The sequence below is a fragment of the Panicum hallii genome, chromosome 9 (assembly GCF_002211085.1).
Source record: "Panicum hallii strain FIL2 chromosome 9, PHallii_v3.1, whole genome shotgun sequence".
Classification (NCBI taxonomy): Eukaryota; Viridiplantae; Streptophyta; class Magnoliopsida; order Poales; family Poaceae; genus Panicum; species Panicum hallii.
The window spans coordinates 3,802,935-4,070,984 of NC_038050.1; the positions used below are offsets into that span (position 1 = coordinate 3,802,935).

Genomic DNA, 268,050 nt, shown 5'->3' on the forward strand with positions numbered 1-268,050 from the left:
TCACATTCTCCTCTTGCTTGGTTGACACCATGTAGAGATATTTTTGTAGAAGAACACAGGACAAACGCAAAAATAAAAATAAAGAAAAAGGAAGAATAATTGCAGACGTTTTTAAATATTTTCATCTGTGGGGCTGTTGGTAAGTATATTTAGAGTTCACAGTAGCTCCAGGTCTAGAAAAAAGGCAGTTGCCAGCATCTATATAGTTCACGGCGGGAGCTGGACCTGGCCATTTGCCCATTTCTTCCCCTCTCAGTTAGTTTGTGCGCCATTGAAGTTTACATGCCTCGTAGAGTTCAACAATTGGTCCACATCTATTAGATATTTAGATTGGATGTATGAGAGGGATGTGTTCGATCTGGGTTTGCCGGTTTGGAATGAGCGGCATCCGGAAAACAAACAAGACGTCATCAGCTGGTCGGACCTGAGAATGTCACCGATTCAGTGCATGGCGGAGGGAACCTCGCGGCAAATCCAAGCAAAGGCGGCAACATGTCGTCTCGGTTTAGCGGCGCCACCAGCAAGGGTAACGTACGGCGTTCCATCGCCGTGGACGTGAAGCCAAGGTGCCGCGCTGCGACTTCGCGTCACCTCTCCAGCGTTGTAATTGTGACGCGAACATCCATCTGTACGGCATGTGTGGCTGTCGTGTCTCTCCCCGTCCATGGCGCAAGCGTGGTCGAGAGAGCTCCAACGACTCCCCGTGCACCGGCTTGCCTAACCGCTTCTCGGGTAACATGCCTTCCCGCCGCTCCCGTTGCATTTATAACTGAGAGAAGATCTCAACTAAGCCCAGCCGAGAAAATTCTCAAACCCCATTCTCATCGTGTAGAGTTGCCCCGTAATCCGGACCGATCACGGTCCAACAGGTTGTAGCGTCCTTCTATTACTTTTAAGTTATCAGCAAGGAGAATTTTTTATGCTACCAGAATAATTAACAATGACAGAGGAGCATAATTAGGAGCATTTATTTAATATAATGATATTATAGGTAAGTTATATGCATATCTAGGTTTTATTTTAGGTTATTTTTAATAAAGAAAATGTGGTATATTATATGAAAATATGAGGGCTTACTTTATAATGTTTTTCATGATGACTTAGGTAGAGGGTTAATTAATGAAGACTATTTGGGATTATCCTAGGTTATTTTTTGATAATGATGGATGTGGTTACTTTATATGCAAATTTTAGGGTTACTTTGAACTAGTATTTCACATAATGGCTTAGGTAGAGGTATACATAAGGCTGTTTTAATAATGGAAGAGCAAATATAGTTGGTTGTGTTAGATTATTTTTCATAATGGTATGAGTGGGTATTTTTTTAGGAAAAAAGAATAGATCTGATGGCTATTATGGTCTGTGATGATTATTAGGGTGAGTCTACCGACTGGATGGTCATTTGTTTCTAACTTATTTTATGAGGATTTCTGTAGCTTATTTACGTTCTAACGTGTCGTATAAGAATTAATGTGGATGTTTTAAAAATGAGTCTTCAATTATTAGTAAATAGTAAGTTCCATACACCTCTCCACAGCCCCACCTCTTGAAAAGTGCTAGCTCTTCCCTCCGTACACCTTATGAAGGCACTATATATGTATTATAACCCTCCACACCTTCTCAACCTGCAGCAGCACATCTGCATCGAGTAGAATTAATGGAAAAGAGGTGGTGGGTGGGATTACAACTTACAAGAGATGCATGACAATGATTTTGCGGCATCTCACTTCGATACCTTTTTTCCCTTAAGATAAGATATGCGAAGTCCACACGCACCTAAAAGGATTAGCCACTCCCCTCTTTGATTTCTAGCTCTACATCGACGAAACTTATGACTGGTCAACTTTCGACGCGATGGGTCCGCAGCATTAGGAGTACGTGTGCTACTTTAGAAATCGGAATGAGCTGCATCCAGAAGATGAAAATGACTAGCGTCCTTGTGCTTGTTACAATGATAGCGTCTACACGAGAGGTACTTGTGTTTGTGTAGTGTAGGGGTGTTTGATTCTCTGGGGCTTATTTTAAACCCTATCACATCGAATATTTCAATACCAATTAGAAAGATTAAACATAAGAGAATTATAAAACTAACCGCATAAGTCTAGGGTTTATTCACGAGATGAATCTATTAAGCCTAATTAATCCATGATTAGCACATGTTTACTGTAGCATCACATGGGCTAATCATGGACTAATTAGATTTAATAGATTCATCTCGTAAATAAGCCTAGAATTTATAGAATTTATTTTGCATTAGTTTATATTTAATACTTCTAATTAGCATTCAAACATCCAATGTGACGGGATAAGTATGCAGGAAACCAAACATCTCATATAGGTTTCCTCACTTGCTGTACCAATTCAACATGGTGTACAGAGGGCCCCCAAAGCCAGTGAACATGCCACTCATCTATCCTGTGTCACTTCGTCGTGTGGAATTCCATTTAGTCAACTAGCTTGTAAATCCGTGCTTCCGCACGGACTAATTAGAATTAATATAGAAATAAAGCTTATAGCTTAATTATTAATTATATATCTCACGCTCTCTTTCATCTATCTTCTAACAAATACTCACATATTTGTCATTATCTAGTTGCAATAGATTTTATTTTGCATTACACCTCCATGTGTGTTTGAGTTTTAGGGGTTACTTTAACTTTTAATAATGATATAGTTGGATAATTTATATACAAATTTAGGGAATTATTTGCATTATATTTTATAATGGCATAGGTGGGTAATTTATATGAAGATTAGGGGGTTACTTTAGATTTTTTTTATAATAGCAGGGGTGGGTAATTTAGATACATGTTTAGGAATTACTTTAGTTTATTTTCATAATAGCAAAGGTGGGTAATTTATTAGAAAAGATTAATATGATTAGAGTTGTCGGATTGATGGCCGGATGTTTCTAATTTTTGTGAGAATTTCTAAAATTTCTCTATTTTAGAATGTCCACCTAGGATCCTAAATGGTTTCACCTGGAGGCTTCAAAATTGAAGCCTCCAGTTGGTAATAGTAAGATTGATCGGATTGCTCAATTCGTTGATGCCCGTATATCTTGTAAATTTCGGTGGACATGCAACTCGTCCACCCCATTATGGGATGATATACAGCAATTTGCAAAGCCAATTAGTCTTGAGCCTAAGTGGGGATGGTCAGCTTCTGGATGTTAGTGATATTTTTGTTAATTAATATATTTACTTGAATTTTCTTTATATAAAAGTTTCTGGATGATTATAGTATGGCCATATTTGGTTTTACATCTCATTTACACCCTGAAATGTATGTATTGAAAATACAATAGAAGAATATAAGTTTTAGTTGGCCAAAAACTTGATATATTATTGATTCTGGATTGTGGATTCCTTCTTTGTGGAGTAACAATTGTTGCCAAAAACCGAAATGCTTCCTTGGATGCGATCGGGCCCCGTAATTCCACCATAACAATTAATTAATAATGTTGCTAGAGAGACAAGTAGGAGAAGCGCTCTTTTAACTCAACTCACAGTTTCATGCTCTTATCATCTTCTAAAAGTGTTAGATGATTCTAGAGGAAACTCTTCAAACCCGTATGTAGGACAAGCACACAGGTCATCGTAACAAAAGCTGCATTCTATTGTCAAGCAAAGTAGTAATGGATGACGTGTGATATGCGTTACACTCTAGGACACCCGCAATCATAAATAACTAGATCATATCAACCCACTCATTCACTTCTTCACATCCTCCATGTGCCCTCTATACATGTAGCTATATATTACACTAACTTCTCGCACTCCGGCCAGCAACTTTGCTTTATACTTTCACGTCGTCTGTAACATCTCTTGCATCGTGTGCCTACTTATAGGATGTCTCCAGCCTATATATATATATACACACTTGTCTTATTGGGTGAGGATCGGAGGCAACGAAGCGCTGTCCAACACCCAATTATTCGGAATGAGCGGAGTTGGGAAAATAAGTGAAACCAATTGGTGGGATTCTTCAGGGCTGATCTACGTCCACATGGTGCCGGTGGTGCCTATGAGATAGAGAGCGTTACAGTAGGTGCCGCTTTCATTGTGGTGTTGTACCCACTTATAGGATGTCTCCAGTCTCTCTCTCTATATATATATGATACTTGTCTTATTGGGTGAGGATCGGAGGCAACGGAGCACTGTCCAACACCCAATTATTCGGAATGAGCGGAGTTGGGAAAATAAGTGAAACCAATTGGTGGGATTTTTCAGGGCTGATCTACGTCCACGTGGTGCTGGTGCCGTGGTGCCTATGAGATGGAGAGCGTTTCAGTCAATCGGTGTACAGGAGGTGCCGCCTTCATTGTCTATCAACGAAAAAGGTGACCTTAAGTGAATAATTGCATCCGTAAAGTAAGCCATAAACATTGTGGAAATTAGCTTTAGCTTGCGGTGCATCTAAGCCTAAGATCTGATCACTCTCTAATCACCTCGTCCTTTTACAGTTGAAATCCTAGTCATACCATTGTGTGAATGACTTTAACTATGGCCCACTATTTATGGGCCCCACTCCTAAGGTCACAACACACCTTAACCATTGCTCTCGCGGTCTTGCCCTTATGCGATTTCAGTTCACATGGTGTATGTATCATTGATGGCTAGGGTAACCCATTTGGTGGTGTGCCCATCTCCTTCGATAATTTGTGTCGTGACAAATGTTTACACTTATGCTCTCAATTGGTCATCAGAGAGTGATGTGTCTATGTTGTGTCCGGTCAAACTGTCTAAACTTTGACGACCGATTACTATTTTTTTTTATATATATACTTTTGCACATTTCATTATTTCATATGGTGCGTCAAATTTGTCTTGAAAAATAGGCTCGAGTTTCGTCTGATAAGCATCTATATATGTGTGCATGTCTCTTTTCTTATTACACGCAGAACAAGTCCTGCTTGTGGCCTATTTATTTAGCTGCGTCTATTATGAGTCCTTGCTTGTCCTTTCCATCTGATTTGTTATATCGTTTCTCATTCCAATATATTTATGTGAAGAGAAACACAAATGCCTACAAGGATTTGTAGTGGCAATGCATGGATGTCCTCAGCAGTTAGACATTCTTCTTCTGCCGCTGATATGCGAGTATGCCCAGCAGGTTGATTGCGTCTTGAACAGTATAACATTATTTGTCCTCGGGAATGAGCCGCATCAGGAGGAGAGATGTGATGTCTGATCCTCACAACGCTTATGATAAGGAAAGGATTGGCTACTGGCAGCTAGCCTCCTCTTTACGAAGACAAGTAGCAGATGCCTCACGCGGTGAAGACAAGCAGCAGATGCCGAGCGCGGTGTGTCTCTCTCACCCCGCTACATGGTCGGACGTGGGTTTGTGAGAACTAGTTGTGGCATCTATCACATCATTTGTATCAGAACAGAGAATGGAGTCAACAAACCATATAGAATTAATTTTATAAACATAATAAGTACCTTGAGCCATGCTTGCAAATGATGAGGAGGAATCCCTTAAAAAACAAGAAGGTGCTGATGATATATAGTTTACGGCAGAATGAAGCATGGCAGGAATTTTGGCACGGCAGTTTTTTGTTTTCGCAGGTACTCTAATTTGGCATAGAAATACACGCAAGGACGTGTTTCCTTCCTTGCGTACTGGCTGGTCGCTCAAAATAGAACTGCCAGAGATCAAGTGTCTCCAAAATAGTGTGCATGTGGCCAACCTGAGCTACGTAAGTTCATTGATGGAGCAACAAAACTAGCTGTGTGACATCTCATCTAATGTGGTGAGTACAACAACCACTTTACACTCGACTACTGAAAGTTATTGTCCGGTGGCCAGTCAGACTAGACCAGCTGATCTGAGAGGACTTCTGGCATGTGCTGCACCATGACACCACAACCCAGCAAAATGTCAGCGTTCTCACAAACATGCATCTCACGCACCATTTATTCATACTTTTGTCTCCTGCGACCTTGTCCATCCTGTCTTATATATATCATTCATCACTCGATCTCTTGCCATTGCTGAAGGCTTCAGTGTGGTGCATGCCAAGCGTACACTCATTTTTTTTATTTAGATAACTATTTAGTTTAAATCAGATCTAGCTAGTACGTTTGGTTCCCCCTCATCTTTTGTCTCAGCCGGCTTGTCTCCATTTATTGGATCTTTCCACACGGCAGATCCACATGATGGGGTATCTTGGCGCTCCATGTGATGAACGTATGAACTGGTTTGGAATGCGTGGCATTGGGAAACCAGGCATGGCGGACTCGGTATAATGCACGTACGACACTTCTTTCACGACACACAAGCTGATAATTCTCTTGAAAAGTTCAAAATATGCCGTCAATTGTGGTTGAGTCTTTTGTACTAGAACTCGCTCTATCTGCACGTAATTCAGCACTGGCAAGATGGCAAGCTAGGTAAGACGCAATGAAGCGTAGTTTTTGATGAACAGCAGTCAAATAAAATGGTGGTCTGCAGAGGTACCGGCCGGACTCTACCCAGCTGTTCAACAGACAACGGCGCATCATCAACATTTGGCAATCACATGCATGCATGGCCCAACCGACTCATAAAGTCGTAATCAGCAGCGTGATCGCAGCCACATCATGGTCTTGAAAAAGATATACCCGAAGAACTATAGTTTTTTTTTCTTTTTCGAATAGGCTAGTGCTTAGCTTTATTGGTTAGCAGTGGCCCACATAAATGCACTCCCTTCATGATGATCAAACTCTGCCTACACAAGCTGCTACAATAACTCTGCTATGTGCCTCCTGAAAATAACCATGTTATCTTTTCTTTAGCAAAAAAAAAAACTCACTTTGATCTTAAAGTAAATAGTTGAAAAAAATGATATGTTAACCTGTGTGCTATAAGTGCCAGTATACATTAGAAACTTCTACTCCACGTTCCAAATTATAAGTTGTTTTAGCTTTTAATTCAGTTCGTATGAACCAGTGATTGAGTTGTTGTTGAAGGCTTCACCAGTGGGGCTGTTTCATGGGAAAGTCCATGTATATTGATAGATAGACTGATGCTAGTCTGGTCAATCACATCTAGCGTATTTTTTTCCTCTACGGTCTTTCTTCTTCCCTGCCGATTTCTTTAGTTCTATGCTGCTGCTGGAGCTTTCTATACACGGGTCACCGCTCCACATGATCATCTTGGCGCTCCATGTAATGAAGGTATGAACTGGATTGGAATGCGAGGCATTAGGAAACCAGGCATCGCAAGGTGACAAAAAGGACAGGTTAGCCAGTCCGCAGAAGCCAGAAGGACATCAAGAGTTAGTTCGACCTTATTCGCCATATGTGATTGAGCCTTTTCTACTGGAACTTTGGAGCTCGTATCTCCCTCCGTTGTTCACAGGGAAATTAAGAAGATGAAACAAAGCTGTGATCAAAGAAAACATTACTCAAAACGTAAGTCTCAGTATGGCTGCAGCAGAAGATCGAGGCTGTAGCAGCTGCACGGCCCAATCAATCCCTATCTCTGACGAATGAATTTTTGCCATGTGCTGTGCCATGACTCCATAAACCTTTCGCGGGCCCCTGATCCCTTATTAGATAGTCCTCTGCAACCCTACACTTCCGCCCTATTTATACACCATTGCCTTTCGCGAGCCCCTCCGACGATCTTGCTTACTACCTGTTCATCTCACTCTCATGTCGTTGTTGCAAGACCTCAACGGTGCGCAGCCGTTTCATGGAGAGCGCATGCATGTAGAAAGGTTGATGGTTAGGTTGGCCAATGACACATCCTGTCTGAATGTGCTCCTCCACTATGCAACCTTCCGTCCCAGCCGGCTTCTGATCTTTTCATTCTTTGCAGTTGTCGGAGTTTTCTACGTGTGCATCCACACACGCTTCATGCGATGAATCAGACATGGCGACGATGGAGAATCGACCGACAGGGCTGCCACATTCCACGATTTGGATACTCCAGCTCAGAGATCATTCAGCATTACGAGCACTCGTCAATTGTGCGACTGCGCCTTTAAATTTCATTCGAACCTTATCACTCAGCTTCACCTGGCGCGCCATTCAAGCTTTCCTCAACAAGCAGGATCGATTTAACCCGGCCGGACCAGAGATCTAGCCAAGCATTGTCAGTTCGGAGAATGGTTTTGGCCGCCCAATTTTCAGGGGATGCTCATGAGTTGAGGGAAGGAGATCAAGTCGCATGGTAATAGACTAAGAGTATACTTCAGTGACGGTCTCTGGTAAGAGCATGTCCTTTCTCTGGGTGGGGTAATGATCTAATTGACCTCCTCAGCTTGAATAATAATTAATTAAAAATGTAGAGAGACAGCATTGAACACTTGTAATAATTTATGATTATTTTCCTGTGATAATTATGTCGATGGTACAGAAAAAGGTTAAAAATTAAGAAATTACAAGGAAAAAACTTAGGTAGTAGCTGCAGAAGTTGGAAATCGCAGATGACAACATTCTTGTATAGCATTTGGTTACGTTGTATAGCATTCTTGTATAACATTCTCTATCACTTGGAAGTCTTTACTGGCTCCCTCCACCTCATGTTTTTTATCATTTTCCTCCGTCAATATAATTTGCTTTCTTTTCGAGAATGTCATCAATATAACCTGTAGGCATATACTCATGCGAAGATGAACAAATCCATGTACGGTTAGAAGGATGAGTTGCAGTCCATGCATGTTACGTATATGCTTAGCCAGACATATATAGTTGCTTCTACCAATGGTATCTCCAGCATATTACATTCTTGAACAGTTATCACATTTTGTGCTTTAGATTGAGCGGCTTCAGGAAGAGACACATGTCCACCTTCATGAGTGCTGGACATACTTCTCTTCAGCCAATCGCATCTCCAGCAGGTGCCAGCCTGATCACATTTCTGGAAACCAGCGGTGATAGGATCGACGAGAAACCTAGTATGTGTTGGAGCCTTTTAAGGTTCAAGTGGGTTGGGACGGATCGAACCCAGATGAACCCGTATTTGGTTGGAGATGCATATGGGTTAGGTTTATCCTGCGGGAGAATATTTCTTCAAGATACGGGTTTATCTGAATCCTCCAAAACGAACGGACCATTCCGACCCACTTGGTTCTCCTGCTGACCCGCTTACACCAACGGACCAACGCCTACGTGACGCTGGTCAAGGTCAGCGGGAGACCTCACGCTAGTGCTAGCAGTCCTCATCACCATCAAGAACCGAATTCGGCACATGTAGTCTAGAAAGCACGGAGCTGTCTCTGCTACTCCGTATCGGGGGATCATCCAGGATAGATCGTAGTTCTATGAACACAGTAGTTAATTAAGGTTTGTATCACTTTCTTTTTGTTATATCCATGCAAACGATGACAAGAAGTTACTTCAGAAATAACAAGAATGGCTCCAATATGTCATAAGAAAAATAATAGTTCCAGAAAGGTTTTCAGAAAAAAAAGATTAGTTCATACAGAGTCAGAATGAAACATCCCAAAAATTTCAGTCCTGCTGATGAATGAGCTTCAGCTACTGCCATGTGCTGCTACAGTGACTCCATGCAAAAACATGACAGAAGAGTAGTCCTCTGTGCATCACTACATTTAATGCCCTATTTATGCACCACCTGCCTCGTGCGAAATTATTCGCCATATGTGATTGAGCCTTTTCTACTGGAACTTTGCAACTCAGATCTCCCTCTCGATCTGTTGTTATTCACGGGGAAATTTTTAGGAAGATGAAACAAAGTTGTGATCAAAGAAGACATTACTCAAAGAAACATTACCCAATTAATCCCTATCTCTGACGAATGAATTTTTGCCATGTGCTGCACCATGACTCCATAAACCTTTCGCATGCCCCTATTAGATAGTTCTCTACACCGCTACACTTGTGCCCTATTTATACACCACTGCCTTTCGCGAGCCCCTCCGAGTCCATCTTGCTTACTTGTTCATCTCATTCTCATGTCGATGTTGCAAGACCTCAGTGGTGCGCCGCCGTTCCATGGAAAAGCGCACGCATGTGGATAGATTGATGGTTAGGTTGGCCAATCACACATCATCCTGTCTGAATGTGTTCCTCCACTCTGCCACCTTCCGTCCCAGCCGGCTTCTTTTCATTCTTTGCAGTGTTTTTCGGAGTTTTCTACGTGTGCATCCACACACGCTTCATGCGATGGACGCATGAACTGGTTTTGAATGTGAGGCATTGGGAAGCTAAGACATGGCAACGCTGTAGAAATGAGTGACAGGACTGCCAGCTTAGAGATCGTTCAGCATTGCGTACTCGTCAATTGAGTGCCTGACACTTTAATTTTGTACCGGTACTTTATCACTCCGCTTCACGTGGCTTACATGGCTCAACAAAGGATCCATTTAACCTGGCCCAACCAGAGATTTTGGTTCCCTGGGTTTATTTTAAGTCCCGTCACATGGGATATTTGGATGCTAATTAGAAATATTAAATATAGATTAATAATAAAATAAATTTTATAATCTCTAGCCTTGTTCGCGAGATGAATCTATTATACCTAATTAGTTCATGATTAGCTCATGTGATGCTACAGTAAACACGTGTTAATTATAGATTAATTAGGTTTAATAGATTCATCTTGTAAATAAGCCCTACGCTTATGCAGTTAGTTTTATAATAAGCTTATATTTAATCTTTTTAATTAGTATTGAAACATTCAATACGACAGAGTTTAAAATAAGCTTCAGAGAACAAACACCCCTAACCCTGCCATTGCAGGGAATGGTTTTGGCCGCCAAATTCTTAGGGCACGCTCGTGGAGTGGGCAGGAGATAAGTGCATATATCCCTTCGTCTCTGGGTGGGGTAACGATCCAAATGACTTCCTCGTGCTACTCCGCTAATTCGGGGGATCATCTAGGATAGATTGTACTATTGTAGTTCTATGAACACAGTAGTTGATAAAGGTTTGCATCAATTTCTTTTTGTTATATACTCTTCTTTGTGAAAGACCTTTTGTTTCTTTTTCTTATATCCATGCAAACGATGGCAAGAAGTCAAGAAGTTAGTTAAGATAACAAGAATAGTTCCACTATTGTTATTAAAAAAATAATGCATGGCTCCAGAAAAGTTTTCAGAAAAAAAAAGATTAGTTCACACAGAGACGGAATGAAACATCCCAAAAATTTCAAAACGGCGCTATTTGTTATCTATGTATTATGTATTCTTAACAGTAATGCTACGAATCAGATGTCCGATGTTTGTCCATCCGTCGGACGCTCGATATATGTTGCAAGAGACAAGCACCAATATTACAATTATTGTTTCTTAATGTTTCGTAGTGGATGTTGCACGAAATGTGGTGTTAATGTTGCGGTGGGAATTTTCATCATCGAATCGGATGTCAGAATTGTTTGTATACATGTTTTTTAATGTTGCAAGCGTTAATTTCTAATGTTGCAACTGTTATTTATCAATGTTACAGCACACCGTTCGATGAAAAAAATCAGATCGGACGTCCTGACGCTAGTAGTGCCGTACTGTTAATTAAATTCTCCGGTTCAGCGTTAGGAATACGACAACGTGTTTCGTACTCAAACCAAAATCGGCAGACGGCGTTGGCCAATTTAAGCTGTTTGGCCAGCAGACCGGCCTGCTGATGAATGAGCTTCAGCTTCTGTCATGCACCGTGACTAGCTCCATGATGCATAAACCTGAGAGAGTAGTCCTCTGTGCATCACTACACTTGTCCCCTATTATGCGCATCACCCGCCTCGTGCGAGCTCCTCCAATCTGTCTTAACAACTTGCAATCTCATGCCGCTATATATTCTTTTTTCCCTCTGAGATCATTCATCCCAGCCGGCTTCTTCTTCTTTGCCACCGCGGTCTTGGATATTTCTACCTGTGGCTCCACGTGAAGAAGCCTCTTTGGCACTCGTGATGAACATATGAGATGCAGCTTGCTATTCGGAATGCGAGACATATGGAAGCCAGACATGACAACTCTAGAAGAGCGCAGGACAAGCTGGTCGGTACCAACACCATAGAGAGCTTCTGGACGTTCAATGTTACTCGTCAATTGTGACCAGCCCTTTCTGCAAGAACGGTCGCAGTTCAGCCTCGCTGCCGCTTTTGAGCAAGACGCTTAAAGTCTCATTTGGATGGGCTAAAAATAAGTGACTAAAAATTAGCCCTATGTATAATAATAGGCTAAACATTAGCTAATTATGGATTAATTAAGATTAATAGGATCTAAACATTAGTCAGCCACTATTCGTGCAAATTAGCCCGTACTTAATCCTCCTATTTAGTAGTCAAATTTGAGGACTAAAAATTAGCTCAGGATCTAAAACGATGATTAACATAGCTAGTATTAGTCTCTTTTCAAAGAAGATCTGAAAAGAAGAGGAGTCGTCAAAACAGACATCCCCAATTGAACTGTAAGAAAAGCTCGAGCCATGCCTTCCTTTTCATCCACACTTGTCGTGTGCAGTGCGGCCCAAACTGCCTGTGGCAAGCACACGGCCCAACCCCGAGATCAAATCAATCCTTCCCGAGCGCAAGCAGCAGCAAGCCTGACCGCACAAGCCCCCCACCCTACCCCCCGTAGCCCCCACAAAATCTGCCGGGCCGCGCCCACGCGCCACGCCGGATTTTCCCGCGCCAATCCGCGGCGCCCACCTCACTCCCTCTTATCCCCGCCTCACCCACTCGCGCCGCGCCCCTTATCCCAAGCGCGTTTCTTCCTGATCCCAAATCTCCAGCCCGCGCCGCCTGATCCCAGAGCTCGTCGCCTCTTTCTCCTCAGCTCCACGCCTCGCTCGCTCGTGCGCGCGCCGGACGCACCACCACCAGCAGTGATGGCCGCCCTCGCCGCCTCCTCCACGGCCGCCTTCGCCGCCAAGCCGCGCCTCCCGCGCGCGCGCCTCTCCGTGGCCTGCTCCGCCACCGGCGGCGGCGACAGCAGCAGCAGCAGCGTCTCGCTTGCCTCCTCCGTCAAGACCTTCTCGGCCGCGCTGGCGCTGTCGTCGGTGCTCCTCTCCTCGGCGGCCACCTCCCCTCCGCCCGCGGCCGCCGACATCGCCGGCCTCACCCCGTGCAAGGAGTCCAAGGCGTTCGCCAAGCGCGAGAAGAACTCGATCAAGAAGCTCACCGCCTCGCTCAAGAAGTACGCCCCCGACAGCGCCCCCGCGCTCGCCATCAACGCCACCATCGAGAAGACCAAGCGCCGCTTCGAGAACTACGGCAAGTTCGGCCTGCTCTGCGGCGCCGACGGCCTGCCGCACCTCATCGTCAGCGGCGACCAGCGGCACTGGGGCGAGTTCATCACCCCGGGCCTGCTCTTCCTCTACATCGCCGGATGGATCGGGTGGGTCGGCAGGAGCTACCTCATCGCCATCAGCGGCGAGAAGAAGCCCGCCATGAGGGAGATCATCATCGACGTCGAGCTCGCCACGAGGCTCCTCCCCAGGGGGTTCATCTGGCCCGTCGCAGCCTACCGCGAGCTCATCAACGGAGAACTCGTCGTCGACGACAAGGACATCGGCTACTACTAAGCGCACTTGCATGGCTGGTAAGCATCCCATCCATATGGCTCTTGAACAGGTTGCTTCTTTTGTTTGTTTAGTTGATGATAACTTATGGAAGATTAACTAACGTGCCATATTGTGTTCTTCTTTGCTTTTTTGCAGTTGCGCAGCGACTGTGTCGGGGGAAGATGGCTTTGTGGTGTAGGAGCTGATAGGATGATGGAGGAATGGAAGCTCTGCTGTACTTAAAAAACTGGATGAAGCCTTGTATAACTGTACCTCTCTCTTGTGTGTATTCACCTTCTTGAAAATTCTTGAGAACGATTTCATTTTGCATTGCGTTCCACTTTAATTTGCATGTTATAGCCGCCATTGCAGAGCGAGGTACAAGTCCTCCGTGACTAGAGCATATAAAAGCAGAGAAGCTTGAGTGCTCAACTAGAGGGAAACATCGAGATGTCGGATAAGTTTTGCCTTTGGTGATGAATAAAATCAGAACATATTCATAAAGAAATTAACAATGATTTCGCAGACGAAACTTGATAGGTCTAAACTCAATGTATTTTTCGCGGGTAAATATAAATATACGTTTTATCAATCAAAAACTCAAAACATAAATTTTATTTACTTTATGAAGATAAAATACGCCTCAAACAATTAAACAATATAAATCTTCACGGTGGTACGCTACTACGCTACATCAGCAATTATAAGAAAATTGTAGACAGTATGAACCCAGGTAACACAACTAACAAATTTAAGGATCTCAATATGCAACTTCAAAGTTCATAAATGGCCAGTATGCAATTTTATTCCACCTGCATCTGGCTTCAGTTCTTCACCCTGTCTGAGTGTTTGTCCAGCTAATTGTCGCCCAGTGTCATAACAGGAACCATAAAGCCCTCCACAATGTGCCAGTGATGCTTAAAAAAATTGGATCCCATAGAGAGACAAAAAAAAAGCATCGAAGCTAGAATTGCTGCAGCGTGTGAAAAAACCAGCACTAGTGCTATCTATGAACATGGCCCCACATTACCATCCTCTTCCTCTATTCCTTGTGCGAGAACAGATTCTCTCTGCCCTCCCCTTGTCAGTCCTCATGAGCAAAACAGTAGAAGAATCATTGTTTACTGATCAAGCACCGATGCAAAGAACAGCATCGCTCCATGTTTTTCGAGCGTCACTTGGAATTAGCATCTCCTTTCACAGTGCGAAGAGTGATGCTTAAACCTTCTCTCACCTCTTTAGGCACCACTCAAGACCACTCAAGACACACGTTGTGGAGGGCCTAAAAACGCAAAGCCTTTTGCCAGCAATCCGACTTCCCTAGATCGCATGCGAATTATCAGTTCATCACTGATCGGCTGGCTCCTACGTGGACCGAGCGAACAGCATGTTGACACCGCTGACTGCCACGCTGTACAATCGCATCCATCGCCGGCTTGACATGTCACCAACCGCGCGAACCGTGTCACTGACACACCGGCCCCGCTTGCGCTCCCCCGACCCGCGCGTTATGGCAGCATGGCACACGCGCCGCACGCTCACTGGCGCCGCACTGTCGCCCTCATCCGGTGCCCGCCACGACCCCCATGAGAGCCCGTCGAAACGTCACAATCACTTGCGAGAACATTGACGATGACATGTGGGCCATACCTCTCCTCGGCCCACCTCCCAGTGAAAGACCTCCGGTGCGCGCAGCCCTGGAGCTGCTCCTTCCTGGGCTCCCACCGGATCCCCACAGGGCACAGGCCACGCCGCTTCCGGCCCTCCCCCGCATCCCACTCTGTCTCGCTCGCCGGCCGCCGCAGCCAAGGCAAGACGCCTCCTCCCCACACCCGATCTCCCCTCCCACCTCCGATCGCTACGTAAACCCCACCTCCTCCCGCCCCTCCCCACGCCTCGCTTGCCGCGCAAACCCGCGCCATTTCAAATCCCGCCCAAACCCTAGGCCCCCCGCCCCGCATGGTCGATCGGGCCGCCGCGCCGGCGGAGGCGGCGAGCTGCGACCCGCCGCCGGAGACCGACGCGCCTCCCCGCCAGGCCGGTGCCGCCGATGAGCAGGAGGACGCTCCGGCGGGGGCGGCCGCGGGCCCCCCGCCTCCCCCGCAGCAGGCCGGCGACGCTGATGAGGGGGAGGACATTTCGGGTTCGCCGGCGGGCCCCCCGGGCGAGCGGTGCGGGGCGATGATGGAGGTGGTGGGAAAGGACGGCGGCGGGGGCAAGTGGAAGGTGTCCAAGCTGGTGGTGGAGCACAACCACGAGCTGCAGGTCGCCCCCGGCGAGGTCGCGGCGACCGTGCCGGCGCTCGGGATGGAGTTCGAATCCGCCGACGCCGCCAAGGAGTTCTACTACGGATACGGCGAGCGGGTGGGGTTCAAGGCGCGTACGGGCTCTAACCGCCGCTCGGTGGGCGACGGCGAGAAGATCATGCAGCGGTTCCAGTGCTGGAGGGGCATTTACTCTAGCAGGAGGGGTAAAGGGAAGGATTCGGATGAGGGGAAGGAAGCAGAGGAGATGGTGGAGGATGCTGCTGCTGCCGCAGCCGCTGGGAAGAGGAAGAGGGAGCCTTATAAGACGAGGAGCCGCAATGCTGCGAAGAAGGATGCTGAAGTCGTTGAGGTGGAGAAGGGTGTTGGGGTGGGAGGTGCTGAGAATGGGCTTGAGGTGCAGAATGGGAGAGGTTCCAGGAGGGGTAGGAGTAAGAAGGGTATGGTGGAGCAGGATGGGAAGTCTGTTGCTGGGTTGGAGGCGGAGAAGGATGGGGTACAAGTTGCTGCTGCTGCTTCTAACGATAAGGAGGAAGAGGAGGATGAAGGGAAGGATCAGGAGGGAGTGGAAGAGGAGGTCCAGGTGGAAGTGAAGAGAGGGAGGGGGAGGCCCAGGAAGGCTGTTACGGAGGATGACACCCTGCAGGCACATGTGTTGAGGGAGCTCGGTGTGAGGGCATCGCAGTACAATCTCGAGGAGAGGAAGAAGATACTCAGTAAGTACCTCTCGAAGCGACAGAGCAGACCTGCCTCAAGCAGGCCTACCAAGGTAAACACCTCAGATTTTGCTACTAGTTGTGATGAATGACATACTATAAATTATGATACTGATACTGTCTACTGTAGAGTAGAACGAATGTAGGCATTGTGAACATGATGAAATTGTGATACTTGGTACATTGACATTTGTAATGCCCATCTTCCATCTTTTTACTAGAAGCGAAATAACTTAAACAAGTTATCCTATTCTAGTGTTGGGAGCAGAACTATCTGTTCTTTCTCATATGCAAAGCAATATGCAACATACAATTTTTTTTCACCATATATAACTGTCTGATCACTGTTAGCTGCAACAATTGTTCGAACAAATCATTTTGATGACATGAGAGGACAGAGATCATTGTATAGATATGTGAGTCACCAAGATGATCTCATGTGTAGACTTTTCTTCTCATTTGGGCTGGGGATTAAGGTCACAATTAGCTATTTCTAAGCTTAGTAACAGTATGGAAATGTGTTTGTTTGGTTCCTCTTATTTTCTCAAGGTTAGTATGTTTTCTCTATGTGATATTGGATTAGAATGGAGCGATTCTTACTTTTTTCTAGTACCTCTCGAAAATTGTCATTAACTCGTCATTGGTTGCTGATGAAAGTCATCATGTTTGGAAGTGAATCCACTCCACAATTTTTTCCAATGTGTGCTATGGTGGCTGTGCCTAGGGCATGGTAAATTTGTCCATAGTATGTATGAATGTTAGTTCTGAGAGATAAGAGATTAGGGGGATAGATCGCTGGATCTGGTTAGCGGAACAATAAAAGAGACCGGCAGACTGCTTAAGCCTGTTTCACGGATCCCCAGTGGAACATCCTTGCAACAGCTCCAAAATCCTGCACTGCAAGGGCCTAAACTCCAAGGAGTTGGCTGCTCTACAAAATTTTGAGATGGGGTAGGGGTATTTGGCAGCGGATCAGTGAGATCCTTGGTGGAGTTGCAAGATGGAGCCCTGCCAAACAGGATGTTAGAAAGTAGAAGAATGATCTGAGCTCATTTAAATACAAAGAGATCATACAAAATATTGCAATGCAGCTGATTGAAGGACAAAATGGCAAATTTCTTTTTGAAAGGTTGTGGAGCTTCTAAATATTTTTTAAGCAATAACCAGCATTAACACACAAAGATGTATTAGAAGCTTCAAAGTGTTGAGGCACATACTAAGATAGTTGGTACACTTTTTTTCCCACAAGTACTTACTCCCACGTGCTGCAATATGCTCTTGTCCTTTTAGATTGCCTCACGACAAGCTTTGGCTGAAAGGCGCAAGCGCGGCAATGGAGGTAGATTCCTGTCAAGTGAAGGACAGTTGGTAAATTTCTGGCCATATTGCCTATAACTAGTACTTTTGAATGGTTTGCATTGTTAGCATAACATTAATACATGGTTTACTGATCCATTAAACAGATTAAATAGCACAAAGTTTATGTCTAATGATACTCACACAAGGGAAAAAATGATGAACTAACTCATGGTATGTTTTTTTACTGGAAAATATGTTTTTTTACCTCGTTTGCATATCCATTTTTTTAACGGAACATGGAGTTGTTTTCCTGGCCCTTTGCATGCTTTTAACTCTGTTTTTTTTTCTAGAAAAATGTATTTGGTCACTCTTCTTCATTTGATATTTGCTTAACTTACTAAATGTGAATTTTGGAATCTGGATAGTTAATCTTACCAGTTACTGCACTATGGCAACTCACATATCTGTAACTTTCTAACCTGACAAGTATTTATTATCTGATCTCTGGTGAACTGGATGATATTATCTTATTCAATTGCCACTAACGTGCTTCCGTTTACTTATTAGATTTCCACTACAAATGAAGAAATTTACTAATTTATTTTTCATTCTTATGTTTACTTAATCTTGTGCTCTGCAGCCTTCAGAAAGACGCTCCAAACGTCTTGAGAAGCAAAATCTCAAAATGGAAGAGAAGGTAAGATCCACCAGAAATGTATAGACCTTTTGGCTTGAGTAATGGAATGGTGATGGATCATCCAATCCTAACTCCAGACCTACCCACTTATTTGGTTTGAGGAATCAATGGGTTGATCTATCACCACCTCATTCCTCACAAGCACATGGTTTGTGTAATTTACTACTTATACGTATTGAGTAATTCTACCAAATTCATGTTTGAGACCTAGTTGGTCTTGGTTTGGTTGTGGGTCAGTTTTTTCTTTGTGGCACAAATGTTTTAAGCGCTGATCTCGTGGGATGTGTTTTATTTGTACTCTATGTACATTCTTCTTCTTAATGCAATGATGCCACTCTCCTGTATACTTGATAAAAAAAAAGGATGGACTATCCCATCTAGGATGGGTTGATCCCTTGAATTCCATACCTAAATAACAAAAAGGAAAAAACAAACTCTGCAAGTGTTGCATAGCACATCACTTAAGTTTTCTGTGTCTAGTTTTTGTTTAGTAACAAAAAAAGGTGAATAGTAATTGTTGAGTTTTACAACATATGAACAGCTGCAATTGCATATTTATATTCAATTCTCCAGTCTCCACTCATAATTTTCCCCTGTCCAGGCAGAGGGCAAGGAAGATGACATAATTGAAGCAGAACCAGATCCAGAAGATGAAGTAGGTGCTGGACCTGGAGGAGAACCGAAGATAGGTATGGTTTTCCTGAATGAGGATAAGGCCTATGAATTCTATGTGAAGTATGCTGGAGCTGAAGGATTCAGTGTCCGAAAAGGCTTTTTGGACAAAACTGCGAAGAATGTTACAAAATCACGAGCATATGTTTGTTCCAAGGAGGGATTTCGTCCGAAAAATATTTATTCTGAATCCAAGAAGCCACGACCAGAAACAAGAACCGGTTGCCAGGCACACATGACTATTAAAATTACATCAAGTGGAAAATATGTAGTGACTGAGTTTGTGTCTGATCATAATCATGATCGTGAAGCTCCTTTGGTGGACATTCAGATTTTGAAGTCACAAAAATTGTTATCAAAGGTACAACAGCCTCCTGATCCACCAAAAGTTGTTTTGATTCCAAATGAGTATAAAAATTACACAAGGACAAAACGCATAAAAAATATGCAATTAGGTGATGCCCAGGCCATCAGTGAATATTTACGAAGGATGAAAGGCGAGAATCCTTCCTTCTTTTATGCCATTCAAGTGGATGAAGATGACCAATTCACAAATGTATTCTGGGCTGACATTAAATCAATAATGGATTATAATTACTTTGGCGATGTAGTGTGTATTGACACAAGATATTGCACAAGTGAATATGGGAGACCTCTTCTGTTGTTTATTGGTGTTAACCATCATAAGCAGCCAATAATATTCGGTACAGCATTGATTTATGATGACTCAGTTCAATCCTTTAGATGGTTGTTTGAGACCTTCAAATCAGCTATGAGTGGAAAACAGCCAAAAACAGTTTTGACTGATCAGTCTACAGCACTTATTGATGCAATTTCTTCTGTTTGGCCTGGGACCACCCATCGCTTCTCACTGTTGCATCTATATCTGACTGCTAGCAATGTATTAAGGGATAACTTCCAAGATTCAGAAACTTTTACACTTGATTTTAGTAGGTGGCTGTATGACTATGAGGAGGAGGACTTCATTTCAAGCTGGGAAATCCTTTCAGAGAAGTACAATTTAAAAGATAATGAGTGGTTAAGTAAATTGTATGATGGTAGAGAAAGATGGGCTTTGCCATATGGGCGTGATACGTTCTGTGCAGATATTGCAGCCACACTAAGAAGTGATAACACAGATACTATCCTGAAAGATCTCCTTAAACCAGAAGTTGATCTTCGAACCTTCTTCAACAGTTATGATAAATTTTTGGAGGAAAAACGTCTAGCTGAACAACAAGCTGACTACCTTGGGGCTCAAATGACACAAAGGGTAGCACCACTGCGGTTGCTTTGGCAAGCTGCTAATTCATATACTCCAACACTGTTTGAGATGTTCAGGATGGAATTTGAACAGATCTCAAACTGCATAGTCTATGGCTGTGGTGAGATTGGACCGATATCTGAGTACCAGGTAACTGTCAAAGACAGGCCTCGGGGTCGGTTTGTTAGGTTTGATTCGACACAATGTATGGCTGTTTGTAGTTGTAAGAAGTTTGAATTCACAGGTCTTCCATGTTGTCATGTATTGAAAATTCTTGAACTGAGAAATATCAAAGAACTTCCACCACACTATATTCTGAAAAGATGGAGAAAAGATGCTCAAAGCGAAGCTCCAGGAGAGAGCTATAGCTATGCAGCCATAGATGAAGATCCCAGGTTTTCATTGTCAAGGCGGTACAATACATTGTGCCGGACTCTATACAAAATTGCAGCAAAAGCTTCTGAAAGCATTGAAGCTTATGCATTCCTGGAGAACCAATATGAACAGCTTGTGGAACAAGTGGAGGTACTTTTGCAAGCAAAGTTGCATGATAAATCTTCCTTAAGTGCTATCCTGAAAGGCCATCAGCCACATTTGCATCAGAGCGAAGTCAGCAACAGTGAACCTCGCAGAGTAACTGCTAAGAAAAATAAAAATGTAGAGCCACGTCGCCGGCAACAAAGTCCTCTAGATTCAAATAAGAAGAAAAAGGCTAGACAAGGTTTGTTCATTGCTATGTTGCTTTAGTGTTTGATTTTATATGATCAATGTGTGATCTGATTAATCTGTTGCAGGTCTATTGGAGCCTGAGGAAATCGATATCCCACTCAGGGTCGTTCCTCCCACAGTATCAAATGATATTCCAAATCATTTAAGAACTCCAACCAGTCAATTTCTTGCACCAAGCCATATAATGCAGGTAAAATTTATACCCTTTATGCATTTTCAATATGAATTGATGAACAGACGGGAAGGTAGATGATTACATCGGTTGCTGTTACTAGCACATACTGAAGAGTTGATATGTTGATGCGTTTGGTGTATAGGCACCGTATGTTGCCCAGCAGTTTGGTCTTGGTTCTCTCCAGGGATTCCCAGCCATGCCACCATTTGGGCAGGTAACTTGGATTTCCAGACTTTTTGAAGTAAAATACAAGTATACACTTTTGTTCTCATGTGCTGCAAATTAACATGTTGCTAGCTTCAAGAACCAACACCACTTCAACAACCTTCTCATCTGCAACCACCACCCTATCATAATGTTCCTCAAATCCCCCAGGTAATTACTGATAGATTTAGCTGGTTTTATCAGCAATTGATAGTGTATATGACCATAAGTGGTCATCGAGCCGATGTACACACATTCTCCCCTACAGAACCAGTTGTATCCATGGAGCGATTTTTATTTGTATGTCGCTCAAATAACTGAGATTCATAAAGCGTGACATGAACTTATTAATATCTATTGTAACTAGTAGGTGATGCACCATGTATTCTGTCATGTAGATCATGTAAAAATTGCTTAAGAAGGCGAAATTAACAGTCACATGGTTATCTTGTTTTGCTGCAGGCTCCACCTCCAGACATACAATCACTCCAGTTCCTTAGCAGCAACCCTCAACTGGGGCACCAAACTACGGATCAAGGCCAGTACACCATTCCAGTCTGGGATTTCCTGTGATGTATAATATGTGATGTATGCCAACGTAGCAGTGTATTTGTAAATTGTGTAGTAGCCAATAATGTAGAAACAGCTCTGGGTTGCTCAACATGTTTATGTCAATGAAATCGTTGGGCATGGTAAAAATTTGAACGGGATGTTCTGAGTTTGGCGCAAGTCAGCACAAAATGAATCCAATCAAAAATCTAGGCAATGACATTTGTCTTCTCTGCCTTTAGCCATTTGCTACTGTTTGGGCCCACATTTCAGTGAGACTACAATGGCGAGAAACGAAACTTAAACTGACACCAGAAAGATGGAAAGAATTTTATGGGTCTGTTGCAAAAACATGATTCTTCCAGATATCTAAATTTTTCACCACAATGGAAGCATTCTTAACTTCTGCTATGCTGAAAAAAAATAGTTCAGTACAACATCAAGTGGCTAAATGGCAGACGGAGAACAATATGGAATGCATTCTATTCTGGGCTTTACAAGTTAGTAAAATGCCCGCATTATATGTCTCAAGATGGTCAGTTGCCACTCACGACAATGTAAAAACTGTGTAGGATGAAGTATCTTTATTTAGGAGTTCAGTATGGCTTCAGATTTCTGATGAAGGTATTCCTTCCAGTTGTCACCATAGCTTGATTGCTCGTGCTGACGACCATCATCGGAGCAAACTTTTTTCGGTCCATCGTAGTTGAGAATGTCTGCCTTAGCATTTGCTCGCTTCCAAGTCGAAGGTAGCTTCAGATACTTGTCATAGAGGGCAAGAGCAATTGCCAACCTAATGTGGTCCCTGCAAATATATTTTTAACATAAGCAAGAAAGTTCTGAATACACAGTAGGCAAACTTAAAAGTGGTTTCATAAGGTATGGTGGCAGTGGATATTAGTACATATTACACACATAAAATAGAATGTCACGAGCTTCTCTTACCTTGGATTGGCTACATTAACAACTCCGGTCCACCACATGATGGAATCAACCAGGTTCTTCTCCAGCTTGCGAGGCTCTACCAAGAGCACATCAAAGTCAACTAGGCACGCATCCTTGTCGTAAGGCTCTTTAGAAACCCAACTTTTTGCAGCTGCTCTTTGTATGGCACTTAGAACGTCCATACTGACAAAATCACCAAAGCGCTTGCTGCAATCTTCAGTGGCAGCAATGGCATAAGTGCCTAAATCCATGCGACCAAGATCTTCAATTTTGCCCTGTGGATGGGGACAAAAATCAACGCTTCAAATAAGTTAATCCCAAGGTGTTGATAAAATGCTTTGTTTTGCTACACTTCCAACACATGAACGCAACATCGGAATTATGCTGTCAAGTGCATGAAATTGAATACGGATACATCAATACTTTCTAAAACTTCTGTTTAGATATACCTGAAGGATTTCTATTGTAATCCAGATTTTCATTTTGTTTTGCTCATTGTTTTAAAGCTATGAATTGGAAACGAGTGACCATCTGTCAGTATCACTCATGCTAACGAGATTTTTTATTTTTTTTGCAAAATCTCTTGATTGTGCATGTCTGGAATTTCCTCTAAATTATTAGGAAATTGGTCATGGTCACAACCATAACAACTGAGCACATAAAGCAGCATAGGACAGAAAAAAGAATCAAGGAGAAGTCTGTTGGACCATGAGTGCTTTGTCTGAATGAGCAAGATGGAGGCCAAAAGATTAGTGATGGAATGGGACTATCTTATTGTACTATGCTGTGCCCACCCAACAAAGTATTAACACTTTGTGAGAAATTTCTGTAATGTTCCTTTACCAGTTCAACTATAGTTTTTCGACGAGTCCCTTGGCAGGTTTGAGTAAATGTATAAAGTGGATGTCCAATACCTTCACAATGGAGTCTGCAGAGATATGAAGATATCTCTTTTTGGACAACTGAGATTTTGCAATAAGGAGGGGTGACAGTTCCTTGTGGAATGACCAAAGGAAGTTTCCTTCTGGGGTAGCAACATTTAGCTTGTCCTTGATTTGCCTCTGACTGCGGGGGACACAAGTGTGTGAATGGCCACAATGACAGGACACAAGGAAGCTAGGTTTGTGTGCTCACCTAGTAACAGTGAGATCTGAATCAGGTAGCACTACTTTTAACTTGTGGTAGGGCAATTTATCATTGCCTCCTTCAGGTATTAAGAAATGGAAAGATATATTCTGTCGATCACTGCCAAACAGATGGAAAAAAAAAGTTATGTTGGCGAAACAACTCGCTCAGCATTTTATTTCTATATCATTACTGGTGTAACCAACATAAAAGTAAAATTATCCAGTGTTGCATTTAATTTAAAATAACTGTGCAGAAAAAAGCAGTCGTTATGCTATCTAAATTTCCTCTATATCAACCAAGAAGATTTCATACAGTTAGAGGCAACTTTAATCAGACCAAATTTCTCATTATTACTGAAATATACACGATGCAGAACCTTGAGCTGGACAGCGTGGAATTTGTCAGCACAGCAAGAGTACGAAGATCCAGACAGCTTGTCCAAGAGAAGACATCTACACTTCCAACCACATTTGACAAATCCTGCAATAAAAATCAGTAGCTCAAGAAATTCACTTAGTTGTAACGCTTCAATGATCCAATGACTATTAATGAAGTTGTTAGTTTGTTTCCTCATTTAATCTCCCAATGTCCAAAACTCCAAATATTGGAATATACGAGTAGATTAAAAAAAATTACCACTGTTTTGACTTAATTACCACAAACTACAACTTTCATGTATATATCACAGAACTACAACATTCTCACAGAGATACAGCTTTTGCTAGAAGTTTTAGTTCTTCTAGAACAGTGAGTAATAGTTCTGCAGTGCTACCATCAAAAAATGCATTTTAGAAGGGGGAACATTACACCAATACACGTAGATCTCGTGAGAAATGGAAAGTCTACATAGTATTAGTTATGTATTTCGCATATTACTAGCAATACCAGGGTCTGCTGATCGGAAATCGAGAAATTGATCAGCATAGCAAGCAGCTTCCGCAATTCCACACGCACAGAGAGCAAGTCAAGCCTGGTGCGCGGTGCCGTACCGTCGGGTTGCGCGAGCCGTCGAAGGGGATCCAGTTGCGGTGCGGGTCGTTGGGGTCCCGGAAGTGCGTGGCCGGCAGGAACTGGAGGCACCCGAGCAGCACGATGGCGAGGATGGCCACCTTCTGCATCCAGGGCCACGGCCGCGGCTGCGGGTCGACGTCGGCGTGGATGGCGCGCTGCCCGCCCGGAGGCGGCTCCTGTGGCCCCCCTCCGGCCCTCGCGGCCGCCGCGGGGCGGCGCTGGAGGCCGCCGGCGAGCGGCTCCCGTGCTGGGTCCATGCGTAAGTGGCGGATTCGGCGTTGACGGGAGGCGGTGGTGGACTGGTGGTGAGAACTGGGAATGGATCGAAGTCGTCGCCGTCGCCCGTCGACGTGGGTTTCTAGGCGGAGGAGATGCTGGGGGTTTTGGGCGTTCCGCTCCGTGGCACGGCCGGCACGGCATTCTTTTTCGTATCTTTTCTTTTCTGGATTTTTCTGGGGAACGGCTGTGGTGGGCCTACCTGACATAGGGATTGGCGAGTACTGACCCGGCAAGGGAACCGGAGAGACAAAAAATAATCCATTTGGCCTCCCGAGTTCAGAAATAAGAAATCATCTGGCTTAAGGTTCATAGATAAATAAAAATAGTGCTACTAATAGTACTTTGGCAGGGAGCAGTGCGTTCATATATGGTTTCCGTGCTAAATTTTGATCAAAGTTTTTTAAATTTATTATAGATTTTGTAATTGTAACCGGAAACTAGGGACTGGTCACGTCGTGGCTGTGGATTTTGTAAGAAGCTCCAAGAAATGTCATATTTTTTTTAGCTCTACGCGCCTATAGATGATAAAACTGTTTATATAAAAAATTTTCTTACAAAATATTTTATAGACGCATGCACACGAACACCTGTATGTATAAGTGTCTAATAGGGTTGATCCATAAATACTGATCACGCATACCCCACTGTTCACGAGTATGCTCATTATTGAAAAAAATATTTGAAAATTATGAGTACCCACTCTAAGTCGGAATCTCAAAATTGGGGTGAACATAAACTGAGCCACATTTAGATTGTGTAAAAAACAAATTTAACTGCGAAGGAAAATTACAACCACACAAAATTGCATAGCAAGTCTTTTAAAACTTATAGCATGAGTGCATGACAAATATAAGACATTTTGTCACAACTCACAAGCAGTAGATACAGATACACCGCAGCTCTTCCCAGCACACTTTACTTTGGGTGGCTGTTCATCCTACTTCACCAATCGTGTCGGTCAGCCCCCACACCCCCACCCCCACCCCCCCCCCCCCCCCCCCCCGCGCCAAACCCACCGCCGCACACCATTTGCCCGGTTCGGGCCCGTCTCCATTTGCGCGTCCGTTCCGCCTCCACTGACTGACCTCACTCGCCCGCCCCACTCCTTCCTGCTCCTTTAACCCCCGCGCCGGCGACTCGCCTCTCCACCACCGGTCCACCCCCCATCCACTGCTCTCCGCGCGCGGCTGCTCAAGCAATGGCGGGAGCCGGGGCGCCGTCGGCGTGGGGCCCGAGCCCGGCGCTGGTGACCGCGCTGGTAGCGCTGCTGGGGCTCGGCCTCGCCGCTTACATCGTGGGGCCGCAGCTCTACTGGCACGCCGCGGAGGCGCTCACGGCGGCCGGGGCGTGCCCCGCCTGCGATTGCAACTGCGACGCGCGCCCGCTCCTCGACCTCCCGGAAGGTCCGTGCCCGTGCCGCCCCTCGCTGCTTCCTCAGATCTTGGCCCCGCCGCTCTTTTAGATCCGATGCGATGCGATTTTCCTTCCGTGTGCTTCGTTTTGTTGTTGTCTGCACGGCGAGCAGTGCTTGCGGTAGTAGTGAGTTACTGTCAGATTTTCTAGGCCGAAGACATTTTATGATTAGTGGATTATAGGTTGGCAACTCACGTTTAGATCCGGAGTTCTGTATATTGCCAATTAGCTTGGGGGCACCTGTCAGTCTTGATCCTTTTTTTATTGTCTCACCAGAGAAAATTGTTTTGCTTGCTCAAATTTCCAACTCATATGCATGAGATTGTCTATACATGCTGGGCATGTGATGATTGAATGATTTTAGCTGATTAGATTATGTTTCTTTCACCTAGTATTCAAGACAGAGCTAGGAGTTGGACCTCAGTTTGTTGGCAGTTAGATGATTCAGCCAACTAGATGTTGTATTGTTACTAACTTTCTATTACCTACCTATGAATGTTACGATTTGATCAGTACTAAAATTAGAATCAACCTTCTCTGGCTTTCACTGTGCAGTATCTCAATTGTCAAATTGGCTATTACCTATCCTAGAACTTGAATAAGAGGTCGCAAGTGTCCACTGAAATATTGGCTTTCACGAACTTGGGAACCATGCCAAACCGGTAACTCTGATGCTCTACATTAAGGATTTCTAGATGCTAACCGTGGAACTTAAGAAGCTTCCTCAAACTTGCTTACTGTCTCCTCTGTTTAATATCTGGGCTGTTTTTTTTTCTCGAACACACAAGAGAGCTGCGTATCTTTGTATTAAGAAGAAAGATGTGATCCAATAACAAAACCAATCCTCCACCGTGGACCAGAATGGGGGATGGTGAAAAAACAACACTGTGAAGGACTCTTACAAAAAGGGTGGGAACAGGGACCTGACCACCAACTGGCGCCCTACTGGTGCCTAAACCACCTGAACTAAGCCGAGGGCGCTAACCCCCTTAGCACCTGCAGCTTGCCAGAGGTGCAGTTCATCCGTAAAGGACTGCAATATCTGGGCTGTTATATGTCGCTGTGTTGCCAAATAGTTTCACCTAGAAAGTGCTGGGTCCTTTGTTTCTGTTCGTTCTATATGGATTTTAATTTTCTTTGTTTCTTTTTATTCTATATGGATTTTAATTTTGCGCTCAACTAGAATATCCAAGTAATGCCGAGAGCAAGATATACCCATATGTCAATGTAGATCCTTTTATCCTTGAGCCATGGTATATTTGAACTATCTTGTCAAGAAACTTTGGGGCCTAGTTATGTCTGTGATTTTATACACATGACAAAGTTGGAGCACATGAATGCCTTATATTTTTAACCGTATTCCTCCATTTTCCAGTTACTGTGGTTTAACTGATAATGGCTCATTTTCATGTTTCCAGATTGTGCCAAACAATTCAAAGGGGTTAAGGGTCGTGCCTCTGGTGAGGAAACAGAAAAGAGTTTCACAGAGCTGCTTATAGAAGAACTGAGGCAGAGAGAAGAGGAGGCGACACAAGCTCAGCAAGAGGCTGATGTAAAGTTGCTCGAGGCCAAAAAGTTAGCTTCACAGTATCAAAAGGAGGCTGACAAATGCAGCTCAGGTATGGACACCTGTGAAGAAGCTAGGGAGAAATCAGCGGAAGCATTGGTTGAACAAAGGAAACTGACTTCTTTGTGGGAGCAAAGGGCTCGGGAACTAGGATGGAAACCTGATAATACAAGGCACACATAGAGTAGTAAATCAAATACACTGGGGGATGGCTCTGGATACATTTGTGTAGCAACAGGCATCTCGTTGCAGATACAGCCCACAAAGAGCTTGAGTTGCTAGAGGTAAAAAATGGGTTTCTTGTTGGCGGACTCATGCCAAGGGCTTACTTGTCCATAGTAAATTTGTATTCAGTTTGTACCATATTTCCGTTGCTGTTTGTGAGACCTGTGTTAAGATGGTCATTGGATGACACTAATCATTCATGTCATGAAGGTTTCATTAGCTATTGCCCAGATGTTCTAAAGAGAAACAGTTACTGTTTGTGGATGGTGAAATTGTCTGGATGTTGAAAAGAAGAAGAGTTATTGTCTTTGTATGATGGTAGTAATGAAGTAGTTGTCCGCAGTTGTTTCATCTTACTAGCAGGATAGTTGTATACATGCAGGCATGATGGCATTAGCTCTTCTGTATACATGTTTACGTCATTTCCATGGACAATTTTTACATGGGTTTAGTTGTGGTTTGAAACTCTACCATTCGTGAGGACTGGAAGTAGTGTGTCATGATCTGATTCGGACCGTTATGCTAAGCTTGACTGTACTAGGATTCAAATGCTGATGCTCACATGGTAAAAACAGAGTAGGAAGAAAAACTCCCAGGAGACAGTCATGGAAATCGAAAGTAGTTTTGAACTTAAGCATTAGCCACAAATCCTTGGTGCCAAGCTGCCAGCTTGACTTGCTACAATGAGGCTGAGGTTTAGGCCCGTTCAGTTAAAATTTATCAATTCATGTGATATCATTTTCTGAAATTCCCGTGAAATTCTACCCGAGGTGGAAGATATTATTTTTGAAAATACGGGCGGAACTGCGGAAGGCATCTTGCCAAATGTAACTAAGAACATTAGACCAGCATATCCACCAACATTTATGAGGATTAACACACTGCTACCATATATACTCATCTCTCAGCATCACCATTTTATTGCCTCCTAAAATTGCTCCCTCCCTTCCAATGAGGAAATGAAAGCCATAGAGCCCACAGGCCACACAGACTCCTCCCTCAGTGCTAGCCCCCAGCCTTTTCCCTAGCCTTTTCTGAAAAAATTATTTTTACCTCCCTAAACTTTGGGACGAATCCATATTTCCTCACTGGACAACGAAACCGTCCATCTGGACTCCTCGAACTCGCGATACCGGATATATGACCTCCCTGGCTGATTTCTCTGAGTGAGTGGTTTCTCTCTTTTTCTTTTATGTTTATTTTGGCTAAATCTTTGAAAAATTATAGTAAATCAAAAAAATTATAAAATAGAAAATTCAATTTTGTTGAACTCCAAATGAACAGATCTATGCAGTGAACATATGATATAATATAATTTAGAAAAAAAATTGTTGTACTTTTAGATATATATTTTTCTATAATTAATTCATAGCTACAGTTTTTATGGTCCAATTATGGTGAAATTTTTATGGTGGGCAAACCATTGTATGAATTTTTTACCATAGTGTACATGATCCAATGAGCATAAAATTTTGCCAACAGCTCAAGCATACAATGGTTAACCCACCATAAAAATTTCACCATAATTGGACCACAAAAACTGTAGCTATTAATTAATTATAGAAAAGTATATATCAAAATATTTTTACTAAGTTATATTATATCGTATATTTACGTAGAGTCCAACAAAATTAAATTTTCTATTTTCTATTTTTTTATTTACTATAATTTTTCAAATATTCAGCCAAAATAAATATAAAAGAGAAATAGAGAAACCACTAAGAGAAACCAGGTAGGGAGGTCGTGTGTCCATTATCGCGAGTTCAAGGAGTTTAGAAGTTTAGACGGACGATTTTATTATTAGGGAGGAAACACAAACTCGTCCCAATTTGAAGGATTTTTTCCTAAATTAAAATCATTTCCATGTCAAAAGGCCACGCATGCGGCGCAGCCGCGCAGGCAGAGAGCGAGACAGGGGCCCAGTCGGGCCGGGCCGTCCGCCCACTCTGCTGCGCTGACTCCGCCGTGCTTCTCTCTCTTTTTCCTCACCTCCGCCTCCTCTCTCTCTCTTCTCTCTCTCACCGTTTTAAATTTCAAACCCCTCCCACCCACCTGCTCCTCCCCTAAAACCTCGCGTCTCCCCCCTCTCCTCTCTCCAGCTGCCACGAGGCGCGGCGCGGCGCGGCTCCTCCTCGAAGCGGGCGGAACCCCGGCCGTGCGGCGGCGGCGGCGGAGGAGGAGCGGGGGGATGATGGGGTGCCTGTTCGGCTGCTTCCGCGCGTCCGGCGACGGCGGCGAGGTGAAGGGCGGAGGCGACGGCGGCCTGCTCGTGCCTCCGTCCCTGGCCCCAGCGACGAGCTACAAGGTCGGTTTTCTTGCGCCCTCGCGCGGAATCCACTTGGGGGATGGTCCTATTCCTCGCCGCGGTGAATGAGACCTAGATTTGTGCGGGGTGGGAACGCAGCCGCGCGTGCTTAACTCTGCCGGTTTGTGCTGTTGTTCGTCAGGATGCTGCGGCGAGGAGGACGAGGCAGCCGTCGAGGAACGCGCTCTCCGCCGTGTTCCAGCGAGAAGGTGCCCTTTTATTTATTGTTTTAGTTTTGTCCTTCCGTACTTCGTTCCCCTTTGGTCACTGTCGAGTTGGATGGTGGTGATTGCTGATTGCTTCTGCTTTTGTTTGTTTTCGATGTTGCTGACTTGTGTTGTCGGTTGAAGATGAGGGAGCAGCTGCGGAGCAGACAGCGAGCTCGTGGGCCGACCAGAGCGATTGGAGGAAGGGGATGGATCAGGAGCTTGAACCTCAGGTGCGGCCATTCTCAAAATCAGGCCCTGCGCTGATTTATCCCCTTTATCGTTTGTGAATTGTAATTATTGTTTTTTTCTCCATGCACTTGGTTATCGGTACTGTATCTCATGGTTTCAGTTCAGCTGAATTTACATGACTAGGACCAGCATATACAGTAGGGGATCCTTGGTTGATTATAGGTCCTGCTACCTCCCTTTTTTTCATAAATTTCTCGTTATATGTGACATGCTCCTTCAAAAGTTTTACATACATAATGCTTGTGGTGTTAGTGAAATAATTTGCACACGCTGACATGCTAATTTCTCGTGGATGCTTGCATGTCAACTTTACCTGGACATAAGTTGGCACGGACTTTTAAGTTGATTCATTGCTCATTTGATTGAACTTGTGCTGGTAAATGGTAAAGAGTTCAAGACAATGCAGCAGCCAATTTGGTTGTATAAACACAATACACTTCTTTCCTTTAATCTAGTTATTTCTTGTAGATAACCTATGTATGTTACTTTATCTCATATATTGTCATGCGTGATGTTGTTATAAAATATCAGCTTCATAACGGTGAATTCTATCAGTTATCTTTTATTAGCGCATACACCACATAGTCTTGGGTTCTTAGCTGCAGACTAATTTCTCACCATGATAGTAGGCTATTATCCAAGAGAATTATGGTGCATTGCAGGAAACTACAAATGAAACCCAAAGAGCGCCCAAGAATGCGGATTCAGTCCATCAGAAGGAAACACATTCAGGATGTCTTCCTGCCATGTCTGATGATGTGCATTTCATGGAAGCCCTGAAGGTTGAGAACTGTGAAACTCCTAGGTCTCATCAGAGCTCTACTGTACCAGATGCAATGAGGTATGCAAACTTTGTTCCTTCTGCTAGTGATACTGATAACATTACTGAATAAGACATGTAACTGTTCTTACGTCTGAAGATGCTGCTGCTCTCTCTCCTCTCTCTCTCTATTGTAGAAAGTAGTAGCCGAACCAGTTTAATATTTTGGATGTTTGGGCTTCATTATTGCAGTTCTTCAAAAACAAATGATGAGTTGCAGTCTTCAGCTACTTCCCTTGCAACTAATGTGGAAGAGTTGATGAATGGGAGCATTACTGAAGCTTGTGCGCAGGATGAAGAACACCAAACTTTAGATCCTGCCAAGGATCTTGAAGAATGTGGGGTATCAAAAGAAGATTTCTTACATCCTGGACAATCGGAGGAGGATCCAAAGTGTGCAAAGAATGACAATGTGGTTGCCATGGAAATTTCAATATCTGATGAATATTCCCTTTTCCAGAGCTCCGAGGATTCTATATCATCCTCTAACAAGATAAGAGACAGCGTGACCACACCATCTATGGAGAAGTCCCTGGAAACTGAGGCAACTATTCATGGCACCAGAAAGAAGGTACTGAAGAACAATGATTCAGAGCTGGAGCTCCCAAGCTTGTCCCATTGGTTGAAGCCTCCAAATCCTAAGAAGCCATTCAGAGATGAGGCCTTGACAGGCAACAGGTCTCATTCAGCTAAGAGTTCAGATGAGGACAGGCCTATTATTGGAATGGTTGCAGCACACTGGAAAGATAAAGAGCCAGTAAATTGCACTCCTAAATGGTTTGATGGAAATGGCATCCCCAATTCAACAAATAAGTACAAAGAAGTAAAGTCTGCCTCTATTTCTCTTGATTTCTGCTAACACTCAAGTAAAATGGACTTACCTAGAGTAAACAATGTTTACATGGGCAGGATCAAAAGGTGAGTTGGCATGCAACACCATTTGAGGAGAGGCTTGAGAAGGCTTTGTCTGAAGAGAAGATACTCTCTGAAAGGTTTTTAGATTTTCATTGAATTTTGCAGTACATTTCATTATCATCAAATTGCATGTAGCTCTGCCATGAGTTTGTTGAAACCCTTAATAGTGTAGTCTTACTCTTTTTTCCCCCCCTTTCAATGCTCCAACAGGAACTGCTCGAGTGGAAAGACGTCTCAGTTTTTGGGAGTGGAAGACGAGGAGAGTGATACCGCTGAATCTAACCGTCTATATGCTACTGCTTATGCATGAAAAGTTCTGTGCTCCACGAGTTACAGAAGCTTTCAGTACAAGTATAACGTTTCCTGCTGTCATGCTCCTTATTGATGGCATTTGCACAGCCCTCTGTCCTCCAGTAGGTAGCATCCGGATGTGATGTTTCAGTTGATTGCTTTGTGCTTATCTCAGTGGTTTAAGATAAAATCAACAATGATATAGTTGCTGCTGAGGTTCACAAGTATTGCTGGCAGCTTCTGCTGTTCTGTTTTGCTTGCAGTGGTATCTATTTTTTCCTGGCTTCCTTCTTGAATGTCATGCTTCACTCTGCAATCCTAGTTGTCCCATAGCATGTTAACCCATATACAAGAAATGAGCTGTTTCTGGTTTGCCTTAAAAAATTGAATATAATCTCTGTCGAACTCCTTAACCTGCCTGAAATTATTATCTCTTGATTATCGTCTTATTTGCACACTTGAAATTTACCTCTTTGTCCTTGTCTGATCAGTGATTCTGTAGTTCTGGTTTGGACTGTTTCTGGTCTAACACCTCTAGCTCGGTCATTTTATTTATTATCTTAGTATTTTGATCATTGAACAAAAACTATGTGTCTTCCTTGGTCAGAGAAGCCGCAAAATCAGGTTGTCTGTTTTCTTGACCATCCAGACACAGTGATAAGAACTCATCGATACTATAATCCCAATGGTTAATTACCATGGGAAAAGTGCTTCATTTGGTGAGTGTTTCCTGCATGCCATATTCTTGCTACTGTCTGTTGAATATAAAGACGGCTGTTTTGTCATCTAGGAAGTCACTTCAGCCTCCAGGATGGTGTTTAAGCTCTTTTCTTACAACTTCTCACATCACTGACCTAAGGAAGACGTCTTCTTCTTCAGATTAGATGGATTAAAAATGTAACATTGTGCCCCCTGTTATGCTGTAACTGGTTAAGAAACATTGAATTGCAGCATCAACTTGGGAGCAATTGATTTGTTCCCCCCACTAAGGTGCTGCAAGGGTCAAAGTAGGGGATCAGCACAAGAAATGTATCTCATGGTTTGTTTATGCGATTAAAATCGCAGATGATATACTTTTCCACTAGTGACAAATTTGTGTCTCATCAAAATGTCTAACTGCGGGCGCAAGCACGCATGGTTGAGTGCTGATGCATCACCAGCGCAGCTTTGAGTGACTTGTGGGCACAAAATCAATCTACGGAGTGGCAAAATTGATATCTAGGGTGTCTGCATCTTAACATCACTTATCTCTGAAAGTGACAAGGAGTATGAAAAAACGATGCATGTAGGTTACTTTACTGGCAAAATGCTTGAGTTGTAGCCCTTCAATTGGCATCCCAAGATCGTAGCCAAGTTACAAACTGTCATTTAGGTTGCTTTGCTGAGTCAGTAACAGGTGTTTATCATGCATCAATCTGAGCTGAACAGGTCTCACAAGTTGTTGATGGTACAAAATAGGCTTTGCCAAATCCATGATTTCTGGCTCAAACATTTGTTTATTTTGCCACTCACATCCACATCCACTATATCTAGCCAGTGCACACCTAAGATTGGTCACAGCAGATATGATGTGTATATTCAATCAGGAAAATAAAACACAAGTCTTGTTTGGAGCAGATTGCAGGCAAAATCTAACTGACTAGCGGCCTCTGCGGCACGGGCCCTGCATGTCAGTCTTGCACACTGGAGCTCCTGATCGGTGAATACTACTGTGTATCTAGTCCCTAACTTGGAGTCTGAACTCTGAAGATGAAGCTAGGCATCTCCCTATCGATCAAGCATATCTACAGTCGTAAAATACTGCTGGATCATTGACCTCCATGAACCTGGCAATCTCGTCCCAGTACCCGTCTTTGTAGCAATCGTTCGCGGCCAGGCTCTGATCGTTCTGATGGAACGCAATGGTCGTCGCCGGCGAGTTCAGCTGCGGCTTCTGCTCTATTGCCGGCGCAGGTAGGGAGTTGAACCACTGCCCCTGAAACTGCTGGTGGCTGTGCACGCTGTCCCTGAAGAAGCCGCCGCCGCCGCCTCCGTTCAGCATGTTGATCTGATTGCTGAAGTGATGCTGCCGGGGCACGCTCGGAGCGGCGGCCGGCAGGCAGTTCATGTACTCGTCCCCGCCGTCGGACTCGAAGCTCCCCGTGTTCGAGCTCGAGTCCGCCGGCGGCAGACAGGTGCCGGTGGCCACCGGCTGCCTCCACACCTGCTGCGGCTGCTGCCTCTTGTAGGTGATGTTCCTCTTGAAGATCCTGCAGATGGTCCACACCTCCTGCATTTTCAGACACACGAGAACCATATCTTGTCAGTGTTGACATTTCTGGACTGCACGTGCTTCGGACAATTTCATCACGCTCTCCACACGTGTGGGAGTGCACGATGACTTGTGATTTCACACGAGTGAAAATCGCTGCTGGTAGCATTGCATGCCTGGAAAATGCATTGTGAATTGGTGGAAATAGAGTGTGCATGAGCACGGAGCTTACCGCTTCTTGCATGCTCGGGGAGGAATTGGCGGCGGTGGCAGCCGGCGGGAGGCGGAACTCGTGCATCATCCAGTCGGTCTTGGTGCCCTTGCCGGCGCTGCCGCGGTAGTACACGAGGGACTTCTTGAGCCCGATGGACTCGCCGGAGCTGGTGGCGGAGTAGATGGGGCGGTCGATGCCGGTCGCCTTCCAGAACCCGGAGCCGGTGACCCTGTTGGGCCTGATGCTGTTCCGGTACTTCCTCCCTCGCAGGCAGAAGAAGTACCATTCCTTCTCTCCACCAGCCGTGCTCGCCTCTGAAGTTTACAATTTCGATTCAATTTCTTCTTTTTTGGGAGTAAATTTCAATTCAATTTCATACATAAGCATGAGCAAAAATTACTTTTGAACTCTAAACCTCTAGGATGCTTCATCGATTGCTAAGAATCTAAATTCGACATCACATAAAGAAGATGAGGTTATGCATGTATGAGAAGTAAACTAAGAAACCGGGACCGATTAGCATATGTGCGCTCACTTACTAGGGAGGTCCCATGGATCATGCTTGTAGATGTCCATCTCCTTGATGATCTCTATGCTGAGCGGCTTCCTCGCCACCTTCCGGCGGAGGTAGAACGTGACGAGCTCCTCGTCGGTCGGGTGGAACCGGAACCCTGGGAGCACCACGTCGTCTTCTTCCTCGTCTCCGGCGGCGATCAGCGCTTCTCCGTCTGTCTTCACCTTGTCCATGCTTATTACTTCTCTCCCAAACTCCTTGGCCACCATGATCTCCTTCCTACTTGATGTGTGTGTGCTTTCAGCTTTTACTAGGAATTCGATCTATGTAGGATGCTTCTTGATGCAATCTTCTAGATGATGACCACTCAACAAGGAGATAAGGAGTTAGTACTGGTTCATGCTCCCAAATGGATTAGCTGGGCTTCCATGGCTTATAAAGGGTGTCGACATGGTCTTAAAAGTGGTGTCATCAATTTTGGTCCAAGTCACTATGTTTGAATTCTATTAGTTACCATCTTGACAAATCTTCAGGGGTAGTAGCAACTACTGACACTTTGTTACTATAGTCTCTGTTACTTTTCACCAGTTGGTTGTGATGTGTTTTTTTTTCTTCTGAAAGATGGCTGATTGTGGTTTGTACATGTGCGAAAGCTATAGGCGACTTGGCGCCTCAGAACAGAAGAGTAGCCATGCAGCACTTGTTCGTGCCACGTCCAAGTCACTCGGTGTAAGGTTGCTGAGAAATCAAAAGGGGCTGAGCTCATAGTTTGACTAGGTCCCTGTGGAAGGCAAAGGAGTATCTACAGATTAGCACAACACAAAAGGCCTTTGTTTTTAGTATAAATTAAGCTAGGTTGAACGAGAGGGAGAGAGAGAGAGAGAGAGAGAGAGAGAGAGAGAGAGAGTTTAAGGAGGGATCGTACTGTTTCTGAATCTGTTTAAAGCGAGTTAAAACTCGATTGAATCTGAACACAAGCTGCGAGACTGACAAGTGGACAAAGGAACACCATACCAGCATTGTAGTAAGTGATTTTGATACCGATTAGAGAATCATTTTGGTGTAGAAAGTCATGGCTAAGATCGGAGCACAATAACAGGTAGTGCGGCACGCATGCATCTTCCAGAAGGTGCATAACGGAAGGGGATTTACTGCAGGTGAATATCAAAGGGATTTTTACTGCGCTACGCCGCTACGGCTCCAGATCGAGTTTGTGCAGCAGGCATTGCAGGCATTTCTCCCTATTTTTTTTCAGATAATGAGCATGCACTTCTCCCAAATTATTCTGTGTGAACTGATAATTTCGCATAAAATAGAATTATGTGCTCCCTATTTCTTTAATCAAAACAATACCACAAGCTTGATGTTTCAATATAGAAACCCAAAGGATAGAGATTGATCACATTGCTATTTTTCAAAAAAAAAACACAAGAGAGAGAAATAGATTGTGTCACTAGGAATTCTCAGAGATTTCTACGTAACATCCACATACGCAGCTGTTACACAAGCTTTAATTGGGTTTTCCTTTTCTTTTCTTTTTAAATAAAAGCTTTGATTGGGGTGTTAGAGGTAGGAATCTAGTATAGATACCCTACGTAGCCGACACGAGATATTCTTTGGGGGCTATGCAGGTGTGGTCCTGCCATGGCGGCTCAATTTTTTTCTTTTCCTTTTTTGATTGAAAGAATGGCTTGATTTCTTCTTCCAACGCCGCCGAGGATCAGTTAAAAAAATGATGGCCCCACTTGTCAGTAGCGAAATGGGATGAGCTCAAGATTCCAGATGAGACAGAAGAGCCGCTGTGCCGAAGAATTTTACAGGTATGAGAGCGACTGAATTCCAAACAACTATACCACTGGACATGGTCAGCTGCCGCTCTGTTTGGTCTCCTCCCAACAGTGGGACCCGCTGCCGCGTACGCGGTTCTCCATGGCTTGTACTGTCAATGCACGTGCAGAGGGCTGCCAGCGAGCAGCCGCAGAAACCCTGGTTAGCTATGCTTCTTGGAAGCTAACGGCTGGATTATTAAAGAGGGCGCTAGTATGCAACTGCTGATCTTTTATCAGCTTTTCTCACAATCGATGATTCAGGATACTGATCCACACATGCTTTCTTGTTTTGTAGTATGTCATAGCCGTTGAGAATGAAGTACGCAACGCAAGTAACGTAAGAAAAATCTTAGTAGTAGATTCTTTTGAGTTTTGAGACACAAAATGTGATATGATAAAAAAAAATTCGCAAATTTTAATCACTTCAGCACGTCACTGACTCCTGAACTGAATATTCAGAACTTTTTGCATTACTAGCTTAACCATAAGTATGAACAGAATTTGCATCCTTCCCATGTTCACATTCCCCTTCACAAATTCCACAGGATGTCTATTGTCTAACTGACACTGATATTTATATTTCCTTGCTACAGTCTCCACTCTTCATGGTACAAGAGCAAATACATTCTTAACACTTAGCAATAGCTTTACACGTCTCTTGCAAACATATGACCTCCAGACTCCAGAGTACAGAATTTTACAAAGACATGATGGCTCCAATGACCTAACTCTTCCTTTTCCTTTCAGAGATTGTGAAGTTCTGTTTTTCAGTCCTAACCCAGTGTAATTCTAGATGTGGCGTCAAACTTCCAAACCCTTTACTATTATGCATCAAAATCTTTTGTTTTTTTACATGAGGTGCCATTATTAGACTCACCGTCAAAAGTACTGTAAAAGGTAAAGTTTCTTTCGTAAACAACAATTAAAACAGCGAAAAATATAGTAAGAGAGTGACACATGAAATTGAGCTGTTAAAAACAAAAAGGTAAATCTAATTGTGACTTATACGCAAGCAAGCGTGCTGTAAGCTTCTTACTAGCCGACAGCTGCATGATACTATCCATTTGCTTCTTGGAATGGGCAACCCTTTCTTTAAAGACAAATGGGCAGCCAATTGGGAACTTGGAATCTCTACCGTTCCCATGAACACCAGCAGACCAGCTCTGCTATATGGCTCCATGGCTTGATGTCCCTATCGGCATATGCTACTACATTGCTAATAGTAGCAGCAATGGCTAAAGCCTTTCTTCATCGATCAGAACTTTCAGCTTTCTGTTTTCAGAAACCTCATCCCCTTTGAAACTTTCGAGAAAATATGGTACCTGGCTGAGACTTTGAACGGCTCGCTAGTCAACAGGAGGACATTATGCTTTACATCCCAAGAGAAAGTTGGTACAGGAGAAAAGGAAGATACATTGTGTCATTAATTTTTGAATGACAGAAGTCTATTGTTTCAATTCTATAATTTATGAAGTGTTGTACTTCATTCTAATACTTGTCAAACGGTCACCATACTATTGATCTTGCTTTATTCTGTATACATGTTATAACTGCGAATCATCATAAAATGAAGGTTCGCGCCAATTCATGCCTTCACCACGAAGAAGAGATGAATAATAAACCGAAAATGAATAAACATCTATATTAGAAAAGGAATTTGTGTTGCTCAATTCGTACTTTACTAAGGACAAATCAAGTTTAAATTCAATTTCCCGCTTATCATTTTCTGAAGGTAAGCAAAAATGTGATATTTCTTAACCATGTTGACAGAAAATGAATAAACATCTGCTCACCTGGCTGCTAAATGCATCCTTAGGACTTAAGTTAGCTTAAATGCACCATATTCTTCAGTTGTCTATCCAACAAGGTCTACAGTTATACCTTTTCAGAAAGAGATACATGATACCCGACAAATGTATTAGAGATGGACTCCATGTGGGAAAAAAGGAAGTCAGGTTTGAAGCAATCTTTATTCCTTTTTACCAAGTAGGCATATTTTGGACTATGTGGAAATTTTGGAGTTTTCATGGGCGGATCGTAAACTTAACTCGAATGATAACTCAAGTGATCCAGATGGTTCAAAGAATTCTTTTTGGCGTGTTGATTATTGCCCACCATTGTGCCTTCAAGTCTTTGGCACATTTTGAAACTTATATTCCAATGATTTATGGAGAAGATTTGTCATCACAATATGACAAATAGTTATAGAAGTTCAAGATTTGGTTGCAGGAAAGGAATGCTACCATATTACAATTCAAACTCCATCTGATAGTAGAATCACCAATCAAATATATCGGTTGATCTTTTTTAGGGTGTATAACACATGGCAAATATTCTACTATACTGAAATTCCATGCAGCCCTTTTTTTCAGGAAGACAAGCATATTTTCAGCTCTGAACCCAAAGGTACGCAGCAATACGAGTTGAATTGTTCTTCACTTTAGTCAGTCATATCACTACACTAATGTATTAGTAACCTTTAAAACCTTTCTGTCCAACCAACATATAACAAACAAGCTCAAAAGCATTCCCAAAATTCTAAACTCAGAAAGCAACAAGTGTCGACTTTTTGTACCTATACATAATTCCTGGGAGGGTAGCCTGTGCAACAGCATTCTTGACTTTGCAAATTGGACGCTTCGCAACAGAAGACACAGCTAACTGTCCAGATGAACATTGACAAGTGCTGTATAGTGTTGACTGGCCTTGGAATGGTTCAAAACGTTTATTGTCATGCTTGCCTCTAGTCACATTGCAGAATCTCAAATTAGGTCAGCAGAAACAAATACTACAAAGACAACACCAACAGCACAAGTAACATCCGAATTAATTATGTACAGGAAGATATATCTTGGGCCACTGTTTGATATGAAAGTCAAGCAGCCCAAGTTTATCGAACCATCACATTCACAGTAGAGAGGCAGAAGCATCCATTCATAGTTCAGAGAAGGATTATTCTTTCGCGTCGCCTGTACCTTTCAATGTGCAGTTCTTGCAACAACGTAGCCAAGTGAATATCACATTACTCTACTGACTGTTTTCAGGTCTGCTTTAGCTCAGTTCTGAATATGATTGGTGTTGCATTGTGCATGAATCTTGTGTCCTTATTTCTTGCAGGGCTGCGCAGCCATCCCAAGTACAGTGGCTGGAAGAAATACAGTTCTAGAGGAAAGGCCACTTTGTTGGCATTTTTCTGCTGGTCCAGGGCCACATGGCTGCTAGTATTTAGGAGTTGCGATTGCAGCTGACCTTGAAACAGTTCTACCGATGACTGGAATTGGCAAGAGTTGAATGCTTGAACCATAGGACTGTGTGTTGTCAATGATGATTTATCCTGATAGTCTAGCACCTTCTGGTTTTCCGAGCCTGGTAGGTAGCTTGATGTGGTTGAACAACAAATTGAATTGGGTCTAATTCACCATATTGATGGACAGTTTGACCTGTGAGGCTGTATGGAAGATCTATTTCATCAGACATAAGACCTATGTATGGTCAAGAATTCAACATGATAAGTGTCAAACATATCATGAATTGGTACAGGAATGGGCAATTTGTCTAGATATATGCAGCTGATGACAACCATTGCAATTGCTTCAGGATCTGTGAAATTCCTATCAGGTTTTATGTTAAATTTATTGCGCTACAAAACCAATTTGGCACCAGAAGCTTTGTATACATTTCAACATTATCATAAGGAAGGGGTTGAATGAGTCACTTGCTGTCTTTCCAGGTTCATTCACAGTGATATGATGTTAGTGAACAGAGTTAATGCAAACTTTGTGAAGTATGGTTACTACTCTATAGTTATAGTGATAATAACTATAGATAATAGCAAACTCGTGTGGAACCAGGATGCAAGAAAGTCTTCACAGTGATTCCACAAGAAAAGGGTGCATCTTCTTTACCATATACATGGAATTCAAAAATTTTAAATGTGTATAATTGGAAGATTGACCAATTAATTTGTAATCTCGATTCATGAAAAGAAAAGAACTGCACCTGTTAAGTTAAGCTTCAAAAATCTCAATAGTTACAAATGAGTTGGAAGGTTGGATGCTGATGACCTGCAGTCTTTCAAGATTCTTTAAAATTTCAGAGTAAACCTACTGAAGAGAATTAATACGAGCTCTTCGACAACGAATGGCTACCGGAAGCTTCGACACCACAACAATGTTAATGATTCAAAGTTGAATTGGAAGCTCTGCAGTCACCTGGGGGCCATTCTGCTCCTCCTGGGACAGACCTGTGTTGGAAGTTTTTTTTTTAATGCATTACTATTCTATTCCGGAAGAATGATCTTTCAACAAACATAAAGACAATCCAGATTCTAAAGTCATATTCCATGAAATTCTATTCACACAGTTTCAAATGCTTGCTAGCTGCCTAGACAAGTGCCCACATGCCATGAATTGAATAGTCTAACGCCCATCAATTAATCAAGATGTGTCCTCACAGTCACCGAACACCATTGATGCAGAACAGTAAGTCAAAAACCTAATGATGGTATCAGCTCAAAGGGAGCAAATTCAATTGCCGCAACTATTTATAAGAGGTTCAAGAAACAAAGATACAAGACTAGGCAATTGAGGTCCTGGGAAACATGGTTCCTCTTTTCAATCAGCACAAACAATAATGTGTAATCCAGACAATAAGTTAGTTTAATTCTGTAACATGTATCGTTGTTCAGATCTATGGTACAATCAGCACAGCATTGTTAAAAAGGGTGAAAACGTGCTGCTGTCATTCCTTCCAAAAAGTTACAGCCTCATCTCAGTCACCACAAAATGAGCATGATTTCATTTGTAACAGCTAAAAGACAGAAGCCCCAGACTTCCCTTTTCCCATTAGTATGTCCTTTGCCTCATTTATCTTCGAAGCAACATAATGGCTGCCACCAGCATCAGGGTGGTTAGCTACCATGACCCTCCTGTGAGCCTCCTTGATCTTGTCCACTGTAGCACGTTCCCTGAAACAACCAGTAAAGGATATAGATAATTAGTGCGAACCATAGAAAACTGCATTCATCCTCTCCCTTTTCTCTTCAGAAATTACTAAAGTTAATTCAGTTGACAAGTGCAGGTATTTACGAAAAAGGTCACCTTACGCCAAGGATCAAGGCGGCTTCTCTTCTGTTCATTTCCCCCTGAAATCCCCCAGGATAGAACCGGCGCACTCGCGGCATTGCTGCCCGGGTTCGGAAGGTTTGCCATGCTCTAATCATGTATCTTCCACTCATCGCAGCAGCAGCCACTGACAACCCAGCAATCAGGGGAGTAGCCTGTTGGTATCAGATTATTTCCCAGGAAAAGGTCAGATGACAGCACAAAGTTCAGAGTTCAATAATGAATCAATTTTTAACAAAGGTACACGGAGTTGGGGAGACTCTTGAGAAGGAAGTAATGGAACAATATCTGACTCTGAATACAATTGCACAGCTGTGTGCGGAGTGGGAACAGGCTGTGAAATCTTCAGGTTCCTGGTTAACAGACATTTGAGCAGAGAACAGTGCAAGATCCCATCTTTCTCGCAATCACCGACACAATTAATTGAATCCAACCACAAGGCCCAATCTACCAGGCCTATCCTGAGTTAGTATTACTTAGGAGTTAGGACCAGACACCCAATCTACCAGACTACCACTAGCATCTGAAAGAGACCAAGCACCTCCATTGTACCACTATAGTATTTGTCTATTTGAAAGGGACCAAGCACAGACATACAGAGCGCAACACATCTATCGGAATAGCAGGGGCGAGAAGACACGCCGGCCTACTACTTCGAATCGAGTTGCGGTATCCCGACCGTACATACACATGCGGCGCTAGCTAGTAGAAGAATCGCACAACGCAAAATCGAAACCGTAACAACGCTAATAGAACGGCGCAGCGCGAGAGCGTCGTACCATGTCGAGCTCGAGTGATCGAGCCGCGGGTCGGCCGGTGTCCGGTTCTAGCTCGCTGAGGCGCGGAGCGAGCGACTGACGGGTGGTTGTGATGCCGCCGGGACGCGGGGAAGGGAGGCCGCAGGGAGCCAACGCTCAACAGGGAAGTGGCGGCGCGCGGCGCGGTGGACGGACTGGTCTGCGGGCGGGCGGGCGGAGGCGGCGGTAGATAAAAGCGCCGCGCGCCTTCTTGCGCGGCAAGAAAGGCGAGGCGTGGAGGGCGATGCGGGTCCCAGCTGCAAGTTGGGGTCGGTTCCGTGGTCGTCGTCTTCTTGGGGAGGAAGAAGAAGAAGAAGAAGAAAGGCGAGAGAGGAAGAAGCGGAGCGGGCCCAACTACGATTCGAAGTGGAATTTCGCTTCCTGTGTGGTGTGGACTCTCTGGATCATTCTAGAGAAGACGGGCTGGGTGTGGACTCCGCACGTCGGCACGGTCCAACTTTTTTTTTTTGTCTTTGGGAAGATGGCGAGGCCCAGTTTTACTGTGTGGGCTATAAAGGTTCGGCCCATGTAGCTCATGTGTCTTTGATGTTCAAGATGCCAAGCTGCATGATAAACGAGCTTTAATGGCATGAAGCCATGAATACAAAAACGAATGTATATATACATAACTTTTTGAGCTTTAGGGACCCATGTAAAGCAAGCAAAAGACCGTCGGTTTACATCACTTTTAATAGATTTTCTTCCTCATAATTTTTATTATATATCTTGACATAGCGTATTTCTAAATGCATAACAAGAACTATATTATTTAGAAAAAATTAAAACATCTCTAATTTGAAATAGACGAAGTAATTGAGAAGAATCTCATAGCTTGAAGCAGTGCTGCCAAATTTTAACTGTAATGACACGTGAGGAGGAAGAAAAAAAAAAGAGAGGAAGACCCGCTCCTGTTCCTCGCTCTTGAGCAGCGTGGTCGCTTCTTTGCATTGGTTCCCAAAGCGAGCCTGATCAGCTCGCCGTCGTGCAGGCGAAAATGCCTTCTAGAAAACCTTCAAACCTTGGAGCAATGACGCCAAATCAATCTCGTGCAAGCACACGTGCTGGACACGTCTCTTAGTCTCCTCGTGCAGCGTGGTCGCCTCTTTGGTTCCCAGGTCGAGCCGGATGAGCTTGCCGTCGCTCGTCTTCCGTACCACGGAGCCGCTCCTCTCCCGAACCCCTGGATCTTGACCGGCGAGTGCAGCCGCCCTGCCTGCCTCTCCATCTCCAGCGCGCGGATCACCAAATCCCGGCTCCAGGCCGCCGCCGGCGTCGTCGCTGTCAGCGTCCACACCGACACCTCTAGGTGCTCGTCCACGGCGAGCAGGCTGAGCCGGCCTCCCACCGCGCCCAGGAGGAGCCCGGAACTGTCGCGTAAGTCCACAGGGAGCTGCACCTCTGTCGCCACCGCCGCGTCCACGTCGACGGCGAGGACGTAACGGATCACTGAGAACAGCATGGAGAGCACCGAGCGCCACACGCAAAGCCAGTGCACGGTGCGCCCGAGGACGACGGGGTGGCCACGCGGCGGAATGAGGCCCGGGGGATCGCGGACGGCGCGGACGGGGCGCTCCACCATTGGCCGTTCGTGGGGCTGAACGAGAAGGTCTAGCATTTCAGCCGCCCGTCCGCGACAAGTAGCTCGAAGGAGCGGTCGCCTCCGACGGCGAGCAAGGCGGGCGGGTAGGATACCCTCACGCCCACGGGAGGGAGGCAGGTGACCTCGCCGGTTAAGGCGTCGAAGACGCACAGCACGGCGCCGAGCATGTCTCGGCTGGAAGGGTGGCGCAGGACAAGGAGGCCGTCGCGCGCGGCCAGGGGCTCGAGCGACGCCAGGAGGCTGGTGGTGCTGGGGTGGACGCCGACGCGGGGCCGCGGCGACGGAGGGATCTCGACGACGTGAGTGCTGGCGACCCCGCCGGACGTGTAGCCGGCATCGAGCCAGTAGGAGATGCCGAGGAGGAGGGGAGGGGTCGAACCCGCCGTGGGCCGCGGCGGGGGGGGGACGGCGAGGCGGCGGCGGGCGAAGGCCGGGTCGAGGATGTCGCGGCGCCGCGATCTCGAGGAGGAGGTCGACCGGGAGGGGTTGCCGCGGCCGCGCCGTGGACGACATGGCCGGTATTCAGGTGCGCGCGCGAGTACGAGGCCCGGAATACGGAAGTTAGTTAAGTTATCAAAATAAAGCAGGATATGAACTTCAAAAGGTTGAGTCCCAAGTTTAACATCCATCCAACTTAGTACATCCTACTAGTATTTGGATTTCATCTTGGACTATGGAAACCTAATGTGTTACGGTTTCCTTATTTTTCCCTTCATTGCCAATCGGCAAACCTCTGACCCAACCTCCGTAGCCGGTAGCCAAGGAGATGCAAAAAGGGAAAGTAACAAGAACAACCAGCCCTGTAGTGTCAGGTCTTATGTTTCATTTTTCTCGGAGGGACTCAAATTTATAAGGCAAAATAGTTGAATTTGCTCTTGAACTATTGTACTTGGCTTAATTTCATCCGTCAACTGTGAAAACATCGAATTCAGTTCTTAAACTATCCAAATCGGCCCAACTTCATCCATTCACCGACATGGCAAGCCATGTTGGCTCACCTCGTCACCGCCTAATTAGCTTAGGAAGTAAAATAATCTTTTTACCCTCCATAGGAATGTAACTGCAGGGAATTAAGGAAATCAACCACTAGATCATCAAGAGTTGGTGCTAAAATCAAATGTGGTCGATGTAGAGGGGATGGTCACAACTCCAGGACATACACTTACACTGTGACTATGGTGTTTATTCTATGGTGTTTATTCTTTTTGAGTTATTATCATCCCCTTTGCTCCCTGCAGTTACGTTCCTATGGAGGGTAAAAAGGTATTTTACGTCCTAAGCTAATTGGGTAGTGATGAAACGAGCCAAACGTGGCGTGTCATATGAAGTTGAACCGATTTTGGATAGTTCAGGAACTGAATTGAACATTTTCATAGTTGAGGGATGAAATTAAGCCAAGCGATAATTTAGGAACAAATTTGGCTATTTTACCAATTTACAACGATGATAACAATAATATGTGCACAGTTTAGGGACGAATTCGGCTATTTTACCGATTTACAACGATGATATGTGCACGTAATCACACGCATAGCCACACGCCCAAAAGCCAAATGAAAAAAAGGAACTTCGGAACGGTTAGCTGACTTGGAGGGAGTACTGGACAATACTATGCCTCTTCAACTTTGAGCATCTGTTCTTGTAATAACACCGACATATGTCAGTAATACAAAAACATTATATTAATATTATCAGCAGATTATTCACAAAGCAGAAGTGAAAGATATACCAATGCATGTGAAACTGTACAAGTCATACCCTGCTACTTGAGAACTGAACTACTCGCCTAGATGTTGGGCCACAATAAGATAATCTAGTTCCACTTCCAGATGCGGACCACGTCCTTTGTACCGTAGAGTGATTGTGGACATCAAGATGATCTCTCTATAACAGAAAGAAGCATTTGGCCCAACCATGAAGCAATACATCAATGTGACTGAGAATATGTATGTGCTTTCATCAGCATAAAAGGTTTATTCACTAGAAATGACCAATTCATTGGCCCCATTGAATAAATCAGAGCTCCACACCATTCTGAACTAGAAATGAGTATACCAGAAGATTTCTGGTGCATGCAGTCCTGGGAAGTTGGGAACAAGAACAATAGTGGACTGCTCAACCATTAAACATTTGTTAATATGAGGCTAGGTTCACATATTTTCCTACAGTACAAATCAGCTGAGGATATCTTTTCAACACTAGAAATGTCGGCAAAAGAAGTTTCTGGTAGATCTAGGATCAGTTGCAAAGAGATTAGCACCTGAGAACTAGAACTTAGGTATTCCCTATTGACTTCCATGTCATTACTAGCAAAGAAAAAGGAGGGCGAAACGACTATCAACAAGTGTCTTGTCATTGGCACTCCCTCAGTTCTTTTAATCTGCTTATATCAGCCATCCATTTTAGTGACGGCATATGCTTCAGTAGTTCCTTGTTATAATCTAAGTTATATCACCCAGACTTTTAATAGCTTGTTCATGAATCCTTCGATTATGGCAAGAGGTGCGTCTGGAATGACATAATCTACCCATTTCGCAGCACGGAGGATTCATTGATTATCCCTCTGTATTACCAAAAAAATAAACATTAGAAAGTTACTATAAACATATAGGAATCAGGGAGCAACATATTTGATACTCCACAAGACAAGTGAAATTGATATAAAACATTGATGAACACTAATGGATTATTTGCATACGCGAAAAGTGTGAAACCAGTAACCTACTTACTCCAGGAGCCATCATAAACTCTAGTGCTGACCCATTAGTAACTCAATATCAGGGCGAACCAATACTGACTACCACAAGTCATAAAACCCTCTCTATTGTTCCCATTTTGTGCAGATTGGAGAGGACAAGAAGTGGATTGGTCCAAGGGAATTTTATAGATCTAGTCCAAATAGAACTTAATTGCTGAATTAGCTGAAATTGAGCAGATGATCCAGAGGGCAAAGCAAAAGGAGTGTCACTAGTTGCCTTTGAGCTTTCAAGCACAATTTATTACAACTATTTACAAGCTATGAGATGCGTGGTCGAGATTCAAGCCTGAAATTGTGTATTTTGTTTTTCATTACTAGGTCATGAACTCGAAATTGAAAATCATACCTTACTGCCCATTTGGTAAATATTTTAGCCCATAACGACAATCTTACCTTTCTTGGAATCCACAAGAAACATTGGGTATTGCTGTCACAGGAACAGATTCCCTCTTCTCCTCTTCCCCAGGGTTGACTGCCTGCTTGGGACTGCCACCACCATCCCCATCCCCTTCCTGCTGCTCCTCGTGCTCGCCTTCCGCACCAGTTGCAGAGGTAGCAGCTGCTGCTGCAGGCGCACTCATTGCAAGGCTACTAATGTTCATCTTGCTATCTGCAACCACAAACAAAGGATTCGGAGTCACAACATGTGAACCACGGATTCAAAGCACCTCAAGAACTAGTTAGGGTCAAGGAATGGACCTTGGACGGTGATGTCCTCCACAATGATGGCATAGCCATTCCCGTTGCCGCTGCCTTTGCCGTCAGCTTGTCCTAGGGTCATGGGTTCAGGGGAGCCGAGACGGTGACCCCTGCTCGTGAGGTCGAGGAGCTGCAGCCCCATGAACCGGCGGCCCTCCAGCTCGATGGCTTGCTGCAGCTCGACTGCCTGCTGCTGCTCTTCGAGCTTCCTCCTCACAAAAGCCTCATGGTTAGCAATGTTCCCGTACATCACCCTTGGTCCTAACAATTGCAGAATCAACCCGTCAAACACATGTGATCTGCAACACGGATGCACCCAGAAAAGAACACGTGCATGCAGAGAACGGTTACCACTCACCAATCTGCGGCTGAGCCAGGTCGAAGGGGTCCCTGGAATCAAGCAATCCGGTGGGCGACGTGCAGCCGGCGAAGTCGCCATGGTGCGGGTTCTGCAGCTTCCTGCAATCAAACAAAAAAGAAAAAAAAAGCATAAAAAAGTTTCTCTTTAGGAACAGAAACTGTCAAAACGAGCAATGTGCAATGTAGTAGAAGGCAACGGACCTGAACCTGTCGGGGACCTTGCCCTTCTCCTTGTAGGGCTTGACGAGCACGCGCGCGTCGCACACGAAATGCGGGTTCCCCTTGCTCAGGATGATCTTCACCGTCTCTGCATAGACGAAGGTGACGAAGCCGAACATGCGCTTCTGTTGGTACGGGATGCGCACGTCCTGCACTGGTCCGTACAAGCTGCCCGGTCGCAACCAAAGCCACATCACGATCAATCGATTCCGTCCACTGGACTAGTCAGAGGGAGTCCAAACAGAGCAGACCCCAATAATTGCGGCGTGCCTGGTACCTGAAGTAGTTGGAGACGTCCTCCTCGCTGAAGGTGGAGTCGGCCGGGAAGGTGAGGTAGATCTGCCGCGCGGCGGGGCTGGAGATGAGGTCGCCCCGGTCCATCCGAGGTGAGCGCACCGGGAACCTGTGCATGTCCTCGCCGCCGCCAAGCAACATGGCGGCCGCCGCCGCCGCCCTGACACAGCAATCAAAATAAGCAAGGCGCGAAAAGGGCACAAGAGCGAAACAAGAATGCAACATTTGGTGGTACAAAAATGGCACCTTTGGGGCTCGTTCTGCTGCTGGAGCAGGGAGTTGAGGCCGAAGCCTTTGGGCGGCGACGGCGAGAAGGGGAACGCGGACGCCATGAGCTGCTGCGGCCGCGCGGCGGCGGCCAAGGCCTTGGCGCGCATGACGACCATCTCCCGCTCCGCGGCCACCGCGTCGTCCTCAGGCAGGCCGTGCAAGAACCGGCAGGAGGAGCCGTTCTTGCAGAACCCGCGTGCGAAGTACATGCAGGGCCTCCACGCGGCGGCCGCGGCCACCTCGTCGTCGCTCAGCGAGAAGCTGCGGCGGTGGCCGCCGCCCGCCGGCGACCAGCACTCGAACTCCTCGGGGTAGAACGCGTCGGCGCCGCCGTCAAACGCCGCCTGGTCGGCGGCGAACGGCGAGAGGTTGTCGCCTCCTCCTCCAGGGCTCGGGAGCCCCCAGGGCGGGCCGAGCCCGGGCGACGGCGGGGACGCGGGCTTGGCGGCGAGGTCGGCGCGCGCGCGGGCGACGACGGCGTGGAGCAGGTGCTCGGGGCCGAAGGCGAGGCGGATCAGGTCCTTGACGCTGTTGTCCTGGATGAGGAGCAGGCCCATGATCTTGGAGGCGTTCTCCGGGTCCAGCGCGCGCACCCGGTCGAACACCACCTTGGTGGCCTCCCAGGCGTCCATGGCGTCCGTCCGTCGCAGGAGGTGGTTCGCTTCTTGAAGGGGAGGAGGGGGAAAGGGGGAGGTGAAAAGCGGCGGATTACAGGGAGGGGAGCGGGGGCACGGTTGTAAAATGCCTCGCGCTGCGCCACGGTGAATTAAATAGCGTGCTTGCTGGGTGCCTGCTGCTGCTGGGTTGGAGACGCTGCAGGCCAAAAAGTGGGCCGCTCGGTTCAGTTTCCCTCCATCAATGCTTCGGGGAAATTTTGGTGGGGGATTTGAATTCGGCGGTTGTTTTGCTTTGCTTGCCGTGACTCACAAGGAGCAGTCAAGGATCCAATCCAAGAGATACCACTTTGGTTTCAAACATGGGTTGAGTGGTCACCGGGCGGTTCAAATTTTGGTACGAGTAGTTTGCTTGCCCAATTTGATTTTTATCACTTTTATGATGTCAAGTTTCGGAAATGTAAATATGTGTAGTAATGTTGCTCAATCCGCAAAACCATTAGGAATTTGAAATTTGAACCGAAGGTGGAAAACCTAAGGTGTGGTGCTTCCAACTTTTTTATTTACGGGAACTTATTATGATTACTCGACATTACGTGAGGTTACCGGTGAAAACAGCTTGCGCCGAGCAATATATACAGCCTTTTTCATGCTCGACAATTTGTTGGCGTATACGGTTTGGCTCGAGTGGCCTGCACCCTTTTTCATGCAAAGTACAAATGCTACCTCAATGAAAGAAATGCAATGCTAGGCATTTGGCGAAAGCAGTTTTCTTTTGTGAAATGGGATCCGAGGTAGGAAATTTTACGCTCATTTGCACTTGTATTGCGCCAGCAAAAAAAGGTTGATGTGTATATTTAAGGTTTTCACGCGTTGGTTCCTGTAACACCGGTTTTGATGTTGAATGGTCGAAATCAAGAATTGGAATGGCCGATCCAAGCATTAGGATTCAAATGGTCGTAATTCGAGTATTGCCCTATTTCGCTGCCTTCGTGCGAAAGCAAGCCTGCACCGCATCTGCATGCCACAGCAGCAATTGCATTGCTCCTAGCTTCCTAGTTCCTACAGTGGCATGTCATTAAAACTGAAGCACCAGAAGAGTATGCTACGGCATCGAGTTCCCTTTCTTCCCGGCAAGGCCATCCCATCTTGAATTCTACTGTGCGTGCTACGCACTCGTACATGATCGGGGGCCCTCAGCGTCAGTTGCGTTGCATGCTTTGATCTCACGAGGCATCGCTCTCGCCGGATCCATCGGTAGTTACACACAGATGGGAGCCTTCACATGCTTAGTCGCAAAAGCACACTGCTACACGGCCACGCCGCGGCAAGATCTTTGTTAAAACTTGGGAGCTTCCATCAGTGGCACTAACCAACACTGAAGCAGGCCGCGGTGACACTTAAAATTGAGCCGCAAGCTAAGCAACCAGTGAGACTGTGAGACAGTGGGAGTGTCCCAGCGGCCGGGCTGCCTTGCAAGAAACAAATTAAAGTTGCCTTGTCCTCATCAGCTTGGACCGTAGTATCTTATCATGCCTCGATCGCCTCCATGCCTTGGTCCGTTTGCTCAAACGTAGATTGCGCACACGAAACGGCACTCGTGCGCCTCGGATGAATGCAAATCACAGTTGCGCCAGCAGCCCAGCAGTAATCGTCTCAAAACTAACACAAGCAGGCAACCGCAAGGAGGCAGAACCTAGGAAAGTCCAAGTGAGAGCGGGAGGACTGGATCAGCGATCGGCGCGGCGTCGGGCAGCGTGGATGGCTCACTGCTTCACCAGCGATGGCATGGTTGCTTTGCCACGGCTGGCACCTGACAAGCGCAACGATGAACGATTGCACGACTGCACGAGCGCACGCCGCGCTCTGTCTGTCCGGCGCTCAGGTAAAGTTTAGCAATTATAGCATACACAGACGCATCAGGGGCGGCATCAAACACAATGCACAGATGGTATGGTTTTGTTTTGTTTTTTGTCCTAGAAAGTTCAGTTTCCATCTGTTTTTGTTTCCTTAATGCAATCACTGGATTTTTAGTCTTTCAAGGAATTTTTGCTCAAACCTAGAACAAACTGTTGGTTACTTTTTATATAAGATATAAATGACGTTCAGGCTAAAATTAAATTTGGAAGCGTTTAATTTGACGGCGTCAGATGAAATGAAATATATGCAGTTTTACATATGTTGTTTAGAGGTGTTTGGATCCGGATTACTGAACTTTAGCCATGTCACCTAAAAATTGTCATTGAGAAGTATTAAATAAAGTCTAATTACAAAACTAATTGTAGAATCCTATACTAATTTGTGAGATGAATTTAATAAGATATATTAATCTATAATTAGCGGATGGTTATTGTAGTATCAACGTAGAAAAATTATAAACAGATTTTATTAAATACTTTTACAAAGCAAAATTTCTTTTAATATGATAGTGTTAAATTTATCCCTCGAATCAAGCGGATCGGTGGAGACATTTTCAAAAGGCAAAAAGGCACAGATTGAAAAGTTAGCGGAAAAGACTGAGGGATGGGACGCATGCATGGCAATGGTCCTCTCCTCTTCTCAGGAAGTCAGGATTGCACATTGAATACACGGCTTCCAGAGCATGCAAGAGCAACAGACCTGTACTTTGGTCTTTAGTAGTCCTGCTTTCCCACCTGTTTAAGGCTCCTTAATCTAAAATCAAAGGGCATGCGTCCTAGGTTTTCAAAAGAGGGTATTTATCACTCATGCGTGCGTATATTTGGCTTATTTAGTGGTACACAACATACATGTTTACTTTTATAGTCTTCTATAGATCAATAACGTCATAACGTACAGTTTAGAAAAATATATAGGCACAACTTTTGGATATTCAATCTTTTTATAATAGAAGATATTAGTAATATAGATGCAAACCATGCTTCTATGAAACATATGTGGGTGTGTAAGCAGGTGCAATATTTCAGTAAACAGAATAGTATTACTTTATCTACCATTATGCTAATTGCTAGGTGAACACAAGTAAAGGTGGAATAGTGTCCGGCTGATTTTTAGCTTAATTCCTTTATATTCTAGGTACTGTTTGGATGAGTTAAAATAGAAGTTGTGCTAACTGAAATACTCCCTTTATTTTTATTTATATATCGTATTAGATTTATTCTAAGTTAAATTGGACTAACTTTGAACAAATTTATAAAATAATAATAATATTTACAATACCAAATTTATTTTATTGAATCCATCATGAAGTATACGTTGATAATGCATATGTTAGACAGTGTTGTTATATTATTCTTAAAATTAAATAATTTTAATTTAGAACAAATCTAATACAACATGTAAATAAAAATAAATTGAGTATAAACTAATTATAATTAATAGACTAACCATTAATTAGCTGAAAGATGACCACATTTTAATCCTAGGATCAGCACAGGACCTTAGCAGCAACCTAGTTTTACTCGGATCGTTCATCTAATAGATACCTTGGCCTTACCAACGCATGATAAACAAGAGTTGATGAACGGAATGGATTCTAGACTCCAAATTGAAAAGGTAATGTCCTCATGGGTTTTTTCCTTCTTTCTACGCAAATAGAAAAGATGATGGCACTATCTTCTGATTTTATTGCTTCTTTTGATACATTAATTGTTTTTTACGATTTGTGGGTTCTTTTGGATTGGTTATAAGCAATAATACCTCCATACCAGAATACAGATATTTTTAGATTTTTTTCAAATCAAACCTTTCAAACTTTAAATATAGATAGTAAAAGACAGTATAAAGATTGACAACCTAAAAATGATGTTAGTTTATTTATACTGAAACCAACTATCATAACATGTAATATTTTCTATTTAAAAGTAATTATTTTTAAGATATTATTGATCAAGGATAAATATATTTAACTTTGACTAACTTTAAAAGTTGCTATATTTTGGGATGGAGCTAGCAAGTAACTAAGTATAAACCGAATTAAAAATCAGTATACCAAATTAAGGTTGCTGCGTGTTGGTCCTTGGTGTACCCGTAAGAAAGTTTTTGGTTCGACGCTGGTCGCTGGAGCCTCTGCTCCGTTCTGTTCAGTTCTCGGGGACGCGGGCACACGGCATGTCACTCGACCTCACATCATACATGGTCGCCAAGCCCACGCAATAATAACATCTTGACCAGATGTTTCTCACTGCCACATGGGTCCCACGTGCCTACTGGACCCATCTGTACGTGAGCGTACTAGCGCAGGGTCCGTCCGTGAGCCCGTCCGCGTCTGCTGGGCCCCTGATCACATGGCACTATGGCATGGCAGCGCCAACTACGTGGGCCCCGGGCCAGGCAGCGGTCCCGCCTGTGCAGCAGCACACACCTCCAGATTGACTGCAACACTAGTACTAGTACTGAGCCGGCTAGCCTCAATGCCAGACATTCAGCTCGGAACTGACTGCAGTCACTGACATGCCGGTCTCCGCGGTGGTGTGGCCCGCATGTCCGCGAGAGTGGGGTGGACCTCCTGTCTGTCTCTCTCCAGTGTGGGTGTTGCTGTCGCTACGATCCAAAACGGATTGACAAGCGGACCCCGCGGTCTCTGTCCGAGTTGTCAACTGCTGACGGCCATGCCATCCATACCACGCCAGTGGGATTTGGCCGGGGCGGACGACAGGGTTTGTTGGTTCCTCCTGTTGGGGAGCAGGGCGTGCTCTGCGCCTCTGCCTGCTCGACGACTCAAGGCTTCATGCCCCCATCCCCCTTTTTCTCTTTTCTTTTTGATAAATCATATATAGATATATGTAATAATATTATCAGGAAGAACAAAGCACATGTTTTAGGGAAAATCTCCCTAAATTACATCTGTATAGCTGCTCAGCTACACAAGGCAAGCAAGACATTTCGGCATGAAAGCAAAATGAACTCTGAAAGTGTTGGTCCTACGGCCAAAGCAGCTGCATGAGGAAAGCCGGCCAAAGCAGCTGCAAGACATGGCATGCAGACTCAAACAGATAGCCAAGGCAACAGTCCCCGGATTGTTCATTTTGTAGAGGGACCGATAAACAATGTTCAGAATGTGATCCGCCTATATGTTCAGCATATTATTATCCGTATTCCTCGCAAAAAAAAAAGAACAAAAAAACACATTCGAATTGTACTATTATAGCTTTACGCTTTTGGGCCCTGCCCGCAGTGTAGTTTATGCAGCCCTGAATGATGACGGGCTGCTCAACTGCTACACAACCCGCTATCGACCTGTTCGTGAACCTTTGAGATGCTTAAAATGGGAGGCCAGCACTCAAGGGTGCGAGTATTGAAAGCCTCCATGCAAATATGCAAGCTTTGTCTGGACAAGATGTCAACAAATAACAATAATAATAATAATCATTCTTCAGTAGTTGGTGTCCGCTTATTCATCTAAGCCAGATTAGGCCAGGACACTTCTTAGCCTAATTTAGGCAATCAAGATGTGACCCCCACAATGCGCTGTCGTCGCCAAAAGTGAGTGCGAACTGGAGGCTGATTAGATCATGAGAAGGTATGATTAAGCTCTCCTTGCATTGTTCCTCCTGTATGCTACCTGGCTAGTGATTGGTATATATTAGATGCCAGGGTGTCTCTGGGCCCTACTGTGTGGCTATCAGGTGGCACCAGGTTTGCTTGCTGCCCGGTGTATATTGCCCATCATACACAAGCCTTCTGCTCTTTGTAGGTTACTTTTACCATTACAGAAGTGCAAACTATTAGGAAACAATCATAGAAACAGGATCCAGTTATGATTGTTGAATATGCTCCAGACATGAAGGCGTGCTCCTGGTGTTTATGATTGTGATATCCCCATCTGAAAAGTTCTGAGCATGATGGCATAGTATAGCACAACTGTCTCGCCATTTCGTCCAGAGGGTAGCCGAGCGTGCATGATAACTGCATGGAGACAGGAAGATTAGGCTGGATGCAATCAGAAAAGAGAGGCCGCACGGACAGCTGCTCTGATCTTTGATTCTTTTCCCTGGTGCAGATGCAAGGGCGCACTTCCTGCTCTGCAGATAGAGTATTGACGAGGGGAGGTGTGGAATTGAGTAATCGGATTATTGGTAGAATGCATTCAGGCCGGCGCCAAATTCTGCGACTTGCGGTGCGGCGGCCGAGTACTGAACTGAAGCTCTGAAAGAGTGGCCGCAGAGCAGGGAGACCGAGCGTAGCAGTAGTAGCAGTAGTGCAGTACTGAACTGAACTGAACTGCATACCCAAGCAAGCACAAGCATGACGCATCCAGGGAAAATGGCGTGATCTGTTGATCTGGTTGATGACGGGAGCACGCGGCCTGCAGAGGGGGAAGGGCAGCAGATGTCCATCCATGCTTGCATGTCGATCATGCCCGTCGAGGCGATTGGGCCGCACATTCCGGCGACATGGGCAGGCCCGGCCCAAGTGAATTGCAGCCCGTACCTATGCAATAGGCCACTTCCCCTTGGCACACGGGATTCGTTTTTCCACTTGTCACCTCTCACCTTCAATAGTTGGAGTCAATACTAGCTCTAGTGCCTATTCTCATGTGGCATCCTCTGATATTTTAGCGTTGTAAAAAATTCTTTTACATAAATTCTATCTTTGGGTTTGGCTCCGAGACTTAAACAAACAATTTGACCCTGCCCAGATTTGAGTTTGGGAAATCAGAGACATGAACCAAAACAAGCCATATAACGCGTCACTAGAACCTACCACAATCATATGCAGGCTGCAGAAGAATCCAATTTAAAGAAGTTAGAAAAGTTTCATGCCTCGGAACAAAGAGGCGAGATCTATCTCCTGCAAGCAAGCCCAGCACGTGTCACGGAGGCTGCACCTGCAGAGCAGGGTAGCCTTCTTCGTCCGCAGGTCGAGGCGGACGAGACCCACCCACGCCATCCAAAAGAGCACGATGCCGCTCCTCCTCCGGAAGCTCTCGAACCGGATCGCGCTGTACGCTTCGAGTTCGAGACCGGCCGTGACCAGCTGCTCGTCGATCGCTGCCTTGCTTATCGAAACCTGCTGGCTCCACTGTCGATGCTGCGACAGCGTCCACATCGATATCCGCAGGTCTTCCGCGAGGACCACGCTCAGCTTCGTCCCTTCCATGGTGGCGCCCAGGATGAGCTGCTCCCCAACCGGTCTCGACATGCTGCAGAAGCAACTCAGCCGCAGCTTGATCGATTCAGCCTTCGCCGCGTCGGCATCCATGTCGAGGATGGCGACCTCGTCGCGGTCCAACTCGGACGTCCGTTTCAAGCGGCAGAGCCGGTAGATTGTTCTCCCAATGACAACGGGGAGCGGTGGCGCTTTCCTTGCTGCTCTGCCAGCCGTGGCACAGGTATCCGGAGACTTGGCGGACGGCGCCCCATTTGCCGTCCTGCGCCGAGAAAGTCTGGGTCCGCAGGTCCCGGCTCAAGACGAGCAGCTCGAAGGAGCGGCCGCCGGCGGCGGCGGTAAGCAAGGCCGGCCGGTATGCTGTTCCGGAAGCAGGACGCGGCATCCTCGGGAGCGTGGTTCCGCCACAGGACGAGGAGCCCGTCGCGCGAGGACGCGGGCTCGAACGACTTCAGCAGGCTGCTGTCGAACCGGAGGTGCGGCGATACCAGCGCGACGGTGCGATCCTTGCCGCTGCCGTGCTTGCGGACCCGGTACGAGACTGCCACGAGGGGGTCGGCGAGAATGGCGCGGCGGAGGGGCTTGGATGTGGCGGCGCAGCGGACCACGGTCGTGACGCCGTCCGAGCGCGCGACGATCTCGAGCTGGAGATCTACCGGAAGGGGCGGCGGCTGTACCGTCGGCCCGTAGCAGCGTGGGCTAGACGCACGTATGCGTTGGATTGGATCGGCAGGGTTGCTCGGGCGCGCCGTGAGATCGTGTTTGTTCTCGTTTCGTCGACATGGCCGGATCGTTTTCTTTTCGGAGATAAGTTGAATCGAATCGGTTTGCTGCGTATCTTGCTGTTTGCTTTTTTAACCTAGATTTCTTATCCACGCAGGGAACGAACTGGGGCAGCCGTAATCGATGGTGAGTTTGCGGGAAGAACACTTTCTGCGCTGCGCATAGGGGCACATGCACACAGGCGCATGAGGCGGCACGTGGAAAGTGGACGCAAATAATAATGGATTGCCATTTTTCTTCAAGTGAACTGACGTGGCACTCTAGGTAGTGCGCATCGTAAAAGGATCAAACAGCGGCGGCAGAAGCAACTATGACCCAGTAGTATGCGCAACGAATCGGCGTCCATTTCATCTTCTTTCCGAATTAATTAGTTTTTCAGCGGACATCTTCATCTCTGGAATGGAGGATTCATGTTTGAATGAGTGAAGGTGGACTAATGCAATCCATTGTTTCAGGTTTGGAAAGGCCAGCGCAGGCATATACTTGTTGCGAATGTGATGTGTCGAACGCGTTCGACATGGTAATCAGCCCACCAAGTTTCCTACGTTTCTCATGTCTGCAAACCAGTTCAAAAGCTGGCACTACGAGCCTCAGTTTGGCATCTGTATATTCATGGATAGAACTGGGAGCCAAGTAGGATTTAGCTGCATGTGTACAGCTAGTTGTCTTACTTCGACCCGTGTTATGAGTTGGGTGAAGCGTACTGCTACCTTATCTTTCCCATATCGGATATTGCTAATCTTTGTTCTTGCTTATTTGCAGCTTGTGAATCGATTGTCACAGGAAAACCTCATGGCTCATTTGTCAACGTTTCTTCCTGCACTTCTGGATGCTTTTGAAAACCACAGCCCATATGTCCGCAAGGTTGTTAATCCACTCCCACTTTGTTCTACAGATTTTTCTTTTTGTTCTACAGATGTCGTCTTTAATAAGGCAATATCTTTTTGAGCACCTGTTCTTATTGTACTTCATCTCCTCGAATTTACCTGTAGCAAAAGGTCGTAGGAACAATTAAGGGGTCATTATTTAGGCCATAAAGGAGCATAATATCTAGAGGTTGGACTAACCATCAGGTTGAGCTTATAATAAATTTGTGGTTAGAACTATGCTGGCGAAACATCACATAAGAATTATGGTTAGAACCTTGTGCAACTCCCAGTAGCCTTGCTAGCACACACTATTCAATGTGTTCATAGAACCAGAAATTTCAGTGCCATTTCTTCAAAGATCAACTATTAAAATATATGTTTGAGCGTCCGATTTTTCTTCCCTGTCCGGACTTCTGTATCTTAGCATTCCCGTATAAAATAAAAAGAAAGAAGAGCTGATGCCTACCATTCCATCCAACCGCTTACCCTGTGCAGCATTTGCATTGGCACGGCTGCCCTGCAGGCTGTGATGGTGTGCATACCTGAAGCTGGCCTGGGGCCGTCGCTGCTGCCGTATCAGGAGGGCCTGGACAGCGCGCAGCTGCAGCTCGTAACCACCTACGCCAGCCGGCTGTCCCAGGCAAGATACATTGCAGAGGGCGGCTGATGCAGGCCCGTCGTGGAGGATGTCTCGCGGCACGGGCAGGCCGGCAAGGGTACCACCACTCCACTCGCCCTCTCATAAACGCCCGTGGCCGCACCGGAAGAAGAAGGGGAAGAACAGCAAGCGAGGGCTTCTCTTTCTCCTGTCTCCTCTGCGCTCCCAATTTATGAGGATAGATTTCGGCAATAATTTCCCTGCATCCGGATGGAAATGTGCAGCGTTGTACGAGTCCTGTGGGGTGTAAGGGTTGCGTCTAGTTTTTTCCTTCCCCGTGGCTGTCTGGGATGTGCTGTGTGTGAGTGAATTTGTGAAACGAAAAATACATAGTGCTTGATGTCTTTTGTCTTATCTTGTTGTGCCATTCTGTCTCTACGCTCTCAGTTCTTCACTCATCTGCTTATTCTCTCTCATCCAATTACTCTTATGTTCCTTTATCATCTCCGACAAACAGCCAACATCCATTGTAAATGGTTTTCCCCTAGGAAATAACTTCTAATCAAATTGATCACTAGCCTTTTTATCTAGAAAATAGCTTCTATCTAGCATTTTCTGTCGTTGAAAGTGCAGATCCCAAGTCGGAATACATGTGATCAATGAGAAAATGTATGATCAATCTGAATACATGTTCCAATTCCAAATTGTGGGGAAAAAAATGAATAAGACATGACATGCATTTTTTGGAAATCGGAATTCGGAAACACAAATGATATTGGAACATGAATAATCTGACAAGAATCGATAACAAATAAGAAACAAAAATCAACCCAAGTTGATAAAAAATGATCTGACAAGAAATCAACGTTCGGCAGCAGCAATGCCCACTCAAACAGTAGCATGAACCTTGACTTCTCCTCGTAGGCGATGCAGGACTGCAGGAGGCTCCGCTGCCCATCCGTGCACGCGCTCTAGTACACGGAACTCCTCCATGGCTGAACCAGCGCGGAGCTCGCCCCACTCCACTACGCCGGGACTAGTACACTGACTCTACTGCTCCCTGGACTAGAGTGGCTGGGGTGGCGATGTTGGATGGAGCCGCTGCCTCACCGTGAGAAACATATGGCTGCCTGGGACTAGGAGCAGCAGCAGGAGGTAGGAGAAGAGGGATAGCATGGGATGGAAGGGGAATATGCCAAACAAATTATGAACCTGTGAGAGAATAGACCCATCAAATGGCAGAATATACTTTTATCTCATCTCACGCCGTTAAGTCTCCGTTAGCATCTCAAATGAATCTCCATCATCCAGCATCCATCCAACGGGCAATAATCTAGATGGGCACGTACCGTTATCCAGATTTTGTGAAACGAAATCTGGACGGATTCCAAGCCAGCCAAACTGGTTGTCCAGAGGGCTCCTGTGCCCGTACTGCCCTGCGGCTGCATGTGCACCAAATCTGGATGGTGGCCTTGCAGCTGCATGGGCACCATGTCTCCTCGCTGCTTGATCGATCGATCGATCAATCGGTCTGGGCTGGCTCTGTTCTGACCACCCTGCACGTCCTTATGTAATCTGAATATCTGATCGCCGGCCGTCAGCTGGCAGTCCACTCTCATCACAGGCAGCACAAATGGACCGTCATCTTTCATCTCATCTAAGTAGCAGCTGCGTTCTGAATGGATCTTCAGGCTTTTTCTGTCTTTGTTTACAGAGGAAGGAAGAGCTTTCAGGTAAGAGCAAGAACAATAGTTTAGCCTGCTGCCGACTACAAGAGTTTGCTATGTCATCTAAAGTTAATATTATAGTCAACAAATATAATAGATTGGCTATTATGTTGGCTAAAAGAGTGTTGCGTAATTAATATTAGACCCACTTGCATACTCTCATTCTCTCACCTCAGTCTGAGAATTTGTGCTATAGCCAGTTATGAGCTGGCTACTATCCTACAGCCAGCTCCTTCTCTCTTCTCTCCTCTACCTCAGCGTAAATATAATAAAATAAGGCTTATAGCCAGCTGACTAGGTCTTATTGTACCTGCTCTAATGTTGCGCTATGCATGTAAGTATGCAGGCTTCTTCTTGGATTTCGAGCGCGCTAGCTGGTGAAGGAGGGAGCCGGCTACTCGGACCTGACAACGCGCGCACCCTGCAAGCGACCAAGGACCGTAGGTACGGTTTTCCAGTGGTTAGTATATGATCGCTTTGGCATTGGATACGGGTAGACAAGACGGCTGTGTACCTCAAGCTGGCAGCTTGGCCACGGCTCACGATCTCACCCGCCATTGCTTCCTGCTAATTGTTTGCACAAGTGTTCAAACGGCGCCGATGCTCTCTGAATGAGCGTTCCTTGCCTTTTTATACACCCAAGCAAGAAGAATTGCTTCACATTTGATATCAGTTCGCACCGAGGTTTTTTTAACTCCTACACAGCTTTTCACTCATTGCGCGGGCACATGCCCTTATTGCGTTTCCCACCAGCAGGGTGGGGGCTCTGCCGAGCGCTGCTGGGTGCCAGAAAGGCGCACAATGTTGCAAACTAAAGTTACCGATGTTTCAAAGTAAAGCAAACTTCAACCGGCTGAAGCCTACGAGGTTACTGTTTCTAGGACGGCTTTAGCAACCGTGTTACTTTCCAGCTGCGCGCCAATCCCAAGGCAATGATCTAATCGTGCGGTGCGATCATGGCATGGGCGTCGGCCCCTATGCGCAAAAAATCCATGCTGGAGTTTGTGACAGTAACATATTCGAGGTGAATGCGAGGTGGAGGGAGCGCAGATGGCGGCGCTGTGGATTCAGAGAAGAACAGTACTACGTAGAAAGAGGATGAAATAATACAACCGTTCGATCATTGATCTAGGATCCACGTCCATGCATCAAAGATTTATAGCTGATTTTTTGAAAGTTTTTTTTTGTGTGTGTGTTCTTACTCATATTTTGAAGTGTGGTTTTAACATCGTTTTGTTAAAATCACAAAATAAAAACAAGAATGAAGTCACAATTACACTTAAAAGTAAGAGTAAGAAGACAAATGCCCCTTTTAAAACCTTCCCTCTAGTGTTCTTTTGGAATTTAAAAAACTTTCATCTAGTGAAATGTGAAGTTTCCGCAAAAAACTTCAAATGTGCCATGAGCAGCTCAAGACCTGTGCAAGTACAGAGAGGAGAGGTGGCCGGGAAGATGTAGGCCCAACACACCAGCCCATCCGCCGCCTACAGGCCCAAAGCTCCCAACAAATGGATGGAACGAACGCGCGCCGCGATAGATCCGATGGATTCTCCCTCCTCGCACCATGGCAGCCGTCGCTCCCTCCGCCCGGCCGGCCGCCGGCGCATGCCGCGGCACCACCGTCAAGACCGAACCACCAGTCCACGACAAAGGCAAGGAAGCTAACCCCTCTCCAGACTGCGGCATTGACCGGACCCCTCCGGCGCGCGTCAACGCGGGCCCCGCGCGCACCCGCCTGCACGCGCGATGGAATACCTTCGCCGCAACGAGACCAGGAAACGCCCGTGAAACTTCCGGGATCCCCACGCCCACGTCCGCGTCCACTACCCGTGGACTGACGAAGCGACGAGCAGCGAGCGATACACCGGGCCACTTCCAAGCCGACGGTTGCAGCGTTAATTCCAGGCGGCCAGCGATCCGTCGCCACCGGTCATGTCCGGCCCCGACGCGGACGCGGCGGCGCCGAGCGACGGCGGCGAGCAGCTGCGGGCGTGCCGGGAGGCGACGCGGCGGCGGCTGCGGGAGCGCGTGGGCGCGATCGTGCGCGCCGTCCGGGCGCCGCTGGCCGACGTGCTCCGGGACCACGCGCTCGTGCACCTCCCGCCGGCCGCCGCCGCGCGCCTCCGCCTCGTGCACCCGTCCTGGGCGCGGGCGCTCGCGTCCCCGCTCTTCGCCGTCGCGCACGCCGCAGCGCCGCGCCGGGCCTCGGGGCTCTTCGTCGCCGCGCCCGACCCGGGGCTCCTGTTCCTCCCCCTGGACGCCGCCGACACGGTGCCGTCCCCGCCACTCGCGTTCCTCCCGGCCTGGTCGGCCCCCGCCGTGCTGTCCTCGTCGCACGGGGTCGCGTGCTGCTTCTCCTCCGCCGACGACGCCTACTTCGTGTGCAACCCGGCGACGGGGTCCTGGGAGGGCGTCCCGTGCCCGCCGTGCCGGATCACCTGGCCGCGCCCCGCGATCGTCGTCCTCTTCGACGCCAGTGTCTACAACTTCGGCGGCGACTTCACGCTCGTCTGCGCCTTCGAGTCCGCGCCAGGGTCCGGCATCTACTGCTTCGCGCTGTTCACGTCCGTGACCGGCGCGTGGTGGGTCGCCGACGCGGTCGCGCCCGCCGAGGGGCTTATCCCCGCGTCGGGGGTGGCGGCCGGCGGGGTGGCGTGGTGGCGGACGAGCATCGGCACCGCGGTCGGGTACAACCCCGTCACCGGGCGCGTCGAGCTGGCGGTGTGCCCCGGAGACAGCGCCCACTGGGAGATCGGCTCCGCCGCGGGCAAGCTCCACTGCGCCGTACTCGCCGACGGCGACGTCGTGGCGTTCCGGCTGGACGGGAACGGTGGCTGGGAGGTGGCCGCGACGGTCCCCGTCGCGGAGATACTGCAGCAGCGACCCTGGCAACCGGAGCCCTCTTACGAGCTGACCGACTCCTCCTCGTCCGATGACGACGACGTGGAGAATCGGGCAGAGCAGGATCGCGCGGGGGCTATCCCCGCCGCGGCGAGCAGGTTTCGGATGCCGCGCGACGACGTGCGGCTGCTGCCGTTCCAGGGCGCGGAGGTGGAGGTGGTGCTGCTGGCCGGCAGGCGCGTGGTGGCGTTCGACATGGTGACGCGGCGGCGGCGCGAGGCCCTCCTGCCGGAACAGCCGGCCGGCACGGACTGGGGCGCGGCGGCGTACGCCGCGCACACCAACACGCTCGCCCTGGTCGCGCGCGTGGTGCTCATGGAGCCGCCGGACGATCAGGAGGTCGCATCGTAGCTTGTTGATCGAATTTCCAGTAGCTCATGTGCGTTTGCTTTGCTGATGCTAAGATCTAGAGAATAATCAAGCTTGTTCTTGGGCATGATTTCGTTGGAGAAATCAACTGTCGTCTGAGACTCTGAGGTGCTAGTTGTACATAGTGAACCGGAACCTGCTTCTTGTGCTACATATATATGTGTGACATTTTTGTGCAAATTCTTCGCAAGAAAGTTAAACTACACACTTGATTTTTGTGATTACTAAAACTTCGTCGTCTCCATAGGCTGTGGACGTTCGTCGTTCCCCATGTTCAAAGAGACAAGATCCATGTGACGACTTTCTTGGTCTAACATCGATATGGTTGATGAGAGCTCACAAAAAGGTCCATTGTGCCGTGAAAGACCGGTTCCAATTTCCGAGTCACGCTGCCGTGTACTTGCGCCGATCTGTAACACACTCTGCTGTGAGATGAAAGTGGGAGTGGAATAAAGCGAGCTGTGATGGTAACCATCCATGCTGCTAATAAAGTAGTAAAACCGGTAGTAGTTTGTTGCTAACACGGAACGACGACTCATTGGCAGCATTCGAATCAGTGTTCGCAATATAGTCGGCAGCTAGATATTAGGCCTGTTTGGATCCAATGGAAAGAGAAAGAGAAAGTGCAAAATTTTTACTTTTTTGCACTTTTTTTTGCACTTTTGGATCCAAACACTTAAAGTGCAAAAGGGCAAATGCTACCGTAATTTTGCTAATTATGGATTAATTAGGTTTAATAGATTCGTCTCGTCATTTAGTCCTCATCTATGTAATTAGTTTTTTAATTAAACTATATTTAATACTTCTAATTAGCGTCCAAACATCTGATGTGACAGGAGCAAAAATTTTACTATTTGCCCTTTTGCCATTTGCCCTTGGATCCAAACAGGCCCTTATTGCTGCTAGCCGATGCGGTCCTATCGCAAATAGACTGGCTGATAAGCTTGATTTTTGTACGAAGTTGCGTAAATTTGAAAATACCCGGTTTATATACTAGTTGATTATTGAAAAGAAGTCCTGTGGGTGTTATTTGGAATTCTGGTTAAAATAGAAAAATCCGAGCGCAAGTGGAAATTCTCCTCTCATTTCTTCGATTCCGATCGATTTGCATTCGGTCTCCCCCACACGTCTCGTGGGCTTACCTTCCCGATCACTGCTCGGATGTGTCAGCCGCGCCGGCGGCGACAGGAACTGCTGGCTGGGTCCGACTCAAATCCACGGCGGGGCGCCCACCAAATATATATGCACGTACGGCGATGCGCACCCTTTTGAATCAAACAAGTTCTACGCAAATTCACGCAACTATTTGCTTCGCCGATCAAGTTGGTGTTTCGATCGTGAGTTGTCCAAGGCCGGCCATGGATTGGGTTCTTCTGCGCGACGGCGACGGGAGCGGAAGCGACAGCGACGATTGCGGCTGCCGTGTGCGGGTCCCCGGCGGCAGCGACAGCGCCTCCGAGGACGGCAGCGACAGCGGGTTCGCGATCGTGCGCGTCCGCAGATCAGACCGGCCCGCTGGCGCCGCCGTCTCCCCGGTCGGCGGCGTAGTCAGCGACGCGCCGGCGATGGTGGCCGTGCCACGACCGACGCCGCCAGGGTTCTGCTTCAAGGTGGTATCCTACGGCGAGCCGTTCTCGGCTTCTTCTTCTTCTTCTTCTTCCACGGACGGCGGCTCTGACTTTCTCGACGAGACCACGATCCGGGAAGCCCTCTTCGGCGCCGCCGCCTGCAGCCGAGGCGCCGGTATCGACGACGGGGGCACGGTGACACACGAAGAGGATCGCGAGTCCGAGGTTGGCGAGCACGATGGCACGGGGAGCTCCGTCGAGGCGCCTCGTACGTCTTCGGCATCGAGGACCAGTGTCTCGCCGTGCAAGGCGCTGCCGGAGGTGGCCAGTGGCGTGGAGGAGGAAGACGCCGAGAGCTCTGGCGAGGAGGAGGACATGGAGAACTCTGGTGAGGAGGAGGAGAACGACGACGCGAGCTCTGGCGAGGAGGACTCTGAAATCTCAGAGGAGGAGGAGGAGGAGGAGCAAGACGTCGATGGCGAGAGCTCCCGTGAAGACTGCTTCGAGATCCCGGCGACCAGATACACAGCAATCGACGCCGACGACAAAGGGGAACAGCCAGGATTCCCTGGCCGCTCGTACGACGACATTGACGATTCCGATGATGACATGGTACCCTCTTCCAGGACGTGCACCGCCCACAATGCTGAGCAAGCCACAGGCATCGAGGTTCCTGCTCCACTGCTTTTCTGGATTGATGAGGATCATCAACATGATGACATCGATACCGACTCTGACATGGAAGAAGAGGGGAGCTCGGAGCCCGTTTGTCGCGAGTACGACGGCATTGATGATAGTTGCGGCACCGAAAGCGAGGGAGTGTGACGACGACGGCGACGTTGAAGGTTCGGAGGTGGAAGAGAGTGGCACCGAGGAAGAAGATTGTGTGCAAGAGAGCGACGATGAGGTTGCTACTGATGCTGATGTGGAGTATGGCCATAACGCTGAAAACCAGCGGCCGGAGTTTGTTGGTCGCAGCTACGATGACATTGATAGTGGTTCCGACATGAAGGTTCACGGCCCAGTTCACGGCGCGGTGGAGGGAGCAGATGCTGGAGCAGCTGATGCGGCAGGCGGCGGCGTCGGACGAGGCGCTCGAGTCGGCGCTGCAGGGCGGGGGCGGGCGCGCCGCCACGCAGCGGGTCACGCGGCGCGTCGAGGCCGAATCTGACGCTCCGCCGCCGGCGGCGCACGTCCAGGAGGAGCATGCCGGCCAACGCAGCGCGGGCTCGCCGACGGCCGACCTCACCTCGTGCGCCATGGTTTACCTGCTGGTCTATCTTGCGACTGGCGGTTTTGATTTTTTCTGAGACTGCGACGATCTGTTTCAGTAGTCTCCGGAGTCGGTAGCCGTCCAAATAACTGATGTTCGTCAGCAGGATTAGTAGTGTTGCCTTATCAATTAAGTTGTAACTCGTTCGATTCAGTTATTGCCTTATGGGCTAGTATGTTATTATAATTGGTTTACTCGTATATTTCTGATTTATTAGTATGTGCGTGTCTCTCTCTCTATATACATGTGTATACGATGTATCTGATCCAACGAAAGTTAGATGATATTAGACCATCTGTGATCATACATGGAGTATATTAGACCATCGTATATTTTTTGTACATATCTTTTAAAGTATGTTACAATTAGTATATGAACCTATTCAAAGTGATAAATAAGTATGTGGACATATACATAGTGGTATACTGATACCGAGAGTAGCTACAAACAGGTGTGTGTGTGTGTATATATATATATATATATGACGAGTTTTATCTACACTTGCGTGTAGCTACTCTCACCATCAGTATACCACTGTACGTATATGTCCGCATACTCATTTATCACTTTAAGTATGTTCATATACTAATTCTAAGATACTTCAAAAAGATATAAAATAATTCAAAAGCACCCCTACTTTTTAAATATATTATAATTATACCTTATTACTAGTATATAAAAATTAGTATGTCCATACATATCCAACGTATATATCATCGTAGATGTTCTAGTATGATCACATACTTCACATACATGCTCTTTGTTGGATCAGATACATCCTACGTTATGAAATACACACGTAGTTATCTACGTTATGAGATACACATGTCGCGATAGCAAGTGCGTGTATCCTACGTTAGGTCATGTGTTTAAACTTCCACAACGTCCAAATTACACTTGACATTAACCAGATAACCATCGTGCCCCATGAAGGCACACTCAGAGAACGAGGACGTAGCTCGTGTGCCGGTGGCATGGATGCTTTCGGGAGCTTAAAACGACCGCCTCAAAAGAGTTAACAGGACTGGAAGAATGCACAAACGTTTGCCGTTCGGTTGTGTCCACATGCTCTTATTGCTTGGTGGTAACCTAAAAAAAATTGGAGTCGGAGCTAATATTTGGTCAAATCAGTGTTATAATATGGTTTACTACTTGCTCATGCTATCTCGCTATTGCATAATTCAATGGCGAAAACAGTCCGACCAGAAACATCAAATTTCAGGAGTAGTTATGCATTTTTTGAATGTAACAGGAATAGTTATGCATTGGAGCTTGGAGTACCAGAAACCTGTTTCCAGAATGGTCAAAACTCAGCATTGCAGTATTCCATGCTGCAAGGGGAACCTGATGATGGTGTCCCGTGACTCTGGAAGCTCCAGCCTCCAGTTTCGCAGTATATGTTAGGATTGCAAAATTCGCCCGGCAACAAATATTACATGAATTTTAAGTTACAACCATTGAATACCACATCTGTTGCCAGATGCTCAACTTCAAATCTCATCGCTTCTGCCGTGAACCATGACAGTGAATGATCTGCTTTACTAATAATCACCTGTAGAAAACTCGTCTCCTATGCAAAAAGATCATACTTAAACGGTGATGCGAAGTGTAAGCTATGGGCATCAGTAAACGAATTGATGGCCGTCGTTACTCGTGACTCTCTAATCTTCCGCGTGCATTATCTCGCCCATCATGATCCGATTGCTGTGAACCTTGAACCCCAAAACTGATGAGCTCAGCCTTTTACCTTTCTTCCCTTTCTTCTGAATGTCCAATGCAGCAGATGTCGCATTGAACATGGAAGCTCCTCCACTCTGACTTGCAGATTGGAATTCCGACCTGATTATGTATAACGGAGAGCATAAATTTGCAGTGTATCAAAAGAATGCATGAGAGTCGTCTACGAAACAAGGCTCAAAGGAACAAACTGAAGACGGCTTTATGCTATTTGATTATAAAAAAAGGGTTATAAACCCCAGCCATATGAGATGGCTTAAATCTGTGCACACCAGGATTCGAACCGTGGCTGCTAACTCCACGCTATAATGAGCTAGCCAACCAGGCTATAGTCCGCTTGCATTATACTATTTGATTATAAGCAAAGGTAAGGCAGTAAACACCCAACTTGTTCTTACGAATAATCAAAACATGTATGAGATTAAGAATACACAACCATATGCACTTATGCAGCAAGATAACCTGAGAGTTCAGATCCTCCATGAAGGCGTTGGAGGGAGCACGATGACTGAATATTGTAATCTCATCGACCCATTGAGTGAGGTGCTGGAAACCAAATTAATGTGTTTCTACTTGTGGATAAAAAGAGTAGCATAGGAGTATCAAAATACACACAGGCGACATTACAAAGACTGATGGGCTAATGGCAGCAACAGTTGTGTACTGAAGAAGCTAATCAACCTAAGCACCACACGACCTATGCGTAACAAGGACCTGAGTAGTTTGATATTTTAAAGTCAAAACACGTTACATCAATGTGCCCCTATTTTGTATATCCTGCTAGAAACAATTGAAGCTACCCCTTTTACCTTTTATACAGTCCACAAGATTGCAATTTACCATTAACAACTATATTTCATTACAATATATTTGGGAAAAGATTAAAATGCAGTGTTGTGGAAGAAAATAATAATATCATTTTTGGACATCTGAGCGACATTTTATTTGTGACCACAAAATAGTCAACAGATTGCACAAGGCCAAAGAAAGTTGTGTTGTTGAAAGATCAAAGATCAAAATCATATCACAGACACGTCAATCTTGAAATCTAGTATTTTTTAAGTCAAAATACAGGTGCAAGGGTACACATAATGCATGCTACTACTACATACATTACAACAAGTTCAACAGATAAAACAGTCTCAAAATCAGAGAGGAGGGATAGATGTGCATAATAAGTTGTAGTACTGAGATGTCCATGCACATATATTAAGTCAAGTAAACAAACATTTGTCACATCAAGCAAAAAAAAAAAACAGAAAGCTCTCACGGTTTAGTTGCAGATCAATTTTAACAGAAAACCCTCAAATGCTATTTAATGTATATTAGTCGTAAATTTGCTAGCAGAGGGTATAAGTTTGGCAAGGTCAAGGTCCAAAATTTCATCAATAAGAATTAAGAAAAGCTAACAAAGTTATCCCGTAGCTAAGAACATACTTATCTTGCTTTGCATGTTCATGAGACCCCCAAAATAGATCCTCATCAGAATGCGTATTGGAGTGACTGGAAACTTGGGAAGTCATTTGGAGGGTTCCATTAACCCCCAATGGAGGTGATTCAGAATCTTGACAGGATGAATCGTTCCCACGACTCTGCTGGTTCATAGGCTCTTCTGCATGGGATGATGCTGGTACTAGTTGCTGCAGACTACCCGATTCCTGTTCTTCCATCTGAATATCTCTCAGAGACAATGGTTTGTGCACCTGTGGAGGGTCAGTAGACCATGCTGGGCCAGGTACAACATTTGCTTCATCGCTCTTCCAAGGAACAAAATCTCCCAGAGATGGAGCATTTGGTAGAGGAGGAAGTTCCTCCTCTTCTTGCTGGGCCTGCTTGCCAGGCTTTCCCTTTCCAATAGGCAAAGGCATCACTGACGGATTAAATGAATCAAGTGATGCTGGGGCTTTAACTGCAGAGCCTTTGGATTTCTCTGCCCTGTTCCTTTTCTTTCTTGTATCCTTGACCTCAATGAAATCACTATCATCAAGATAATGAGCACCACACTGAGTAGCATAAGGTGCCAAAGGAGGAAAAGATGTATTATCAGCACTATCTATGATGACAGCATCTTTGTCATTCGACTTTACCAGTACCTCTTCTGCCAATAAATCATGCAACTGGCTTCTCTTATTCCATGATACATTGACATTTTCTCGACCACCCTTAGATTTGGTCTCATCTCCAAACTGTTGCTCAGAAGTTTGAGCCAAGCTAGCCCAAGGAATAGATGACACCAAAGGGGCTGTTGTAGTTACTTTAGCACTTTCCATGGCTGTTTCCCTCTGTGCTTTCAATTGTTCCTCTGCTTGAATTTCTGACAGTGATTTAGTCCTAACTTCTGGAGTAGGTTTCCATGGATGAGGATGGATAGAGGAAATTTCCAAATCATGAACTTGATTGGAGATATGAGATGATACGTTTTCCAAATTTGCAAGATCTTGATATGATTGAGGAAAACCTTTAGCTTCCAAAACAGTCACCTTGCTGTCCTCATTAGATCCAGAACTCAGAGTTTTCTTAGATGTTGAGTCTACTATATTTTCTTTTCCTGAAGGATCAATAACTGCAAAACCCTGCGTGAGACCAGCAGAACATTCTTTCTGAGGTGCATAGCCCATCATCTCATGGGGCAGCGGTAGAGCAGGAACCCAACTTTCCGAGAAACCACTAACCTCTGTGCCTCTAGGCAGTTGCATCTCATGCATACCATGACAAGGTAACTTCTGAGCAAGTTCAAGAATCTCCTGTGTTCTTTGAAGACAAAGCTTCAAACAATCACCAGATGACAACGAAATGTGCTTTGTCCCATAAGAAGGATGATAAAGCTGCCGTGTAGAACAATCATGAAGTAGGACCTGAGAAATGTATTGATGCTGTTGTTGCAGTTCTTGGTGCTCCTGCTGCCTGAGCTGTAGCATGTTGTTTGATAGAGAGGGCTGAGGTTGAGAAATTCCAGGCATCAGTAACTGCAACTGTAGCCTTGATGGCAGATACTGTTGTTGCAATATGTTTAATAACTGAGGATCCTGAGATATTTCACTGAGAAACTTTTCTGGCTGCAAGGTTTGTGAGTTCAAACAAGCCACAGTTGGTTGATTCTGTGTCACAGAGTAATGCTGTTGACCATCAATACCTATTTGCTGAGAATTGTGCAGATTTTGGCGCACATGTACCTCTTGAGCAAGATCTATACCGCACATACCAGGATGCAGATTTCCAGACTCAGGAGTAGACCAAAGTGGCAATCCAGAATTAGCAGTCGGTGCTTGATGTTTTCCTGCAGGAAGCAGTACTGAGAGCAGGTTAACGTTCTGAGATTGGGGAGCTTCGCTTGATGGGTCAACCACTTGAGGGAATGACGTTGAGTGTGATGTTGACTGGACTGAATCTTTGTTTTGTGTCTGTTCAACTGATACGATGTCACTTTCTATTTGAAAGGGATTTCCTCTCTCTAGCAGCCCCTTCTTCTGTGCTGCAAGATAGTTTATGCTATTGGCATTCTCGCCACCGGAAATAGAAAGATTGCTAAATTTACTGCAGCTCCATTCATTCATACCTGACATCAAAAGAAAATGGCATCACGTCATGACTAGCACAACATATACAGACAGAGATAAAAACAACTATCATGAAATGGGCATAAAGAATGACATTGATGAGAAACAAACCTCCAGCAACAGGGCTAGTTTCTGCTCTGGGGTTCAGGGTGTTACTAGACATCGGAGACTCCAGAAAGTGATTTTCAGCTTCAGTTACACTACCATTCTTGTTTATGGACCCATAATCGGATATATCAAGATACGCAGGTCCTAGATGTGAGGTCTCTGGCATACTTCTTGGTTTGGTGTTGCTGAAGCCTGGAGGCACCCTTACTTTTGCTCGTAAGTGTGGCATCACATCCCCAAGTAATAAGAAAGGAGAATCACAGGGAGCACTTGCAACGCGAACTAGCAAATCAATACCATAAAAACCAGCCTCAAACCAACCAATGATGTCAGATCCAGAAAAAGGACCCTGGGTTTGCCCTTTTGGATCTTTGTAGTATAAAGAAAGGTTTTCTGGGCTGATAATGTCACCTACACCATCCATTTCACCAACTTTAGTTCCTGGGTCCAAGACATTATACTGATGTCCAAATTCAGCAGATGGCCCATGGATACGACCGCAAATAGACTCAGATTCTTGTGGAGCAGTATAAGGAGATTTATCAGACTTCAAGCGCTTGCTCAAATCAGCATCCACAGGAATTCCTAGCAAAGACGAACATCACAGATACTAAATTTAGTAAATAAGCTATAGAAAATTTATCTGGCAAGATAAAGCAGTAATGCATCATATCATTATTACAACTTCAAAGGCTAATGATCCCAGATGCGGGCAAAGTGCAACAAAATGGATATCTATAATATTGCTATACCCAGGATTTTTATTGTGAAGCTGTAACTTCAGATGAAATAAATTGAAGGAAACAGATTGAATAATTTCACCAATTTGGGTACTATCCACAGAACATTTCCTAGTGTGCAACAATCTTAAATATACCAAGCATGCAAACATATTATCCTTTTCTTTATTTCTACACGGAAACACGTGGTTATAAGCTATCTAGTTTATACAGTTGTAACAGAAAGGAACACCATAAAATATTCTGATGGATATATTCAGAAATGTGTTTTTGCTAGTAAATTTGTCACTCTCAGGCATGAACATATGTCTGTTGATATCAATCCATCTCATTTCCAAGCTGTATTTAGAGCACATTAAGTAATACTGTCGCGCAATCCTGGGAAAAGCATCACATGGGAAGCTGATACTAAACCAAATATATTGAATTCACAATATATGCATAGGAGCTCTACTACATACCCCTGATGCTGATGGTTATTTCGCCCTTCAAATCTTCACTGCTTCCTGCCTGATCTTCTCTTCCAGCTGCATAAAGCAATCGAAAAACAATCAACATGTGATTCAAGAGCTTCTGCAGATTAATAACAAAAGTCAGGAGCTGCTTCAAACTTATGTTTGACTGTTCTAGTGGCACCACATCTGGATTACTTTTTTCAGCAGAACCATCTTTGCAAGCTTGTGCCCCACTGTTTGTGACATCCCCTCTTTCAATACCTTTCAAAATCACCTATTGACACAAGGAAAATTAAAAGATAAGAATTTTATTATCACAAGATCTTCCTATGCCAGTAAAGACAAAATAATAGTAAAAATTACAGGCTTACCGCTTCTTCAGAATTAGGTGCAATGAGAGCAAAAGGCTCCATAGGATCTTCTTGCCACAGTGAGATCTCCTCAGCATCATCTAACGGCATTGCAAAGTTTGTAACATCAGTTGATCTGTAAATTTCAAGCAATTTCATCCTGCTATAACGCAGAGAGTCTCTAGCTGCACCACCAGGCCTATCTGAAAGTACGCCAAGGTGGAATGGGCGTGTAGTTCGAGTATTGACTCTGCTTGTAACAGATGTAAGCCTTCTGTGGGAACTTGTTGAGTTTGGGTTATCACTTTCCTGTCTCTCTCTACTGTATCCAAGTGAAGCAGATGACTTCTGTGGTGCCAGGGAATGATGATCAGAAGTACCTCCCGTGCCACGGCTCGCAAAATAGCTGGAGTTCCAAGATCGAGAAATATTGTTGTCCCTTTCATTCCCCTTCTCAGGATCGCTAACATCTTTCCCATTACCTGTATTGTGAGAAAAAACTTTTTCACGGGGAGTATCATCTTTTCTATCTGAATCTGATGACCTGTCACGCCAATTTTCAGAATCTTTACTACTGACACCCCATCGAGCATCCCACTTATTATCACGGCGTTGGTCAAAGTTTCCCTCCTTACTAGATGAGCTTCCCCAACGCTCTCGTGGACTCAGGTGGCTATCAAGATACTGCTTGGAGTCATCACAGTGCCATTCCATCTTGTTCATATCACTATGTTCCTTTTCCATTTCCCTCCAACGATTACGATGGGAATCTGAATTTGGTTTGGTGGCATCATCACACCGTTGGTCATGGTGGCCAGCTATTCTATCAAACACAGAAGGCCTGAAAACATCTCTTTTCTTTGGAGTATTGTTCCTTTCATCACCGTTTCGTGATGTGTTTGCAGAATTAGAGTGGATATCATGTGACCCAAGCTCCTGCAACAAACAAATGAACATCAAATACATTACACATAATTAAATCAGAAACGGCAACGTGGGGTAGCTCTATCTAAAAGAAATTCTGTTACTCAACAGTCAACTTGGTATTGTTACACATAACATGGCCAGACTAGCTAAAAGAACTGTTCTGGTATAGAAATTTACCAAGCTTGAGCCCATAAGATCTTTGTGACAAAGGAGGAATGCAAAAAACTGGTTTGAATTATTGATAAAAGAAAATGTGCTGTATACAGATCTTCTACAAAAGAGCACAGGAGTCTAAGGGATCATGCTATTTACTGTAGCTATCCTTTACTTGTCTAGTGACTGTCATTACCTTATTTTCCCTGGGTTTTGGCTCAAGCAACTGAGTAGAGAGTGTGCTGTTGATATCCAGGTCCAATTTGTCTGCAGAGACAAAATGGTATTGTAAGCAAGCGCAAAAACCATGGTGTTCAGAAACAACAGAGAACAAGTCTCAATATTTAACCAGAAAATAATTTGCTTATGGACAAGACATGGACAGTCCATAGTGAAACATAAATATCAAAGGAGAGGGGAGAAACCACAACTGTAACAGAGGGTATTGGTTATGCTATATGTTTAATGCAATAGTGTGAATTTGCTTACGCAGAAAATACCAAGCTCAAAGCTAGCAAGTAAAACAAGTGTTTATGAATTTTCTCGTTTCAGAAAAGGTGAAGTTCTTAGTTGTCACAGTAGTTCATGGTAAGATCTTGCACTTCAAATCAGTAACTCCAACATAAGATACCATCAATAGCAGTGTTTTGTTACAGTGGATCTACAGAAAATGTTACTTTTAGAGACCGCTGGAACTAGTATCACTGCAGGATTTCAAAACAGTAAATGACCGATCACCATCAAAATGGAATATCTATATGATACATCTCGAAAAGACCAAGGGTATATGGTAATCCCACTGAACACCAATGTACACAGTATATAACCATCAACAGCATGTCTGCGATCAACTTACTGACAAAAAAAATGTGTCAAAAGTGAGAAAATTAGCACACAACAGCAGTGAGTGCTACAATCTTGAAACCTATCCAAAGAACAAGCTGTAGTCCCACATGTTGGACATACCAAAACACAACACCCGCGCGCATACAAAATCACTCTACCAAAGAAACCTTTTCCGTCTGACGGAAACTGTAAGGTTGATCGTCCACGAAACAACCGAAGAAAACCCCAACGGGCTTCGCAAGGCCACCAATTTGATTCACGCCTACGCTACCCAAACCCCGCAAACACCACCACAAAGCCCCAGAAACGGCGCGCGAACCCGGACGCACCGAGAGATCGATCAACCACGCCACCAGCGGGAAATCAAGCCGCCCCACCAAGCTAGGGCTCGCGCCAGCTGCCCAGCGCTCCAGCTCAAGCGTCCGATCGAGGGGACGCGGCGAGTTGGGGAAGCGCGGGGTGGGGAGGGGGGATCAGCTACTCATACCTCCGGTGTCCTCGGGAGGTGGAGGCGCGTCGGCAGTGGAGCAGCGGTTGGGGTCTGCATTCTCGCGGTCGCCCGCGTCGGCGTCGGCGCCGTCGTCGGCCATGGACGCGGCGGCGGAAGCCCTAGCTATGGCTGGGGTTTCCGAGGGGGAGGAGGAAATGGGGTTTTCGTTCGGGAGGGGAAGCGAGAGCGAGCGAGAGGGGAGGAGGAAGTGAGTGGGAGAGGGGGTTTACGAGCTTAACGAGGCGGATGCCAGAACGGAGACGTGGGATCGCGTACAAACCCAGCTAGCTGCTTTTCACGTGACGGAGTTTTGCGTACAGGCCCTCGGCTTAGTCTGCAATTTCCGGACGATTGCTGGAAAAACTTTACAATTTACACCCCAACCCTCCTCTGACCGTTGCATTCGTTGCAACTCGACATCTTTCAAAGCACACGAAGGAAAAATTGTGGGACGCCCACACAACAACGTGTGGTTGGTTTAGCGAAGAATACAACAAGAGCAGGAGAAGAGGCGCACAACAAGCAATTGGTAGCGACTTTTGTAGCTTTGTTCAAGACATACTAGAGGCGATGGAAGATTCACCAGTGTAACCGGAGGGATCAAATCAACCATGCGAATGGCTGTTGTTGATGACGAGTCACTGTAAGTGGAGAAAGGACATGGGGTAGCATAGCATCGTTACATGGAGGAGAACGTGTGTAGTACCACCGCACTAGCACACTGCTCAATCATGGTTTCTGCCGGTAGACAATGCTCTTCCGTGACAATTTGCTTGAGATCAACCTCCTTGTTTGGATGTTTCCAATGGTTACACTACCGCAACCCATTGTCCCAAATGTCACGCGTGAACAAACGGATAACGATGCCTTCGTGACCTCGTCTTTAGACCTTCGGTGCGGTGACACATGGTCCACAGCCGGTTGACGACGGACCAAAGGTCCAGCTAGATTCTAAAACACTCGCCTACGTGTCATGCTGGGATTCCAGGGTGGCCGGTGGGCGCCCACAGCTGCCATGCATCCCGCAGCCTCACAACTGACGACCTGCAGATGAGGCAAACACCAACCACCCGCCAAGATCAAACAGCACAACAGAACGCAGCAGAAACAGGGCAGAGCAAGCAGAGCGGGGGAATTGGGATCCCCACCCAAGCTATTTTTCGCCCCTCGTGAGATGGCGGCGGGGTGAAATGCCCTGACCGTGCGCACGCCTGGGGAACGGGCGCGCCGGGCCTGACCGCTGCTGCTGCGCGGCGTCGTGCGTGCCCGGGAGCGGGAGGGGGGCGGAGCCGCGACGCCGTTGCGGTTGCGGCTTCCTCCTCCTCTCATCCCCCCGGCAGGAGACGCGGCGGTGGTAGGGGTAGGGGAGGCCCGGACGTGAGCGAGCGCACCCGCACGGCACGGCCTCGAGAGTTCGTGCAGATTGATCGTCTCGTGGCGCGCCATGGCGTCTAATTCTTCGACAAGCCCGCCGGCGGCTCCGTCGCCGCCGAAGAGCAGCCCTGGTCCTTCGGCCGCCCAGCCGCCGTCTGCGGACTCGCCGCCCCCACCGTCGCCGCCGCCGGCGGCTTCATCCTCTCCGGCGCCACCCGAGCCCAGCGCCTCCTCGCCGCCGCCGCCGCCGAGGTCCCGTGGCTCTCCGCTCTCGCCGGCCAAGATCCACTCTCCATCTCCACCAGAGCAATCGTCTAGAGGCTCCCGTGGCGGTGGCAGTCCCAGTCCGCCGCCACCGGTTTCTACGCACCGTGGCGGTCCCACTATGGTGGAAATCGTTTTCGCCGCTGCCGGCGCCGCGGCGCTCCTCGTCATCCTCATCGCCGCCTGCGTCTGCTGCTCGAGGAGGACGGCGCCGAGGAGGAGGAAGAGACCTCACAACCCCATGCATTACTACGCCGACTCGTCATCAGCGTACGAAGGTAAAGCACAGAGCATACTGCTCACGGTCACGGCACGCTCTCGCCGTCGTCTACTCGTGGTCCTTGTTGCTGTTGACTCTTGACGCGTTCCGCGAAGCTAAGGAGATTAGACTTGCAACCACAGGGAACTACACGAGTGGGCCGCAGCAGCAATGGCAGAGTGACGCCGGCGCGGCGGCGACGATGAGCAGCTTCGGCCCGCCGGGGGGTGGCTGGCATGCGCCGCCGCCCGACATGACCTCCGGCGTGTACTCCAGCTCGCCGCAGCCGCCGCCTTCACCACATGAGGCGCTGGGGCTCGGCAAGGGCACCTTCACCTACGAGCAGCTCGCGGCGGCCACGGCCAACTTCTCGCCGGCGAACCTGCTCGGCCAGGGCGGGTTCGGGTACGTGCACAAGGGCATGCTCCCCGGCGGCAAGGCGGTGGCCGTGAAGCAGCTCAAGTCCGGGAGCGGGCAGGGGGAGCGCGAGTTCCAGGCCGAGGTGGACATCATCAGCCGGGTGCACCACCGCCACCTCGTGTCCCTTGTCGGCTACTGCATCGCCGGCGCGCGGCGCATGCTCGTCTACGAGTTCGTGCCCAACAAGACCCTCGAGTACCACCTCCACGGTCAGTGACAGTTCCCAGTTAAGCGCGCGCACGAAGTTTTGGCCTCTCGTTGGCCAAATGCCATGGCCTGACGTTTTGGGGAGGTTGCAGGGAAAGGACAGCCGGTGATGGAGTGGTCGACGAGGCTGCGCATCGCGCTGGGGGCGGCGAAAGGGCTCGCCTACCTGCACGAAGACTGTGAGCATCCCTATTCCCTACCCAGTTTCCATCCATTCTCTGCATTGCCATCGGCAGCTTGGTCAGTGGTGTGATCATTTTCTGAATTTCATTTCTGATGTGATGATGAAGGCCATCCTCGGATCATTCACCGCGACATCAAGTCCGCTAACATTCTTCTCGACAACTTCTTCGAAGCAATGGTAGACGGATCAAAGGAGACGCCGCTGCTAGCTCTGAGCCTCTGATCATCTTGACCCCCAAATGTTTCTGCGGTATCTGATTGCAGCAGCTCCTGCTCTGTCTTCCAGGTCGCGGACTTCGGGCTGGCCAAGCTGACCTCCGACAACAGCACGCACGTCTCGACCCGCGTCATGGGCACGTTCGGGTACCTGGCGCCGGAGTACGCGTCGAGCGGGAAGCTGACGGAGAAGTCGGACGTCTTCTCCTACGGCGTGATGCTGCTGGAGCTCCTGACGGGTCGGCGGCCCGTCGACACCGGCACCGCCATCAGCTCGTTCCTCGAGGACAGCCTTGTCGACTGGGCAAGTCCCTGTTCACCCTTGCACACCGTTTACTAGAGCGGCGCTCGCGTTGGCACGATCTGACCGGGCTTGGCTCTGTTGCGTGCGTGTGTCCGCAGGCGAGGCCGGCCCTGTCGCGCGCGCTGGCCGACGGCGACTACGACGGCGTCGCGGACCCGAGGCTGCACGGCAGCTACGACCCCGTGGAGATGGCGCGGCTGGTGGCAAGCGCCGCGGCCGCCGTGCGCCACTCGGCGAAGAAGCGCCCCAAAATGAGCCAGGTACTCGCCGTGGCACGGCCGCCGCCGCCGCCGCCCACCACTTCTTTCACCAGAACGCCCCCGCGGATAGCTCAGGCGGTGGCGGTGGCAATGCTGTGTTTGGCTGCAGATCGTGAGGGCGCTGGAGGGGGACATGTCCCTGGAGGACCTGAACGAGGGTGTGCGGCCCGGGCAGAGCATGACGTTCGGCACGGCGTCGGCGTCCTTGTACAAGGCCAACAGGGCTCCCGGGCGGTATACGTCGGACATGGAGCGGATCAGGCAGGCGACCGTGGCGATCCCGGAGTACAGTGGCGGCGCGGTCACCGGGTTTGGCCGTCCCTCGCCGGTCGGGAGCGAGGGGCCCTTCGACGACGACGATTTGAGTCCGGTGAAGGGTCAGCCGCGCCGGTAGCAGGCTAGCAGCAGCTGTCGACCTGCCGTGTACGCCAGTGATGTCGGACCGTTGCGATTCATGCTCGCCGCGCCCGTTGTTGGTTTCGCGAACGTCCTGCTCTGGCGTCTGTGAACAGCTTGCCTCTTTTCCACCAGTCGCCTGTGACGCAGCCTGCAAGCAGATGTACATACCGACATTAATCACACGGAGAATGTGTAGATGAACTCACCCATACGCTTGTGTTTTGTCGAGCAGAGCAGAGCACGCAAGAATGGTTGGCATCGGGCCACATATGCGTACTCTTCAGAGTTCAGAAGTTTAATCCGGTAGCTGTACTGCATTTGTAAACGCACATAAACCACGGCAGCAAAAGCTTACTGTCCAAGTGCAAGCAGAAGACACATTTATGGTATTATAACTGCAATTGAGTTTACACCCCTTAATTCCACGGCTTTATGGTACAGCGCCCAAAAACTCGAAAAAAATTTCGCATTCTTCGGTTTCCTCATGCTGCACCAGGTCAGTTTATTTAGTCCATAATATCTGCCATTTTCTCTTCTTCTCCAAGTAGGAGTATACAAAACCACAAAATTACAGCACTGCCAAACTGGCTGAGAGACTGGCAACCCCCAAGAGGAACAAAGACTTGTACTGAACCTTGCCAAGTAAGAACTTAGCAATTAGCATGTGGAACATCCCAAGTTACACCTTCGGCAGCACGGTACTGTCATATGGGGTGGATGGCTTGACCTACAGAAAGAATAAACTCAAGTTTAAGTGCTTCAAAATTTTTTCCTTTGGATATGAATTTTATTACTATGGTCAGTATGGGAAATGATGACATAGCAAAGGGGCGTACGGCGAGATATCTTGCTAGCAAACTTGTAGTACTGTGGTTAAAGCCCTCAACAGCCTTCCCCTCCATCCGGGATCCATGCAGCTGTTTCCTCACTTGAGAAGCTAGTGACTGAAACATCGAATTCCAGGAATAATGTAGTCAAAATCAGGTGTGAACAACATGACGTACAAACATGTGAACAGGGAAAGAAAGTCATCTGGCACTTGCAAGATGGTGGCCTGAACACAACTGGAACTTTGAATGAAAAAAAATGGGAGCAAGACACAGAAGATCATGCATATACCTTCCCTAGCTCCACTCCCCACTGATCAAACGAGTTGATTCCCCATATGAAACCCTGAACTGCAATCCGGTGCTCATAAATGGATAAAAGCTGAAGAATATACATCGTTAGTTACCTATATCAGCCCAGAATCCTATCGAGGATTGAACAGTTGCAATTTTAAATGGTGTACGCTAATGTACTTGTGACAAACCTGTCCAATCTCATACGCAGATAGTGTAGGCAGCAGCAAACTTAGTGATGGCCGGTTTCCCTTAAAAGTCTGTAAAGAAAAGGTGGCAAGATGGCTCAATCAGAAAAGCTAAATAAAGGTGGCAAGATGGCTTAAGCATAATGCTAATGCATATAGGTGAACTGTCATCACCTTATGAGGGATAAGATGTTCCGGAACTTTCTCACTGTGCAATTGTTCAGGAGTCTGAAAAGAAGCAGTCAGTTATGGTAAGCAAAGCAAGAAACTTAAATCAAACAAATGTATCTAGCCATTCAGCATGTACCTTTCCATAAGCAAGTGCATCAGGCTGGGCAAAGAAATTGGACATCAGTTCATCATGATTACTCACAGTTTCCCCTGCAAGAGATGTATCACTGTAAGCATTTTAAAAGGCATTTGAAGAATTACAATGTCAACAAGAGCATCGGAAATCAGGTGTACCAGGAAATACCTTTCAAGTAAACAGGCTGCTGACTTTTTACAACCCCAATAAAATCACAAGGGATGACCCTTCCCTGCATGTTTAAATACAATCATAATCAATAAAGATACAGAAAGACTCATCCTCCAAGTTTCTTTCACAAGTTTTATAAGCCTGAACAAAATCGGCTATCTTCAACATCACTCTGAGAAATTATCACTTATCACTTATCACTTATCAACAGAACAGTATACAGATTGAAAAAAAATGTTCTGGCTATATAACTTAGAAGTAATTGGAATCTTAGTGTGGACACATGTACAATGCAAGCATGCAAAAGTTAAGAAAATATCAATACAAACAGGATAATAAAATAGTAAAAATCAATCATTTGAGAAATCAGGAAAGAAAAGGGTACAGTTGAATGTCCTCAAGATCTAACTGCCAGTTGATTTCAACAATTTTGAAATCATGAAGTAAAATTCCCTATGGTATACTCTCATACATGATATAAGTACTGACTGTGTCAGGCACATAATAATATAGATCAAGCGGTACAACTTTACAAACTGCTGCAAGTTGGTAACATTGACACATGTATGGAAGTGATATTATTACCTGATGGATTAATTGATAGAAGCTATGTTGGCCATTAGTTCCAGGTTCACCAAAATCAATTTCACCAGTTTCAATGGGAAGTGGAACACCATCAATGGAGACACCTTTTCCGTTACTCTCCATACTAAGCTTTATAACATAATAATCATATGTCAGCATGTCACGACTAAAATAACCAAAAGATAAAGTCTAGATGGTACTAAAACAAAACATAGTAAAGTACCTGCTGTATATGTGGTGCCAATTTCTCAAGCGCCTGGGAATATGGTAATATTGCCTAGAACAAACATTCAGTATACAAAAAGGTCTACTCAGAACGTGTACTAATAACTAATTTGTAATTGGAAGCAGCCATGGAGAAATTTTCTTACTCTAGCTGGGTAACCAAGAAATGAAACATTCCACACACTCAGCAAACCAAGGAGTACCTGTCCGGAAATGATAGAACCTGTGACATTGATTTTGCTGATTATTTGAAATCATTAAACACCATATGAAAGCCACTTACAGGTAAATTTTTCTCAAATGAAGATGAGTAGAAATGCTTGTCAATGCTGGAAGCACCCTCCAAAAATCTTCAAAAGGTTAAAGAAAAAAAGAAATGTCAAGAGAGTACTGGTGATCTTCAGTCTTACTCAGAAAATGATCTTTTCTGTTTTCCAACATTAAATACAAGGCATGGTTATTAGACTTATGAGCTATTTGATGATTTAATTCAGGCCATATTTGGAGGTTCTTAACTTGTCATGAAAAACACCAATGCCAATCTAAAAAAGATGTGGTCTGCTTGAGGTTCAAATTTTAGAACCAACTGCCCAAAATTTCACACCTTTCAGATTGTTTGGCTCGAAAGCTAATTCTTGTTATAACACAAGAAGAAATCTGGCACTATATTGATTTCAGGTCCTACATTAATTCCGTCATCATGAGACACTACTATGCTTAAGTCAAGACATGTCAGCATTTTGCCACGCAGAATTGAGGTTGGCTCTTCCTCTACCATCATGAATGGTACAGAAAGAGCAAGTTCCTTTTGAAAGCACGCTCAACTAATCTCATATTTCCTTGTCACTCTACCCATCCTATTTAACTAGCAAAGTGCAGTTAGTTGTGATAGACATTGATCATAGATGGTGTAACCTTTACATCAGTGTTTCTTCCAGTTTGTTTTGGGGATGGCATTAATATTTAATAACAATATCACTCTTCTTTATACTTATGACTCATGTTCTTATCTCAAAAGCATAAACGGGTTACCAATTAAATTTGCTGGCATCATGCTAGCATTTTAACAAAGTACATCAAGGCTGTAAGCTTGTGACACGTTTGTCCAAGATGTAGCACTGGCACTGGCAATTCCTAGCATATTTCCCTTTAAAGCCAATAAATTCGTACCAGAAGGTGTTATATTTGTTTATGCCACTGTTTAGTGCCATGATCTGTCATATACTTTTGGCATAGCATAGGTTGGGTGTCTTAATAAACACAAAAAGACCAAAGGCACAAAGCGCTCATTTGGGAGGCCAAAAAAAACAGCCCTGGATCCACATGTCATTGAACTTGAACAGAAGCATAGGAGTAAAGAAACAAAAGCTCATTCGGCATTCATGAACATGAACCTATGGTGTTGAAACTCATACTGTTTTATATTGGCTATTAAGGGTGGAAAATTATGCTATTTATTAAGGATGTAACAGCTAAATATAAGTTCAGAAAGCATACTTCTGGACAATTGGAAAGCCATACTGAAGAGATAACGGCAGAACACCAACGGCACTGCAAACTGCATAATTGAACTATAGTTATGACAAAGAACACTAGCTAAATTTTCATATGCAAAACAATATCTCACCACTATAGCGTCCACCAACCCAGTCCCAGAAGGCAAAAGCATTGTTTGGGTCAATTCCAAACTCCTTCACAAGCTTTATAAACAGAAAAAATGTACAGATGGAAATTGATCACATCAGAATCTTCATTTGAAATATTCTAATAGATTAGACAGATATGGTACATATGAAGTATTCCATATATCTAAACACAAATCTAAATATGATGGACTTCACAAAGAAGATTCAGTAAAATTTGGGTGGAAAAAAAGGTCCAGAAGTACCTTAAGATTAGTACTGACAGCAATCATATGTTTTGAAACAGCCTGTGGCCTGAATCATCGAATGTTATAACTCAATCATAATAAGTTAAGATGATGGGTGAAAAAAGATCTTTCAGGTACTAAGACTAACCCAAGAGAAGAGACAATCCACTCCTTAATGGTTCGAGCATTTAGCATTGTTTCAGCAGTTGTGAAGGTCTTCGATACAACCACAACTGCAAAGTTATTAGACAAGAAATATAAAAAATCTTCAGCAGATATTCATCAGTCAGGTACAAAGAATGAATATTGAATATTGAAGTTAGACATGATGATTACCCAGAGTAGTTTCAGGATCTAAATCTTTAATGCTTCGTGCAACGTCAACTGGATCAACATTTGCAAGGCTGATACAGAATAGGACATAAATTATGAGATGAATAGGATAAAAATTGCATGCATGTTACTATGATAAAAACATACACACTAAATCATAAACACAGTAAAACAAACTTATGTTTAGAGGCTATGATAATTTGTTTTATTCCATTATCTAACAAAGTTCCATGTATATAGAATTATAGAATGGGTGGAAAGAGCTCATATAAGAGGTGTCAATGACATCTGGAAGTAAAACTCAGTTATCAGTTTATTAACATAAACACAAATCCTTACGTGAAAACTATTAAATCTTTGCAAGCATAGATGTCAACACATCAGGTACAAGTGTACAGCAGGCACCGACAAGATAACCACTCAAGTTTCATCAGACTTATGCTCAATGCTAGCGATGTTATAAAACACAATAATGAGTATGCTTCAAATATACACTTACAATCTCAGCTGCCGGCCTTTTGCACATTCTGCTGCTTCTGGATCTGAAAATCGGCAATATTTTCTGGGCATGTCAATTCAAAATGCATGGAAGTTTCTAGGGAACCTATGACTGAAGAGCCCAATAGTTTACCAGTTTGGAGTGCAGTATGCACAAATAGAGGCCCAAGAAAGCTACCACCTATTCCAACTGACACAACATTTGTCAATGCTTTTCCAGTTGCCCCAACCTGGAGTACAAGCAGTTCCAACGATCAACATTGAAGTTTCTGCCACATTTAATTAGTCCAAAAAGTATCTGAAAATTACCCATGAACCACTTCTAAATGTCTCTGAAAACTGCTTGATTTTATCTTTAACGCTCCAAACCTCAGGGACCACATTTACCCCATCACTGTTTATAACTGCATCTCTTGGAGCCCTTAGAGCTACATGAAGCACTGACCGGTTCTCTGTGCTATTTATCTGACAGAACCAATTGACTTATGTTAGACATTTATTAGAGTAATTTAACTGACAATTAAAACATGTTAACAACATTAGTCCAATATTATGCATCAGAGGAAATGGCAAGATATTTAAAGTAATTACATCCAAGCTAAAGAAATAAAAGGTACCTAATGTTCCATGGCTGGCACACTGTACTGTATACTGAATAAACATTTGTAATGGAACAACTGAATAAAAGTTTCAGATCATCACGCATACCTTTTCACCTTTAAACATCTTCTCAATCTTCTCCTTGAGCTTCGCAGCCTAGAACAAACCAAACAGATCCCAAATTACCACACAGAAGTGCTATCCATGCCTCTTTAATGATATAATAAAATGTGAGACAGGCGTCACCTCTGCCAATTTGAGCAGCTTCTCAATGGTTTCACCTGTCGCCTGCTGCCTCGAGTAATCCAGAAAAATCCCTTCAAACTCACTGCAACCAAACACCATTCAGCTCAGCTAAGCAGCCGGAATCCACAGACGCACGCTGGAGAAGAAATATCACGAGCACAGGCGGTGAGGTCATACGCCGTCATTGCCTTGCAGCGGTCGGCGTCGGCCATCAGGTCCCGCAGGTGCGTCTTCTGAATCGCACCGACGTGCGCCTGCTCCCCCCAACAAAATTGAAAGCAGAAGCCGACAGTGAGCCTACTAGCCAAATTGGAGCATAGATAGAGGCCGCGCAATGCGAGCGAGACCACGCGTTCACGAACCTGAAGGGCCTTCCACTGCTCCGTGTCGCAGATTAGCGCCGACGACGCCATGGCTTCCGCTGCAAGTCTATAGCAACGAACCAAATTAACAACCACGGAACCAACGAAACGATCAACGGAATCGCTAATCGTGAAGAATCCCTTCCGAAACCCGAACCTAGGGAACTACCGGATCGAGCTCAGGCACCGACGGGCCGCGGAACGAGGCGACCCGGCGGATACCACCAGAACGAGAAGAAAACTGAGGGGGTCGAGGGGGGATTCGGGGGCGGATTGACACCTACCCGGAAAGGAAGGGGCGATCGCTGGACGAGGAAGCGGATCTGCTCTTGGCCTCCTGCGAGTTCCTCCGGATTTTGTATTGCGCCTAGCCGCCTGGGCTGCTCGTTCGCCTTTACCCGTGGGCGGCAGACGGGAACGAACGACGGGCAGGGGATGGTGGTGCTACACGTACGCTCCCCGCCCTTTGAATTGGATATTCGGTTGATGTGGACGCCCACAGCCTGCCAAACTGCGGACCGCGGCGCGGCAAGGGCGGCCGAGACAGCCGCCGAGGTCGGGCCACCCTCGATGCGAGCTTATTTTTGGCAGCTGGGCTTGGTCCTGCAAAATTGCATGACGTACGTGCTTTCTCTCCTTGTGTAGAGAAGAAAGTCTATGTAGCAGCAGCACATGACATGATTAAGAACTAAAATGGATTGGAGCATGTTAAACGATAATTTATTAACAATGGTGTTTGGTAGCATGCCTGATGTAGTATCCAAAAGAATAAAGAATGTAGGTGCTAGTTGTCAAATAGATGAACAATACAATGCGTTATTTTTTTCATGATTGAAAAAAATACTATGCGTTATTTATCAATTCAACGATGAAATAACAATGCCAACAGTACGACATGGTATAAATAAAGTAGCGGTTAATTTTCTTCGGTGGATATCCATATGTCCAAAAGAATGTCATTGTGTTCCTCTTCCCCTTGCCTTTTAGCACTGATGCAAGTTGATAATATGCTGTAGTTATGGTACTTATTCCCATGAGATAGTATAAAAGGCTTTCTTCTCTAATCATATAGTAATTAATGTTCAAACAAGATTGCCTGCGGATTATAGGAATATGCTATATGCTTTACGATAACGTTGTAGCAATTAAATCCATGCCAAGTAACGAAAGAGAGCATATGTCAACTGCACATAATTTTAGTAGAGACGGATCTCAGCTTGGACTGGAGTTTGAGCGATAATTGATTTTTTAAGTAAAATACAAAAGCAAAAGGAACTCTAGAAATACGATAGTAAAATGACGTGCGAAATGAGATTTATTATTTTTCTGAAAATAGGACGAATGAGGTTACCGGACTTCCTTTTCGAAGGGTTTGGATGTGTACATCAAACGATCAAACATCCCAAACTCACCTTTGGAAAAAATAAATAAATCACGAAGCTTATAGAGAAAAAGAAAACGTAAAACTCGGAGCAACAGCGAGGCCTGCCAAAACAGGTCCGGTCATTCGTTCGGTTGTCACGCGCTCCCACCCAAAAGGCCCACAGAAGGGGGGGGGGGGGGCAAGCGGCCCATCTCACCATCGCACCGGCCCATCGCCTTGCCGCCCCCACCGTACTGGAGCCGCCTCCCTTCTCCAGTTCTCCGTTCCATCCTCAGCCCCCGCCACTCTCTCCTTCCCTACCGGCACTACCATCCCCACACGCACGAGGCAAGACCTCCACGCGTGCGCGAGGGCCGAGGGGTGGTCCGCCCCGATCGACGAGATGTGGCGCAGCTGCGTGTCGCGGGGCCTCCGCAAGGCCAAGGCCGCCGCCTCAGCCTCCAGACTCTTCTCCGCGAGCTCGGTATATCCTGGCCTCCACCACACTACCACCCCGCGTCGATTCGTCGCGTCCAGTGCCCACACCCCTTTTGTCCCGGATATTTCCGAGTTCTTTTTTCTTTTGATCAGTGATCATGACAGCGATGGTTTTGTTGTGGTTTTAATGCGATTTTTTCCAAACAAAATTTGGTACAAATTGTGGAAGTAAATCTGGTGATAGCACCGCATAACTCGGGCACTGGTTCGTTTTGATTCTGCAAATGCCGGGTTTATGGATTGAATCTACAGTCGCATGTTGGATTATGTGTTGTTGTTCGGCCAGTTCCATAGTAGCTTTTGCCACGAGCTTGCGATGATTATTTTTAAGTTGGTTCAATCGTTAGCGATGTGCCTGTGTTTTGGAGTGTGCAGTGCTTGATTTGATTTACTGGGGTGCACGCCTATTTTTGCAGTCCTACACGGTGGTGGATCACACCTACGATGCGGTTGTGGTGGGAGCTGGAGGCGCGGGGCTCAGGGCAGCGATTGGCCTCTCGGAGCACGGGTTCAACACTGCCTGCATCACCAAGCTCTTCCCCACACGGTCACATACTGTGGCGGCTCAGGTATGGGAAATTTGGTGCCTACCTTCCGTGGCCATTTTTTCTTCAGATCCGCTTATGATGCTGTATTTAACAGGCGACTGCTGATAAGTTAAATGTCAAACATCAGTGGAGGAATAAACTGAGTGGACTGTTTTTCTTCCTGTCAAAAGTAAATTGTATGTGCAAAATGCCAGAGGCCACTTAATTCAGTGTGATGGAATATATTGTACAAGAATGAATGGGCGATATAAGATGTCTACTGATAGTGCTATCACTATCAGATTTCATTGCACGTGTAGATGTGAATGTCATGTGTGCTTGGTATTGGAGTCTAAAACTGGAAGTGCATAAGTTTGACCATTGCTATTTAGTTTGAAGATATGTTCAATTTGGGAAGGCCAAGTTTTTATTCACTCAGTATTGTACAAGACATCTGAGTCATGAATACTGCTCACAATTTGCAGCATTATGCTAGGATTTCATGGCCACGATGCTTGTTATTTTGATGATTTTATTTGTAAAATCGTGCTGTTTGCCTTGCTGTCATGTTATATACCTAGTTTGCCCCCATGGTTTGATTTCCAAACGATCAAAATGCAAAACTCACTGTGCATGCAACTAAAATTTAGTAGCCCTGGAAATGCATATATCTAACAGCCTGTCTATCTAGGCCTTCGATCTACACTAATGGTAATATGATTTTTTGGGGGTTGCGTATTGTTGGATAATGCTTTATGAGTTTTAGTTATGTCCCATTAACACGAATGGTTTTACTTGTGTGCCATTAACACATATGATTGCAGGGAGGTATAAATGCTGCTCTTGGCAACATGACTGAAGATGACTGGAGATGGCATATGTATGACACAGTCAAAGGAAGTGATTGGTTGGGTAAGTTACTATAGAAAGACATTTGTCAAGGCATCCATGACATATGATTATGTTTCAAGAACTTGGGATCTTTAGACTACTTTTACAAGATTTTGCACTATCATTTTCTTATGTTGCATCTACAATATTTTATCCACTTTGGTATTTTTCTTTTTCTTTGACCCCTTTGTTATATTTCATATTCATCTAGGAGATCAAGATTCTATTCAGTATATGTGCAGAGAGGCACCAAAAGCTGTTATAGAACTTGAGAACTATGGCTTACCATTTTCCAGAACTGAAGATGGAAAAATTTATCAACGCGCTTTTGGTGGCCAAAGCTTAGATTTTGGAAAAGGTTACTGTGTTCCATTTTTATCTTGAGACTTGAAGTATGCATTTGTTGCATCTTTCTTACTCTTCTCCCATTTTTTTCATGTGCCTATATGTAATCTTCAGGTGGGCAGGCCTATCGGTGTGCATGTGCAGCTGATAGGACAGGGCATGCTATGCTACACACACTTTATGGTCAAGCAATGAAGCACAATACTCAGTTTTTTGTTGAATATTTTGCACTGGACCTTCTCATGGATAATGAAGGTATATAACTCTTTTCTTTTTTTAATTTCTATGCCTTTTTGTTTGTCGTGTTCTGGCACCATGGGACCAAAGATGTGTGGCTAAACAGGAAGAAGGGTTGCATTGTTCATTTTCCTTACTACTGTATTTGCATTTTGTTCATGTGATTGCAACCTGATGTTGGCCTTGCCTAGGAGACCTGGTATTTATGTTTCCTGTCAAATACTGCCATTGGTGCCAAGTAGTTTTGCTTTCTGTTAAACTTGCTGCTGGATTCATCATTAATTATTCCTTCCTTTTGTTCAATTTTTTTTGTGGTTATTCAATTGTTCTACAGCTTGCTGTGTTAATTCATTGTTTTTCCAGTTGTGTTAACTGATAATATGGTTTCTTTAGTTGCTTGCGCTTATTACAACACATAACTTCGGAATGTTGGAAACAATTGGTTAAGGATCCCCTTTTAATAGTTGCAGTTAGGATTATCATCTCATTGATTTTCTTTTTGGTGTTTCCTGCAGCTTGTATTGGTAGTCATAATATCGCTTCCTTCACTGCATGGTTACGACTTTGATTAATGCAGACTCATTTTTCAGGCACCTGCCAGGGGGTAATTGCGCTTAACATGGAGGATGGTACCCTTCATCGTTTCCATGCTTCAAATACAATTCTAGCCACTGGAGTAAGAACCTCTCTGTGTATTTAAGTACTTATTGTTTGTTTTTTATTTACTGAATATTTATAGCCTTGTCTTTGTTTTTCAACAGGGTTATGGTAGAGCCTACTTCTCAGCAACTTCAGCTCACACATGTACTGGTGATGGCAACGCTATGGTTGCGCGTGCCGGATTACCACTTCAGGTTAGTCTTCTGGACTAAATCTGATTGTTTTGATTACTTTACTGTATGTTTTGACTATACTGGTCCAATTTGTATTGCAGGATCTTGAGTTTGTGCAGTTTCATCCTACAGGCATTTATGGCGCTGGATGCCTGATAACAGAAGGTTTTGTTATTGTGCAACTTAGTTTTTTTGTTTGGACACATAGGTCACATGCTTACAAATTTTGTTTGTGCGTGACTTATATCCTCAGTTGGATTCTGAAATTCCTGTGGCATCAATCTTTTTTTGTTCAGGTTCACGGGGTGAAGGTGGCATTCTTAGGAACAGTGAAGGTGAGAGGTTTATGGAACGATATGCTCCAACTGCTAAAGATCTTGCATCTCGTGATGTTGTTTCAAGATCGATGACCATGGAAATTAGGGAGGGACGTGGCGTGGGTATGTCTGTATTCTCATTTTATTCTTGAGGCAGCAACCTGATTTTTTGGTTCTCATAGTAACCTGATGTTCTGACCATTTTGTCTCAGGACCACTGAAGGACCATATCTACCTACACCTCAACCATCTTCCTCCAGAAGTTCTCAAGGAAAGGCTTCCTGGTATATCTGAAACTGCTGCGATTTTTGCTGGCGTTGATGTCACCAAAGAGCCCATTCCTGTTTTGCCTACTGTGCACTATAACATGGGTGGTATTCCGACAAATTATCATGGGGAGGTATGCTTTGTATAGACAGTACTAGCATTATTATGGTTATATGACTTGAACGAACACTTGTTTATGTTCTGATGGTTGTCTCGCTGTTTTGCATGTTAGGTGCTGCATATCAAGGGTGATGACCCAGATGCAGTTGTTCCTGGTCTGATGGCTGCTGGGGAAGCTGCTTGTGCATCCGTCCATGGTGCTAACCGGCTTGGTGCAAACTCACTTCTTGATATAGTTGTATTTGGGAGAGCTTGTGCAAACAGGGTTGCTGAGATATCAAAACCAGGCAAGTTCATGCAAATTGCTGATTAGTGTTTTTGTTATTTGCTTTGCTCTTTGTATCTTATTGAATTTCCTTGTTGCGCCACATTCTAGGAGAGAAGCAGAAGCCTCTTGGAAAAGGTGCCGGAGAGAAGACTATTGCTTGGTTGGATAAGCTGAGGAATGCAGATGGATCGTTGCCTACTTCGAAGATTCGTCTCAACATGCAACGTGTTATGCAAAACAATGCTGCAGTTTTCCGTACACAGGAAACTCTCGAGGAAGGTACAAATGTCCTAGTTTTATCTATGCTAACCATCTGAATAGCTAGCAAGCAAGCACGTCAGATATCATGCAAGAAATATGAGTCTGTAATGACTGATTCACATTACTAGGCTGTGAATTGATTAGCAAAGCATGGGAGAGTTTCCATGATGTCAAGATCAGTGACAGAAGTCTAATATGGTAGGCTCTTCACCAGATTAAACAGTGTCATCTTCAGCCTATACGTTCTTCACTTACCAGTCATTTTTCTTTGATTTCCACAGGAATTCAGACTTGATAGAGACCATAGAATTAGAAAACCTGCTAATAAATGCATGCATAACCATGCATTCAGCAGAGGCTCGCAAAGAGAGCAGAGGAGCTCATGCTCGTGAAGATTTTTCGGTTCGTTGCTTTTTTTATTTCTTTATGCTCTATCCTTGCACATCATATGATCATTTCTGGTGACGTCTCCTTTTCCCTTGTTGGCGCAGACAAGAGATGATGAGAACTGGATGAAGCACACGCTAGGGTTAGTGTCTTCTCTTTGTTGTCCCTTCAATTCTTTTTTGAGATATCATCGGGTGCCTGATCTATTTAAGGAATGTGAATTTTGACAAAATTGTACTCTTTTAGGTATTGGGAGAACGAGAAGGTTAGACTAGCATACAGGCCAGTTCACATGAATACCTTGGATGATGAAGTTCAATCTTTCCCACCGAAAGCACGCGTTTACTAATCTATTCTGGACATGGCTGGAAATGATCTCGTTCGTCTCAGAAACATATACCTCACAACAGATTGGTTTTTCTCCTATGAGTTCTGAATCTCAAATAAATCAGGGACCCTGTGTATTCTCTCCGATCGTAAGAACTGTATTTAATCGCCAACTCTGGAGAGATTCTTCCCAACCTCCCTGATGCCCTTGTTACATTACGGGAGAAATAAGGGAAACAAAGTTGCATTGTAGGTGCTCTTTTACCCTTTTTTTATCTCCTTTTTTTATGATGGCGTACAAATGTACAATGAACAGTTAGAATTGACAAGAGTTGCACAAACAACTATGGAATCGATTCTTCTTTTAAGATGCTGATGAATCAGATCAGTAGCAATAAAAGAGTTCCTGATCAGAAACGTTTCATGTTCTTGGTAATGCTTCCGATCAAAGTGAGAAAGTCTGTCTCATGCAAGCACAGCTGCAACCTCGAATAATAGGGACTGCCAATTTTCTTGAACTCGTCGCTGAGGACGCGTGCCTCTCTTGATCCCAGGTCGATCTCGACAAGCCCCACTGCCTCCATCTGCAGCATCACGGTGCCGCTCCGCTCGCCGAACGGCAAGAACCGAACCACGCATCCGGGGCCCTCCCTGCCGATGGCCTGCCTGTGGATCACCACCTGCAGGTTCCAGCTCGCCGCCGCTGCCAACAGCGTCCACATGGCTACCACACAAGGCTCGGCGACGAGCAGGCTCAGCCTCCCGTCCGCCGAGGAAGCCAGGAGCCCCTTGTCCATGCCTTTGGGGCAGCTCACCTGGCTGAAGCATTTGGGTGGCAGCTCGATCACCGTGGCTCGCGCCGCGCTGACGTCCAGGGCGATGATCCCCTTCTCCTTGCACAGCCAGTGGACGGTGGCGCCGAGGACAAGAGGCGGGGAGAGACGGTTGGGGATGGTGCGGAAGAAGTTCGGCGGGAGTTTGGTCTTGACGGTGGCGCCCCACCTGCCGTGCTCCGACGAGAAGATGCTCATCACCAGGTTCTTGCCGGCGACAAGCAGCTGGAAGGAGCGGCCAGCGTCGCCGACGGCGAGCAAGGTTCGTGGGTAAATAGCGACGGCAGCTGTCCCCGTGGGCTTGACGCGGGTCACGTGGCCGGTAAGGCTGTTGATGACGCGCACCTCGGCGGCCGGCCGCGCCAGTGCACGACGACGAGACAGCCGCGCGAGACCATGGGCTCGTAGAGGCTCAAGAGCTCGGCGTCGAAGCTGAAGGGGCGGCGCTGCTCCTGGAAGAAGATGTCGCGAGGACACCCATCGTAAAACACGCAGGAAGCGCCGAGGAGGAGGGCGCGGTCGAAGCCGCCGGCGCGGGGCGCGAGGAGGCGGTGGAAGGCCGGGCCGAGGCTGGCGCGGCGGAGGGGCTTGCAGGTGGCGGCGCCGCGGACGATGGTCCTGGTGTCCGAGCGCGCCAAGATCTCGATGAGGAGATCGGCGGGGATGGACGGCGGCTGTGAGTCGGCCGTCGTGGTGGTGCCGTGGCGGGGGCCAACACGTCGGCGCTTTGCCGAGGACATGGCTGATCCCTGGTTGGTTCGGGTTCGCAATGTCCGCTTGTGCGAGCTATCATGGATTTGCTGGTCGACGTCGGTCGCAGTATATATGCACGCGCGTGTTGAACTCGAGATCTCCACCCGGAAAATCACAACCCCTTCGGTATGCACCGCACATCCTGCCACTCGAGATCCGTGTAGGGCCCACCTGTGACTGCTCATGTTGACCAGTTGCATCTTGTTTCTCGGGAAAAGGCCTGCCCACATGTATATGCGGCCACCGGATCTATCCTGAGCGTCCATCCTGATTGTGGACCCCGCATTGCTGTCAGTGTACCCAGCTTAATGCGTTGGTCGCTGTGTCCTAGCACCTGTTGCTGTGAGGGGTAGTTTCGGTAGCAATTTTTGCTGTGTCCAATGCGCGGACTCCCGGAGGAGACGAGTGACCATCATTGCTGCGTGTTTCAGAAGCCTCTTCTCTCCCATCTAAAAGAACTCAGCTCATTTCCTCCCCCTTCATCCTCGTCCTGCTCGAGCTGACGAGCTCACAGGCCAAGCTGCGCAGATGGATGGAGGGAGCAAGGTTTCCGGTAGGCACTCGTTCCCGGTGCTCAATATCTGCGTTGAGATGTTTGTCTTCAGATCGAAAGGATCTGAACTCCGATTTATCTGTGGGGAAAGAGGATGCGGATTTAGTTGGGGAGATGAAGGATTTATCACTACCACGAGAGAAGAAGATTACTTTTTCTGTGGGATCTTGTGCTACGTCTGCTAATGTCCATGACGTTTCAAAGATCAGTTTGTGCTTTTAATCTTTTGTAAATATGAACTCGTTCCTTTGCCTAGAGTTTTTCCTAGATTTGAACACTAATATCTTATTTTAGTCCAGGAACATCTCACCGCTGTCTCGCCGCTGTCTCATCCGTGCCTCTCGGTTTCCTAGTGGCCGCGCCCCATCCTTCCGCCGCCGCTCGCCATTTTCTCTTCCTCGCTACTGCTCGCCGCTGTCGTGAGTTTTCTTCTTCTTTCTAGGCCTAGCCGTCAATCAAAATCGGCATGCCGATTGCTGATTTGGACTGCAATTCGTGGGGCTGGAGATGCAATTTCAGAGGACAACTCTATGCTAGTGCACAGATAGCTCTGTAATGCTATCAAGAACCTTGAATGCTGATTATTTTGCCCATTTATTCTGTTGTTAAATAAATGCATATGAATTTTGAAAAGGAGTGCATTCTCTGTGTATTTTGTGTTATTGCTGATATTTTTCACTTGTGTGCTCAAACCAGAACTCGCAGATAGTGATGATGAGGATTTCAGAAGTTGTATTATTGCTACTTTGACGGACAGAAATTCTGAACTAAAGGTGATTACTGAAACGTGAGTAGGGTTAGGCATGAGTTGTGTTATGCATGTCTAGACCGTTGTGGATGCCATAACTCGCAAGTGTGTAGTCCGGCTTGTGCATCTCCCTGATCTTTTATCTCTCTGCACTTCTCTCATATATCAGGCAAAACTGAATGAGGTTGAAAGTGAGGCACAGCTTAACGAAAATAATGTGGAGCATCAGCAAAGTGGACCAAGTCTACCATTTTCTAATACACCCTCCGTTCAAAATGTTTGTTATTCTAACTTTTGTCGTAATTAAATTAATTTAACTTTGGCTAAATTTATATAGAAACATACGTATCTATAATACTAAATAAGTAAATTAATAAGATGGAGTACATGAAGTAGAATTAATAGAACTAGTCATGTATGGTAGATGCTAGTACATTTTCGCCGGCGTCGAACCGCAGGAGCGCCTGCTGCGCGACACGAGCGGGGTGGTCAGCGCAGGACTCGCGGTGCACGTAGGAGAAGCCGAGGAGGAGGGCCGGGTCGAAGCCGCCGCCGCTGTCCGAGGCGCGGAGGGCGATGGCGTGGCGGAAGTCCGGGCCGGCGATGGCGCGGCAGATAGGCTTGGTGGCGGCGCAGAGGACGACCTTGGCCACGTCCGAGCGTGCCAGGATCTCGAGGAGCCGGGGGATGGGCGGCGGCGCCAGTTGTGACGCCGCCGCGGGCGTTGCCCCGTTGCCTGATGGGCACTCACGTCGGCGCTTGGCCGACGACATGGCCGTCTCTCGTTGTCCGTGCAAAGCTTGTTTGGATTTGCCGGAGGCGCTAGCTGTGGTTATACGGAGCATCTGAACTCGCAATCCGTGTGCGCGTCTGACTGTCTCGAACATGGGCAACGAACGGCACTGTGATCATGCCGCGCTGCTCGAGTTCGATCTCCCAATGATTCGAAGGCACAGGGAGATCGACACGCAATCGAACTCCCGGGTTGCCTACCACCGGCAAAGACGCAGCCGGGCCAAAGCAGACCTCGGCCATGTCGACCAAGCGGCGGTCGGACGTCACGGCAGTCGAGCCACACCTGGTCGTAGCCGTCGATCCCGCTCGATCTCCTCGCAGAGATCGTGGCGCGCTCGGACGTCGCGATCCTCGTCCGCCGCGCCGCGGTCTCCGACCCGCCCGCGGCGCCATCCTCGACCCAGCCTTCCGCCGCCGCCGCCTCGCCTCTAATAATTTACAAATAACAGGGGGCCTTTTGCAAATCGCGATCTAATAATTTACAAATAACCTCCTAAATCGGATCCGATTTAGGGGGTATTTGTAAATTAATGGATCGCGAGTAGGGTTGTTTCTGCAAAAATAGACATGCCGGCCGGGAAGGGCGCGCTGCCGCCGGCGACAGCCGCCGTATATCAGCCCAACGAACCCAGCGACCGCGCCGGAAGTGAACCATAATTGCGCCGCCGATTCCGGCACTGAACGATCTGTGGCCGAGCCACCGTCGCCGCGACCCCAGTGCTACTCTGGTCGCCATGGCGGCATGGCCGCCGCCATCCTCTCCGCATTGGCACCAGCAAAAGGTGGCCGATACAGGGTGGGCGGGCACCTGATTCCTGCTCGATGTTGCCCGACGAGTTCGTTGGAGCGGGAGTCGACAGCCGGGCTGGTCCTGTACCTCGGCCCGCCGCCGCCGCCGTAGGTTTCCTCGAGGAACACGAAGGTGAAGCCGAGGAGGAGGGCTGGGTCGAAGCTGCCGCTGCGGTTACTGTCCTCGGCGCCGAGCGCCAGCCGGCGGCGGAGGAAGTCCAGTTGTCGAGGACGGCGCGACGGATGGCCCTGGAGGCGGCGGCGCAGCGGACCACTGTCGCGGTGTCGTCCGTGAGCGCCAAGATCTCGAGGACGGAGGCCGCAGCCGTCGTTGTCCCGTGGTATGTAGCGCGTCGGCGCTTGGCCGGCGACATGCTGCTCGAGCTTTTCCACCCGTGACAGGGCTAGCTTTATTTGCCTTCTAGCTCCGGCTTCCGGGCGGCCTCCGTGTGCTATTCGAGCTCTGGAACCTATCAGCCGGACTGGGACTGGGACTGGGAGTAGCATGCGTGACACGGCCACACGGGCGCACGGCACGAGCCGGAAGTCGGAACGGAGAGGAGCCATACAATTTCAAACACGACGAAGCAAATGTTGCATGATTAGACACGGCCGTGCTTGCAATTTTTCTGCATTTGTGTGTATGAGTATGCGTGTCGTGTGAGCGCATCGTAATCCTATATGGATCGGAGTCATCAACTACTAAAGATGATGCATAAAAAGCTCATGCCAAATTATGAACAAAATTGTATCGATTACAAAAAAATCCGAGGTCGAGCACAGTCGCCCAGATCTGTCTCGTGCATGCACAGGGCCAGGCTCATGTCAAAAAAATCCATGATCAGAAACGTTTTGAGGACGATCCACGATCAGAAAGATCTCATGGCTCGAAGTAAAGAGGGCAAATCAGTCTCGTGCAGGCACAGCTGCAGTTCCCCGGCGTCGACACCCTTGAACCCATCCGATCCGAGGACGAGCGCCTCTTTCGTTCTCAGGTCGATCCGGACGAGCCCGATTTGCTCCATCAGCAGTATCGCCGTGCTGCTCAGCTCCCCGAACCCCAAGAACTGGGCCGAGAAGCCGCCGTTCATGTCCTCCCTGCCGATGGCCTCCCTCCTGATCACCACCTGCCTGGTCCACCTCGCCGCCGGAGCCGACATCGCCGAGCTCGAGCTCGGCCTTCCCTCCGCCGCCGCGGCCGACACCGTCCACATGGATATCACCCTTGCCTCCGCGACAAGCAGGCTTAGCTCTCCGTCCGCCGACGCTGCCAGCCGAAGCGCCCTGTGACCGTAGGGCAAGGATCTCATCATGCTGGCGCAGTTCGGCGGGAGCTCCATCAATGTCGCCTGCGCCTTGTCGGTGTCTAGGCGGACGATGCTCCGGTAGCCGTGCAGCCAATGGACGGCGGTGCCTCCTCCAAGGACAACAGGGTGAGAGCCACGGTGGGGAGCGGAGCGCGGGAGGCGCGGCGGGAGGTTGGCAAGTTCGACGACGGGGCCCCAGCTGCCGGCGTCGGAGGAGAAGACCTGCGTTCGCAGGCTCACGTCCGCGACAAGCAGCTGGAAGGAGCCACCCGCGTCGCCCACGGCGAGCAAGGCGTGCGGGTAGTCACCGGAGACGTGCGAGGGAGGGAGCAAGGACGCGCGTCCGGTGAGGGCGTTGCAGACGCGGACGTGGTAGTTGACCCGGTGGCGGAGGACAATGAGCCCGCCGCGTGAGGCCACGGGCTCGGCGGACATGAGGATGCCGGCGTCGAACCGAAGGTTCTGTCGGGGTGCCTGATCGACGGAGCTGGCCGCGTTTGGGAGGGTTCCTCGCCGAACGCTCCGCGTGCGGAGCCGGAGCGGCGGAGCTACTTTCTGCGGCTCCGCCAAGTAGCCTAAAAACGGCTCCGGCTCCTCCTGCAGATACTCAGAAGCGGCTCCTTCGACGTGTCCGTTTGGTGCGGCTTCGGCTTCTCCGGTGCTAGAGCGACATGCGGAGCCGGAGCCGGAGGGCGCCGTTGGCCTCGACGCGGCGACCGAAAGCGGCCGGGCTGTCGAGGATGGCGCGGCGGACGGTCTTGGGGATGGCGGCGCAGCGGATGATGGTTGCCACGTCCAGGCGCGCGAAGATCTCGAGGAGGAGATCTACGGGGACGGGCGGCGGCGGTGGCAGTGGCTTGGCCGTCGTGCCGTCGGATGCACGAACATGTCGGCGCTTGGCCGGCGACATGGCCGTCGTATACTTTCGGGCTACGTGGTTCCGATCAATCTGGGTCAATGTTTTTCTCGGCCTCCGGGCAAACGCAGCACGATCCCAGGCTGTAATATCGACTAGGCTTCCAACTCGATTGGTATTCGGATAGGTTCCTTCGTCACATCCTCTATGTTCTCTCTTTGTCTTCTCTCCTCATATATTGTTTCCACGAGCACTGGCAGGAATGCAATTAGGTACCCAATGGTATTTTATATATCAACTAAATAATTACAATAACACGTCATTCCAATTCATTTCTCCTCATAAATTAATTACGCACAATGTCATCCTAATTCATTTTATCAAATTTTTGAGTCGATCTAATGACTCAAAATAAATATAACTTGCATCCAATAATGTCACTATCACAGTAGGTATTTTTTATTGTTTAAAAAAATAAATCTTCACTAAAATATTTAATTCATGAATGTTTGTTGCCACCAGATTGCTAACATTGTTGCGCATAACGAGATCCATTGCGAACATATTTTTTTGAAATATTTTAAATCCATGAATTTATACTTTCAAAGAAAGAGAAAATATTTCGCATAAAAAAGAAAGAGAAATTTATAGTCCAAACCACTGATTTTCGGGTTAAAACTAATAGAAACGCGGCCCCGTCATTGTCGTTCACTTAGCACGCGGAAGAGGTGGAAGAGAGAGGGAAAGTGAAGCTATAATTTTGGGAAGTTGGTGTCACTGCGGTCTTTTGATCGAAATTAGATTTGGTGTGATCCTCAGATCTTCATTCAGTGACTGAGATTTCCTCACGCTGTCAACTAGGCATTCGGGAGGTGTGGCTTGGCCTAAAAATATGGCCATAAGACTTTAATCTGGATGAGATATTCTTTGTTCTAAATTGTTTCGGAATGTAGCTGTCAAAAAGTTCACATTGAGTCTTTTAGTCAAAAAGTACGTGTTTTTTTAATCGATACAGAGGAAGCAAAAGTAATCCAAAAATGGAAAGATACTAATATTTCTTCTTCTTTTTGTGAAATAATATTTCAATTTAGACTAGACGACTGTAATCTCAAATTTGGCTATCCTGCTCGCACCATTCACATAATCTTTTTGTTGAATGCTAAGTAAAAACTGAAGTTATCCCCTCTTTCATCCTTCATCTCCAAATACTATGAAAAAATTGGTACCGAATATTTTCTTTGATATGTAACAAAATTACTATAAAAGGGAACTAACAAATAAAAATTACCAAAATAACTATGTCTAGCCCGTGCATTGCACGGGTTGACGACTAGTTTAGATATATTGGAGATGTATCTAGTGCCAAAAACCAAGATGTTCACCAAGTGCATTGAAAGTCAATTCATACTCTTCATTAGAAAATCTGAATTTGTACTTAGTGCCTTTCTTGGTTTATTTTTCAATTTTAAGCGTGGTCATGAACTCAATTGTGAGACATGCTGCACCAGTTTCAGAAATTAAGACAAAATGATTCCAACCAACTGATCTGAAAGTGTGATCAAAGTCATTGCAATGCATCGGGTCGTAGGACTCGGTGTCTTCACAACTGAAAGTTCAGAAGTTCTGAACCCCAAGTCCTGCCCTTTTTTTCTTGACCACATCGAGTTCCTACTTGGGGTCGCCGTGCCGCCGCCGCCGCGGCAGGAGGGGCGAGAGGGAGATGGATCACCACCACCCGCAGCAGCCGCAGCAGTACGGCGACCCTTACCGCGGGCTGGTGCCGTCCCCGCAGCCCGACCACCACCTCCACGCTCTTCAGTACCACCACCAGCCGCAGCCGGCGCTGATGTCTCCACCGCAGCCGCAGCCGCAGCCAGGGCTGATGTCTCCACCGCAGCAGCAGCCACAGCCGGGGCTGATGTCTCCGCCACAGCCGCAGCAGCATCACCATGCCTCGCTCGCCTCCCACTTCCACCTCCTCCATGTAAGGAAACATCAGTGACAGGGAGGTTCTGGAATTGTGTGGGGAATTTCGGTGTTTTCGGCGGTTTTGCTCTTCGTTTAAGATAGGATAGATGATAGAGATACCCATCGTTCGGGCGGCGAGGGACGGGACGACCTCCACCCGCCAAAGTCCACCTGCGCGGTGGCCGTCGCCGGTGCGCGGTGGCGGCGGCGTCAAACGACGCTGCAGGGGCAGCGCAGCGGTCGTGTCGCGCGGCCATGGGTGGATCTGGTCGGGAAGGGTTCGATCCGTGGGCCGCGCCGCTGGATTTGACCGACTACTTCCGCTCTGGTAGTACGTTGTTTTCAGAGTTTGGGCACCTGGGATTCTGCTACTTGTTACACCATGAAAAATAGTCACTAATTTGTTCTGTTTATTGTTGCTCAACTTGCAATTTTCTTTACACCATGATTTTCTACTTTGGCCTGTGGTAGTGACTGGCACAGTGGGAGTACATGAACGATGTACAAGGGTGTAACAATGGCAAGGGCTAGATGAGTGTTGAGGTTAATCAGAGAACTTATTTTGAGAAGATAGATCAATATGAGAAATATGCGATGGTGCTTGAAGCATTGTCGATTTTCTTAAGGTGGTACTGTCATTTTGCAGTATATCACATTCTTGTATTGGCTTCTAGCATTTAGGCTTGTTTTTTTTTTGTTTTTTTTTTGTTTTTGCAAGTAGCAAATCTTTGTATTCGCACATAAGGTAGCTAATTTTCCTTTAAAATTTTATTCTTTGAGAAAGTACTAGAATGTAACTTGAAATACTGGTAGCTTTTTCTTTACATATTTTTGTGCTATGACAGTTGGTCACAAGATTAGCTGATACTATTGGTACTGGAACAAGGGATCAAAATTTTGATGCACTGGTAAGACTTTCTTCTTCTAATTTTCAATTGCTTTATAGATTGATGTGCATACGCATAGTCATAGTCTATCATCTTGTCACAAGCAATACTTGTAGCTTCACTGTAGAAATGAATAAGTCTACATAGCCCCCTCAAGTATTGAAGTTTTTTTACTTAGCCCTCGGATTTATGAAACCAGGTATTGAGCACTTCGAACTATTCAAAACTGTCCAAGGGGGTGTTTGGTTTGGAGGGGCTTATTATAAGCCCATAAGCCCCTCAAATGGAGGGGCTTATTATGAGCTCAAAGTGGTGTTTGGTTATAACGGCTTATAAAAAACCCCTGTAGTTGGTAATGACCTTTTTTACCCTCATTAATGCCCCTTAGGTGAGGGAGACAAGGGTAATGGGAGGAAAGAGGGGATGCTTTGGTGGGGCCCACAGAAAATAATACCCATAAGCATCCTTTGGAGGGGCTTATGGGCTTATGGAGCTTATGGGCATAAGCCTCACCTATAAGCCTTCATGTTTGATAAAAAGAGGCTTATTAGGGGCTTATTGGTGGGGCTTATAATAAGCCCCTCCAAACCAAACACCCCCTAAATAACTCCATAGGTGGTTTCGGAGAGTGGTTTTGCTGACATGGACAAACTTGTCCATGTGGCATTGCCATGGTTTTCAAGTTGTCGCCTAGGCGTCAGAGTGCTCAAAAGTCCTGGTTGTCTCCGTTGCCTAGCTAGAAACACAGCAAAAGAGAGGGGCAAGGGAGAAAAGGGGGGAAACAGGAGGGGATCTGGCTGGCAAGGCCAATTGTTTGCTCTAGCTGCTCTAAGTTTCCACAGCCACATGCATGCATGTCTACACTTTCCTAATTAGCTCCATTCTTTAACTGCATGTATAGCCCATATCCAACAAGCACTTGACGCACACATGCAAACAAAACAGAAACATCATCTGATGTTTATCTCTTCTTTCTCAGATTTTTATGTGCTAGATAGAAAAACAAACTAAACTAAACTACTTCCTTTTTTTTCGCTTTCCTTTGTTTTGACATATCCTACTGCCGTTGTTTATTGTTAATAGTACATTATGGTTACTGCTATGTGCCATCTACTTCCATGCTATTTCTTATAGAAAGATTTTTATAAGGTCCATCCTAATTCCATTATTATAACGGGAAGCTTATTTTTAATATATAGGTGGAAGAGTTGACCAGCCAATTTGCCAGGTGCCAACAATTGTTGAACTCCATATCAGGAACAATAAGTTCGAAGTCTACTGTAAGTTCTGTTCTTCTTTTCCTGACTCTGTTGCTTTCTTTTCAGTGGTCTCTTCGGTAGTAAGTATTGGGTGTAAAGTGCACTGTTCTGGCTAGTGAAGCATAATCTGTTTGCTTTGGCTTACTTTATGTAATAAGAATTTTGCATTTAGTTATTTTTGAAACATATCGCATAGCATACTATGAAATTATTGTGTAGAATAATAATATCAGTTTGTTGTAGTGAATTCTGTTACTCATGGCAACTGTTTCATTTCTGTTACCAATAGACGGTTGAGGGACAAAGGCAGAGTTTGGATGAAACCCGGCAGCTGCTTGACCAAAGAAAGTAAGAACTCGATTATTTTCGATTATTTATTCAAAAGAAAAGTAATGAGTAAATTTAGGAAAACTACCTGTTTATTGTCTTAGCTGCAAAGGAAATTCTGGGTTTGATAGCTTGTAGCACCTGTAACCCAAGATGCATCATCATGGCTTTAGAAAACCTACCTTTACAAATTCCAACCTGAGCTGACACACGGGTCCTACCTGAAGTCACATTTCGTGCTGCTGGGCATCGCCATGGCACACCCAGCAGTTAAGGGGCAGCATGCCTGCTTCATTCTGGAAAATTCATTAGGGTGGGGTTTCTGAAACCATGACTCACAAAACCTGGGGATCTGTATTGCAAGCAATAAAACATGGGTTTCCTCAAGCAAAACATGGGGTTTCTGAAATTTACTCTTCATCTGAAGTTTGAAATTGATTTTGCTCTCAAGTGTGTCTAACTGTATCTTGTCTGTCAGGGAGTTGATTACAAAGTACAGAAGCTCAGTCGAAGACCTCCTCAAGGGCGATACAAGATGAAATGAATACCATCATAATGCTTTAATATTTGGTAGTTACTGTCACCATTAGTTGAAATCCCTTTGTATTTGAATTTTCTGGTATGGGCTAACCGAACTGGAAGATGGTCCGGAGTAGGGGCCTCGCATTGTAATGTTGGAATTGAACCGCTGCACTCATAAAGTCAGAATGTCGAAGTGCAGTGTATACTGGAATACTTACATGACCCGATCGAGTAATTAATTATCATGGGATGAGCTGGTGGACCACCCCGGCGTGCTTCTGACTACTCGGTCTATCCCAAATTATTAGTCATTTTGCCTCTTCTAGGTGCATAGCTAAGCTATGCATCTAGATATATGTTATGTTTAAATATATAGTAAAATTTATGTATCTAGAAAAGCTAAAATGACTAATAATTTGGGACGGAGGGAGGGAGTACTTGTGTTGCTGCTCCTGACTACTCAGCGTCTTCCCCTGGTGTCGCGGGACAGGAACCGGCGCCTGTTCCTTCTCACTAGTCACCACGGCCCTAGTCTGTCAAGCCTGAATGCCAGAGTCTGAATGTGACTATGTGATCGTTGATGAACTCAAGCACTGAAGAGGAAGGAACGGCCAAGGTCACCCATGCGGTCTTGCTTAAAATCGTCCGGTTGTAATGCTGTTAGGTTCTGCTAGTGTAAGTGCGTAACATCTCATCTACAAGCATTGTTGAGCGTCTCAAAAACGAGGTAACTTCTCAGTGAGAGATGATGAACTTATAACTTGCGTGGATATCATAGCCCACAACACTTAACCATATGGATGTTTGTTTTCCTGCAGAAAATCCAACTAGTACGTCCACCAAATCTTTTCAAACAACATTTTTGGGCTTTCTAAAATGGCGAAAAAGAGGCGTGTACGTTAAGATACTTTATTTAGATGGATTGAGCTAGCTTTCCCAATAACGGAAGCGACCCAAACGTACGAGTACCAATGTACCATGCTCACACACGGATGCCCTTTGTCACAAACCTAGCAAATAAAATCGATAAAAGCACACGTGCATAAATTTGCAAACCGCGGTTACCAGAAATTGGATTTTAGTAGGCTCATGACATCACGCTTTCACCGCGCCACTGAGCTGTTTCCTCGTGAATCGGGTTGGCCAGTGTAGAGAAAAAATCAAAATAGCCTAGAATTTTATTAATTTCGTTGGACAACTCTTTTCAGAGAAAGAATACCATACTCATAACGCTATTTTTACATATCCGTGGAACATGACAACCTCTTCCCAACAAAAAAAAATTACCTAGGGTGCTGAATTTTTTTCATATCTAACTCCATGTGATCAATCCGCCTGTGTAGGAAGATTTTCCTCAAACACTCTATCCCTAGCCTTTTCAGCCTGCAAATGACATAGCAAAACAAGTAATAAGAGCATGTATTTAAATTATGGAAATTGAACAATGTTACTTATCTATCAGAAGTTTCATTTCAATTGGAGTTTGATTTTGCCACGTAAAAGGATTCAAACAAATAACCATGAATAACGGCTTGTTCAAAAGTTTTAATCCCTTTCTATTGGATATTAGATGGAGACGATTAATACATGGGAAATATATTCTGTTAGACTTTTCAAATACCAATAGGACCTCAGTAACATTTTATTTTAAGTTTACAATATATTGGAATATTTTAGTAGCCCAAATCAAAGAGGAGAGCTTTTAGGACAATGCTTTTTTTGGAGATTCCTAACTGGTTGACGTTCACTAAATGCTTAGATTAGTGAACACAAACTAGAAAATTATTGGAATGTTTTTCAAAAATATTCAACTAGGTTCCTGATACTGACGACAAGATTAGCAGAATTACTGAACTAGATCTCATTAATTGATACATGTTCCAAAATTTGTCGAACTATGTTCAGAATTTCATGCCATTTTTTTAGAAATTGCGCAGCTAGATTTCAAAAATTGTTGCCCAGTTTTCAAAAATATTGAGGGCAAAAAATTATCTAGCAAATTTTATTTTCAGAACCAGGGTCTATATCCCTAGCCATACTGAGTATTCCTTTTCATCACCCAAGGCTAAGTGATAAGAGAGAAGCAATAATTATTAAAATAAAACATTAGAGAAGGAGAGCAATTGTCTGTATCAGTAAAATGGTATGGAGAAGAAGCAAGATCTACAAAAAGGAAAGAAGAACCTACCATCTTCCCCCAATTCGTCATTGCAGTAATGATTGATAGGAGAGTGACCTGTATAGCTCCACCAGCTATCATGCCAATCCAGAACCCAGCTCCTCCTAGATGGAATGCAAAACCGAGAACAAGCGCCACAGGAATGCCAACAAGATAGAACGCGCCCAGGTTGACATAGGCACCTAAATGCTGCCATCCACAACCTCTAGAAATACCTGATGGGAAAAATGGTTTTTGAACCAGACCCTTAGTTCTGCTGTTTATATGATGCAACTGACAGTATATTATTGTTTGCGAAGGGCAAAAATTGGTACCTGAAAGGACTCCTTGGAGGTTGTCAACAAGAACTGAAATTGAAAGCAATGGTACCATTCTGGTGACATAATTTACAACCTCTTCCTCGTTGCTGAAAGCAATTCCGATGAAATGGCGCAACGATAGAAGAGTTACGCTCACCAGAACAGCAGTGCAAATTATAATTGATAAGGAGACAACTACTACTAAGCGGGCGCCATCTGGGTTCCCTGCACCTAGCTCATTTGACACACGCACGCTGAAACATGGACACAACAGATATTATGTTAAGTAGGCTGTAGAAAGCGATATAATTTGATGAATGATGATAACAACAATGCTTAGTCCTACCTCGCAGCTGTTCCAATGCCATATGGGAGATTGTACACCAACACTACTGTAGATATGCTGTTCAAATAGGACATTAATTAGGTAGACATTGCAGCACATGATTAAATAGCTTCATAGTTACAGTTATGCCTACCATATTGAGAGCACAGAAGTTTCAAGTGCTGGATTTGGTAAGATCCCAGAAAGCAGAACAAGTAGCTCATATGACCACCATTCAAGACTGTTGTCAAGAAAATTGATTAATTCTCAGCAAAAAAGAACAAAGTACCAGACTAGAAACATATGAGGTCAAAATTATTTTTTAGGTTACTCTAAGTGCATTACAAAACTCGAAGCTTATGAAGAAAAGTATGAACTTCTTAGTGAAATATGTGCATGGCACATTCGCGAAAAAAAGAAGAGTATCGAAAAGGATTTGCAGTCCAAACTATGGAACTGTCATACGAAGGCATCATCTATGTGAAAATAGGAGAGTGGCATTTACTTACCAAATCATAAGAGTCGAAGGTACAGCCAACCGCATGAAACTGCCAATTCCTCGAAAAGTTTCCCACGTGGGTGCAGCACGAGTTTTCTCACAAGAAGGTGAGAACTTAATATAAAGACCAAGAACCGTGACTTCAACCCAATCACAGACGCTGACTGCAAAAGCAGCTCCAGCATTACCCATCCCAACTTTGTAAACCATGAACCAGCACAAAGGAATAAAGAGAGTGAGCGTTGTCAAGGAGCTCAAAACCATGGGGAAAATCAGGCTCTGAGACTGGAGGAACTTTGAAAGGCATTGAGCCACACTGTAGGCGAATAAACCAGGGATAAGCCACAAGGCATACCTCCCGGCCTCACTTGCTATTTGTGGATCCTGCCCTATGAGAGGAAGTACGTCTGGGATGAAAAGCCATATAATGGCAATGGGCACACTCGCAACAAGGAGCACAACTATAGACCTGTATGTAAATAAAGCTAGCTTGTGATACTGTTCTGCCCCGTAGGCCTGTCCACAAATAGTTTCCAATCCGCATGCGAGTCCCATCTAATTAAGAGAACAAATGTATCAGAATGAATTAACGAAAATATAAATATTAATTACATGGCATTAAATAGAAATAGAGCCACCAAGCAATCATTATTTGGTTAACTTTTTTGTCAGCCAGGTCTTCGAATTGATCATTCTAGATGTGGTTTTGTAATTGGAGGATGTGGGTGAAGACTGAAGAGTATTGCCTACAGCTTGAGGGTTAAAAAGGACTCGAACGCAAAATTGCCAGCATTTTTTCCCCCTGCATTTGTGAATTGTGATACAGTTACCGTCTTATCAAACTCTGAACTCAGATCAAGTTTGTAAAAGACAATAGGCTACTAGTATTACTTCTGTAAAAGGCACCTAAAAGGCTGACCCGTCTTTTCCAAAGGGCCCGTGTTCCAACTCCAAAGCTGGGGTGAGCTCTTTTGGGCTATGTAATCAAATCTACGTGCGCCTCTCTCTTTGTTTGTTGCTCTCTGATGCTGATCTAGCAGGCTTCTTTTATGATACAGAGTGGGTTCGAAGTACAAGTCCACCTAAAGGAGTGGATGGAACCCATGTATTGATGCATCCTATCCTACTTTAGCTTGCATGACAAGTGACGCAACGAGATTGAGCAAGTTTGGTCCACACCCCAAACCAATCCACAGTACCAGCCGAGCCGAGCTCGCGGCTCCTCTTAACTTTTTTTTTTCTAAAAAAAAGCAAAACAAAAAGGGAGAGGGGGACCCTTGAATCGGCTTACGAGGACGCTGAATCCCGAGACGTTGGTGAGCGAGTTGCTGATGGCGGCGCCGGCGAGCGGCACCTCCCCGAGGTGCCCCACCATGACGGTGGAGATGAGCTGCATCATGAGCTGCAGCAGCGCCACCGCGATCATGGGCGCCGCCAGCGCCGCCAGCCGCCCGGCCTCCGCCGTCGCCTCGGCCCACCACCCTCCCTCCGCCGCGCCGCCGCGCCGCCACCAGCGGCACAGCGCCCCTCCCCCCGCCTCCTCCCCGCCCCGCTGCGGGGGCAGCAGCGGCGCCTCGGAGGACCCCATCGGCTCGGCTGCCGCGACGGGCCTTGTCTGTTGCGTCTGGCTGGTGGCGGAATCGTTCCGGGCGGGACCCGGAGACGACCGGACCGGCGGGGTTTATATGGAATATAAAAACAGGGTAGGCGAGGGGCCGCCGTGTGAACCGGGAAGGAAATGGAACACGGAAGCCGCCGCGCCGACCGCGGACGGGGACGATGCGCTACTCCAAGCTGCTGGTGGCGGAGCCCAAGTAACGACCGAACCCTGGGAGGAGGGACAGTTTGCATGGTGATACTGATGGTCCCACCGGTGGCCTCCACACGACATTTCATTAGTCGATCGTGCATCTCGAGGAGTACATGCGAACACAGCTGCAGGCAGGCATGTGCTCGCCGCTGCAGCTGCCCTGCACCCTGTCAGCTTGTTTGTCTTTCCACCAGACCAAGACCGGAAGGACCCTTCACTGCCTGCCAAAACACCTCTCCGGATCGCCACGTGGTGACGGGCCAAAAGCGCGGCCGGCTAGAACGTCGTGCCTGCGCACGCAGCAGCTATCACTGCGGCGCAAGTGGGGACGCGCGTGACTGTGCCCGACTGAACAGTGCAAAGCCGCTAGCTGCGGTGTGATCCTACTACGCTGCTTGGTTTTTTCTCCTTTTCCGCCCATCAATAGCTGACGTTTTGTTGGATTCGTTGATGGATGCTCGCGAGCCGACGTTGCAAAGGTCACCTCAAATTGTCACGCCCTTCAGTAATAATTCCTTCCCAACATTATTGGGTTGCGAAACTTTGCGCAGGATAATTAGATTGCACATTTGAGTAAATTGTACGAGTACATTTATCTTAGAATCAGTGTCAAAAGTCATGTAGTGTGCTTATGTTAATTAGAAACAAAACTGAAGATTTGTATTCTACAAATCTAAAAATAAATCACCTACCTCTTCAAATAAATAAATAAATAAATCACCTACTTAGCTGAGCTCCAACTACTTTCCGGTGGTCAACGATGAATCTCGACATGGGTGTTCGTAGTTTTTTAAATTTGATTCAAAAGTTAGCAGTACTATTATTTAGGTAGCAGGCGATATGGCTAAAGCCTCTGTAGAGACTTCTCAAGATATGCCGGTCCATTTCTCAAAAGGGTTTACAGATGTAGAGTGTGTCTTTATGTTTTTAAAAGGTGAGTGTATGTGTTGGGGGAAATAGTCACTTGGCATAGATTTGGGACTAATTTATTACCATTACTGGCAAATGGGCATGGATTCGATTAAAAAAGCTACGGTTGCCAAGATAGATCATGCCAAACATTTTTTTAAAAAAAGGTGGTTACATCAAAATTAAACTCCCTAATAACGGTCTAGGCGTCTAGCATGGAAAGATGATATATAGTTTCTTTGGGCGCATTGTATGAAGAAATGAGCAAACTACAATATTATAACCAGTACTGCATCCGAGAGTACTCATCTGACAATGAGACCATCTAATCACTTTCATAAGTACAAGAAGACAGGATTACGTTTTGGTCCGAACCATTAGAAATGGTACCTATGCATGGCAGTGGAATGAGTCCGTGTAACGAATACTCGCTCCGTTTTTATTTACATATCATATTAAGTTTGTCCTAAGTTAAAGAAGTATATAAAAAATATAGCAACAACTATACTATCCAACATATGCACTATCGACGTATACTTCATGGTGAATTCAATAAAATAAATTTGGTATTGTAAATATTAGTATTTTTTCTATAAATTTGGTTAAAGTTGGCTAAATTTAATTTAGAATAAATTTAATACGATATGTAAATAAAAATAGAGGAAGTGCTACAATTATTTTTTTGACATCCATACGCAGCGCTGACTAGGTCGACGAAAGCACATGCCGCATGTCGGTCAAGAATCAAAATGATGTGTGGATTAAGGGTGCGTTTGGTTGGGGAGCCAACTTGAATAGAATGGCTCCATTCCAATTTCTGAGAATGGAGTCGCTCCGTTCTACGTTTGGTAAGGAGAATAGAGCCGCTCCATTTTTTGTTTGGTTCGAGAGTGCGCTAGAGTAGAACCGTTCCATTCTGTGTTTGGTTGGAGAGTCAGGTGAGTGTGGTTACCTCCTCCTTTGTTGGGGTAAACTTACCACCGTATTTCAGTTAAAATGCACCATAATTAACTGAGTTTCAACTTGACATAATATGCAATATAATTAACTGAGTTTCAACGTGACATGATATGTAGAATTAATCCCAAGTGCATTGTCCTACCAAATTTCTCCTGCGAACTGCCAAACTTAAAAATAAAGAATCACTTATCAAGTTCAACAAACAGATCAAGGAGCCGTGGAGCCGTGCCCCAGGCGCCGGGCGGGGCGGCGGATCCGGCGCCGGCGGCGCCTGCGGGGACGGGAGCTGGAGGCGCGGGGTGGGGGTGGTGGGGGGGGGGCTTCGGGTGGGCGGGGGGCTCTGGGCGGCCGCACACTCGCCGGGAGCTGGAGGCGCGGGGGGCTTCGGGCGGGCGGTGGACGGGGGGCGGCCCGCCTGGAGTCCGCCGGGGGGGGGGGGGGGGCGGGGGGCTCTAGGCGCCCTGGAGTCCGCCGGTGAGGGGCCGCGGCAGATCCGCCGGCGGCGGGGGTGGGGGGTCTTGGGCGGTCACCTGGCAGGACGGCGTCGGGGGGGGGGGGGGGGGTTGAGCGCACGCTGCTCTCGCGCGGGTGGGGGACGAGCGAGCGCTCGCGTCCGGCCGTTTTGGCGGAGCCGGCTCGTTCCGCATATTGAAGGCATATTCCCTTTCGGGAGCCGCTCCATCCCACCGTTTCTCAACCAAATACAGTTAAGACTGTCTCCAGTGGGGAACTGTAAAGCGTTCTGTACTCTATATATAGAGGAAGATTCCGATCTCTAAATGGTCCTCTAAAATAGAGAACGCTACAGGTTTCCTCTATATACAGAGATTCTCTCTCCTCTTCTCTATTTTTCTTTACGTTTCAAACACTGAATTAAATAAAAATAAAATATGTCCATAGCGTTTGAAGTATGATAAATACGTATGTACAAAATTGGAACAAAATACGTTTCTAATATAGGGTTTAATGTATAGAGAACGAGATTTAGAGAACGTTGTTGGAGAGAAATGAGATATAGAGGAGAAAATCTTGTAGAGAATTCTGTAAATGAAGGATGTAGAGGATGGAATTTGAAGGATATCGCTGGAGACAGCCTAAAAATGGAGCCGTTCCATTCTATCTCCATCCATCCCACCAACCAAACGCACCTAAAACACACCAACAAGCCAACAACCGGAAGGGACTTTTTCTGGACTTGTCTTGAGAACCCTATTCTTCCTCCATCCGTCCAAGAATGTGAGGAATTCTAGAATTTCTAGCACAGTTTAACAAAAACAGATGCACCCATTAAAGAGATGCACCCATTAATCAAGTAAGTACCTGCTCTGGTGGATTTAGACTTAAATGAAAAAAGCAAAACAAAAAGGGAAGGGGCTCTTAATTAGGCTTACGAGGACGCTGAATCCTGAGACGTTTGTGAGCGAGTTGGCGATGGCGGCGCCGGCGAGCGGGACCTCGCCGAGGTGGCCCACCATGACGGTGGAGATGAGCTGCATCGTGAGCTGCAGCAGCGCCACCGCGATCATGGGCGCCGCCAGCGCCGCCAGCCGCCCGGCCTCCGCCGTCGCCTCGGCCCACCACCCTTCCGAGGCGGCGCCGCGACGCCACCACCAGCGCTTCCCTCCATGATCCTGAGCCCTCGCCTCCTCCTCCTCCTCCGACTTGCCCCGCGTGTGCGGGAGCGGGAGCAGCAGCGGGGCCTCGGAGGATCCCATCGGTTATTTGCGATGGTGTTGCTTGGTATTGGATGGAATCGTGGAGACGACCGCTGGGCTCATGGGGTTTATATATATATATATATATATATATATATATAATTAAAATCAGGGGAGGGGTTTAGCTGGGGGCGCCGTGGAAAATGGAATGCCAAAATGGAACACGGAAGCTGCCGACCGCGGAAGGGAAGCTGCTCCTGGGTCCTGCGCCTGCGGTCCTGCCTCCTGGTCAGCTGTGACTCTGTCTCTCTATTCTTTTCCGCCCTTGATCGATTCATTAACGGATGCTTCTGTTCATTGGTTCAAATTGACACCCCCCCCCCAGTAATTCTTTTTCGACATTTTGAGTACGGTTGCAAAACTTTCTGGTTCGAATTAACTTTTTGCAAAACATTTTCGACATTATACGATCTCATTTATTTTACTATTAGTTGTATATTAGATAATGTACTTTATGGCAATTGCAAATGGAAGTAAAGGATTAAATTTTCTAGAAATCTAGGAATAACTCACCGGATTAGCTGAGCTACACGGCAATGCATCAAACATTTATAACCAGGAGATCAAAGTGGTCACTTGACATCATTTGGACTAATCTACTACTCCATTTCAAAATAGGTCGTTGTAGTTATATACTAAAGTAACCTTGAAAATTGAGCTAAGATGACCTACATTTTGGGATTAACAGCAGCTACAGTTGCCAAAGTATATCATGCCAAACATCGTTGAAAAAGGCACTATCTATTGCTCACTCGTGTGTTTTGGAGCATCTTGCCACTTGATTTTTTTTTCTAAATCAGCATCCAATCTTCTTCCTTTGGTTCAACAGCTTGGCTTCATCTGCACGTCTTGCCTCGTTCAAACGGGCTGCTATCCTAGCCGTGACGTGGACGCGTGGTAGGGTTTCACTAGGCTTTCACACCGTCGCCCGACCGGCCGCAACATTCACCCTACCTTACCTGCCATCACCTACCGTTTGGTTTTTGCTCTCAACGCAACCATTCACCCGCCGCGCCCGTCGTGTTGGCTGCCCCATATGCCTTGGTCCATGCCATCGTCAGACCATTGCCCAGCCCATTGGCATGGCCTAGACGGGACGGCGAGCTCTCGGAAGCTGCATCCCCTTGCACTGGTGCGGCACCGGAAGATGCGGATTCCAAGCGAAGCAGAACAAGATCGATCGATTCAGTTACCATGGGGATCTCTGTTCTGGCAGGCAGAGTCTGCTGGATCCAAGTGAGATGAGGCCGGCGGCAACCCCGGCCGAAGACGACAACCACGCACGGTCGCGCGCTTAGCGACGGCCGCGCCCATGACGACGAGCAATGACCTACACTAGAAGAAGACATGGATACGTTTTGGTCCAAACCGTTAGGATTTTTTAGTCTAAACTTCATTTAAACTAAAGCCCAATGGGAATATTACGACGACCGCAGCAACCTAACCTAGATGAAGGAATGGGTCCTGAGATTCTTCCATCTCAAAACTTCGGTCTCTTTGGGCGGTCTCCGTCTCTAATTACGAACATCGTGCGAGCCATGCACTGACTTGGTCAAAATGCGGTGTGGGCTTGAATGCAACCCGACTCCACGACGGATTAGAAGGAAGGAAGAGTGAGTAGTAGACGGTCGTCGTCAGGTCTAAATTCCAGACTCACTGATTGTTTCTCTTCAAAAAAAAAAGAAAAAAAAGAAAAGAGAGACTCACTGATGGCTTTGGTGTTTGGTCGTTAGTTCCTCAAAACTGAACGCCCCGGATTCATCTCATGATCTGGTGAGGTTTTGCGGCCGCACGCGCGTTTTCCAGCCGGCGCCGCTCATGCTACTTTAAACTAGTCTCGGGTTCCGTGCATTCAGGCTACTTTGGCTCACCTACTGATGAAAAGGCACGCGTGGCAAACGTGGATGAGGGGTTCGGTGTCAGGTCTTGGTGGTGTCAGGGCTGACTGGCTGATTGGCGAGCAAAACCATGCATGCTCAAAAGGGCTCTGAACAAAAGACGCCGGCCGGCTGCTGCACCTGCACGCATGCATGTGCCAACATTGTTTATCCAACTTTCTCATCGTCTTCCGTAACCTATCAAACTGCCAAAAGGCCAAGCCAAGATTTCCTCGGATTATTATTTATTACTCTCATATAGCATGCATACCGTATAACAAACTGGTGAAGAATTTTCAACTGCGCGGTCTGAACTGGTAGCGTTGAAAGGCAATGAGCAAGGTCCTAACGAGTTTTCCAGACGTGATCGTGCCGTAAACAGCCCAGGACCCAGCTTGTGAAATATCACCATGTTGAAGTTGTATCTGCAGTCTCACGGCGCCGCTCCTCTCCCCGAACCCCATGAACCGCACCGAGTAGCTCGGGCCCTCCACGGCCTCCCTGGCGATGGCCTGCCTCCGAATCACCACCTGCCGGGTCCACCTCGCCGGCGACGACGACACGGCCGAGCTCGAGCCTTCCTTCGCCAGGGTCCACATGGATATGGCAAAGCCCTCCGCGACTAGCAGGCCGAGCCTTCCGTCCGAAGACGTGGCCAGGAGGAGCCCCTCGTCGAGGCCAAAGCAGAGTGGCCATGTCGACCAAGCGTCAGCGAGCTCGCGCACGCAACAACGCCACGGCGGTGGAGTCAGCGCCGCCGCTGTCCAGCCCGCTCCGACGTCGCGACCATCGTCCGCTGATCCAAGCCCTCCGAGCCCGCCCGCGGCGCCATCCTCGACCCAGCCTTCCGCCGCCGCCGCCTCGCCTCCGGCGCCGGCGAACGAGAAGCCAAATGAGTCGCCATCAGAAGTAGGAGGGCGTATTTGTAAATTACAGAGGGGTCTTTTGCAATAATCGGATTGCGATTATTAATCGCGATCCGATTTAGGGGGGTATTAGTAAAATGTTGATCCAATATTTACAAATACCCCCCCTAAATCGGATCGCGATCCATAATCGCGATCCAATTTAGGGGGTATTTTGTAAATTATTAGAGGTGTTTCTGCAAAATTAGATAGGCCGACCGGGAAGGCCGCGCTGCCGCCGGCGACCGCCATTTAAGGCCGGCGCCGGAAGTGAGACCTTAACTGCGCCGCCGAATCCGGGACAGCACGATCTATGGCCGAGCCACCGTCGCTGCGACCCCAGTGCTGCTCTGGGCGCCATGGCGGTATGGCCGCCGCCCTCCTCTCCGCCTTGGAAAGGTGGCTGACCGGGGAGGACAGGCACCTGCTTCGTGCTCGATGTTTCCCGACGAATTAAGGGACTGGTATGCTCGGGGAGAGGAGATGCACCGTGATTCTGCAGATGGACGGAATTGGGCTTGTGCAGCTCAACCTGGGATCCAAAGAAGCCTTCGTCCTCAGCCGCGACAAGAAGTTCAAGCGAATTCGAGGCGCTACCCCGAACCCTTCCGGTTGTGCTTGCGCTAGATAGACCTGGCAGCATTGCTTTAAGGCGTGACACCTTTCTGATCATGACTTTTTAATTTACGTTGTTTTCAGTTTTACCTTCATGTGTTAGGAATGAACTAGGCAGTGGGCACTCCATCATCTTCAAGAACTGTCTTTGAGTTCCATCCGAGGAACTCTGTATTCATCCAAGGAAGAACAAGAAGCCGGTATCAGTTGCCCATCCCAGTTCTTGTGGTATCTTCCCTTTTCATTGCACTAGAACCAATTTGTTACCACCAGTCACTGAAGAATTTTGATTGTGATGTCACAATACAGCACAAACTCTGGACAATGAAAACAAGACTTGGGGCTTGTGGTCATTAATAGAAGCCTGTTTAGCAGAACACGAACACGAAACTTTCAATCAAGAATAATGGTGCCCAAATTATACTAGAATATTTATTTGAATATTGCCAAAGATCACACAGGTGCACTCTTTTTATATATATACAGAAACTCATAAAAGTTGTTTTACGGGAAAACCTACGTGCATATTGAAAACTAGCCTATGTTGGCAACATTTCCCAGTTAGTCAAGCCTCACAGGCACAGTACCCATGGCGCAATGATACACCAATAAGCTCCCTTGCTACATCAGTGATGATACCACCCAATATGTTCTTTTCTAAATCCATGACGACTTCATTCTTCTCGATCGGTAACTCCCATATGCGGTTCCATCCAAAGTCCCACACAGAGTTAGCATCCGAATGTGTATTTTCAATGTCACTGAGGAGTACCATTTTCAAGTTTTCAGCTGTGCTATTGTCACTCTGTTGATGAGGTTTCTTGGGGATGTTCAGAGACTGAATATCGCCGTCCAATTCTCTGATAAGATCATCCAAGGTCTGTAGTTTTGGATTGGCAGCACGCATCATGCTAACATCGACCATCGCCTCAGTTCGTTTCCCTTTCCTTCTGATTACTTCCCGTCCTACGTCTGAAAGAACCTTGTTTCCTTTGTCTAACCACTTCCCTGTGTTCACATGGATAACGCTGACTGGATGGAATCCGGTTATCACCTTTGCAGATTCGAGTAAGTAGGGATCCTTCAGCAACATTTCCATAAGCAAGAGTTGGTTCTCCGTGAATGAATCACATGAAACAACATTCATCTTGTGATTTGTCGAATCTTTAAGGTTATCAGGCTTCATGATATGATCCAAACCTGCAATAACAAATAAGGTTGTCCATTCAACAATAACAACAACAATAATCCAACGCCTTGGTTCAGGCATGTAGATTTCTACAAGTAAATATCAGCTTCTGAAATTCTTTCAATTTACTATAAAGTAAACAACCGGTTCTACAAGAGTATGTGTACCATTTCTTGATTGGTCATTCACTTCTTTCATTTGTTGCAGTTGTTGCTCCTGCGGCTCTCCCTTAGAAGTTGTTTCTAGTATCTGTGTAGTCTCACTGGATGTGTGATCGACTTTGTCAGCCTGCATGTTTGGACCAGCAAAAAAAAAAACATCAGCGGATGCAATACTTTCGTAATATTTACCCTAAAAATACTTTGGTAAATATTTTTCGTAATAATTCATGCAGAATGCTCTCATTCACAAAACTTACATTTGTCTCAGCAATTGAATCCGCAGTGTTATGTTCAACAGTAGTGATTGGATCAATGATTTCTTCAGTGAATTGCTTTTCAGATTGTTCTGGCGAAATCCTACTAGTAGTGCTGCTATCTTCCATCTCTGCTGCAGATTGTTTGAATATGCCATCATCACCGGACGTGTTGTCTGGCGGTTTATGAGCCCCAGTATCATCTACTTGTGTGTCCTCTCCATTCTTCAGTTCTATCATTGTAATATATTCAAACTTCTCTTTCATATGCGTTGGTTCCGATTTCAGTGACCTCTTGTGTTCTAGATTCTGACTGCATGTTTCATTCTGTGTTCGGCGATAATTCTGACTGGCTGTTTCACCCTGCGTTCGGCTATAATTCTGCACCTTCTTTTCCATGATGTGTTTATCTGTCGGCTTACTTTGCGGTTGGCTTCTCATTTGATCTGTCCTGGCAGTCTTGCCATTCTTTCCTCGAGCCTTGTTTTCAGGAGTAGCAAGGTTCTCCTTGTTAAACTTCTCTCTCGTCCTCCTTGGCTTCAATTCACTGTCTCTCTGTTTTATGCTTGTGGGTTGTTTCTTTCTGAGCTTTTGTTTATTTTCTTGAACAATGTCTTTCTCTTCTGTGACTGATTTGTTCTTTGCATTCTTCCTAAATCTTTGCAGGAAATTTGTCCTTTTTCCTGCACTGATGGCTGTTTTTTGCTGGTTGCTGTCTTCAGTCAATTTCATGTCCTGATGGACGATTTTCTCATCAACTACTTGACTTAGACTAACTCTCCTCTCTGTGCCTTCCTCTTTACCTAACACCTGTCTCATGGTTTGCCTTGTTTGCTTGTCAGCCATGAGATGTGAAAATTTATTAGACAGTACAGGTTCTTCAGACTTTGTCAAGTTGATGTTCCACTCTCTCGTCTGAAAATTCTTGATTTGTCCTTTGGATGGCACCCGTTCCGAAGCTATAATCCGTATTGGTAATGTGCCCACCATCACATTTGTCGCCGTCGCCCTTCTTGGCACTGCTTCAGGTTTTACAAACCTCTCTGTCCCCTTGCGCTCTGCGACCACCTTCGCTGATGGAAGGTTCTCCAGCCCCATCAGCTTGGCAATCAGACTGGGCGTCCTCACCTTTGAATCATCCTTCTCACCACTTGCAGCATTGCTCTTGGAATTGTCTGTGGCAGTAGTAAGCTGCAAAGGTGAGCTTCGGTTTGATCTGTAATTCTGAGGCAAGCTGTGAGGAACGATCTGCATAAAAGCATCTGATGAGCTCTTTGCATTGTCGCGCTGCTCGGTCTCCGAACCATCGTCGAAGATCTCCACCAACCTTGCAGAAGCAGACCTCGTTGAACGCGGCGTCGCGCTCTTCCAGTTCTCCTTGCCCCCTTCCAGCAGCAAAACCTTGCCGTTCCCTGAGCTTTCCAGGTAATCCGAGGCATCTTGGAGCATCATAAGCATGCCCAGTGACTCCTCCAGGTCCATGGCTCCTCTGAGCAGCTGCTTTCCAATCTCAACCGATCCCCTCCTCATGCCACCGGAGGAGTACGCCATGAGAATGTCGTTCAGCTTCTGGACGCCGATCGCCACCTGGCCAACGTGCGCGCCGGGAGTCGGGAGGTGGCGCGCCTGCGTCGTCCTGTTGGGCTCGCCGAAGAGGATGGAGCCGCCGGCGCCCTGCCGCGCCATGAGCTGGACGTTCTGGAGCTTGCCGCTGTTGCTGAGCGCGAGGGCCAGCGACATCTGCACGTCGACGCCGGCGTTGGCCGCGGGCGTCGTCCGCTTGCTGCCTCCCGCACCTCCTTGGAACGGCACGATGGCGTGCGACTGGGCAACAGCAGGTGCGTCATGGCGGCGCGCCTTCCCGGGTCCAGCAGTGGAGCTGTTGCCCTGCCGGTACTGCAGGTGCAGCAAAGATTGTGAAAATGAGAGGTAAAATTGAGAAGAATAAGCATACGATCGTTTGGGGCTTTGCTGCTTACTAGTGATTTATTTGTTGCTGCTTCTGATCTTCCTACCCGGGGAGCTGGAGCTGCTTGTTGTGGCTTCTGAACTTGAAGAGGTTTCCGAGAATTTGAATAAGCATCTGGAGACATAACAAATGCTAAATAATTACTACGTACTATCATCTGAACTCGCTGTTCTTCTGAATAACAAATGCATCCAAAAATGAAATTCCAGCCTCCAAAATAGGAACTCACAAAAGCAAAAGCACAGTGCCAGACACGTTTTGTTTTCAAAAAAAGGTAAAAAGAGAGTGAAGAACACAATGCCAGTGCAAAGCGAACATACCGACGGCCGAGAAAGCGCCGGCGAGCAAGCAAAACTTACCCCGAGGCGCGGCGGCGTTCGCGGTGCCACGCTGCGCCGGCGGCGGCGCCGACTCGAACCCGAGGCGCTCCCGGCGGCGGCGGAGGTCCTTGAGCAGCTTCTGGGCGAAGTCGGAGCCGAGATCAGGCACCTTGGCCATCTCCCCGCCGCGGAGGAGGAATCGAGGCCCTGCTCCCCTTCCTCTCCCTCCCCCGCTGCACCATGAACCTCTCTCTCGTCAGCTGGTCAGCCAGTTAGGTGGTGAGAAGACGGGGCGTTCCCTCGGATTGGTGCGCGAGGGCGGGCGTTCCGGGGCTTTCGTTGTCTTCAACCTCTTTCTCCCCTGCCTCACCGAGTCCTGCGGCGGGGGAAGGAGAGGGTGAGGTGTCTCGTCCGGGGAGAGCCGCCATGTCAATCTCTCGCACTAGATGCTTTCGGTTGGGGTGTGAGTGGGAGGATTGCCTTGGAAGTCACGGCCACCCTGGGTGACTGGACCTGCTGCTGCTGCTGCTCTTCTGGTTGCATCGCATTCCATCCCCAGTTCACCCCATTCGCAAGCAAAGCCCGGTTGAACAGAGACGTGGCATTTGCGTCTGGATTCTCTTGTAGGCTTGTAGCTTTTGATTAGGTGGTAGTGGGAGTGATCTCATTTGACCATGATGTGGATTTGTCGAAAACGCAAAGGACTTTGCTGTGACTTTATGTTTTTTTATATATATTCTTGATATGGCTTTAAGGTGGATGGATTATGATTTTTTTATAATCTTAAAAGAAAAGAGATGCTAGAAAGCTAATCAATGGGCCATAAATAAAGATGATGTGATTTACAAGCATTCTCAGTACTGCAAGAAGCTTGGAAAGATGCTTACGTCTTGTGGTACAAAGATCTTTTTTTTTTAGTTTGAGCTCGCTAATACAGCATGATAAGGAGCAGTTATATAACAGGGGCCTACAGGGAACACTTACCTCCAAATTTGTGCACGGCTCTGGATGGCCATTGGTGCAAATCATAGTTGCGAAACAACAAAAGAATGTGAGATTCACTCCAGGTATTCAAACAGGACGCACCATTATAACTACCAACTTGCATATTAAAAGTTGAGAAAAGAAAATCAGCACAAGATATGTTCTGATGTAAACCTAAAAGGTGAGCTCAGATCACACACTTCAGGTGCACCCACAAGGCCACAAGAGATGGACGGTGCAGAATCTGGAAAAAGCTGCAAAAAAAACCTGACTCAAATAACTTGTCACCTAATCGAGTTCTATTTACAAGATGACACATGACTCTCAACAAATTTTTTGGTGCAACATCACCTTCACACCACACAGCAATTGTCGGTCGCTTAAGTTCCTTCATCCACACATTTAATTCAAGACCCCAGAATGCAGAGACAACCATTGGATGTTCACAATAACAGTAAGTGACTTCACTCTTATTTTGACTGGACTCATATTTACATCGAAGGGGCAAAAATGATTGGCATTGCAAGCAAGAAAGCATCAGATACCCAGAGAGGCTGCAGAAAGGGAAGAACAAAAGACCACACTCATCTATATCTATAGCATGGACAGGAAAAGTGGACAGTTAGCTTCCTACAAGACCAAGGTAGATACAAATCTACACTCATGGGGATCATTTGACGGATCAGGGCAATCGCCGCCTGAAGGGGATCATTTGACGGATCAGGGCAGTCGCCGCCTGAAGTTCCTACTGGTGCTTTGGTATGTACGGACCAGCAGGCCGACACCCAATCCGATACCCACACAAACGCCAAGGCCAATTCCAACTCCGACACGGACACCGGCATTAAACCATGAAAGCTCACCGTCCTCACCCTCTATAAAGTCCTGCCTTGAGTACAAACTGTTATAGTCAACATCCACATTCGTCTCTGATTTGGAATCCTGGAATTCTGATACCTGAAGCAAGTAACAGGAAAGATAAGTATGCTATCATATGTCAGTGACATAAACCATAAATGCCTCGTGCTTTACATAGGATATATTAGGTTAAAGCGGCTTAAAGAATGCGTCCCATGAACTGGCCCACAACTATGTGTAAATTAATGTGCTGAACATTGAATATCCATGAATACAGTGAATATCTTCTCAATGCTGTGAAGAACAGCTAATAATATGCATTGACATTACTATCCTCATTGTTATATCCATATTCACTGGAGAATTTCCATTAAGCGAATCATCTTATCTAAAAATAGCAGTAAAGCTGGTCATTCTACTAATGAGGCAACTTCTTAGCAAAGCTAATGATCTCTCTTCGCACCTTCTATCCTTTTGCATTTACTGGTAATCTTATTTGGCAGAGTTGCAGTAGATAAAATTATATAGCTGCAAATTTGCAAATGAGATTCCTTCGTTAAAGATCAAAACAGAATTGTCAAAAATTGACCACTGGGTGTTCTCATGGAAGATAGGACACCATCTCTTATGGTACAGTACAAATCGGCTACCTAAGCTCCCAGTTCCAATGAACATACGAGCACGGCAGACATCAGCTTCTACAGTCCATTTATCAGATGGGTACACCAGCAATCAGATGTACAGAATCCGCCCAAACAAAAATTGATCCAAGGACCTACCTATCAAATGTGTGCAGTTTGCACTTCAACAAAAGGTCGCATTGCAAGATAGATATTCAGCTGATGTAATGGCTGTTACAAGGTATGTTATTATCTCCAAGTCATCCTCATAAGAGTTACCATGCAGCAAGGCAGAAACAACACTCAGATTTTCATATCTTTTTTTATTAAAAATAAACAGTTCTAGGAGGTAGGAGCAAATGCACAATACAACCAATCAACCATGATACTGGTATCAGGTAAACTTTCTTTCCTACTCTATAAATGAGAATAAGTTTGCAATAGTTTTATGGAAGCTATGTATAAACTGGGTTGGTGGGCCGTGGACATCAACACGAGTAATGAAATAATATGGCGATGTGCCATTAGACTTAAATAATAGCAACACATATATACATAGGAAAAAAGTTAGCTGAGCATATTTGCAGAAATAATCCTTTTGTCACATGTAGGTTGAGCATGGTCAAATCGATTAAATCAAGAAGTTAACAGTAAAGGAGTTACATTCCATAGTTGTTACTTATAGTGAGTAATTTAGAACTCCCAAGTGAGTGCCAAGCACAAGAGTTTGTATGCTTCAGGCTAAAGGTGCACATATGGGATCGTAGTTGGATAAAAGCATTTGAGAATGGCCACTGATACAGATGGTAAGTACCTTCAAAGAGTCTTCAGCTGACTCTTCTTTCTGTTGTTCAGTTGCCTCATTCTCAGGGATGGAATCAAGCTTTAGTTTCATTTCAGACTTCCTTCGTGATATAAGCTGGATCGTCTTTGTTAGTATGATAGGTGTGCCAGAGAAAGTGCCAGCAACATAAACCTCAATGGCTGGCTGTACATATTCCAAGCCTGTGGACAGTTTTCCCTTCAAGAAGCCATTACATGATGTTGATGATTGACACTTCATATTCCATTTCTTGCCACTGTTCTTTGTCTCCCCAACTACTCCATTGGCATTGCATAAGTCTAGATCTCCTGTGAGCAAGAGATCATTCTTATCAAGCACCTGGAACCTCACACTCCCTGTCATCCGTATATTATCTGTGCTCACAAATGTAGCTTCCTCAGTCTTCTTGTCAACCCTGTCTCTTCTGAGTGACGAGGATATGAACTCCGTGTGCATGCTGCTCCGCTGGCCATTCACCTCAATAACTGTATCTGGTGACAAAGGGATGTGGTTGAGCGTGAGATGCTCTGGTGCAGATTCATCCACCACACAGTTGCTCACCCTAATATAGAACACCTTCAAGTCAAGCCAAGGTGAAGACCTTGGCGCATAAAGCGGGTGCATAATAATCTTCCGTGCCGCCTCAAAAGCCACCCCGTCACCCATCTTTCTGTATCTTACCCAGACAAATCCTTATCGCATTGCCACGGACATCAATATGTAGATTACACTACCAGAAACTCTAACTGCAGCCTCAAGAACAGTTCAATTCCACTACCTGCAAAAGCAACACGACAAACATTTAGAACAAGAGATTTTAACAAAGTAATCTTTTGTTAAATTGAAGCAACCCAAACATAAACCATGCTAACTTGGCCACACATTTACCAACCAGCTATCCAAGATGCTAGACTTGTATGGAAAGCGGGACCAATTGACCACAAATACATCTACTGATTTCATACACTTAACAGACGGAACTCTAATTGCAATCTAGAAGTAAATAGAACAGAAGAATAACCAAATGATCAGAATCCCAATTGAATCCCTCAAAGGGGCTAAGTTGACGTGGGGCTGAGCCTCAAAAGAAATTTAGAGAACAAAACGGATTAAACACTCCACCATGCAGCAAATGAATCGCCAAATCAAAGAACTGAATGGCAGGGGCGGACCCAGCATAGGACATGGGTGTACACATGTGCACCCGATAATTTTTGCAAACGAAATCGAAGTTAGTAGGTAATATATTGTAACCGGATCAGATCCGATTACAAATAGTTTTGTCAGGGTTTGGGGTGCTCCGTATCGCGCATCAGAAGGAAAGAGAAGGGGCGGGCATACCTGGTGGATGCTCGTCGCCGGCAAAGGCCTGGGCGAAGACGTGAGGAATGGCGCCGCCGCTCGCCCAGTCGTTGCCGCCAGGGAAGGAAGACCAAGGGAGGAGAGAGTCAGAGATATTTTGAATCGATCCACTAGGTCTGGATGTATCATTCCAAGTCCGGATCGATCGGCGCACCCAGGGCCAGCGGCAGCGCGCAGGAGGCGGCGGGCCACGACACAAGAGGGAATTCGAGCCCACGAGTTCGGGTCGCGGGAGGCTTGGGCATGCGTGCGACGGCGCGGCCAGGGGGAAAGCTTCGTTGGGAGATGGCGGAAGCCGGGGATGCGGGGCACGCGGAAGAGGGGAGGAACAAGGTCGGGGGACGGCAATGGATGATGGGGATAGTATTTTTTTAGAAAAAAAAGTCTAATTATGTTTGCAAGGGGATAGATTTAATCAAAAATAACTTTTTTCGACCACTTAATTTCCGTCAGAAAGGTAGCTCCCTTCTGGCTCCGTTTATATCGTGGCTTGAGGCCATTTATTATTGGAGTAGTAGCATTTTGTAAGATAATTAAACTCCTGTAACTTTAATTTTGGACTAAGAAACTGTACATGAATAGTTTTCTAATCCGCATAAAAAATTCAGAAGAACTCCAGATTGACGGTTTCGCATCCGCGCCAACATCCATTGCCGGCAACGTGGAGTGGGGATGTGGCTACTATCAGTTCACGCTTCAATTCATCATCCCAATCTCAAAATATCTCTCTCGCTATCGGTCCTACAATTTGATTAATCTGCCACACAAATTTTCTTGTGTTTTTTTTTCTCTTCCAAAGCTCCCATTCACAAGGTTGCCCGTTTGGATTCATCTGCCAGGTCACCAGGGATAGAGTGGTAGGAAATGCTTTGTCTTGATAAATGTTAACAGATTTTTCTACATTTCTTGGTCATTGATGAGCCGCTGTGAAGAAGTTCTCGCTCCTTTTCAAAAAGAACGAAATTTTCGCTTAGTTTTGTTCAAAACTTATCTAATATATCTCTGGTAGGTTATGATTTATGAACAAACATCAGAAAATTATCTCCTTTTGCCACTTCGGCGACATGGTGGATTGATTCCAGTCATTTGTGTGGTTCGTTAAAATGCTTTGTGACATCAAATTTGATTGCACGCCCAGTTGCACTCTCTTTGATCAGATTTCTCACAGAATAAAGATGCCACTATGTAGCAGCATCTGTTAGGAAAAAAGGCATATAAGATGGCTATTCTGATCCTCAATTATTTGCTGTAATTAACACGAGTATTTGATGCAAAGTTTCCATCTGAAAAGGGAGGGAGGACCAGCAAGTCATCTCATTGTTCCACGGAGCAAGTTCCAGATAGATGACTTCCAGCAGATGACTCAGGACACATATTATATTGGAACAGAGGTGTGCATAGCCAATTGCGGACATCAGAATACTTTTTTTCTTACCGACTATGGACCCTGGAGACTACATAGAGCACCACACGGTTCCTCTTCCTGTCAGTTCTCTCAAAGCAGAAGCAGGTAGCAAATGATAGAGCAGGTGACCAAAAGCAATACTGTATAACAAAAACATAATTAACCTCTGGTATAATGGGCAGTAATACAGGAATCCGAACCGAACATAACAAGAACATAATTGACTTATGGTACAGATAGTCAACAAAGATCAGGATTTTACAACATACAACCCTTGCTTTCGAATGCAAATGTCACATAAGCAGGCACACATGAATTCTAGTCATATTCTGGGATGCCTACATTTTAAACAGCAAAATGGATGGCTCAGCCAGTTAATTATATGTTGCCAGGTACAACATAATGTGAACATACAGGGCAAACTACAGCATGCATGATTATTACTGTACAGCAGGCAGGTTGTGACTTGAGAAGCAGCATGGAACAAGTTAATGTGAGTATGGATCATTGGAGCATAAGCATTCATCGACCAACTGGCGTAGGTTGGGGTTCTCCAAGGCTGCTGCAACTCTCTCCTTGTCGTTCAGTTGCTTGTTTACTGCCATTTCATTGACAATCACATGTTAAATATTAAAATGACACAGTTGCAATTGCATTATATGCTGTTGGTATTCTGCTGATAGAATAGGTGCATGGTAAGGTTGGCCTACTACGGTAGGATGTCATATTCTTGTGCAGATAACAAAGAAAAATATGCAAACATATGTTATAATTTTACACTGATCAGTCTAGTACTTTGATAACCTAGTACTTAAACAAAGATAGATGAAGCAAAACAAAAAGGTCTACTATTAACATTTTAGTCTGGTCAAAATGGCATCTCTGCTGATAGGCTGCAACATATCATCTCTTACCAACCTTTAATGTGCCCTTGTTATTCTTTCAAATATGCTTACCAAATAATGCTTAGTTTGGCATTCGAGAACAGGAACTAAGATCGGCTATCACATTATGATACATAAAAACAAATTTATGGCGAAAAGATATTATATGAAAGTATGTGGACCCACGGACAGTGGCTGAGCCACATAATATTTTATTCTTAGATATTAGCCTGTGTATCAGTTAGAAACTTGCCAGTGCACAAACCTGATTCTTCATTAGCAAGAGACCCTGGGGCAACTTTGATGTCAATCTGTAAATTAGTTCAAATGTAAAGGATCACTAAGTGGGGATTGCCATATTCTGTAATGACCAATGCTCAGAGAATGTAATAAAATAAAGAACAACTGGCAGCTCAGTTGCAGCATAGCTACCTTCATATATTAACAATGTACTCTCTTTTTTTTGAGGAAATGGCTCGTTAAATATATGAAACAAAATAGGTCCACGAAAATATTTCATGAAGTTATACCGATGTAGCCAATCGTAATCCTATGTCAGGCCAAAATAAATATTCATTGCTGCTAACTACGCCATTGCTCTAAAATTTTGAGGCTCAAAAGGACAGATTTAGGGTGCATTGGTAGGTCTATGAAACTATTTCATGAATGTTATATTGCAGCCTGGCTTGGTTCTCTTGCTCTGGTCCACACCATATGTTTAACTTGTTCCATGCTCTGGTCACGGAATTTCAAATATGCATATGTTTCAAGTTATTGATGAACAATATTAACTACCAAATGATAGATCAAATCCTGCCAGTCTGACTGTGTATTTCATAATACAGAATGATAGAGGCAAACTGAATTAATCAGCTCACATAAGCATAGTTCTAAAATGGCATAGGGCATACCCTGAATTACAAAGCAACTCAAATGGTCATCTTAATAAGAATTCCAGAAACAGGGAAACATACAAGCACCTTAAAATGTGGAGGGAAGTTCTGCATCAACTTGAGTCGGAGGCACAGACCAATTACTGTGGCCATACTGCAGTGCTGCACAGTTGGAGTGAAGGTTATCCTGCAGCAAATCACAAGATTTAAGGAATTGCCAAAAATAAGTGAAAGCTAGATATGAGTTCTCAATATTTCTACAGTCGAGCAATGCGCCCAAATAAGACAATGCAACCTCAGTATCTCACACCCTGAGAGCATGTACAATGAATGGACGTGACAAGCGTGTTGGGGATCGCCTAAGAGGAGATCACCTTCGAATGTTGAAATGCGGTTGTGCAGCTAGTACGACAGGGGTAAGGAACCGAAGGTTTCATAATAGTTAGTCAATGCGCGACAAATCGGGTCCTGACCTTAAATCAAGCGAAGAGGTAATCTCCAGATAAGAGTTTCCCTTCTGGTTTGCAGGGCAGACGAGATGACGATGAAGATCGAGGTCCAAGTTAAGGAGGTTTAAGGACCAGGGGGCACGACTTTTACCTTCGATCAAGCCGAGGGATGAGTCAAGATGCGGGGTTCGATCCATGTAACGTTCAGAAGGGTGGTCTTCCAAAGATGACAGGCCGAAGGTCAAAGGAGGAGAAGCATGATCCGTGTGAACCAAGACGAAGAAGCAAATTAGGATACGTCCACCTTTGTGACCATTTTGTAAAGCATATTCCAAGAATGTAACAAGTGATCAGGGGCAGAAGGGTCAAGAGAAATGGTCCTTCCTCTTCCTATAAATAGGGATCCAAGGATCCACCCATACTGTTCAGGGGGGCTGATTCTGAAAACGGAATTGATATTATTCGGATCATTCAATTGTGGGTATTTTGTGTCGCAACTACTACTGTCCAGTTTCGAGTCCTCTCTAAACAAACACAGAGGACAGCAAGATCAGGGAAACTGATAAGTGCATGCACATAACCGTGGGAGTGCAAAAATGCTAAAAGAACAGATAAAATAGCTCAGGACTACACAACTTATCACAGATCCACTACCAAGCATAAGCAATTCCCACATAACCTACACCCGATGGTAAATGTCAAACAAGGAGAACGGAGGAAACATACATCTAGGCGCCTATAGTCTTAATATATCTTGTCAATAAGCAATTCCAGATCCAGCAAGCCAGGTTGTGCAAGTGTTGCGCAATCCAACCACAAACCCACAAGGATTCTGAGAATTCAGAGAAATCTAAGAGGCACGCCGATATAGGACATGGACATCACGAAGATATCTTAGTCGCCGCACAGGATCACAGACATTAAGCACGATCCCGAACCCCTTTCGCGATACCCTAGTCACGATTTCAGAGCTCATTCCGCATCAACATTTTTTTAGGACAGTACAATGGCAACAATGGAGTGTCAGGATATAAAGTCAGCATACGTACTGGATGCGGCCGAGTTTCTCATCGACGGAGATGGACTCCTGCGAGAGCACGCTGAGCTGCTCCAGCGAGTACGGGTGCTCCGGGTCCCTGATGTCCCGCACCGTATCTGGCGCACCGCACCACGAAAGCACACGCATCCATCAGGTCCAGCTATCCCGCGAAGTAAACTAGCAAAGCAAGGCTGAAGAAAAGAAACCGAGCGAGGTGGACTCGCGAGGCGAGGGCTGTGGTACCGTACCGAAGACGTCGAGCGGGTCGAGCGCGTCCGCCGCGTGCGGGTGCGCGGCGCGCTCCGGCCGCTCGTGCACCACCGGGTTCGCGTTGATCATGCCCACCGTCATCTTCCTCCTCCCCTTGGATGCGGCGGTGCGGATTGATTTGGGAGCAGAATGGGAGAGGGAAGTCGAGAAGAGAAGATGAGGACGAATATTTTTTTTTCTTTGTCGGGTCTTAATCATTGCCTCATTGGTGTGCACACTTCCCCCTAGTTGCGGGAAAACACTCACTCAAGTGGGCCATCCCGTCTATATTTTGGCCCATAGAATTCCACGAAATAAGTCAGCCCGTATAGATCATGGACGCCCACGGGCTTTACCCCTAAAAACGGTAAGGCTCATGGTCGTCGGCTCGGATCCACACGGAAGCTCCTTCAGAACATGCAAAATGCCGCCTTGGCAGCCGGGGCCGCGGTGGCGCGGCCGGCGGCCATGGCAGCGGCCAGCGACCACTATGCGCGGCTCCTGCAGCTCTGCCAGACCGCGGTGAACCCTTCCGCAGGCCGGGCCATCCACGCGCACGCCGTCAAGGCGGGCCTCCTCGTCAGCGCCTACCTCTGCAACAACCTCCTCTCGTACTACGCCGGCGCCAGCGTGAGTGGTGGATCCTTCCGCGACGCACGGAACCTGTTCAACGAGATCCCGCCCGTGCGGCGGAACGTGTTCACCTGGAACACGCTTCTGTCGATGTACGCCAAGTCCGGCCGCCTCGCTGACGCCCGCGCCATGTTTGACGGAATGCCTGAGCGGGACGCGGTGTCCTGGACCGTCATGATCGTCGGGCTCAACCGCGCCGGCCGCTTCTGGGAGGCCGTGAAGACGTTTGTGGACATGGTTGGCGAGGGGCTGGCGCCGACACAGTTCACGCTCACCAATGTGCTCTCATCGTGTGCCGCAACGGAGGCCAGCGGGATTGGGAGGAAGGTCCACTCCTTTGTCGTCAAGCTCGGTCTGAGTAGCTGCGTGCCCGTGGCCAACTCGGTGCTCAACATGTACGGCAAGTTTGGGGATGCTGAGACAGCAACGGCTGTGTTTGAGAGGATGCCGGTGCGTAGTGTATCGAGCTGGAATGCCATGGTGTCACTGTACGCCCGCCAGGGTAGGATGGACTTTGCTGTGTCCATGTTCCATAACATGGAAGAACGAAGCATTGTCTCTTGGAACGCTGTCATAGCAGGGTACAACCAGAATGGGCTTGATGACATGGCATTGAAGTTCTTCTCACGAATGCTGAGTGATTCTTTCATGGAGCCAGATGCATTCACAGTAACCAGTGTCTTATCAGCTTGTGCTAACCTGCGCATGTTGAAGATGGGAAAACAAATGCACTCTTATATCTTGAGAAAAAGAATGCCATACAGCGGTCAGATCATAAATGCTCTCATCTCAACTTATGCGAAGTCCGGAAGTGTTGAGACTGCGAGGAGAATCATGGATCAGGCAGTGATTTCCGATCTGAATGTTATTTCCTTCACTGCTCTCCTGGAAGGCTATGTCAAGCTTGGGGACATGAAGCAGGCAAGGGAAATCTTCGACGTTATGAACAATCGAGATGTCGTTGCCTGGACCGCAATGATTGTTGGCTACCAGCAGAATGGTCAAAATGATGAGGCCGTGAAGCTCTTCAGATCAATGATCAAAAGTGGCCCAGAACCTAACAGCTATACGCTTGCTGCTATTCTTAGTGCCTGTGCAAGCCTGGCATGCCTTGATTATGGAAAGCAGATCCATGGCAAGGCTATCAGATCATTACAGGAGCAATCTGTTTCTGTCAGCAATGCCATTATCACAATGTATGCGAGGTCAGGCAGTGTGCCATTGGCGAGAAGGGTGTTTGATCGGATTTGCTGGCGCAAGGAGACAGTCACATGGACATCGATGATCGTGGCATTGGCACAACATGGTTTTGGAGAAGAAGCTGTTGGCCTTTTTGAAGAAATGCTTTGCGTTGGTGTGAAACCAGACCGCATAACTTACATTGGCGTGTTTTCAGCTTGCACACATGCTGGTTTTGTGGACAAAGGGAAGAGGTACTATGATCAGATGCAGAATGAGCATGGCATTGTACCAGAAATGAGCCACTACGCGTGCATGGTAGACCTCCTTGCCCGTGCTGGCCTGCTCACAGAAGCTCAGGAATTCATTCAACGGATGCCTGTCATGCCAGATGCAATAGTCTGGGGTTCACTCCTTTCAGCTTGCAGAGTGCGAAAGAATGCAGATTTAGCAGAACTCGCCGCGGAGAAGCTGTTGTTAATTGATCCTGATAATAGTGGCGCCTACTCTGCTCTTGCCAATGTCTATTCTGCCTGTGGGAGGTGGAATGATGCGGCAAGGATCTGGAAGCTGAGGAAGGACAAGGCAGTGAAGAAGGAGACTGGTTTCAGCTGGACTCATGTGCACAACAAGGTTCACGTCTTTGGAGCAGACGATGTACTGCATCCACAGAGGGATGCAATCTACAAGAAGGCCGCTGAAATGTGGGAGGAGATCAAGAAGGCAGGATTTGTCCCTGACCTGAACTCTGTTCTGCACGATGTCGATGACGAGCTGAAGGAGGAGTTGCTGAGCCGCCACAGCGAGAAGCTTGCGATTGCATTCGGTCTCATCAACACCCCAGAGAAGACGACCCTGCGGATCATGAAGAACCTACGAGTGTGCAATGACTGCCACGCAGCGATCAAGTTCATCTCCAAGGTTGTGGACAGGGAGATTATAGTGAGAGATGCGACGAGGTTTCATCATTTCAGAGATGGGTTCTGCTCGTGTAAAGATTATTGGTAGGAAACCTTTGTCGCAGCTTGCAAGTTGAATGAGAAAGAAATGTTCCTTTTTTTTTGGTTCATATGCTATGGCAGTGTGCAAGAAACTCTGCAGTCAATGATCGATATTTGTAACATGTAAGCTATTTAGTTTAGATGACTAATTTAGTTTGTAATCTGTCATGCTAACCCTGAGTGGCATCCTTTCATTTTCAGAAAGCGTGGAGGCATAGAATATGGATTTTCATGGGTACCTTGGATCATTCATTCATTGTTTTGTAAACGAAGTAACAATGTTATTGTTAATGTAAATACTGATCATCTTTCCCCTCAATTTCAGCTTATTCATAACTCAATGGCTAAAGTTGGAGGAAATGTATATTGCTATCGTTCATGTTAACATCCTTTCCACGAAGGATCAGTCATTTCTGTGGCATTATGCCGATGATGTTTCCTTGGATTTATTGGCTTTCAGAGAATCGCGGTCGTATCAACAGAAAGATACTATGGCAGTTCTGCACAAAATTTCAAAAAAACGAGTCATCAAAAGGGCCTGCAAGAGCAAGCAACATCATAAGGTGATACCACACGACGTAATTGATACAATACAAGATTGAGGCAGGAAGCAAATATCCCTAAAACAGCAATGCACTTGTTGAAACTTAAAAACACCACGCCAATCTTTGACAAAGTGTAACATGTCAACTCACTAAAACTGTGTTAGTAATAGTTCAGAACATAGTGAAATGATATTTTCTAGCTACAGTATCCAAAAAGAAGTCTATTCCAAGGAACAGAATGGTGATCCTTCAAAATGGTCATGAATGTTGATTGCTGAAATTGGCCTCACTCGGAGCCCACATCAACACCCTTCTTTGCTAAGAATTCCTTTGCCTCCACAATATCCTGTATAGTAAGTCGAAGCTCAAACATGTCAGAATAAACCTAGCATATGGTCTTACGGCCACCAAAAAAAAGAAAAGGAATATCATTCGGCATGTACTTCTTTGCCATTGTCAGTATGAAAACTCATGCAACATAATGCAATAACAGCTCAACAAGTTTCCAAGGTTCCTCAGTTTAGTCATGGATAGACTCAGAAATTTAGCCCCAGCTCCAGGTACTAAAGTAGCTAACCTGTTGCAGTAGTATAGCTTCTTGAGGGCAAGTTGGGAAGAACATAAGTCCAAATCCAACCATAAAAAGGCCGTAGCATCCAAGAGCCACTACCAAGTAGATTGGAAGCTGAAACAACAACCGAATTCATAAACAAACTACGAATCACCTTCGCTATATTTTTAAGAAATTTACAGGTGCAAATCAATGACACTGACCAGCCAAGTATAACTTCGAGGAACAGTTGAGGTTTCAAGGAGTGCAACCCAGATGGCTGAGATTGCTACCAGTATAGCAACAATCTTGAATATGTGCTTCATTTGAGAATGAGATGCTTTCCTGTCATAAAAGAAAACAGAATAAGGACACCGTGGATCAGTTTTCCTAACACACGCATTTTGACCCATATTCATGCTGGCACGGCCGTACGGTTGTGTGGTTTAGTCGTACATGGTACTCTATATGGATTTAAGCTGGGCAAAATGTGAAGACATTTGAGAACTATTCACACTAGCCATAAAGAAGCTTAAATGTTGGCACCTAGAGCATTACAGTTGCAATCCAGCAGGCTAGGGAATATGTATGAAGAAGGCTCAAATAGATCTAGAATAGTTCGAGTGGTGATCCTATGCGTCTTTTGGTGGAACAGCACCTAAGCATGTGGACTGTTATGGGAGCCTTCATAATTTCAGCAACAGATCTAGCTCACTCAGCAGCATCAACTGAAGATGTGATTTGGCACATGCTTGCCAGTACTCGATTCAGCTTCATGGGATGACAAATTGGTTCAGGAAGCACTTGCGTAATAGTGCGCCCTGAGAAATTTTCCTTTTTTTCCTAGTGATTGAGAGTAATCAAAGCTAAGCAGAGATAAATCCACCAGATGTGGTTGTATTAACATACTTTGGACTCTGGGTCTTTCTTTTGCAAATTGTAATGACAAGTGGCGAATTTTGGACCTGGACAGCACACAGGGATATTTCCTTTGACATGAATGCACGCGCTTGTGGTCTAACAAACAGTATAATTGTATGACCCAGTATTTTTTTTTTGTTATGTTATAACGTTCTAGTTTATGCTGTAGAATATCCTATAAAATGATCAGAAGGCAGTACAAGCTCACCATTTCAAAACGTTGAGCATGGCAATGGATCAAAGGCAAAAAATTGAAGCATGGTGTGAAAATCGATCTATAGCGCAATCAATCAGGATCGGACCCAGCATAGGAAATCGAAGTTAGTAGGTAATATATTGTAACTGGATCAGATCCGAATACAAATAGTTTTGTTTTAGGGTTAGGGGTGCTCCGTCTCGCACAGCAGAAGGAAAGAGAAGGGGCGGGCATACCTGGTGGATGCTCGTCGCCGGCAAAGGGCTGGGCGAAGACGTGACGAATGGCGCTGCCGCTCGCCCAGTCGGCGCCGCCAGGGAAGGAAGACCAAGCAAGGGAGGAGAGTCAGAGAGAAGGGAAAGGGAGAAGATGAGCCTGAGGCCGAGCCTGAGGGGGAGGGGCTGTCAACGAGCCGAGATCGAGTGAGCCTGCCGCCTCAAGCTGGAGGAGTTCGATAGCATATCCCGAGCCGAGCTCGATCTGAGCCTGAGATCCTGCCGAGCCTACAGCCCGATAAGCTCGTCATTCGTCAAGGTTCAAAATAGACTCGAATAGGCTCCAGTATTGCAGATCTTCTCTAAATACGAATTCTAAGCTCAAACCGAGCGATTCCACTGGGCCACGTGGCTTCGTTTCCTCGTCCGTCAGATCTCGATCCAGCCGTCGACCAGGCACGATCGCTAGCGTTTCTCGAACCTTCATCCCAAACTTGACGAAACGCCATCGCTGCCGCCCTCTCCACCTACTCCGGCTAGCGGACATCGCGGACACCGGGCTCGAGGAGAGCTTGCGCTCCACCTGCTGAGCCTCCCCTCACCAAGAAGGCCAAGCACGAACGGGCCGCCGCAGCATGATCCTCGCCGCTACACCTATCCCCCGCTCCAAATCTTCACTATACACGGCGCCGTCGCTCTTTCCGCCGGGGCCGTGCTCCTCACCTATGCCGCCTCCCTTCCGAGAGAGCAAAAGTAGATGGCGAGGCGCAGAGCGAGAAGTATCAGTATATGCAGCAGCGCTGGCGTCCTCCGCACTGGCTATTGAACGCGGATGCAGGGCAACCGAGCTTTACAGGGTAGGCGGGCACCAGGAGGTCGATGCGGGAATTGTTCGCCGTCTGGCTAGCTAGCCTTCCTCTCGCCGTTCTTCCCGTTACTCCACCGCATGTCTTGTCCTCGTCCAGCTCCTGGAACAACCTGCTCTCCTCTATGGCATGTGCATTGCGCATCTTGTCACAGGAAGAGCAGCGCCAACGGTGACTCCGCAGTGTGCAGTCGTATCTGTTGTGCCTACAATGTGCTCGACCAAATGCCACTTCCATGGCAAATTTTCTTGTGGTATGTCGCTCACATCTGGACACCCTCTCTCAGCAAACACAGAGATAATATTCATATATCTGCAATTTTTATTTGACTTTCACAGTGCTCACGGCCAACTGCCTAGCACGATATTTTGGTATTTAGGGTGTATCCATAATTTAGACCTTAGGTCATTGCTCTCACAGTGGAAGCTATTTTGGAGTTTTATATATTTATCTCTAAAACTCAGCATCTTATCATGCTACGTACCTCTTACATAGAGCACCTCTGTTTTGTCAAACAAAATTATGGTATATATCAATCTCAGAGGTTTGATTTACATAACTGCACACATTTAAAAATTAGTTTTAACTACAGTTTCCCACGATGCAAATTATATCACTTTATCAAGGACCAAACCATCTCGAAATATTTGAACAGTGAAATGCTTTTTTGCTAGGATTACTAGCAGGGGTAAAAAAAACTCATAGTGTAGATCTTTGCAAATAGATATAATAACATAGATTATGAACGTTGAATAATATTTTGTACCTATTATACTGTATTTGCTTTTATTTACATTTTTTCATAAGCGAATGAGCAGATACACTGAAGCAGTATGCTAAAGACATACAAGAAATTGAAGTGAAAAAGATTCATGCTGAGGATAAACACAAGCAAACTGATATATGCATTGTGCAAGACTAAATAGAAAACACATCGATCTGTTTGCCCTGATGTTGCCTTACTTCTGTGTGCCTTTCTACTAATCATCTTCTCCACCTTAGTGATATTTGGATGGACAGTGTGAGTGGGATTAGGATGTCATATAGATGAGATAAAATGCAGGCGAACCTATGAAAGGTGTGCTGAAGAGAGCTAATGATATCTTAACATTTTCTGAGTTGCATGGAATTGAGCAATCCAGGCATCTATGGGTATTATAATTTTAGCTAATCCCGTCCCCTCTTGAAGCATGATCGAGCAGAAGTGAAACTAAGCTCCCTCAGTACTATTTCAATAGTGAAACTGTCATTTCCTTGCAGGAGGCAGTCTGTGCAGCACCCTGACAATGTTCCTTTAAGCTTTCCCCTCGTGTATATGCTGCTTCTTTCGTCATGATCATTTTGCTCTAATTTATGACAATTTGCCATTGCAAATTTTATGTCCCATCCTATGATGTCCGTGATGACAGAAACGAGGTACAACAAGCCCACTTACCATCCTGCTTATGTAATGTGCATTTTCAGGTGTTGCCAGCAGGGATAGTGTCAAATGTACTATGAAGAAGCCACTTGCATGAATACAGAAGCTACTAAAGATAATTTGAAATATATTAACCAAGAGCTTCACACTAATATTTTTTAAGATACAGTTCTGCCAGCAAGTCTTCACAGTTAATTACTTTTTTTTGTTTGTATACTGCTATACGATAAATAAAGTGATGCATGGAAATTTGTTACATTTGATCCAAAAGGTATTTTGCGTCACTTGATTATAGCCAATGACAGCTTATGGTTACACCAGAATTTTGCACTAATCTTATATTATTGTAGTGGTTCAACATCTTTCATTCTTTGTGCAAATAGTAAACAAAGTACAAAAACTGATCATATGTCAAACATGAAGTCTATTAAAAGACGCAATTCAGTACAAGAAACAGAACACGAACAATTACATGCTAAAAATATGAGGTACATCATGTGGAAGAGACGTTAGTGGTCCGTTTCACAGCCCATGGCGTGGCTCGGCTTTCTAGTATGTCACGACAGAGCGGCTCGACAACACACGGAGGTTATTTAGAAGGAGGAGACGCATACGTAGGAGGAGGCAGATTTAATTTTGACGAATGAAAAGAGAAAATAAAAATAGAAGCACATCTACATCTGGCTATTTAGTTTTATCGTTCTATGCTTCTCTTAGTTTATACGGCACACCAACTCGCTAGCTGGTGACTAGTGAGTGATGATGGACTCAACCTCCAGCAATATTGTTTCAATATTATTTACAGTGCATGATATTCATTCCAATGCCGTCCTGCTCGTGCGTTTTCTAACCCATAGTTGATTCCAAAGGCCCTGGATATGCCAACTTCGGAAGTAGTTCCTATGCAGCACTGTGCTGCATAGAAGGACTCTCCCTCACTAACATGCATGCAGGCTCCACTGCAATCGGACCCACGCATCAGCACGCAAGTCCCCCTGCAGTACCGTAGAGGAGAGACATCCGTCAACAACTTCGGTGTTCGCTGGTTTTCAAAAATCTTAAATTCGCACCATCATCGCTACATCAGGAAAAAGACGCATGTGCCAATAAAATCAATCAAAAACGTATCTTTGAAAACTAATTCACGCAACAAACAGAAATACACGACTTTGGAAGCTCAACACTCCAAAATTCTTGCTTCCGAAATTCTAGCGTCTACAAAGAAATAACATAAGTCAGTCTTCGGAAGTAGCAGGCCCATGTCTTCTCAAGAAGATCAACCTTTGAGCGCAGCAGTTCCGTGGCGCCTTTCCTTCTTGAAACGAGATTGATCCGGATCGAACCCACCTTCCTCTGCACCATAGACTGCCCATGAGGGCGTCACAGCCATGTAATCTTGGCTCTTAAAAGGTTCTCCAGATATCACCTGTATTGGCGAATGAATGTCAATTCAAGAGCTGGGATTATCTCCTAAGCTGTACGCCTGTACCACAAAGTAGTTGTTCAGGAAACTCACCAGTTCATGGAATCGGTCATAATCTATCCAGGTATGCCATTTGCCGTTGATCTTGAACTTATCTACCTTTGCAAGTAGGACACAGCATGAATGAGCATGCTCACATGCTACTTCGTAGACACCACCGCTTTTTGATGCCAAAACCTCGGAGAATTCCTTTACATCAGAGTGCCAGGGTACATTCTCCATTGTCAACTTTGAAGTTGCAGACCTGTAAGCATTATCATAACAAATGTAACATGACAATCAGCAACCGAAAACGCCAAGTCATAATCAGTGAGCAAAAATAAATAAAAATGACACCTACGAGCCACAGTATGTCACACCCTTGATTTCGATGAAATCAGGTTGGCCAAGGTTTAGCAATTTTGCATATGCATCTATCTCTTCTGCATTCCAGCCCTTAACCAGCGTCAGTCGGTAAACTGTCCGTTGATCTTTCTCATGCAGAGACTTGAGTGAATCCTAGTGAGATGCCAAAGCAGGACACAAAGAAATACAGTTAGTATTTGTAGACCATACATTGATGATGTGTATCTGGAAATTTTCTACTTCTATACCAGGAAACGCTCCCAAAAGTCTGAAAACAGTGGCCTGTCAACAGCTTTCAAGCTTTCTTTTGTAGCTGCATCCACACTGACATACAGCTGCGAACATATTGATACTGTCAGTATTCTTTAGAAGTTACATTGAGTATTCAAATACAAAGATCTGGAACTTAGTGCAATGTATTGAGAATATGACCTGAGTGATTGGTTTCAACATCTTAATCTTTTCAGGAAATTGAGCATTTGTAACCAGAAACGTAGATATGTGCCTGCGGTGCAGCTCATCAACCAGAGCATTTATCTCAGGGTACATTATTGGTTCACCAACCAGAGATAATGCACAATGCCTAGGTGATAGACCCTCTTCTAGTTTTTCCGGCTTTACTCCTGAAAGTGCAAGAACAGTATTCTTATCCAATAAAGACTGCAGAAAAAATTATGATAACCTGAAACATTCTAGAACTGAATAACATTAATGTCAGGCATAGGTTGCTTGACATAAAGCTTACAGTCATGCTAAAATTATTAACAGAGGCTGCACATTTCATGGTCCCTATAATCCATTAGGGAACGGGGGTTTTAGGAAGTAAATCCTTAGGATTTTCTTTTGACACAAAATCCTTAGGATTATTTAGTATAAATGTGAACTACCTGAGAATTCCTAGAACACTTCCCCTCTTCCAAACAAGATAATGGTGAGTGTTTTTACAAGGATACACGCATATGGATGTAAGCTTTCTTCAAGTTATTTCTAGTTCAAACAAGAAACATTTGCAGGCATTGGGAATAACCGTGTGGTCCAATCTGCCTGAAGTTGATGATTTAGCAAAACCATTAACAAACTAATGACCTTAGCTAACCAACTTGATTTGCCTAATCAATCAGCTAACTTAACAATTAAGAAAACAAACAGATAGACTAATGATGATAGATGGTATATCTCTAAACCATGGACGCCAGGCTATGGCACTAATGCACGTCCATACTCTGCCCTGGAGTTTTTTGTTTGAGCGGTATGATATGCCCACTGATGTAGTTCTATGGGTGAGCGTAAGCGTACACACCTGGTACACCTTTCATTTGCTTAACCATCTTAGTGTGTTGATCAATTGCGGCATTTACAATGTCAAGTGGGTCATCCATCTTCCATTTCCAACTTTTTCCAACAGGATTTGTGTGATGTCTCCAACAAAATACACATTTATTTGCACAAGCCAAACTTGGAGTTGCCTCCATGCATCTGCCAAATGATCATATAAACAAGAAGCAAATTATCAAGGCTGTCAATACATTTTCCCAATATAAAATTAATTATGGTTTTTGCGATCCAGTGCATAAGCAGTAAATATTGATGAATTAAGATTTAAAATAAAACTACTTGCAAAGCCAGGCTATCTAATTTACAAGCACTCAAATTACTGTTGCATAAGCAAAAGGTTCACCTGTGACTCTCTATGCCATAAAATGAATGCTTATAACACCCTCCACGGCCTCGGAGCTGTGACTTAGTCCATCTACAAATCTTCACTCCACTATGAGAACCAAGAATTTTGTAACCCTGCAACGCACACAAAATTTGGATTGGTATACTATAAATATAGGCCCCAACTACATGCAGCATGGAAATACATAAACCTGACACGCCAACTAAAGATAATAATTATAAAATACTCTCTCCGTTTGGAATTAGTTGTCATTCTTTGTTCCCAGTCAAACATTTCTATCTTTGACCATCAATTCCTAGAAAACCATAATAGTTTAACAACATATGAAATTATGAATAATATATTTTGAAAGCATTTCTCATGGTGAATCTAAAAGCATGAATCTTATTATGTTAAACTATACGAATTTTAGAAATTGGTAGTTAAAGACAGAAATGTTTGATTTAGGATAAACCTAGAATGATAACTAATATGAAACAGAGGGAGTATCAAACATTCATCAAAGTATGCCACCCAAATCATGCAAGAACACAATACTGCAACAGCAAAAGCAGCAGCAACCTTAGGGTTCACCAACATGAGTCTGGGCATCCCTATGAATTGTCCTGAAGTCTTAATCAGAAGCATCTCAATGATATTTAGTTGCTTTCCTGTTTCTCAAATCCCTTATAATAAGAGGATTAATTATTCCACAGAATACATTCACTATATTAGCATTTGCAAGATAGTTAAATGAAATTATACAAGGAAACTACTTCCAGGACATGGTTGTAATTAATAATATTCATCAATCCTCAAACTTCCAAAAAAATAAAATTGCTCTGGTCTCTTATTTATATGATCAATGCCAGGCACATAACTACGTGCCCATCACACATGATAAAATCGTGTCATTTTCCCTTTCAATGAACGCTGGAGATTATCCAGTGCCCTAAGCCCCTAATAGCTCCAAATACAAATGTGCAATAAGGATAGTAGTCTGTGTATATTAGAATGTATAAGAAATACTCACCTGTTTCTCTAAGCTCGTCCTGATGATTGGTGTGACCATCTCCTTCACACCATTCTGCCCTCCATTAGTCAAACCACCCTCCACCTTCCCGTTCTGCATCCTGGTCGGCGCCTTCCCAGCAATGTCTTCCATGTCAATCTCCCCAGACACTGCCTCCTCTTCGTCGTCGACATCGGACTCCTCCCCTTCCAATTCCAACTCATCAAGCCCGTCGCTCTCTCCCTCAACCCCCTCGTTCAACTCCTCCCCCTTCACGACCCTCAGCACTGTCCCACTCCACTCCTCGAACACCGCCTCGAGGTCCCCACCATCCACATCGCCCTCCCCGAGGGGGACCACCTCAACGGCGCCGAGCGCACGCAGCCACCGCGAGAAGCTCCTCGCGGCAGCGTTGAAGGTCTCTCCATAGGCCCGGGACCCGACCCCAAATACGGCGAAGCGAAGACCGGACAGCAGGAGCGCCCCCGCGCGGAAATCAGCGGCGGACTCCTCGAGCCAGCGAGCGAGGAAGGCCGCGGAGGGTGGCGGCGCGCCACCGTCGTGGGTGGGGACGAGGAGGAGGAGGAGCGGGACAGAGGGGAGGTCGTCGGGGTCGAAGGAGGTGGCATCGGTGGCGTTTACGGGGACTCCGACGTCGGCGGTCAGTCGGGCGGAGAGGCGCGCGGCGAGGGTCTTGGAGGTCCCGGTGGCGGAGGCGTAGAGGAGGGTCGGGATGGTGGTACGGGCGGGGCCGGTGGCGGTGGCGGTGGCGGGGGAAGGTTTGCGGCGGAGGCGGATAGATTTGTAGAAGAAGAAGAGGGAGGAGGAGGAGAGGAGGAAAAGAAGGGCGAGGTGGGAGGTGGCGGAGGCGGTGGTCGCCGTCGGGGAGGGAGGCATCGCGGCGGCGGTGCTTGTGGGGGGTGCCGGTTCGGCCCTTGGGTTTTGGGGGTTTTGGAAACTCGCCTTTGGGCCGTGGTAGGCGGGCCCAATGTATGTGATTAGTGACATCTTCATCCAAGAAAAATGCAGAAACGTGAATTTGTGCAGATTCAGAATTGGATGCTTGATCGTAGGTGGAATTCTTGCGCAAAGGCTGCAGTAGCTACACTGATAACATATTAACCTTTGAACAAGGAGTCAATCTGAGTATCTGACAGCTGAATATGAGAATATCACCATGCATCTAGCTGATCATATTATGAGCAAGGAGTTTATGGAAAATTGCTGGTCTCTGCTGCACAAATGCAAGACCAGAACAGCTCAACATGAGAGAAATACACATTACAAAACTTTGCTGCTTGCCCGCATTTACACTGCAAATGTTCAAGTGTATGAATCTTTACAAATTGTTGGAACTTACAACAACACCAAGCAGTTGATTCAGTGATACAATCTTTACATATTGTTACATTTTGAAACAACACGAAGCTTGTATCTTGTACAATAGTGTCTATATAATCAAGAATACTTTTCTCCGAACATGATGTTGCTTCAGAGGAACTAATCAATGTAGCGCCAACCATAACCAACCATCGTTTTGGGCTTAAACTTGCCGGCAGATAGTTGTCGACGATTAGCATATTGTGGTGTGCAACGAATGAACAAATTTTTTGTACATCTATTCCAGATTCACAGTTGATGATATCGGACATCCAGGGAATCAACAGCAGTATCACTCAAAAATTGGTAGGCTGGAATTCAAAGGTTAGCTTATGGCCGCCATGTTGTTTTCTTTACAGACATGATACCCTCCTTGTCCTTTCTGAATGTCATGACAATTTCCCAGTGTAGTGACTTCAAAATGGTCTCCAATGGGTCAAGGATCTCAAGTTTATCCCTGATAATGGCCCAACCTCCAGGCCTCAAAATTCGATCCATCTCAACAACGATTGCGACAGGTTGCCTACATCTACACAATACAAGAGTTGCACTTAGTTACACTATAATAGGGCTTTTCTGGTAATATAAATAAAGCATATGTGCAGACATGTCTTAGATATAGAGTTGGGACCTTAAGAATTCATTACAACTACATGTGTTCCAAGAACTGGATGAGATAAAAGACAAATAAGAAAAATACCAGAACAAGATAACTAAATCCCTATTTTGAATCCGAAAACCATAATAAATTGTATGAAATCAAAGCAAGGCTACTTTTCATGGCATACCTGATCTTCAAGCGTGAGAATAAATGGTCAGCATGTAAAAGATCATATGACCTTGGATACGTGCTAAATGGCTCACACCAATCGTGATAGACACCAATCAGGCCACGCTCATAGATCATGGGCAGGGTGTCTGCAGCATGCACAGGAACGACATTCATGACCCAAACCTTTTTAGATGCCAATGCAGCTGCAAATCTGCAAGAAAATAATCATCAGATGTTTCAATACTTGTATTAAGTACAGTGCATATTGTTGAGAGCAATTTGAGGATTAGAATAGGAGATTAATACCCTCCATATACAGCCTTCATATCCATTACATTTCTGATATTTGACCAGTCAATGCCCAATCCATCCAGATATGATTTCTCAACAACAGCCTTCCAGTGGTTATGATCAGCAGCCACTCTTGTTTGCAAGTCCCCAAGCCACTCAGGGTAACTCTCAAGCCTCTTGGGCCACTCCTCTGGCCAGTCACTACCTCTTTCTTCAATTCCAACAGGTGCTTTGTGCAGGCAATGTTTGATGTGAGTATACCTAAAAAAGGGAAAAGTGAACTTATTAGTGTATGGAAAAACATCCGAACCCATTGGCTAATAGCATATTGATGTAGCCCAAGTATCCATGATCCAAGTTACCATGCATTAGCTTTGTTCTGCTCTTCCTTACAAAATGGAGGGTCTTTTTTTGCTCTCAGATCATATTCCTCATTTGTGGCTGGTCGCTGAAATATCTTTACTCCAACCTCACTGACATCATCACTACTGTAAGATATTGCATTCCAACAAAGTGCAGTCATTGAAGCTGATATTCCTGAAACAGGAAAAGGTAATGGGGAAATGTCAATTGGCAGAAAGAAATATGTTGACAGGAAGAAATATGAACCAGATTCAAGATAGAAAAAAAACACAGGTAGTCACACTATAGAGTACAATCTACAATGGCATTGATATTTGTGTTATTCTATCTCTTTTCTATATATATTACATAGTTGTACCATTACATACCTTCTTCGCTCTCCAGGTCAGCACTTTTGCTTGATATAATGAAGTATCCTCCTGGGCGGAGAATTCTATTTATCTCTAGGAGGAGTTTTCCACCTAAATCATGGAATACAATGTTCAACATGCAAGTAGATAGTCAAATTATGATCGGAAGAAAGGAATGAAGCAAAAGACATATGTACCATTAGAATGCCATGCTATGTTGCATTCACCACAGTGTATGGCATCAAATGCTCCACTAGGGAAGGGTAATCTTCGTGATCCCAAACTGCCAACTGTTGCAGGGATTCCACGTTCAAGGGCAACTTGAGCAAGGTCTGTTTGATCATTTGTAAGGCCTAAAGATAGTGTTATCACATCTTTCTCAAGTAGAGCAATACCAAAGCCAGCACTTTTGCATCCAATGTCCAATATTATACGAATATTTTTTCCCCAGTCAATGTCAGGAGCCATCTGAATGACAAAAGAAAGTCACGTGCAGATTGAGCAAAGCATTAGAATACAACATGCGTAAATGCCTAGAAGATTCGTTATGAAACGCAGGTGGAATTAAAAATACAAATAATATTCAATATAAAATTTTGACCAATGTCCACTAAGTTCATTATAGGTTCACATAGGAGAACTGAACCATTGTGATTCATAACATTTTCGCTATGCCACTAAATGCAATATCATTCTATTATCGTAAAAGATGGACTCAAGATGATGCAACCACCTAGCAATCACCATATCGGAATCAGGACACATTAATCGAGGAAAACTATAAGCCAAGAAGTAAGCTAAATTCATTACAAAACGCCTAGAAGACTCAGTATAAAACTAAAAGCCAGGTGGAATTCAAAATACAAATAATATTCAATATAAAAATTTTGGCTAATGTCCATTAAGTTCATTATAAGTTCGCATAGGAGAACTGAACCTTAGGGATACATAACATTTTCACTAGACGCTGAACGCAGTATCATGCTTACATCGTAAAAAGCAGTGTTTCAAAGGTGTCGCCTAGGCGTCCAGGCGGACCCAGCTTGCCTTGGGGAACAGTTACACCTTGTCGCCTAGGCGATAAGGCGTACACAGCTCGCCTTGGGTCACCTGTCGCCTTTGAAACACTGGAAAAAAGTGGCCTCAAGATGATGCAGACGCCTAGAAATTACCATATAGGATACATTAATTGAGAAAAGCTATAAGCCATGAAGTAAGCATGATTTTCTGAGCTAGATCCCCCAATGGCGAGGCCATCATCACAAGTCACACCTAGCCTTTAACCGCATTCCAAGTGGCATGGGCAATCCTAGACGAGCGCCAACTTTGTACAGTTGTGTAACTATTTTCCAAACATTGTTTGTGTATTTTCATTTCTAATCCCATCCCTTCACTAAAGATAAGCCAACTTAATAAACTTAATTTACAATGCAAGCTATCAAATAGTGTGCAGAAACTATTCAAGTGCTTTTTCTGCATACAACAAGCTTGTATCTGATCCAAATGTGAAGGTCCAACAATTACCTCATCAATTGATTCCACATAATGTCTTGCTCCACCTTTGAACTCCCATTCGTCTGGTGGGAACATCAAGTAGTCACCACTGTGGTTCAGCCAGTTGTGGCCCTTAACATAATTTGACAATCTAGGATGTGCAACATTCCCATACCAAACCTTCAGGCATCAAAATTCACCACAAGAACAACCTCAGCAATAAATCAATCAAAGTTACTCATGTCTGATTATGATCAACTCCTTTGCTTGAAACGTGAATTATGGTCCTCACCTTGTCCTTCCTCTCCGGCCATGGTGCAGGATGTTTATAATCCTTTGGCAGCGACACCAGGCACATCACAGGCGACCTTGGGCAGCTGCGTTCATGGTGCCTCTGGCTCCCATCCCCGTCGAAATCCACGCAAGGGATATAGTGGTAGCCACTCTTGGCACCGCAATGCTTCCAGTGGTAATGTGCACTAGAGCTGAACAAAGGTGGAAGCTTTCTCTTCTTACTCGGAGCCTTCTTCTTCGCCACCTCAAAATCCTCGTCGCCGTCACCCTCACCGTGCTCCTCTTCCAATTCCAGCTGCGGCGGCTTCTCCTCCTCCCCCTCTGCAGGCGCCTTCCCCGAGTTGCCCCCGCTTTCCTCGGGCATAGGCAGCTCTGCCTCCTGCTCCGGCTCCATCTCCATGTCTGGCTCCTGCCCCTGTTCCTGCTCCGGCTCCGGCTCCTTCTCATTAGGCTCTGGGTCGGTTATTGGAGAAGGCTCGGAGTGATCGGCCTTTGCAGCGGCGGCATCCGGCGAGGCGGTGGCATTGGCGCGATGGGGGTGGGCATGAGATCCGGACGGAGCAGGATGGAGCTTCTTGTGGCTGTGCGGGACGGGGCGAGGCTTCCGGTGAGCATGCCCGCCGTCGGCGGTGGTGCTGGTACGATTGTGGGAGGCGGTTGGTGGAGCGGCAACTTCGGCGGCGAAGGAGGATCGCTCAGTGGAGATCTGCTGGGAGGAGGAGGTCGGGGAGACGGAGGTCCAGATGATGGCGAAGGAGAGGCCGAGCGCGACGGCGATGCCGACCTTGGCGCCGAAGCCCAGCGGGGGGCGGCGGCGCCAGCAGCCCAGGAGCGCGGAGGAGGGGCGGCCGGGCGGGCCGCGGGCCACCGTCATGCGGCGGCGGGCGGTGGGGCGGTGAGTTGGTGGGGGCGAGGCTGTCGGTGCGAGTGGTTGGCGTGGACCCTTGGAGGCGGAGCCGAGGAGGGCTGGAGGCTGGGAGAAGCCAAGAGAAGAAGCAGAGTGGCAGCGGCAGCAGTTGGGACAGGACTAGCCAACTGGGGGAGTAGGGAGCAGTCGAGCAGCAGTTATTCTTTGCTGTTAGTATGTTACTGTAGCCTGTTATTACTGTGATTGTCTTCCACTCAAAAATTGGCACCTGAAGCAGAACCTTATTTTTCAAAAAAAAAGAGCAGAACCTGTGGTTCAGTAAACAGTATAGAATCTTATATTTCGTTATAATTTGTGTGTTCAAAAAAATCCTTTTTGTGCATTTCCAGCACTAAATTGTTGCTCCGAAGTAAAGAACGACCCCTCTGACGGAGAAAGGAATACTAATTGCTCTGAATTTTGTTCGATTTGAATTACGGAGAGAAATGTGGCGAGTCACTGAGCGAGGAGGACAGGCCACCAGCAGGTAGGTTAGGTGGATGTGGATGGTCTCTCTGCCCCTGAATGGCTGAATCACTACGGTTCGATTCACCCAATCGGCCCAAGAACAGGAACACCGGCACCTCGGTGCACCAATCGATTGCACATGAACTCATGAAGAGATAGAAATCACCGTGAATCCTGCGGTACGCGACTGAAAATCTGTTGCCCCAAGCATCGCCTCCGTGATCTGTAGTCTGCACCGAGTTCCTTTTCTTCTGTGTGTACTGAACTGATACTTGTTGATCTTCCTGAAAAGGCTGGGCAAGAATCCCGTTCATCTAAAATCCAACACGCGCACAGCTAGCACAATCAATCGCCCGTAGCGTGAAAATGTGCACCAGCTGAGCTAAGCGGGCCCGGGCTCGTCGTCGTCGATCTCCAGCTCCAACTGCGCGATCGGTTCGACCGGGTCGGCACCTCGCCACGGCCGGCGCCGGCGGCACCCCGCGCGCACGTGCTTGTCCTCTCCTTGCCCCCGGCCGCGACAGCGCCAGTCTACTCCGACTCTGCTGGTCCTCCCCCGCGCCAACTAATTAATACGAGCACACCACATCGCCCGCCCGCGCGCGCGCGCTCGCCGCCGCCGCCCGTCGCCGTCGCGCTACAGTCCGATCGGCCAGCGCGCACGTACGAAGCGAGGCGGCGTAACCCCGCCGGAAAATCACGCGCCACCCATGCCCCCCCCGGGCGCAGGCGCGCAAACCGGCTGCCCAGGGTCGCGTACGTGTGGTCCTCCTTTTTCTTATCTCTTCCCCTCCGGCTCCCGCCTTTCCCACTCTCCATACAAAACCAACCATCGTGTACAGCAACAGCTTAGCCATGTTCGTTGGAGATCACACGCCTACGACGCTGCTTTTCTGGTAGAGTATGGTGAACCAGCTCTTGCTTTAATCTGCTGGTGCTGCGCCAGCCCGAGCATCCATATAAAGCGAGCTAGCCGCTACACATTGTGTGGCCGCGCGCGCGCCCTTGCCCAGGCTCGGAGGAGAGCGCCGGCGGCCGGCCATGTCGTCGTCGTCGTCGAAGCCGGAGAAGGAAGAGGAGGAGGAGAGGGAGGCGCCGTCGCCGTGCATGAATGGCGACGCGGCGTCGGAGGGCGACAAAGGCGGCGTTGGAGGTGAGGAGGGACGAGAAGGAGGAGAAGAAGAAGAAGGCGAGCGGGAGTTCGCGGCGGTGATGGCGCAGCTGGCGCCGGAGGGCGTGCGGGCGCTGCACGCGCGGGTGGAGGCGGAGTGGGGGCCCGTGCTGCAGAGCGCGTGCCAGACGGCGGCAGCGCGGGCGCTGTGGGCCCGCGCGGTGCGCGACCCGGCCGCCGCGGTGCTGGCCGGGGAGCGCTACCTCAGGGGCCTGCACGAGAAGATGCGCCGCGACGAGCGCGCCGGCGCGCGGGAGGTGCACGGCGTCATGATCGCCGTGCGGACGCTCTGGTTCGACGCCCGCATCGAGGCCGCCGTCGACGAGCTCGGCGGCGACCCTCAGGTCGTCATCCTCGGTGCAGGTTCGTGCTACGTAAAACTCAAATTAAATATCTCAGCGCCGGCTTTTTGCATGCACGATCGATCCGTGAGACCCATGCATTCTTCTTGTTCATAGTACTGATCTCGAACCTGTGCCGGCCGGCTTCTAAGGGCTGTTTAGATGCTCTGTAAACGCAAAAAGGTGTAAACGTAAAATGGGGGCTGTAAAATTTTACAAGTTTTTGCGTTTACGGCTCCCACCCCGTAAACGCAAAAAAGCCGTAAACTCAAAGTTTTCGAAGGAATCTTGCCAATTTGAAGTACTAAATAAAGTCTATTTACAAAACTTTTTACATGGATGGGCTGTAAATCGCGAGACGAATCTAATGAGCCTACTTAATCCATGTGTTTGCAATAGTGATGCTACAGTAACCATCCGCTAAATATTGCTTAATCATGGATTAATTAGCATCATTAGATTCGTCTCGCGATTTACAGCCCATCTGTGCAAAAAGTTTTGTAAATAGACTTCATTTAGTACTTCAAATTGGCAAGATTCCGTCGCAAAAAAATTTTGCGTTTACAGGGCCCAAATGCCAAAAAAAAAAAATACGCCAGGCCGTTTAGATGCGTAAAGACAAAAACGCCGTTTTTGCAAAAAAAATTTGCCTTTACGGCATGATCTAAACAGGCCCTAATTCGTTATTCGTAATTAAGTGACCTGCCTGAACGTAGTTCGTGTTGTTACGACTGTTATTGTGAAGAATGACACTGCAGCTGAAGGTGCATACACTTGCCTGTATAGAGTTCAAATTTCTATCAATTTTAATTTGGATCCGTGCCACTAAAAGGACGAAGTTACCCCTGCAACCTGGCTGTAGGATTCACATGGCATTGGCACTTTGGTCTTTGTAACTATTGTTTGGCAGTCTGGCAAAAACCCGAAACAAAAACGCATACTTCAAAACTAGGAGCCTAATTCATGAGCAGCATTTTCTCTAAATGTAAATGACTTGGCTGGTCTTCTTCCACGCTGCCCATTTTATCTGTGGCGCGAAACTTGAGCCCCAGGTCCCCACTGTTGGACACGATCGCACGAAGGAAAAGGGACCTGTGTCCTTATCAAATAATTGTTTGTAGAAAAACATGTAGTTGTATTGTATATATACAGTACACACAGGAGACGATCATCTCGCGTGTACATAAAAAAACAAAAGAAAAACAATAAACAATTGTGGCTCGGAATGAAGACACCCGGCCACACTACAGCAAGAAGAGAGCTATCCTGGGCTGCAGCATTTTGATGCAAGCATGTCCAGTAGCTATTTTGTCCAGACTACAGATAGACCAAATCACACTCAACACACTGATATTTGTGTCCTTGATGATGCCGGTGTCTACTGTGGTACTGCCCTTCAGCTGGTCTCATCAGTTGGCAGTTAGCATGATGTAGACCAGGAAACTTTTAAAAACTCGACCCATGGGGAAAGATTTTCTCCAAGGTTTGACATGAAAGATAGAAGTTTCCTCTTCCGCAGGGTTGAACTCCAGCTATCCAAAACGTGCCACTAATAACGAGGACGCGCCTCTCGCCTGCACTATTTTCTGTTAAATAGCACAGGTAGTGGTATTTTTTTTTACTCCGATGCGACACTGCGGAACTGGGGTTTCGAACGCTGGCGCGGGTGGCCTCCCAACCGGAGGAACGACCATCAAGCTAACAGCTCGTACGCGACCAGGAAACTTTTGGCTTGTATCCTACCAAAAAAACTTTTGGCTTGCAGCTAGCGGTCTCAACACTGCATATAACAAAAGGCTTCAGAAACAGATTAATTTCACCTGATATTCGTGAGTTCATATGGAGTAATTGGAACCCAGAAGCAAACTTTGGGTACATGAACAATTGAGAGCGGGTCAGACCTTAAGATCTGACAATGCTATCCTTGAACAATTTGATGTCTTCTGGAATTGAACGGAACAGGTAGAACAAGGCATACCCTCACTTTCCACGACGAAATAACTGAGCTGTAGAAATACATTCTAGGAGGTTTCATTGGATGTAATGACATCACTGAAACCTCTAGGCTCAAAAATTCTGGTGAACCATACATTTGAACTTCTAGTGTTTTTAAATAAATGTAGTATAAAATTTATGGAGCAAGAATGCTAAATTTTGCGGTAGATGAAGCAGGTTGAGTTGAAATTTGTATCACAACAAGCATCGTCATCTGCAGATAGGTTCACCTCAAGAAAAGGCTCATTCTGATCACCAAATTATACTCTCTTTTTTTCAGGGATGGACGCGAGAGCTTATCGACTGAACTGCCTAAAGGAATGCATGGTATTTGAACTTGATTTCCCGGAGCTCCTAGAAATGAAATCTGATCTTCTGCACGAAGCAATGAGTTCCGCAAATTACCAGAAACTCACCCTGATGGCAAAATCATTGAATAGGGTTCCTGCCAACATACAGGATGGAGACTGGGTAACAAAGCTGCAGAGCTGTGGGTATGTTCCTGAAAGGAACACCATATGGGTGCTCGAAGGCATCATCTATTACCTTCACCATGCAGATGCAATGCAAGTCCTCGAAACCATTGCAGCCAGCCGGTCCTCAGCCTGCACAGTGCTCCTGGCCGACTTCATGAACAAGAATGCAACATCGCTCTCCCCGACAATATACCATTTCTACCATGACAGTCCTGACCTCCTGCTGCCTTCTATTGGGTTCTCTAAGGTAACACTGTCACAAATTGGAGATCCGCAAGCACATTTTGGGCTGCTAAGTCACCCAGAGAACCTATTTGATAAACTGAGGAGACTGCCAAGATCAATGGAAAAAAATCCGGAAGATGGCACACCATGCTGCAGATTGTATTTTGTGGAAGCCTCTGCCTCACCAGATGACCAGATCATGTGTCCACTGGATCACTACTTGGATTAGTTGGAGCACCCTTTTTTTCATCTGATGGCATGCAGAGTTCATTAGCATTCAAAGCCAGATATGATTTTGTATAATATATTTTTTTGTCTGAGATAATCCATAAATCTTGTTAATGGAAAATATAACACCAACATTTTGTCCTACTCTTTACACATTTCTTACTCTTTTTTCAAGCAACTACAGTTTATGGAAAACCGTCACTATATATAAGCAGACACTTAAATTATGGAGCATAAATATCCAAACAGAAGAAACATAATGCGCTTTAGTTCCATGTAGTTTAAGTGAATAGTAGGATATTTTTAGAGAAACTAGAGGCATAAGGTAGAAATCGTGCAGGCAATTACCATAAGTAACATACATATCAAATACACAATGTGTTCTACAACAAAAGGCCCTGATGAGCAAAAAGCAAATGAAACCTTGCCATATATGATATACCACAAGAATATAAGGAAAACGAAAACAATAAGTCATTTTACAGCCTTGAGAAAATTGATGGGACTCAGGAAAAACCAGTTCTAAACACCTAAACAGTCTTTAACACTCTGTTCAAACTTGTCAAGGGCAGAGATAGTGCTCAGCAAGCCATCCTTCATCTTCTCTCTGCGGGATATTGAAAATGATAGATGCCAGCATTTATTAGCTACAAAAAACTTCGAACCAATCCATAACAGAACATTGCAAAAGGATAACGGCATTACATAAAATACACACACATCCTATTGACATATGAAATATCAAGTTACTTCCATGTACTAGCAAGAGTCCATGCACGATAACAAATCTGGGGTTGGAATAAAAAAAGATAAGCAATGTGTCCATGTTACGCACTTGTCACCGATGAGCTCAAAATTACTGCTCTCCACCAGTGTTCCCAGGTCAGAGAATGACCTGCAGAAGACCAATGAACCTTGAGTTTGCTCAAAATAATACACACATTTGGTGAGCTTCACTTAACGCTAGCTAGCGAAAAACATACTGTATGAGCTCCACAAGCCTAGTATCAGCTTCAACCTTGAGAGGATCCTTTTTGGTCAGCAACGATGCGGCATTCTTCAGTATCAAACTGAATGTGCAGACCTACAGGGGGAATTCAATCACACGCCTGGAGTACAAACAGCAGGCCACCCCTGGTCAAGGCAATTAGGCACCCCCCCCCCAACCACCCCCGGCCGTACCTCAACGCCAGTCTTCGACTGGAAAGAGACGATCGAGTTCCTCTCCCGCGGCACGCAATCCCTCCCCGCCGCACTGATCCGCCCCCTCACCTCCTCGGCGTCCCCAGCAGACGCATTTGGGGAAGCTGCATTGCATGGTTGCTAAGAATCTTATGGAAATACCCTACCTGACCAAACTAAGCGAAGTGATGGATACCCGGGAAAACGGGATTACCAAGGAGCGCTTGAGCTTTGAGGAGCGTGTCGCGGGAGGCGGCGATGGGCGCGAGGAGGAAGGACGCCGACTTCTTCTTCTGCTCCCGCAACAGCTCCTTCGGCCCAGCTGCACAGCGCCAACAGGAAAAGGAGAGGGGAAGAGAGTGAGAGGTCCGGCCACTGCATTGCGGAGAAAAGGAGGCAGGCGACGGGAGGGACGCGGTCGTACGGATGCCGAGGGAGAAGGCGGCGGCGGCGTCAGGGCGCGCCGGCGCCGCGGCCAGGACGAGGGCGAGGAGCGCGGCGCGGCGGGAGGCGAGGCTCAGGGACGCAGGTGCCGGCGGCGGCGAGGAACCCCGGAGGGGAGAGGCCGCCGCCGTACCGCGGCGGACAGGTGGCCTCGCCGGCGGCGGCCCCTGTGGCGCGGCGAGCGAGTGGATGGCGCGCATTGGGCTCCTCATTGTGAAGGGGATACTCCTCCGTGCATGTGGGCCTCCAGACTTCCGTCTGTCCAAGCCACACGCTGCGTCCCGTTTTTTTTTTTAGAGAGACCGTCCCCGTTTACTTCCAGAGGAAACAAACGTCGCAGTCTTTTACAGCAGTTTTAGGCTGGTGACAATGGGGCCGATACCGCCCCCTGTCGCCCCAGCCCAGGCGAGAGGGCGAGAGAAGGCGGTAGCACTACCCCCGGGCGAGAGCGGGCGCTATCGCTCCGCTCTCGCCCGCGTTGGCAGGCGATAGGCGGGCAGTAGCGAGGCGGTGCGCTGGCGTCGGGCGAGAGTGGTGGGGCGGGAGTGATGTGGCGCGTTTCTATTGGTCCACGTGGAGTTTGAAATAATTAAATTTGGAAAAGAAAATCTGACGTGGAGAAAAGAGAAGTGAGAGCTGGCATTATAGCATGTGCATTGGAGGGATGGGGTGAGAGTGGGGTGAGAGTGAGGGTGAGAACTGACGTGGCGGGACGATATCTCCCCCCGCCACTGGACTCAGCCTTAGACACTAAGCGTATTATAAGCACGCCCGCTGTTTACAGAGTGCATAGAAAGGTTTGGAACCTCCTGATTAACAGGCAACTCGGACACTACCGCCAAGCCACGCAGCCGGGCAGTGACCATGTTTCACTCCATTAAAGCTCACTAGTACATATAAAGTTTGAACTGAGTATTTGCCATTGGAGCTAAAGCTCCAGATAATTGCATCCTCCTCATCAGTGAAGGAGATCGATTCTGCAATATGACACAGTTCACACCAAAGGTCCATGACTCTGGCAGAGAATGTTCGTTTGAAGGTGAACTTCAAACTGACGCCGTCCCATGCCTCCGCAATGGTGACCCTCCGCGCTGGACTCGGAACAGAGTCCAGTGCCCGTAGATGCGAGATGCAACTCGCCACCACGGCACTCCAGCCCAGTTGGTAAGGCGGCAAAGGGAGGAGGAGAATGATGATAGGTGCAAAACTTGTACGATGCCCTATACGGGCACTGACCGCGTAACAAGCAAAGCATGTAGTTCAGAAGCGGAATCGCATTGCTTCTTCCACCGATGCGGTCAAGTGCACCACTGGGATACCCAGCACGCGTGGATCGCACCGCGGAGATCATATTCCCTTCCCATGTCGCTCTTTGCACTTGCAGCATCATTTTCTTCCGGGCGCGTAGGCACACCACATCAGCTGCTGGGCTCTCCTGTTTGAAGAGGAATCGCATTTCTTTCTCCTTTTGCGCTGACGATCACGCATGGCAATGCAAAAACCACTTACAATAATTGACATCCTCACCTGGTGTTGGTGTTGTCGTGGTGCTTTTAACCACGAACCAGATTCGAGCTCGACAACTTCCAGCCAGATTAGTCTAATACTAACCCTACCGTCACCATCGATCTCAGCATAAACAAAAGCGCCCAACAGCTAGCAGGCTCTGGATCAGATCTGATCAGGAGCACTAGGCTCCGCCTTTTGCTTCCCCGGCCGACCCGTTGTTATTGCCTCTCGTTGCTATTCTCGCATTACAAGTAAGTATAGCAGCTAGCAGCGGCCAAGCTTGCGTCACAAGTGCTGAAAAGAGCGTGAAGCTTCTTGACAAAACCTCTACGGAATGATGACATGCTACATACATACATAGCAAAGCTTGTCAGCTCATCGCGTCTTATAAATGAAAAAGACATCGCTTTACAGATCATTCGGTAGCCTAACTGACCGCCGCGTTATCACTTGCTACTCTTGGCTACTACCGGACCGGGTGTGTGGTACACTGGTAGGCGAAGCCGTGCACACTTGGACACTTGGTGGCGGCCACAGAAAAGGAGGGAGAAGAGAGGAGGACAGAAGAAAGGCTCCCAAACTCCAAAGGCGATCCATGCCAACCAAAGATCGTTGGCTCTGCTGCTCCAGTAGTTCCCGATCCGGAGCGGTCGCCTTTTGCCAGCGTGGAATCCATGGCCCAGGGGATTGCACGGGATGATAGATCCACGGTCAAGACGTGTTTCGTATTTATCGCGCGTTATCCGCAGGGGAGCAGGTAGCTTTGCTACCCACCCACCAAATGGCTACGCGAAATCGTGAAGTGCGCATTTTTTTAAAAAACATAATATAAAGTTTCGGATCCTGAACCTACCTTTTTCTCCCTTTTTGCTCGGCAAGTCCTCTGTGATAGCAAGAAAGTACTAGCTCTGGTCATTAAAAACTACTGTTTCAGGCAAGCATTACAGTTTTTTTGCTACTTTTTCTGAATGTCAATCTTTCATTTCTGGAGGGAGGATTGTTTGTTCTCAGTCTTCCAAGTCTAAAACTGAATATTAATTAATCTTTGTAATGGTATTTTCAGAGTGCCTCTAGCCATCTAGTTTGCAAACATACGTAATTCAAAAGTCTTTGTCAAATTTTTTCATGAATTTTTTTATGCTCATATCATGATTTCCATCACGCATCGCTTCAGCATAATTTCCTTTTTTTACCATCATTACTCCTCAATTTGTTGTCAACTAACCGGTCTTAAATGGTACCACGAAGCACACTAATAACCAGCAATAAACAACACAATACCTTAATGCACATTGATAAAAAAGGATATATGCAGATTGGCTATGTGTTGGAGCAGCAATAATTATTTTTGGCCTTTTCTTACCGTCAACGCACTGGTTTATAACGATCTATAAACCCACCAATACCGCTAACGGTCAACAAAAAATTTAGGAGCTTCCACGTGCTGGAGGTAGGATGGCGGCAAAATTAAAACTGATAAAAAAGTTCAGAGATTTACATCATACACTTACTTCTTCCTCGAATTTGCATGCATGGCCTCTTTCTTCTTCCTCATTATTGGCACCCTCCACCGCACTTCCAAACCTTTTCACCCCTTATGGTCAACTACACCCCTATTGCATGTTTCACAACTTCAACTCTTCATAATTTGTGGTTGCAAATGTCGTAGAGCCGTGTTTTTCACCATCACTAATGAACTCTCTGCCATAACTCTACTATTGTTTGCTATATTTGAAAAGTTTCAGCCTGTGAACAATTCACATGCTACAAAAACTTAGCAAGGCTCCTCCGTTCTGCCCTGTTTCCGCGGGTCCATCCATGACACCATGCCCTCGTGCGCTCATCTCATCTGCGCCGTGCGCGTGTGGCCGGAGCAAAAGCCTCGGAAGGGCGGCCGGCCACGCCATCCGTTACCGTCGGGGCAACGTCAGCAGCACAGCCCCCAACTCAAACCCATCCACACCCAGCAGTTCCTCCACCATCAGCCCACCCCCATCCCCGCGTCCGCCCGCCCGCCCGCGCCCGCTGCCGCTGCTGCTTCCAACGCACGCGAGCTCCGCGGCATCCGCATCCGAATCAGCACACGATCCCCGCGCCACTTGCCCCGCCCGCCCGCCCGCCGGCCAATGCCCGGCGCGATGAGATGAGACGCCGCCGCCCCGCGGCGCTGCTCGCCCTCCTCACGCGCGCCAGCAGCGCCCGCCTACATCGGGGATCCCTCCTCCTCTCACCCTCCCCCCACCAGCGCCGCATTTATTCCCTTCCCCAGCACGACAGCGGTCACGCTTCCGTCGTCCCGTCCGTCTCGTCGCATCCGGCGCTGCCCCCGCCTATTTAAGGGGCGCGGGCTGAGAGCCAGCGATAATGCTCTTCTCCAGGAGGCCCCTCGCCGCCGCGCTCCACCTCGCACCCCTCTCACCTCCCTTGCTCCTCTTCTTCGCGTCCGCCTCGTCGTCGTGCTCGCCCGCCGCCCCCGCATCGGTCTCCGGGTCCAGAGGTGCGTGCGCGATTCCCTGCATTCGTGAGGATTTCTAAGCGGGGTCTGAATTTTGCTGTTTTCTCGTGGTGTTTTGTGCGGACGAGCGGCGCCTCTGCGATCTCAGCGGGTTATCTGTTCCCGTGATGCGAGATGGTCTTATTTCGTGTATTTTCGATATCACTCAGATTTTGATAGTTGTTTCCATGAAATTTCGTGGCTCCACTCCTTTTTTGAAAGTAATTTACCGCTTTGATGGATTTCATTGAGGTTGATCGCAGCCGTCTTCCGTCTGTCGAGTCGGTGATGGGCATGTGGAGATTGTGGATTTTGTTGGAATTTGATGATCCTGCATTTTGCATCTTCGTTTTCTGATCCAGCTTTTTAAGAGTTAGTGTGCATTGTTCCTGTGAGATGCGGCAATTCGGTTTACTCGTGATACCTCTACAACTTTGCCTATATGCCCTTTTAATACGCTGTCACGTTGATCATCAAAATGCATTCATCAACTCTGACATAATTCCCAGTCGTAACAACGAGCTGTTCCACTGATCATAAAGTACGGTAGCATTTTTCAGTTTAGCTTGTACGCTCTTAGAATACTGATCTATAGATCTCCTATATATCAGGTTGTAGTGCTATAAGGATGGACAGCGGTGCAGTGGAGACAGCCTCCACTGGGGCAGTATGGTCAACACCTTCGGCAGAACCGAGAAGCATTTCTACCGGGAAGGAGATATTCTGCAACAGGTCACTCAACATGAGGAACATCACAGCAGTGGGATTTGATATGGACTACACTCTTGCACAGTACAAGCCTGAGACCTTCGAGTCCCTTGCTTACTATGGTACAATTGAGAAGCTTGTGAAGGATCTGCACTACCCTGAAGAGGTTAGTTACAGTAAGAAACACGAATTTGCTTGATACATGAAGACAAAGTAACCAGATTGATTGCTTTCGTACTAGCTTTGTGCCTTTGTTGCTTCTGAATTTATGATAAAATTGCACTGGCCCTTTCAATGCGTGCACTAAAGAGAGGTTGGCACATAGGCCCCTGTTCTGTCTGTTCCAGATTCCAAATAGTTGTTTTAACTGTTTTCTGCTGTGTCTAAGACTGTACCATTCAGATGTCACAGAAGTTAGCGTGGCTCTTATGCATCATTTTATAGTTTGTCTCCAGACTTCACTAATGCTTTTACAGGCCAGACTATTGACTTTAACTAGTTACTGAGAGTTGCATTTAATTAATTACAGAGATATTCTGATAGTTTGTAACAGCATTTCTATACTAGTCTCAAGGAAGCACTTCAGCTTCTTGTTATTTTGAAAGCAAAGATGAATTAGTATATTCTATACCTGTGTTTGCTTTTATGGAATTATGGCTGCATAATGTTGGTGCTGCACTTCAGCTTCTTGCCGTTGCTATTTGTCTTAGCAGGATTCAATGGCTGTTGTGTTGTTAAAGTAGCAAAAACATCCGAGCATAGAACTTGTTATCCACTTATTAAGCAGAAGTATTTTTTGTGAAATACATTTTCCTTGATTTCAGAATTCATCATTACATATTAAAATTTTATGAAAGCATATTGCTTGTTGTGCTTGTTTTGGTTCAGAATTTGGTTTTACTATTCTTTCATCATGCAGCTGTTGACTTGGGAGTTTGATTGGAAATACATGGTCAGAGGATTAGTTCTTGATAAGAAGAGAGGAAATATTTTGAAGGTCAGTTATAAATTAATTGCTTAAATTGCCACCCTTTTTAGAACAAGTTGCTGGAAGCTTTGTGTCTTATTTATCTAAACCATAACTCATTTTATCTTATTATTAACGAAGGGCCCAACCTGCTTGGGACTAAAGGCTTTGTTGTTGTATCAATGAAGGGCCCAGCCACATATTTTTAAAATAAACATACGTCAACATTTTGATATTAATCTTTGGAACCTGCTGTTGGTGGTCGTATGATTTAGAATCAAAAGGTGTCCTGTCAAACTAATAAATGCATTTTTTGTTGAAAATTCTACTTATTCTTATTACCACATATTCACATATATAATATAGTTTGAACCATAATCACCATTTTTGAGCTAGCATCTTCAGTTCATCAATATTAGCATTAATTGTTCAATGAGCATTGTCATCATTATGGAAGTAGCAAGTGTTAGATGTCAGTGTGTAAATTTCAACTGGTTAGAGGGAACAACAAAAACAGGGCTAGGCCTCTATCATAAATTTTTATTTGATCTGTGTTGTAAGATTTAAAAGAGATATTTGCTGCTGTTTCTCAGTTTGTTTTGATCTAATTGTTTCATTGCATTTCTATGCTGGGCTTTCAATACTGTACATGTACCTTTTCATTGAAATTAACTCTTTTTAACTATTTGGGTGGTGATTATCAGATGGACCGACACAAGTATGTAAAAGTTGCATACCATGGTTTTAGGGAATTGTCGAAAGAAGAAAAAGTTGCTGCTTATGGGAGTACATTGATAAGAGACTCATTTGATGAACCTGATTATGCCCTTATAGATACGCTTTTCTCATTGGGTGAAGCTTATCTATTTGCTCAGCTTGTTGATTTCATGGACAGTAATCCTGGAAAAGTACCTGCAGGCACAGAGTATGGTTATTTAGTATTTACATCTTACATGCTTACCATACTGAAGGGACTTACAATTTTAGGACTTCATTTAAATAAGAGTTGATGGAGCCAAATGATTAGAGTAATTTTATTTTGCCTTTTGAAGAGCATATCCAGTGTCCACTCTTGATTGTTTTCTATTCTTCTTTTTGGGAATTAAACAATACTTAGCCAACATTACGCAGCTGTGTATTCACAATAGTCCAAATTTCTTTCATTGCATTTCTTCCATAAAGTTATGTATACTATCTTTAATCCCCTAAGCAATCCGATTACACTTTTCCTTTGTTCATTTTATGTCAGCCTTTTTTTTTGTATCACGTGTTACATTTACTAGTTTACTAATGCACTGGGATCCAAGTTGATTGAGTGCTGGGCCATGCGTGTATTGATTTAATTCAGTGTTATTTAGACTCCCATGTCAATTCTTTGTCAAATCAGACATCCAATCTCAGCCAGATTTGGACATGTCATGCCTTGTCAATGAACTTTCTGTAACCATGACATACCATCCCTCATTTCTTTACTCTAGTCGTGGTACTTTAGGTTAGGTTCTTATGGGAACTAATTTCTTTTTGGCGATCCACAGCATACAGACCCCACCAGACTTTAAAAGCGTCCATGACCTAATTGTTCAATAAAATTCCAGGATTTTTTTGGGAGTTCTGGTGGTAATATTTCGAAGTATTAAGTTACCTCCTACCTTCTGATGTGCCCTAACATTATTATGGCAGTCTTTTCTAGTTTTGTTCTCATGAGGACAACAAAATCAGGCCTGTGGCGCATGATCCGCATGATCAATGTCTTCCACCATTATATAACAACACCATAAGCATGTAACAGAGAGGACATACCTTTTAACTTTAATTAACAGGACAGTAGAGCCTTTTATGACAAGGAAAAAAACATGCTGTTTACTTGTTGCTCTTTTAGAGTTTTCTTTCATTGTTCTGTCTGGAGTTAACTCATATCTTGAAACACAATAACTTCAAAGAAGCTTTGAAAGAGCTCTGTGCATGAACCAATATTATTTTTCTCGCCTTTTCATTCCCCTTGCAGCCTTATGCTTGAGTTTGTATAAATTGAGGCTTTGTTTTTGAGCTTGCAATACTGTGTTGGTACAGCTATCCGCTTATGTATAAAGATGTGAGGTCTGCGGTTGACTTGTGTCATCGTGATGGAACATTAAAGCGGATGGTTGCGAAGGACCCTGGCAGGTAACTCATTTTCCTATTTTGTAGTTAAGTATTTAATACCAGTCACCATACTTTTTTTTTTGCTATAGGGCTGCCTTAATTTTTTATTTTGATCCACATGCCAATTGGCAATTTGGCATCCATTCTTTCCGCAATACTTATAATTATGTTCTAGATAACCCTGCTAATTCGTGTAATTTGAACATTACAGGTACATCAATGAGGACTTGGCAATTGTACCAATGCTTGAAATGATAAAGAAATCTGGACGCTCAACATTCTTGGTGACAAATAGGTATATGGCCCCTTTATGATTTTATTAGGCTTCTTGAGACTTGTGTCTTAGTTTCTCTTAAACTGAACCCATGTGATTCTACAGTATCGAGCTTCTTCTTACAATCTATTTACTATCTAGACATGCACTTGTTCATGCAGTTTGTGGGACTACACCGATGTTGTCATGAATTACCTTTGTGGACCATACACTTCAGATGCAGGATCTGGTCTCAACCACAAGTGGCTTCAATATTTTGATATTGTAATAACTGGCAGGTTTGTCTTTTGTTCCCTGTTTCCCTCACTCTTTTGTTGCTACTATTTATTTAGCGAAAGGATCAGCTTCCTCAACTCAGCCAGTCCTTGTTGAACTTTCAGTTCGAAGCCAAGTTTCTTCCACGATGATAACCGTGCGGGCCTCTTTGAAGTTGAGCCTGATTCCGGAAAACTTCTAAATGCTGATATTCAGGCTAGTAAATTTATCAAGTCTATTCCATCTCTATGGTAATTGTTTTTCAATTCCTTATATATATATATATATATATATATATCTCCTGTTGTGAAGATTGGAAGCCCAAGATCAAGTCATCAGCATGCAACGCCAGTTCACAAAGTTTACCAGGTACTTAATCCTTTTGGCAATTTTTTACCATTGTTGTAGCGACTTCTCAGGTGTGGACAATGGTCAAATGAATTTCTGCCCAACTTGTAACAGTGAAAATGATACCTGGCCACTTACAGAATCAATATTATTATGTTCCCTTTTTATTTTGTATCATTATTTGCGCTGTATATCTTAGATCTAGCAAGTGAATAAGTAATATCTATTTACTGCTGTAACTTTTCCAGGGAGGCAATGTTGGTCATCTTCACAGATTACTTTCTGTTGCTTCTAGTTCACAGGTATGGGTACACTTATTCTGTTATTTAAAATAGTGTTTAGCACATACTTCAGTTGCCCAGAGATTCACTGACACTGAATGTGATATTAATTGTTGAATCAAATAGAATAATGTGCCGTACAATTTTTTAGATCCTCTATGTTGGTGATCACATATATGGAGATATTCTGCGCAGCAAGAAAGTTCTGGGTATGCTTTTTTATCATCTACCTTATAATTGCACTGGAATTTGATATATATTTGATTATTAAATATGGTAGTCTTAATTGTGCAGACGAGTTTTGATGCTGCTCACTAGTTAACTATGTGTAGACGAAGTATACTTGCATGCTCGATCAATTTAAATAACTATATGACAGTCATATATCTTTTCCTTCTAGAATTTGTGTGCGCGCGCGCGTGCGCCACTGCTCATTGGAATTTGTGTGACACTTTCCTGTGGGGCACACACAAATTCAAATGCCACACACCCGTGCGAGCACACACGCACATGCACACACAAATCCAAGTGCCACACACACAAGTTCATTGTGTGCCTGGAATTTGTGTGTGTGCCACTGTCCCCAATGTGGAATTTGTGTGTGACACTTTTCCTATGGGACACTTCCCTTTCATTATTGCAGTTGTCCACTATATTTCATTCATTTCGTAAATGCTTCTGTACGTGTTGTTGATCTTTGAAAGGCTGGCGGACTATGCTGGTGATTCCAGAACTGGAGCATGAGGTGAAGCTTCTTTCAGAATCAAAGTCGATTCGGAAGGTATGAGTAGCTCAGTTGCTTGTAAAAAAATTGATTCCTAACATGAGATATCAACTGGGCACAGGCTATGACATTCAGAAGCAGCTTGTCAGTATATTTGAATTTTGCCAACTCAGCTTGAGACCAACATTTGCATGATCCTACTCAGAATTTCATGTTAAACATGACCAAAAAAGTGTCAGCAACTTGTTCATATTGCTTTCATTATTTACTATTATTCTCACGAATTTAGACATCCTAGGATAGTGTTAAGTTTATGTATACAGTCTATATGTGTCACCAGCTTGCGTGTATGTGGTATCCATTTCAGGAGCTTAGACATCTTAGAATGGAGCGTGATTCAATTGAAGACAGAATCCATCATCTTGAATGGTCTCTTAAGTAAGTTGAGAAAGTCTTTTAGTTTAAACTTGCTTTAGCTGTTTTGCATTTGAATATATTTGCAGTTACTCCCTAGACTATTGCTTTAGCTTTCATGAATGAACTTGAATCTTCCTACTGTATTTGTACTTCTGCAGCAGATTAACCTTGAATCTTTTTATGGATATTTCCAGGAGACTATACTAATAAATTTTCTTAGCTGCATTTGTTTTTTCCCTCTTTCGACGAGTCTGTAAAATACCTGCAATATGTCCACAAGAAAGTTATGATGATCAAATACGTCCCTAAGCTTTGGGTTTATGTTCCCTCTACTATTATTTGCCATGCTGCATATAAGTAAATGTTGTCTTTCTTTTTCTTGATGGTCTGTAGTTTCCTCGTACATTTGCTACATCTAACCTCTCCTTTTTGCCCAGATTTGATGATCTCACAGAAAATCAGAAGGAAAAGTTGTTCTCTGAACATGTCAATCTGCTGGTTGGTCCTTATTTTGATTTACTTCATTGTCGATTGGTAGCTACATGAGAAATTATTTTTTTGAATGAAATATTATCACTCTCGCAAGTGAAAAAAGAGAGTAAAGGATGATTGTTGGACCAAGGATAAAGGCCCCCACCCCTCCCACTATAACACCTGGGTTTTATGGTCGGGTTGGCTAGGTGGGGCGTTCTAACTTGGTACCAGAGCCGAGGTCCTAGGTTCGATCCCTCCCGGCCACGCATTTCCACTGCACGATTTCCCCTGCGTCTCTCGTGTGCTGAGACCTGCTGCGGGCTACGCCGGGCTCGCACGCTATAGGGGGAATGTTGGACCAAGGATAAAGGCCCCGACCCCTCCCATTATAACACCTGGGTTTTATGGTCGGGTTGGCTAGGTGGGGCGTTCTAACTATGATGATCAAATTTAGGCATATCTTGTTTAGACTAGGTATACTAGGATAATAAGTTGTGCCCTAGGATTTTTAAGGACCAACATCCTGGCAGGCTGCTGGTTGAAGATAATATTCAACTTTTGGAGTAGGACTTGTGCAAAACATGGTAGATTTCATATGTCAGTGTCAACTCCTGTAAACATTTATGGGTAACAGTTATTTTTTTCATGATACCATTTCCTTTCATTCTTTAATTGCAGCAACAGCGAGAGCATGCTCGCCGCCTTCATCAAGAGGCTCAAAGGCAACATCATCAGAAGGTAATGTGCTAAGTTACATTATTGTTGAGTATGTGCCAAACACTTTGTGTACTCTATTCGATTTCAGTTTCATAAGGTGTGGGGACAGCTCATGAAGACTGGGTACCAAAATTCTCGATTTGCTCATCAGGTGCATGACGGTGAACGACATTTGACATTTATAACACTGAAAAAATGTTATGTGCAGCAATGTTTAGTTGACACGAGGTTTTATTTTTTCTTGTTTCCACAGGTCGAGAGGTTTGCGTGCCTGTACAGCAGCCAGGTTACAAACTTCGGTTTGTATTCCCCCAACAAGTACTATCGCCCGAGCGAAGATTACATGCCCCATGAGTTCGATGTGCTTGAGCTGTAGGAGCAGTCCCTAGCTCAAAGCTCCCCGTTGTAATTGAACCGCAGCAGGATAGGAGGGTGATTTTAGCTGTGGGCATGGATTAACATGTGTAGTTGCCGTATTTATAGAGCGAAAGATTCACTCATTGGACATGTTATATCTGAGTATTGTGGGTTATGTATAGTAACTATAGTTTCACATAGAGCAATGCATTTATCTGTATATTTTTGTACATAACAAGTTTTAAGCAGAAGCAAAGGAAAGCAATGCCGATCATGTCTCAAGTACACGTTGTGAATTCTGTTTTGTTAAGTGTTTCAACCACAACCATTGTGTAGTGCCGCATCCTTTGTCAGGCAGAATTCTTGCTGGAAAGCTGGTCTAGTCCAATATTTTGTGCTTATAATCTCGCAGCTTAAAGGTTAGTAATGCAAGGTCGCAGGTTTCAACCCGGCGCGGGGACTCCTCTTGATGTGATGTGATAGCGAGTTGCGAGGCTTGGATCCAAATTTTTCTGTCCGCAACTGATATAAACTTGAGTGCTTTCAGTGAATTATTTATAAGCACGTGATAAGTAGTAGACCTGTGGGGTGTAGGATTGTATTGTGCGTTTGTGGTAGCGTGTGGATGTGCGTGTCATCCTTGTAATCGAAAAAAGTTCAACCCACGTAAAAGAAGAAAGGCAACGGCAAGGAGACAAAACCTATTTACATGGATAATATGCGAAACAGCGAAAGAGCTGAGTATAGAGGGTGCGAGAGCCTATAGACTGAACTATTAGTATGCCCATCTCAGTTTTTTCACGTTATCTTTTTTTGTGTGTGACACACCCTACTATAAGTATAGATACAAGATCTAAATGTATAAATATTATTCATCTATATCCGTGTTCTCTTAGTTTAATTATATCCGTCCGTATCCAAATTCAGATATTCAGCGTCAGATACCGTATTCGAATCCGGATATGAAAATTGGATATCTATGATGCCTATATATATCTTATATGATATAGCTGGCACTGAGTCCAAATTTTTTTAAAAAATATATGTATTCGTACCTCTAGGCATTCATCCATCGTCAAATTGTATGCCTATAATTTTCCACTTGATCGATCCACATGGGTGGCTACACCCTCACATTTATAAGTCGTGATACTTCACTCAGCACAAGTAGATGAGACTATTCCCAGCACTCTTTTTTTATTTTCAAAAGAGGCCTCGACATGGTGTGGGGTAATCTGTTTATTTTGCGTTCATTCAATATAAATCACTTTATCCCCTCAAACAAGATGGATAGGAAGGAAAACAAGACACGTACGAATATAGCCTGAAAAAAATGTTGCATCCATCTCTAAGAAAAAAATGATTGCCTTAGTTAAAACGAACCCTATCAAATCACTTTTCGGCAGACGTCACTTACTACGAAATCTAAATAAATCGCAAACATGCTGCCGGGGAAGCAATGACGGGTATCTCAAGCACACTGCACAGATACAATCATACAAAGACTTGTGGCCTCGATATTCTTGCCATTCTTTTTTTGGGAAGAACTAAAGGAGCAACCAGAGAAAACTAGACACCATGAAAAAAAAACTTGCAAATAGATCACAGCCGAGCAGGCTGATGGAAATTGACACACCATGAGGCGTGAGGGTTCATCTCCCTGTTCTTCTCCACCTCTCTTTTTTTTCCTCTCTCCTCCAGTCCTCCTTCCCTCTTCTCCCCGTGGAGCTACAGCTATTTTAACCTTTCTACTTTCTTTTCTTCGTACTATATTAGTACCTCTGGTAATATATTTATGTGAAATTTCAGACAAAAAAACTACAAGCAAAACCAAACTTGCTGCCGAAAACTACAAGCAAAGTTGACCGGAATGGGCCTCCCAAACCGACTTGACCAGGCCGACGGCCTACGAGATCCAAATCGACCCAGTAGAAAGGAACCGCCTCGATTCGCCGTTTCCTCCGACGCAGCCCACGCCAGCCCAGGCCAAGCACCCCGCAGCGCGTCTCTCTCCTCCGCCTCCACCCGGCCATCTCCGCAGCCACTAACCCGCAGCCCGGCAGCTGAACCTCCCTCCCTTTCGATCCGACCCCGTCGCCTCCGCCGCCTCGTCGCCGTCGAGGTCGCTCCACCATGGCTGCACTCCTAGCCCGGCAGGCAGCGCAGGCACTCCGCGCGAAGCAGACGGTACGAATCATAGCCCTATCCGCCCGTGCGCCTGCTTCCAGATCCCCCGCAATCTGCTCGCGGATTCTCAGATCAAGGCTTTTCGTTCCTGGATGCTGGCGTTCTGGTGCGTGTCTGATTCTGTGGTGCTGGTGTTGTTGCAGGCGCAGCTCGGCCCGGCAGCGACGGCGATGCAGGGGCACCTCCGGACCTACATGAACGCTGGGACGCCCAAGAGGTTCAAAGGTCAGCACTCTTCCCCCTTTGTATTGGGCTGCTTGCAGTGTTAGAGATACCCAAATCAGAAGCCTCGATTCGTGTTGGATTGGTTTTAGGATGATTACTTGGCAATTAGGCATCCTGGAGTAAGTAGTTAGTGCACTCAGTCTGTTGAATTGGTTGTGGTGCCCTTTGAAACTGCTTGGGATAGGTCTTGGATTATCAATAAGTTGTCATTTCTAATCAGTAAGAAATGCTCAAAGAGGAAGTGCTTGTCTTGCTGCTTTGGTTAACCAGTCAGAAGTTGATGGGTTATTGTGCAAAGCTATATGTGAGCGTGAGCTTTAACTTTTTAGATGTTCATATCCATGTTGACCAATGTTTTACAGTCGTCTAATCGAACCTAGTCGCCATGGCACCGATAAGGTGATTAGTCGAGATTAGTCGTCGATTAGGCCGATTAGTCGAGCCTAGTCATCTGTATAGTCATCCTGTACATCGAGGACTGATATGATATGTATACTATACATTACATAGTAAATGGCAAGCATCAACACCGCAAATTTTGGCGGGAGCTCCTGGGCAGAGGGTATCTCCTGGCAGAGGGGGGGAATGGAGCTCCTGGGCAGCAGGGAGCCATGGAGCTCCTAGGCGTTTCCTTGGCGGCAGCGTGCTCCTGGGTGGCTGGATGCGCCAGCAGACACGCCTTTGGGCAGGTGGCGGTGTGTATTTTGGCGGGCGGAAGGCGGCGTGTCCACGCGTTTGTTCTGGCGGGCGTTTTGGGGTGAGGTGGCTTGGCAGCACCTGCAGCTGCGAGATATATACTCAAAACCTAATGGGCCTAATTGCCAGCCTAGTAGCCCACCACCAACTAGCCGAGGCCCATGATCAGGTTCTCAAATCTGATCGTTTTCAAGCCTAATCGGACGACCAATCATGATTAGTTGACGACTAACCGGATGACTAGGTTTCTAGTCGCTCAGACCTAGTCGCTAGCCCTTATCGGTAGCAAGGGAGCGATAGGCACGACTAATCGCGATTATTCGGACGACTAGAAAACATTGATGTTGACTTTGTGTGTGCATGCTTAATTCGAATCTGTTTGGTGCCACTGTTCTCTAACAGAGGATGAGGAGAAAGAACAGCTTGCGAAGGAGATCGCAAAAGATTGGAATGCTGGTTAGTAAGATGTTTTCCTGTGCATAAGACAAGAGTATTGCCTTGCTGTCTCGGTACTGACAGTTCTAATTTTGCACTTTCTTGCTTCAGTGTTTGAAAGGAGCATCAATACATTGTTTCTGACTGAAATGGTCCGTGGTTTGAGTCTGACGCTGAAGTACTTCTTCGAGAGGAAAGTTACTGTAAGTGACAAATTTTGTATATGCTGTTATCTGTACTGTAATTGCTTCCTTGCATTGACTGTTCTTCTATCTCACTACGTTGCAGATTAACTATCCCTTTGAGAAGGGTCCTCTGAGTCCCCGCTTCCGAGGAGAGCACGCTCTTAGACGTTATGAATCTGGGGAAGAGCGATGCATTGCTTGTAAACTATGTGAGGCTGTAAGTTATACTTTATAAAGTCTTAAGTTTATGATGATTTGAGTTCACATGATGAACAGGAAATCTAACTGAGAAATAGTGTTTGTCCTGTTTTTCTGGAAGGATACCAGGCAAACTATTGGCATGGAAAACTTCCGGTTAATGACTAGGATGGGATCCGGCTACCAGTCCCTGGGATTTTTGGCTAGATTGGAATTTGAAAGATTGATTGTGGAACTTTTCGGTTTCATAGGAATCAGTTTGGCATTAACTCTTGAGCATTCTTGAATTGAAAAGAATGTCAAACTGTAAATCAGTTGGCAACAAAGTCCAATAGATGAGGCAGAGTAATCTAGTATATTGAAATTCTGGGTTTTATTATACTCAAAACTGCTTAGCTTGTTCTAAAGTTTCCTAGTGTAAAGCAGTAGGTATGGCTTAATATGGTCGTATTATTGGCAGTTCTCGTAGAAATTAAGGTGTAGCTATTGATGCATAAAAGTCTGATTATTGAAAATATCATTTTCTTACTTGGCATAAACAATTTCCAGATATGCCCAGCTCAGGCAATTACAATTGAGGCTGAAGAACGTGAAGATGGCAGTCGCCGAACCACAAGGTAATCAAATGGATGTTTTTCTGCGATTTCTTGTCTGAAACTATGATTTAGATGCTTGAGATGTGCAAATGAAGTTTTATTCTGAACTTCTGATGATTTGTTTTCCATGCAGGTATGATATTGACATGACCAAATGCATTTACTGTGGTTTCTGCCAAGAGGCTTGCCCAGTTGATGCTATTGTTGAGGGGCCTAACTTTGAGTTTGCTACTGAGACCCACGAGGTAAACTACTTGATCATAATGTAGGTTTTATCTCAATTTTAACCTGTTGCTGGAAAGTCATGTCATGCAACATACAGGAACTGCTGTACGACAAGGAGAAACTGCTTGAGAATGGCGACCGCTGGGAGACCGAGATTGCTGAGAACTTGAGATCTGAGAGCCTCTATCGCTGAATTTTTCTTCCCTTGTGATCTATAAAACTGTTGGTTCCCCATTTCCTTATTTTGCTGAGCTAGCTGATAAATAAGCCAACTATAACTTGGGTACCAGGTACCATGTTTTTGTACCTCAACACCGTCAGACTTGTTGTTGTATTCAAAGTGCCAGGGTGAAGGTGCACTGCATGTTCTTGTCACAATTGATTTCAACTGTCCTCACATATTTTTGAACAACTGAACAGAACACTTGTATGGTCTCTATGAATTTCCTGGAGGACCTTTTGTGTTCTCACTTGGCTACTGTGCCTCGGGTGACTACCACGTCAGCTCGAGGATTGGTCCCTTTCTCGTTGTTTGTAGTCTGCCGTGCCGTGTGAAGTTGCGAATGAAGTTTGTCGTTTAGGCGCAGCGTGGCAGTTTTCTCAGAGTAACTTCAGGTAAAAAAAGTTGCCGCTACGCTATGGATGCGACGCGAAGAACAGGGCAGGAGCTCAGCCGGTCTCTTCTTTTGGACATAGCCCTGCATGACTTGGTCAAGCTCTGGCTATGAAATGTTGTTGTTTCGTTCGGAACCGGCGGCCGGCGTCACGGTCTCACAATGATTGGTCAGCAGAAGTCACGAGGTGTTCAAGTGGTAGCCGAATTAGCGTCACGGCCTCACGATGCTTGATCCGTTTGAGCCGGCACAGGGCAGAGAGTGATAGGCAGCTCGCGGAAGGCTTTAGTAACGTCCTCATAAAGTACCTGTTGGCGCAGAACAAAACCTCAGAACAGAGGCTTTCGTAGCTCAGTTGGTTAGAGCACCCGTTTAGTAAGCGGGAGGTCTTGAGTTCGACTCTCAACGAAAGCATTTGTCCTTCGTTTTGTCCTCCCCTTTTTGGGGACAGAGCAGATTAGAGGACTGACGACCGACCAATATTGGAATAGCAAGTAGACTCTGCACACTCCAAGGTTAACAGGGGTTGAAGAAAAAGATGCAACGAAATCAACCAGAAGCCCGGGACATTATGTACACTAGCAGGAAGAGGTAGAGTGAACCAAACAGTTATTAAGCGAGATACTCAGGAGTATTCCATTACGACTTGGTACTGAAAAAGTTCAACAAACTACGGAGGAGCAAACACCAACATAACAACCGAAGACTCAAATTTAAAAGTCTTTTCGACACCGCAACAGATGTCACACATCGATTGACGGCACACAACAGATTCCAGGAAGCAGATCAGTACTCCTCGTCCTCATCCTCGTCACCCCCGCCCTCGGCGCCCACCTCCTCGTAGTCCTTCTCTAGGGCGGCCAGGTCCTCACGGGCCTCAGAGAACTCACCCTCCTCCATGCCCTCGCCGACGTACCAGTGCACGAAGGCGCGCTTGGCGTACATGAGGTCGAACTTGTGGTCGATGCGGGAGAACACCTCGGCGACGCTGGTGGAGTTGGAGATCATGCACACGGCGCGCTGCACCTTGGCGAGGTCGCCGCCCGGCACCACCGTCGGAGCCTGGTAGTTGATGCCGCACTTGAACCCCGTCGGGCACCAGTCCACGAACTGGATCGTGCGCTTCGTCTTGATGGTGGCCACCGCTGCGTTCACGTCTTTGGGCACCACGTCACCACGGTACATAAGGCAGCACGCCATGTACTTGCCGTGCCGGGGGTCGCACTTGACCATCATGTTCGCCGGCTCGAACGCGCTGTTGGTGATCTCCGCCACCGACAGCTGCTCGTGGTAGGCCTTCTCTGCCGAGATTACCGGCGCATACGACGACAGCATGAAGTGGATCCTCGGGTAAGGAACCAGGTTGGTCTGGAACTCGTTCACATCCACATTGAGGGCACCATCAAACCTCAGGGAAGCAGTCAGCGATGATATCACCTGCACACCCAAAAAATTTAATTTAACACAAATTAGCATCATTCAGCATTGCATTTTGTTCAGGAAAACAAATCTTTCAAAGCTGTACAAACAACAGAGGGCATCTGCAGCTGCCAAAAAATTCATTATGGTACCTGAGACACTAGGCGATTCAGGTTGGAGTAGTTGGGCCTCTCAATGTCCAGTGAGCGCCTGCAGATGTCATAGATGGCCTCGTTGTCGAGCAGGATGGAGACATCAGTGTGCTCCAAGAGTGAGTGGGTGGAGAGCACGCTGTTGTAGGGCTCAACAACAGAGGTTGACACCTGGGGAGATGGGTATACAGTGAAGCCCAGTTTGGATTTCTTGCCATAGTCCACAGACAGGCGCTCGAGGAGGAGTGAACCAAGGCCAGAACCAGTGCCACCACCAACAGCATTGAAGACCAGGAAGCCCTGAAGGCCAGTGCAGTTGTCAGCAAGCTTGCGGATGCGGTCAAGGCACAGGTCAACAATCTCCTTGCCAACTGCAGGAACAAGAGCATAAATGGCACACCATCAGCAATCAATCAAACATGGTGAGATCAACCAATTCCACGGAACAGAAAAGTTTATAAATGGTTGATTACTCGTGTAGTGGCCACGGGCAAAGTTGTTGGCAGCATCCTCCTTGCCACTGATGAGCTGCTCAGGGTGGAAGAGCTGACGGTACATGCCAGTGCGCACCTCATCGATCACAGTGGGTTCAAGATCAACGAAGATTGCACGAGGCACGTACTTCCCTGCGCCGGTCTGGCTGAAGAAAGTGGTGAAGGCGTCATCGTAGTGTCCCACAGTCTTATCTCCGGGCATATGGCCATCAGGCTGCATAGAACAGAAAGCTGTTTAATGGAATACAGTCATACAGATTATAAAAGGACAAAAGGGAGCATGGTTGCACGGGTTAAACATTCCATCAATATCGAGAGCAACTGTACATTACGCAATGCACCAATTTAATTAGTCATTTGATTTGTAAGGCGTGCTGACTAGTAGCCTAATACCAATCTGTCCGAGTCATTCACGGTAAAAAGAACCGTGTACAGTCATATATAACAGTTGCACAGAGATTTATGCGCCAACACAAATTAAAGCATCACTCTAGTCCAATTTCGAATCGGATCTAAGAAATGGAACGAACATGACTGAATCTGAACTTCATCCACACAAATTTATAAGGGATATTAGTGTTTCTAATCTAATCAACTTCTAGTCCACGATAGCTGAAATTTCAGAAATAGCGTAGTCTATCCACAGTTCCACACACAAACTGATCACTACGAACCGAACACAGAATGTCTGACAATTGTTAACACTACTCGATCTGACGAGACCATGCGCGGCTAGTGACCGACAACTACAAAATTTAAAAAAAAATCGATAGGAGTAACTTCTTAATTCCCTGCAAAAGGATTGTGGGCAACAAAACCCACTACGAACCCAAATCAAGCCTGATCACAGTTTGAATCGCGCAGAAAATTTCGAATCATACAGTTACTACTTAATAGCACCGATAGATCTGACTACCCCCAACCAATTCAGCCCAATCAGAATTCTAACGCCCAAATTGCAGAATTCCTCGAAATCGGGAACAAATCAGAAATGAAACGACGAGGATGACGAGATAATGGACGGGAGGAGAGGAGGAGGAGGAGGCCGGACCTGGATGCCGTGCTCGAGGCAGTAAAGCTCCCAGCACGCGTTGCCGACCTGGATGCCGGCCTGCCCGATGTGGACCGAGATGCACTCCCTCATCTTCCTCCTCGGCTCGCCTCAGGATCCCGCGCGCGAAGCCTTCGGATCAAGCGAACCTCTCTCTCGAAAATCGGGGGGCGGAGGCGAGGGATGGGAAGGACGATCAATCGATCGATCGAGCGTGCAAGGGCCGGCGTTTGTGAAGACGCCGCCGAGGGGAGGTGATCATCCCGCCCGTCCCAGGCGGCGGCTTTTATAGGCAGCGCGAGAGGGGAGGCGGCCGCGGCCGGCCCGTGAGGCCGTGACGAAAGACCTAACGGCCGTTTGATTTGTGTTTTGACGGCCTCGTTGGTGAAAGGGGCGGAGCCGTGGAGGCATGCAGCGGAGGTTAACGGCCGTTTGGTTCGAACGTCGGGGCGAAGCTTGCCTAATCAGCGGCCGGCAACGGTGGGTATGAGCTGGCCGGCGGGTCCCGCGGTGCCGGCGCCCTCGGTCCCGGCGATCTTTACCTGCGGTCGTGGATGGTGCTATACAGACAAGTGGGACAGAAAGATGAACAGATAGCTATGGGGCCTACAAGTCATTGTTGCGGCGTGGTGTTTATTTGTGTGGGAATGGGGAGCGTCTGTGAGGACGGCAGGGGAATGGAAGTTTGAAAGGAGACGGCTGTGTTGGCCGCCCGTTTGAATTTTGAAATTTCGAACCGTGTATCGCAACGTCGCGGGAAAGTACGAGGCTACCCTTGGTCGCTTGGGCCCGCTGAGCGCTGATTCTTCTACGCTTTTGGGTAGGCCTGCAGCCGTCCGTCCGGGCCGGAAGGGCTAGAGGGGCCAGGCTATCACGTAGTGGCAAATGTTTGGGCTTTCTGAGCTAGACAGCACCCAGCCCGTAGCCACAAGGTTGGAGCATAAATTAGTTGAGAAGCTTTATGTTGTTCCATTTGTTATGATCCGTTTAAGCTTAGGCAAGGCTAATGTATTTTGTCAGACCCGGGGCCACCGGGATGGGCACGTTACGAAGTTTAAGAGATTAAGCCCGTCTTGTCTCTTATTTGTTTTGTTTATCTCTTGTTTATCCCGTTTAAATAGGAGATAGAGCTAACCAACACGGAGAGGATCTACTCGAGATCAGTTTGGGTGTGATCCCTCGGAGGGGGTTGGTTAGCATCTTTGTAACCCTGGCCTCTCGGATATATAAGGGAGGTCAGGGACCCCCCTAAAAACAGAAGATCATTAGGTCATTTTATACAGAAGGCAATACAAGCCATACAAGACGTAGGGTGTTACGCTCCGTGCGGCCCGAACCTGTCTAAGTCTTGTGTTCCTTGCACCTTCGAGTTCCTGATCTCGGCGTCTCCTCACCCAAAACTTACCACCTTGGGTATATCCCACGGTGGGCAGCCGGTTAAACACCGACAGCTGGCGCGCCAGGTAGGGGTGCACGTCGAAGATCCACCGGCGAGCTCGATGGCATCGTTCGGATTCATCAGATCAGTTCCCTCTCAGGGCACGACGTTCGTTTTTGGTTCATGGGTCTGCATCGCAGATGGTGCGGGCAGTTTCCGGCGATTCCTCGTCGACATGAAGCCAAAAACCTCCGCTGCGGATCTCCGCAGCAACCTTGACAAGTTCGTCGACGGGCTCGACAACTTGCCGCTCCACGCTTCCGCAGCACAGATCGAGTTGGAGTCCGATCTAGCTTCGACTTCTTCTGGTATTGTGTCAACTCCCCCTGGTTTGGATTCGTTCCAATCTAGGGACCAGCACAGCCGATATCAACTCGGTTTGTGCGATTTGGCCACTAACCTTCAGGAGGCTCACGACTCTGGGTCCTTCTCCATGTCTGAGAAGGACCTGGACTTGTTACTCCAGACCGAAAAGCTTGAGGCCACCGCGTGTCGGGGGGCTTCGGGTTGTCCCGGTACCGGTGATCTGGTGGTCACCCCCCTGCCGGAGGGCACGTGGTGTACTGGAGGGGCATGACGCCCCCCAAACTACTCGAGGCAGAGGGCCGACTCGTGGCCCACCTCGAGCCCTTGCCTTTTCAAGAAGGCAGGCCGTTGGCCACCGAGGCTGAGGGGTCGACCGAACTAGTCGACGAAAGTTCTCATGAGCTTTCATCCCGCCAGGTGCTGATGGCCGAAGAAGGCGAGGACGATGGGGATTTTCCCATCGACAACTTTGAAGCGGTCTCCGAGGATGAGATCACAGCCAACGTCGGCGACGAAAACGACGCCGATCGTGAAGCGCGGAGGGCCAGAAACAGGGCCCGCACAATCCGGCGGAGGAGGGCCAACGAGCGTAGGAGATCTATGCATCGTGAGCTCGATCCTGAGTTCGCCGCCGTCAGCGAACGGGGGTTTCGGACTCCGGTGGCCAACATCGCCAGGGTTACGGCTATCCTCGAGCGCAGCCATGACCCGGAGGTACGTCAAGCACTCTTGTACGCGCAGAGGCTTGGATCCAGTTGGATCAACACAACCCGGCGCTTACCATCAGGGAGGAGCGTGTGGGTGAAAGTCGAAGTCAGAACCACAGCCGAGCGGCTGGCGGCTGTCCTCGACGTCAACCCAGCAACGACAACGCTTGCGGGAGCCAGACCCCTGGCGGGAGGCAGCAGCCACCGCAAGGGGGTCAGCCACGACAAGCCCATCATCGACTCCCTCCGGAGGATCTGCGTCAACACATCAATGAAGGCCGCGATGCGCGCACCATGATTTCTTCCAGGCGCAAGACCCGTGAAGAAGTCGAGAATGAAGGTACTGATTGTAGCGATCGATTTCCTGCTTTTTCCGCTCGTTTCAGCAGCTACAAGTACCCGGAGGGCTTCAAGCCGATCGGCATCACCAAGTACGACGGCAAGCAGGCTCCCCAGCAGTGGCTTCGTTGCTACTCTACGGCCATTGACGTCGCAGGGGGCTCAAATATCACCAAAGTCGTCTACTTCCCGATGGCTTTGGACCCTGCGCCGCTCACTTGGCTGGAGAGCCTCGGCAGCAACACAATCGACTCCTGGGAACGGCTTAAGAAAGTCTTCATCGACAATTTTCAGGGAGCGATCGCTCGTGCAGGAACTCGACATGATCTTGCCCAGTGCAAGCAAGAACGCAACGAGCTCCTGCGATCCTACACGCGTCGCTTCTTCGACGTCCGCGCCACTATCGCGAACATCTCGGAAGAAGACATCATCGACTGTTTCTACAACGGCATCACCGACCCCAGCATCTACAGGGATTTCGGGCGGAACAGGCCAAAGACTGTTGCGGGCCTTCGTGACATGATGCACGATTGGTCCGAACAAGAGGAGAAGATGCGGGAGCGGTTCCCGCGGCGTCAAGATAATAATTTGCGGCGCTCAAACGACAACCGCAACGACACAAGCCAGCGGGACTTTTCGGGTTCACTCCGAAAACGAAAGCCAGATAATGTTATCGCGGCTATCGATCGTCCTTCGCGGGGCAAGAAGTCGACGACGCAGGAGGAGTTCGAGAAGCTCCTGCAGAAGAAGTGCCCATGGCATCCGGGCGCTAGCCACGCCGCCATTGACTGCTACCACCTTCGGAGGACGTTCAGTAACACCGGTGGTGGAAAGAAGAATAAGAAGCCTGCCGACAAAGAACCCGAGGATGACGATCACGACGATCAGGGGCGTAATCCGAAGTTTCAGGATGCCTCGAAGGTCGTCAACGTTATCTTCGGCGGTGATGAGGATTTCGGTTCCAGGAGGGACCAGAAGCTGCTTCTTCGTGAAATCTTGTCCGTCGAGCCGGCGGTACCACGGCCGCTCCGTTGGTCGGAGGTCCCCATCTCGTTCTCTCGCGACGATCAATGGACGAGCTTCTCGGAGCCCGGTAAGTTCCCATTGGTTCTGGATCCCGTGGTGGCGGAGGTCAAGCTCACCAAGGTCCTCATCGATGGCGGAAGCGGGCTCAATCTCATCTTCGTCAGTACTTTGAAGAAGATGGGCCTGGATTTCAAGGATATGCTGGTGCCCAGCAAGTCTCCCTTCTACGGGATCGTCCCAGGTAATGCAGCGCACCCGCTTGGCACGGTGGTCCTCCCAGTCACCTTTGGCACGCGGGAGAATTATCGTACCGAGTTTATCAAGTTTGAGGTGGCTATTTTTGATTCTTCTTACCATGCAATATTGGGTCGTCCGGCACTAGCTAAGTTCATGGCAGTGCCGCACTATGTTTATCTGCTTCTTAAGATGTCAGGGCTCGGTGGAGTTCTCACCCTCCGTGGCGACTTGAAGAAGTCATATGACTGCAACCAGGAGGCGATCCAATATGCTTCGACTACTCGTGTGCCAGATGCTTCGGGAGAAGTACTCGCGGCCGCGCAGCAGCTTTCCCAGTCTGGGCTGGAAATTCCCTCCAAGAAGGCCAGCAAGTCAAGCATCCAGTCGACTGATGGCGTGGCCCTCAAGTCGATCCAACTCCAGGAGGGAGATCCGTCTAAGACCGCCGTCATTGGCGCGGGCTTAGGCGACAAATAGAAACTCGCGCTCGTCAGCTTTCTTCGGGCTAACCGAGACATATTCGCATGGAAACCTGCGGACATGCCAGGGGTGCCCAGGGAGTTGATCGAGCATGCTTTGAATGTAGACCCGAAGGCCACGCCCAAAAAGCAACGCCTCCGGAGGTTTGCCCATGACAAGCGTGAGGCCATCAAACGAGAGATCGCTAAACTTCTCACGGCTGGATTCATTAAAGAAGTAATCCATCCAGAGTGGGTAGCGAATCCCGTTCTTGTAAAGAAAAAAAATAATGAATGGAGAATGTGTGTCGACTACACTGATCTCAACAAGCATTGCCCAAAAGATCATTTGGGCTGCCGCGTATTGACCAAGTTTTCGACTCAACAGCCGGCTGCGTCCTTCTTTGTTTCCTCGATTGTTACTCAGGCTATCACCAGATCGCGCTTAAGGAGGAGGACCAAATCAAGACTGCCTTCATCACCCCGTACGGGACCTACGCTTACAAAACAATGTCCTTCGGGTTGAAGAATGCGGGAACAACTTACCAACGCGCGATCCAGATGTGTTTCGCGGATCAGTTGCACCGGAACGTCGAGGCCTACGTGGACGACGTGGTCATCAAGACCAGGGAGTCCGATAACTTGATCACAGATCTGGAAGAAACTTTTAGCAGTCTATGCAGATATCGGTGGAAACTCAATCCCACCAAATGCGTTTTTGGAGTACCTTCAGGGAAACTGCTCGGGTTCATTGTCAGCAACCGGGGCATCGAAGCCAACCCTGTAAAGATCACGGCCATCACTGATATGGAGGCTCCGGCCACAGTCAAGGATGTGCAGAAGCTGACAGGTTGTATGGCGGCCTTGAACAGGTTCATCTCCCGACTCGGGGAGAGAGGACTACCTTTCTTCAAGCTCCTAAAACGCCAAGACAGATTCCCAATGGACGGAGGAGGCCGAGCGGGCCCTACAAGACCTGAAAATTCATCTCCAGTCGCCTCCGATCCTCACCGCTCCGCTACCAGAAGAGGACCTACTACTCTACATTGCGGCAACAACCCATGTTGTCAGCAGCGCTATTGTAGTCGAGCGAGGCGAAGAAGGCCATGCGTTTGGAGTGCAGAGGCCCGTCTACTTCGTCAGCGAGGTCCTCTCCGAGTCAAAGGTACGGTACCCAGCAGTTCAAAAGCTCTTATATGCAATTTTAATCACATCAAGGAAGTTGCGCCATTACTTCGACGACTACAAGATCACTGTGGTTACGGATTTCCCGCTGGCGGATATTCTTCATAATCAAGATGCCACGGGACGCATATCTAAGTGGGCAGTGGAACTGGGGGCTCTGTCAATCGACTTCAAGCCACGCACTGCAATCAAGTCACAGGCTCTAGTCGATTTCATGGCTGAATGGAGGGAGAATCAAGTCCCAACCCCAGTGGACAAGCCAGAGCACTGGACCATGTACTTTGATGGATCCCTCAAGCTCGACGGCGGGGGTGCTGGTGTCTTGCTTATCTCCCCACGAGGTGAGCAGTTGAAATACGTCCTTCAGATCCTGTGGGCGGTATCCAACAATGAAGCCGAGTATGAAGCCTTGCTTCACGGGCTTCGTTTGGCGATATCACTAGGGATCAAGCGACTACTTATATATGCGACTCTCTTCTTGTCGTTCAGCAGGTAAATAAGGAATGGGATTGCAACAAGGAGACGATGGAGGCATACGTTCAGAAGTGCGCAAGCTGGAAAGCAAGTTCTCCGGCTTGGAGGTCCACCATGTGCTACGAGAACACAACGTTGGTGCAGATATCCTGTCCAAACTGGGGTCAACACGCACTCAAGTCCCACCGGGAGTCTTCGTCCAGGAGCTCGCTCAGCCATCCATCAAGCCTTCTCCGCCGGTAACCATCGACTCGGGTCCCAACAACCCGACGAGAGGTTCTGATGCTGGGGAGGATTGGCGAGCGGCCTTTATCGACTTCATTCAAGACCAACGGCTACCGGCAGGAATCGACGCCAAGAGTGCAGAAGCGGCACGCATATCGCGAAGGAGCAAGGGCTTCGCCTGGTCAAAGGCAAGCTCTACAGGCGTGGCGCTTGGTCAGGAGTTCTCATGAAGTGCGTCACGAAGGAGAACGGTCACGACATACTGCGGGAGATTCACGAAGGCGTCTGCGGCAACCATGCGGCATCAAGAACGCTGGTTGGGAAAGCGTACAGGGCTGGTTTCTGGTGGCCCACCGCAGTCACCGACGCGGAGATCTCGTGCGCAGGTGCCAAAATTATCATTCTTCGGCAAACAGACACATGTTCCGGCCCATAGCCTCATCACTATACCGCCATCTTGGCCGTTCGCTTGTTGGAGTCTCGACATGATCGGGCCCTTCACGACGGCGCCAGGCGGTTTTACCCACGTGCTGGTGGCTATCGACAAGTTTACGAAGTGGATCGAGTACAAGCCAATCGCCAAGCTCACGCCAGACCGGGTTGTTGATTTCATCTCAGATATCTTGTACCGTTTTGGTTTTCCCAACACCATCATCACGGACTTGGGGTCAAATTTCACGGCCAACCAGTTCTGGGAATTCTGCGAGAATGCCTGCATCGCAGTCAAGTATGTCTCAGTTGCTCACCCGCGGGCCAATGGACAAGTCGAGCGGGCGAACGGCTTGATAATCGACGGCCTCAAGAAGCGGCTATATGACGAGAACAGCAAGAAGGGAGGAAAATGGGTACACGAGCTGCCACATGTAGTCTGGGGGCTTCGGACTCAGCCGTCCAAAGCCACAGGCCAAACACCTTTCTTCCTCGTATATGGATCCGAAGCCATTTTACCAGCCGATATCATGTGGAAGTCCCCGAGGGTCGAAATGTACAATGAAGGCGAGGCGGACGAGGCGCGGCAGTTAGAGCTCGACTCTGTAGAGGAAGCTCGTTGCACCGCTCTTGTCCAGTCAGCCTGGTACCTACAGGGGATCCGCCGATACCATGATCGCAACGTCAAGGAGCGGTCATTCAGTGTTGGCGACTTGGTCTTGCGTCGTATCCAGGACGAATCTGGCCTACACAAGCTCAACTCAAGGTGGGAGGGCCCGTTCGTCGTCAAACAGGTCACACGGCCAGGGTCGTATCGACTACAGTGCCCCGAAGGCCAGGACATCCCAAATTCCTGGAACGTCCAACATCTGCGTAAGTTCTACCCGTAAGCAAATGCCCGGTGATATCCGAATTCCCCGGGGGCTTGAAGATCTCCTTTCCTCGATCCATATTGGAGGCTTCGAGCCACACTATTCGGGTTGAACACTCCTTCTCCGGCGACAACAGCCACGGCCACGGGCGAAACTCTCGTGTAAGCTGGCTACTCGTCGTGAATAAAGTTATGACTACATTCACAACTTATCGACTTCATTTTTTGTCGAACCATCCGCTCCGGCTAAAACTCCTCGATATATCGAGTTCCGCCACGACCTTAGGTGGTCGCACGCGACTGAAGTCGCACCTTGTCCAACTCAGTTGATCCGCTCGACTGGCTAAAAAACAGCGCGTTGGAAAGGCTCGCATAAAGAGCCACCTCGACTACATCATGAGTGGCTGCACTCAGAACAGTCATGTTTTTGCCAAAAGAATGGCCAAAACGCGGCAACGACCGCACCTGCTCCTAACAAGCTCGATCCGTCCGCCTGGGTCTCACCCAGCTTACGGAGCACGCTCATAAGCACGAGCGTTTTCGACTACAATCAGAGTCACCGCACTCGAGCTAGTCCTAACTTTTCGCCCTACGCACGGCACCCCCGCGACGATGCTCGCGTTCTTCCCTAACAGGTCTAGACCCGCTCGATCGAGTTGTGGCTACTCTGTTAGACGAATTCTAGCTGCCCTTCGGGTCGTTGCACCCAAGGACGCGTCTCTACTTGAGTCTCGTAAGCCTGGATCCCAATTCAGCTAAGACACGCAAATACGTAGAGATGTCAAGGGAAGCATTTACATAAGAGAATGATTAAGTGTCTCATACACCCTAATCCTGCAGTACATTGTGTACAATCTGTTCTGCTACAGGTTGGGCCTCTTGCAGGTACTCCTCGAACCGCTCGTCCGAGCAGTCCGCCGCCATCCCTTGCGCGAAGATGCTCAGCTGCGCGGTCGGCACGAAGGACTTGACGTACGCAAGGGCGTTGCTTACGCAAGCGACTGGAGCTTCGGATAAGAACTTGAGCATCTTTTTCGGGGCTTCACGGAGCCGTCCCAGCAGGGGCCGCGGGCCGGCCTCGCCTTCTTCGGGCGGGTCCACCATGTCCACCAGTTCCTGGGCGGCTCCCTGGAGGTCCTCCAGCTCCTTGCGCCGCTGCTCGTCCCTCTCGCCCAGCGCTTTGACTTGCTGAAGGCAGTCGACGAACTGCCGTTCAGTGTCGTCGATCACCTTCTGCAGCCTTTCGACTTCATCTGTACGACGATACAGCATATTCTTCACGTCAGTAAGCAGCTCCTCTTTGTGTTTTATTACTTTCCTAAGCTCTGTGGTGAAGATGTTTCAGCAAGCAAGTGAAATCACTAAGGAAAAGTACTCGAGGGAAGCGGGGGCCTACCTTGGTGCGCTTTCTTTTCCGCCTTGAGCTGCTCCTGGTACTCTGCTTGTTGCTCCTTGACCCGTTGGTGGAGCTCGGAGTTGGCCGCTTCAAGGTTCTTCAGGTCATTCTTGAGCAGCCAGGTCTCTCGAGTCCTTTCCTGCTTCAGCATGTCCAGCTCGCGCTGCAGATAGCAGTTCTTCGTCTTCTCCTCGGAGATGCGCTTGTGCAGGGCACCTAACTCCCGCGCGTCGCTCACAACCGCGCGGAGTTTCTCCGACTTCTTCTAGGATTTGGTAATCACATGCTGCGCCAAAGGAGGAGAATGAGTACTAAACAACTTACCAATGCACACACCCGGAACTTTACGCGAGCACTACTATGGAGAAGTTGTATAACTCCTTGAAGGTGCTCTTGAAGGTCTCCAGGTTCTCGGCCGTTAGCAGAAGATCATCCACCAGGTCGGTGGTGATGATGTGCTGGTACCCTGGCCCGGTCCTCAGCACCTCACGGGGACTCTCCGAGGGCCCGGCGGCATCCCCGGACGGCGGCGGCTGGACACCTGCAAGCATACAAAGTAGTCACCATATTGCCCTCGGACCCTGACATCAAGCCGCGGGCGGGTAAGCGCGTACCTGTACCACTGGTAGGAGCGGCACCAGGGGCCACGACTTGTTCCCCGCCACTGGGCCCGGCTCCCTCTTGCCTGGACCCGGGAGGCGGCGAGTCGGGGAGCCCCGCATCCGCTTCCGGGGCCACGACTTGTTCATCGTCACCGGGCCCGGCCCCACCTTGTTGGGACTCGGGAGGCGGCAAGTCGGGGAGCCCCGCATCCGCTTCAGGGGCCGCCTCTGCGAGTACAGGTCCCCCAGGCGCCGAGGGCTCGGGGGCTGCTGCAGCTGAGGCAGGCGCCGCAGCCCTGCCCGGTTCCAGCTGGAGTCGCACCGCACTTGCAGCCCTGGCGACATCGACAACATGGTTATTCACGCAGGCGCGGCCAAGCTTTTCAAGCGATCGAAGCAAAACTCACAGTGTCGACTTCTTCTTGGCAGCCTTCTTCACCCGCCAGGCCCGACGGGGGACGCCCGCCGCGGACGGAGGGGTCTGATCGGCCGATGGGGGGGTCCCCGACACGGCGATGGTCACCGTCGTGGCGGCAAAAGGGCCCGCCTCCACCCCTTCGGGCTCCGTCCCGGGCGGCGGAGCAGGGAGGCTGCAAGGGGACGCTGTCAGTTCTCAGCACCATGGAAACTTTGGAATTGGCCAACACAGTAATTCCGTACCTGGAGGACTCGACTTCTTGAGCCTTGCGTTTGCGCACCTAGCGCTGGCCCTTCGGCACCGGTGGCAGAGCGTCGGTCAACTCCACGCTCTGATCGGAGGAGTTGTCCCCGTGCGGTTCCTCCACGGTCCCTTCACTCGCCTGCGAGCCCACGCACCCGGTGGACTCGCTGCTGCCTTGAACTGCAGCATGGCGAGCCGCCTTGGTGGCAACGGCGGCAACAGGGCACGGGCCTCCCTCGGCTTCTTCCCCCGCTTGCGAGACCCCGCGTTCGGTGGCATCGTTGCGGTTCTGGATCGCAGCAAGGCGAGCTCTCTTGGCCGCCGTAACTGCAGAAGGAAGGAGGTGATACGCTCGGGGGAGGTCCGGCTGCGGCGGGTAGCTGCAGTACAGTTCTGAGTGTCCCTGCGGAAAGTCCCTCAGTTCAGTATCGGCGCAGTAGTCGATTTCTTCGGCAACAAGAAGTCGAGCACTTATCGGCGGGGGCGGATGTTGCGCGGAGTACAGGGTGGGCACGTACGGCACGGCGTTCACGTCCAGCAGCACCCGCTGAACCCGCTGGAGCGCGACCTCATCTGGCACCTCCTCTGTGCACATGCGAGAAGGGTCAGCAGGGCCGGTGTACTCGAAGCCCAGGCAACATCTCTGTTGGATGGGTTGGACGCGGCGCTTGTAAAAGGAGAACATGACGGAGGCGCCGGTCACCCCCTCCCTCTTCAGTGCGTCGATGGCCTCCAGCAGCTCCTTGACTTGGATCATTTCCATACCGAAGGGTTCAAGGTTCCATTCCCCCCTCACCATGGGCGGTTTGCTCGACTTCGTCGGCAGGGGGGGCGCATGGTTCTCGATGTAGAACCAGAGGGATTTCCACCCAGGAAGGTTGGAGGGGAATTTATATGCAAAGTATTTTTCGCCGGCCTGCTGTCGCAGTTGGATGCCGGCGCCCCCTACCACAGCGAGTTTTTTCGTGGTCGGTTGGGGTTTCAAGCGGAAAAGGAAGCGGAATAGATCCCAGTGGGGCTCAATTCCGAGAAATGCTTCACAAAAGTGGATGAAAATGGAGATGTGGCAGATGGAATTCGGGTTGAGGTGATGGAGCTCAAGCCCGTAGTAGTAAAGAAGGCCGCGGAAGAAAGAACAAGTGGGGAGGGCCAATCCCCGTTCGGCAAAATGGTAGAATGTGACGATTTCGTCGACATTCTCCATGGGGAACGGTTCACGGAAAGAGGGGCGCCAGTTGACGAGATTTTTCTCTTGCAGCAACCCCTCGGAAACAAGTTTTTTCAGATTGTTGAGGGAGCACTTACTGTGTGTCCACTCCGCGGTTGTTGGTTCCGCATCCTTCTTCACTCCCTCGATCTCCGACTTCTTGGACGTCATCTCCGATGCGCCGGCCACGAGATTCTCGGGGGCTGCGGGGAGAGGGGCGGGGAGGTCGGGGTGGGAGCTCTTCTTAGGGGAAGGCGGCGGCGCTTGGTTTGGATTGGGGAATTTGGTGGTTCTCGATGGAATGCAGATTGAAAGCGTGGTTTTTCCCTCCAGTTATCGCGGGGTTAAATAACCAGCGGAGTGGGGGAAAATTACTGTTCTGAAGGTCAAGCGCCGTTTCATGGACTAATCCGAAGATGAGGGGTCATTTGGTGATTTGATTAGATGGCATATTTGATTAATCATTTTTTCAGGGCTAATAAGCCCGGAAAAAGGGGTTTTTCGAATCTTTGGTCTAGTTACATCATTTGTACCGTCCCTTTGTTTTCCTCGTTAACGTGTCATTGTTTAGCCTGTATGCCACGATTTTTGGACCCTTATCTCCAAACTTTGTGGGATTTGGATTCAAGGCTCGGGGGCTGCGGGGTACGTGGCATCGACTACTTATTTTTCAAATTTCTTTGAAGGGTAAGGAAGACTACTGACAAGCGGGATCCCCAGCCTGATTCTCCGATTCAACCTAAGGCTCGGGGGCTACTCCATATGGAGTGCGATTTTGCAATCGCACGCCATATCAGAAATAAAATTAGGGGCATGAGCACCTCATAGCTTCGATGCAGCCAAGCAAGTACTCGAAGAAGGACTTCAGGACGAATCGTCAGAAAGAAGTCGAAGACTGCTTCGAAAGTACTCGATAAGCCTGCAGTGCTCAGCTACGAAGAGCTCGGAGGCTTGTCAGACCCGGGGCCACCGGGCTGGGCACGTTACGAAGTTTAAGAGATTAAGCCCGTCTTGTCTCTTATTTGTTTTGTTTATCTCTTGTTTATCCCGTTTAAATAGGAGATAGAGCTAACCAACACGGAGAGGATCTACTCGAGATCAGTTTGGGTGTGATCCCTCGGAGGGGGTTGGTTAGCATCTTTGTAACCCTGGCCTCTCGGATATATAAGGGAGGTCAGGGACCCCCCTAAAAACAGAAGATCATTAGGTCATTTTATACAGAAGGCAATACAAGCCATACAGGACGTAGGGTGTTACGCTCCGTGCGGCCCGAACCTGTCTAAGTCTTGTGTTCCTTGCACCTTCGAGTTCCTGATCTCGGCGTCTCCTCACCCAAAACTTACCACCTTAGGTATATCCCACGGTGGGCAGCCGGTTAAATACCGACATATTTGGATCAAGTAGTCCATATAGATGTGATCCATATAAAATGGTCTTTAGTTACTACCATATGCACAATATTAAAAGTGAAAGAAGGTAGTAAATTGGAGAGAGATAATAAATGAGAAGAGAGATCAATACTTGTTTATTCCTTATGTAGACGTAGACGTATATGCATATCCTTTACTATATTATAAGCCCATTCCGGCTACGGCTCTTTTGATGAAGGAGATTGTTTGGTGGAGCTAAACCTGTTTTAAAAACGTTCGGCTAAACAGCTTCAGTCGTCCAGGAGCATAATAGATGAGAGTGAAGCCTTTAGAAACCATAGCTTTTGCTTTGGTTGAGCCATTTTGCGACTTCTTCATGGCTTCGATGGTGAAGCTATTTTGAAAATAGCCCTTTGATAGGGCTTCAGCAGAAGACGGTGGTGATGCCCATGAAGAAGTTATGCCAAACGGATTCTATATGCACTAGTTGCACAATATATTTAGATAGATTTGAACAATTTTTTATTCATTATGGTCTGGTTTTGGACAATATTGTGGTCACCCTTTTATGAACTGCGATTTTATTTATTTTGTGCAAACCCAAGCAGTCAAGTAAAATCAGTTTTTTCTTTTTGGTGAAATGATTCAGGGGAAATCTTTCCAAATATTGGTTGGAGAGTCGGAAAGAACGAAGTTTAGATGCGAAAGGTTAATAATCTCGAGTGTGTTTGGTGGGAATGGAAGTTTTAGTTAAACGGGTAATAAGAGTTTAGGATGCCAACTCCAGTCTCCCACCAATCACTTACTACTTTAGCAAAGGGAAGAGGTGGTAAATTAGTGAAATTTTGTTTTAAATGGAGGATGGATGTATCTACACCGTTAATCATGTTTTAAGATAGAATTTCTCACTTCTAAACCCCACACAAAATAAAGAATATCAAATCTTCCTTAAACTCCCACTCTTGATTCTCTCTAGAAGACAAACAAATGAATAGAACGAAAAATGAAACCCAAGTGGTGCCGGAGAGAAGAGATGAGCCTGTCGCTGCCGCGGAGCCATCGCCGCACCACCGCCTCCCGATCCGCCGACCCCCCGCCCGCAGCCACAGGCCACCGGATAACGCGCGGCGCAACCCTCCTCCAAGCACGCGCGGCAACTCCCCGCCCTTCCCATCAAAGAATTACTTCCCACCCGAATCCCCCCCGCGGCCCCGCCTCCGCGCGCCAGTCACCACCAACCCACCAGTAGCACAGTAGCAGCTCACTCTCGCCTCGCCTCGCCTTGCCTCGCCTCCGCGGCAGGAGGAGCCATGCAACCCGACGCCAACGCCCCCTCGCGCCGCCTCGCCCGCGTCGCCGCGCACCTCAACCCGCAGGTCAGATGTTCCTCGCCTTGCCTCGCCGGGCACGGCTGATCTACTCCGCCCGACAGTCGAGACTGAAACGTGAAGAGCCGGTTGCTTGCTCGGTGCGTGCAGATGGAGGAGGGCGCGCCGGCACTGAGGCCCGCGGCGTGCCGCGCCAAGGGCGGCGCGCCGGGGTTCAAGGTCGCGATCCTGGGCGCGGCGGGCGGGATCGGCCAGCCGCTGTCGATGCTCATGAAGATGAACCCGCTCGTGTCCGTGCTGCACCTCTACGATGTCGTCAACACGCCCGGGGTCACCGCCGATATCAGCCACATGGACACCGGCGCCGTGGTACCAATTTCACCCCCCCCCCCCCCCCTCGCTCGATCAGTGGCACTTTGCAGAGTGATGCCTGCTAACTCTGTGACGCTGTTGTACAATCAACTGGGCATTAGCGGCCGATTGGTCCTTATGAGCTAATTATGTCGTAATTGCAGCATACCTGATCGATTTGGCATTCTGTCTAGTTTCCTAGCTGGTGTCACCCAGCTCATTATGTTATTTATTTATGTTACATGGGATTGTGATGAGTTATCCGCACATAATCACTTGGCGGTGTTCCTTATGTTTGCTGATTGTTGTGATTACTCAGGCTGATGAAGTTTCCGAAGTGATTAAAGAAAACATATTCAGTAGTTTCTTTTTTTATTCAGATATGACAATGGAATCTACAGTTTCAGCAAAGCCTTTGCCTGAATCATCTGAACCTTTTTCTTTTTGAAGAGAAAATCATCTGAACCTTGTTCCTAACGTACACTTAGTCTGGCAAATAACTATGAAAAAGTTTCCTTTCAGGTTCGGGGCTTCCTTGGGGCACAACAGCTTGATGCAGCACTTACAGGAATGGACCTTGTTATCATACCCGCTGGCCTCCCTAGGAAACCAGGAATGACAAGGGATGATTTATTCAACAAGAATGCTGGGATTGTTCGCACACTTTGTGAAGGAGTTGCCAGATTCTGTCCTGATGCGATTGTGAATTTGATCAGCAACCCAGTGAACTCAACTGTACCCATTGCTGCTGAGGTTTTCAAGAAATCTGGAACATATAATCCCAAGCGTCTCCTTGGAGTCACAACACTTGATGTTGTGAGGGCTAACACCTTTGTGGTATGAAGCCTAACAAAATTACATTGCATATTATCTCTTAAAGAGCCTCGGCATATTTACATACTCAAGTACCATCGGTGTACTTCTCTCTTGGTCATTATTATAGGCTGAAGTGCTTGGGGTTAATCCAAGAGATGTCAGTGTTCCTGTTGTTGGCGGGCATGCAGGGGTAACCATATTACCCCTCCTCTCCCAGGTACTGATCATGTGCTGTGCTGAAGTAATAACATGCGCAATGTTAATCCCCATTAAGGAAATATTATCTAGCCTCTGAATATTAGGTGCTGATTTGAAACCTATTTATCTTCAGGTCACTCCTCCAAGCTCATTCACTCAGGAAGAAATCAAATATTTGACGAACCGCATACAGAATGGTGGCACAGAAGTTGTGGAGGTACAATGATATTTCAATTTTATGACCCTGAAGTTAGGCTTAATCTATATGATGAATTTTGCCCTGCCCAAGCTCTTCCTATGATGTTCTCTGCATTTAACAGAGATGAGTTTTACATGCCTGAAATTTTTTCTTTCAAAATTCTTGTAAGCATGCATTTATTTTTTTTCTTTTAAAAATTTGTGCCATGCCTTTATGACTGATAGATATAATGTAATGAGCATCAAATGTAATAGATGCGTCTTCGACGGTGTTAGGCCTGATGTATCTTGTGTGGTTTCAGTCTGTAAAGAGGATCTGCACCAGTGGTCCTTAGCCGGGGCTCGAGGAGTGTCATACCTCCTCGCCCAAGAACATCGGGTGGGTTAGATTGTTTCTTAGTTGGTCGGGTCTCACCCAGTATGTTCTTTCTGTAAGTCTCTACAGGTGCCCTATGTAAGGGCATGATACAGGCCCCTAACTGTATCACCCGGGGCTTTTACCCCTCTCTTTCTTCTTAACATATTGATGCGCAGCTCTCCTGCGCGTTCGAGAAAAAAAAATAGGACCAAGTATTTGGCCATGCTTGACTTGTAAGGATTAGCTGTGGTTGAGTGGTTCCAACCTTGATGTACAGTGAAATTCTTCTAGCTGAAGGCATACCCTTTTACATGCCCTCTATGCGTTAGGCATTAGTTCTAACAATATCTCAATAGTCACTATGAACTTTAAGGAAAGTATGTTTCAGAATATCTGTTTCAACAACCACGAATGAAGTTGCTGGTGCCATTAATCAATCGACATTGCATAGCTGTAGTTGCATATCCTGAAGCATATACATCTCTGAAATTGCTACTAGTCCAGTTTGACCATTTCTTGAATTATTGCTGTTTCCAATTAATTTAAAACTGTCCGATTAATTCTGTTTCCATTTGTCACTCAGGCAAAGGCTGGAGCGGGCTCTGCAACTCTGTCAATGGTAGGTCATATATGGCTTCTTACTTCAGATACCTGAGGCAAATACTTTACTAACAGAACAAACACCTCAGGCTTTTGCTGCTGCCAAATTTGGTGATGCATGCTTGCGAGCAATGCGCGGTGATGCTGGCATCGTGGAATGCGCATATGTTGCGTCTGAGGTATCCTTACACCAAATCTGTAAATCCCTACTTCCCATCGTCTGAACATTGTTGAATGTTCAGAACAGTTCAGAGAGATGTACTTATTTCCGGTAATCTCGGTTTTCAGGTGACCGAGCTACCGTTCTTTGCGACAAAAGTGAGGCTGGGCCGTGCTGGAGCTGAGGAGATCCTCCCTCTTGGACCTCTCAACGAATTTGAAAGGTACGTTAGCTCCACTCTGTTTGTCACTTAATAGTGCGGTTATCATTGCATCAAATCTTTATATAACCGACTCTCTCAACCTCAAAAACTCCATGGGACTAATACTTCTGCCTCTTCGGCGTTACAGAGTTGGTCTGGAAGCGGCAAAGAAGGAACTGAGCGAGAGCATTCAGAAGGGCATCGCTTTCGTGAACAAGTGAAGTGATACGAGGGGAGGGATCGTCCCCGAGATCCCCGACCGTACATAGATGTAAGAGCGTTGTGGTATAGTGCTCCTATACCTGTAAATATCACTTTTGTAAGACAATAGTAAAAATAAGCTAATTACCCTTTAGCAACCGTAACATTTCCCTTGGCACGGAATAAATCTTTCGTCACAACATTGTGCTGCCCACTACTATAGTTCATTGCTCTAGAGCTGCTTACAGTCGTCCTGGCCGACAGGAGAAAGGTGGTCACATTACTCGGCTACCCACATCTGCGCGCGTTCTGGACCGGTTGACGGCCCTAAATGGGCCCTGGCAGAGGCTGAGAGGCGCTGAAACCTGAACTGCCAGCCCGTTCGCAGTTTGATCCACATTGTGTGCGCGCGTTTTTCTCGTACGCTACCGCGTCCTGTGATTTCCGTTGGCACTCGGCCACTGCCCTAAAGGCCTAAACCGAATGCCACAGGATCAGAGCACAGACGGGCAAATGTAAAACAGTCAAACAGAGCAAAAAAGCTGAGTCCACAAAGTTCCTCTTTGAGCTCAGCTCGTAACGTCAGTAACTTCAGAAGATGATGCTTCCCTAGCTAGTACAGCTACTTGCAGGATCCTATGCTGAAGAGTGTAGACCAGCCTGTACTCTGTAGACCCATCAGGCCATCACCCAGCAATGGTGTGTGCTCCAGTCATGCCACTTGCACTTGCTGCCGCGGCGCGCTGCCACGCACGGAGCAAGGAGCATGGTCCCTCCCTCCCATCCTTCCCAAGAGCTAGGGAGGGAAGGCTTCTTCAACTGCTCCCACTCACGCGACACCGGGCGCTGCCTGCAACAGAAACAAACACCCGACCGATCCATCTCTCGCGGCGGTGCGCTTGGTGCGCGCAATCACATTGCTCCCCGACCCTGCTGCTCTGCCTCCCTGCCCGCCCGCTTCAATTTCCTCTCCTAACTCCGGGGCCCTCCGACTGGTTGACCTGCGTTCGCTGCCGCCGATCCTGTGCCCGCTTCGCCCGGCGCAGTCGCTCGCCGTGCCCCCATCCATGTCGTGTAGCGTGCGCATCTCGTAGCGATTCGCATTGCCGGGACCGATCGGTCCATGGAACCATGGATTGATCCGTTCGAGCGGTCCAGATGGGCCAGGAAGAGAGCCCCGGCCCCAAGTGCGTGCGTGCATGTGAGGAGGAAGGAAATATTGGTTGACTTGGTTTTGTGTCGCGAAAGGATCCAAAGGCTGGCCTGTAAACGCTGCAGAACCCAACCCTCTCCCCCACTGTTCAAGCTTTCTTTGCATCCATGAGACCATGATGCATCTCCTTTTTCCTGTGCACTTTACACTTGTGATTCTGTGAAGCCGTGGAACTTTGAGGGTTGGTGCGTTGGTGGTGTGGTGTCTGTGTCTCCCTACTCTACTGGACGCCTTTAGCCCTCGTCACTTCCACTTGAGCCTGTCTGCCCGCAGCAACTCGCATCCGGACGACTGGTAGGCTCGGTTGCCATCCGCAGGCGGCAGGCTGGTCGATGCGCTGATCTGGCCAGCGCAACCAACTTCCCAACTCAAACAGATTGTACGTCGAAGCATCAAGCACCTGCAGCGTAAAAATGGCACGCGGGTATCGCCTCGTGACGGCGTGCGCGTCGTTTCGAGGTCGGCCCGGTCACATGATGATGATGATGCCGTGCCGCCGCTCCTCCCGTGGCTGCCATTGGCAAACGCAATGATGCTTGTTCGTCGGCTCGTCGCCGGAGGCCCGGAGCGCTCTGCTCGACTGCTCCTCGCCGCTGTCACCAGCGGCAGGTGGGCGCGGAGAAAGCATTGACCCGGCGTCAGGAGCACTACCGGCGCTGCGTCGTCTTCCAGGCCATCAGAGCGCCCAGGCAGGCAGTAGCAGGACCCTGACGCCGCCCACGAACGCGAACGGGGACGGCATGGCTTTCGTTCCTTCCTGGCGCGGAAGCCCACGCCAGTACAACTTGCAAGCAGGTCCGCGGCCACCTCTGGTCCGGTCCGGAGACGCCCTGCCCTGGCCTCGCCCCGATGGTCATCGCGTCGCGTGAAATGGCGCGGCAGGCGCTGCAGCGAGAGGCCCCCTCCACGCCATGATGGTGTGCCTCTCGGCTCGCCTTCCCCCTGTGGCAAGTAGCAACGGCGACCATGCTTCAGTTCATCCGGTGGGCGCAAACGCAAGAAGCCACAAAGGGTTGGTCACTGCTACTGCGTCTTCGGTGAGGCGTTCAGAAACTGACAACACGCGCGCACCCACAACTCAACACGGGCCAGAGCACGGAAGCCCTCGTGTCTATCTCATCTGAGACGGGCGGCAGCAACTGTAGATGCCCATCGGTGCCGAGAACCTGGTGGTGGCTTCGCTGATCGACGACTGCGCCAATCTGAAGACGCCACAAATCGGGTTCGCTCATCACTCGCTTCCACGGCTCCAAGAGCCTCCGGTTTGGTTGGCCTCCCGTGAAACAGTACTCCAACCACGGCTTTTGGGTCGGTGTGGTGTCTGGACTGGACGTAGTAGGAGTGTAGGACCAACCAGCCCGTCCTTTTATTGTTTACCGCACCACCGTTTACCACAACTGCAACAGTTACCACTCTCCCTCCACAAGACCACCACTTCTAGCTTCCTGCCAAAATTTTTCCCTTTTCCTTCTCCTTGTCCTATCCACTCTTCTTGTTTTTTTTTTTGAACTCACACTCACCCGATTCATGGACATTACCTTCAGTCTTCAGGTAAGCTAAGCAGCGATTTGCCTTCGCACCTGCAACCTGAACCTGATGGATGCATCAGTCAGTGCATGCAAGCCTCCCCTCATGGAACTCCTGGAGCATCAGAACCTCCTTGGATCCCTGCATTAACACTGAGCTGAGCTGAGGCATTTCGATCGAGATGATCAGATGAAGCTCACGAGCCTCGAAAGGCCCATGTGCCGCACTGATCTTGCCACTTGCACCCCTCAAAGTACATGTTCAGATTCTGAGGCGGCAGTAAGTATCGCTGCCCAAGAAGGAAGCCGTGGTCCTAACCGTGTTTTGTTTTGGACACAGCACCGTCTCCGATCGTCGATCGATCGAGCAGGCCCGGTGAAGTGAGGGCGAAGGAAGCCAAGCCCGCCCCCCACCCCCCCCCCCCCCACACCCACCCACCCGAGGCGGCAAAGACGAGACGAACCAAGCGCGGAGAGAGGGTTCCTTTTGCGCGTTCACGTGGTAGGGGACTCGGCGGGCCTTCTTTTTTCTGAATGAGTGGCCACTTAGCCAAAACCGGGGCCTAAAGTGCTCTGGAGAACAGCGACATTGCACACGGCAGGGAAATTGCAGGAGGGACCATTGCTCAGATCAATCCCTTTAGTTTCCTTTCTTTTCTTTTTCTTTGCAAAGAATTCTTTTTCAGATGCTTTTTGTCGTTTGGTATATGCATCTTTTTTTTCCAGAACAACGATTGAACAAGGCTTTTTCAGAAGCTCATTGCCCTTGCAGCATTTGAATGGATGTTGTGACATTGGGTTATGTAACACTGATTCTTGTATCTGATGCATCATGCATCTAGGACATCTAGTCATCTAGATCACACAAAAGATGATGGACAGGTTCCCGCGGTATGCCAGTAGTATCTCAAGAACCACCAACTGTACTATACTTGACAAGGTGACATCGTGTCATCGTCGCTGCCTCTGTACAATGCTCCGCTCGCTTTCACTCGGCAAGGAAGCATATCTGCTAACTGCTGATCTGCTGTTGCTGTTGACGTTACGCAGAGCATCTGATTAACAAGCCATCTCTTCGAACGGCACGCCTCCTTTGACGTTCTGGCCCAGCTCTGTTTGCTTTCAAGAGATGCAAACCTTCTTTACAACAACAAAAGACGAAAAGACAGAGAAAGCAGCAACCGGATGCTTTGGCAGCATATCTATCCATTCGTCTAGCAAACATGCTTTTTCTTCGGGAGCAATGCAGCATGAGATATGAATTCAAAGGCTTTTAGTGTTAGCCCACTTCGTCTGTTTACACAGAAGCAGAAATCGCATAAAGATCTTGGTTCCACAGCAAAGATTCTGATGTTAAATTCGATAGAGAGAGCACTTTATACTTTAGTGCCTACATTGGAATATTCGACAAAGGAGATCAAAAGCTCTATTAAGGTAACTTGACGCGCTACAGACTCCTACATTGCAGCAGCAAAGCAAACACATTGTCAAACTGGAAACTGGGACACCACCAACAAACTTGAATATGTACAGCACAGGAGGCCAAATTTACTGCATCCTAAAAATTACGACCTAACCTTGCGAGAATGGAGCGAATTTGCAAGGAACGGTAACATTTTCAGTTTTGAGTTACTCAGATGCTTATGAGATCTGGAGGCGGTGATGATGGAGTGCTTGTTTGCTGCTGTTGATGATCTCTCGCTTCGCCTGTTGGTGCTTCATTGGAACCAGGTGGAGCTGGATGTAGAGGACTGGACGCAGGGCCATCAGATGCATTTGGTACCTCCTCTCCTTGCTTAGTAGATGGCTTTGGAAGCTCACTCAGGATCTGCACAACTTCCCTCATCGTTGGGCGCTGCACGCTCTGCTCCTCCGTGCAAAGTAATGCAACGTAGAAGACATGCATGACCTCATGCAGTGGAACAGTTGAGAGCCTTGGGTCCAGGATCTTCATCACTTGTTCTTTGCTTGAGTCTGTCATCATCTTCGCCCATTGGACAATGTCGACACCATCGCCAAACTCACCTACAGGCTTCCTTCCAGTGACCAGCTCAAGAAGCACAACGCCAAAGCTATAGACATCGCTCTTCTCGTCAACCTTGAGTGTGTATGCATATTCTGGAAAGACACAGATGACAATTGACAACAAGGTTAATCAATTGGAAAATAGCACCTTCATGCTTCTGAAGGCACCAGCAAGACAGTTATAATGTTAAAACAGAAGATACAACACTGAAGTAACTGATCTTAAGCAAATATAAAGAGACATTTTATGGACCAAAAGCATCTGATGTGGCCATTGTGAAAAACTAAAACATTTGATGTGTAGCAATACCAAGAAGCTAGGCTTACACTATACCTGTTTGCAATGCATGATTGAACCTAGTACAGAGAATCTTAATTAGTAGAAACTATTTAGATAAGCATCGATACTCATCAAACAGTATAATAATGAACTCCACAAACAATGTTTCAGCATCTCCAATTTTAAAGCTACATCTTGTTTGGAAATTGCAGTGTTAATTTGAGAACTGAGATGTAATTTTCCAGCTTGAACCATGTAATAAGCATTCCTACACTTATGATGCATCGATAATATTCAGATTGAACTGAATTGGGAAGGACTGATTTATTACCTGGCGCAATGTAGCCGTATGAGCCAGCAATCGCGGACATGCATTCAGATGCCCCAGAATCCTGCAAGAACTTTGCTAGCCCAAAGTCGGCCACATGAGCTTCAAAGTTGGAGTCAAGAAGAATATTATTCGACTTGACGTCACGGTGAAGTATCAACGGTGAACAATCATGGTGCAAGTAGCAGAGCCCCTTGGCTGCCTCAATAGCAATATTGTATCGGGTGTCCCAGTGCAGGTGCCCTCCCTTCTTGCCATGGAGCATCTCCCCAAGGCTACCATTGGGCATATACTCATAAACCAGCAGGTTAGTCTCATTGTTTGAGCAGAAGCCTAGCAGGCGCACAATATGACGGTGCCGGATTCTACCAAGTGTTTGTATCTCTGCCGAGAACCCATGATCATGTGATGAGCCACGGACCATAGCAGGGAGCCTCTTCACAGCCACAAGTTCACCATTTGGCATTGCCCCCTTATACACAATCCCAGCACCACCTTTGCCAATAATGTTCTCCTCTTTCAAGCAATCTAGCACGTCATCACTGGTGAAGTCCAGGCGCTGGAATGCAGTGAGTTTCCATACACGCGCTTCACTAGCTTTCTTCAATGACCGGGCCTTCAGAATTGCTGCTGCAGCAAATGCAATGGAGCAAACCAACAAGCCAAGCACAATGAGGAGCTTGACGATATTTGTCAACCCACCATGGCCATGGGGAGTGTGGTCAGCACCAGCAATGCCAGGGCGGCATGGACCGAGGTATGGTCCACACAGGCCTGGATTGCCAACGAAAGATGTGGCATTGAAGTAACTGAACTGCCCAGTCCCTGGCACAAGCCCAGACAAGTTGTTATAGGAGAAGTCAACTGCGGTCAAGCTCTGCATCGTTGCGATGGATGGAGGTATCTCTCCATCAAGGTGGTTACGGGACAGGTTGAGGTAGTTCAGTATCCTCATTCCAGAGATGGCTGGAGGTACCTTCCCAGATAGGTTGTTTTGGCTCATGTCCAAGTAAGTGAGAAGCCGGCATTTCCCAATCTCCGGTGGCACACCTCCCTCAAACTTGTTGCTGCTAAGGTCAGCCTTGGAGAGCTGCTGCAGCCGCCCAATCTCCGGAGGTACATCACCAGAGAAAGAATTCCTATCAAGAAGCAGCTTCTGAACACCAGAGAAGTTCCCAAGAGATGCTGGCAGTGCGCCGGTAAGCTGGTTGTTGGACAGGCTGATCTCGCCAAGATTAGGCGCTGCAACACCGATCACAGCCGGGAAATTACCAGTGAGGAGGTTATCTTGTAGCTCAACTTGCGTCAGCTTCGGCAATTCGAAGAGCCCCTTCGGAATTGAGCCATTCAGGTAGTTCTCCCCGAGACGGACGCGGCTCAAGGACTTGCACAGGCCAAGTGAGTCAGGGATGGCGCCAAATAAGAAGTTGCCCAGCGCGATGAGCGTCTGCAGATTGCCGCCCGCGCAGAGCTCCGGCGGAAGCGTGCCGGTGAGCTTGTTGGACGAGAGGTCGAGCAGCTGGAGGCGGCCGTTGCGGCCGAGGCGTCGTGGCACACCGCCGGTGAAGTTGTTCTCCCACAGCTGCAGCACCTCGAGGCTGGGCAGGTCGCCGACGAAGTCGGGGATGTCGCCGCGCAGCTTGTTCCGGAACAGGTTGAGCAGGGTCAGGTTCTTGAGCTCGGAGAAGCTCGCCGGTATCTCGCCGGTGAGCGCATTGTTGGACAAGTCCAGAGAACTGAGGCTCTTGAGGTAGCCGAGCTCCGACGGTATGCTGCCGGTGAGGCCGTTCACCTGCAAGAACAAGGTGTCCAGATTCTGCAGCCTCCCGAGGTCCGGTGGGATTTCGCCGGAGAGCCCGCAGTTGGCGGCGTCGAGGCGGACGAGCTCGGTCAGGTTCCCCAGCTCCGGCGGGAGCCCGCCGGTGTAACTGTTGTAGTATCCAATGTAGAGCTCCCTGAGGCTGGTGAGGTTCCCGAGCTCCGGCGGTATCCTGCCGGAGAGTTCGTTCCCGGAGACGGCGAGGTACTGGAGGCGCGGCCACCGGCCGTACTCGGGCGGGATCTCCCCGGAGAAGAAGTTGCCGCCGAGGTGCAGGTGGCGGAGCATGGGCATCTGCGTGACCTCGAGCGGCAGCGTGGCGCTGGTGAGGTTGTTGTTGTAGAGGTCGAGGACGCGGAGGCCCCGGAGGCGCGCGAGCGCCGGCGGGAAGGAGCCGTTGAAGGCGTTGTTGGAGAGGTTGAGGTGGAGGAGCTGCTGCAGGCGCGCGAGCGACGGCGGGATGGGCCCGCAGAAGGCGTTGGCAGCGACGGAGAGGCGCTGCAGACCGCGGAGCCGCGACAGCGCCGGCGGGAGCGCGCCGGAGAGGTTGAGCCCGGAGACGTCGAGCCCGACCACGACGCCGGCATCGCTGCAGGTGACCCCCGCCCACGCGCAGGAGTCGGGGGAGGAGGTGGCGTTCCAGGATGCGAGCGCGCCGGTGGGGTCCGAGAGCGCCGCCTTCGCCGCGAGCAGCGCGTCCGCGTCCGTGCCGCCGCCGGCCGCGCCCGCGGCGAGGGCCAGGAGCAGCAGCAGCGGGAGGAGCCGCATTGGGCTTCGCTTCCGGCTTCCTCTCGGGTGCGGCGGCGGAGTTGGGGGAGGAGGAGGGGAGGGGAGGGGAGAGGCGGCTCACACCACCCTCCCGGCGAGGAGAGTGCGGACGCGAGAGAGTGGCGAGACGAAGAGAGGTGTGCTTCGTGTGGGTTTGAACACTGGAGGAGTACACTGCACCGGATATCAAAAGGGAAAAAATAATCTGAATTCCTTTTGGGGTTCTTTGGGTGGTGTGTGCGTGGGTTTTCGTTTGGGGGATTGGGTTGCTTTTATAATGTGATCTGGGGTCTTCCGGTCTCGGATGGATGGTCAGTTTTGACCACATTTACCGCTTGTTGCTTGTCTTGGTGCCATAATATGGTGGTATTGTTTTATTCTTCACAAACCATTTTACTGTGCATCTGTGCTACAAACTCCAAGTTCATCGTTTGCCACGACGCAAAGGTGAGGTACGTGACACTGCCAGGCACGCACCGCGCCGTTCTGCGCCTGCCTTCCAGTGACGTCGTGCACGGCGTTCCGGGACGCAGCGCGTCCACGCCGCGGGGGTACGGGGTACGACACGATCATCCGAGCCCGGGGGGCCACCCACCAATCTGCCAGCGCGCGTGGCGTGATGCCGTGATGGGTTCGACGCAGCGGAAGCCGAGCCCGGCTCACCGGACACCGCCGCATGCCCCCACGCGCCCGCGCGCGGTGGGCTGGTGGTCCAGCGGCATCGGCGGTTGCTGCGGCGTCGCGGAGCTGCGATTCCCGCCGGCGCCCGCGGCGTGAGCGTGGTCCGTGCCGCTGCCCGACCGCCGCGCGCGCGCGCGGCGCGCAGGCCCGGCCCGGCCCTCGTCTCGTTTCGATTCCACCCGGGTTCAATTCGGGACCGGCGGGCGCGCGGGCGGCTAAGGCAAATGGCATCGCATTCACGGCGGCTTCAGGCCATGTTTGGTTCCAAGGTTAAATTTTAACCCCGCTATATAAAAAATAATATTGTCATTCATATATAGATGATAATTCTCAAGACGAATTTAATGAATCCATAATTTGCAACAACAACGCTACAGTAACCATCCACTAACTATGAATTAATATATCTCATTAGATTCGTCTCGCGAATTAATTTTATAGTAATATTTCTAAATAACTATATTTTTTTTAATGTAATAGGCTAAAGTTTATTCCTCGGCAACCAAACACACTCCTCGCTAACCCTCCTCACCAGCACCCCTGACCCGCATGATCCAACGGCGCCAGTACGCGTTGGTGGTGTATACGTACATGTACCTGTACGGTCTACGGGGTATGGATACTGTGCCGGTACCACATGTTTTTAATGACGGGATACGATGCCACCTAAAGTACCGTGGCTTGCGCTCCTGGCCCAGCCAGGCACTCGTGTTTTTTTTTCTCATTCCGTCCAAGGGTTCATCGTTGCAGGCAGCGGCAGCAGCAGCTGCTACGCGTATACCAGACGACGAGATGACGTGACGTATTCGGTTTGATTGGCAGCTTGGCACGTTGCCTTGTATTATACGGTGGGGCATTCAGGGCTACGCTTCATGGCTCACCTGTAAAATTGACTTTGCAGGGTGGTGCAGTGAATTGCCTTGCCTGGTCTCGAAGATTTTCCAGCAGTACCGGTACTGGTCGATCTTGTCCGACTGCTTGTATTTTTCTACACGCCCGTAAGGCTACATTAACGGCAGTTTTATAGCCTCACCAACATTGTTGACTCGCGTGCTGCAGCAGTGGCAGCCAGTCTCTTGCACGGCAGGCCTGGACGTGCAGCTCGGCAACCGCAACAAGCCATGCTTACTACTAGAGCTAACCACAGTCACAGTTTAGTTAAGTACACTTGGACATTCTGCCAGGTGTGCGATCATGCGTTTCCCCTGCGTGGAGTGCAGTGCTCTACTCTCTCATTCGCGGCAGCGGATCAGACGCACTCGAGCACGCCTGCTCCCCGTCGCTGGGCACTGGGCAGCGTCCATCGACGCACACTAGAATCATTGTAGGCAGCAGGCACCCTACTTCAGTGTGGGCCCCGCGCTGCTGATCGCTGACACTAGAGGACAGTCAAATCGCCGAAGCGGTGGAGCTCTTGCTGCAGCTGCTGCCCTCCTGCTGCGCCACGACCCGAAGCCCGGATCCCTTGATCTTTTCTTCCTGGCGTCGCTCCAAGGTCGCCAGCCGACTCGCTGTTCTATCCTCGTCGCAGCCTGTTGTGCCTCGTGGTTGGAGTCTTGGAGAAATGGAGACTACTAGTAGACGGCGACGACTACTACTACTATCGTAGGAGCGGTAAAAAAACTGTTTTTGACTGTGCACCGTGCGCTTACAGCGACAGGGATTTAGATTTCCGACTGCAGTTAACTGGTGTCGAAAAAACACAGTGGCCATCATGGTTAAAGGAAGAAGGATATAGCCATTACAGGATGGCATCTGATCTGATGACAGAAGCAACACGCAATTTCCGCGTCAGTCTACATGCTGCTAGGTGCAATCATCCGCCCTTTTTTGTGTTTGCAACCTTGCATCAGCTGCACTAACGCTCACCAAACGCCACACTTCTCTTGAACTTTTTTTGCTTAAAAAAAGAACATGTTAATTGGTAGCTAACTAGAGGAGAGCTTAGGTAGTAGTGACAGCTAAAAGAACCTCAGCTTTCTCCATTGCTAATAAGTGATTGTTAAGCTGGTGAAGGCACATTTTCACTGGCTAGGGGTAAACACACACACTACTACACTAGCCCAGACAGCAGCACATGAACACGAACCCTACTTCTGTATAGGCGTACTGCACCTGCAGGCGCCGGTGACGATGGTGGGTAGCCCTGAGCCCCTGAATGAAACATGGCCGCTGCATAAAGAAACCGATCAACTTAACATGAAACCCTTGCACGAGTGAGCTGTTTGCGTGAAACTGTGATGCGATTTCAAGGCCTCTCCTGTCACTGAGCCGGTGAGAAAGGCCAAGGGCTCCTTTGCCCCACGCCCCATGTGGAGCGCCCTGCCTTGAGACCGGTGAAAGGAGAGGAGATTCCCCCTGCTCCTGTGGTAGGCGACCGTAGGAAAAACGGGTGGTTCCAAAGCGCCCTGGATTGGTGGTCACACTCGCATCCATCGAAGTTTTCTCACGCCCGGCCCTTCTCTGTGCTCACCGACTGGTCGAGGGTGCTTCAGCAAACGATGCAGCTCCACGATCAGCCTGGTTTGTGCAGAATCCAGTCTCGGATGCCTCCGTGTTCTTGCGACCGGAATTTGTGGCTTTCGTAGCAGTAAAACCCGTGGCGATTGCTGCCTATTTTACGGTGATGGGGGCTGATGCCATTGTTACCCTAGCTACCAGTGCTAAGATTGGCCAGCGTTTTTCAACGGAAATGATGGGCCGAGCCCTAGGTTAGGGTGCTGATTACAAGCGCCTAGGCCCTAGAGGGGCGTAAACAAGGGGGCGATAGCGTAGTGTCCTCGTCCGTAGTGGTGGTGGTGCTGAGCGTAGGTAGGCCTGGATTGGAACACCTTGCTTTGGTGTTGGGGACGCCGCACCACTTGCACGTTCCGAGCGGGGTGCGTTTTGTCCCCTGCGGCATTTACTAGTAGTATCAGACACACGAGGTGATGGGGGCCATACATGTTTTGGACCTAAGATTTGTCTCGTCTAAAATATACTTAAAATATATTTGTACGGAGAAAATGTTTGGCCTCCTTTGTAATTTGAGGACACTTCCTTAATTCGTTAGATATTCGAGCTGATACGTGCAAAATTCCTACCTTGCAAAGTATAGGTATTGTGCATGGAACGTTGGCACGAGGACAAAGGCGTGCGTCCAGATCAAGAGGGGCTCGCCGCTCGCCCTCGCTTACATGGGTGGCGGTGGTCTGGCTTGGGCTCCCAAAACGTACAGTGAGAGCTGTCTTCATCTGAGCATCTCGATCGAATCACGTATTATTGGTTTCTTCATGCATCTTGCCCGTGTTAATTGCTCCGTCAAACAGCTCGTTTGGACCAAGGCGCAGACACAGGAGTAGCCTTGATTGACCGTGCTTTTGCCTAGTAGTACCCCAGTACTTGGTTTCAGGTAGGTTTGGACAATCAGTCGCGAACAATCGGCGTTTGCATTACATTTCATGTTTTGGCACGGCAAACAGCGGCAACTCTAGCCAAATTCGCCAAAATTTGATGGTTTTTTCGTCCCGGACGTCAGACAGACCAAACAGAGGGCCTGCATCCTCTCACGTGAAGCAGCGGAGTTGAAGTGGCGTTGCTCCAGATCTTAATTCTTATCTACCTTCAACTGTTCAACCAGCAAAATTGAAGCAAACACAGCAGACAGAGATAAGAACGCTGCGATTTCCGTACTACCAGGCGCCAGTGCCGTCCTGTAGACACCGGCAGGTCAGGAAGGCATTGCCCTGCCCCTGCAGGTCTGTAGGTCACGGCTTGCACGCCTTCTTCTGTTCCCCTGAGCCCCTAGCGTTCCAGCCTTTTCGCACGGGCCTCGCCTCTCTCTGACTCCGACGCAGCAGCACCAGCACCACGTCTGCAGAGGCAATGGGCCAGGCTAGCAGAGCCACAGTCTACGTGTCACCTGACGTGTACAGTCTTACAGGTCACTCACTCACTGGTGTTTTAACTTTTACCACAGTGTTAAGTTGAAAAAAAAAACTTTTACCACAGTGTAAACCACTCGAGCAACTAAAGATAATCTGTAGAGGACCGGTAGAGCGTAGCAAAGCCCTCGGAAGATGTCAAACGGAGCCTTTGGCTGCGCCGGGGGCGCCGGCGATCGGACAAGCCACAGGGCTGGCATGTGGAAATGGAACGCGACCGCGACGTGTGTGCCGTGCGGCTTCGGCAGCCGCCGTTCCGGCGTAGCATTCAGCACAACTGTTCTGCAGGTAGGGCATGAATGTGAAGAGGACCACCATGCTGCTGCCCCGCCCAGCTTGAATGTGGTCTCGAGGGCTGGTGAGGCTCAGCAGGGGTTATTCAATGATCTTGGACGGGGGAGATCCTACCATACTCCGGCCACATGCTCCTGTAGCCCTGTGCATCAATCATCCGATGCTATCCTGATCAACTCATCAACATCCGGCCAATTTGGCCACAGCAGCTCAGTTTGCCATGTCATCAAACTCTAGTGACCAGCATGCAGAACATTATTCAATCTAACAATCTTTTTCAGTGTTAGAAGACCAGACTTCAAAGCCTTTTTCATTGGATTTACTGAAGAAGGGTTTAAAGCCGCAGATGATTTACAGAATCTTTGGTCCAAAACTCAGATTCACCCTCAGCAACCACTCTATCAAGGAAGAAGAAATAAAAAGAGGAGGAAATCATGAGACCTAGCATCTACTGTACAGGGTGGGGTGAGCAATGTCAGCAGGGTCTAGAGGCATCAATCTTGTGGCCGCGGCCAAAGGCAACAACTTGGCTGAAATCTGCTAGGATCTCTTCAGATCTCAGGAAACCCATTACGTTGGTGTCGGCAGCAGGCAGAAGATGATGCACACAGCAACCGAGGTTAGGAACGTCAGGCAGGCCATATTGTAGCCATGATAGCTGTTTTGTGCACGAGGAGCATCTCGAGCCCCTTCATTTCCTCTCCATGGACCACGAATCCTGCACAGCAACAAAATCTTGCTCAATTCATGCAAATTAGATGTCTCTATGGTAAGCACAAAGTCCTATCTAGATGAGAGGGTTTATGTGGCGTGATGTTGATGCATTAATACACATGTTAGTAGCTTGTACTAGAAGGGAAACAATTTACCTTCCTATGCAGACCGAGACCATGACTGCCAGAATGTTCCTTGCTGCCCTGGTATTGTGCGCTTTCTGTTGCTGGGTAAAATCCGCTCATCTCCCTAGGTTTTTCTGGTGTAGAAAAAAATGGCATTGACCTTCCACTTGACCACTGTTTTCCATCACCAGAATAAGGCGAGCAGCCAGACGTCATGTAGTAAGAACTGAGGTGCTCCTGCCTACATATGGTAGGTGTCTCATGTTGATTTTGGTGCAAAGACATAGTGCTGAAACCATGTTGGAAAAAGCAGGTAGACGGAGAATAAGGCTCTGACTGTGGACTAGGAAATGACATGAACTGTGGCAGCCTGCTATGAGGTGGAAAGGAAGGTGGCGTTGTAACATCTGGGCTCGAGCTAGGCAATGGACAACCTTCTACGGTTAAGCCTTGCTTAGCAGCCAATTTACGAATTTGTTTCTGATTTAGCCCTGTTCCATAAAGAATGTTCCACAGGCTCCTAAGAGCCTCCCTCTGATTATGTATTACTTGATCCCGCATAGCCATCTCAATTTGGAGCTCAGCATTAGTCATTCCCTAAAGAGTGCATTATACACAGACAGCATGTGAGACATCACATTCTTATGATTTAAATCAGGAAATAAATTAAAAGTTGAGGGTTACTTACAAGAAGTCTGTACTGGCTGAGAATGTGTAGGTAGGTTTTATTGCCATTGTTACTGACAGCTTCCTCGATCATGTCCTGGAGTTGACGCCTGCGACTCTCATTCATCTCAATGTCCTAAGAGAAAAGGATCTCCATATAAGTTTCCTTTAAGGCAACTAAACCAAAGGGAATAGAAGAAGATCAACACCTTTCTATATCCAGAACCAGCTTCATCATTATCACGGATGTTGTCAAGAATAACTTGTCTCCTTGACGTTAAGGCTTGCAGAACTGTAGAGTCCATTTCTTTCACCTGAATACAAAAGCATCAGTGTTCTGTAGCAATAGTCTATCATCGTATCCAAAAGTTAAAATTGTTCTTTCATTATAAGATGCTATAGGTTCCAAACAGCTGCCTTGGCAGTCTGTTTGGAAGGGCTAAAGATATCGGTAGCTTAGGCTGTCCTATAAACCACAGTTCTTTTCCCGAGAGAGAAAGGAGAAAACGGAAAAGCACATATATCCAAAGAGGCTCTCCTGAATAGTCCATGCTTTTTGGTGTGCCTAGCTCTATAGAATGGTAACAGATTTGAAACTGATAAGGTAAATCGCAAACCTGATGCCTTGCAATAGCATCATCAAGATGCTGGAGCTCCATTCGGTTGCGCTTATTGGTTTCTTCAAGTTCAAACAGAGCCTTCTGCAGATTTATTCGTTCCTGAACATTCTCACCAGTTTCCTGGCTCAAGACATTTAACCAAGACAGCTCGCTATCTGCAGCTTTTTCAGTAGGTTTTACACTTAATTGATGCTCCTTCTCAGCTAATTCCTTCTTCAACTGAGAAACCTCAACCTACAAAATCACAGTGTAACACATTTCAGTATGATCTATGATAGAAATGCAGTAGTAGGTCATTTATTTCTTATTATGGCAAACCTGGAGATTGTCGATCATCCTCTGATAGTCTTCAACATGAGTGTCAAGTGTTCCAATATTTTTCTACAAAGAACAAAATAGCATAAGAATAATAGAAGTGACACTTAGGTATACCTCTTAATCTGCTTCTTACAAACTCCTGACACAACAAAAAGAAAGGGAAATGGTGCCTTACATGGACATGTGTTTTTATCTCCTTAGCACGGTCTGCATACTTGAGTGTATTGGTTGTGTGATGATACTGATCATCAGCTGGTGATATTGTAGCAACCATAACAGTTTGAGAATTACCAGACAGCCCATCCTTTAGAATTCGGGTTAATTTGCTGCAAATAGCTCCTATCAGATAACTACCATAAACAAAAAAAGTGTTGCATACAGTAAAATCTGAAGTTGAAATACCTGTTGCGATAGGGAACATAGGCAAGACCTTTCTTGTTTTGCTTGCCTAGGGCATTGATGCAGTTTGCTAATGCAAGGAGTGACCGATTGATGTTGGCTCCGTCTCTAAGTTTTTGCCCAAAATTGTTTGTTTCAGAGGCCCTCTCACTGCTCACAGAATGAAGCATTAGAAGTTGCTTTTTCCTGAACAATGAATGAGAACAGCAATGAAACAGAATTGCTATTACCTGCCCGCAAGATCAACCAAGGCAAGCTTTCCACGAAGAACTTGGTTACCATATTGACCTTTCTGCTTTCGCTTTACAGTAATCTCGAGTACAGCATGTGACCTTGAAGAAGAAAAAATAGAAACCATTAGAATTGCATGTGCAGCTGCATAGCTTGAAATTGCCATAATATGTTTACACCAAATACCTATGACAACATTACCGCACTTGTTACAGAACTATATGTCCATCAATATATAGACTGATATAATTCACCCTAATCTGGGACACTGATCCAATTGTATTTCCATTCTCTTGATTAATGTTATGGTTTCTAGGATTTTTAATTTTTGTAGATTATGGTGAGAATTTGTATCCCTCAGAGCGGAGGTGCCTTTAATCCACCAAATGTTTATATTAAACAATTAATAGAAGGGAATATGCTAAGTCTTATAGCAGGCTAAAGATATTAACTACAATGATATAGATCTTAAACAGGAAGAAAGAGTTAAGTTCTGACGTGCAAGATAGTAATAAATCCTTAAAAATAAGCCATGAACATTCAGAAAAGAAAGCAGATTGACAGATTACTTAATTACCGAGAAGAGGTAGCATTTGCTTCTGTACTCTCTGTCTTGCGCCTACTGTTGCCTATGTTCAACAGCTCAAGAATTCTATCTGCAGAATGAACCTAACAACAAAATAATGTGAAAAAACAGAAAATGAGACAGTGGCATATCCAATTTTCACAGCACGGCAGGGCAGAAGTAAAGCATAGGTACTCATCACGCGCAAGGTAACTAAATAGTTTTTTTAAGAAAGCAAAATCATGAAGCTGACATGGCATTACACTAATTTCTTAAGAATAGGAAAATTACATATTAAAAGCACTATATGTGTATCAAGGATTGAGGCCCTCTGCTTAAATCTGGTGACAACGTCCCAAACATATAAAGATGGAGAAAAAGCTGCTGATAAAACTTAGGTGTTAAAGAAAAGAGTAGCCAAAAAGTAGAAAGACAAAGTTAACTTCAGTAGAATACGGCATCAATTTTCTCATTAACAGGGAAAATTAACATTGAATAAAGTATTAAAAACCTTAATGCTTCTCAATCCAGCAACTATTATGCCATGCTGAGGATCTTCTCGAAGCTCCAGGTGTCCAGAGGATTTCTCAAGCAAATCGTAGATAACCTAGAATTCAGGAAACTATTGCTTCAGAAAGTCTATAAGAATGTACAGTTAAAAAATGGCTAGTACTACAATAGCATAAGATATATCAAACAACCTCATTGTACACTTCCAGATATGAACATGAGACTTCAAATGTATCTGGACCGCCGTCCTTTTTTATCATCTCAAAAATTGTACGAAAGCTAAGAACCATAAGGCCAGGATCACTGTGGGTTCCAACCATAGTGTAAGTCTTGCCACTGTATAATCAAATAAATAAATATTAAGTGAAACACTATTACAAGCATTTACCTAAAGATTAATATTACAGAAGGTAACAAAATATACAGTGCAATAATGTCACGCTGACGAATGCCGACATCTTGTTTTTTGCTGTTGTTAATTAATGAATGTTTAAAGAGTAGGACTGCCACATACTTCATACATATTATAATGAAGAAAGATAAAGACAGAAACACTATATACCAAAGCTCAAGACAACTTAAAACATATAAGCAATGAGATAATTTTAGTTAATGTCCAACAGGCTTAGGATATAGCATTTACACAAACATAAGCGAAGGAAAATAAATGCATCCTGAGCTTGATTGCTGTTAGCCATGATTATTATGCTTAATTATGATGGAAGTTCAACAATTATGGTGCAAGTCATGCATTGCATTATCACAAAGTATTACAAACAAGGAATGAGCATGTCTCTGAACTTTTTATCGTGATCTTTAATTTGGAATGTGTACCATGTTTATTAATGACGGTAACTCCCATGATGTTCAAAAGACGACAAGAAAAAACAAAGCAGTGAATGCATACCTTCCAGTAGAACCATAAGCAAAGACTGTTGCATTAAGGCCTTGGACTACACCAGAAATTGTGGAGGATATATTCTTGTACACGTCCTGAACAATTATGAACAGAATCACAAATTCACAATATGAAAATGTGATTATGTGGAAGTACAAGAACATGTGATTAGCTATCACTAATTAGCTGGCAAGCACAAGTGTGTTGATGCCCAAAGGAGGAATATGCTAAATCTTATACTATATATATAAACAAACAATTTTATTTGTTGTTCTTATGCTATTCTGTCCTCATCGTGCTATTTCCATATAAATTCAGTAACCTAGCCTAGAGAATAAAAAAAACTCCATCAGTTGTCGTCACAACAACTAAAAGTAATCTAATTAATTTGCAAATTAGAAGATGAACATAATATAAGGCAACTGATTCGCTGGGGCCATACTTAACACATTTTTCCAGCCCAGGCTTTTGATAACGTTCTACAATCTAGGTGATCAATACAACAAATCTACATCTACTGCTTTGTTCCCTGGGCGACACCTGAATTAGGTAGAGACCTAACAGTTAGTCTACATCACGGGTTGGCAATAGACTGAACAAAAGCTGCTCAATGGTTCTTTTTAGATGCCAGCCGTACTGCTTCAACTGTTCAAAGCACGATACACTCCTAATTCTAGCAAATTCATAATCAAGATAAGTAGTTGCTGGTTTAGTCTTACAGAGCATCATTTACTGGCACGCAAGAAATGAGCAGTTTGGGAAGAATCCAAGCTGAGTTCCACATTCCAAAAACATACTATAATAAGCATCTGAGCCCAAATGTCAAAAACAGGCCAAGCAATTACAGATGAGACCAGAGCAAACCACACTCTTACATACCGAATTGGAGCACCCGGGTGGGTACACGTGATCAAAGGTGTATCTCCTCTCCTTCGTCCGGTTCTGTATGAGGTCCAGGTAATCCTTTGACAGATCGGGGTCCAGCACAACCACAGTCTGGGAGAGAGAAACGCATATAAACCATCACATTGCCACCACCAATTGCGAAACTACCCGCGCATCAACGAAACCGGAGGCTGTACCTTATCATCAATGACCTGGATGATATGCCGCGAGCGCCGCTGCTCGTTGTCGGTCAATGGCCTGCACTTGACAGCCACCTGCAATTGCAATGCACGATTACAATCGCGCCCCCGCTATAACCAGCAATTAAGCAGCGAAATGGAAATTTACAGGAACTCTCGTTCACAAGAGAATGACGAACCTGTAGCGTGGCCGTCTGCTTCGACGCCGGAGCTCGGATGCTCGGCATTGTCCGTAACCTTCGTGTCAGCTGAGCCCTCCAAAAGATGCGATTTATCTATCTACCAGAAAGGCGAAAACCAATACAAATCCCTGCAACCCTTCGGAATCACGCCACGCCGAGGCGGCGGAAAGGCAAGGCTCATCCCCACCACCGCGCCACCAGCAGCGGCCGCTCCGAAAAGCCGACCGCGAAAAGGATGCGCTGCGCCTGGCCGGCCACCAACCTCGAGCCCCGTCCGCCCGCCCGCCCGCCGCAAGGACAAAAGCCAAACGCCTCGGGAAGCCACTGACGCCGGAGCGAAATGCCGCCGCGACCCGACCGCGTCCGCCGCAGTGCGATCCCCCGGAGCCGTCCTCCCTTCCAGTGGCACCAGGAACGGGCCGGAAACGCTCCCAATTCCGAAACCGAACTGCCCTCCCACGCCACGCGGTTACGCGGAAAGGGAAGGATAAAAAGAAAACCGGCAGCTCAGGTGTGGCTTGGTAGGTGGCACGACGGCGAGCGCGGGGGTACGGGGATACTGACGGAGCGGGAGTAGATGAGACGAGAGGCGATGGAGGACGAGGGAGATATGGAGGGGGATGGGGAGAGGACTGAGGAGGGGAGTGGGCGAGGAGACGTTTTAATGGCGGAGCGAATAATTAATTGGCGGCAGCTGTCGCGGCCGCGGGGGAGAAGGCGACACGGGACGGAAGAGGGGAGGCGACCGTGGGGGTGGGACCAGTCTCCCCCGCCCGGGCCCGCAGAGCGCCAACGGCCGTTTGGGCCTGCACTGCAATGCCATCATCTTCCGCCAGGTCTCCACCGCGTCTCGTCTTCTCCTCTCGCGCTCTCGTGTGCTCGATTCTCCTTGGAGCCAATGGCGGTCGAGTGGAGCTCACAACACCTCTCCCGTAAGCAACCATTAACGTTAGTGTGCAGGTACCAGCATTACTGGCAGTAAAAGCAGCCGTAACGTAATTGAGCAGAGGATAATCAAGGTCACTAACCGTTGATCTCGTCTCACGTCATGCCCATCCATGCGTGCGTACCTGATTGGCCGCTAGATGAAAGTAATGTTCAGCGATGATGATGCGCCACACTAGTGTCGGTGGCCATGTCCGTCTCGATGTTTAACTGCCCGCCAGTACTGCTGCTGCGAAGCACTACGCCACGTTGGTTTTCGTTGATCGGATCCGATCGAGGAGGGTGTAATTAGCCCAACAAATTACGTTCGCGGCCTGTCTTGATTTTTGAACATGGATAGGAAGGAACTTAAAAGTGAATAAAAGCTAGTAATGTCTCCGAATGCTTCCCGAATTTACGGTCATTTTGAATGGAGCATCCAGTCTGTCAATTTAATCCCTTTCGGTGGGTTCTATTTTCAAATAGATCAGGAATATCGCATGCATTAGTGACTTCAACTGTGTTGCACCTAACACGAACATGAGACCTTTCTAGTGAGGCGACGGGACTGTGCACTGGCACGTGCATTCCCCGTCCCGGGGCACTTGAGCTGATGCCCCAACGCGCGCCCTCTGAACTTTAACTCGGACTCGAATCTTTTGAAAATATACGTGACGAAACTTAAGGTTCCAGCTACGAACTGGGCTCGTAATCAATCATGGATTCATGTCTCTGTTTCGGTCAGATGTTTGAAGGCGTCAACTAAAATGGTACCACCACGAAAATTCAAAAGTCAAACGTGCTTGGAGCCAACGACGAGGCGAGCACGTCGGCATGCATGGCACCCTCTTTGAATTCCCAGTCCTTTGAATTCAAACTCAATCGGGAGCTTCGAAATGCCTCCCTGCAAACTAAATATCAAATCCCAAGTTAGATTCTTAGTTTACACCTGCGTTCTAGAAAAACACAAAACAAGTGGTCCTGATGCGTAACCACTACTTCCCCTCGCCACGAGCCCACGGCACTCGATCCGCGTCAAGATTCGTGCACATTTGGTGAGTACTACCGCGACGCGCCAAGGGAGTTGGCTCGTGCGCACGTACGGGGGAGGGGACCCCCGGGGCGTGGCGTCGCCCGGCTCGCGCATGCAATAACCATGGTGGGAGGCCACCGAGGCGGCAAAGGCAACGGTGGTTGACACGAACGCCGCTTCTGGCGCCACCCGGCCCTCCCCTCCTCCGTCGGCAGGCGCGGTCCCGTCCCGTCCGGTTACTCCGACCGCCACACATCAATCATCCCCCCGAGCAAACAAATCGAGCGGGCTGCGTGTCGCGGAGCTTCCCAGTGTCTCGGCCAGACACGGCCACGCCCACACCGGGGCTCATCTTTAATCTAATCAGGGCCGAATCATGGCGCCGGTGGAACGAGTGGAATCTAGCGCCCGGTGTCTTTTTGCCTGCCCGCCCAACCCCTGCTCTGCTAGTACTATTTTACTGCCGCCGCCGCGGCGGTGTACGGACGGCGTGCCGCGGCGGAGATGCGCTCGCATTTGCTCTCGGCACGGAACCCTTGGCGGCTCCCGTCGACTCGTCGCGGTCTCACGGGCGGCGACCGAGTCAGACCCCGACGCCTGCCACCCGGCGGTCGTGAGGCGTTGTTACTCTGGTCACGGGAGCAACCGAACAAGAGGGCGAGCTTGCCAGTGCCAGCGCCAGCGCCAGCCAGGGCCTGGATGCAGCGAGCGCCCAGCCGGCGAGGCGACGCCGGGAGAGCACGCGACGTCGCGACGCATGTGCGCGTGGCGTGGGATTGTGGGAGCAAGCGCGCGACAGGATCTCCGCGGCCGCGTAAACAAATGGCAACAACTTGACCAGCTGAGGCCGGCAGATGCTGCGTGCCTGTGCTGGCGGTGGCCGGTCTGTGCTGCCACCGTCTCTAGCAGATCAGGCGATCGCACCGGATCGCGCGAGAAGGTACGCTCCGTGAGCTGGGGCACGGGCCAGGGGCCACTAGCACCGCTGGGTGGCTCACTTGGGATTTCTCGAGGTTTTATTATGGCGGCCGTACGCCCGCGGCGATCTCACTCGGATTTGGCGCGCCGGGGGTACCAGACACCCACCGGCACGAGAATGATTTCCGGCAGCTCCGCGTCACGTACGTGACGAGGTCACGAGGAGCAGCCAGCCAGCCCATCCTGGGGATCGGGCAGTTGGGCCGCCGTGCACTGCTGACCCGCGATTTCCTCCAAGGCCCGGGTACGCCCGCACGGCGTTGTGCGTCGTCGCACGACACAGTAGAGCCGAGCCCGCCCACCGCACGGCCCAACCGGTCGGTGCGTGCATCCTGCACCAGCACGGCCATGCCCGTGCATCCTGCCGGCGGAGGTCGCCCGGCGCCGCGGCCTGCGGCTGCTCCGATCCGCGCCTCGCGTACGCACCGGCCGCCACGGCCCACGCCGGCTCGAGGGACCTTGGCTCGCAGTCACGTCTCCCCCCGCCGATTGTCCTTGCCCGGATGCCCGGTGCCGCAGCCGCAGGCGGTTATTGAAGCGGACGCGTAGCATTCAAGCGAGCGCGGACGACGGACGTAACGCGCGTACTAGTGCCTCGATCGAGCGAATAAACGGGTACGTGTTAGTGCTACGTGCACGACGGCCCTGAGACGCGGCTAGAGCAGTCCAAAAAAGGCGAAACGTGAATTAAAACGCATGCAAAACCATCCGATGTGGTTTTAGAAATTTCACTTTAGAAATCTCTGTTTTCGATCCGATGAACTCATTCTTCATTTAGCGTGGCAGAACTTCCAGAGTCGGTTCTCTACTGAATCTAGCAGGAGCTCTATCATTAAAAAAGAGAATGGATCATCCGCTGATTCTGTAAAGATACTATGTAAAATGAACTAAAAGGCTGAGAAATGTGTCATATGACGTTGCTCCTCCGCATCCCCCGCGACCAGCAGCTCCGGCGCCGCCCTCCACCGTCGCCGACGCTAACCTAGCCATCATCCTCACCACCAATCAAGCTCCCCCGCCCCCGCCGCTGCCCGCCGGCTCCGTTGCTGCCCCGGTGCCTCTGCTGCCACCCTCCAACGCCGCCGTCACATGCTCCTTCCTTCTCTAACTCCGACCGACCCTCCCACCACCATTCCACCATCATTCCTGCCCGACTGTCATCCCCCTCCCCACCCTGGCGGGTGGCGCCTCTAACTCCGACTGACCTCCCCACCACCATTCTTGCCCAGGCACCATCCCCTACCGCTCCAGGGGGCGGCGCCCTCGCCATCTCGACCGGCCCCACCGCTGGTCCGGCGACCTCCCACCACCTCTATAGTTCGGTAGCACAGCAACCTCGGCACCCTAACCTCGACAGCTCGGGCGGCGCAGCGAGTGGCGGCGGGCTATTGATAGATCTTCTGTGATGGATCGGATCAAGGTTGCGCGTGCCACCTCGGTTATCCCCGCACGCAAGCGGCCAGCGCTTGGAGATTTTTCGCATGAAAACTAAACTAGAAGGTGAGGATCAGGCCCAATACCTTATTATTCGACAAACTTTTGGTGGGCTTTACACTACTAGGCCTCCATAAGAAAAGAAACTTCGTCTTGGGGCCAAAGAAGATAGCTCGGCAGTGTTTTTCTTTTTTGTTTTGTTTTTGAAACGAACTCGACAGGTTTCACCTTTTAAGCTACCACTACTCCTTTCTTTAGGAGAACGACGTGAACCGGTGATGGACGGTGCAAGCACCGAGTGACAGAGTTGGGAGATGCCATTAAGGCTCGGATTACCGAGAAGGGGGCTTGGCTTCTGGCCTGAAGTCTGAACTCTGAAGACGACATCACGACGGTGCTTCCACAGGTGCCAACGCGGGATCATGGTGGACAGCAAAATCAGAATGGATGAGGGTAGGGGGGATCATCGTGGCTACACCTTATTAAACTTGGCAGTATAGATCATGTAAAGTAACACGATAGTGTACGTCATGCTCGAACAGGTTTGGTTTCAACTGCGCTCGTGTACGCACGCCGGCCGCCGGAACGCGCGTGCCCATCGCCATCTTTCCTTTTCTGCGATGTAACAGCGCCGGCGCACGCCACTCCGAACGGGGGAGCAACCCCATGATCCCTTGCCGGAACGCTGTGCCACGCCGCGGACGGAGGCCTACCCGTCCGAGCACGAGATAGGAAAGGAAGCGATAAGAAGGAGCGGCGAGGACGTGACCGGCGAGCCTGGAACCATCTCAGGATGTGTCTAATACTACAAGATAGGAGTCGCGGACGGCAGGCTTGACTGACCGGCGACGCTCGCATCCCATCCATACACACTAGCCGGCTGAGAGGCAATCCGGGCCGTGCCGCACTACTGATGGTGCGTGCGGTGGTGGAGCCGCCGGCGACGTGACCTGCCGGTGCGGGGCGGACCATCGGTTACCGACCTTAAGACCAGCCTGGCTGCTTCATCTCTGCCTCAAGATCGAATCATTGATCAGGTAACTCGTCGTGAGATCAAATTTTCACACCGGGTGCTTCGGTGCTCTCCTGATTGAAGTGCTGGAAAACTTGGTTCGAGAGAGGATCAAGTAAAAAAAAAATCTGATTTCTCTACCACACGCTACTGGTATTGAGTCTTGAGACCCACTATAAATAGTAGTGCTTCTTTTGGAGAGCACTGATCAGCACAAGTATTTGCTGAATGGGACAGGCATACATTCTTTAGCCTAGAAATGGTTACCAGTTTTGCCATGCCAGAGGATTGAATCCTAAAGTTCCAACCACCGGCATCGTCTAATGCATGTGAGTTTGGGCATAAGAATAGTGAAGTCTGAACCTACTCTATCTGAATCTAGTTCAAGGTAAGCTCATCTCCTCGACAGCGTGCTCGACTGAACTTTCCTAGCCACAGCACGTCACCATCTGGAGCAACCAATCATCTCGTCAACCGCCGATCCACAAGACCCAAACGATACGCCGGAGACTTGGACCCGGCCGGTCGGCAGCTCGGAGCATTCGGCGACGCGACGCATCAGAATCATCCATTCGTGAATCAAATTAAACTGATGACTGGAGGAGACGTATACCACAGAACCGCGAAGAAATTAGCCAGAAACTCGGCGGCACCGGAGCGTCGGCTGCCGGCTTCTTCTTCTGCTAATTATTCTTCTGCTAGAGTAAGAGAATTAGCAAATTGTCGTGAACTAATGGGCTTGTGTCGTTGGGCCGTTGTGGCTGCAGTCCATTAGGACCAGTCTAGTCTGTGTTGAGCTGGCATCGGTGAGGTAGCCCTTCTGTATCGACGACTATGATTTGAGTTCCAGTTATCTGAACCTGAATATCCCCTGTATCCCGCGGATTCTGCCGTGTTCCTCACCCCTATCCCATTTCTTGCTAGCTATTCCCTGTCTAATTCTCCAGTTCCATCCGAGACCATAACACAAATGCACAATCACAATTTTAGTGGAGGCACGACCGTATTTTGCCTTTACTTTATGTCGATTAATTAACATTTGTGTAGTCTAATCAAGAAAAAGAAAGGGGGTAGCATTAGCACCACACATGTTGCACGTTGAATTGTACCCACACGACTCCATTCGTCTGAACGATTGAACCGCGCCCGAGCGCAGGCACTGATAGAGACGCAACGCTCCCTTTTGCTTTGCTTTGCGAGATGCGAAAACGACAGCAGCCGAACACGGTGGCGGCGAGCGAACATTCCATGCACGCACGGGGCGAGGCGAGCCCTGCCCATCGCGTCCCCCGCCCCACATGTCAGTGGCACGGAGCCGCGGGTGGTACAGCTCCGCAAGCACCCCGCCACCCCGGCGGCCCAGTCGGACTCCACCACTTCGCCACTCGCGCCGCCTCTGCCGCGCGGGGCCCACCACCACCACCCGGCGCCCGCGGAAGTGAGCGACGGCTCGACGCATCTGCATCTGCCGCTGGTGTGTTGTGTGTGTGTGTGTGTGTGTCTGCCTGTCTGGGTTCTCCTCCCTCTCGTCCCGCACCCGGGTTCCCCGTGGTCAACTCGTTTGCCTTCCCCCCAGCGAGGCAGCGTCGACCGCGAGGCCGACGAAATCGGCAAGCAGGCCACCCAAAAAAGCGAGCACCCTACCTGCGCGCACCACCTCCATGGCCGCGCCATGAGGCCCCCCCGGCCCGCTCCACGCGCTCACACCCCCACCTCCACCCGCACCCCCACCGCTCCACTCCGCCTCTGCCCGCCACCACCACCACCACCGCCTCCCCATGCTTCCGCGCTGCCGCCTCGCTGCCGGTGCCTTCTTCTGCCTCGCCGTGCTCCTGCTGCGCGCGGACGCGGCGGCCGCACAGGGGCAGCCGCCGCCTCACCAGACCGCGCTCGCGCCGCAGGACGTCGCCGCGCTCCGCGGCCTGCGCGCGTCGCTGGGCGTGCGCGCCCGCGACTGGCCCGCCAGGGCCGACCCCTGCGCCGCGTGGCGCGGCGTCACCTGCCGCGCCGGCCGCGTCGTGGAGCTCCGCCTCTCCGGGCTCCGGCGCACCCGCGCGGGGGCACGCCGCGCGGCCTTCGCCGTCGACCCGCTGCGGGGGCTGACCGCGCTCGAGACGCTCAACGCCTCGGGATTCCCGCTCCCGGGCCGGATCCCGGCGTGGTTCGGCCGCGGCCTGCCGCCGTCGCTCGGCGTCGTCGACCTCCGCTCCGCCCGCGTCAATGGCGAGCTCCCGGCCGATCTCGGCACGTCCGGGAACCTGACCACCCTTGTTCTATCCGGTAACAGCCTTACCGGCTGTATTCCGGCGTCGCTGCTATCAATCCCTGGTCTCCGCGTTCTCGATCTCTCCAGCAACAATCTCACCGGGCCGCTACCGAACCTGCCCTTCTCTGGCAGTAATGCAGCTGGAGTTCTGTTCAACGCTTCTGGTAATTCCTTGTACGGCGCTATCGGTTGGTCCCTCAGGAAGTGGTTCTGGGTTGTTGATATGTCAGGAAATTACTTCGATCAGGTAGTTGGAACTGGATTTGAGAATTGGACCGATGGTGTAGTGGATTTAAGAATGAACTGCTTGTCTGGAGCAGCAGGCCAGCGCACCCGTGGTGATTGTGAGGCGTTCTACACGAGGAATGGGGTGAGGCTAGGGGAGGATCCCGAGCCATCATCACCATCGCCGGAGCCACAGCCAGTGCCATCAACGAGCAAGAGAAGGGACAAATGGAAGCACGTATTGGCTGGGGTCCTTGGAGGTGCTGCAATTGTGGTAACTCTTGGTCTGGGTGCGCTGGTGTTTTGCTTGTTGAGAAGAAGAGGAAGGATGAGACCAAGAGCAAGAGGAGTGGATCAGATTGAGGAGGGCATTCGGTCTGGGCGGAGGAGTAGCAGTGTGAATCCTGTCACAATGTCACCCATGGCGTCCCCCGGAGGCAGTGGTTCACCAAAGGGTGTCCCTGTCATTATAGATGACTTCACCTATGAGCAGCTGCACCATGCTACAGGGGGTTTTGGGGAAAACAACCTTGTCAAGCATGGGCACTCCGGCAACATGTACCATGGCGTCCTGGAGAGTGGCTTCGAAGTTGTCGTCAAAAAGGTTGATATGAAGAGCAGAAAGAAGTGCCAGGGGGAGTTGAGCTTCCTCACGAAGCATAGCCATAGGAGGATTGTACCATTGCTGGGCCATCTGGCCAAGGATGAGGAGCAATTGCTTGTCTATACATACATGGCAAAAGGTGACCTCACAACTGCACTGCACAAGAAGTCGGTGGAAGTTGAAGAGGGGTTGCGCTCATTGGATTGGATAACGAGGCTCAAGATTGCAATTGGTGTGTCTGAGGCCTTGTGTTTCCTTCATGACGAGTGCAGTCCACCGTTGGTTCACAGGTACCCTAAGCAATATTGTCTTCTTTCCTCATTTGCTATTGCTATTGTTACAATGAGCTGTTGGTTGGTGTATGGTAGTTATGTAAATATTTTTGCTGTGATATATGGCTCTTTTCAAAATTAACATCATGATGGAACAGATCGTGGAAGCGGAACTTCCACGTAACTAAGCTGAACAGATGCTTGCTATTTAATGATTAAATTCACCAAAGACAATAAGTGGGATAGTGATAGATGCAGGTGAATTTTTCAGCATGTACATTTTAAATGGTTAGTAGCTGCACATTTGTGGGTGTCCTGCACATAGCATCTTGTGGTCCTTCTGCATCAATTGGCGAATTGTATTAACTGAAAGGAAAATAGTATGTGCAGGCTCCCATTCAACATCAATTGCATGTGAGAATAGCAAATCTTAAAGTTCTAAATAAACACAACATGATCTATTTAAGCTGAGTATCGTTGACTCCATGTTAATTTTAATTCTTATATGATTTGGCATTCTAATAACTTGATTAATTTGTGGAAACGTCAAGTCTCCATCATGGTGTTGCAGTTATTTGGTCTCCTATCACTCATTTTTAGAAACTCTACATGTTTAATTTTCAGTTTTTGTGCACTTGACAGTAACCATTTATTGCAATTTCCCAATTTGGTTGCCTCATCTTTCTATCTATATGGTTTTGACTATGCAATTCTGAATACCTGCAAATCGCTGAAGTTCTTTTGATATGTTGATAATCATTACTCCGTTAGTGCATGCTTTATTATTTCTTTCTGATGTCCTCGTTGCATCTATAGAGATATCCAAGCAAGCAGTGTGCTTCTTGATGACAAATTTGAAGTGCACCTTGGGAGTTTGAGCAAAATATGCATTCAACAAAGTGAAGGGAGCCCGAGTTTCTTCTCTAGGATTTTCAGATCCTCAAAGTAAGATTTCTACACCATCCATGTTCCTTTTAGAAGGAAAAACTACTATGTCTGATCAGCCCAGTGGTATTAATACAACAACAAAATTAACACGAAAAGAAGGGTAAGTAATTCTGTCTCAATGCAAAAAGATGCCACACTTTTGGCTTCAATTTTGTACCTACAGGGCAACACTCGAAGCCATCTAGGTACAAAATCTTTGAGTGTTATATGCTTATCTGGAGAATCCTCATAAACAATTTTTTAGTACCACCTTGCAAATTGTAACATTATGGCATGAACCGCACTGTCATTGCACTGTAGGAATCAATGTTTCTGTAAGGTAGGTTCGGTTCAACCATTTTGTTTAGAGTGGGCCAAGCAACACACTTACCGTACAAACTTTAAGTTTTGTTTAGAATTATATATGATATAGGGTCCTTTGCTGATGCTAGTACTTGTTTGTTTCTAATGGCAGGTCCCTTGACAAGAACAGATCAGGTGTGTAAAGCGCCCATCAGCTCTTTCATTCAATATTTGCAATCTCTATATACATTCATGCACCTAAGAGCTCTGTTCTGTTATGCAAAATAAAGTAGCATGGTCTAATACTACGATCTGTGCTTCTCACCTAACAGGTCCACCAGCTAGCTCCTCATATGACGTTTACTGCTTTGGGAAAGTGCTACTTGAACTAATCACCGGAAACTTTGGTGTGAGTGGCTCAAATGATGCTGATTCTGATGAGTGGTTGGCAAGAACATTAGGTTACATCGATGCCTATGACAAGGAGGGTGTCTCAGGTATTGTGGACCCTTCCCTTGTCGTCGATGAAGACCACCTGGAGGAAGTATGGGCAGTGGCTATTGTCGCGAAGACATGCCTGAATCCAAAGCCATCTAGGCGCCCACTTGCTCGGTACATCCTAAAAGCGCTGGAGAACCCACTAAGGGTGGTGCGGGAGAGGGAAGAGCTCCACTCCCATTCATCTCGGCTCAAGAGTACCTCATCTGGAAGCTGGCGTTTTGCATTCCATGGAAACAAGTACCAGAGCTGGGACGTCATGCCAACGTCGGGGAAAACACTTGCTCAGAAAAATAAAGCCAAGTCCCAGAGAACTGAAGGAAGCGACGAGGATGAGGAGAATTCGTTCTCGTTCAAGAGGGCTTCGCGGGAGAATTTCCCAGATCCCGTAGAGTTGGAAGACAGTGTTGTTGTGTAGGAGTACCACAGATTAGCAATAGTTTGGTGTGCGTCTCTTTGATGCATCTAGGTAAAAAACTGTGTATACAGAGTAGGCCTCCTTTACCTTTCTCCCTCTCTTATAGTTTCAGTAATCTGTACTGGAAATAAATGACGCGGCAGGAGCGCGGTCCGTGAAATGCAAGCCAACAAAAGCTTCTAACCAGACCCCTTTGCCATGCTGGACCTACGAATTTTGAGTTTTACCGTAATCAATCAGCGATGAAAGAAAATCAAGGTGCAGAAATCTGCTGAAAAGAATGAAAAAATATGGTCAAAAAAATAAGGTCCCACCGAGATTTGAACTCGGGTTACTGGATTCAGAGTCCAATGTCCTAACCACTAGACCATGGGACCATTTGATGGATATGGGGAACAAAAGATCATATTTGTATGTCCACAGGTCCTGTACCTACCAACTATGATGCCTAACTTTTTGTCCAGCGTTCCCAACTTTTGTCCAGCTGTTTTCTATGAATACATACAGTATGGATGCAGATGCTCACAAATACACACGCACACTCATCTCTATATCTACACGTATATAATACTACTTCTATAAGCACCTCCAAGAGATTGAGCCAACAGATCCTCGAGATTAACGAAGTCACCGCAGACGCCTCGCTGTCGCACACGCTCACAAATACACAAGTACACTCACCTCTGTATACACAGGTACACAACCCTATTCCTATGAGCACATCCGAGAGACTGAGCCGGCAGATTCTACCACAAGTGCCTCACTATCGACAGACACGCTGCTTACCAGCGAAAGAATAGCGCCCATTAAATTCCGGAATAAGTCTAGAAAAATTTGAGACCTCTGCCGAGTCTAGAACTTAAACTTGGATAAATAGGTCCTTATACGCTCAATTTGCGTCCAGCTGTTTTGTTGCTTGAGAGGTACTATAATATAATGAATCGATCAGCAACAAAGATCTCCTTGTATAAACGTGAATATCCACACATGCAGAGCTACTGATTACTGAATAACCATGGAGACAACACAATCACAATGTGCACATTCCTAAACTATTCTTATGTTTCTAAAGGGCCTCGAGCTAGCGGAGACGTGTGGGTAACCGCGCCGCGCCATCGGCTTCGGGAAGCGTCGCAGGCAGGCATGCCCCCTAGAGAGAAAAAAGACAAAATAATTAAAGAAAAACTTGGCACATGCTCATGTAGCATGCTTTCCTTGCAAAATATAAATTTAGCATTCTTGATGCATCACAGCTCCAACTGCACGGAGACTAAGAAATTTTTATAATAAACGAATTAATCCATTCTGCCTGAGCAAAAAAAAAGAATTAATGTCTTTTGGACATGCCTTAGTTTCATTTCCCTCTTTTTTTTGGTGGGTGGGGGGGGGGGGGGGTTGGGTTCATTTCCCTTCTAGTCACCTGTCAGACGAAACAATCTCAAAAAAAAAAACTGTCAAACGGAAAGGCCCATTATCTATATGGGCTTGGCTGAAACAAATATGAGCCCAGGGACGTAAACAGAAAACAGAAACCTCTCCTACAGACCATCGCCGCCGGCGCGCCGCTACCATGGCCGCCGCCCGTGGCCAAACCCTTGGCCGGAGCAGCTTCTCCCGCACCACATCCAACCCAGCGGCCTCCTCGTCGGGTGCTGCCGGCGTCAAGCTTGGCCCGAACGGGGCCGCCTTCGTCTCTTCGGGCATCCCCGACCTCGACAGTAAGCAGCTTCTTGCTCACAAAATCTCCTTTCCAGTGAGGAAGATTCATCTTTTCTCTTTTTTATGTTCCCCGATTTTTTTTCTTTTTTGGCATCGACTATGTTCAGCCTTTTTTAGCTGTGTATCTGCGCGTTTTGATAGAAAAAACAGTGCCAATTAAAGTTCTTTACGAACTTTATTTGCAAAAGTTCAATTTGTTTCCATCTTTACACTATTATTTGCCTTGCCTAAACCTCTAGGCTTGGGTAGGCAGAACTGATATGCTTTTATCTGGGATATGTGCAAGTGGAACACAAGGATATAGTAATTAGCTTGGTAGGAGTACGCAGTAGAAACTAGATATGCGTGAAAGTTAATAATGTGATGAAGACTGCATAAGAATTGAAATTGCAAATTGAAATGAAAACAATGTTTGTATTAGAAGTTTGTGATGTGCCTTGATAATCACCGATTCGCCATTTATTTGGCCCTCTCTTGCAGGGATTTTGGGTGGTGGGTTCCTTCTTGGCTCGGTTGTAATGATTATGGAAGACTCTGATGCACCACACCACCTTCTGCTTCTTCGATGCTTCATGGCACAGGGCGTTATGCACAAGCAGCCCCTGCTCTTTGCAGGACCTTTGAAGGAGCCGCGATTGTTCCTTGGTACCCTGCCTGCTCCTGTTTCGTCTTCGAAGGAGGATGGAAGGCACAGAGTGATGGGGGCTGGAGTAAGTAGTGATGGACGAGGAAGTGTACGTCACCTGAATAATTTTCATTAGTAAGTTAAATTGCTAAGGAGTATTTTTCTTTATATATTTCTCTGGATATGTTATTTCACAGGATGAGGGTTTGAGGATAGCTTGGCAGTATAAGAAATACTTTGGGGATGAGAAGGCTTCTAGTGCTGAACATAAAGGTAGTCTTTCACTCCCTGTCTTAATCTTTCGTTTTATTCTGTTGTTTCCTTGTTGGTGATTTTCTGCAGTACACATAGAGCCACCTGTTCTAGTCAAATTTTGTTGACATGGATATTTAGAAAATATATTAAAAAAGGAGAGAGATATCAATCAGTGAGCAAGCTGAGCATTTCTGGCTCTTTGCCTTTGTAATCAACTCATTGCTAGGAGGTTGCAACCAGATGCTGAGCCTAGCTCAGTTGATCAAGACCACACAAGTTAAAATCCTCATGTAGGCAAATTTCTAGTACTGTTGTTGAAGCTAAGTTGTATCATATTCCCTCAAGATGTCAATGACAAGTCTGACTCATTTAGCATCGTTGCAGACAATAAGCAAGAATTCAGCAATGATTTTGATTTGAGGAAGCCCTTGGAAAGGCATTTACTTAATGGGCAGAATATTGAATGTGTAAGCACTCAAGATGCAGACAATCTCAGAGACCTCCAGGATCATTGTTCCACTTTCTTATCCAAGCTTCCAGGGTGAGGTTAATTCTTATATTATTGTTCAAAAGTTGCTTCCTTTGAGGAATATCATGGTTTAGTTGCAGTACTCTTTCATCACCAGTTAGTCTATCTGAACATGCTGTTATTGTTCAATAACGATAAAATTGGTTATACCCATGCACTGTGTGTCTGTGCTAGTTTTGATCTGAACATCTCTTTTGTATTCCGCATTCAGAAAAGACGGTGGAAGTTTAACTGCTGGGAGAATTGCTATACAATCACTCTGTGCACCCCAGTGTGGATACTTTGAGAAGGCAAGAATTTAACCCAACAATATCAGTGTGTTAAAAATTTGAAGCCAATTTGTGTTTATTCTTTTCTATCTACATTTTGGTGTGGTTGCAACTTCCAAGTCATTACATCTTCATGTTGCAGGACTGGGACATGATCCAATTTATCAGGTTGCTGAAGGCCATGGTGCGCTCATCTAATTCTGTTGCTGTTATAACATTTCCGAGTGCAGTTCTGTCAAATTCCTTTTGCAGGAGATGGCAACATCTTGCAGATACACTGTTGTCTATCAAAGCAATTCCAGGCAATCTTGGCCCTTCAAACTTTGTGTATTGATAACCATTTCAACCTTGTATATTCTCCAGCCTTTTAATTGCCCGGTTCTGGTTACAGATGAGGACAAAGACTTAGCAAAACTCCTCACAGGATATCAAGATATGGTTGGTTTTTTACATGTCCATAAGGTGGCACAGACTAATAGCCAGGTACCGAAGTCCTTCCCAAGTGCTGTAAATTAAACTTTGTGCTGAGCTGTTCTGAGCCTTATATGTCGACAAGCAGGTCCCTGTGATCTTAGAGGCATCCACACTTTCTCTGAAGCTGCGTAAGAGGAGGTCACTGATGCTAGAACGGTTGAACCAGGCTCCAGTCGATGGGTCAAGCGGGCCTTCATCTGCTGCATCAGGCAGTTGCTCATCGTCACAAGGCTCACAGCTTGATTTCTAGTTCAGATTCAGATGGTATGACAGATCTAACTCTAAGATGGAGCACAGCTGTGTTACATACTTGTTACTCTAGAAAAATGCAAATGTTTGAGGTTTAACTCTTAGGCTGGAGATAGTTTGATGGCTCATGTTAACCGGGCCCCCTCATGTATCTTTCAGCTTGTTGTACAGCACTATCAGCAGCATTTGAACAGGCTAAAGTTGTGTATTACTATCTGCTGGTGGCAGGTGATTCACCAATTTGTACTAAATTTCATGTTTGCTCAAGTTGCCCGTTTCAAGCGATCATATTTGCGCAAAGTGACAGCTATGCTGTTGCAGCTGAATAATGGTGGTGTTCACGAAGACGGAACTCCGGGAAGAAGTCGTGACAAGGTCTGCCTGCAACAAGTTTGCCGGTGATGTCAAACGCAAAAGACAGTTTCAGGCTTTCGAGTACAAGGCTGGAATCTTATTCATACATACGCACAGAAACATCAGGTACCTGGACATGGCACATGGCTGGAATGGCGCTATGAGTCGAAATAGCTTCGTTTAATTATATGTTTAAGGACATCTGCAGATGATTCTGAAGTAAATTGACCAAATCAGAGGTGCCCATTTACGGATATACATTTGAAGAAGGATAACACATTTTGTAGACCGGTGAAGAAACCAATAGCGATGGATGAAATTGGTTTCATCAGGGGATGCAAAGGCTTGACCCGCCTAACTCTTTGACGCAAAAAAATCTCTCTCGAATAAATGGGCTGAATTTATATTTGATAGGCTTGCTTAGCCCATTTACATTCGTACCGTACAGCCCATCTTTGTTCCAGTGATAGCCCAGAGAAGCGATGCCATCCGCCTCTCTCTTCCTATAGAAACAGCCAGGCATTCTCGCGACGCGCTCAGCGTCACAAGCCAAGTCAGAGAACGCTATTAGGGTTTACCAGTCGACACCGCCGCCGCCGCCGCCATGGGACACTCCAACGTGTGGAACTCGCACCCGAAGAACTACGGCCCCGGATCCAGGGTTTGGTAATCCTCTACTCCCCTCGCCCCTCGTTCCTCTCCCCTAATCGCAAAATGATCCGTGAAACTGCGTTGTATCTGTGCTATGTCCGCCGTTGCATCCGTCAGGTTGAGCTTGTATTGGGGTTTGGTGCTTCCGAGATCAACTAGATTTGCGTGCCCTTACGCTTGCGGAGTAGTTAAGAGATGGTCGCTAATGGATGCCGTGGTGTTGGTTTGTGATTGCAGCCGTGTGTGCGCCAACCCCCACGGCCTCATCCGGAAGTACGGGCTCATGTGCTGCAGGCAGTGCTTCCGCAGCAACGCCAAGGACATCGGCTTCATCAAGGTACGCGCCAAAAGCTTCCGCCCTCCTGCTTCCCTCCTCGCAACATAGATAGTGGTTTGTATGGTTGAATATTGCATAACCGTATAAGTCATCCTTTTCTGCTATGCCACAGCTCATAGTATGTCTCGACACGATGTATCTGCCTTGGTTGAACTGGCACTAGTTTAAATAGCATGTGACATGGTTTCATAGAACTGAAAGAGATGGTGCCCGTATTATTGCACCTATATCCTGTTGCCCATGGTACCTTGGACGTTGCATAATTTCGTGCCCCTGTTCTGCAGGTCTTAATCTATTGCTTTACATATGAAATTACTGTCTTTCCCAGTCACCAGTGTCATCTCTAGGCTAATATCTAGTAAATTGTTGAGATTGTGGTGTGATTGGCCTAACATTGTAGCTGGCAATTTAGAGTACATGTAGTAGCATCCTAATTCTTTTATTTTCAATAGCAAGGTAGTAGCAAAACTACGGCTCTCATATTTTGGTAGTTAGCAATTTTGAATACCTGTGAAGTCTCCTATTGTAAAAGTTGGCATATAATCTGCATGTTTATTTGCAAAGTCCCTTATTATCCATTTGTACTATGTATGGTAACAGTGTAATTCTTTTATTTGCGTTAGTAAGGTAGTAGCAATACTATAGCTCAAAGATTTTTGGTAGTTAGCAATTTGGAACCCCTGTGAAGTCTCTTGTTGTAAAAGTACAAGTTGGTCTATAATTGGCATGCTTTTATTGACGCACTTGGACATAAGCTCTGAAGCATGCTGGTTTCCACATATTCAACAGGTGTTTCTTATTGTTTTAGAGTTTCTGAATGCCTGTTTTCTGAGCTGGGCATTTTAGCTGTAGGTTAACAGTTATGCTGTGTTTAAGTTTAGGTGTGTATTCGCCTGTTCCATTTGGCAATTTAGAGTGTCCAAGTCTTTAATTTTAAATTAAGCCCATATTTCTCATAGTTGTGCTGTGTACACTGGCACAAGCATTTCTTGTTTAGAGAGTTGGTGTTTCTAATTCATTGAATAGTTAAGTGAATAAGATACTAGACATTCTAGTTAGGTTAAGGCAAACTGTTGTGATGAGTTTTTTATTATTATTTTGAGGCTGACAATGTGCTCTTTTTTATGCAGTACCGCTAAAAACTTGAGGGCTCCAAAGCATCACGAGAATGGGAGCATGGATGAAGGAGCATCTTCTTGGATCCGTCTTTTGCTTAGTACTGTGATAATCATACCATGTAATGAATTATTTGGGTTTGAAATGGACCAAGTCGAATTGTGGCTGGCACTCTAGTGCACCCTAGTTGAGCATATTGAACCGCTATGATCAGACTAATACAATATTGTTACTATCGTGCCACCTGTATTGGAGTAACTCGTCTGAGAGGTTCATGCCATTTTTATTGCCGCTGCATCTGCGCTGATTTTATTCACATGTATCCTCTGTGATTTTATTGTTTGTTAATTATTTTGAGTCACTATGATTCTGTGTTGTACGGTGTTGCAGTTGCATGAACTACTGCTTAACGCGGGCGCTCTTTCCTTGCTAACTATAAGAGTTTAACTGACATGTGAGCTCCTTTGGTAACCAGCTCTCCAGGTGGATGCGGACCCGTTGCCGCTATGGGCTTGAACTGTAGTTTATTGGGTCAGGCCCATACTAATAGAGATTTGTCTGAAAAAGCCCAGATGTAGCATGGTTAGCCTGCTCGCGTCGTTCGTTGTTCACGCACTGCCAGGCGCTCGAAGTTTTCAGGCCGACTTTTCCATGCACTGTAGGGGTTACGTTCAGGGCTGCGCTGGCGCTGGCTTGCTGCTCGTAACACTCAGCCTTACAGGGGAGCCCATGATCTTTTACCCCCTTTTTACTTCGCCAATCGCCACAGTTGTGCAGGACCACGACGACCATTCATTCCTCCCATCACTAGACAGTCGTAAGCCGCGCTTCACCAATTTCGAATTCTGTTGCCACCAAGGCACGAACTACGAACATGGCTGGACCAGCGGCCTTCCCCTGTTCAATCATGCACCGCAGCCCAGGTGTCTCGGAGGGAAGCTTCTCCGCTCCCAGCGACCCGCGGACAAGGACGGGGGCGCCGGCCGACGGCGAGCGCCCGGGACAGGTGCGAGCAGCCCGCTGCGCGCGCGCGCGCTGCGCCTGCACGCCGCCGCTCGGCTGGCACGCCACTGCCGCACCACGGCACCAGCGCATGCGCAGCGCGCCATGAGCCAGCCCAGCCCGACGCCGATCCATCCAATTGCCGCGGCGATTTTTATTGGGAGCAGCCTGGAATCCGAGCCTCTGATGCCTGATGGGTGGTACGAGCCCCTCAGGCAGCCACGTGGGGCCCCCGCCCCTAGCTGTTCCCAGCCTGGACGGATGGACTCCAGCGTAAAAGCGAAACAGCCGAACGCCTGCTGCGTCCACACGACCTCACTGCCCTGTGGGGTCTCCGGCTCACCCGGGCCCATGGGCCTCGCAAGTTGCTTGGGGTCTCTCTGTGGGCGGGCAGTTGGGCGTGATCGGAGGGAGGCCGGATAAGTTAATGGGCAACTTGGGGGATGGAATAATGAGGCGCATATAATTTGATGGATACGTGCAGGCGGCCCACCGCTGCAGCTGCTGGACAGCACAGCATCAGCCTTAACCCTTCTCTCTTTTTTTCCCATAAAATAAAATAGAATAATTTTGTTTAGATCAGAGATGAGTCATCGGCATGGAGTGAGGCAGGGTTCACTGTTCCTCCAGCAGTAGCTCCTTGCTGTTCTCCGCGGAGTCAGCTGAGTCCAGCAGCATGAGCACCCGTGCGTGTCCGTTTCTTTTTTCTTTTTAATAAATAAATAATCCTTGGCCCCTGCGGCTCGCACATGACGGGTCCGGCTCCCTCGGCCACCCTGGATTAGCGCGGGTATTAAAAAGGGGGTTAGTGGATGAGGGCACCAGCTGAGCCTGAGCTGACCTGACCTGACCTGCCACGGTAGCCTAGCCCCGCATTGGATTCTTCAAAACATTCCGGGCGCGCTCGTGCAGCTGACCGTGCTGCGCCGGCTGTCCTGCACATGACGGCTCCGGCGCGCACTCTCGCCTCGCCCGAAACGACAGTTCACGGCACCTGACTGCCTGAGAACCCAACGTGCGGCGCCTGCAGACAAACCTACTTCCACAGAGGATGCCAACAATTTACCGTTCCAACTGCTCTTCCACAACACAGTGGTTTTGTAAAAAAAACAAATACTAACTGCTAATCTTGTGGTTTGTAAAATTCGTTTTGAGGTTTCCGATTCGGATCTTGTTCGGAACAAGAGAGTATTTAGCGCTGTTAAGAAATTGCGCATATACCTAAGGTTAATCTTGTGCTTCTGTAAAAGTTGAAAGTAGTTAAATCTCTGAACGAGTAAACGCAAATGGCTAGTGGTAATCCCGTACTGCCTGGCTCGCAACATCAGCGGCCAGCTGCGAAAAAGTCCTGCCTGATTATTCGCCCTCCGGGTGGAAGTGAAACCTATGGCCGTTACAAAACGGAAAACGCCATACTGCAACAGCAGCAGCCGCCTCTGATGTCTCCACCCGCTGGGCCCACGCACTCAGAGGTCCAATCCAACTCCCGAGAGCGACAGCCTCCAACTGACAAATGGGGTCCGGAACACAGTTCGGTGGGCCCGCGCTCTCTCGTTGGCTGGAGCACACGAGTCGCAGGCCCGCAGCTGCTAGCTAGCTCCAGCTCCAACTCCTACCGAAAAGGGAGCCGCAAACCAACCGCGATCCCCACTCGGCGCAGGCCAGGCCGCAGCGCAACAGCGCCGCGCGCGCCCGGCGCTGCCCGTTCGGATCCCGCGCGGCTCCAGCTCGCCCGCGTCCCCACGCACACCACCCGCGCCAACCCCTAACCCCACGGGACGCCGCTGACGCTCGGGCCCCGCCTCCCGGGCCCGCGCGCGAGTGACGGGTCCCGAGCCGAGGCGCAAGTGGGCGTAAGTGGATTGGTGTCTCGCGGCCACGGCACACCAGGATCCAGCCTGGCTCCTCCCACCCCACGCCCCCGGCGTTCCCACACCGGATTCTTATACCACCGGCCCAACTTCTCCCCCGCCTTATCTCCCTCGCCACGACGCCATCGCCCTCGCTCGCATCGCATCGCATTGCGCCCGCCGCCAATCCGAGCGGACCAGGGAGAGTTTCGCGCGGATTCCGGTAGGTGTGACGGCAGGAGAGCAGCAGCGGCCATGGACCCGTGCCCGTTCGTGCGGGTGCTGGTCGGCAACCTCGCACTCAGAATGCCGGTGGCGCCGCCGGCGGCCGGCGCCGGCGCGGGCGTCCACCCGTCCACGTCGCCGTGCTACTGCAAGATCCGGCTCGGGAAGATGCCGGCCCAGACCGTCCCGGCGCCGCTCGTGCCATTCGACGGCGGCGACCAGGCGCCGGCGTCCGGGGCGCTCGCCGCCGCGTTCCATCTGTCGAAGGCAGACCTGGAGTGGTTCAACGGCAAGCCGTCGCTCTTCTCCTCGCGCGGCGAGGCGGTCCTGAAGGTCGCGGTCTACGCCGGCCGGAAGGGGAGTACTTGCGGAGTCAGCTCCGGGCGGCTGCTGGGGAAGGCGACCATCCCGCTCGACCTCAAGGGCGCCGAGGCCAAGCCCGCGGTGCTGCACAGCGGATGGATCTCCATTGGGAAGAGAGCCGGCAAGGGTAGCCCCGCGGCCGCGGAGCTCAGCCTCACCGTCCGCGCGGAGCCCGACCCGCGATTCGTGTTCGAGTTCGACGGCGAGCCGGAGTGCAGCCCGCAGGTGCTGCAGGTGCGCGGCAGCATGAAGCAGCCGATGTTCACCTGCAAGTTCGGGTGCCGCAGCAACAGCGACCTGCGGAGGCCGGGGATGCAGCCGGAGCGCGAAGGGGCGTCGGGGAAGGAGCGCAAGGGGTGGTCCGTGACGGTGCACGACCTGTCGGGCTCCCCCGTCGCGATGGCGTCCATGGTCACGCCTTTCGTGCCCTCCCCGGGTACGGACCGTGTGAGCCGCTCCAACCCGGGCGCGTGGCTCATCCTCCGCCCCGCCGGCGACGGCGCCTGGGAGCCCTGGGCGCGCCTCGAGTGCTGGCGCGAGCGCGGCGGCGCCGGCACGTCCGACAGCTTGGGCTACCACTTCGATCTCCTCCTCCCCGGGGTGGACCACGCCGTCCCCCTCGCCGAGTCCTCAATCCCCTCGTCAAAGGGCGGCAAGTTCGCCATCGACCTCACCGCCGCGCAGCCACTCAGCCGTGGCGGCACGCCGGGGTGCAGCCCGAGGGGCAGCGGCGACTTCAGCAACTGGCCTTTGGGGAACTACCGGGGGTTCGTCATGTCGGCGGCCGTCCAGGGCGAGGGCCGGTGCAGCAAGCCTACGGTGGAGGTCGGCGTGGCGCACATCGGGTGCGCTGAGGACGCGGCGGCGTTCGTGGCCCTCGCGGCGGCCGTAGACCTGAGCATGGACGCGTGCAGGCTGTTCTCGCACCGGCTGAGGAAGGAGCTCTCCCACCTGCAGGCCGACCTTCTCCGGTGACCCGCCACCGGCCAACCGGCGGCGACCACGATTCACGAGCAAATTGTACATAAGTAGTTGCGGCTGATGCGTGCTTTAGCGTTAGTTTGTTGGAGTAGTTCGATTCGGGTGATCGGCTAGTTGATCAAGATGACCTTTTTTTTTTGTGAGCGCGAGCGTGGTGTGGTGTGATTTTTTGGTTGGTTGCTTCGCTTTAGCCATGTAGGGCGTCCTCTTTTTTTGGATCTCTTTAAATCAAGAGCAATTCGTGATCAAGAAAGTGCCTCCAGTTCGATTGAAGTGATCTCGATGTGTTGTCGCGGTGACTAAAATTCAAATTCGAAAGGCAGGTTGCCGTAGTAAACCTGCTTCACTGCCTCCACCCCGCAGCAAAGCATAGAATCTAATCTACAAGCTCTCCGTTTGTGGTTTCATGCGACAGTGCCTTTGCATTTGCAAACAGTTTAGTCGTAGATCGGGCTGTAGATCATCAGCACAACAATCCAGTCAATCTCGGCAGAAAGATTTTCAAAAAGAGGGGGGAAAGGAGCGTGAAAGGAAGGACAAAGGACAGTAGGAGCTGTGTGGAGGCATCAGGAGGGTGAAGGGAGGTGGTGGGGGAGCACGGCGGGTCGCCATGCCCCTCCGGCGCGGGGCGGGCACTGTGGCGCGGCAGTGGGCACGCGACGACGCCCACCACTCGCTGGCCGGGCGTGGCGTGGGGGCCGCGCGAGGGAGGCGGGCAGTGGAGTGCGGGCGGCCTAGTGATGACCAGCCTAGTGCTGGTGAGTTTGTTGGGATTGGCGCCCAGCTGTGCAGGGCATGCTACTCCTTTTCCTTCGGCTGTCTGCTGCTGCCAAGCCCGCCGCGGTGGAGCTGGGTCCGCCCGCTCCGGGCAAAAAGGAATCCAACGCAACCACCTTGGCTACCATGCCACCAATTGGAGCAGAGTAGACCCAATCGGAGAGGAAGCATGACGGAGGACACGTTAAAACTCGGTTCATAACTCGGTTCATGTTCGCGCGCATGTCCTGTCCACCACAGGACTGTGTCGAAGTTCAGTTCCTATTTATGACACAACTCCTGTACACCCCACACGCCTAGAAATGATTAGCATTTTCAGGGTATTTAATTTTAGAGGGCTAAACTTTAGCCCTGTCATATAAAAAGAATTTTATTATTTAAAAGCATTAAATAAAATTTAATTATAAAACTAATTACACGATCCGCGAGATGAATCTAATGAGATATATTAAGCCATAATTAGCGAATGGTTACCGTGACATCATTGTAGCAAATCATAGATTAATTAGGCTCATTAAATAATCAGCATCCATCTATGAAAAAGTTTCGTAAATATATCTTATTTAATACTTTTAAATGGTAAGATCTTTTTTATGAGATAGGCTAAATTTTAACCCTTCGAAAGCAAACGGGACCTTAGCCAACCCAGGGCAATGCAGATTGGTTAGGGTGGTTCCTGGCTATTACCATGGCTGGCAAGGATGCGATGTTTTTTATTATTAGTCTATTACCATTAAACTTCAATCTTGCTATGCTAGGATTATTGCCATCTTCGAATGGACTCCGTGTGAGACCTTGAATTATTGACACCAAATTTGCTTACCGCGCCCGGCTGCTATCTCATGCGCCGCGACAACGACCTTTCGCGCTTGACTCCACCGGAATCCAGCGTGGCCGGGTCTACGTGGCAGCATTGCTTGTTTTGCTTCCACACACGCAAGGCGTCTCGTTCACCACTAGTTTTCAGAATATATACACGTAGCCACGGCGTCCTATAATTCCTCCGAGACAAGCAGTGAAGTAAGATTGATTCGCGGCTGACGCCGTGTCCAAGGGTTTACGCTTCTCGCCGCCCCCACCACACCAGATCCGTGGCACCAGTCCAGCTCTGATCCGTTGCTTGATCACGGCGAAAACGATGCGTGCGCGCGCGCGCGGCGGGCGGGCGGTCGACGCGACGCCAGTTCAGAGCGAGAACCCCCGGACCGCAGCCCCAGCCAGGCAGGCAAGGTTTTTTCCGGTCGTCGTTAAACACATCCAAATCACGACAGCTCACGCCGCTCTGGGATCATCAACGGAGGAGCCGATGAAGCAAGCGCACAGACGCCGCCGCAGCTCGTCACGCGACGCCAAGCGCACAACGGACGACGGGTCCGGTCGCCGTCTCGGGCGGGCCCCGGGCTCTCGGACGGACGACGCCGCGGCCGCGCGCGCTGGCGCCGAGCACCGCACGGCACACCACACCACCCGGGCTCTCCCGATCCGGGCACGCGATTGGCCGGCGCGTCGGCCTGCCGGCCCAGCGCTGTGGCCGCAGCAGCGCGAGCGCTACGGCGCCCGTGGATGAAGTTATATTTATTCCGTATCATTAGATTAACTAAAAATTTGATAAAACAAATTAGAATGATTATATCTAATTAATTTAGAAAGAAAAATAAATTAAGATAATATGCTATTATAATTATTTAGTTGATTCATAAAATAACATTGGGCACGTACGCGACGGCGGGGCGCGCCGTAGCTTTCGCCCCGAGCTGGCTGGCTGTTCGCCCGAGCTGACATGATCCCGCACGCTGACGCAGCGGATCCGGCCCTCATCCCTGTCGCTGGCGTCAGCCTCGTGTCACGTACACGCACGTACGGCGCCGCGCTTGGCCTCGACCGGCCGGGACCATTCGCCACGCTCGGGGCTCCGTACGACGACGGTCGCCAGCTACGTCGTCGCGTCGACGGGTGGGTTAGCCAGGCCGGGCCACCGAGTTATGGGCCGCCGTACCGCCGCGCCGTGCGTGCCACACACTGACCTGCAGTCCATGCAGCTGCTTCGCTGCGCTTTCGGCAGGGTGCAGCTGCATGGCATGGGCACGTAGTGCTGATTAATTTCGTTCCGGACACGGGGCTGCGTCCGGCCTGCGGCAGAAGTGTCGCGGCCGGGCGTGACAGGTAACGATGGAGCGGCGGCCGGTGCCGACTGCGTCGGTCGTTGAAGAGCGTCGGCGAAGGGAACCGCCCTGGATCGATCCACCTCCGCTCGCTTCAACCGTGTACCCCGACAGCTAGCTCGACCGGGACGGGATCCGTTCCCTAAGCCGTGTGGTTTGGAGGTTGCAGTTGCAGCTTCGCCAGCTGCTGCGGGTCGATGATCTGATATGAGAACCAGTTTCCCAGCCCGCATCTGACCGATGAATGGGCTGTACCCGTACGCCGCTTTCTAAAGAGGGCCAAGCCCAACATGAGTCCTCGAGGCCCAAGGTTTGCAGGTTTTTTTTTAAAAAAACCTGACCTGCGGGGTAAAGATCGCCTCCCACGGCGTTGTACTGAGAAGTAGATATTTTCACACAAGTATAAAAATCCTCCGAACCTCTACCCCACCTGTACGCAGTGGCTCATCGCCCGTGAGAAGACCGTGCTCCAACTGTGCTTTGGAATGGAAAGATTTTTTTTTGCGTGAAACGGGAGTCGAACTCCCGATCCGGTGAGATCTCATCTGACCATCCACCAGCCACTCTAAAACCGTTTCCCTTCGCAGGTTTTAGGAAATATATACAAAACAAGACATCTAACGGCTTACGCATTTGGTACTAATAAATATGGAAACTTCTATCCATGGATTTGGTATGTGTCTAAGATTGCTATGCAAATTTAACATATTCCTCTCAAGTCTCAAACTATAGATGTGATAATGCTCTCTGAACAGTCTAAGAAGCAGTGCTGCATTAAGACCTTTGTGCTAGTGGGTAAGCACTTTTTGACAAATTATTGGTCCATTTAGTTGCAACCAATAATTATGGTTGCCACCTTACGATATATATTAGCTAAGATGTTTAGGTAGTCAGATTGAGGGGTGTACTAGGTAGAATTAAGGGGGCTTATGCCCCTCTCCTTCCCCCCTCTGAAAATTAAAGCTTGCAACATGTGGATGTTTGCCTTTTCGATATGTGCATCATCGAATGACAATAGATTGAACTGTGAGTGTATTGACTAAATCAAATGAACATACTCCATCATGCCCCTCCCCGAATGGGTGCATCCCGTGTACGGATACCCCACCATTTGCAACAGCAAATAGTAAGATTTGTATTTTCTAATTCTAGCGCATACTTCATCCGAGCTTTATTTTTTCTCTCGAAATTCATCCAAGCTTTATGAGGAGCCGCAATGGGACCATGATTTTCTAACCACGCAGCTGGGAAGCCTGGAAGCCGTGACACCTGACACGCAGAACTCGCATCGGAGGCACAAAACAAGTGGCCTCTCCCTCCCTCCGGCTCGGCGTCATGGCGGGCACATGACCACCGGGCACCGGAGCCGCGCCACCACACCACCACCGTGCGCCACCACACCACCACCGACCCCGCTTGCCGTCGACAGTTTGACCGGCACGCGTCACACAAACCAATCCCTTTCCTTTCGAGCTCTGCGCCCCCCGCTTTTGGAGATTCGGTACCGGCCTTGCTCGATCCGCTGCGCTCACTGCCCGATCGGTCGTGATCAGCCACGCCGAGGCACCTGTCGAGCGCTCTGACGCTTCGGTGTCCCGTCGGGCCCGAGCGCTCTGCCGCTTTACTCTAAACCGTCTGGGCTCTTCGTCTCGTATTGCATGCTACTCCTCCGTACTCGCTTCTCGGTTGGCATTCATGGTGCCTGGTTGGTCTCCGTCCTCCCAAGTCCAAGTCCTTCCCGAACCGACAGCGCGGAGAGGGAGAGACGAGAGAGTAAAGCCGGGCGGCAGTGATTGCTGCGCGAACCCGTGAAGGCGGTTTGGCTTCAGGTTGTCTCCGTCGCGGTGACCCCGCGAAGGACACGGAAAGGGAAGCCTTACCTTCTTTCTCGCATCGCATCTCCCTCCGCGCCTCTGCAGCAGCCAAGGAGAACGAGCTTTCAGGAGTCCTTTGATCCTTCCCCTTTGGTGAATGCTTGCTTTTTTCTCCAGGTGAATATCTTTCTCACAACTGGATGTTTTCTAGCTGGGTTCAATTTGTTCTTGACGAACATAGCCTGTCTTCACTCACTGCTCTGAACAATAGCTTCAGCAGTATCCAGTCTGTAATTTGTGCCTGGCTTTTCCTTTGCTTGGTGCTCCTAGGTGTCTGGTGCCAACATTTGCAGTGGTCTGCGTACAAGCCTGCCCCACAGTGATCCCTGTCCCAGCCGGCAGTCACCATGCTGAGGCAGTCGTCAAGCAGGAGCCATAGAAGCAAGAAGCTCAGGCCAAGCCACAGTCTCCAGGTCTTCCTGTTCGTCGCCGTCGGCATCTGGATCGTCTACCAGCTGACGCATTCGTACGGCAAGCGGCGGGTGGTGGCTGTGGAGACGGACGGCAGAGGCGGCGAGCCGGCACGGCGCCGGCTGGGGAGGAAGGGCTCCGTCGACTTCGCAGCTGGCCAGGCGTCTCTCGACGACATCGTCGGGGTCGGGGACGGGAGCGACCTCGGACGGGGCGCCGACTCGTCGGACGATCCGTTGAGCAAGTCTGGAGACGACGAGGACGACGACCCAGAAGAGGCTGGTGAAGATGACGGCGTCGATAGCGATGCGGAGGACGGCCTTGCCGCTGATGAAGACTATGACGACAGAGATCTCCAGTCTCAGAACGGCAGCGGTGAGGATGAAGTGAAGACCGCTCACGGCGAACCTCAGAATAGACTGAGCACAAGCATTGTTCCTCCGGTGAACGCCACCGACACTGCGCAAGGCGGCGTTGCTGTTCTACTGGCGAATGCGACTGGCCGTGCAGCTGATGGCACTGCTCTGACTTTGAATGGTTCTGCTCCGAAGAACACTTCATCAGTTGATCTGTCGTCGTTGCACGCCAGAGAAACAGCTGGTGATATTGGGCACAAGGTGCAGGCGAACAGTGGGTCTCCTGGTGAGAATCAGAACCTTCAGATCGACAGGAATGGGACTCCAGACTCTGTCGCCGGACATGGCACCTCGAGCTGAGAATGCACGGTGCTACCCCGGAGAACTCAAATTCTTCCTGCCGCTTAAACGGCGTGCCAAGACAGAAGCGCGCCCAGCTGACACAACACTGGTTTGGTTTGTCTAGTTTCTACAAGGAGTTATAGGTTAGTTCGTGGTTCTTCGTGTTCTCGATCAGATGTCTTGTAACTGTAACAAAGTATTATCAACTGCCACGGAGATGCTACTGCCCGAAGCATTGTCTTCTTGGTGCAGCACTAGCTTCCCGAGTAAAGATCTCACTGTTTCTGGAAGTACTACAGTTTTGCCTAATTTCTGACACATTGCTACCCAGCTGGAAATGAGCATAAAAGTTGGGATTCATTAGCACTCAAGAATACCCTAAAAATGGCCTTAAACTTGGCCCACCACCATTCCTGCCAGTAAAAAAAACAAGTAATTAGGTTATGCCATGATGCCAATGACACCGGAAAGTCATCACTAGAGGCTACAATCGGAAGCAATCAGAATATGATAGCAAGCTTTTGATAACAGTGACACGGTTTCCTGAAACTGGGCAAGACGAACTTGCATGTGATCTTCGATGCGGACTGGAAAGAAAAGAAAACAGGCCTGACTGTCAACACAAGAGTTTCGTCATTCTTATTTCTTGTTGCAGCAAATAGGTTTCAATGGAAAAGAAAAAAAACTGGAACAACCAGATTATATTTAAAACATGCACGACTCCTGACGGTGTGCTGCTATTCAGTGCTCAGTGGTGGTCCTTGATCTCAAACAGGCCATCAGGTCCTGCATTACAGAATTACATGATGCATCAGAAATTGAAAAACATATTTCATAATCAATAACATGAAGTGTCTGACTCCAACACTTGCCCAAAATCATAATTACATTTACTGTTAGCAGCTAAGTTGCAAGTTAAAGAACTCTTTTCTATCAATATACAAGACAGCTGCAATGCTTCAAATAATAACAGAACATTTTGTATGTAGTGAATGGCATCTGTTGCATACAATGTTTGGAACAAATTACTGCAAAAGTACTGGGTGCTACACTTGAAAATACATGTTCAAGTGCCTGAATTCTTTACTCTTATGGGAGAGCACTGGACCGCCCGAGGTAGAATGTTTATACTCATGAACCATGCTAGACATGAATAGAACAAATAAAATAGAACCAAACAGGAAAGCGATTAGCTCAGCTGTTTTCTTTCCTACTGTGTTCAGTATAATGGCAACTCAAATGAGCAGATCAAAGATGATAAATCAAATAATTACTGAACCTTGCAAAAAAAAAACCAGCATACAGTACAAGATTGAACTATGAATTTCCAAAATGTGTACAATACGGATCCCAATAGAACTGGGGTAAAGGGTATATAGCATAAGTATGCATGACTTATGAACATTTAGGACATGATGTGCTCAAGTTCAACCTATATGTTATATCCCAAAGCACAGTAGTTTGTGGTGAAACATGATCAGAGGACACTTCATATTTGAATTGTAAAATTATTGAATAGCATTTAATTGTACCATAACAGCTTGCAAACATTCAAGATTTCCAGCAAAGTCACTGCTTTCTTGAGATGAGCCAAATCTATTTTAGTTTATATTCACACATGACTGGAGGACAGCCTGTTCCAGTGTCATATGGGAGAAACTACTGATATCATTCATCCAGCCTACTTATTCCCTAGAGAGTTCCTGGCTAGAATCCCATAACACAACCACATAGTGTTTTGAGCTCTAAGTGTAACGTTAGTCTAAAACAAAACAATCAATGATTGCGATGAAAGAAATGATATCAATGTCCCTCCTGAATATTATTCATGAAGCTAGTCAAGCTACCAGACAGATGCATCCAATTAGTTAACCAAGTTGATAGTCCTATTTTGAAATGAAGAAATCTGTCAAATAAACGCTAGGTTGTAATGCTGTTAGAGGTCCCTGGCGTGCAATATATTACACCTTAATCCCGGTGGCACGTTACCAAATCAAGTATTAGTCCCTAGCGCATTTGAATCAAACCATATCGGGGTGAAACAAATCAAAGAACGTCAATTAGTAACCAGATCGAATGATAAAGAGGTGGACAATCCATACCCCAGGGGAACTCCTTGTTGCGGATGTGGAGATAGGGGTACGCCTGCAACAACAGAATCAGAGAACAACAACGACGCATCAGACTCAGACCATATCTAATCAGAGATTCCAATAACTCGAGAGCGAGATCTGACCGGCGGTTCGTCGAAGTGGGGGTGGCCCTTGGAGAGGTTGTACGCCGCCAGGAGGGTGCAGGTCACGATGCCGGCGTACGTGATCTTCTCCCACTTCGCCGTCTCATCTGCGAACGCGGAAAACACAACGCCCGAGAGACCCAAATTAGGAACCGATCGGGACTCGCGAGGAAATAGGGAGGAGCGGAAAGGGGGTCAGGGCGAGGGCGGGGAGATGTACGCACAGGCGTCGTCGTGGACGGAGGAGGACATGAGGCGCCTCGCCGGGGCGGCGCGCGCCGCCAGCGACCGGAGGCCGGATCTCGCCGCCGCCAGAGCCATGGGTGGTGTGGTCGCGCCGCTGGTGCTTGGGGAACGGGTGGAGAATGGGTTGCGTCGTTCCGGTGAGCGTGGCTGACCTGGTTTGTGCCGTGCCCCCCACCCCTTCTTTAATCCGATCCGCTGGTTTAAGTGGGCTTCAAGGTGTGGGCTCGTTTTGGGCCGTGGGCTTCATACTTTGTACCGGGGTTCAAATGTGGGTCCATGTGAGAGCATGTTACACGTGGGCCAGAGTGATAATCCAAGATATATTAGCGGAGTGTCCAAATTGCAGATTGCGAAATCTTCACGTGAGTGCTAAGTGTTTTTAGACCTACCCAAGTTTCTGCCATCCAACCAACTAAAATAATAAGTAGCTGTCTGCAAGTCATTCAAGCATTACTCCAAGTGGTTCGGTGACAGATTGGCTCGTGCACCGACTTGGACTGTTCTCTTTTCTTATCTCTAGATGCAGAGAAGCAATAAGCCTTGCTTGTTTCGTAGCTTTTTAATTTTTCTTTTTTTTCTGAACCAGAATCATTCCTGCTTTTGTAGAGAGCGATAAATGTTTGGTACAGACTCTGCTGGGGAGACCAGCTTACAAGAGCAGCGCAGAAACAACATCAAAAAGCACCCAACACAATACCAGCTACTAAAAGACAACTAAAAAGGGCTCTCATCCGGTCCTGAGTCTCGCCCGATCTCGGCGAAATGCTTCATCCAGCTTTCCAAGTGACGCCCGGCTCCTTCCAGCTTCTCTATCTTTAGCCCGTAGCAGCCCCCCCCCCCCCCCCACCCCCCCCCCCCCAACTTCTGTAACAGAAAGGCAATTTTATGCATCACAGTTAGCGGCGAAGAAGGGAACTTGAGTTCCATAGCCATCTTGTTTCTGTTAGTCCATAGCACCCAGGAAATAGTAGCAAAAGTAAAGAGTTTCATGTTGAAATCCTGGCAATTCAGCGGTAGCCACCCTCTCAGGAAACCGCCTAAGTTAGCCGGCGTTCTTCCACCCATTAGCTTCTTTTAAACAACTCCAAACAAATCTGGCAATCACACATTAGAAGAAAATGTGGTCAACATTTTCAATTTTGCCACGCAGAACACATCTATTATCTCCCTTTCCACATCATTTTTTTCAGCGCGCCTCCGGTTTGGAGTCTATCCTGGAAAGCTTGCCATGGGAAGATTATTAACTTCAGGGGCATTTGTTTTTCCACATATGACGGTACGGTAGGAATGCTTTAGGCCTTAAATTTCTCACACCTCCAAATTAAGTCATGTTGAGGTTTGTAGTTTCCCCCGCCATGTTTTGTTCTTCAGAAACTGAACCTGTTGCAGTAGTCAGATTCAGACAGCCTGCATTCCACAATCCACAGTACATTCAAACGCGACATTTCTCATTATTTTCTGGTGGTCAATAGTTCAGGGCAGGTCTAGTCAGATAATGTGATCTTCTTCTAAGCAAGCATCCAAAACAGTCGCAAACAAAGCTGCGATACAAGTATTCCATCCACACGCCTGACAGAGGCTGAAGTGAGGCCGATGGCATCTTTCTCCCGCCATGATTTTGGACTTGGCATGGGACAAGTCTCTCTCACTCTGTGCGCAGATTTTTCCAAGCATCCTGCAACTCTGTTCACCTCATGCGTTCCGATTCCTACTGACCAGACGTAGTTGGCATTTGATTTCTTGTACAAATCCTCATTCGTGGACCTGAACTTTCCAGTTACACTGTCTGATCAAGGATCATTGGTTACTCTTGTACAAATCTTTTTTTTTCTGAAAGAAACAATCAGGCAACTTACAGGAGACAGACGACTAGTACTGGCTAATGTACTGGTGCCATCCGATGTACATCCTCACGCATGCTCTAACAGCAGAACGAAGGCACATGTCATCTCCCTCCGGAGAGGCCGGTCATCGTCCCGATGCTCATCGCCGTCGTCGACGCATGCGACGCCGACATGACGAACGAGTCGAACCCTTCGCTCCGCATCAGGGCCAGCATGCTGAAGCTCAGGTGCGCCGGCGTCAGCTCGGGGAAGGGCATGTGGCCGTCAAGGTACTGCATCACCTGCCGCATGCTCGGCCTCGCGCCTGGCAGCGGGTGCGAGCACAGCAGCCCGAGCTTGAGCGCCAGCGTCGCCTCGTCGGCGTCGTACTTCCCCTCTAGCCTCGCGTCGATGACCTCGGCGAGCGACTCCTCCTGCCAGTGGTCGAGCACCCAGTCCACCAGCATCAGCCGGTTGTCCGTCATGCTCAGCTCGACGGGCCTCCGGCCGCAGACGACCTCGAGGATGAACGCGCCGAAGGCGAACACGTCGGTGAGAGGGGACGCTTTCCCTGACCGCGCCAGCTCCGGGGCAAGGTACCCCATCGTGCCGACGACATGGGTCGTCTGGGGGTCAGCTCCGTGGTCGTACAACCTCGCGAGACCAAAGTCTCCAAGCCGTCCGTTCATCTCGCTGTCGAGAAGCACATTGCTCGCCTTGATGTCCCGGTGGATGACGACCTGCTCCCAATCTTCGTGGATGTAGAGCAACCCTGATGCCACGCCCTTGATGATCCTGAACCTCTGAGCCCAATCCAACGTGGCCTTCTCCTCCTTGCCGTACAGGTATTTGTCAAGGCTGCCATTGGGCATGTAGTCGTAGACCAGGAGAAGTTCACCTTTGCGCCGGCAGTAGCCGAGCAGCTGCACGAGGTTGCGGTGCCGGAGACGGCCAATGCTGACGACCTCGGCGACGAACTCCTTTATGCCCTGTCTTGATTCGTGCGATACACGTTTCACGGCGACCTCCAATTTTGATTTCGGGAGCACTCCTTTGTACACTCTCCCGAATCCCCCGATCCCGAGCAGCTTCTTGCTCTTGAATCCCTCTGTTGCGCGGAAGAGGTCCTTGTACGTGAACCGGTGCGGCCCGAACTCGACCTCCCAGTCTTCTCGCAGCTCGGAGTACTTGAGGCGCCTCCGGACGAGGACGACGACAACGGCGACCACGCCGAGGACGAACGCCGCGGAGGCGATCGGCAACACGATGTCCAGGACCTTGGACCGTGGCTTGGGGCCGAACCTTGGCAGCTTGGGCAGGCCGGCGATGTTGATGGCCGGAGCAGGGCCGTCCATGGCGAAGCTCCAGCCGAGCACGTAGTGGAGCGACCTGACCGTGCCCGTCGCGGACGAGAAGCCCACGTACACCGGCTCCACGAGCACATCCGAGAGGTTCTGCGTGGCCGACACCAGAGGCTTGGAAGGCTTGGCCATCTTCAGGGGAGCCAGGAACACGTTGATCTGCGTGGTCGCGCCGTCGTAGTCCACCCAGACTTGCATGGCCTTGGCGCTGATGAGGGACAGGCTGTGGAACGCACCGGTGCCGTCGTCGTAGTAGCCGGCGTCGCTCACGTTGGCGGACGTGAGGCTGTTGATGTCGATGCCGACGTGGTTGTCGTTGGGGTCCTTGAACTCGGTGCTCCGGATGGTGTCGAGCTCGACGCCGAAGATGTGGTTGCTGGCGTTGCCGTTGTTGGAGGAGTTGAGGAAGCCGAGGTACTGGCTGGGCAGCGCGGTGGCGAAGCTGTTGTTGCCGGCGAAGAAGACGATGCCGTGGCCGCTGAGTTCGGCGTAGGGCGGGATGATGCCGAAGACGAACGACGCCGAGAAGGAGCGCACGGGCCCGCCGGGGGACCGCCGGAACGGCATCGGCGTCGGGTGCACCGCGTGGCCCTGGAGCTGCGCCGTGCCGTTGGTCAGCTCCAGCAGCCCCGTCCGCGTGATGACGGCCGTGCCGTCCAGGATCAGCGGCGCGCCGGCGAAGCCGGTGTACACGAACTGCTCGTCCCCGGCGCAGAGCAAGGCGACGCCGACCAAGCCGGCGAGGAGGACGCCGGCGGCGAGAAGAGCGCGCGCGCGCCTCAAGTCAACCATGATGGCAGCAGCTACTGGCAATACGCATCAGCCGAGCTGCGGCTGCTACTTGAGATCCGCGCTTGCAGTGCAGTCGCGCTCTACCGGCAGCCGTTTTTATAATCTCAAGCCAGTTAGCTCAGAGCAAGTGGTGGTGGCCAGTCTTAGCTACTGAATTTTATTGGAATCTAGATGAGCACGGATGACTTGGTGGTTGGGGTCGTCGTGGTCTTCTTCCTCCTCCTCTCGAGATCGCGGGCGCCCCAGTCTGCCGATCCAGTCTGATCGGATGGGAACAGGCCATCCTCACTGGCCTTGGACTCTCGCTGGTCGGGGGTGGTCCAGCACGGAAGCTTCTCCCCACGCGCGTTGTTTAGGCGGCGTCCGTTTTCACCCTCGCGTCGCGGCGACGTGGACGCCTGTGAACGGCCCGGGGGGCGCGTGGCGCCGTCGACGGAGACGGCCGGCGAATCGTGGCCACCGGCGGCGACCGGGGTGTTCTTTTCTAGATGCCGTTCGTCACGGCGGCACGCGAGTTGTATACATGTGGAAATGTTATCCAGGGCGACATGAGCGCGGCCGTGAGAGTTACCTGGGCGTGTCACTGTGCCGGCCTGTGGCCGGCGCTGCTGGATGGGATGGGACGGCGGCTATGCCGTGGCGGGCGGGCCGGCGGATAGATGGTAATCGCGGCTGGAGTGAGACCGATGGGCGGCGATGATCTGGAACGATCAACGACGGGAGGTAAGGATGCCGTTGGGGAGCCAACTTAGATACAATCAACTTAAATGGAATGACTCTATTCCAATTTCTGAGAATAGAGCCGCTCCGTTCTACGTTTGGTAAGCGGAACGGAGCTGCTCCAATTTCTATGTTTGGTTGGAGAGCCAAGTTTCTTCTTCCTGCGAACTGCCAAGATCAAAACAAGAAATCAAAGAATGAACAGATCAACAAATTAAAGATAGGGTCGGTGCCCCGTCATGGTGTGGGGTGGGGGGGGGGGGCGGTCCGGCGGCCTGAGATCCACCGGCGGGGCGGGCGGGCTGGGGGGGGGGCATCCTGGATCCGGCGGCGGGGCGGGGCGGGGCGGAGGGGGGGGGAGGGGCGGGTCACCTGGGTCCGGCGGTGCGGGGGCCGGGGGGAGCGTGCGGGGAGAAACGGGAGCGCTCGCATCCGGTCGGTTCGGACGAGCTGTCTGGTTCCGCATATTTTTCTCCCGAAGCCACTCTGTTCTTTCTCGATCATAACCAAACACGCAGAAAAAAGCAGCGGAGCGGTTCCGTTCCAATTCACTTCCCAACCAAACACACCCGAATTGAAGACGATCGCCCGGCGAACCCGATCGGTCGCGCTCGTCGTTGGTTCAGAGTTCAGACTCGTGTACTCCTCTGGCAGACTAGCACTGTCCTCTGCTGTGGTCTGTGGAGGACTTGGGTGGACCGGGTGCCGCGTCCAGTTGTCGCTGGGTCTCTCCCTACCGGCCCAGTTACATAAAACGACGTCTATGTGACTGGATATAGTCGATGTTTACCCTAGGCCCAGATACCCCCGGTATCGAAATCTGGGCCGCTCGCTGAGTACTCTAGACCGGTTTGGGCTATTCCGCTCGTTCTCCTCGTCGTCGGTCCGGTCAGGGGGCTGCTTAGCTCGCCACAAGTGCTGGGCCAGAAAATCATGGGCCGGAGTCACTTCACCGATCCACAGCAGGTCGCCGACTGGGCAGGTAGGTTAGGTAGGCACCTGCCGCAGGGCGCAGGCCATCCGCCCCATCCAGCCGCGCTCATGGAACGGACAACCAGCGCGTACGCTCCCTGTGGGCGTGGGGCACGCCCATGGTATTGGTAGGAGGCCAGGACGCAGCGCCGGCCGGGGCGCAGTTAATGCTGCAGCTCCTACATTGTTGTCACAGGGGCGTCCGGCCTGCCGCGCGTCTACAGCCCGCAGCCACCTGCAGGCTGTCCATCGCCCCGGCCGGCAGCATGCAGCGTGGATTTACAGCGCGGCCGTGTTCGCCGATCGCCGCCGGTCGGTCGGTCGGTCGCGGCGGGCATAACGCCCCATGGGGAGGACGCTGGACGCGGTTGTTGGGGAATCATGGTGATGCAGCCATGCAGGTGTGAGCTGGCTGGTTCCGTGGCGAGACAGGTAGCAAGTTCCAGCCGAAGCCGCCCTGGTGGTGACTGCAGGCTGCAGCTGTGCCGCCGCCGCACTGTGCTGGGCAAAAGCCCACGCGCTGAGAATATACTGATGTTTGAACTCAGTCGTCTTCAGTAAAATGTACAAGAAACATGACGCCTAGGAACGTTGCAGAATTACTTGCTCCGGATCAAGCAACACGTGCCACGAGCAGCTTCAGGCTTTTTACCTTGCCACCGCCATGCATGGATTCCCCATTCCACAGCAAATCCCCAACACCATCGATTGGCACGTCCGATCCGAACATGCATGTTACGTGTAGTAGGAGCGATCGACACGAGCCCGGCCGTCACGACCCCAGCCGGTGCATGCCGCCGTCCGCCATGAACGGCGTCCTGCTCGCCACGTACAGCGCCGCCGCGGCGCCCTGCGGGGCATGGAACCCGCCCGCCGCCTCCATCATCGCGAACGGCATGTCCTCCGACGTCGGCTTCCAGTGCCGCTTCCGCTGGTTGATGAACCAGTTGTTGATCTGCTTCTGGTCCAGCCCCGTCGTCTCCGCCAGCGCCAGCTTCTCCGTCTCCTGCATACGCGCGCACCCGCCGAAACATTGGAAAATTCTCAATTCGTGCAACAACACAGCTGCTCGATGCATAGAGAGATACTAGGGGTCATGCATACAGAAGGGTAGGGCCACTTGTAGTGCAGCTCCCACCAGTGCAGCAGCTTCTGCCTGGCCTCCTTTGGGAGCTTCCCTTTCTTCTTCCTCTTGGAGAACTCCTGCCGGAGGCCGCCCAGGTAGCCGCCGTACTTCCTCAGGAGCTGGTGCTTCAGCTCCTTGTCCTCGGCGAAGGGATCGATCTCTTCAGGACAGCTCCCGTCCTGGTCATCCTCGGACGAGCCGGCGCCTTCACAGTAGTTACTGTCTGTAAGTGTAGAGATCATCAACAGAACAAAAGGTTGGTCACTTTTGTTAAACAGAAGATCATATTCGACCACTTCTGACAAAGTTTTGGTAAGAAAGGGCTACCGAATTATGAAGAGATCTACAACCCAAAAAAGCTCCCCAATTAATTCTTCTGTTTAGCTAGGTGAGTTGGTACGAATGAACAGTCGAGCTCTGAACAAATACTGCTGATGCTAGCCATGCAGCTACAGCAGATCGGAGCCTAGGCCACACCACACAAAATAATGCTACTAGGATTGTTGCAGCTCTAACACCCATGACAACGGGTTTATTAACTTTGAACATGTACTTTTTTCATTTACAGGGAAGAGAACATTACAAGAATGTCCCTTATAAAAAAAATCTGGGAGGATGATGACGTCTTGCATACGTGATGATAAAAATTGTGGTTTCTACCGGCCAATCATGTTTCACACAAGAATGGCTAAGTTTGATGGATTTAAAATCTTGAAGTTCTACTAAAATTTCAAATAGACACCAAATACAAGAACCAAAATACTGAATAATCATTCTAGTTTTTGAATAAAATGCCTGTTAAGGCTGCTTCATACATAACTTCACTAGTTAGCTAGTTAACAATTCTTAGTGAATATGGATAAGCCAGAGGCCTATCTAGCTGCTGGGGCATTCAGGAATGGTAACAGATAACATTACATGCTCCTTTTCACCCCAAAGGTATATATCATTATCAGTTCGTGCCATCGTGTGTATTTATACAAAACAAGTGCACACCCTTAGGTAGAGTCATTAGGTGCTATCCTTGTAAAAAAGGATTTCATTGGTTCCAGGTGTTTTCTCTTACTAGCCATTTTTTTAATACTTACTAGCCATTCATTGTGGGCCTAACAATCATATACGAGATAACAGTTTGACAAACTATCCCATTTCGCTAAATATGTCCTATCTTAACCACATGGCAAATCAACACCTGAATTTCAAATTTTCTACTTACCTACAAATATCGAGTCGAATGCTAAAATGCATCTATGTATTACGAGATAGCATATAAAAGGATAAAGTGTATATCACATAGCCAGATGATGTGCTGGAGTAAAACTGGGATCTTTATGTAAACATTTAGAAGATGATGGATGCTGCTAAAACTCTTACAGAGATTTAACCTGACCATTCAGTATTTGAGTTAACAAAACCACAAATGGAAATTGTATTTTTATGTAGTAATGAAAATGAGCAAACGGAGAAGGTCCAGCAACACAATTGAAGTTTGACAAAGCATTTGTTTTACTAAAATTCTGCAGAAGTAGGCTAAACTTCAAAGATAACAAAGATCAGCAGGAAGGCAATGCTACTGAGTTGGATGACCATATGTTCTGACGCCTGTTTGGTATATGTCATGCTGCCATGCATGGCCCTATTGCTATTCACATTTGACAAGCATGGAAAAAATGATCATATGGCTTTTTTAATGGAAAGATAATATAGACACGGTTCCATATTTCATCCGTACAAGCAACTGAAAATTGAGATTTGTTGCAACATTGTAGGGAACATGAGACTGTACAGCGTTCAATTTATTTGGCAAAAAGACCATGGTTATTCAATCATTTACTGTTTTACCCTGCAAGATCAATTGCTACACAAAAACTAATAATAGATCTAGCCTAACGGACTAATAAAAGTTTGAATGATGATCCAGAAACATGCATGATACTACAAAAATTTCAAAAGTTAGCACCATATGTTTCTAAGAAATTATCCAATAGTATAGAAAAAATTGTCTCCTCAACAATGACACTAACATATCACAGTGTGGACAATTACGAACAATATTCTCTTAAATACATAGGCATGTAGAACCGAAGAATTCGGATGAGATATATTTTTTCATGCTTAATGGTAACATTGTTCGATGTAAACCTTATGGTCACAACTTACAAAAAGTGTCATTTTGGATGAATTCGACAATTAATTTCTAGCGTGACATATGTATCAACATATTTTTTTCAAGATAAATCAAGTCATCATTACCTACTTATGTCCGTGTGTTACCTGGTTGGAGTCGTGTTACCTACTTATGTATATATTACTATATATATACATGAAGCAGATGGTTATTGACACGTCAAGAAACAGCGGTACTACATAGAACAAATTAAAGAAAGGACGCATGCAACCATGTCAAGTGTGTCATATAGCTGGATCTCTACCTCTACTGTAGTAGAATAGATCAAGAGACAAAGAAAACAGTGCAGTAACAGCACATATCCATCTCAAACAGTGTCGCTATTTATCTGGCAGGCCATAATACTAGCGGAGACACAATAACAACAGGTAGCACCGCTCATCCATCGCCACACGTGCGTTCCAACGGCTAACTGTACATGCTCACTAATCGAGCTTCAGATGCTTTGATTAGTTGTTAGCAGACAGTAATACCAAGGTAAGAAGAAGACCAATATTCTGTTGAGAAAACATTGACGATTTGGACGTTACCCGAGTATATCTTTCTAACTAGCTACTCACAATAATGCCACAGGCAAAGGAAAGAAAATATCATGTGCAGTAAACAAGAATCAGTGACTGAAAACCCTGATGTCTCTCCTCAGTAACACACCATGCATGTAACTGAAGACCCATATTGTGCTCCAGCATTATATCCCATGGCGCATCAGCTCTCCAATATTATTGAATATACAATGCTGAGCAAATAAAGCTAATAAATGAGAGGTGGAGAGCCATGAAACCTGGAGCTAACTGTGGCCTCGTGATGCTCACTATACTACTGATGGATGCTCTATTATGCTCCAACCATCAAACGAGCGTGGACTAATGCATGCAAACCTTATCCCCTCCCCGAATAAACAAAGCAACAAAACTAACGGCAAGAATCCAAAGAGGGGGGAAAGCTGGCTCAGTTCCATCGCATAAACCGTACACCATTTCCCGATGTGGTAAGCTACCTGTCTCCAAAGAACCATACAAATTAAAACAAGTATTTACCGGTGATCGAATCGAGCTGCCGCTCCATGCTCTTGAAGAACTCGGCGGCTTCCTGGATCGGCCGCGCCAGCTCCTCCTGGTACTTCACCAGCATGTTGCAGTACGCCTCCTGCAGCGGCAAGCAGGCCCAGCCGATTATTTGAGAGCAACACCATTGCAGAAGCATCGCATGCGACGAATTGAATCGATCTGTCAAAGCATGACGGACCATGAACTGGTCGAGCTCCGGGTCAGCGCGCGCCGGCTCGCGCCGCCGCCGGCTTGGCCCCGGCTGTGCGTCCAGCTTCGCCGCCATGGCCGAGAGCCTATCCGACACATCCGGCGGCGCGCCGACCTGCGATCGACGAACCCATGATATATAATTTTATTTTATATATCTCCTGACAAGATTAAACTAGACCTGTGCATGGCTTCTTGTACTAACCTTTTGGCAGTCCAAGTAGGCGGCGACGAGAGCCGAGTATTGGGGGTGCGACATGATCTTGGCCTTGATGATCTCGGCATCTACCGGCGAAATCTCTCTTTGCACAACTGCTCCGTCCATCTGGTGGTTGCGCTGCGCCCCCGACGGGTCGGCAAGTAACTGCTGCAGCGGGAGCCGTGAGCTGTGGTGATGCCCGTCTGGCGATGGAAAACCCTGAGCCGACGACGACGCCGGCAGCGGAAGCTGCAAGAAGGATGCCTTGGAAGCACTGCTCCCGCCTCCGCCAAGATCCTTGAAGCTATCCATAGCCCTTTCTTTGTGTGTCAATCAAAAGAGAAAGAAGACGAACTGATGCCAAGACCAAGACTCAAGAAACCCTAGCTAGCAATGGACGGGAAGGAGGAGGAGAACTCAGACAGATGCTTGAGAGATATTTGGGATGGAAGATCAGCAGAAGATGGGATGAAGAGAGGAGGAAAGGTACAGGGGGTAAATGACATGCTTGTGTGGCTGGTGGCTGGCTTTGTTCCCATGTCAAGTCAGAGTAAAGAGGAAGCTGTGTGTGTGTGTTGCTGTTGGTAGCTGCCGCTGTTACAGGCACAGGACAGCTGCCTGCGAGGGAATACTCAGCTCGAATAGACAGAGACTAACCGATGCGAGGGGGAGAAGATCCGTACCACAGTTGCGTCTGCATCATACATATCACATGCAGATGCGTGATCTTTTCCGAATTCTTCATCAGTCCTTGCTTGGGGACGTCTCCTGGAGCTGGACGGATTTTTTGAGGTTTCGGGTGTCGACGGCCCTGCCGCAGGAGCAGTCAGGACAGTGAGTTGTTTCATCTACAAGCAGTAGCAAGCGTCACATAGCTGGAACTGTAGAATGAAGTTACAGGCAACAGCTGCGGTGTTCCCCGGCATGTCGTCTCTCTCCGTCAAGCTTTCCATGTGTTTAGCTTTACCCGTCCTTTTCACCAAGATGGAAAGATTCTTGGAGAAGTAACATGCTACTAATATACGTTCATGCCCTTGGCAGTTGGCTCTTCTCTCCAGCTCCTGTTTCTCCCCCTCTAATCTTTCCAGGTCAAGATTGTCTGGAGATAAATCAAAGAAAGTTATGTTTGATGGTAGCGACAGAATACATGTATATATAAGAACACTCAACATCAAACAATCTCGATCGACTCGTGGAATCTGATGATATTTGGCGAAGAGCTAGCATCCCAATCACCTGGTTCCAATCATCAAGTTCCAATCCTCAAAGGCTAGTGGTAACGGTACCCTTCAAGATAAGAAACTCGCAAAGGATTAGCTAGTAGGGTCATATTAGGTTATGGGTCAGTTTAGGTACAGTTATAGTTTAGTGGACTAGTGGTGTGGCTCAATCTAGCCTGATCCACACACTACACACTTGCCTTGATCCATGGGCATTGCATGTTGTTTCCACAGTATATATTTTCTTCTTTTAAAACATGCTCGCTACTTTCCTACCAGATACATTATATAAAAATTTCAATGACAGAAACATACATACGGAACTTACCACAATACTATTATTGTCCAACAGCTGGATCAACATTTCAGGATGTCCGACAAATTGAATGTACCAAATTTTCTCGCAAAAAAAAAGAATGTACCAAATTCGACAAAATGGTTTTGGGAAATCTAATCCACGACTCCTGATTAAGATCCCAGCGTTAGACCAGTTGTTATAACCGATAAGCAGGCATTCAATGGCGATAACAGCTAACCAAGTTCTCCCTCCTCCGATCATTTTAGGGGTGCTTAATTTGGATACCGCGAGTAAACTTTAGTCACTGTCACATCGGATGTTTGGACACCAATTAGAAGTATTAAATATAGGCTAATTATAAAACTAATTGTATAAATGGAGACTAATTCACCAGACAAATCCATGTAGCCTAATTATTGCATGATTTAGCAATGCCGTGCTACAGTAAATATATGCTAATGATGAATTAATTATATTTAATGAATCAGTCTCCATGCAATTAGTTTTATAATTAGTCTATATTTAATACTCGACGTCAGATCCAAACACGCCGTTAATCTCGTGACAAATGGCAGACTGACAGCGGGAAACATCATGATTTGAAAGATGTCTAATCAAGGTGTAAAGTTTTATGTCTGATAGCATCCTCTAGTGTAAAAGTAGACTCTAAACTAGAATTGGGTCGCTAACAAACAAGGAACGGAAAACTTATCCAAAATACCAACCAAGAAAATTTGAGCAAACGCCGTAAAGTCGAGAAAAGATTGCCTCGCGAATAATAAGCTGACTACGGCCCACACAGCAGTGCGATGGACTCAACGAGGCAACGAGCAGCTATCTCTCCCACCGCCAACCGGGGCCCGTGTTTTCTGCTCGTCCTGTCACATCTCTGTCGAAAGATGGGCTACTGCGAGTAAAGCTCAGTTTTTGCTGTGCAGCCAGGGCCTCAGGCACATGATCCTCCACTCCATCCCGTCCCAGTTGGCAATGCCTTGCAGCGCCTATATACTAGCTTGACCTATCCTTGCTGGGCTCCAGCCTCCAGAGAAGAACATAACGAGTAAACAGAAAGAGAGATCGTGTCATAGAAACTGAAACTGAAGACACACGAAATAAAAGTACCGTGACGAGTCATCAGAGGTCGCTGTTAACCACCTAACAGTTTTTAATTTGGCTAACCACTCAGGGAGCTATTTATATATGCGGGTAGTACAGTCGAGTTGTTCGCGAACGCCTGTGGATGGTGGTGTAGCATTCTTTATATGCAGGCCTCGTAGTGTCACGATCGCGCATGTTTCATCTGAAATATAAACCAAAGGATATAATGGTCAAAGAATCTCGTCGAACACAGTATTGGATGGGACTTAAGGCCTTGTCACCTTATCACGTCCTCTCGTGTACCCCCCAGCTAGACACTATGGTTGATGCTACGTGGCCTCGTCTGTCTTGTTGTAGGTATTCTCGTGTATTCACACTACTGCTGATGTGTGTCTGAGTTGGAAGCTAAACCCAACAGATCTGAGCAAACTACGTTATTTAGCATCTTGCCTTGGAGCTGCAAATTAAACCGAGTCCATCTGGCTCACTTCAGCAGTTCATGCATTTAGGTCGTTAACGAGCTACAGCAATTTCAATGTTCATTTCATGGATTTCACGTGAGAAGATTAACAGCATGTTGTCGTTACCTAGCATCTTTAGTTTTGGGAGGACTGACGACGCCAGGACTAAAGAAATACAGTAAAAGCTTGCCAGGCTTAAAAGAAATACAATGAAAGCTAATAGTAGTGTAGTGCATCTGCAGGCCGAGGGTGTGCAAGAGACGAACGCAAGCAACCCAACATGGTAACGGTAAAACAACAAACATACGCATGCATGCCGGGAAACGGGTAGGAGCACTGACCAATACTGACCCTCTGTATCTGGTCGGAGCCCGGCGCGAATCGCGGGGGGTCGAACGAGCTGGCGCATGGGCGCGGCGGCGGCCAGCCCCAGACCGAGGGCAGGGCGCGTGCAGCTAGCGCAGCAGGGCGCCCATGCACCCGTCCAGGTCATGGCTCGGCTCCTCGCCGGCATTTGCTGGCCCGCCGACGACTCCCACGCCACTCCGCCAGTCTGGTCTCGTCAAATCTCTGATGAATCAGGAATCCCTCCATGGTTCGATCATTTCGCTTGCCTGCGTTGCTCTTGCTTGCTCCTAGCCGACTGACAGGATCCCACGCGCCTGTGCATGGCAAGAACTCAATTATTGGCAGCAAGCCAGCAAGTCCCACAGCAGTTACCCACTTGGCCTTTTCAAGTCCTAAGCCAGCAAGGAGCACTTCCAAGTCCTAAGAAGGCAAGGGCACTTGAAGCTATCAACCAGTTGGTAATCCTTTACCTGACGTGCAATGGCCGTTCAAGAACAGTAAGCAAGTCCTACTAGAAAAAATATTCGTTGTCTGGTTCTCAATGTTACCCTGATTTAATGGATGGGTCATCTAGTTGCAGCATGCCCTAACTCTGCTTGCACAGAAGAATAATGCAATGTGACCAGAAACTCCGTATTCCAACACTAGAAATACAGAAAACTCCATTTGTCCGGTGAGAGAAGGAGAAACATAACCTGGAATGAAGTAGCAATTGGGCCTTGCAATAAACCTGGAAAGGCAGAGTAGAGCACAGATAAACCGAGCAAAAATCTAGACATGCTTCGGACCCATATGGGCCACGTTCACCTCCGCCCAGTTAAATTATGGGCCACCTTGACCCCAGTCCACATAAACAATGAACCACTTTGACCTCAACCCAGATAAATTACCATTTTTCATGGAGGCTGAATTGGCTGAAGTATCTATGTGGCTAGTGAAGTGTTCTATCACCATGGCCATTTCCCTGTTGCAGACAAACCAATTTTACCAGCCAACCAGTAGAGCTTTTGTTTTTTTAAGACGAAGCAAACCAGCACAGTAGGTAGCGCTAGCTCCATGACAAGTTACTTTCGCAAAGATTATTGAGAATGCGAGTGATGGCAAATATATACATACTTTTTTTTGTCATTGCTTCTGGCATGTACTCTCTTTTGATCCAATGTCATAGTCTCGTGCCCGAATTACTTTGATCACAAATCGAACCATCTTTTCACCAGACACGTGTTCACGACACCCTTGAGTTTCAACAACAAAAACCTACCAGAATATATTTTTCTCACCCAAGTTTGAACAGAAAACTGAATATATGAAAACGTTCAGTTTTTCTGACAGTAAATGAAGGAAAAAGTGTACCAGTTCACCGGCATGCTGTTATATAAGCTAGTAAGAGCTAATGCATGCAAATCCTCAAAAAAAAGGAGCTAATTGTATTAAAATGCCCACGCCATATACCAGGCTTAATTTTCATTATGCTAAGAATAATAATGACATAATATACTAGCTTTCCACGTCTAACCTCACATCGCAGCAACGAGAATGGACATATTAGGAAATTACATTAAGATAAAATGATGTCTTGAAAGCAGAGACGTGCATAACCAGCCTGATGGGAAAGAGGAAAAGGGCAGCACGACATACCATAAGATCCATTTTTCATATCTTGATTCTACGTGTTTGAGAAAAAAAAGAAGACATAAGAATCTCATTAAGATTTTCAAATGAATTTCACTCAACCATTTTAGGACTTACCATAACACCCTACCATTTTGTGACATTGCAGTTACAGATCATAAAGAGAAGCAAAAAATGAAAAAAAAAATGAAATGCCAAAGGTGGACAGCTCATGCCTAAATTTTATAATATAGCCCCCAAAAGATCACCATGATAAAAATGAGCCTGCATCACCACACCATGAATAATGGCTAAAGGGTCAAAATGGCAATCACTTGCTTATTCTGCAAGTATATTTCAAAATACTTGGAAATCAAGCAAATTCTTTTGACTTACGTTCTCCAAAAGTAGAGCTCAATTGAGGCACATAAAAGAAGCAGAATGAGTGATGCTTACAGGGTTGGTCAGCATCCCTGGAAAGATTATTAGGAATCAAATGTCTCCAATAAATATAGTCCATCAGCTTTCCAAAGAGCAAGTATGAACTGAGCAACCTGAACTGAGCAAGTATGAACCGACATGATCCAGGAGTTTCAGAAGCTGCAATCTGAAGGTCCAATCATCAAATCAGTTGCTATGTTGCGAAGATAATAACATCGATATTGCAGATCTGCACCATAATAACTTAATAAAGGCTATCTTGCTAACCACAAATAAAATGTATGTTTACTTTATTTTTTCCACAATGCAAATTATGTTGCGTTCATATTTAAATCTTTCCATGTCCAATCAGTATGTAAATCTTTCTTGGGCATGTCTTTTCTGTAATGTAGCTTTGTTCTTTCATTGCGGCATGCATTGTGTGTTTTGCACCCAATTGTTTTCTCGATTATCTTAGTATTGTTGCTTGCAGGAGGACTGCGCGTTTGAGATAAAAAAAAAGTACAATGTGGTCTTTACAGACAATCACTGGCTAATGTCTACGTATGCACAAGATTAGCAAACAGCTCAAACAATAGAATAAACAGGTGCAATATATCCAATGAGATCCTAGAATATTGTGTTTAGTCATCTAGGTAGATCAGATCAGATAAACAAACTACACTGTCTAGGGTGCACAAAGACCAGGTTCAGGAAAAGCTTTTGCAGCGACTGCTGATGGCTGCATGATGGAGATTCTAATCCAAGAGAAACAACAATTAGAAAGAGAGCAACCCAGATCACACCACCACCGATTAAACAGTATTTTATTACCATCACAGCAGTCACCTTTTCCATACCAATAATACACCTCCTCCCAGTCCTCCCTTTTCAGCACATAAACACACCGCCCAGACCGTCATCATGACTAACCAAGTTTAGGCCCTAATCAACACTTCTTCTGCCCCTCACAAGAGAGCTCCAGAACTCAAAGAGGGGAGGAGAAAGAAGCCACCATGGGGAGGGCTCCATGCTGTGACAAAGCTAGTGTGAAGAAGGGCCCATGGTCGCCGGAGGAGGACGCCAAGCTCAAGTCCTACATCGAGCAGAACGGCACCGGCGGCAACTGGATAGCCCTGCCGCAGAAGATAGGTATGTGCCCAAGACGATTGTCATGCTAGTCAGCAGCAGTAGAAGAGAAGGCTAATCAATTGCGCGTGCTTGTGTGCCTGGGGCTTGTGCAGGGCTGAAGAGGTGCGGCAAGAGCTGCCGCCTCCGGTGGCTGAACTACCTCCGGCCAAACATCAAGCACGGAGGATTCTCAGAGGAGGAGGACAGGATAATCCTTAGCCTCTACATCAGCATCGGCAGCAGGTACAAATTCATTATAGGTCTAACCGGCCTAGTGTCTTCTTTGATCAAATTGACTGTAGAATTAGCTCCAATCTGGTAGGCAAGCACATGGGTACGGTAGAATCTATGATCTGACCAGACCATGCATGCTGCGGTCGTAGGTGGTCGATAATAGCGGCGCAGCTGCCGGGAAGGACAGATAATGACATAAAGAACTACTGGAACACGAGGCTCAAGAAGAAGCTCTTTGGCAAGCAGTCCCGCAAGGATCAGAGACAGCTGCAGCAGCAGCAGCAGCAGCAACTCCTGCGCCAGGCGACGGCAAGTGATGGGATGAAGCAAGAAGCAGCGACCGGGGATGTGAACGGAAGCAGCGGCCTGCCGGCGGTCACTTACAACTGGCACCAGCAAGCCATTGTTGGGCCAGTGCCAGGTATGATGATGGAAGGCCATCGCATAGGAGACGAGGTAGATGAGTCGATTCAGAAGCTCCTTTACAAATTAGGAGGTGCAAGCCCTTTTGCAACTCTTCAGGTTCCGCAGTGCGTTCCTCCAATGTACGAGGGAAGTCCAAGCCTCATGCCGCCATCATGCACGGTAGACACCACCTCTCTTAAAGAAGGGGGCATGCAAGGTTCCAGCGCACTGCCGGCGCTGGAACTGGACCAGAGCTTCCACTTTAATCAGGTTAAGCTGGATAGTCTAGATTGTTTCTTTGGCATGGGTACTGATCAGAGCATGAGGTGGACTGAGATGAGCCCATTGGTTTGCCCTAATAATACTGTGGCTTCCAGCTCCCAAGGGATGCAGCAGTACTGTCATGTTGACGAAACGGTGAACCTTGGGATGAAGTAGCCACTGGTTTATGTCTTCATGTACATGCATGATTGTGGTGTAAATTAAATTTGTACTAGCATTCATTGGGAATGGCAAAGATGAGAGTTTCTTTGAATTAATAGCAATAGGGTCTCTCACCACTCCTAAATGAGAGAGATGCCTGATTTTCAGGTGTCTTTTGAGTTTCTTGATATGGCAGTTTCCTCTACTCGACTTACTGCCTTACAGAAATATTTACAATTTTATTTACAGTTTTATTTGTACCGATTGCATTGTTCTGTTAATTTATCTGGTTTGAATCCAGTATTTCTACCGAGTGCTGACACTGACCTAGAGGCTAGAACTTAGAGTCAGTCACTAACGCCACAGATAAAGTTTATTTACACAATCTACAAGGTTTGCCTTATTTTGGTATAGAAGACATGGCCTGCGCATCACTAGAATCTACAAGATCTGCACTTCATGTGATATGAAGTAATAGGGCACGTAGACAAATCGAATCCTTCTATACCAAGTTTTTTTTTCAAATGCCAAGTTAAGAGGAAGTCGCTAATTAGAGGCTGCAGTCTTAGATTTACAAGGTTTTTGTGTGCATGATAAATATGTTCAGAAATCACTTAGACCTTTTTTTTCAGAATTCTCTATATTCTGTACTAAATCTTCTAGCAATTTTGGCAATGATGAATTGTCCATCAGATTGGCACAAGATCCATCTGATGATATTCATTACCGTAAAGCTACTCAAGTAGTGTCTGTACTTCTTTGTGTTGACAATTATGATTAAAATTAGAGTGAAATGAAGAAATGTGCACTTCATTTCAATGGCCGCCAAAAGAAATGATCAAAAGGTTGCTTTATTGCGCTTCCAGAGTTCAGACTGGAAATGGCGTACTGTCACTTGCCACTAGCCAATTAAGTACATGCTTAAGTTATCACCGAGAAAAATTATAGTCACGGCTTGACTTCTGCCATAATGATTAGCCACCATTGAAACAATTTTCCATCTCTCTGACTTCAGGTACTATATAAACTGTAATTACTTATGCATTTTTCCTACTACCAAGGAAAATATCAGCTCAACAGACAAAACAGACTTTCCCGTCACTGGCACCACACGTTGTTCTAGCGTCAACAGTTTTATTAATTAATATGTGCGTATTAGTTCCCTTATGTATGCTTGCATAAATGATAATAGCATACCATTTGTCCTAACATGTGAACTATGATGTAAGAAAGGTCATAGAAGTTTTGGGGTACTAACTCCTATGATGGTTGAAATATTATAATGGTATTTGGTATGTTTTGTAAAATAAATTCTGAAAATATTTATTCCAAGTAAAACAAAAGTAGCAATTCTCCAAACCTGCCACGGAGATGGACATGGATTTTCTCACCCCGGAGTGCTTGACCATATAGTCTGCACCACTGGATGCGCCATGAGATAAAACCCTGCACTTGAGACAAGGGATGTACATGCGCACATTAATAATCTCAAAGCTTATCAAGAGGTAGTAAAGCATAGGAGGCGCTCCTAAAAGCAAGAAAAGTTTCAGACTCCAAGGAGATTTCTTCTATTTGAGTGACATTGATTTATTCCATGGTAATTTCTGCTTGTTGTATGTGAATCACATATTGCTGAAGTTCAGGAAGAGCCAGATAATCTTATCAATTACAAGAGTTAATTGCACATGACCAATGTATGTGGATTTTTTACTAAAATAAATTCATATGTTCAAGAAAGAAACACTCCAAGTCTGTATAATGATTAGGATGCATAAAGGACAAGTAAGTCAACTAATAGTTAGAAAGGAACGGTATAGTAGTGCATGTCTGAGAATAGTCAAGGTGGTAATTTCACAGTCCAAACCATAAAGTAACTTGTGTGTATATACTAAGAAGTCAATGCTTCTTTGGTTACCTAACCTCTGCGTAGGTGAGTTATAGGCTCGTTTATAATCATGACTTGATGGGACGAAGGTCATCTCATCTGTCACCAACAGTTGGCGTGTGATATAAATTTCATGGAGTGAGTGAGTCAATCCATACCAGCCACCAGTTTGACATTTCTACGAATTCTTATGGTCCAAGTACAGTTGTTTACTAGATCCATTCTGTATTTTCTTTAGGCTTATAAGGTGTATATTTTGATGGACACAAGGATTCCTAAGGTTATCAAACCAAGAGATAGGAAAATGACCGCACTATCCGTGCTTCAGTACCTTAAAAACAGGAGGGAATAAGTGATCGCAATATGTAAACTGATCACACTCACCTCATAGACAGACATCCTGTAAAATGGGATCAATGATTAGTAACTTGTTAACTTGATGAATAGTACGGATACAGTATTTGGAGGCATATATCTTGTACCTTCCTGTAAAAGCTCAGTTTCAACTGAAGTCCAATACGGCAACACCTAACACCTGCGTGAATGGACAGTTAGCTCTATTTTCAGAAGTAACCAAGTGTTAATAGCATATTCTGTTATAAGGCTCTTGTCATAAATTAGAAACAAGAGAAACAAAAAGGAACACCTGTTAACAGTGAGATCAATCCGTGACAAAATTTGAATAGACTGACGCTGTCACAAAATAGAATAGTCCTGTGCGGCTACTGTCACAGATTACAATAGAAGAACGGATAGGGTAAGAGATCTCCTATAGATATGTACATGAAATCCTTACGTGGAAAACACTTTTTAATCAAGCACTCTGATACATCAGCAGAGAATTGTGAACTGAATGCTAGAACTATGGTGGTCACCTTCTGCAGAGTCAGCACGTAAAGGATGGCACTGCAGACAGCAAGCATACCTTGTTTTACAGAAGTTTTACATCTAGTACAAGTGAAGTAAAAATGGCATCACTAATGAAAACTTTTTTAGAATAGAAAGTTGGTTTGTTTAATGGACTTCTTTGGTTTGAGTGTCAAACTTCCTTGTTTTCCTGCAATCTCTCACATATATAGTATTCGTAGGGATGGTTGAATTTTACAGCATAAAGGGAACAGCTAATGCCTATATATCTTTTCTTTACTAGATTGCTAAAACTAGGGGCCAATGCATGTTGCTTGTAGGGACGGATAAACTCTTGGGCATAGACTGTTAGGCAGTGGTTGCTTACTGCAACCAAACTTCAGTGGATCAGCAACATGAAATAGCAATATTGTAATCAGTAATTAATTGTAAGAACATGTATCAAAAATACAATCAATTAGGAAAAGACGCAGCAGGCAGGCTTTTTATGAACACAAGGATGTCCTGTAGGGTCCTGAAACTTATTACAAGAACCCCCCACAGACAAGAATGTACAACAAGATAAGCTCTACACGCACACCAAAAAGAACACGCGATCTACACAAATTTCATATAAAAACCATGACTATAGCTGTAAAGTGGTGAGAATATCCCTGCCCAACTAGGTTTCTGCTGGATAGAGCGCCTTGCAAAACGTCAAACATTCACAACTTGATGCACATGCCATCAACACAGCTGAGTTAGTTTATTTTGTAGACAAGTATTACCTGCACCTGAGACAAGGGCTAGATAACCAACACCATGATGTTAAAGTACTCAAGAAATCTGAGAAAGGGCCCATTGTTTATTGCATGACAGGGACCGTCACTAGGATCGATTGCGATGTTGCTTAGCTTTTCTGAAGCTAACACGAAAGTGCTTAATCTAGCAGCCTCCCCACCCCCCCCCCCCCCCCCAATACTCTATTGCACCAACACAGGTCGTAGTTAATAAGTGATTTGTCATAGGGTAGCTATTTATTAACTTGTTGATTGTTCCATTTACAACAGGAAGGTGACGATATGGCTCTGATTATGTTGTCTAAGGAAGGATAGAGGAATAATCATAATAAACTACTAACCTCACTGGCTATCCTCTTCTGTATGGCTCCATCCTCAATAATTTCGTCCTGTATTTGTTTCTATTATATTTGATATTTGATCCAATTGAACTCCGGCAGGTTTGTTGCCTTAGAAAAAAAATGCAGTTACCTCTGATGATAGGAATTAAAAAAATCGTAAGATTGTTGCTGAACCATCATGTCATATAAAAAATAAAAATAATGAAATGAGGAAGAAAAAGGAAAGATGCAACATGCCACAGCATATGAAACGACCAGGAAGGATGCATTAAACTTCAAGTTATATGATCTTATTCACATAATAAAAGGCACAACCTTTGCAGCTGTCACAAGTTCATGAGGGGATCCACGATGAATGTCTTACAACTGCAGATGTCAATTAAAGGGTTCTTGCTGTAATTGCTGTATTTCTAAATTGTGCAAGCAGGGTTCATGTGATGTAAGTAATTGGAAAGAAATTTTGTCTTGTTTATCAGTTGAATGAGAGTAAGTTGCTGATTCTGATTCAATACATTTATATCTTCCATACTGCTGCAGATAAAGCGGTATAGCTATAGCCTATAGCACCAAATTGAATGAAAGAAAATATGCATAAATGTAACAGAACTAGATATCTAAAATGCCTCTCCAAAGCACAGAACGTTTTTTGTTATCCAATTTTTGTTCGAAAAGACTTTTTTGTTATTCAAAATAGTGTGGCGTTTTTTCCTATCACTCAACATATGTTTTTTCTTTTTTTTCTCTTCTGTTGCCTTTCTGTCGGTGGCTCATGTTGGGTTTCAGCTGTAGCCTACCCCAACTTGCTTGGAACTAAAAGACTTTGTTGCTGCTGCTGTTGTGCTACAAGCTCACTAGTTTATATAAAACCATGTTGGTCATATCTAGCTTCTGATGGGTGAATCAGAAGTAACTGCCCTAACTAGGGGTCAAAGATGCATCCGAGTCAATTAAGTTTTTTTTCCTCTCTCAAACACTGAGCCATTAAAGTTATCTGTGCCAGTAAAAGGGAAGCCGAAGTAACTGTCCTACACTCAACCACAGTAATTGATTTCATCTTTAAAAAAACATTGTACATTTGAGTACATGCTACCATAGAACTAGGATCTATAACTTGCTCTTTCGGCACGAGATTAGAGCCTCCTTTCATGATCCAGGACAATTAGATAGGGCCCACTTGTTAAAAGAGAAAAGGAAGGGGGAAATGATGGCCCCTTTTACTCGGTAACTGTGCTTCGTCAATATTTCGTTCAAGGGAATAGAACAGATCCTTGCAATATGATCGCTATGATACAGCCCATTTATATCGATGTGATATGTGGAAAAACTTGTCATGTAGTTTCAGTCAGAAACAACATATCCATTATTCCAAGAGTATAAGCTACTGATCCTATAGATAATGAGTATGCAAGCTTGTATATTACTGAATGGATCAGAAAGGTATTTGCCTTTCATGGAACTTCCATGTATAAATGTTAAATAAAAGTTGAACATGTAAAGGAACGGCATAGCAAAGAAACACGTGCCCTCTATTTAAATCAGTCTAGAAAACAAAACTAGATGTGTAGGAAATTAGACCAACCTATATAAATCAGCGGTCACTTGAAAAATGGAGGATAAAAATGTTTAGTCAACTAGATTGGTATAGTGTTGCTATGTTCATTGAAATACAAGTGATAGGTAGATGAAAAAGATATCATATAACAGGATGCAGATTATACAAGTAATAGATCCGAGTAACTGACAATATGTACACAATACAAACTATCAAACCTTATTGACCAGACTTTCGCTCCAAATAATCTTATTCACCATAGTGTGACCTCAACAAGTCATTGTTCTAATACTAAATTATTGGGTCCTTGTACACACAGTTTAATCCTAACAGCTGAGTTTCTTTAGTCCAATTTCATGGATCTATTCCTCTATCCATGGCCAAATCAACTGAACTTCCAGAAGGTTGTCAGGCAAAAAAGGACAGATTGCCATCTCCTGTTCATGTTATGACTTCAAGGTTTATATGAATACTTAGCATAAAAATAAAAAGTGGAGTGCTTAATCGGGACATATTGTACAAAGTTTCATTTACACCACGACGTGACTCCTCTCACAGTGGACTGACTACACAGTACACACTCCAGAAGTACCGAAGTGCATCCTGGAATTAGTTTACTCTGTGAGGCTACACATGTTTTGCGTGATTATCAATTTATCATAGAACCATATAATTTTTATATAGCAAACAACCATTTTTATATCAAAACATAATTATGTAAATAGCCACTAAGACTATGTAAGTATGCGTAGATTCTGTTGAATGTAGTTCAATTAAGATGAAAACCTAATTACTTTTTTTTGAAAACTGAAAACCTAATGGCCACACATAGAGTTTCTTCAGCATCACATTTCACTGGACCTAGGGGCATAAGGCTGTCTCCAGCGATATCCTCCAAATCCCATCCTCTACATCCTTCATTTACAGAATTCTCTATAAGATTCTCTCCTCTATATCTCATTTCTCTCCAACAACGTTCTCTAAATCTCGTTCTCTATACATTAAACCCTATATTAGAAACGTATTTTGTTTCAAATTTTTGTACGTACGTATTTATCATACCTCAAACGCTATGGACATATTTTATTTTTATTTAATTCAGTGTTTGAAACGTAAAGAAAAAATAGAGAAGAGGAGAGAGAATCTCTATATATAGAGGAAACCTGTAGCGTTCTCTATTTTAGAGGACCATTTAGAGAACGCTGCTGGAGCAATAGAGAACGGAATCTTCCTCTATATATAGAGTACAGAACGTTTTACAGAACGCTGCTAGAGACAGTCTAATACCGCAGAAGCATCGACCCCAAGCACCCTGATGTGTCTTAATATCTCAAGAGGTTCCAGCCACACCGTACCTCCCGGCATTAGTGTAATTCAATCATCGATCGACTCGCAAACAAGAGCTATCCATTCTCTCCGCATACCGTATCGAGCTCACGAACCCAGATATTGCGAGGAATCACGCGAACCAGGCTAACTAGGGGGACGAATCGGAGGGAATTTTCGGTACCTGGGATGAACCGATAAGCAGCGGA

General features: G+C 47.4%; 41 protein-coding genes and 2 non-coding genes across 56 annotated transcripts; 23 read left to right on the forward strand and 20 right to left on the reverse strand.

The window, feature by feature from the left end:
• The first annotated feature begins 12,652 nt into the window (after positions 1 to 12,652).
• LOC112876059 (photosystem I reaction center subunit III, chloroplastic) lies at positions 12,653 to 13,788 on the forward strand. The gene is made up of 2 exons (XM_025940095.1): positions 12,653 to 13,492; positions 13,611 to 13,788. Exon 1 carries the CDS (start codon positions 12,780 to 12,782, stop codon positions 13,473 to 13,475), a length of 696 nt encoding a protein of 231 aa, XP_025795880.1. The 5' UTR covers positions 12,653 to 12,779; the 3' UTR covers positions 13,476 to 13,492; positions 13,611 to 13,788.
• A 1,374-nt stretch (positions 13,789 to 15,162) lies between these two features.
• LOC112876057 (protein FAR1-RELATED SEQUENCE 5-like) lies at positions 15,163 to 22,245 on the forward strand. Of its 2 annotated transcripts, XM_025940092.1 has the most exons (8): positions 15,166 to 16,487; positions 17,725 to 17,802; positions 18,374 to 18,430; positions 19,032 to 21,087; positions 21,161 to 21,285; positions 21,413 to 21,484; positions 21,568 to 21,645; positions 21,937 to 22,245. In XM_025940092.1, the coding sequence occupies exons 1-8, from the start codon at positions 15,414 to 15,416 to the stop codon at positions 22,045 to 22,047; spliced, it is 3,651 nt and encodes a 1,216-aa protein (XP_025795877.1). In that variant the 5' UTR covers positions 15,166 to 15,413; the 3' UTR covers positions 22,048 to 22,245. The 2 variants fall into 2 exon arrangements, with proteins under 2 accessions (XP_025795878.1, XP_025795877.1); XM_025940093.1 differs by lacking the exon at positions 21,568 to 21,645 and having other exon boundaries at positions 15,163 to 16,487; positions 21,937 to 22,240.
• A 148-nt stretch (positions 22,246 to 22,393) lies between these two features.
• On the reverse strand, positions 22,394 to 25,529 carry LOC112876058. Its single transcript, XM_025940094.1, has 6 exons — positions 25,086 to 25,529; positions 24,473 to 24,576; positions 24,103 to 24,213; positions 23,883 to 24,033; positions 22,969 to 23,243; positions 22,394 to 22,828 (listed from the first exon to the last, which is right to left on the reverse strand). The coding sequence occupies exons 1-6, from the start codon at positions 25,362 to 25,364 to the stop codon at positions 22,612 to 22,614; spliced, it is 1,137 nt and encodes a 378-aa protein (XP_025795879.1). The 5' UTR covers positions 25,365 to 25,529; the 3' UTR covers positions 22,394 to 22,611.
• Positions 25,530 to 26,402: 873 nt separating this feature from the next.
• LOC112873556 lies at positions 26,403 to 28,904 on the forward strand. The gene is made up of 2 exons (XM_025936552.1): positions 26,403 to 26,789; positions 28,218 to 28,904. The coding sequence occupies exons 1-2, from the start codon at positions 26,585 to 26,587 to the stop codon at positions 28,547 to 28,549; spliced, it is 537 nt and encodes a 178-aa protein (XP_025792337.1). The 5' UTR covers positions 26,403 to 26,584; the 3' UTR covers positions 28,550 to 28,904.
• A 1,772-nt stretch (positions 28,905 to 30,676) lies between these two features.
• On the forward strand, positions 30,677 to 34,451 carry LOC112875926 (protein JASON-like). Of its 2 annotated transcripts, none has more exons than XM_025939934.1 (7): positions 30,677 to 30,896; positions 31,039 to 31,105; positions 31,247 to 31,335; positions 31,984 to 32,195; positions 32,367 to 32,997; positions 33,084 to 33,166; positions 33,300 to 34,451. In XM_025939934.1, the coding sequence occupies exons 1-7, from the start codon at positions 30,780 to 30,782 to the stop codon at positions 33,397 to 33,399; spliced, it is 1,299 nt and encodes a 432-aa protein (XP_025795719.1). In that variant the 5' UTR covers positions 30,677 to 30,779; the 3' UTR covers positions 33,400 to 34,451. The 2 variants fall into 2 exon arrangements, with proteins under 2 accessions (XP_025795719.1, XP_025795720.1); XM_025939935.1 differs by having other exon boundaries at positions 32,017 to 32,195.
• A 374-nt stretch (positions 34,452 to 34,825) lies between these two features.
• Positions 34,826 to 36,780, reverse strand: LOC112875930 (transcription factor JUNGBRUNNEN 1-like). Its single transcript, XM_025939940.1, has 3 exons — positions 36,385 to 36,780; positions 35,864 to 36,159; positions 34,826 to 35,649 (listed from the first exon to the last, which is right to left on the reverse strand). Exons 1-3 carry the CDS (start codon positions 36,626 to 36,628, stop codon positions 35,155 to 35,157), a joined length of 1,035 nt encoding a protein of 344 aa, XP_025795725.1. The 5' UTR covers positions 36,629 to 36,780; the 3' UTR covers positions 34,826 to 35,154.
• Positions 36,781 to 42,821: 6,041 nt separating this feature from the next.
• Positions 42,822 to 44,401, reverse strand: LOC112873603 (mitochondrial import inner membrane translocase subunit TIM14-3-like). The gene is made up of 3 exons (XM_025936614.1): positions 44,091 to 44,401; positions 43,288 to 43,466; positions 42,822 to 43,154 (listed from the first exon to the last, which is right to left on the reverse strand). The coding sequence occupies exons 1-3, from the start codon at positions 44,091 to 44,093 to the stop codon at positions 42,998 to 43,000; spliced, it is 339 nt and encodes a 112-aa protein (XP_025792399.1). The 5' UTR covers positions 44,094 to 44,401; the 3' UTR covers positions 42,822 to 42,997.
• A 3,256-nt stretch (positions 44,402 to 47,657) lies between these two features.
• Positions 47,658 to 51,274, reverse strand: LOC112873479 (zinc finger CCCH domain-containing protein 22-like). The gene is made up of 7 exons (XM_025936434.1): positions 50,285 to 51,274; positions 50,022 to 50,198; positions 49,727 to 49,912; positions 49,524 to 49,624; positions 49,166 to 49,426; positions 48,860 to 49,076; positions 47,658 to 48,271 (listed from the first exon to the last, which is right to left on the reverse strand). The coding sequence occupies exons 1-7, from the start codon at positions 50,938 to 50,940 to the stop codon at positions 48,232 to 48,234; spliced, it is 1,638 nt and encodes a 545-aa protein (XP_025792219.1). The 5' UTR covers positions 50,941 to 51,274; the 3' UTR covers positions 47,658 to 48,231.
• Positions 51,275 to 63,565: 12,291 nt separating this feature from the next.
• Positions 63,566 to 65,463, forward strand: LOC112876269. Its single transcript, XM_025940342.1, has one exon. It carries the CDS (start codon positions 63,921 to 63,923, stop codon positions 65,238 to 65,240), a length of 1,320 nt encoding a protein of 439 aa, XP_025796127.1. The 5' UTR covers positions 63,566 to 63,920; the 3' UTR covers positions 65,241 to 65,463.
• Positions 65,464 to 66,616: 1,153 nt separating this feature from the next.
• On the forward strand, positions 66,617 to 68,136 carry LOC112876733 (chromodomain-helicase-DNA-binding protein 1-like). The gene is made up of 2 exons (XM_025940902.1): positions 66,617 to 67,647; positions 67,839 to 68,136. Exons 1-2 carry the CDS (start codon positions 66,617 to 66,619, stop codon positions 68,134 to 68,136), a joined length of 1,329 nt encoding a protein of 442 aa, XP_025796687.1.
• Positions 68,137 to 69,435: 1,299 nt separating this feature from the next.
• LOC112878082 lies at positions 69,436 to 77,649 on the reverse strand. 2 transcript variants are annotated; one of them, XM_025942483.1, is made up of 8 exons: positions 77,460 to 77,649; positions 76,323 to 76,393; positions 75,068 to 75,982; positions 74,892 to 74,970; positions 74,703 to 74,768; positions 73,505 to 74,086; positions 71,274 to 73,392; positions 69,436 to 69,938 (listed from the first exon to the last, which is right to left on the reverse strand). In XM_025942483.1, the coding sequence occupies exons 1-8, from the start codon at positions 77,560 to 77,562 to the stop codon at positions 69,761 to 69,763; spliced, it is 4,113 nt and encodes a 1,370-aa protein (XP_025798268.1). In that variant the 5' UTR covers positions 77,563 to 77,649; the 3' UTR covers positions 69,436 to 69,760. The 2 variants fall into 2 exon arrangements, with proteins under 2 accessions (XP_025798268.1, XP_025798267.1); XM_025942482.1 differs by having other exon boundaries at positions 74,853 to 74,970.
• An 879-nt stretch (positions 77,650 to 78,528) lies between these two features.
• Positions 78,529 to 81,614, forward strand: LOC112878083 (proline-rich receptor-like protein kinase PERK4). The gene is made up of 7 exons (XM_025942484.1): positions 78,529 to 79,378; positions 79,503 to 79,988; positions 80,079 to 80,165; positions 80,277 to 80,347; positions 80,456 to 80,689; positions 80,788 to 80,949; positions 81,059 to 81,614. Exons 1-7 carry the CDS (start codon positions 78,907 to 78,909, stop codon positions 81,341 to 81,343), a joined length of 1,797 nt encoding a protein of 598 aa, XP_025798269.1. The 5' UTR covers positions 78,529 to 78,906; the 3' UTR covers positions 81,344 to 81,614.
• A 97-nt stretch (positions 81,615 to 81,711) lies between these two features.
• On the reverse strand, positions 81,712 to 88,301 carry LOC112878084 (glucose-6-phosphate isomerase, cytosolic). Its single transcript, XM_025942486.1, has 24 exons — positions 88,139 to 88,301; positions 87,855 to 87,921; positions 87,670 to 87,746; positions 87,493 to 87,574; positions 87,355 to 87,402; positions 86,956 to 87,111; positions 86,780 to 86,876; positions 86,648 to 86,690; positions 86,152 to 86,219; positions 85,964 to 86,048; positions 85,834 to 85,882; positions 85,573 to 85,645; positions 85,443 to 85,503; positions 84,229 to 84,295; positions 84,092 to 84,148; positions 83,944 to 83,997; positions 83,721 to 83,849; positions 83,133 to 83,196; positions 82,965 to 83,038; positions 82,832 to 82,885; positions 82,661 to 82,729; positions 82,468 to 82,557; positions 82,185 to 82,292; positions 81,712 to 82,075 (listed from the first exon to the last, which is right to left on the reverse strand). The coding sequence occupies exons 2-24, from the start codon at positions 87,903 to 87,905 to the stop codon at positions 82,028 to 82,030; spliced, it is 1,704 nt and encodes a 567-aa protein (XP_025798271.1). The 5' UTR covers positions 87,906 to 87,921; positions 88,139 to 88,301; the 3' UTR covers positions 81,712 to 82,027.
• A 1,206-nt stretch (positions 88,302 to 89,507) lies between these two features.
• LOC112872570 (succinate dehydrogenase [ubiquinone] flavoprotein subunit, mitochondrial) lies at positions 89,508 to 94,849 on the forward strand. Of its 2 annotated transcripts, none has more exons than XM_025935605.1 (16): positions 89,508 to 89,701; positions 90,132 to 90,284; positions 91,067 to 91,154; positions 91,345 to 91,491; positions 91,593 to 91,733; positions 92,306 to 92,391; positions 92,477 to 92,569; positions 92,650 to 92,713; positions 92,845 to 92,988; positions 93,078 to 93,265; positions 93,365 to 93,539; positions 93,629 to 93,799; positions 93,910 to 93,979; positions 94,063 to 94,183; positions 94,273 to 94,310; positions 94,415 to 94,849. In XM_025935605.1, exons 1-16 carry the CDS (start codon positions 89,621 to 89,623, stop codon positions 94,515 to 94,517), a joined length of 1,863 nt encoding a protein of 620 aa, XP_025791390.1. In that variant the 5' UTR covers positions 89,508 to 89,620; the 3' UTR covers positions 94,518 to 94,849. The 2 variants fall into 2 exon arrangements, with proteins under 2 accessions (XP_025791390.1, XP_025791391.1); XM_025935606.1 differs by lacking the exon at positions 89,508 to 89,701 and adding an exon at positions 90,358 to 90,439 and having other exon boundaries at positions 90,191 to 90,284.
• Positions 94,850 to 96,464: 1,615 nt separating this feature from the next.
• LOC112876760 lies at positions 96,465 to 97,689 on the forward strand. Its single transcript, XM_025940938.1, has 5 exons — positions 96,465 to 96,634; positions 96,726 to 96,842; positions 96,934 to 97,053; positions 97,331 to 97,407; positions 97,552 to 97,689. Exons 1-5 carry the CDS (start codon positions 96,610 to 96,612, stop codon positions 97,687 to 97,689), a joined length of 477 nt encoding a protein of 158 aa, XP_025796723.1. The 5' UTR covers positions 96,465 to 96,609.
• Positions 97,690 to 102,747: 5,058 nt separating this feature from the next.
• LOC112874868 (mediator of RNA polymerase II transcription subunit 9-like) lies at positions 102,748 to 106,377 on the forward strand. The gene is made up of 5 exons (XM_025938433.1): positions 102,748 to 103,113; positions 103,943 to 104,005; positions 105,184 to 105,264; positions 105,533 to 105,591; positions 106,049 to 106,377. The coding sequence occupies exons 1-5, from the start codon at positions 102,850 to 102,852 to the stop codon at positions 106,107 to 106,109; spliced, it is 528 nt and encodes a 175-aa protein (XP_025794218.1). The 5' UTR covers positions 102,748 to 102,849; the 3' UTR covers positions 106,110 to 106,377.
• Positions 106,378 to 107,243: 866 nt separating this feature from the next.
• LOC112874867 (protein DETOXIFICATION 12-like) lies at positions 107,244 to 114,825 on the reverse strand. Of its 2 annotated transcripts, none has more exons than XM_025938431.1 (7): positions 114,465 to 114,825; positions 109,405 to 109,949; positions 109,050 to 109,136; positions 108,917 to 108,973; positions 108,586 to 108,824; positions 108,281 to 108,486; positions 107,244 to 107,475 (listed from the first exon to the last, which is right to left on the reverse strand). In XM_025938431.1, the coding sequence occupies exons 1-7, from the start codon at positions 114,786 to 114,788 to the stop codon at positions 107,419 to 107,421; spliced, it is 1,515 nt and encodes a 504-aa protein (XP_025794216.1). In that variant the 5' UTR covers positions 114,789 to 114,825; the 3' UTR covers positions 107,244 to 107,418. The 2 variants fall into 2 exon arrangements, with proteins under 2 accessions (XP_025794216.1, XP_025794217.1); XM_025938432.1 differs by lacking the exon at positions 114,465 to 114,825 and adding an exon at positions 110,686 to 111,136.
• A 2,347-nt stretch (positions 114,826 to 117,172) lies between these two features.
• LOC112876834 (lysine-rich arabinogalactan protein 19-like) lies at positions 117,173 to 118,337 on the forward strand. Its single transcript, XM_025941016.1, has 3 exons — positions 117,173 to 117,574; positions 118,097 to 118,181; positions 118,270 to 118,337. The coding sequence occupies exons 1-3, from the start codon at positions 117,173 to 117,175 to the stop codon at positions 118,335 to 118,337; spliced, it is 555 nt and encodes a 184-aa protein (XP_025796801.1).
• A 239-nt stretch (positions 118,338 to 118,576) lies between these two features.
• LOC112874706 lies at positions 118,577 to 122,723 on the reverse strand. 2 transcript variants are annotated; one of them, XM_025938189.1, is made up of 5 exons: positions 122,118 to 122,723; positions 121,769 to 121,872; positions 119,793 to 121,685; positions 119,542 to 119,662; positions 118,577 to 119,385 (listed from the first exon to the last, which is right to left on the reverse strand). In XM_025938189.1, the coding sequence occupies exons 1-5, from the start codon at positions 122,254 to 122,256 to the stop codon at positions 118,751 to 118,753; spliced, it is 2,892 nt and encodes a 963-aa protein (XP_025793974.1). In that variant the 5' UTR covers positions 122,257 to 122,723; the 3' UTR covers positions 118,577 to 118,750. The 2 variants fall into 2 exon arrangements, with proteins under 2 accessions (XP_025793974.1, XP_025793973.1); XM_025938188.1 differs by having other exon boundaries at positions 122,079 to 122,723.
• Positions 122,724 to 123,309: 586 nt separating this feature from the next.
• LOC112874708 (uncharacterized protein At1g01500-like) lies at positions 123,310 to 136,981 on the reverse strand. 2 transcript variants are annotated; one of them, XM_025938191.1, is made up of 3 exons: positions 126,705 to 127,102; positions 125,355 to 126,141; positions 123,310 to 124,019 (listed from the first exon to the last, which is right to left on the reverse strand). In XM_025938191.1, exons 2-3 carry the CDS (start codon positions 126,027 to 126,029, stop codon positions 123,783 to 123,785), a joined length of 912 nt encoding a protein of 303 aa, XP_025793976.1. In that variant the 5' UTR covers positions 126,030 to 126,141; positions 126,705 to 127,102; the 3' UTR covers positions 123,310 to 123,782. The 2 variants fall into 2 exon arrangements, with proteins under 2 accessions (XP_025793976.1, XP_025793977.1); XM_025938192.1 differs by lacking the exon at positions 126,705 to 127,102 and adding an exon at positions 136,906 to 136,981 and having other exon boundaries at positions 123,318 to 124,019.
• Positions 128,328 to 131,843, reverse strand: LOC112874709 (protein AE7-like 1). 2 transcript variants are annotated; one of them, XM_025938193.1, is made up of 5 exons: positions 131,644 to 131,843; positions 131,406 to 131,511; positions 129,995 to 130,094; positions 129,268 to 129,325; positions 128,328 to 128,728 (listed from the first exon to the last, which is right to left on the reverse strand). In XM_025938193.1, exons 1-5 carry the CDS (start codon positions 131,744 to 131,746, stop codon positions 128,619 to 128,621), a joined length of 477 nt encoding a protein of 158 aa, XP_025793978.1. In that variant the 5' UTR covers positions 131,747 to 131,843; the 3' UTR covers positions 128,328 to 128,618. The 2 variants fall into 2 exon arrangements, with proteins under 2 accessions (XP_025793978.1, XP_025793979.1); XM_025938194.1 differs by having other exon boundaries at positions 129,280 to 129,325; positions 131,644 to 131,830.
• Positions 132,059 to 134,672, forward strand: LOC112874707 (pentatricopeptide repeat-containing protein At2g22070). The gene is made up of 2 exons (XM_025938190.1): positions 132,059 to 134,460; positions 134,659 to 134,672. Coding segments are annotated over exons 1-2 (2,400 nt in total). The 5' UTR covers positions 132,059 to 132,061; the 3' UTR covers positions 134,660 to 134,672.
• On the reverse strand, positions 134,983 to 137,037 carry LOC112874710 (dolichol-phosphate mannose synthase subunit 3). Its single transcript, XM_025938196.1, has 4 exons — positions 136,906 to 137,037; positions 135,777 to 135,897; positions 135,580 to 135,687; positions 134,983 to 135,348 (listed from the first exon to the last, which is right to left on the reverse strand). Exons 2-4 carry the CDS (start codon positions 135,876 to 135,878, stop codon positions 135,289 to 135,291), a joined length of 270 nt encoding a protein of 89 aa, XP_025793981.1. The 5' UTR covers positions 135,879 to 135,897; positions 136,906 to 137,037; the 3' UTR covers positions 134,983 to 135,288.
• Positions 137,038 to 140,249: 3,212 nt separating this feature from the next.
• Positions 140,250 to 149,650, reverse strand: LOC112876845. The gene is made up of 16 exons (XM_025941023.1): positions 148,613 to 149,650; positions 148,351 to 148,500; positions 147,024 to 147,294; positions 146,845 to 146,937; positions 146,476 to 146,650; positions 146,129 to 146,374; positions 145,839 to 146,033; positions 145,384 to 145,579; positions 143,692 to 144,777; positions 142,677 to 142,792; positions 142,299 to 142,474; positions 141,431 to 141,621; positions 141,247 to 141,333; positions 140,994 to 141,151; positions 140,687 to 140,897; positions 140,250 to 140,596 (listed from the first exon to the last, which is right to left on the reverse strand). The coding sequence occupies exons 1-16, from the start codon at positions 149,486 to 149,488 to the stop codon at positions 140,447 to 140,449; spliced, it is 4,377 nt and encodes a 1,458-aa protein (XP_025796808.1). The 5' UTR covers positions 149,489 to 149,650; the 3' UTR covers positions 140,250 to 140,446.
• Positions 149,651 to 150,607: 957 nt separating this feature from the next.
• On the forward strand, positions 150,608 to 154,569 carry LOC112877107. The gene is made up of 2 exons (XM_025941314.1): positions 150,608 to 151,523; positions 153,777 to 154,569. Exons 1-2 carry the CDS (start codon positions 151,031 to 151,033, stop codon positions 154,424 to 154,426), a joined length of 1,143 nt encoding a protein of 380 aa, XP_025797099.1. The 5' UTR covers positions 150,608 to 151,030; the 3' UTR covers positions 154,427 to 154,569.
• A 177-nt stretch (positions 154,570 to 154,746) lies between these two features.
• Positions 154,747 to 156,297, reverse strand: LOC112877108. Its single transcript, XM_025941315.1, has 6 exons — positions 156,032 to 156,297; positions 155,822 to 155,929; positions 155,608 to 155,732; positions 155,409 to 155,509; positions 155,261 to 155,320; positions 154,747 to 155,032 (listed from the first exon to the last, which is right to left on the reverse strand). The coding sequence occupies exons 1-6, from the start codon at positions 156,261 to 156,263 to the stop codon at positions 154,948 to 154,950; spliced, it is 711 nt and encodes a 236-aa protein (XP_025797100.1). The 5' UTR covers positions 156,264 to 156,297; the 3' UTR covers positions 154,747 to 154,947.
• A 3,257-nt stretch (positions 156,298 to 159,554) lies between these two features.
• On the forward strand, positions 159,555 to 168,000 carry LOC112874850 (5'-nucleotidase domain-containing protein 4). The gene is made up of 17 exons (XM_025938410.1): positions 159,555 to 160,057; positions 160,666 to 160,928; positions 161,682 to 161,759; positions 162,434 to 162,654; positions 163,800 to 163,892; positions 164,083 to 164,166; positions 164,307 to 164,423; positions 164,526 to 164,616; positions 164,713 to 164,769; positions 164,997 to 165,050; positions 165,181 to 165,238; positions 165,734 to 165,810; positions 166,121 to 166,191; positions 166,608 to 166,668; positions 167,323 to 167,382; positions 167,450 to 167,512; positions 167,615 to 168,000. The coding sequence occupies exons 1-17, from the start codon at positions 159,925 to 159,927 to the stop codon at positions 167,735 to 167,737; spliced, it is 1,704 nt and encodes a 567-aa protein (XP_025794195.1). The 5' UTR covers positions 159,555 to 159,924; the 3' UTR covers positions 167,738 to 168,000.
• Positions 168,001 to 169,695: 1,695 nt separating this feature from the next.
• Positions 169,696 to 172,908, forward strand: LOC112878323 (NADH-ubiquinone oxidoreductase subunit 8). The gene is made up of 8 exons (XM_025942772.1): positions 169,696 to 169,905; positions 170,049 to 170,130; positions 171,229 to 171,282; positions 171,373 to 171,464; positions 171,550 to 171,663; positions 172,194 to 172,261; positions 172,374 to 172,485; positions 172,563 to 172,908. The coding sequence occupies exons 1-8, from the start codon at positions 169,852 to 169,854 to the stop codon at positions 172,656 to 172,658; spliced, it is 672 nt and encodes a 223-aa protein (XP_025798557.1). The 5' UTR covers positions 169,696 to 169,851; the 3' UTR covers positions 172,659 to 172,908.
• A 511-nt stretch (positions 172,909 to 173,419) lies between these two features.
• TRNAT-AGU lies at positions 173,420 to 173,493 on the forward strand. Its single transcript has one exon. It is a non-coding gene; the product is annotated as a tRNA-Thr (tRNA).
• Positions 173,494 to 173,669: 176 nt separating this feature from the next.
• Positions 173,670 to 176,460, reverse strand: LOC112875338 (tubulin alpha-3 chain). Its single transcript, XM_025939158.1, has 4 exons — positions 176,196 to 176,460; positions 175,124 to 175,358; positions 174,651 to 175,021; positions 173,670 to 174,516 (listed from the first exon to the last, which is right to left on the reverse strand). The coding sequence occupies exons 1-4, from the start codon at positions 176,286 to 176,288 to the stop codon at positions 173,866 to 173,868; spliced, it is 1,350 nt and encodes a 449-aa protein (XP_025794943.1). The 5' UTR covers positions 176,289 to 176,460; the 3' UTR covers positions 173,670 to 173,865.
• Positions 176,461 to 190,150: 13,690 nt separating this feature from the next.
• LOC112876042 (malate dehydrogenase, glyoxysomal-like) lies at positions 190,151 to 193,740 on the forward strand. The gene is made up of 9 exons (XM_025940076.1): positions 190,151 to 190,502; positions 190,605 to 190,823; positions 191,328 to 191,642; positions 191,749 to 191,838; positions 191,953 to 192,036; positions 192,959 to 192,994; positions 193,065 to 193,154; positions 193,264 to 193,358; positions 193,486 to 193,740. Exons 1-9 carry the CDS (start codon positions 190,437 to 190,439, stop codon positions 193,556 to 193,558), a joined length of 1,068 nt encoding a protein of 355 aa, XP_025795861.1. The 5' UTR covers positions 190,151 to 190,436; the 3' UTR covers positions 193,559 to 193,740.
• A 3,797-nt stretch (positions 193,741 to 197,537) lies between these two features.
• Positions 197,538 to 201,722, reverse strand: LOC112875482 (leucine-rich repeat receptor-like serine/threonine-protein kinase BAM1). Its single transcript, XM_025939351.1, has 2 exons — positions 198,914 to 201,722; positions 197,538 to 198,395 (listed from the first exon to the last, which is right to left on the reverse strand). The coding sequence occupies exons 1-2, from the start codon at positions 201,495 to 201,497 to the stop codon at positions 197,911 to 197,913; spliced, it is 3,069 nt and encodes a 1,022-aa protein (XP_025795136.1). The 5' UTR covers positions 201,498 to 201,722; the 3' UTR covers positions 197,538 to 197,910.
• A 4,952-nt stretch (positions 201,723 to 206,674) lies between these two features.
• Positions 206,675 to 213,346, reverse strand: LOC112875484 (kinesin-like protein KIN-8B). The gene is made up of 16 exons (XM_025939353.1): positions 212,706 to 213,346; positions 212,524 to 212,601; positions 212,321 to 212,437; positions 211,451 to 211,536; positions 210,735 to 210,879; positions 210,545 to 210,640; positions 210,046 to 210,137; positions 209,468 to 209,569; positions 209,241 to 209,387; positions 209,014 to 209,164; positions 208,839 to 208,901; positions 208,518 to 208,754; positions 208,110 to 208,214; positions 207,923 to 208,036; positions 207,265 to 207,831; positions 206,675 to 207,113 (listed from the first exon to the last, which is right to left on the reverse strand). The coding sequence occupies exons 1-16, from the start codon at positions 212,751 to 212,753 to the stop codon at positions 207,087 to 207,089; spliced, it is 2,175 nt and encodes a 724-aa protein (XP_025795138.1). The 5' UTR covers positions 212,754 to 213,346; the 3' UTR covers positions 206,675 to 207,086.
• A 6,283-nt stretch (positions 213,347 to 219,629) lies between these two features.
• Positions 219,630 to 223,788, forward strand: LOC112875483 (probable LRR receptor-like serine/threonine-protein kinase At2g16250). Its single transcript, XM_025939352.1, has 4 exons — positions 219,630 to 221,474; positions 222,273 to 222,401; positions 222,859 to 222,881; positions 223,019 to 223,788. The coding sequence occupies exons 1-4, from the start codon at positions 219,868 to 219,870 to the stop codon at positions 223,600 to 223,602; spliced, it is 2,343 nt and encodes a 780-aa protein (XP_025795137.1). The 5' UTR covers positions 219,630 to 219,867; the 3' UTR covers positions 223,603 to 223,788.
• A 119-nt stretch (positions 223,789 to 223,907) lies between these two features.
• Positions 223,908 to 223,979, reverse strand: TRNAQ-CUG. The gene has a single exon. It is a non-coding gene; the product is annotated as a tRNA-Gln (tRNA).
• Positions 223,980 to 225,121: 1,142 nt separating this feature from the next.
• LOC112875487 (elongator complex protein 4-like) lies at positions 225,122 to 227,973 on the forward strand. Its single transcript, XM_025939358.1, has 8 exons — positions 225,122 to 225,320; positions 225,802 to 226,055; positions 226,144 to 226,219; positions 226,586 to 226,742; positions 226,942 to 227,020; positions 227,142 to 227,301; positions 227,391 to 227,482; positions 227,559 to 227,973. The coding sequence occupies exons 1-8, from the start codon at positions 225,173 to 225,175 to the stop codon at positions 227,721 to 227,723; spliced, it is 1,131 nt and encodes a 376-aa protein (XP_025795143.1). The 5' UTR covers positions 225,122 to 225,172; the 3' UTR covers positions 227,724 to 227,973.
• Positions 227,974 to 228,581: 608 nt separating this feature from the next.
• LOC112875491 (40S ribosomal protein S29) lies at positions 228,582 to 230,464 on the forward strand. The gene is made up of 3 exons (XM_025939365.1): positions 228,582 to 228,742; positions 228,965 to 229,064; positions 230,195 to 230,464. The coding sequence occupies exons 1-3, from the start codon at positions 228,681 to 228,683 to the stop codon at positions 230,201 to 230,203; spliced, it is 171 nt and encodes a 56-aa protein (XP_025795150.1). The 5' UTR covers positions 228,582 to 228,680; the 3' UTR covers positions 230,204 to 230,464.
• Positions 230,465 to 233,112: 2,648 nt separating this feature from the next.
• LOC112875486 lies at positions 233,113 to 234,874 on the forward strand. Its single transcript, XM_025939357.1, has one exon. It carries the CDS (start codon positions 233,288 to 233,290, stop codon positions 234,593 to 234,595), a length of 1,308 nt encoding a protein of 435 aa, XP_025795142.1. The 5' UTR covers positions 233,113 to 233,287; the 3' UTR covers positions 234,596 to 234,874.
• A 4,348-nt stretch (positions 234,875 to 239,222) lies between these two features.
• Positions 239,223 to 240,541, forward strand: LOC112876855. Its single transcript, XM_025941035.1, has 2 exons — positions 239,223 to 239,531; positions 239,685 to 240,541. Exon 2 carries the CDS (start codon positions 239,762 to 239,764, stop codon positions 240,539 to 240,541), a length of 780 nt encoding a protein of 259 aa, XP_025796820.1. The 5' UTR covers positions 239,223 to 239,531; positions 239,685 to 239,761.
• Positions 240,542 to 241,016: 475 nt separating this feature from the next.
• LOC112875490 (cytochrome c oxidase subunit 6a, mitochondrial) lies at positions 241,017 to 243,170 on the reverse strand. Its single transcript, XM_025939364.1, has 4 exons — positions 242,984 to 243,170; positions 242,760 to 242,866; positions 242,626 to 242,668; positions 241,017 to 241,309 (listed from the first exon to the last, which is right to left on the reverse strand). The coding sequence occupies exons 1-4, from the start codon at positions 243,078 to 243,080 to the stop codon at positions 241,272 to 241,274; spliced, it is 285 nt and encodes a 94-aa protein (XP_025795149.1). The 5' UTR covers positions 243,081 to 243,170; the 3' UTR covers positions 241,017 to 241,271.
• An 860-nt stretch (positions 243,171 to 244,030) lies between these two features.
• On the reverse strand, positions 244,031 to 247,292 carry LOC112875485 (L-type lectin-domain containing receptor kinase IV.1-like). 3 transcript variants are annotated; one of them, XM_025939356.1, is made up of 2 exons: positions 244,862 to 247,292; positions 244,031 to 244,769 (listed from the first exon to the last, which is right to left on the reverse strand). In XM_025939356.1, exon 1 carries the CDS (start codon positions 246,979 to 246,981, stop codon positions 244,951 to 244,953), a length of 2,031 nt encoding a protein of 676 aa, XP_025795141.1. In that variant the 5' UTR covers positions 246,982 to 247,292; the 3' UTR covers positions 244,031 to 244,769; positions 244,862 to 244,950. The 3 variants fall into 3 exon arrangements, with proteins under 3 accessions (XP_025795141.1, XP_025795140.1, XP_025795139.1); XM_025939355.1 differs by having other exon boundaries at positions 244,031 to 244,787; XM_025939354.1 differs by having other exon boundaries at positions 244,031 to 244,791.
• A 1,953-nt stretch (positions 247,293 to 249,245) lies between these two features.
• Positions 249,246 to 253,941, reverse strand: LOC112875489 (homeobox protein knotted-1-like 12). 4 transcript variants are annotated; one of them, XM_025939362.1, is made up of 5 exons: positions 253,449 to 253,941; positions 253,233 to 253,358; positions 253,025 to 253,133; positions 249,778 to 250,004; positions 249,246 to 249,679 (listed from the first exon to the last, which is right to left on the reverse strand). In XM_025939362.1, exons 1-5 carry the CDS (start codon positions 253,752 to 253,754, stop codon positions 249,446 to 249,448), a joined length of 1,002 nt encoding a protein of 333 aa, XP_025795147.1. In that variant the 5' UTR covers positions 253,755 to 253,941; the 3' UTR covers positions 249,246 to 249,445. The 4 variants fall into 4 exon arrangements, with proteins under 4 accessions (XP_025795147.1, XP_025795146.1, XP_025795145.1 ...); XM_025939361.1 differs by having other exon boundaries at positions 249,778 to 250,022; XM_025939360.1 differs by having other exon boundaries at positions 253,025 to 253,358.
• A 5,868-nt stretch (positions 253,942 to 259,809) lies between these two features.
• On the forward strand, positions 259,810 to 261,286 carry LOC112876448 (transcription factor RAX2-like). Its single transcript, XM_025940568.1, has 3 exons — positions 259,810 to 260,050; positions 260,143 to 260,272; positions 260,413 to 261,286. The coding sequence occupies exons 1-3, from the start codon at positions 259,915 to 259,917 to the stop codon at positions 261,104 to 261,106; spliced, it is 960 nt and encodes a 319-aa protein (XP_025796353.1). The 5' UTR covers positions 259,810 to 259,914; the 3' UTR covers positions 261,107 to 261,286.
• The last annotated feature ends 6,764 nt before the right edge of the window (positions 261,287 to 268,050 follow it).

Excerpts from the sequence above, each read along its gene's own strand:
- LOC112878082 (XM_025942482.1), bottom strand. The coding sequence starts at position 77,562 with ATGGCCGACGACGGCGCCGACGCCGACGCGGGCGACCGCGAGAATGCA. Across the intron at positions 76,394-77,459 it reads ACCTCCCGAGGACACCGGAG|ACAAATTGGACCTGGATATC; the intron begins GTATGAGTAGCT and ends TTGTCTCTGCAG. Across the intron at positions 74,087-74,702 it reads AATAACCATCAGCATCAGGG|GAATTCCTGTGGATGCTGAT; the intron begins GTATGTAGTAGA and ends CGTCTTTGCTAG.
- LOC112873603 (XM_025936614.1), bottom strand. Across the intron at positions 43,155-43,287 it reads GCCTTGATCCTTGGCGTAAG|GGAACGTGCTACAGTGGACA; the intron begins GTGACCTTTTTC and ends TGGTTGTTTCAG.
- LOC112873479 (XM_025936434.1), bottom strand. The coding sequence starts at position 50,940 with ATGGACGCCTGGGAGGCCACCAAGGTGGTGTTCGACCGGGTGCGCGCG. Across the intron at positions 50,199-50,284 it reads CAGCAGAACGAGCCCCAAAG|GGCGGCGGCGGCGGCCGCCA; the intron begins GTGCCATTTTTG and ends TTGCTGTGTCAG. Across the intron at positions 48,272-48,859 it reads TCTTGTGGATTCCAAGAAAG|AGGGATAATCAATGAATCCT; the intron begins GTAAGATTGTCG and ends TTGGTAATACAG.
- LOC112875926 (XM_025939934.1), top strand. The coding sequence starts at position 30,780 with ATGATGGGGTGCCTGTTCGGCTGCTTCCGCGCGTCCGGCGACGGCGGC. Across the intron at positions 31,106-31,246 it reads CGCCGTGTTCCAGCGAGAAG|ATGAGGGAGCAGCTGCGGAG; the intron begins GTGCCCTTTTAT and ends TGTCGGTTGAAG. Across the intron at positions 31,336-31,983 it reads ATCAGGAGCTTGAACCTCAG|GCTATTATCCAAGAGAATTA; the intron begins GTGCGGCCATTC and ends CCATGATAGTAG.
- LOC112875484 (XM_025939353.1), bottom strand. The coding sequence starts at position 212,753 with ATGCCGAGCATCCGAGCTCCGGCGTCGAAGCAGACGGCCACGCTACAG. Across the intron at positions 209,165-209,240 it reads TATGTTCCCTATCGCAACAG|CAAATTAACCCGAATTCTAA; the intron begins GTATTTCAACTT and ends AGCTATTTGCAG. Across the intron at positions 208,215-208,517 it reads ATGCTATTGCAAGGCATCAG|GTGAAAGAAATGGACTCTAC; the intron begins GTTTGCGATTTA and ends TTTTGTATTCAG.
- LOC112875485 (XM_025939356.1), bottom strand. The coding sequence starts at position 246,981 with ATGGTTGACTTGAGGCGCGCGCGCGCTCTTCTCGCCGCCGGCGTCCTC.
- LOC112877107 (XM_025941314.1), top strand. The coding sequence starts at position 151,031 with ATGTCGTCGTCGTCGTCGAAGCCGGAGAAGGAAGAGGAGGAGGAGAGG. Across the intron at positions 151,524-153,776 it reads GGTCGTCATCCTCGGTGCAG|GGATGGACGCGAGAGCTTAT; the intron begins GTTCGTGCTACG and ends TCTTTTTTTCAG.
- LOC112876760 (XM_025940938.1), top strand. The coding sequence starts at position 96,610 with ATGGATGGAGGGAGCAAGGTTTCCG. Across the intron at positions 96,635-96,725 it reads TGGAGGGAGCAAGGTTTCCG|AGGATGCGGATTTAGTTGGG; the intron begins GTAGGCACTCGT and ends CTGTGGGGAAAG. Across the intron at positions 97,054-97,330 it reads CGCTACTGCTCGCCGCTGTC|AACTCGCAGATAGTGATGAT; the intron begins GTGAGTTTTCTT and ends TGCTCAAACCAG.
- LOC112874709 (XM_025938193.1), bottom strand. The coding sequence starts at position 131,746 with ATGACGGTGGGCATGATCAACGCGAACCCGGTGGTGCACGAGCGGCCG. Across the intron at positions 131,512-131,643 it reads CGACCCGCTCGACGTCTTCG|ATACGGTGCGGGACATCAGG; the intron begins GTACGGTACCAC and ends GCGGTGCGCCAG. Across the intron at positions 130,095-131,405 it reads GAGAAACTCGGCCGCATCCA|GATAACCTTCACTCCAACTG; the intron begins GTACGTATGCTG and ends GATTTGCTGCAG.
- LOC112875489 (XM_025939359.1), bottom strand. The coding sequence starts at position 253,754 with ATGGATAGCTTCAAGGATCTTGGCGGAGGCGGGAGCAGTGCTTCCAAG. Across the intron at positions 253,359-253,448 it reads CCTACTTGGACTGCCAAAAG|GTCGGCGCGCCGCCGGATGT; the intron begins GTTAGTACAAGA and ends CGTCGATCGCAG. Across the intron at positions 250,023-253,024 it reads GCAGCTCGATTCGATCACCG|ACAGTAACTACTGTGAAGGC; the intron begins GTAAATACTTGT and ends CTACACTTACAG.
- LOC112877108 (XM_025941315.1), bottom strand. The coding sequence starts at position 156,263 with ATGAGGAGCCCAATGCGCGCCATCCACTCGCTCGCCGCGCCACAGGGG. Across the intron at positions 155,510-155,607 it reads AGTCGAAGACTGGCGTTGAG|GTCTGCACATTCAGTTTGAT; the intron begins GTACGGCCGGGG and ends TTCCCCCTGTAG. Across the intron at positions 155,033-155,260 it reads TTTGAGCTCATCGGTGACAA|AGAGAAGATGAAGGATGGCT; the intron begins GTGCGTAACATG and ends AATATCCCGCAG.
- LOC112874867 (XM_025938431.1), bottom strand. The coding sequence starts at position 114,788 with ATGGGATCCTCCGAGGCCCCGCTGCTGCTCCCGCTCCCGCACACGCGG. Across the intron at positions 109,137-109,404 it reads CCTTCGACTCTTATGATTTG|TCTTGAATGGTGGTCATATG; the intron begins GTAAGTAAATGC and ends TCTTGACAACAG. Across the intron at positions 108,974-109,049 it reads ACTTCTGTGCTCTCAATATG|CATATCTACAGTAGTGTTGG; the intron begins GTAGGCATAACT and ends CTATTTGAACAG.
- LOC112875490 (XM_025939364.1), bottom strand. The coding sequence starts at position 243,080 with ATGGCTCTGGCGGCGGCGAGATCCGGCCTCCGGTCGCTGGCGGCGCGC. Across the intron at positions 242,867-242,983 it reads CTCCGTCCACGACGACGCCT|ATGAGACGGCGAAGTGGGAG; the intron begins GTGCGTACATCT and ends CCGCGTTCGCAG. Across the intron at positions 241,310-242,625 it reads CAACAAGGAGTTCCCCTGGG|GACCTGATGGCCTGTTTGAG; the intron begins GTATGGATTGTC and ends TCTGTAATGCAG.
- LOC112875487 (XM_025939358.1), top strand. The coding sequence starts at position 225,173 with ATGGCCGCCGCCCGTGGCCAAACCCTTGGCCGGAGCAGCTTCTCCCGC. Across the intron at positions 226,056-226,143 it reads GTAGTGATGGACGAGGAAGT|GATGAGGGTTTGAGGATAGC; the intron begins GTACGTCACCTG and ends GTTATTTCACAG. Across the intron at positions 226,743-226,941 it reads TTCTTATCCAAGCTTCCAGG|AAAAGACGGTGGAAGTTTAA; the intron begins GTGAGGTTAATT and ends TTCCGCATTCAG.
- LOC112876834 (XM_025941016.1), top strand. The coding sequence starts at position 117,173 with ATGGCCTGCCTCCGAATCACCACCTGCCGGGTCCACCTCGCCGGCGAC. Across the intron at positions 117,575-118,096 it reads CAAATGAGTCGCCATCAGAA|CTCAACCTGGGATCCAAAGA; the intron begins GTAGGAGGGCGT and ends GGGCTTGTGCAG. Across the intron at positions 118,182-118,269 it reads CGCTACCCCGAACCCTTCCG|TTTTACCTTCATGTGTTAGG; the intron begins GTTGTGCTTGCG and ends CGTTGTTTTCAG.
- LOC112874706 (XM_025938188.1), bottom strand. The coding sequence starts at position 122,256 with ATGGCCAAGGTGCCTGATCTCGGCTCCGACTTCGCCCAGAAGCTGCTC. Across the intron at positions 121,873-122,078 it reads CGGCGCTTTCTCGGCCGTCG|ATGCTTATTCAAATTCTCGG; the intron begins GTATGTTCGCTT and ends TTATGTCTCCAG. Across the intron at positions 119,386-119,541 it reads GAATGACCAATCAAGAAATG|GTTTGGATCATATCATGAAG; the intron begins GTACACATACTC and ends TTGTTATTGCAG.
- LOC112878084 (XM_025942486.1), bottom strand. The coding sequence starts at position 87,905 with ATGGCGTCGTCGGCGCTAATCTGCGACACGGAGCAGTGGAAGGCCCTT. Across the intron at positions 87,575-87,669 it reads CGCTGCAAGGCAATGACGGC|TGAGTTTGAAGGGATTTTTC; the intron begins GTATGACCTCAC and ends GTTTGGTTGCAG. Across the intron at positions 85,646-85,833 it reads CTGTCAGTACTAATCTTAAG|CTTGTGAAGGAGTTTGGAAT; the intron begins GTACTTCTGGAC and ends CTGTTTATAAAG.
- LOC112874868 (XM_025938433.1), top strand. The coding sequence starts at position 102,850 with ATGGATCACCACCACCCGCAGCAGCCGCAGCAGTACGGCGACCCTTAC. Across the intron at positions 104,006-105,183 it reads ATCAAAATTTTGATGCACTG|GTGGAAGAGTTGACCAGCCA; the intron begins GTAAGACTTTCT and ends TTTAATATATAG. Across the intron at positions 105,592-106,048 it reads CAGCTGCTTGACCAAAGAAA|GGAGTTGATTACAAAGTACA; the intron begins GTAAGAACTCGA and ends CTTGTCTGTCAG.
- LOC112873556 (XM_025936552.1), top strand. The coding sequence starts at position 26,585 with ATGGCGGGAGCCGGGGCGCCGTCGGCGTGGGGCCCGAGCCCGGCGCTG. Across the intron at positions 26,790-28,217 it reads GCTCCTCGACCTCCCGGAAG|ATTGTGCCAAACAATTCAAA; the intron begins GTCCGTGCCCGT and ends TCATGTTTCCAG.
- LOC112876269 (XM_025940342.1), top strand. The coding sequence starts at position 63,921 with ATGTCCGGCCCCGACGCGGACGCGGCGGCGCCGAGCGACGGCGGCGAG.
- LOC112875491 (XM_025939365.1), top strand. The coding sequence starts at position 228,681 with ATGGGACACTCCAACGTGTGGAACTCGCACCCGAAGAACTACGGCCCC. Across the intron at positions 228,743-228,964 it reads GGCCCCGGATCCAGGGTTTG|CCGTGTGTGCGCCAACCCCC; the intron begins GTAATCCTCTAC and ends TTGTGATTGCAG.
- LOC112874707 (XM_025938190.1), top strand. The coding sequence starts at position 132,062 with ATGCAAAATGCCGCCTTGGCAGCCGGGGCCGCGGTGGCGCGGCCGGCG.
- LOC112878083 (XM_025942484.1), top strand. The coding sequence starts at position 78,907 with ATGGCGTCTAATTCTTCGACAAGCCCGCCGGCGGCTCCGTCGCCGCCG. Across the intron at positions 79,379-79,502 it reads CTCGTCATCAGCGTACGAAG|GGAACTACACGAGTGGGCCG; the intron begins GTAAAGCACAGA and ends TTGCAACCACAG. Across the intron at positions 80,348-80,455 it reads ACAACTTCTTCGAAGCAATG|GTCGCGGACTTCGGGCTGGC; the intron begins GTAGACGGATCA and ends TCTGTCTTCCAG.
- LOC112874708 (XM_025938191.1), bottom strand. The coding sequence starts at position 126,029 with ATGGGTGACGGGGTGGCTTTTGAGGCGGCACGGAAGATTATTATGCAC. Across the intron at positions 124,020-125,354 it reads CAGCTGAAGACTCTTTGAAG|GTATCAGAATTCCAGGATTC; the intron begins GTACTTACCATC and ends TACTTGCTTCAG.
- LOC112875482 (XM_025939351.1), bottom strand. The coding sequence starts at position 201,497 with ATGCGGCTCCTCCCGCTGCTGCTGCTCCTGGCCCTCGCCGCGGGCGCG. Across the intron at positions 198,396-198,913 it reads ATACGGCTACATTGCGCCAG|AATATGCATACACACTCAAG; the intron begins GTAATAAATCAG and ends GTGTCTTTCCAG.
- LOC112876057 (XM_025940092.1), top strand. The coding sequence starts at position 15,414 with ATGGTCGATCGGGCCGCCGCGCCGGCGGAGGCGGCGAGCTGCGACCCG. Across the intron at positions 17,803-18,373 it reads TGTCAAGTGAAGGACAGTTG|CCTTCAGAAAGACGCTCCAA; the intron begins GTAAATTTCTGG and ends TGTGCTCTGCAG. Across the intron at positions 21,646-21,936 it reads ATGTTCCTCAAATCCCCCAG|GCTCCACCTCCAGACATACA; the intron begins GTAATTACTGAT and ends GTTTTGCTGCAG.
- LOC112876855 (XM_025941035.1), top strand. The coding sequence starts at position 239,762 with ATGCTGAGGCAGTCGTCAAGCAGGAGCCATAGAAGCAAGAAGCTCAGG.
- LOC112876448 (XM_025940568.1), top strand. The coding sequence starts at position 259,915 with ATGGGGAGGGCTCCATGCTGTGACAAAGCTAGTGTGAAGAAGGGCCCA. Across the intron at positions 260,051-260,142 it reads AGCCCTGCCGCAGAAGATAG|GGCTGAAGAGGTGCGGCAAG; the intron begins GTATGTGCCCAA and ends GGGCTTGTGCAG. Across the intron at positions 260,273-260,412 it reads TACATCAGCATCGGCAGCAG|GTGGTCGATAATAGCGGCGC; the intron begins GTACAAATTCAT and ends CTGCGGTCGTAG.
- LOC112874710 (XM_025938196.1), bottom strand. The coding sequence starts at position 135,878 with ATGAAGCACATATTCAAGATTGTTGCTATACTGGTAGCAATCTCAGCC. Across the intron at positions 135,688-135,776 it reads CTCGAAGTTATACTTGGCTG|CTTCCAATCTACTTGGTAGT; the intron begins GTCAGTGTCATT and ends TTGTTGTTTCAG. Across the intron at positions 135,349-135,579 it reads AAGCTATACTACTGCAACAG|GATATTGTGGAGGCAAAGGA; the intron begins GTTAGCTACTTT and ends CTTACTATACAG.
- LOC112876059 (XM_025940095.1), top strand. The coding sequence starts at position 12,780 with ATGGCCGCCCTCGCCGCCTCCTCCACGGCCGCCTTCGCCGCCAAGCCG.
- LOC112876058 (XM_025940094.1), bottom strand. The coding sequence starts at position 25,364 with ATGGACCCAGCACGGGAGCCGCTCGCCGGCGGCCTCCAGCGCCGCCCC. Across the intron at positions 24,214-24,472 it reads TCCACGCTGTCCAGCTCAAG|TGATCGACAGAATATATCTT; the intron begins GTTCTGCATCGT and ends TCTGTTTGGCAG. Across the intron at positions 24,034-24,102 it reads TCAGATCTCACTGTTACTAG|TCAGAGGCAAATCAAGGACA; the intron begins GTGAGCACACAA and ends TGTCCCCCGCAG.
- LOC112875930 (XM_025939940.1), bottom strand. The coding sequence starts at position 36,628 with ATGGTGGCCAAGGAGTTTGGGAGAGAAGTAATAAGCATGGACAAGGTG. Across the intron at positions 36,160-36,384 it reads TGATCCATGGGACCTCCCTA|AGGCGAGCACGGCTGGTGGA; the intron begins GTAAGTGAGCGC and ends TGTAAACTTCAG. Across the intron at positions 35,650-35,863 it reads CCCCGAGCATGCAAGAAGCG|GAGGTGTGGACCATCTGCAG; the intron begins GTAAGCTCCGTG and ends CTGAAAATGCAG.
- LOC112878323 (XM_025942772.1), top strand. The coding sequence starts at position 169,852 with ATGGCTGCACTCCTAGCCCGGCAGGCAGCGCAGGCACTCCGCGCGAAG. Across the intron at positions 171,465-171,549 it reads TCTTCGAGAGGAAAGTTACT|ATTAACTATCCCTTTGAGAA; the intron begins GTAAGTGACAAA and ends ACTACGTTGCAG. Across the intron at positions 172,486-172,562 it reads TTGCTACTGAGACCCACGAG|GAACTGCTGTACGACAAGGA; the intron begins GTAAACTACTTG and ends TGCAACATACAG.
- LOC112875486 (XM_025939357.1), top strand. The coding sequence starts at position 233,288 with ATGGACCCGTGCCCGTTCGTGCGGGTGCTGGTCGGCAACCTCGCACTC.
- LOC112876042 (XM_025940076.1), top strand. The coding sequence starts at position 190,437 with ATGCAACCCGACGCCAACGCCCCCTCGCGCCGCCTCGCCCGCGTCGCC. Across the intron at positions 191,643-191,748 it reads TGAGGGCTAACACCTTTGTG|GCTGAAGTGCTTGGGGTTAA; the intron begins GTATGAAGCCTA and ends TCATTATTATAG. Across the intron at positions 193,155-193,263 it reads GCGCATATGTTGCGTCTGAG|GTGACCGAGCTACCGTTCTT; the intron begins GTATCCTTACAC and ends CTCGGTTTTCAG.
- LOC112875338 (XM_025939158.1), bottom strand. The coding sequence starts at position 176,288 with ATGAGGGAGTGCATCTCGGTCCACATCGGGCAGGCCGGCATCCAGGTC. Across the intron at positions 175,022-175,123 it reads TGCCCGTGGCCACTACACGA|TTGGCAAGGAGATTGTTGAC; the intron begins GTAATCAACCAT and ends TTGTTCCTGCAG. Across the intron at positions 174,517-174,650 it reads TGAATCGCCTAGTGTCTCAG|GTGATATCATCGCTGACTGC; the intron begins GTACCATAATGA and ends TTGGGTGTGCAG.
- LOC112876845 (XM_025941023.1), bottom strand. The coding sequence starts at position 149,488 with ATGACGGTGGCCCGCGGCCCGCCCGGCCGCCCCTCCTCCGCGCTCCTG. Across the intron at positions 148,501-148,612 it reads GGCCGGAGAGGAAGGACAAG|GTTTGGTATGGGAATGTTGC; the intron begins GTGAGGACCATA and ends TGATGCCTGAAG. Across the intron at positions 141,622-142,298 it reads GCAAATGAAAGGTGTACCAG|GAGTAAAGCCGGAAAAACTA; the intron begins GTGTGTACGCTT and ends TTGCACTTTCAG.
- LOC112874850 (XM_025938410.1), top strand. The coding sequence starts at position 159,925 with ATGCTCTTCTCCAGGAGGCCCCTCGCCGCCGCGCTCCACCTCGCACCC. Across the intron at positions 164,424-164,525 it reads GATATTGTAATAACTGGCAG|TTCGAAGCCAAGTTTCTTCC; the intron begins GTTTGTCTTTTG and ends TTGAACTTTCAG. Across the intron at positions 164,617-164,712 it reads TTCTAAATGCTGATATTCAG|ATTGGAAGCCCAAGATCAAG; the intron begins GCTAGTAAATTT and ends CCTGTTGTGAAG.
- LOC112872570 (XM_025935605.1), top strand. The coding sequence starts at position 89,621 with ATGTGGCGCAGCTGCGTGTCGCGGGGCCTCCGCAAGGCCAAGGCCGCC. Across the intron at positions 93,980-94,062 it reads AGTGACAGAAGTCTAATATG|GAATTCAGACTTGATAGAGA; the intron begins GTAGGCTCTTCA and ends TGATTTCCACAG. Across the intron at positions 94,184-94,272 it reads ATGCTCGTGAAGATTTTTCG|ACAAGAGATGATGAGAACTG; the intron begins GTTCGTTGCTTT and ends TTGTTGGCGCAG.
- LOC112875483 (XM_025939352.1), top strand. The coding sequence starts at position 219,868 with ATGCTTCCGCGCTGCCGCCTCGCTGCCGGTGCCTTCTTCTGCCTCGCC. Across the intron at positions 222,402-222,858 it reads AGGATTTTCAGATCCTCAAA|GTCCCTTGACAAGAACAGAT; the intron begins GTAAGATTTCTA and ends TTCTAATGGCAG. Across the intron at positions 222,882-223,018 it reads CCTTGACAAGAACAGATCAG|GTCCACCAGCTAGCTCCTCA; the intron begins GTGTGTAAAGCG and ends CTCACCTAACAG.
- LOC112876733 (XM_025940902.1), top strand. The coding sequence starts at position 66,617 with ATGGATTGGGTTCTTCTGCGCGACGGCGACGGGAGCGGAAGCGACAGC. Across the intron at positions 67,648-67,838 it reads GGCACCGAAAGCGAGGGAGT|GTTCACGGCCCAGTTCACGG; the intron begins GTGACGACGACG and ends TCCGACATGAAG.